Source organism: Phyllobates terribilis, unplaced genomic scaffold, assembly GCF_046119375.1.
Source record: "Phyllobates terribilis strain yellow unplaced genomic scaffold, ASM4611937v1 Scaffold_13__5_contigs__length_258822181, whole genome shotgun sequence".
In the NCBI taxonomy this organism is placed as follows: Eukaryota; Metazoa; Chordata; class Amphibia; order Anura; family Dendrobatidae; genus Phyllobates; species Phyllobates terribilis.
In genome coordinates, this window is record NW_027362773.1 from 123302088 (window position 1) to 123549326 (window position 247239).

Consider the following 247239-nt stretch of genomic DNA (forward strand, 5'->3'; position numbering starts at 1 on the left):
CAATTTTCAAAATTTGAATTTTTAAGCCCTGAAATCAGAGCGATATGTCACACAAAAGAGTTAATAAATAACATTTCCCACATGTCTACTTTACATCAGCACAATTTTGGAACCAAAATTTTTTTTTGTTAGGGAGCTATAAGGGTTAAAAGTTGACCAGTGATTTCTCATTTTTCCAACAAAATTTACAAAACCATTTTTTTAGGGACCACATCACATTTGAAGTCACTTTGAGAGGTCTTTATGACAGAAAATACCCAAAAGTGACACCATTCTAAAAACTGCACCCCTCAAGGTGCTCAAAACCACATTCAAGAACTTTATTAACCCTTCAGGTGCTTCACAGGAATTTTTTGAATGTGGAAGAAAAAAATGAACATTTAACTTTTTTCACAAAAATGTTACTTTAGACCCAATTTTTTTTATTTTCACAGGGGTAACAAGAAAAAATGGACCCCAAAATTTGTTGTGCAATTTCCCCTGGGCATGCAGATACCCAATATTTGGGGAAAAAACACTGTTTGGGCGCACGGCAGGGCTCGGAAGGGAAGGAGCGCCATTTGACTTTTTGATTGTAAAATTTGCTTGAATAATTAGCGGACGCCATGTTGTGTTTGGAGAGCCCATGTGTGCCCAAACTTTGGAGCTCCCCCACAAGTGACCCCATTTTGGAAACTAGACCCCCCAAGGCACCTTTCTAGATGCATAGTGAGCACTTGGAACCCCCAGGTGCTTCACAAATTGATTCGTAACAATGAAAAAGTGAAAAAAAAAAACACTTTTTCATTTTTATGAATCAATTTGTGAAGCACCTGAGGGTTCCAAGTGCTCACTATGCATCTAGATAGGTGCCTTGGGGGGTCTAGTTTCCAAAATGGGGTCACTTGTGGGGGAGCTCCAATGTTTGGGCAACATGATATCCGCTAACAATTTGAGCCGACAATTTGTTAGCGGATATCATGTTGCATTTGGAGAGTCCCTGTGTGCCCAAACATTGGAGCTCCCCCACAAGTGACCCCATTTTGGAAACTAGACCCCCCAAGGCACCTATCTAGATTCATAGTGAGCACTTGGAACCCCAGGTGCTTCACAAATTGATTCATAAAAATGAAAAAGTGTTTTTTTTTTCACTTTTTCATTTTTACGAATCAATTTGTGAAGCACCTGGGGGTTCCAAGTGCTCACTATGCATCTAGAAAGGTGCCTTGGGGGGTCTAGTTTCCAAAATGGGGTCACTTGTGGGGGAGCTCCAAAGTTTGGGCACAGAGGGGCTCTCCAAACGCAATGTGTGTCCGCTAACAATTTGAGCCGATTTTCCATTCAATTTGTTAGCGGATACCATGTTGCATTTAGAGAGTCCCTGTGTGCCCAAACATTGGAGCTCCCCCACAAGTGACCCCATTTTGGAAACTAGACCCCCCAAGGCACCTATCTAGATTCATAGTGAGCACTTGGAACCCCAGGTGCTTCACAAATTGATTCATAAAAATGAAAAAGTGTTTTTTTTTTCACTTTTTCATTTTTACGAATCAATTTGTGAAGCACCTGGGGGTTCCAAGTGCTCACAATGCATCTAGATAGGTGCCTTGGGGGGTCTAGTTTCCAAAATGGGGTCGCTTGTGGGGGAGCTCCAATGTTTGGGCACACAGGGGCTCTCCAAACGCAACATGGCGTCCGCTAACAATTTGAGCCGATTTTCCATTCAATTTGTTAGCGGACACCATGTCGCGTTTGGAGAGCCCGTGATGTGCCTAAACAGTGGAGCTCCCCCACAAGTGTCCCCATTTTGGAAACTATACCCCTCAAGGATTTTATTAAGGTGTATAGTGAACATTTTGAACCCAGAGGTACGGCACATTATTTGTTCACATTAGGTCATCATATTGAATAAGTTGTCATTATTCTTGAGCGCAAGTGCTCGCTACTTGAGTTTGCATCGGGTACTCAGGTATGCACCATGTACAGCGTGTGCTCGAGTGACATGCTCGAGTCCCTGCTCCGCATGTTTCACGGTTATTAGACACCCAAAAAAAAACATGCGGGGATCGCTCGTGCATGGCAGGCAATCCCCGTAAAGTTTTTTGGCCGCGAAGCATATGGGGCAGAGACTCGAGCATGTCACTCAAATACCCACGATACTCAATGCATACCAGAGCACCCGATGCAAACTCAAGTAGCGAGCACTTGCTCTCAACACTAGTCGCCATATCGTCATCTTTTTTTCTTACTTTTGGAAAAAATCCCAACCCCAGCCCTAACCCTAGCACAACCCTAGCCCCAGCACAACCCTAGCCCCAGCACAACCCTAGCCCCAGCACAACCCTAGCCCCAGCACAACCCTAGCCCCAAACCCAGCCCTAACCCTAGCCCAATCCTAACCCAAGAGTTTATTTTTGACGCCGTTCCTTGTGCGGTATTAGTGATTAGACGACTTTATTCTTCGGGTCGGTGTGATTACAGCAATGCCAGAATCATATGGGGTTTTTATGACTGACAGCTGTCACACACTAAAAGACGCATTTTTTGTAAAATCTAGTTTTTGCATCGCCATATTTTGAGAGCTATAATTTTTCCAGATTTTGGCAGACAGTCATGTGACGGCTCGTTTTTTGCGGGATGACTTGACGTTGTTATTGGTGCCATTTTCAGGCACGTGACATTTTTTGATCGCTTTCTATTCCGATTTTTGGGAGGCAGAATAAACAAAAACCAACAATTCAGGAATTGTTTTTTTTTTTTTTTTTTATTCTGTTCCGCGTGTGGTAAAATTGATGAGGTAGCTTTATTCTTCGGGTCAGTACGTTTACAGCGGTACCACATTTGTATCATTTTTCTATGTTTTGGCGCTTATACACAAAAGCTATTTTATAGAAAAAAATATTTTTTAGTATTGCTTTATTCTGAGAGCTATAACTTTTTTATTTTTCGGCTGATGGAGCTGTATGGCGGCTTGTTTTTTGCGGGACGAGATGACGTTTTCAGCGGTATCATTTTTATTTATATGCGTCTTTTTGATCGTGTGTTATTCCACTTTTTGTTTGGCGGTATGGTGATAAAGCATTGTTTTTTGCTTCGTTTTTTTTTTTTTACCGTGTTCACTGAAGGGGTTAACTAGTGGGACAGTTTTATAGGTCAGGTTGTTCCGGACGCGGCGATACCAAATATGTGTACTTTTATTGTTTTTTTTTTATTTTTTTTATAATAATATTTATTGATGGGTACATTATATTTTTATTTTTGGTGTATTATTTTTTTTATTTTTTTATAATATTTTTGCACATTTTTTTTTTTTTTTTCCACTTTCACACAGTTTATACACTTTATTACTTTGTCCCACTCTGGGACTTTCACTTTTTTTTTTCTGATCGCCTGCATGGCACAGGAATGGAGCACCATCCCTATGCCATGAAGGCTGTCAGAAGTGCACAGTGTGAAGATTGCTTGGAGATGCACTGCGCATGTCCAAGCAATCTTCCTGCTCTCTGGTGACCCGGATGTTGTCATGACGACATCGGGTCGTCATGGCAACACCCGGGAAGCCTTTGCAGACTGCGCTGGAAGCCGGAAGAGGAGGTGAGTATCGCCGATCACCTCCCCTTGCCCCCGCAATGCCCGATCGACTTCGATCGCAGCATCGCGGGGGTTAATGTGCTGGGAGCGGTGCAGGACCGCTCCCTGCACATAGTACCGGGTGTCAGCTGTGACAATCAGCTGACACCCGGCGGCGATCGCGCCCGCACAGCCTGTGTGCGCGCGCGATCGCGATGACGTACTAATACGGGTCTGGCTCTTAAGTCCCAGGGCACAGACGCGTATTAGTACGTCAGATGTTATTAAGGGGTTAAAGAATGTTTTGAGTGGCAGCAATGTACCACTGAAACCAGGACAGGTGGTGAAGCCTTCACTATTGGGTGGCGGCGAATATGCATCTCCTGACCAGGAGAGGGCAATGGCAATTCAACCTTTCTCACATGGCAAAATGCACCTTCCATGCTATTTAAAAACAGAATTGTCTCCCTGAGCAACTGATTTTTGGCATTGCACAGTGATGTATTTCAATGCTGCAAGTGTTGGAACTTCTATAGAAACAGCGTAAAGTGGTGACTTATTATATCATACTGCAAGCAAACTAGAGATTGGATTACTTTGAAATCCGCTATTGGCAGCTGGTGAGGGATGTGTGTTGCCTACTGAAGCCTGAACAGGCTACAACATTTGTTATTAGGAAGAACTGGGGAGTCAATTATGTCATCCCTCTCATACTTTTGAAGTGACCGCGGGCAAGGCCGCGCATTGGTATCTATGATCTGGCCCAGCAAGATCCCCACACACAGACTCTATCTTGATAACCGTATCTTTACTCGTATACATTTTTAACACAGCAAAGAAAAACAATAAATGACAACCGTAAATATGCACAGTAATAACGTGTACTGATAAGCTGACCCTCACTGTCCCTACTCACACGTTACCAGTCCTTTACTCCAGAAGGATGTGGCCCCCTGTCGCAGGCCTGTCTGTCTTTGCAGGAGGGCGTCCCAGACGGGAAAAAAAAACAGGAACAGCAGAATTCGCGGAAAGAAAGGAAGGGATACTTCGGCCTCTCGCCAGAGGTCCCGCTTACAGTCTCTCTGATCCGGATAGAAGCTCTGGTGGGTCCCCTTATGTAGTCCACACTCCAGTAGCAGGGAGTGTAACAGCTGAATCCTTCAGCAGTGCAGGAGCTGGGGAAGGCTCCAAGGATATGGTGTTAGATAGAAGGAATCACGTTGAGAGTCTCTCCTGCGCCACACACGAGGGCCTGCACACCGTCCTGGCTCTTTTTACAGACCACAGCAGACTCTTCGCGCGCTTTTTCCTGCTTCCCACTTTGGTCACGTGACTCTCTAGGGCGGGACACAGGAGGCTCAGTCTCTTTCTCTGTCATCACACCCTGCGCAGGTGCAACCTCTGGCCACAAGGTGGCAACATCATCCTGTGTAATCACTTCTGTAACAGGCTCTATATCAATTATCACAGAACAGCCAGAGCCGGCCAGCTCACTACACGCCCCCCCACTCAAAGGTTGGCAGTCCCTGCCAACGACCGGCTCCAGGGCGGCAATGGCTGTGGATGTGACAGGGGGCGGCTGGGAAGAGGGCCACACATATTGGTCTCTGTAGGACTGTCCTGGAGGTACCCCTGCAGTGGTCCTCGTTGTCCGCCTAACGGGTTGGATCCCCTCTCTCCTATCAGTCACCCCACTCCTCTTTCCCAGTCAACATGTCAGTAGAGGAGGTAATCGGTTCAAGTGCGTCAGTCGGACGGACAGGGGTAGGCATGCATTCAGTCTCTACATCCCCGGGGTCAGTGTCTCCGACAGTATTAGTGATATCCATCTCTCTAGGTATCACAGTAGGGGAGTCAGGCTGGGAACGGCAGGGGCGCAACATATTACGGTGCAAAGTTCGGATGCTGCCGCTGTCTTCGCCCTGCACTCGATAGACGGGGCCACCGGGGTACGGCTGTCCAATTACTCGATAGACTTCGGTCTCCCACTTGGGCCGGAGTTTCCCTTGCGACTTCTTTATTCGGACTAGGACCAGTTGACCTACATTCAGTGGGTCTTCTTGTACCGGAAGTGGGTCAGCGTGCACTTGATCCTGAATTTGTCGGCCTACTAGCCGGTAGACAGTCTCCATTCTCTGGCGGTGTGTTTGTAGCCAGGAAGGATAGGTACCACAGGTATCTTCTTCGGAGCTAGACAGTTGCAACTCATGGATGTCTTTGCCTGGACGGCCAAAGAGAAGGGTGTATGGGGTGTATCCAGTGACGGAATGGACCTGATTATTATAGGCCCACAGCAGTTCCGAGAGGAATCGAGGCAAGTCGGGCTTTTTGTCTTCAGCCAAAGTCCGGATCAGTTGTAAGAGGGTCCGGTTAAAGCGTTCACAAGCGCCATTCCCTTGTGGATGGTAAGGGGTGGTCCTGGACTTCTTGATTCCATACATCCGTTGGAGTTCTTCAATGACTCGCCCTTCGAAACAAGCCCCCTGATCAGAGTGTAGCCGCTTCGGACACCCGTAGACCCGAACGAATTGCTGACAGATAGCCTGTGCAGCTGATTCAGCGGTCTGATCCTTGGTAGCAACAGCGACAGCGAATTTCGTGAAGTGGTCCACCATCACCAGACAGTACTGGTAGCCACTATCCGCCGTTCCGATCAACAGATAGTCCACCATCAACAGCTCGAGGGGCCTCGACGTCTTAATAGTCTGGACGGGGGCACGCTGCTCCGCGGACTTGTGGAATTCACAGGTACGGCATGCTTGACAGACGTTTTCAACCAACTTACGGAGCCTCGGACAAAAAATGAACTGCTGGGTCCACCAGAGGGTCTTGTCTATGCCGAAGTGGCCGTTCCTCCTGTGAGCTTCGCCCACCATCTCATGGGCCAACTGCATCGGGACGACAATCTGCAAACACTCCTCCAGCATATGGGATAAAAGGGCCCTGCGACACAGGACTCCATCTTTCACGATCAGCCGATCCCACTGGGCAAGCAGAGCCAAGGCTCTGGTCGATAGTCGGGCTCTCACTTCGGAGGGTGGTTTCTCTTGTTTATTCACATACTGTTTCAGTAAGACGTGCTCGGGATCTCGATCTTGAAGCTTAGCCCATTCTTGCTGGGACAGGGGAGATCCCACTACGGCTTCAATCCCTCCTACCGCATACTGGCGGCTATCTTCTATTTGCTTTGCGAGCCGGGCAAAGTCAGGCATCTCATCTTCCTCCAACTCTTCATCCCGGTCCCCCACTGGCGGGGATGATGTCTCTCTAGACAGGCTATCAGCATTCTGATTCTCATTCCCCGCTCTGTATTTAATTTTGTACTGGAATCTAGAGAGCCTGGCCATCCAGCGCTGTTCCATTGCCCCTAGTTTGGCATTCTCTAGGTGGGCAAGAGGATTGTTGTCCGTCATGACCAGCACCTCCGCTCCTGTCAGATAGCCGGCAAATTTCTCCGTCATAGCCCAAGTCAGAGCCAAGAGCTCCAAGCGGAAGGAGCTGTAGTTGACGGGATTCTTTTCGGTGTCACGGAGAGACCTACTGGCATAGGCTATCACACGTTCTTTATTATCTTGAACTTGAGAGAGGACCGCCCCTAGACCTTGAAGGCTGGCGTCGGTGTGCAACTGAAACGGTAATGTGTAGTCTGCATATGCCAGAACAGGGGGTGATGTTAGAGCAGCCTTAAGTGCCTGAAAGGATTTTTCTCGGTCAGGCCCTCCAACTGATGCGTCGTCCTCTGGGGCTGTTCGCGGTCCCTCGGAGAACCTCATGCAGTGGTTCAGCAAGCCGAGCAAAGTCCTTGACAAACCGACGGTAGTAGCCTGCTAGCCCCAGAAAAGCCCGGACTTCTTTGACGGTAGTTGGCTGCGGCCACTCTTGAACGGCTGCTATCTTCTCCGGAGAGGGCTGGACGCCTTCGGCCGAGATCCGGTGACCCAAGTAGTCGATTTCCTGCTGGAACAGATGGCACTTGCTGGGCTTCAACTTCAAGCCGTGTCGCCTCAAGCGCTGGAACACTTGGCCAAGCTTGTGAAGATGATCTTCAAAGGTGGCGGAGTATACCACGATGTCGTCAAGGTATATCAGCGTAAACTCAAAGTTGAAGTCCCCCAGACAGCGTTCCATTAGTCTCTGAAAGGTCCCCGGTGCGTTATTCAAGCCGAACGGCATCCGGTCGAACTCATACAGGCCCATGGGAAGGATGAAAGCGGTCTTTTCCCTGTCCTTCTTACTCATTGGAACCTGCCAATATCCACTGGCCAGGTCTTGGGACGAAAAATATTTGGCCTTTTTCAGGGCGGTCAGTGACTCTTCGATCCGAGGAAGTGGATATGAGTCCCGGATAGTGCAAGCGTTCAGCCTACGGTAGTCCACGCAAAACCTTAGGGAACCATCTTTCTTTTTGACTATCACCATGGGTGCAGCCCACGGGCTCTGGCTTTCACGTACCACTCCGGCGTGTAGCATAGATTCTAACAGGCTTTTCACCTCCTGGTATTGCTGAGGTGGTATCTGCCGGTACCTCTCGCGGATAGGGGGGGTATCGCCCGTGGGTATCTCGTGCTGGATACTGGTGGTACACCCAAAGTCTGTGTCATGCTTTGCAAAGGAGTCTTGGTGTTCCCGCAGGAGTTCCTCCACTTAAGACACTTCTTGTTTGGTGTACTGAGATGTGTCTAGCTGCACTTTTTCCCGTAGTTTTCGCCCAATGTCTTCATCGTCTACTTGAGCATTTATGGCTGAGACGGTTACCGTCCAGTCGCCTTCTGTAGACGGGGTGAATTCTAGGGGCCCAATGGGATTCACTTCCGTGGGTAGAGCATATACCCGGGCAAGTTGAGTGCCGGCTTCAAGGGCTAGGCCTACGTCTGCGGTGTTGTTTAGCCTGACAGGGACTCTCCCGTTCCTCACGACGGCTAGAGTGCGAGCAACTAGTGGGTTTAGCTTACCCCCACTTGGGGTCCTTGGCTCGATCAACACTTCAACCCCCTCAAGTTGTCCGTGGGTGTTAAGGGGTAAGGAAATGACTGTCTCTTTTTCAGCGGGCAAAGTAATCCGGGTACAGCGTGGCACCGTAATGGCGGCTAGGGGTAGTTGTTCCTCTGCCATCTGTTGAAGTCCAACGGTCCGGATTACGCGCTGGAACGCCAGACGAGTCGGCTTATGTTTGGTGACTTTCTGCCAGTATTTGGGTCCTTTTCTTGTCAACAGCATAAGATCCAGGTCCTTCAAGATGTTCATTCCAACTATCACTGGGGTCTCGGAGCCGAAACCTTCCTTGACGATGACGATCCCTCGTTTTCCTAAGTCCTGTCCGCAGGCCTTTGTGTCCATCCAAGCAACTCCGGTCACTGGAATGGGTAGATTATTAGCCGCAATAATCTTAATGGAGGTGTCTGGGTCACGAGCAGTTCTTGGTTTGAGGTAATTTTCGTAAAAGTGTTCAGAGATCGTGGTCACTTGTGACCCGGTGTCCATCAGTCCCTGTACGGCAATTCCTTCCAGGACAACTTCAAGTGTCGGGCTATTCGCGGCAAGAGCACTCCGCCATCGGCTCTGTTTTTCCACACCCCTCTCCTTGGCCTCCCCTGCTGCGCGAGCCTCAGCTGCAGGGGTGTCTAGTTTAACGGCGGCCATTGTGGTGAGGCCCAGCGTGGTAGCTCTGCTTGTGGATATGGCTGGGGTTCCAGTCGCTGGTCTGATCGAAATTCCCTTCGCTGGGGTGACTGAGGGTTTGTTCGTTGGTGCAACGGAGGTTGTTGCGGAGGGAAGTGTTGAGGACAACGATTTGCCCTATGGCGAGGATCACCGCATGACCAACACTGTCCCACGGGACGACTAGGCTGTCTTCGCTGGTCTCCCTGTCGGTCTAATGTTAACTGTAATATCTGTCTCTGTAAGTCTGCTACCATCTGTTTCAGGTCTTCCGTGTCACTGTTCGGATTTTTAATGTCAGATATGGATCTGCACGCAGCACCTTGAATCCCCACATCCATGACGGGTCCCCTTGAACGTTCTATGGCTTCCTGTTTGACTTCAGCAAAAGTAAGAGCCGGCATCATCCGGATCAAGTCCTGTAAAGTGCGGTTAAGATACTGGTCTCTCAGTCCTATTACAAATTGGTCTCTCAGTACCAGGTCACGAGAAGCCATACCAGCTAGTTGCTCCCCTTTTCCACAGGTTTGTTCAATGAGTACATGAAGGGCGTTCGCATATTGGGGAATATCCTCCCATTCAAGCTGCGTCCGTCTAAAGAACATGTGTCGCAGTGTTCCCTGGTATGTGGTCGGCCCATAGGTGTTCTCCAGCACCCGCACCAAATCATCTACTGTACGCTGGCCCCTGACCGTCTCCAGTCTGACTGTCGTCCATGCCTCCCCCTCTAGCGTCAGTACCGCCATTTCTGCCAAGGTCTTAGGGTCAATATTATACATTTCCCCCAGTATCCGGACTTGTTCCGCCCACTCTGGTACAGGGTAGTTTCGTCCGCCAAATTTCCTGACCTGATTCACAATAGACACCGGCGGGGGTTTCTGACTGTACACGTGGCCTGGGTGGGAATCCTGTTGGTCACAGATCCTGCTGACTACGCCAGATGAAGTGACCGCGGGCAAGGCCGCGCATTGGTATCTATGATCTGGCCCAGCAAGATCCCCACACACAGACTCTATCTTGATAACCGTATCTTTACTCGTATACATTTTTAACACAGCAAAGAAAAACAATAAATGACAACCGTAAATATGCACAGTAATAACGTGTACTGATAAGCTGACCCTCACTGTCCCTACTCACACGTTACCAGTCCTTTAGTCCAGAAGGATGTGGCCCCCTGTCGCAGGCCTGTCTGTCTTTGCAGGAGGGCGTCCTAGACGGAAAAAAAAAACAGGAACAGCAGAATTCGCGGAAAGAAAGGAAGGGATACTTCGGCCTCTCGCCAGAGGTCCCGCTTACAGTCTCTCTGATCCAGATAGAAGCTCTGGTGGGTCCCCTTATGTAGTCCACACTCCAGTAGCAGGGAGTGTAACAGCTGAATCCTTCAGCAGTGCAGAAGCTGGGGAAGGCTCCGAGGATATGGTGTTAGATAGAAGGAATCACTTTGAGAGTCTCTCCTGCGCCACACACGAGGGCCTGCACACCGTCCTGGCTCTTTTTACAGACCACAGCAGACTCTTCGCGCGCTTTTTCCTGCTTCCCACTTTGGTCACGTGACTCTCTAGGGCGGGACACAGGAGGCTCAGTCTCTTTCTCTGTCATCACACCCTGCGCAGGTGCAACCTCTAGCCACAAGGTGGCAACATCATCCTGTGTAATCACTTCTGTAACAGGCTCTATATCAATTATCACAGAACAGCCAGAGCCGGCCAGCTCACTACACTTTAATTGGAAAAAAACACACACAAGGATGCAACAGGGAATGTAGAAAGAACAGTAACTTTCTACATGTTCATTGCCTCACTGAGGCTGTTGGGGACCTTCAATGTCATATGCAGCAGCATGAGGAGGAGAATAAGCAGGTGGTTGTGGAAGGGAACAGTGAGTTATCGTGACTTAACTGTGAAAAGGATTTGTAGTGTGTTAGTGTTGATGTCATCATACTGAAGACTTGTTATTTTTCAGCTATATTCTGCATTAAAATACACAAGTTGGTCAGACTGTGCAGACCCGATTACCCCAACAGAATCAGGATGCACTTCTAAAGAGATCATTATTTTTGTGAGCTCCTAAATATAGTCATGGCCGAAAGTGTTGGCACTCTTGAAATTGTTTCAGGAAATGAAGCATTTCTCACAGAAAATTATTTTCTATTACACATGTTTTGTTATTTGCATGTTTATTTCCTTTGTGCGTATTGGAACAACACAAAAAAACTGAAAAAAAAATTGTAAATTGGACATCAGTTCACACAGAACCCCAAAATAGGCCGGACAAAGTTGTTGGTACGCTTAACTTAATATTTGGTTGCACACCTTTTGGAATAAATAACTTCAATCAATTGCTTCCTATGACCATCAACAAGCGTCTTACACCTTTCAACTGGAATTTTGGACCCCTCTTCTTTTGCAGACTGCCCCAGGTCTCTCATATTTGAAGGTGTCTTCTCCCAACAGCAATATTAAGATCTCTCCACAGGTGTCCAATGGGATTTAGATCTGGGTTCATTGCTGCCATTTCAGAACTCTCCAGCACTTTGTTTCCATTCATTTCTGGAGGCTTCTTGAAGTATGTTTGGGGTCATTGTCCCATGACCTAGGACGCAAACCCAGCTTTCTGATACTGCAATACTTTTCAACCCAAAATCCTTTGGTAGCATCTTATTCATTCAACAATCAACCCATTTTATTGCTATAGCAATTTGTAAATGAGAGTAAAGTCATATTTGCATGTAGCTGAAAAGTGGGGCCCTTGAGTTGATGTTACTGGTGGGCCCTCGGCACCCCAGTCCAACACTGTGTACAAACCCAAATAGGCACATAAGCAATGTTGGACTGGGATTGCAAACCAGAGAAAAGGTTTCTGAGATTCCACTATTAAAGGGTTATTCCTAAAATCCTTTTCCCCTAGCCATGCGCACCTCTGCTCCATTCACAACAGGGCTTTGAAGAACCTAGTACCCAAGATATTGAGTCCTATTCTTGAGATTGGTAAATGTGCCAGAGATCGGACCCCCAGTAGTCAATAAGTTATTCTCATTCAATGGATAGGAGAAAATGTGTGATTTTTGGAATAACCCTTTAACTTATGTAAAACTGATATTTTCTTTTATCCAGCATCATTGTGCACACAGATAATATTGTTCTATTTTTGAACAAAGTAGCAAGAAGTATTAGACTTTAAATAAACGGCAAATCATGTTGTCTTGTGTTGTACTCTTCGGCCCATAACTTTGCGAAGCCTTCTTTTGGAGGTCCACTCAGACCCAGCACAGAAGACACAGATGTATGGCTGTAAGAGAACCAAATAGAAGACTGATGGACATGCGAAGCAGATAACGTAAATGGGTGGAGAGAGGCGGGAAGTGACATATGTATACTGTGCAGGTTGGTGACCAGGTAACCAAACGTCTTAACATTAGTTAACAGTGTAACTTTCAATCCACAATAACAGAATGAAACTCAGGAAGAAGAGAAATCATGGCCATAAAGGTTGCGAAGATGATACTTAATTTAAGGCGGTGACAGATTTCTTTGATAATATCGAGGAGAAGAAGGTTCAAAGGACAAAGGCGTTTATAAAGCTATCTCCGTAACATCTACATTTTTACAATTAAAAAAATTCATTTGCAGGAGTGAGCTAAAACTTTATACTGAAAGGCTATGTACAACTTTCTCATTTTTTGTGGTGCATTGTGTCACTTTTCATTTTTATGCATTTTTGTAATTGTTTTTTTTCCCGCAGCTTGCAAGTTTTACTGTAGCGCCATGGCTGGCGCCCCTGCATGGTGTCCCCTTCTCTCTCCATGCAGGGATGCCGGCTTACTCACTGCCCCAGTACTCGGTGCGGTCCCCGACGTGCTCCTGCCTCCTGCTACTTCCTGGTATTCGCGCCGCAGTTCCCAGTGGCATGTTTGCGCTCCCCTGTTCTTAAAAAGTCAGCGCGTCTACATGGAAGGCATTTAGTGAAGTGTTCACCTTCAAGGTGTCTCTCAGCCAATAGATGGGAGGCATCTTGTATAAAAGGCACCCTCTCTAATTGGGAGATACCTGAGCAACCACTATAGCTTGATATGTGCAACTGTATGTTGCCACGTTCCTGTCCCTAGTTTGTTAAAGCCATTCCTGTATCCTGTGTCCCATTAGTCTAGTATAGTTGTCCATGTTCCTGTAACCACTTCGGCAGTGTCCGTATCCTGAAACCACATCAGCTGTACCTGTCTGCTATCCCGAGACCTGTCAGTCTGAACCTGTCCCAGAGATCGTCCTGTCTGCGCGGTCTGAACCTGTCCCAGAGACCATCCTGTCTGCACAGTCTGAACCTGTCCCAGAGGCCGTCCTGTCTGCACAGTCTGAACCTGTCCCAGTGGCCGTCCGGTCTGCACAATCTGAACCTGTCCCAGTGGCCGTCCAGCAGGGCAGGTGTCAGCACCCGGCGCACCCGGGAAAGTACCGGGGCCCTGAGCAGGCGGGGGGCCCACTCGCAGTCGGGCACCCCGCCGAGCTATGGGCGGAGGAGAGCAGTGCAACATACTTGTAACATACCTGGCGGTGTTCTTGCATAGGGCACCATCTCCCACTATGCAAGATCACAAACTTGATCATCAGTCCAGTCTGCTAGCCTGGCTTCTTTCCATGCTGTCTGCTTGCCTCTGTTCTGGCTGCTTAGGGCGGCGGCCCGGTCACTTCCTGTTTCTTGTAGCTGCTGTGGGCACACCCCTAATGCGTCGTCAGCCTATTGCTGTCAGTCACTGGATATTTCAACCAGCTTCACCTGGAAGCTGATGCCTGAGCAACTTTATCATTCAGTGTGCTCCTTGACTCTGAATGTGCCAGGTCCTGTTCTGTTTCTCCTGCCTGTCTGCCTTCCTGGAGGCTGTATTTCCAGGCCTGTCTGAACACGCTCCTAGTGTTTTCGTCCCGCCTTCTAGGGGCCGCATACCTAGAACTGTTATCTGTGTTTCTTGCCTGTCTGTCCACCTTCCTGGATGCTGTATTTCCAGGCCAGTCTGAACACGCTCCTAGCCTGTTCGTTTCTGCCTCTGGGGGCCGTATACCCAGGCTCGTTCCTGTATTTCGCTGCAGTAACAGTTCCTGTCTGAACTGTCTCCTAACCTGTTACTTGTTTTGTTTCTATGTCCGTTTCCTCCTTTTTGCTGCAGTGTCTGAACCAGCTCTTGGCTATACCTAGGCTCGTTCCTGTATTTCGTTGCAGTACAGTTCCTGTCTGAACTGTTTCCTAACCTGTTACCTGTTTGGTCCTTATGTCCATTTCCTCCCTTTTGCTGCAGTGTCTGAACCAGCACTTGGCTTTACCTAGGCTCGTTCCTGTATTTCGTTGCAGTACAGTTCCTGTCTGAACTGTCTCCTAACTTGTTACCTGTTTTGTCTCTTTGTCCGTTTCCTCTCTTTTTCTGTAGAGTCTGAACCTGCACCTAACTCCTACTCGTTGTCGCTGTACTTCTGTTTGTGAGTTTGGAGCCCACTCGCTACTTCTTTGCAAGTACCTTGTGTGTATCTGGTTCTGCCTTTCCCTTCCAGTCTGTTCCGTGTGAACAGAGCTCTGTCCCCTCTGCTCTGTCTTTGCTCACCGCTTTGGCGGTTTATCTCTGCTCTGGCTTACTTACCGCTCTGGCGGTTTCTGCCCGCTCTGCTCTGCTTTGTCCACCGCACTTGCGGTTTCGCTCTGCTCAGCCTTGTCCACCGCGCCTGCGGTTTCGCTCTGCTCAGCCTTGTCCACCACACCTGCGGTTTCGCTCTGCTCAGCCTTGTCCACCGCACCTGCGGTTTCGCTCTGCTCTGCCTTGTCCACCGCATCTGCGGTTTCGCTCTGCTTTGCCTTGTCCACCGCATCTGCGGTTTCGCTCTGCTCTGCCTTGTCCACCACATCTGCGGTTTCGCTCTGCTCAGCCTTGTCCACCGCACCTGCGGTTTCGGTCTGCTCAGCCCTGTCCACCGCACTTGCGGTTTCGCTCTGCTCTGCCCTGTCCATCGCACCTGCGGTTTCGCTCTGCTCAGCCTTGTCCACCACACCTGCGGTTTCGCTCTGCTTAGCCTTGTCCACCACACCTGCGGTTTCGCTCTGCTCTGCCTTGTCCACCGCACCTGCGGTTTCGCTCTGCTCAGCCTTGTCCACCGCACCTGCGGCTTCGCTCTGCTCAGCCTTGTCCACCGCACCTGCGGTTTCGCTCTGCTCAGCCTTGTCCACCGCACCTGCGGTTTCGCTCTGCTCAGCCTTGTCCACCGCACCTGCGGTTTCGCTTTACTCTGCTTGTCTACCGCATCTGCGGCTCTGTTCTTGTCTCCCAGTCTGTACTGGACCCTATCCAGCCTGTGCTGTAACCTGCCTGTTCCTGTATTCCCGGTGTGGGTCAACAGCAGTGTCCGGGGTCTGACCTGGAGTCGCACCTGGTCCCTCTGCTCGGTTCCTCCCTAGTGCACAGGCGTCGTTAGCCGTCGTGCAACCTTGGTCGGATTGGGTAGATACTTAGTTACGCCCCTCCAGGCACTCTCCGGTTCATGGTCCAGTGGGATCACTAAACACGCACACGCCAGTCTGTCCGGGCGTGTGCATAACACCTCGCTTGCTCAGGGCCCCGGCAGCCGGATACTTACCTCTCCCCGTGCCTCCACAGATACGCTGTCTTCATGCTGTGCACTCCCTGTGACGTCTCAGGTCAGAGTGTGCGGTGACGTCTTTCCACCGCGCCCTCCCCTGAGCCATCACAGGCAACGCAGAGCGGGAAGACGTGAACCTGAGCAGAGGCAGCAGGTGACGAGGAGTGAGGTGAGTATTTGATTTTTTTTTCATTTTTTTTTTATGTATGGAGGCATGGGGCATTAAATGGGGGGGGGGGGGAACAAGTGACATCCTGCATGGGGCATTATATGGGGAGGGTGACATCCTGCATGGGGCATTATAAAAGGGGGGGTGACATCCTGCATGGGGCATTTTTAAGAGAGGGGGGTGATATCCTGCATGGGGCATTATATGGTGGGGGAAAGGGACATCCTGTATGGGGCATTATGTGGGGGGGAAAGGTACATCCTGCATGGGGCATTATATGGGGGGGGGGGACATCCTGCATGGGGCATTATATGGGGGGAAAGGGACATCCTGCATATGGCATTATATGGGGGGAAAAGGGACATCCTGCATGGGGCATTATATGGGGGGGAGAAGTGACATCCTGCATGGGGCATTATATGGGGGGTGACATCCTGCATGGGGCATTATATGGGGGGTGACATCCTGCATGGGGCATTATATTGGGGGAAGAAGTGATATCCTGCATATGCATTATATGGGGGGGTAACATCCTGCATGGGGCATTATATGGGGGGTGACATCCTGCATGGGGCATTATAAGGGGGAACAGCCTGCATGGGGCATTATAAGGGGGGAACAGCCTGCACAGGGCATTATGTGGGGGGGGCTGCCTGCATGGAGCATTATATGGGGGCCAGTATCCTGTATGGAGCGTTATAAGAGGACCAGTATCCTGTACGGAGCGTTATATGGGGGCCAGTATTCTGTATGGAGAGTTATATGGGGGCCAGTATTCTGTATGGAGCGTTATATGGGGGCCAGTATTCCGTATGGAGCGTTATATGGGGGCCAGTATTCCGTATGGAGCATTTTATGGGGGCCAGTATTCTGTATGGAGCATTTTATGGGGGCCAGTATACTGTGTGGAGCGATTTGCCGGTTTCTGAGCTATTGTGGAATTTACAATAGATATCACTCATGGAATGTAAGAAATTAAATATTTGCATTGTACTATATATATATTTCTCTGCGGTATCTGTGCATCATGAATCGTGGTATGTGTTAAAGGGGCCACTGAGACTCTTTCGCTCAGGGTCCAGAAAAACCCGGAGCCAGCCCTTCCGTCTGGTCTGCACAGTCTGAACCTGTCCCAGTGTCCTTCCTGTCTGCACAGTCTGTTCCTGTCCCAAATGGCCGTCCTGTTCTGTCTAAGAATCTGATTTAACGTCTCTGCCCTTTGGGGTCAGCTGCTACTGCCGGGCACCGCCCTGGATTGGCACCTGGCAGCTTCCTGCCGCACAAGCCGGACCTCACCACTAGAGGCTCCAGCGAACACCAAGGTAGCTGCTTAGTTACGCCCCTCCAGGGTCGGTCAGGTTCATGGTACAGTGGGTCCACAAACCATGTGCGCCACCTACGAGTGTAACAGTTTCTATAAATGGCAAACTGCTCTGCCCCTTTGCAGCACAAATCCGTCAATTGAGATCACTGACGGGTGTCTCCGATCTGCATTTGGGAGCTTGCACATGCATCCGATCTATGGGGGAATTAATATGCAAGTCCAGATCTGTGAACGCTCCCCCACCTGGATACTGCCACTCCACCGTTTCCACCGTCATCCCGAGCCGCATATGTGCGTTTGCGCTATTCTGGGACAATGGTGAAGAAGCAGAGCTACGATATCAAGGTGGAGTAGTGTTGACAGCCCTGGGTTTGCACAGAGGAGGCCCACTTAGACAGATCGAAAGTCGGGGACAAGTGTCTGTAAAAACGCAAGATTCCTAATTATCGGCCCTTCTGAAAAGGTCCGACAGTCACCTGATGAATGCGCAGAATGCTCGTTTGTTGCGTGAGAAGTTTTTAAGCAAGTTTCCCAAAGGGGTTGCCACCACTCGGACAACCCCATCTCAATCAGCATGTTTGCCCCAAGTAAAATAGCACCTATACAAACCTTTGGTGCCGGTGCTGTAAGCACTGGTAATAGTCCATATGTATACAATCCCGGCTTTAGGGCTGTAAGTTCAGTTCAGTAGAATGTTGGGGTGTTTGATAAGGTTTCATCCAGAACAGGGACAGAGCAAGGGTGTAAATTACCTATCTTATCCAAAGCAAGGTCCAGATATAGCAAAGGTTACCATGACTCACAATGCACCATCTTGACAACTTGTACCAAAAGATTACCTCTCTTAAGAGGATTGAGATAACCTAACATTGCACAAGCCCTTGGCCGATGTCACATTAGGTGTAGAATTACTCTTTTTAGGCTGTCTTTTCAAGATAACCTTTGCTAGATCTGAACTGGTCTAGTATTACATCTTAATTGCAGCATGAGTTCACAAATGGTATTTTATTGTTTTGTTGCAATTTATGATGGATTTCATATTCAATACCACCTTGGAGAATTACTAGCAATTTTTTTTACTGAATTTCCTTGTAATTTACTTTTTGTAACTTTGAAAAGACATTTTAAATAGACTCTAAGGCCACGTTCACACATTCAGTATTTGGTCAGTACTTTACATCAGTATTTGTAAGCCAAAACCAGGAGTGGGTGATAAATACAGAAGTGGTGACGTGTTTCTATTATACTTTTCCTCTGATTGTTCCACTCCTGGTTTTGGCTTTCAGATACTGATGTAAAACACTGAACAAATACTGAGAGTGAGGACGTAGCCTAATGCAGAAATTCAATTGATGGGGAAGAGAGAGCTAGTACAGGTGCCAGCAGCTGTCACAGTGAAATTGACAATGATATAGCATAGCTTGCTTGGAAACTTATCCTGCTGCATTTAATTTACATTTTTCTTAATTCTTCATGCACTAGAAAGCAGCAAGTCAACACTATATTTTTAAATGAGCTGTGAAAATATGTCATTAATGTCACTAATGTCCAATTGGTGGGGTTGTGACCCAGATTTGCTCACTCTTCTCCTGTTGGCTCTATTCAACTTTTTTCTAGGCAGCAGCACATTCATTGACTATAATGGGACACCCTTGCAAACTTAGACAGTCTTAAAATGTGCTCAATGTAACTAATGTGCTCAATGTAACTAATTCATTTGGTTTGATATACTTAAGTTTAAGACTGTTTAGGTTTACACCACCTATTAGTTTACTTTGTGACAAAATATGCACAATTTGGGTGCATTTTTGGTGCATTGTGTTGCACATTAACGCACACCCTTTTCTGAAAAAAGGGTGGAAGCCATTGGACTGCACTCGGATGTCATCCGAGCACAGTCTGATTTCCATGCACTAACAGAATGGAAAAGATGGAGAATTTTTTTTTCTTCATCTTCTTGTCTTACGAGAGAATCGGATCACACTCTGATCAGAGTTTGCATAATTAGTCCGATTCTCTGAGATGAGAGAATATACGCTCGTCTGCACCTAGTCTCAGATTGAAAACAAGGCATACGCTGCTCGCAAATGACAAACCCTTTCTTTTAACCGTGACTGAGTCACACCCAAAAATAACTCTCCTTATCTTTCCTTCCAGTAAGACACTGCAGAGGGGCATTGATCGCCAGCACCCGGGCAGCACCCATGGGAAGTGCCATGTCATAGCAAAGGTGAAACATAACTAAAAGTAATGGATAACCTTTAACCCCTTTGTTGCAAGGGGTCATTACCACAGATGCTAGGAATTTCTGCACCTTAATAGGATTTGCAAGTGATCCTCATGTAATACATGATTGTAGGAAACTGCAACAATTTTAAAATACAATAATTATAGAGAACCTCCTACCAAAATAAAAATAACATTATCAATAAATACAAACCTTTGCGTGTCTGCGTAAACTTAATGACAATGAATATCAGTTCTCATATAGGGTAGAAGTCATCCAGCTTTCCTAGAATACTGAGCAATAAATATACCAAGTTATGGAGTTTTTGAGGTGGTCAAAAATGACGAGTCTTCTATTGGAAACTATTTCAAGAAACTTTACTTTTTGGGATGTTTTTGGAAAAGTTTTTTATTTCCTTATTTAGTTTTAAAGAGTTTTTGAAGTTTTTTGTAAAAAAAATTTTCTGATACGTTCTTGTAGCCTTATGGATAGACAGCGCCTGGTTCGGAGCATTTTCAATCAGGAGCCACTTCAAAGAAGTGATGTATGCTTTCTTTTCTCTTACCAGGCGCTTTTCAAATCCTGATGTGGAAAAAACTTACAACATGTTCACACAATGTCTTTTTCAGGCAAATTTTGACTAGCACTCGCCTGAAAAAGTGCTAAAAAAAACACCAAAAAGAATGAAGATATGCACAGGAAAATCAAAATGACTCGTGGACAATGCATATGTTCCGTCTTTTGTGACTTCTTTTAAATGCTTCAAGCTCCAAAAACAGTGAAGGGGTTAAAAGTAGTGACTGGTCAATTCTTCTGTTGAACTGAACACGCGATGTAATAGTGGCTTCACAGCTGAAGACATTTTTTTGTTTTATTTCGCCTCTCTGTTGTGGAGATATTAGCAATCAAAGTATTTGGCACCTAATGAGTTAACTTTTGTTAAGTCCGAGTGGGCGTTATCAGATTTTTTTCACTCGGGGGCATTTACTGCTTCTCCCTATATGAGTTGCCCAATCATAAGCAGGCAGCATCTCACAGCAGAAATAGAACACCCCCCCCCCCCACAAAAGTTTAGGTTTTCTGTGTCAGAGATGTACTGATAGAGCTCTGATCTCCTGGTCTAACCTCCTGCATGATTAGAAAGCGCTGAGAGATTAGAGCACAGAAGACTAACGCCTTTCAGACAAGGTCGCTCTACAGTCAGAGCACAACAAGCTACTCCTGTGTGAGATGTAATGACACCTAGCTGTGCTGTCACTGTAGAGAAATTACAAGATGCTATGAGCACAGCAGACATAAATTTGACCCATCTCAGGACAAGCAGTGTGGGGGAGGGGCAGCACAGCAGAGCTATGAGAGGAGGAGAGATGATATTTGTAATGTGATACAGCTAAACTCAGCTGCACTTTCTAATCATGCAGGAGGTTAGACCAGGATATCAGAGTTGTATCATTCCAACTCACACACTGAGAAACCTAAGCTATTGTGGGATGTGTTATTTTGATTATGATGGGTCAACATCATACAGGGAGAAGAAGTACACGTCCCCAGTGAAAACTATCTAATAACACTCTCTTGAGCTGAACAAAAGCTAACTCATTAGTTGCAAAATACTTTGCTAAAATCTCCGCTATGGAGACGTGAAATTAAAAATATTTTATTTTGCTCCGCAGCCACTGTGTGTCCAGTTCAACATGAAAAATTTGGCAAAAGGTCCTCTTGAAACAAGGATTATCATCTAGTTTTCTAGAGTCCTGAATATCAAACATGTCATCTCCAAAAAAAATCCTGAAATAATGCTGTGTGCACATACCCTATAAAAGTGAAAGGAAATAACTATGAGACATGTTTGCCATTCAGGACTCTGGAAAACTAGATGATAATTTTTGTTTGAGGTGAGAAAGCAGCCAGTTCTTTAAGGCTTTGTGCACATGGAATTTTTGAGGTATTTGGAGCAAGTTCAAAATCTCCCGAAATATTGCTTAAAGATCACTTAGAATGCTCATCCTATTAACTTCTATTGTAAAATATTTTTGCTGATCATTTCGTAAGTCTTTTGAGCGTATTTTTTCTGCTTCAGGTTTTTAAAAATGCCCAATGGGAAAAAAGAGAGGGCACATAACTTCTTTTGAAGCAGTTTCATTATGGAATCCACTCCAAACAAGGCACCGTCCAATCAAAAGCCTGCAAAAAATGCTTCAAGAAAAAAACTTTTCCAGAACGCTTCAAAAAGTCTATAACTGCTTCAGGGAAAGAAAAACTGATGCGTAAGCTTCTCAAAGATGGAGGATTTCCTGTAAAGCTTTTTGTTTGAAAAACAACATAAGAAAAAAATCAGTGTGCACATAGCCTTACAGCTACACAGATCATGTCTGTACGAACAGCGCTACCTGGTGGACTAGTGCTGTATTACATCTTTGTCCCGAACAGCCACAGTGATGTATGACTTTTGCTTTGCTTACCAAATGAGACTGTAAGGGTATGTTCACACTACGTTTTTTTTGCCCGGTAATTAATGTTTCAAGCTGAAGATTTTCAGGAATCTATCCTTCTCTTTGTCGCTCTCTCGTGTTTTGCAGTGACAAACTGATGAAACCGTTCAAGAAGTCAGTTGACAAATGACGCCATTTTGTCATCATCTGTCATAAATTTAGACACAAAAAAATTGATACTGATGGGTCGGGTCATTTTCAGATATAATTAGAGGCTTGACAGAAGTTTTGATCAGAGGGGGGTCCAGGTGTTGAGACTCCCACCTAATACTAAAAGAAGGGGCAGAAGTGCTCAGACTTTCTATTGAACTTGTCTTCAGTTTCGGGGGAGAGTGGCACCTATCCCACTCTAATGTAATAATCAGCGATGGTCTCAGCACACAGACCCCCAGTGATCAAAACCTCTAACATATCTCTGACATGTCAAAAGTTTTCTGGAAATACAGTTACACTTTAAGTTCTAAGATCAGTTGTAAAGTTTCCCAAACTTTCTCCTATGACTTTTTTGTGTGCAAACATTGTATTTTTTTTTTCATTTAGAAAGTCAACAGAATCTGTAAATCCACAAAGGCGTTCCAGACTTTGGCATAAAACTATATAGATATATATCAATCTACAGTTCATACCTAGTATGCAAATTGCCACATAACAACAAATAATCACTTTTTTTATTTTACCTGGTTTACAGATGAGAAATAATGTAATATTAAATGAAATCTGTCACCAAGTTTTTGAGATTGAATCTGAGAGCAGAGTAATGTAGAGGCAGAGACCCTGATTCCAGCGATGTGTCACTTGCTGAGCTGCTTGCTGCACTTTTGATAAAATCACTGCTTTCTCTGCTGCAGATCTAGCAGTTCTCTGAATGCTGAGCTCTCTATAACCCTGCCCACACCCCTGATTGGCAATTTTTCTGCCTATGCACAGTGTGCACAGTAAACTGCCAATCAGTAGAGGCATTTTTTTTAAGTGCAGAATCCAAGCTTTTCTGTACTAAATAAATGCATTAAAGAACACTGCTTCAAATCTGCACTGAGACCGCATCAAATAAAGGGGAAAACACATTTTAAAAATGCAGGAATAAACAAAGAAGATTGCTATTGCATATTATGATGAATAAGACCTGCAGAAAATATGCTAATGAAAAAGAGCAGAAAAAAATCACAGCATTTATGCTATGTGTGAACACAGCCTAAAGCTTTGAACAAGTTCCTGTTTTGACTCTGATCTGCTGCCTTTACATTACATATACTTCACTACCGGGCAGCTGCTTTTCTGCAATGAAAAACATTTTTACCTATTTTGTCCAATAATTGGCGAACGAGCGTAGGAACACTCATTCCGGACTATATGCAGGTCGACAATCACCCGATGAATGAGCAAAACCCTTATTCATTGGGTTCAATGATTTTTATGCTGGTATAATAATTATTGCTATTATCATCTCCTCTGTTATCACTGATGTCCATACTGCAACCAGTGTTATTTCCAAGCTCAGTCTAGCTTACAAGTGTTCTCCACATCTACCACGTAGTTACAAACGTCTCACAACTGTTCTCCATCTTGTTCACACCTGGCCTCTGCAATCAAGGTAAGTCTCCCGTATGTTTCTACTTCACCGCTATTCCATGGTTAATCATTTCCTTCCTACATGTTCCAGTTTGTATACATCACTGCTATTAACTATTGCCCTGTTAGAAGATACAGACTTGCAAATTCTTATCTGTTATTCCTGTGTTTAACCATTGCCCTGCTGCAATGTACAAGACTTCATTCCTGTGATTAATTGATTCCTACTAATTTCCAGATTCCTATATAGTTAGTGTTCTGGTGTTTATCCACACGCCCGGCTCTGCTTCATCTGTGTTACCTAATCCACTTATTTCCTTGCCTGCATAGCTTGCTGACATGGCCCTTACAGATCCACGTGTCATTCGTCAAGTGACACGTGATGGTTGCTCCACTGCACCATCTCCTCTGAACCGAACTGCTCACCCAGACCTACAACCTAGAGAATCTACCTGATTAGGCAAACTCAGGTCATAACATATGGTCAGCATGGGTTCTCTGTCACGCACAGTGTGGGAAAGACTAAGTGTAACACGAAGGGATGAGGGGAGGGAAGCCCAGACACTAGGGAAAGGGGGAGTGCAGACCTCTATGCAGATCTAATAACACCCTGCCTACCCTACCATCCCTAAATTGGTTCCACACCAATCGCCGAGCAGGAAACCTAAGCCCTGTATATCCCTAGAGCTAGGCCCTTGAGAGGGAGGGGGTGAGCACTGGTCAGTCCCCACTATAAACTAAAGACAACAAGGGAGACAAACAAAGGTAGGAAAACTTAGCATGAGCAGACACCAGAGAGATAACACCAAACGTCCTCCAAGAGCACCAGAGAGGAAGCTAGCCGATTGCTATAGCTCCAAGCCTTCACAAGGGAAAATGAGAATATCACCGGCGACGCCCTGAAGCAGACTGAGAGTTTATAAACAACCAGACCAGAGTGTGTCAATCAGAGCAGGAGGGAGGCTTGCGCTGGGTCCAAAAATCAGAAAGATTAAGAAGGTGTCTGCAATGCCAAACGTAGTGACGTTCTACAAACAGATCCAGAGCGACTGTCTGTTACATCTGACAACCCGTGACAGCCTCCTAGTGCTGTTATACGGGCTCTATTGGGTGCTATATGTATGAAACTATCCTTCTAAGAGCATCAATGCCACTGCTGCCAATCTGTTTCCCTTATTTCTGATGTCATTACTGTACCAATACTGCACACTGCTGAAGAACAGTTATTTGAGACAGACTTTTTGCGACGTGGATATAATTTCTCTTTATATGGGCTTGCCAGACAATCAGTACGCTTAAAAGGGTATTCTGGGTTCATAATACATATATCCTATAATACCATATAAGTGTTACTCCGATTTAATCAGAAATCAGTCACATGTATATATACAATAACTTTTTTATTGATACATAACTACACAATAAAAATACAATTTAAAAGTTAATAGTAAAAACAATAAAAGCAAGGGGATGCAAATGGGAGACACAAAATAGTAAAACTAAAAATGCAATACAAAGGATAGCCACAAGATGGCAGAATACTACTAAGGAGGGATGATAATATGTTTAGGCACATGTAAATATCCACAAAATTAATTATAATGCAATTCTACAAGTTATATATATAGAGATTTGGTGCAATGTAATCCCCTTAAGTAAGATCAATAGTGAAAAAGATAAAGATGCATTGTAATCAGACATAACCAGAAAATAGTAGTAGAATGTGTCACCGTATCTGTCTCCACGTCAGATCCCAATAAATATGTCCTATAGTTATAAAATCCATGGGGGTTTGACCCCTGGCACCCCAGCTGTCAGGGGCCACAGTGCTCTCTCTAGGCTCTCAATTGTGTGCATCATGACATCTGATAGTCATGGCTATCCTAACAATCAATAGTCTGATCCTAGAACATCCCTTTAAGGATGAACTGACAAATGATCAATGGGCAGAGAAGAGGTAGAGAAGTTTGGCAAATCTCAAGCCGTGCCTTTCTCCATCTCTGACTGCCATAGTTAGAAGATTTTTGTACAAATTAATTTTGGTGAATATTTTTTATTTATTTTTTACTTTGCAGTATCATTATCAGTAATGCAGAATTGCAACAGTGATAGGGATGAAATGACACGGGGATGTTATCGGATCTGAACATTGGTGTCTAGCAGCACCTTGTGGACAAAGAGGTATCTCAGATTTAGTAAAAAGATACTGGTGGTTTCCTGCAACAGAAGATCCACCAATAATGGTACTATGGTGGCATGTGTTGATTTTTGCTACCAGAATTTTGCTCCCTCTGCATTCCATGAGGGCTATCCGTTCATCTCCTGCAGTGTAGTCTTTTTGCTATGATCGGATTTATTGTTTGTTTTTGTCCTTCACTACAAGGAAAAAGAATTCTCATCTTGGGTCAAGAGGACATGTGAACTTCTGAAGTTCTGAACTTTTGCAGTAGAGTTTTCCAATGAAGATACTATTTTAGAAACTCACAATATCTATATTTACAGTGGTGATTTTTTTTAGGAACAGTAAATCATGTTCTATCAAGTGCATCTTATGTCCGGAAAGTTATAACCTGCTAAAAGACATCTGTCAGAGGCCTCTCACCCAGCCAAATCTAATCGCCTGCTTTGCACTGATGAGGAGCAAACACCGCGAAACATGTGTCTCAAAATGGAATGTCTGGTTTGGCTTTTATTCTAAATCATGTGACAAGGCTCGTTAAAGGGTCGACATTAACTTTTAGAATTCCTACTTCTAATAGGTGGTGGTAGCGTTCCCCGGTCCTCTTCCTCTCTGAAGAGGATATCTGCATATTACCGGGAGTTCAGCATGATAGCTGTTGGATTTAATTTCCCCCATCATTCTTTTTTTCCATCAGTTTGTTGCGTTGTAATTTATAACTCACACTCTCTATTTCCTTCTACTCCAAACCCCCAACATTGGCCATCAGCCATTTATCTGCTGCAAATCTGCCAGATCTGTCCATGATAAGGATTTTAATGATATAATTAAAAATTTCTGTCACTATGAATGCTGCTACCCGAAAATGACTGGTGTTTTTTTTTGTTTTTGTTTTTTAAAAAGCCCGCCCTCATACAGCTATCAATAAAATGAAAAATAAATAAATAAAAAAAAGAATAATTATGGCTCATGAAATGTGCATTGATAAAGTTAAAAAAAAAAGAAAATTACTTGGTCCTTAAGGTCTATGTATGTATGGCATAAAGAGGTGTATTAAAACTTTAATGCATTTTTTTTAATATTATTATTATTTTTTTAAATAAAATATAAATAATGATTTATATTTTATTTAAAAATATAATAATAATAAAATGTTTGATCATTCCGGTCATTACACAGTGATCCAACATCTGTGACTTGGATGTCAAAATAATGTCTTCACTTAAATATTGAAAAATAAACAAAAATACAGAAAAAAAAAATACAAAAAAATAGGAGAAATCTTCCTTCTTGCAGAATTTTTTTTGTGGAAATATTTGATGAAACCTGATATACCAGCTGGAAAGCAATCATCTGTATATATGATGGAATGCAGTGTAGAAGGAGGTAGATTCCTGACATAGTGAGGACACCCAGGTGAGTATTTCTTACAGCCTTTACCACATATACTACGGCCAGCACCAAGTATCCAACGGTCAGATACAACCTCCCGAGAGCCATAACGTTATTATTTTCCCTTTCACATAGCCGTATTAGGACTTGTTTTACTGCGGGAAGAATTGCAGTTTTGAATGACTTTTTTACATTTACCATTCAATGTATTGGAAAATGAAAAAAAAAATCCAAATGTGGTGAAATGGTGAAAAAAATTCAATTCCAGCTTTGTTTTTTGGGGTTTTCATTTTACAGGTTTTTTTTTAGGTCAGTGCTATTACGGCCATACCAAACTGGTATGGATTAATTAAAAAAAAAATAAAATAAAATAGAAAATTAAAAAGAAAAATTGCATGTTTTGAGACCTGTAACATTTACATTTTTCTGTTGACGGAGATGTAAGGGGCTTGTTTTTTTTTTTTGTAATTTACATAATATAATTTTGGGATACATGTGATGTTTTGATCACTTTTTATTCCATTTTTGTGGGGAAGTGTGGCGTATGATGTATGGTGTATTTTTTTTCCATGTCAAAGGAGACCATTAAAAATATTATGACAAAAATCAAGCTCCCCAAATCCTGATCCTCCAATGACCTGGGCATTGATTCTTCTAACCCACAGATAGTGTGGGCCGGCACAAATGGCGCAATGCAGTGATGTCATTTTAAGCCTACAGCAGGATCCTCAGGGGCGTGTCTTTAGCATCCTATAAGCCACGCCTTCTTGGTAAAGACAGAAATAATTAGGTATAAAGTCCCATATTTCTGGAACCATTCGGGGGATTTAAAAAAAAAAAAAGGATTTTAGTCAGAGGGGCAGCTGGGATAAAACAATAGCAAAACTGGTCACTTTTGACCTGGTGACAGGTCCTCTTTAAGGGTGTATATTTATTTAGGATATGAAATTCAAGTCTGATAAATGTGGATCCCACCTCCCTATCTTAAGAACATGAATGTAAATGGCATGGCAGCTCGCAGCAGGCTCAGAAGCTGAATCTGGTCCAGGTGTAAGCTGTATTATACAGCCGACATCTGAGCCTAACTGATCACAGCAGTTTTGACCTCTTAGATGCAGTTGTCAATCATGAAGATGTCCCTTGTCTAGCAGACCCCCCTCAATATGATCACAGCGATAGCATTTTGATGGCAGCCAGGGGAGGGGGTCCACTGAGGACCCCTTTATGTGGTATATTTATACACCTGTGATGCCTGTGGATGGGTTTAGTAGGAAAAAAGTAATTTTACTATACACCACAGACAGTACTACATTATTAGACTACTTTATTGCTGTATATTGTAGAAGCGACCACGCGATCGCAAGTTCAAATCCCATCGGGGAACAAATGAAAAGTGTAAAAAAACAAAAACAAACCTGAAATATATTTGAAACATAAAAAATATAAAAGCTCATATCACCCCTTTCATATAAAATCTAAAATAATACTAATAAAATAAATGAACATACTTTTAACAGTCCAAACTGGTAAAATATAATAACTATCCCATATGGCGAAAAAAAAACGCTGTTTTAAGGTCACTTTGCCCCCCATCCTCCCTCCAAAAATGGAATGAAAAGGGATCAGAAAGTTGTATTGACTCGTAAATAGTAATAATAAAAAGTACAACTTCCATAAAAAGAGTTTTAAACTTTTGGAAGGCGATGAAGAATAATCAAAAGCAAAGCCATTTTATGTTTCTTTCTTTTTTTTGGAGGGGACGGTTGGAGGTGCAAGCCTTCTTATTTTAGCACTGAAAGCAGGATGCGGTTCGTAGATGCTCCAGCAGAGGGCAGCAGTCGGCCACATTCCCCGCTGGAGCCGGCACGCTCGGCAGCGCCGCCCCTGGCCCTTCTCCTATTGTCTCCCCGCCCCTTTGTCTTCACATAAAAATGTCATCAGAGCTCCGGGACTGGAGGATCACAGGACGGTGCTGAACGGGTAAGCTGCACAGCCCGGTGCTGCCGGCACAGCTGCTGGGCGCAATGGCCGGTACTGACAGCAGGAAATGCAACTTATTATTTCTGCAAATTGTGTCTGCAGGAAACCTATTAGAAGCAGGCAGGAGGCAGATTGGGCTCTGTCTGGATAGTTGGAAGCTGGCACAGTTGGCATAGCCTGGCAGGGTTAGAACTGGGAGCTTGTGTTATGGAGATTTGTAGGACTCGGGTCACACTCTGCATTGTGCATTGATGATGCGACAATTGACCTAATAATCAGGTGAAACTGTAGAAGGTCTGCTGAGCCTTTCTCATACAAAAAGTGAGCAAAAGTAAAGTCACAGATGCCCCCACAAGTCACAAGCAGTGGGGTCTGATAGTGTTATCAGCTGTAAGTGATGAAGAGGGGAAGTAAGTGTGGGGAATGGTCTTAAGTAGTGGAAGAACCGAAATTCTGCATATTCATAGGCTCAGATCTGGGGAATTGCCTGCGCAAGTCCCTAAATTGTATCTATTCATCTATCTATCTATCTATTCATCTATCTATCTGTCCATCAATCCAGCAGACGTAAAGGGGTATTCCCATCTCCAATATCCTATCCCTATATGTAGTAGGTGTAATAATAGTAATAATATTAGCAAATACCTCCAATTAGAAATGTATTGTTCTTCTGATTAGCCATGTTGCTTACCCCCATGTGCAGAGTATTGCAATAGCTTAGGTATCCATAGTTACGACCACTCATACAGTGACAGTTAGTTGTTAGTGGTTGCACCCATGGATACCTAACCTGCAGCAATGCCCTAAACATGGGGTAAGCAACATGGCAAATCAGAAGAACTATACTACATTTCTAATTGGAGGTATTTGCTAATATTATAATTATTACATCTACTATATAGTGAGATAGGATCTTGGAGACGGGAATACCCCTTTAACACATGGACTCCTCAGTGACTGCAAGGTTGGTCATTATTATCTGTATATGATTTGTATCACAGGACGACACTTACATCAGCTGTTTACTCTTTTACTTTAGATTGATAAGTGTTTCATGCCGATGTGGCACTGACTGACATGGCAAAAAGAAAAGATTTGCTGGAACTTTCAGAACACCAAATTAGACTTTAGGCAGATGATGTTTGTGCAATCTTAATTTTTGCTCCCCCCAACACTGTTCATGAGCCTCATTAACTCAAAGTCTCTGCCCATTTGTTTGAAAGTCCAAACCATCACATGATCCAGGTTGGACATAATTATGTCACATTGTCACAATGTTTTAGTTTCTTTGTTTACCAAACATGTCATTGTCCGGCATTCTAATAACAGAGTGGACACAACTCCTGCATTTTGGTGCATTGATTGATTGTGGCGCTGACCCCCTATTGAGTACGATTATTTGTAGAGCGTGGAACATACGTGACATGAACCAGAAACATATGTAACTTCAGATATTTATAAATCTCAGGCTCTGTATTACATGTGTCACTAGGGATGCAGTTTCCAATGGGGAAATGTCAGTGAATTTGCATTAATCTGTAGGTAATTTTCCAGATTATTATAATCCTGCATATTAATACATATTTAGATTGCAGTGGGGTTTTGTTATCTCTGTGTGTCATGGTCACAGCTGTCGCTCAGATCAGGAATACAGGTATATAGATGGATGACCATACCTAAATTATGGAAAATGTCATAAAAACTAAGAACGTAAAATCACTGAACGAACTCAATGTATGTTCAGATTACTATGCAGTTCTGTGCTGGAAAACAAATACCAGATTATCAGAATTTAATAAAAAAAATCCTTGCTGTACTCTTATCTACAGCAAATGTGTCTAGAATAGGTGATAACAAGGGTCCCGACCTCCCCCGTGTGATTTACATGCAGAGATGTACTGGGGAATGGGAATGTGCATTTACACCATTAATAACAAAGTTGTTTCATCCATCAAATGTGATTTCACTACTCATCAGAATATCTCATTAATAATTTAAGTCCTTTTTTCTTTTTTTTGTACATTTGCTGCTCGGTTTGGCACACTCGATGTGTCCCTATTTTTAACCATTTCAACCTGGAAGTGCTGAAAAACATCTAAAGTCACGACCATGGATTTGTCTAGTGTATCTTCAAGAAACATTTTGATACTTCTATCAGCACTTTGGTAACAGTATTTCTTGTAAATATTTATTCCCAGAATTGCATTTTATCCTCTATGCATTTTATAAGGGATAACTTATTGTTTACTGAAGGTCTGATCCACGGGATCACCAGGAATCCTGAGAAAGGGGGTCCGGAATCAGGCGAACAGGGTTCCACATCTTGAATGATGCGGAGCTGAGGATGCTCAAACTCCACTCCGTTCATTGTTTATGGAACTGACGAAGAAAGCAGAATACAATGTGTGGTCTCATGGGTTTGGATTCTTGTTCTTAGGATCTCTGGGGTCCCAACAGTCAGATCCCTGGATAACCAAGAAACTCCCATAAAATATAAAGCTTTATCCAATAGTAACAGGCCAGCTAAAGAACATAAATGTAGGTCGAAAAGAATAATATAGTATGACAATGGACTTCAATTACAGCATTGTAGTAAGATAGAAGGCAAAGGGGGAGAATCACGAGTATCCAAAAATGTAACTACTCTTAGTTAGTTTTGTGTTTGGGATTCCTGAATTTGGGGACCTGCACACTTAGTGGATTTGATGTGGCTTTTCCGCAGCATTTTCTGCATCAAAATCTGCATTTTACATGCACATTCTATCATGGATTTTATTGAGATTTTCACCCAATGCATTGCAAAGGGAGAAAGTTCACAATGAATTCTGCACAATGAATTGAGATCCTGCAGGCTTTAAAATCCCAAAAGCAGGTACACTTTACACTTAGGGTATGTTCACATGGAGTTTTTTTAAACATGGATTTTGAATCAGATTCTCTTTAAAATCAAGATCTGCTTCATATAACCCTTTTGAAAATTCTTTGATTTGGATTTCGAAGCGGATCTAACAACTCTTATCTGAACATAACTATGGTTTATAAAGCAGTATTATGGAATTTAGAAGGATGGAGAGGGAAAGGATGGTAGAAAGGGAGAACTTAACGGACAAAAGGAACTTTGTCAGCCTACAGTGGGTACGGAAAGTATTCAGACCCCTTTAAATTTTTCACTCTTTGTTTCATTGCAGCCATTTGGTAAACTCTAAAATTTCATATTTTTTTCTCATTAATGTGCACTCTGCGCCCCATCTTGACTGAAAAATACAGAAATGTATAAACTTTTGCAAATTTATTAAAAAAGAAAAACTGAAATATCACATGGTCATAAGTATTCAGACCCTTTGCTCAGACACTCATATTTAAGTCACATGCTGTCCATTTCCTTGTGATCCTCCTTGAGATGGTTCTACTCCTTCATTGGAGTCCAGCTGTGTTTAATTACACTGATAGGACTTGATTTGGAAAGGCACACATCTGTCTATATAAGACCTCACAGCTCACAGTGCATGTCAGACCAAATGAAAATCATGAGCTCAAAGGAAGTGCCCAAGTAGCTCAGAGACAGAACTGTGGCAAGGCACAGATCTGGCCAAGGTTACAAAAGAATTTCTGCATTACTCAAGGTTCCTAAGAGCACAGTGGTCTCCATAATCCTTAAATGGAAGAATTTTGGGACCACCAGAAGTCTTCCTAGACCTGGCCGTCCAGCCAAACTGAGCAATCATGGGAGAAGAGCTTTGGTGAGAGAGGTAAAGCAGAACCCCAAGATCACTGTGGCTGAGCTCCAGAGATGCAGTAGGGAGATAGGAGAAAGTTCCACAAAGTCAACTATCACTGCAGCCCTCCACCAGTCAGGCCTTTATGGCAGAGTGGCCCGACGGAAGCCTCTCCTCAGTAGAAGACATATGAAAGCCTGCATAAAGTTTGCTCAAAAACATATGAAGGACTCCCAGACTATGAGAAATAAGATTCTCTGGTCTGATGAGACGAAGATAGAACTTTTTGGTGATAATTCTAACTGGTATGTGTGGAGAAAACCAGACACTGCTCATCACCTGCCCAATACAATCCCAACAGTGAAGCATGGTGGTGGCAGCATCATGCTATGGAGGTGTTTTTCAGCTGCAGGGACAGGACGACTGGTTGCAATTCAAGGAAATATGAATGCGGTGAAGTACAGAGATATCCTGGATGAAAACCTCTTCCAGAGTGCTCTGGACCTCAGACTTGGCCGAAGGTTCACCTTCCAACAAGACAATGACCCTAAGCACACAGCTAAAATAATAGAGGAGTGGCTTCAGAACAACTCTGTGACCATTCTTGACTGGCCCAGCTAGAGCCCTGACCTAAACCCAATTGAGCATCTCTGGAGAGACCTGAAAATGGCTGTCCACCAACGTTCACCATCCAACCTTAAGGAACTGGAGAGGACCTGCAAGGAAGAATGGCAGAGGATCCCCAAATCCAGGTGTGAAAAACTTGTTGCATCATTCCCAAGAAGAATCATGGCTGTACTAGCTCAAAAGGGGGCTTCTACTCAATACTGAGCAAAGGGTCTGAATACTTATGACCATGCAATATTTCAGTTTTTCTTTTTTAATAAATTTGCAAAAATTTCTACATTTCTGTTTTTTTTTTTCAGTCAAGATGGGGTGCAGAGTGTACTTTAATGAGAAAAAAAATGAACTTTTTAGAATTTACCAAATGGCTGCAATGAAACAAAGAGTGAAAAATGTAAAGGGGTCTGAATACTTTCCGTACCCACTGTATGTCATACAGAGGAATGGAGCTACCACTCATCTAGTATAGCTTGCGTCACCCTCCGAAAACTTCAAGAAAAGTATATTAGAACTTTATATTATAAGCCTCAGACCTTCGGTTTATTCTTCCTTTACAACATACTTTTTATTACCAGCTTTAGACTTTTTATAACAGTTTATTAAAATCATATGTGCATTAATTAGTACTTCATGTAAACATATATTTAAATTATTCAAATTTCTAAACTTTACTAAATTCTTATGAAAGTAATATGTCTCAAACCGCATGATTAATAAATACTACTAATAATAACAACAAATACTAATCATTATTTTCTTATTTTAGAACATTTCTACTGGCTCTGACTCCAAAGCCTTTTAGATCTTCATTATTAGGGAAAGTGAGAGTGCAGCTATTAAAGAATAAAGGGAATCTGTCAGTAGGACCAGCTCTCCTAAGCCGTCTATAAGGACATGTAGATCATAGCCAGCTGAATAAAGTGATATCTTGATATCTGCGATTTGATGTTTTATTCCAGAGAAATCCACATTTTTCTTAATATGTAAATGAGCTGCTAAGATCTATGGGCCGGACATAGATCTCCCTGAGAATCTGCCTCCAGAGCTTATTCTAAATGAAAGGGGCATTACCAGTGTGAAACATGTAATGACTGACAGTCTGCTCTCCATATCTACATGTCTCACACTGGTAACTCCTCCTTTTATATAGAATAATCTCTGGGGGCAGATTCTCATGGAGATCCATGTCCGGCCCATAGATCTAATTTGCATATAAACAAAAATGTGTATTTCTCTGGAATAAGGCATCTGATCACTGATATCAAGGTATCTTTTTATTCAGCTTCCTGTGATCTACATGCCTAGATGGGTTGATCCCACCACGTTTAGGTGTACCCAATCGGGACGGTACCCAACTATTGTAGTTCACCTCACTATGTGTCAGCAGAAATAAATAAGGGCAGAACAGGACCTGGGTTACGACTGCTCAGACACCTGGCTATGGAAAGCTATATACACAAAATGAACAGCCCAAAAGCCATGCCCCTGTGTGTACAAAGTACAAAAAACTAAAACAAAACCAGAAACATTGAGCCGGAGCGCATGTTGGTATAAGTGCAATGCATTGATGTGCATTCCCACTGTGGCCATTTAACAGGCAGAACCTCAAATAAAAAACAACATGGACAAATACCCTGTAGTAAGTAAATGAATAAATAGTAATAGTCCATGTAAATAATATGGGGTACTTAATTAACACTATTTTAACTAAAAAAAGTGTAAGAACCATCCCTCCGCGACAAGGTGTACCCAGTTGGAACAAGCATTCCTGGAAACACTTGTTTACCTATAATCCGCCAGTGTAAACAAGCTGTCAATCACCCGAAGAATGAGCAAAATGCAGGGGAAATTATTTTTATACTAGCTAAAAAAAATCATTGTTTTCGACAGTACAGACACTTTTTCCTTCCACTCAACTTTCCATTAATATGCTTGGATACAGCACTTTGTAAACAGCCAGCTTCTTTAGCAATGACGTTTTGTGGCTTACCCTCCTTGTGGAGTGTGTCAATGACTGCCTTCTGGACATCTGTCAAGTCAGCATTCTTCCCCATGATTGTGGAGCCTACTGAAACAGACTAAGGAACCTTTTTAAACGCTTAGGAAGCCTTTGCAGGTGTTTTTTGTTAATTATTCTAATTTACTGAGATAATGACTTTTGTGTTTTCACTGGCTGTAAGCCATAATCATCAACATTAACAGAAATAAACACTTGAAATAGATCACTCTGTTTGTAATGACTCTATATAATATATGAGTTTCACTTTTTGCATTGAAGAACTGAAATAAATTAACTTTTTGATGATATTCTAATTTTGTGAGAAGCACCTGTATATTGTCCTGTGTAAACAGTGATGTGCTGCCAAGAACAATGACAGTCTATGTGCACGGAACAATCATATTACCAATCGTTCTGTGCACATACAAGTGCTATCAGCCGGTCTAAAGGGGCTATAAAATGATTGGCTTATTAACTGTTGCATTCAGGGTGTGTAAATGCTGCGTCGGGGGCCTTATACAGACTGACAAATTGCTTGCAATAAGCGCCAATCGACAGTATATTTAGTAGATCAATTCTACCTTGTCTTGTTCCTCAATGGCCAGCTCCCCGATACCATTATTTAGAGGACCCACCTATGCTTAACTTGTTTGTTTTTGTATTTATGTAATGAATTATCTTGGGATTTCCTCCTATTTTACATTGGCAAAGTTTAGTGGAATAACCCAGTTGAAGCCATGACTCTTGTCTCTCACTTGCGATGCGGAATACTGGCAGATGTTTTTCTACAATTATCACTTTCTGTGTGTGCCAGACTTGCGTTACCTATTTTTTTCCTTGTCTATAAATATGCAGCTGTCTAGTCTATCACCCACATAGTCTGCATCTCTTCCTAAATGAATATATAGTGTTCCGCCCCTGTACCTGGACTCGTCCGGATTGGCATCCCTGGGTTTGCCTTGCTTGGCATGGTAGCTGAGGACACACGCAGTGTTTCTGTGGGAACCTTCTCTTTCCCTATTCCCGTTGGCCCTAAGCCAACCCTCATTGAACAAGATATCTGAGGGGAGAGGGAGGAGGGGAGAGCAGATTGGGAAAGCAGATAGACATGTGGTCCTTTAACAAGTATATAGACCTCTGACCCAGAATGCCACCTCGGAGCGTGGTGAGTGCAGACAGTACTGGGACCTCTTGGCTACTTTTGTGCTAAACTCTCATTTTTGACCCCCTGTCACCTTTACTTACTTCCCCCCTGCATGATCTCCATTTTTGCAGCTCTCTACCCCTCCTGCCTGTTTTTCCATCTCTCTCCTTCCTCTTCGTAACATCTGTGCTCCCTTACTCCCTTCCTACTTTTCTGAGATCCTTTGTTTTTCTCCCTTACTTTCGGTTATCTTTGCCGCACTTCTCTCCTGTTTTTCTTACTTCCTCTGGTCCATCCTTTTAGGCTTCAGTCGTCTTCTCTCTGTCTTCAGCAGATTTTGTCCCGGAAGGTGTCATAAGAAGGTTGACATTTCTAATGCTTTAAGAAAAAGATTTTTTTTTGGGTGGAGGGATTGTGTGCCATTTCAATTTCTTGTTTGAGAGCTGGTGTGAAAGCATTTGCAAACTCTAGCATGTAAGCAGGAGAAGGTGGAGATAGTTCTTTGGGTTTGTTCAGGCTGAAGATTTGTCCTATTGCTCACACGGCACAGGAATTGCACTTCACATTGGTGATCAGAGCTCAGTTTCTGCTCATGTGACAATTATTTGAGATTGAAAAATCTGATGCGGATTTACAAGAAATCTGAGGCTGATGTGCCGTTTGCACTTGAATTAGCCCCATTCAGTGTCAATTTAAATGTTTCTCTGAGTTTAGTTTCAAAAAGTGACCTGACACTTATTGATTTTTTTGTCTATGACACAGATTTCAAATCCACGCCGAAAATAAATCCGTGAAATTTGAAGTATACTGCGCATAATATATTCTTGTGCTATGTCTGCGCTAGTGCTTCTCAGCTCTTGATACTTTTTCATTCTTGTGTTAGGTCTGGTTCGCTAGGGCTTCTCAGCTCTTGATACATTTTGTTAGGTCTGGTTCGCTAGGGCTTCTCAACTCTTGATACATTTTGTTAGGTCTGGTTCGCTAGGGCTTCTCAGCTCTTGATACATTTTGTTAGGTCTGGTTCACAAGGGCTTCTCAGCTCTTGATACATTTTGTTACATCTGGTTCACTAGGGCTTCTCAACTCTTGATACATTTTGTTAGGTCTGGTTCACTAGTGCTTCTCAGCTCTTGATACATTTTGTTAGGTCTGGTTCACTAGTGCTTCTCAGCTCTTGATACATTTTGTTACGTCTGGTTCACTAGGGCTTCTCAGCTCTTGATACTTTTTTATTCTTGTGCTAGGTCTGGTTCACTAGGGCTTCTCAGCTCTTGATACATTTTGTTAGGTCTGGTTGACTAGGGCTTCTCAGCTCTTGATACTTTTTTATTCTTCTGCTACGTCTGGTTCCCTAAGGCTTCTCAGCTCTTAATACATTTTGTCTGGTTCCTTAGTACTTCTCAGCTCCTTGATACATCTTCATTCTTGTGCTAGGTCTGGTTCACTAGGGCTTCTCAGCTCTTGATACATTTTTGTTAGGTCTGGTTCACTAGGCCTTCTCAGCTCTTGATACATTTTGTTAGGTCTGGTTGACTAGGGCTTCTCAGCTCTTGATACTTTTTTATTCTTCTGCTACGTCTGGTTCCCTAAGGCTTCTCAGCTCTTAATACATTTTGTCTGGTTCCTTAGTACTTCTCAGCTCCTTGATATTTCTTAATTCTTGTGCTAGGTCTAGATCATTAGGGCTTCTCAGCTCTTGATGCATTTTATGAAGGCAAACATCTTACTGTTACAAATTTTTCATTTTGTGTTGAACTCTCTCTCTGCAGATGTCTCATGGATAGGAGGAGTGAGCCTGAGGAAGACTTTTTAGGGCATGCCAATGGAAAAGCAAGTAGCCATTTGTGGCTGATCATTGAAGAGGAATAGCAAGTAACAAACGATCAAAGACCAGCAAGTGAAACTTCCAGTCTAGAGCAAGAGTAATGGAGAAGCAAAAGTTCATGCCTGTAGAGGAAGAATTACAAAAGTTATCAGTGGTGGCTGATGAGGCACAAAAGGACACTCAACCCCTTCATGGAGATATCTTATGTAAACCAGAAACTCTTGCACATGGTGACAAAAATGACCACACAGGGGATCGAAACCCTGTAGATCTACTGCCAGAGGAAGAGCTGCAGAAAAAGTCCATAAGGCAATCGGACCGGTCAATCTCCAGCACGTCCACCTGCTCCTCAGTAGCCTATTCCTCACAAGAAAGTGACCAAGTCTTCAGCGAAGAAGAGGATATCCAGACCAAGCGTAAGACTTTGAGAAAGGTAGGTGGTATTTGAGATTAATTGTTGAGAAGATTAATTTTTTGTTTAAACATGGAAACATATAGTATTTCCAGTAGCGAAAGGGTTGGGAGAAAAACAAAGTGTATAGTGGAGCTTTGATTTCTGTGGGCGAAAATGCAAATCACACCTTCTGAGCTGATGAGAAAAGTAGAGAAAAGAAGACAGGAGGGGGAAGATACTGCAGTGAAAGGTAAAAATTATAGGGTGGGTACACAATACACAGGCATTGTTGTGACAGTGTACTCGAATTAATGGGTGTTAAAATCATGAAAATGCTCGTCCTGTCATGGGGAGGGGAAGCTTGTTGTTGTGGTATATGGCTGAGAGTATAAAGTTTTGTGATTCCGTCGATAAAGTGACATGTTTTACAGTCCAGTTGTTCACTTTGGTTAAAAAAGTAACTGAATTAAAATAAAAAAAAAATAAACATAGACAGTATTGTGCAAAAGTTTTAGGTAGGTGTGGGAAAAATTACAGCAAAGTAAGAATGCGTTCCAAAATTAAAGTATTAAAAGTTTATTTTTATCAAATAATAAAATATAAAGTGACTGAAAAAAGAGAAATCTAAATCAAATCTGCAGCACGGTGGCTCAGTGGTTAGCACTGTTGCTTTGCAGCACTGGGGTCCTGGGTTCAAATTCGAGCAAAGACAACATCTACAAGGAGTTTGTATTTTCTCCCCGTGTTTGCGTGGGTTTCCTCCGGGTTCTCCGGGTTTCCTCCCACACTCCAAAGACATACTGATAGGGAATGTAGATTGTGTGCCCCAAAGGGGACAGTGTCTGTAAAGTGCTGCAGAGTATGATGGCGCTATATAAGCCACACATAATAATAATGAAACAATATTTGCAGTGACCGCCCTTTGCTTTCAAAACAGCATAAATTCTTCTCGGTATACTTGTACATGGTTTTTCAAGGAACTCGGCAGGGAGATTGTTCCCATCATCTTGGAGAACAAACCACAGATATTCTGTGGATGTCGCTTGTATAAATTCTTCTATCTCTTTATGTAATCCCAGACAGACTGCATGATGTGAGATCAGGGCTCTATGAAGGCCATATCATCACTTCCAGGTTCTTCTTTACACTGAAAATAGTTCTTAATGACATTGATTGTATGTTTGGGGTTGTTCTCCTGCTGAATAATTTTGGAGCCAATCAGACGGCTCCCTGTTGGTATTACATGATGGATAAGTATCTGCCTGTGTTTCTCAGCATTGAGAACACCATTAACTCGGACCAAATCCCCAACTCCGTTTGCTGACGTGTAACCCCAAACTTGCAAGTACCCTCCACCATGCTTCACTGTTGCCTGCAGACACTCATTATTGTACCGCTCTCCAGCCTGTCTTAAAACAAACTGACTCCTGTTACAGCCAAATATTTCCCATTTTGACTCATCAGTCCAGAGAACCTGTCACCATTTTTATACAACTCCGTTCCCCAACTCAGTTCCACAGTTTAGTCACTTGTTTCCAGAAGGTATGAGTTTTGGTCACAATTCTTCCATGAAGACCACTTCTGGCCAGGCTTTTCTTGAATAGTAGATTGATGTAGCTGGATCCCACTGGTTACTGCCACTTCCGAGCTGATGGCACTGCTGGACATCTTCCGATTATGAAGAGAAGGAATATGATGTGTCCTTCACCTACTGCACTAAGTCGGACCCCTGCGTTTGGTGTAATTGGTTACTCTTACACCTGACTAAATTCCTACAAAATACCTAACTTTGTACAAGTGTACCTAGAAGAATTGATGCTGTTTTGAAGGTAAAGGGCGGTCACAACAAATACTGATTTGATTTAGTTTTCTCTCTTCATTTCTCTCATTCACTTTCCATTTTGTTCATTTGCTCATTGATAAAAATAAACTATTAACACTTCTATTTTTGTAATCATTCTTACTTCGCAACATTTTTGCCTCTTCTTCCTAACACTATTGGTGTATGCATGTGTGTGTGTGTATATACATATATATATATATATATATATATATATATAATCTAATCACAGTGTTCTGATAGATCACTATAAAATGTAAAAAATATTTTTCATTTAGCAAAATTTACCTGTGTATCTTGCCATGAGTCACCATTTATTGAATGTGATATGTGAAGCATAAGGTTAGTCATACAAAATTATATAATTACTTCTTTCAAAAATGACAAAATTTATACTAGAATCTTGAAAGTCGGAATCTTACATAATGATATGGCTTACATCTCCACTTTTTTATGGGCAGGTTATTAATAATAGTATGTTTAGTAATTAACTTGTAACACAAGAGGCTTATGTTGCTCTTTTCTTTCGTATTAATAGTTTACCAAGGATTAAGGCCTGGTGTCATGACTAATTATTTATAGATTAACTATCATTTTATTTTTCCCCATAAATCAATAGTATGGGAGAAAATTAGCATCTTTGTAATGTATCTTATCAGAGAAATCTGTTTCTTTCTCCTACTGTATTGATCTTTCGTTCTCAATTGATGGGTAAAATTTGCCTTCAGTGAATACAGGTTTTCCCATTATTGAGATAGGAGATGACAGTTGGTGCTTATAAGATTCTATGGAGAAGGGAGGAGCTAGCGGCAGACACAAACATCCTGCTGCAAGTTCTCCTGAAACGTCAGTTACATTTTAAATGTGAAATTTTAAATATATAACATGGGAAAATACATAACAGTATCATGGAGTAGTTTCCTTGTTTGGTTCTAGAATAGTCTTGACACTCCTGGGAAGATAGTCCACTACCAGTTAGACTATAACCGTGTGGATTCATGTCCATCAAGACGCAGAAGTATTATCAGAAGTAAGGTAACGGTGTGGGACAAGAGGTGGCTGTCTTGCCTTTAGCAGTCCTTTTCTTTCTTAAGCCTTATGGGTGATGGGTTTGGGCGTTTTTCCACACCAAACTCAACCATTTATATGGGCCACACTATTTGTGCTACATGGTCCATGCTGAAGAAAGGTCCTCCCCAAACTGTTGTAACAAAAAATTCTATAATGCACCAGAGAAATATATATATCTATGTAGATAGAAATTTTTCTATAATTCACCATTAAGATATTCCTTTGATAAAACAAAGAGGCTCAGTCAGGACCAGAAATTTAAAAAAAAATCTTATTGGCGTAACTCATTTGGGTAGTAAGTGTTCTCCAGATTAGAGGCTTCAAGATGATAAACCTTGATTATTGTCTCCGGAGACCACTTTTCTCCGCTCCTTGGCATCGCACATGGTGCTGCAGCTGCTCAGCCATGGGAATCCTGTCCATGAATCTTCACACAAGCTATCGCTCCAGAGTGTTGTCTTTACCCAATGCTACGATAAATCATATCTGTGAATTTTAGTACAGCCATTTTTTGCATCTTGCTTGCCTGATTTCATAGTACATGATATATAAGGTAGACATTATTTTTTACTCTGTGGATCAGTTTACGTACTCGGTGAAGGAATCTTTTCAACATTTCGGCTCACTTCTGTTCTCATACTCACTTTCACTTTCAGTCCCCTCTGGAATAATAGAAACTTTTCAACATGGAGACATACAAAAATTTCAGACAGATTGGATTGATTTTTGTTGATGAGTGAAATCCTCGTTAGTAATATGAACACTCGGATCGTACTTGTCAGCTGATACATCGTTCCCATGTATTAGTTGTGGCTGGCCATTTGTTTTCTGCCTGATCCATACACAACTAATGAGAGTTTTCACTCTGTGCAATGTTCAGGGTAGCTGGACATAGGGCCGCCATCGGGCCTTACTAGCTTAAGGGGCCCGGTGAACAGAGGGGCCCGGACGAGACCCCCCTCTTTCTGCTTCTACTCTCCGGTCCCCAGCGAACTGAACTTGCGTCCTCGGACGCACGTTCACTTGAAATCTATTGTCGTTAAGGAGTCTTCCCGCACTGCAATAGTTAACAGCCGCCAGCCAATCACAGGCCAGCAGCTGATGTCGGCGCGCACGTCGCCGGCTTATGACGTCACTGCCTCCCTGTGACTGGCAGGCGTCCGCGCCTCAGATCGATATGGGAGAGATGCCACTGGACTGGCGGCCAGGTAAGTAGAAACTTTTTTTTTTTTTTTTTTTTACTTTTTTGTAAAGCTGCACTATGGAGGCAAAATGGGAGATGACATGGGGTCAGAATGGAGATGACATGGGGTCAGAATGGAGATGACATGGGGTCAGAATGGAGATGACATGGGGTCAGAATGGAGGTGACGTGGGGGCAGAATGGAGATGACATGGGGTCAGAATGGAGGTGACGTGGGGGCAGAATGGAGATGACGTGGGGGCAGAATGGAGATGACGTGGGGGCAGAATGGAGAGACGTGGGGGCAGAATGGAGAGACGTGGGGGCAGAATGGAGAGACGTGGGGGCAGAATGGAGAGACGTGGGGGCAGGATGGAGAGACGTGGGGGCAGGATGGAGAGACATGGGGGCAGGATGGAGACACATGGGGTCGGAATTAAGAGACATTGGTCAGAATGGAGAGACATGGGGGGCAGGATGGAGAGACATGGGGGCAGCATGGAGAGACGACATGGGGGCAGCATGGAGAGACGACATGGGGGCAGAATAGAGAGACATGGGGCAGGATGGAGAGACATGGGGCAGGATGGAGAGACATGGGGGTCAGAATTGAGAGACAGGGAGGCAGAATGTTGAGACATGGGGTCAGAATGGAGAGACATGGAGGCAGAATGGAGAGACATGGGGGGCAGGATGGAGAGACATGGGGTCAGAATGGAGAGACATGGGGTCAGGATGGAGAGACATGGGGTCAGGATGGAGAGACATGGGGTCAGAATGGAGAGACATGGGGTCAGAATGGAGAGACATGGGGTCAGAATGGAGAGACATGGGGGCAGAATGGAGAGACATGGGGGCAGAATGGAGAGACATGGGGGCAGGATGGAGAGACATGGGGGCAGGATGGAGAGACATGGGGTCGGAATTAAGAGACATTGGTCAGAATGGAGAGACATGGGGGGCAGGATGGAGAGACATGGGGGCAGCATGGAGAGACGACATGGGGGCAGGATGGAGAGACATGGGGCAGGATGGAGAGACATGGGGGTCAGAATTGAGAGACAGGGAGGCAGAATGTTGAGACATGGGGTCAGAATGGAGAGACATGGAGGCAGAATGGAGAGACATGGAGGCAGGATGGAGAGACATGGGGGGCAGGATGGAGAGACATGGGGTCAGAATGGAGAGACATGGGGCAGGATGGAGAGACATGGGGGGCAGGATAAAGAGACATGGGGGCAGAATGGAGAAACATGGGGTCAGGGTGGAGAAACATGGGGTCAGAATGGAGATGATATGGGATCATAATTTAGATGACATGGGGTCAGAATGGAGATGAGATGGGAGCAGGATGGAGAGACATGTGGGTAGGATGGAGAGACATGGGGTCAGACTGGAGAGACATGGGTCAGGATGGAGAGACATGGGGCCAGGAATGAGACACATGGGAGAAGTTATTACAGAAAGGTGCCAGGATGTGGGATATTATTACTGTAGGGGCTAATTATGGGATATTATTACTGCTGTGATGTATTTTATTTTTGAGGATACTGTTTTCAGTGAGGGGGAGTCCTGTTACTGTGCAGGGCGGCACTATGTAATTTTTTTTTCTTCATCTGGTGTAGTGTAGAAGTTGGGAAAAATTGGGGAATGTGCTCTGGAAGTGGTGCTCTAGATAACTGTAATTTTCTGCAGAGATGAGTCCTGACTGGAAGAAGTGATGGCGTTCTGCAATGGATGAAGAATAAAAGCGAAGATGAAGGACTTCAACTAGAGAAGTCACTGGGGAGTCAGTGTGTTATCTGTACACGGACACTATACACTGTATACTATGTACAGAGATCCTGTGTATAATTGCACTAATGGTAATATTATTATTGTGGTTTTTTTTTTATTAATGATCAGTAATGTAGTATTCACTCACTGTGATGGTAATATGTGATCTGGCCAGGGTGGTGGTATTTGTTCCTTGTATGTGGTATTATTCGGTCACTATGTGGTGGTAATATATGATCTGCTCAGAGTGTGGCGGTATTTATTCCTTGTATGTGGTATTATTCAGATCACTATGTGGTGGTAATATGTTGTCTGGTCACTGTGTGGTGGTATTTCTCCTTTGTATGTAGTATTATTCGGTCACTATGAGGGGGTAATATGTAGTCCGGCCATGGTGTGATGGTATTTGTCCCTTGTATGTGGTATTATTGGTCATTTTTTAAAAATGTATGTGACACATCCCCTTAAAGAAAAATATACCTAAAAAAAGTATTGAATATTTTAAGAAATGTTTAATAGGTTAGAGTAGAGTAGGGCCCGGCCAGAAGAGTCTACCTTGTCGTTATGGCTTAAAACATCTTTTGGCCAAAACAAAAGCTGTTGGCTATGTGTGTGATATGGTGTTCAATGGGAACTATTAATGTGTGATTGGTGGGGATGCGGTACAGAAGTGGAGTTTTTCCAAGACTGGGCGGTGGGATTGTGGAAGGTTGAGGGGTGGAGGTGGAGCTGCAGTGGAGCCTGGGCAAAGACTTAAGGGGGCCTGAAAATTTTTGCCAGTATGGGGCCCTTCAATTCCTGGTGGCAGCCCTGACTGGGCAGAAATTTGCTGCATGAAGATTTTTCGATCATATCATGAAGTAGTCTGATGTGCCGGATGACTGGGGATAATCATATAGAAATCTATTGATTTCACGTCTGGTATCAGTATCCACCTGAGGGATTTACAAAAGATTTCAGATTTACCAGTCCATTCAGAACAGAACACCGTTAGAACTTAACAGATACACCTAAAAGGTTCCTTTGACTATAAGCCATACACATAGTATTCCACTGCATGGACCCCCAGTTATAGGGTGCCATCTGTGGGGGAACCCAGGGACAAGGGAAATGTTTTGCCAAACACTGCAGAAATTAAGCAATGCAGAGTGATGTGGTGAAATGACTAAACCTTTATGTTCTGCATTGCTGTACAAAGATTGTATATAGTCCCTGTCGGAGTGGAAGTAATTCATCAGCGATTGGGTCTAATTTATCACTAGCCATCCAACAATTGGGTCTAACTTATCACTAGCTATCCAGCCATTGGGTCTAATTTATCATTAGCCATCCAGCCGTTGGGTCTAATTTATCACTAGTTATCAATCCATTGGGTCTAATTTATTACTAGCCATCCAGAGATTGGGTCTAATTTATGGTTAGCCATCCAACCATTGGGTCTAATTTACCACTTGCCATCCAGACATTGGGTCTCATTGATCACTAGACACCCAGACATTGGGTCTAATTTATCACTAGATATCCAGCCATTGGGTTTAATTTATTACTACCGATTCAGCCATTGGGTCTAAGTTATTACTAGCCATCCAACCAATGGGTCTAATTTATTACTAGCCATCCAGTCAATGGGTCTAATTTATTACTAGCCATCCAGCCATTGGTGACCTAAAGTTTTGCCAATCTTTTTTTTTTTCTATTTGTGAAAGCTGCAAATTGTAAACCAGTGGTCTCAATACCTCGTCAATTGTGTTTGTGTAACCCCCTTATAATTTCGGGGGAATCCTCCTGACTGAGCTGGGGAGACACATTGGCATTTTGATTCCTCTACGAATAGTGTGGGAAAGTCTCCTTGGCAGTAAGAGAAGCTTGTTCTTTCCCGTGGCAGCAGAAGAGGAATCGCTTGGTAAATCCTTTGTCTTTGTTGCCTGCCACCTCACTGCGGAGTCCCTGGAAGGCTCTGACGGATCAGGGGTACTGTTCTCCCACCCCTGTTCCTTGTCCCTTTTTTTATTTTTTTTGCCATCTACTTTATTCTGAAATGTACATTTCATTAATTTTCCATCCCATCTGGATTAAAATGTTCCATGTGTATTAAATGAGAGTCTGAGGTTATACCCCTTGGGCTAGGAATATCTTGTTAGCTGAGAGCTTTACCTTTTATGGGATTTTTAATTAAATCGACTTAAGCTGATTTCATAAAGATAGCTCAGAAGCATGGAAAATAATTGTACATATGTCATAAGCAGGATTCCCTCTGGTCATTCTGGGCTAGATGACTGCCAGTTATGAATAGGGAAGCCGGTACTTTCCTATATATGTCTTTGTTTTTCACCTTTCCTATGTAATGAGGATGTACATTGACAGTCAGAGTAGCCAGGTGGATTCCGTCAGTACAATTTTAGACATTTTAGGTATCGGGACACTTTTCTATCATTCTAAAGTGTTCTATGAATAAAACAGGCAATATCTATAAAAAATAACTGCAATAATGATTTAAGTCAGCTTTGGCGCTCCAGGTACTCTTCCTACGGCAAACTGAGAGAAGTTACAACCAGGGCTCCGAATGCTCTATTTCTCCACATCCCGGTCATCATTTTTTTTTTTAAATAAATGTAATAAAAATGAAGGCACTCATGCAAAAGGAAGGCACTCCTACGTGAGGACGGCACTCGAGCATGAGCAATGAACTGGAGCATGAGCAATGTGCTTGCAGATGAGGACAACACTCTCACATGAGGAAGAAACTCATATGAGGATAGCAGTCATACCTGAAGAAGGTACTTGAAAATCAGGAAGGAACTCACCCATGACGAAGGCATTCGTACATGCAGAAGGTGCTCACACATGAGAAAGACACTCGCACATGCAGAAGGCTCTTAAACATGCAGAAAGTGCTCACACATGCGGAAGGCACTCGTACATTAGGTAGGCACTCACAAATGCGGAAAGCACATGAGGTAGGCACTCGAACACGCAGAAGGCATTTGTACAAGCTGAAGGCATATTAGGAAGGTACTTGAATGCAGAAGGTGCTCTAACACGCGGAGGGCGCTCTAACGCGTGGAGGGCGCTCTAACACGCAGAGGGCGCTCGAGCATGCGGAAAGCACATGAAGAATGCACTTGAACATGCAGAAGGCACTCATACATACAGGAGGTATATGAGGAAGGCACTTGTACTTGCGGAAGGCACTCGTACTTGAAGGAGGCATAAGAGGAAGGCACTCGTACTTGCGGAAGGCACTCGTACTTGTGGAAGGCACTCGTACATGAAGGAGGCATATGAGGAAAGTACTTGAATGCAGAAGGCACTCGCACAAATGAGGAAGGCAGTCGCACATGTGGAAGGCACTTGAACACGCGGAAGGCACGTGTACAAGCTGAAGGCATATGAGGAAGGTACTTGAATGCAGAAGGTGCTCTAACACGCGGAGGGCTCTCTAACACGCAGAGGGCGCTTGAGCATGTGGAAAGCACATGAAGAATGCACTTGAACATGCAGAAGGCACTCATACATACAGGAGGCATATGAGGAAGGCACACATACTTGCAGAAGGCACTCGTACATGAAGGAGGCATATGAGGAAGGCACTCGTACATGAAGGAGGCATATGAGGAAGGCACTCGTACATGAAGGAGGCATATGAGGAAGGCACTCGTATTTGCGGAAGGCACTCGCATTTGCAGAAGGCACCCGCATTTGCAGAAGGCACTCGTATTTGCGGAAGGCACTCGTATTTGCGGAAGGCACTCGTATTTGCGGAAGGCACTTGTACATAAAGGAGGCATATGAGGAAGGCACTTGAATGCAGAAAGGCACTCATATATGCGGAAGGCATTCGAACATGCAGAAGGCACTCACATGAGAAAAGCAGTCAGATGTGAAGAGGGTACTCCAAACACAGGAAGGAACTTGCACATGAGGAAGGCATTTGAACACTCGTACAAGAGGAAAACACTTGAAAGGCACTCGTACATGAGGCACTCGTACATGAGGCACTCGTACATGAGGCACACATACATGAGGTAGCAGCTCACATGTTTCTGGAACCTACTAGTACACACTATTCTTTATAGCATTTCCACGTTTCCATGTTTTTTCCCAGCAGGTAGAAATAATATGGAAAGCCAAACTGAGCGAGCATGTGTATGTATGGAGTGAAGGGGTCTGGAGGGATGGTCATTGATGTACAGCTCCTCTGTCTCTTAGTAGCCATCATATTCCATGTTTATATCCTTTCGTTAAATATTCTATTGAGATTACTTTCATCATCTGCTATGGAAATCTAGCAGCCCTGTATTTGTGCCGTTGTTCTTACCCCTACAGCAACAGTTGATCATGGTTGGATTGAGAATGAGCTTGATTGCTATATACAAACGGAGGGTGAACAAGAATTTTCCCATTCACTGATAGCAAGCAGCTTTACTATGGGAAACTCTGAAGAATTAAAGGTCTACAGTCCTATTTGGCCGCTGCACTTTGCATAGAGCCGGACATGAATCAATATGGCTAAGCTGAGTTTATAAAACAGAGTGTTACTACAGTTATTCTGCTTTCTATCTGTGATGAGGATCGGTGATGGCTGATAACTTGGAGCACATGTTCATCAGATTCTGAGACTTTCCGTTAAAATCTATTTCCATTAAATGTCTTCCATTCTTTACCCATTCCAAACGGAGATGCCGCAGCCTCCTGGGAATCCTGTAACGCTTCCACGATGAGTTCATCTTGTGGGAAAGGAGGATGGCCGCTGTATCTATATTGCAGATGTTTAGACGTCTGATATGTTATTATGATATAGTTCTGAATGATTGTCGTAATTGCTTGGAATTTGTAACCTCGGTATCATATTCTAGGCTAAATATTGCAACCAATGTGGCACAGTATGGAGCTCAAATTACCTTAAAGGGAAGCAAGAGGAGGCCGCGCTGGGCAAGGAATAGAGCTGGAGTGACAGAGGCTCCAGATCTATAGATAGTTCTTCAGACTCATTTGCAAATCAATTCAAACCTTGATTTCTCAGTAACAAAGGACCGGACTGGCAATATAAAAGTATTGCTGGACTTGTCTTTGAAAGAGCTACATGCTCATATAAATAGTTTAGGGATGAAATTCTGCTGACAGTTTCCTTTTAAAAGAGGATCTAAGAATTGACATATTAGCTTTAGTTTGGTTAAAGCTGTCAATCATTCATTGGAGGATGAGGATGGTCTGCGGCTCATGAATGAGCAGGATATAGAACAAACAAGCAAGCAATACATGATGGCAGATATATATATAGCATAGAAGAGAACTGCACGGTGCAGATAGTTTTCCTTAGTGTTACTTATTTTTGATCTTGAGTTATTATGGTTTTCATATACATTAGATGACTGTCAATCAAAACCACCGATTTTGGCAGGAGCGGCTAAGCATCTAATGCATATGTGTGATGCTAGTCACTACTCACGGACAAGCTGTGAGGCTGGGTAGTCAAGAGGTCCCGGGTCAGATACCAAGAGGGCTTGTCATAAACAGAAGGCTAAGTTAAAGGCATAGTCAGGTCACAGTCCGAGGTCAGAACTCCAGGAAGGTAGTGGACAAAGACAAAGGGGCTAGGCAAATGGATGGTCAGAAGCAAAGTCCAAGGTCAGGCAGCAATAGATCTGAGACAAAATACTGAAGAATAAGGCAAACATGTGCCACTGAGCTAAGGCTACAACTGGCAGTAATCAGAGGCAGACAGCCAGCTAAATAGCCAGGGAATCACTCCGAATAGGAGATACCTGTAAGAAACTCAGCACGCCTGCGCCTGATTGGGCGACTGGACTGTCACTCACAACACTGACAGCTCACTACACCTCTGCCTCTGATTGGATGCCTGAGCTGTCTATCACCACACTGAGTTTAGGAATCGTGACAGTATGGAGACTCAACTCTCCCCTAAAAGGTGATGATGGGCAAGAAAAAGCATACAGTTGGAATTTGGGAGTTCATGTATTTTAATCTCAGTGCGCTGATGCATAGTTTGTGTAGATCTTGTGTACGTGATCAGCTGCCAATGGCAGACATAGGGGTGAGAAATGATCAGGTGTTAAATTTCATCGTATGTGATCCTTTGATCGTGAGGTGCCTTTTAATATTAAATAAACATGCGCGCTTGTCTGAGATGAGGGTGCATGTACATGTTCATGATGGGGTGGGGTCTGATGAGAGTAGATAGCTGTTGGGCGAACAAGCGTTTGGCTGATAGCTTTCTGTATGGCCATTCTATTGAAGGCACTGAGACATTGGTGCTCCTGAGCCACAGATGGGGTCTGCTGCGCCACACACTATTGTACCTGCAAATTATATCCTTCCATTCTGCATTCAGAAAGTTATTTTCATATTAAACATTTGCTCATAGAAAATACCAAAAATGCCTTACAGGTGTGACTGCCATCTCTGGGTGACAGGTATCCAGTGATCCTTTGTTTGTTGACTTCTGGCTGCCCCGGTCTCCATAGTGTCCCATTCTCATAATGGGTGTTGGTCCTGTAGGCATTTATGGCAACTCCTGTCAATATGACATAAATTCTTCTTCAACATACAGTATTTTTTTATTATACTTGTTTCTTGTTTTCTTTTTTGAACAATTTCTTCTTTTTTTTTTTTACTAAGAGTTGATAACTAGTTTTGTGATACTTAGTTTAGCTTCTTTTTTTTGTTGTTGTTTTTGTCCTAGTGATGAATATCATAGAAAAAAAAAGTGCTGGCAGCCACCCAATATTCCAAAAAGGTTTTCCATGTTTTCTTATTCATTTATAAAACTATGATATCATTGCAGCCAGTGGAAAATGAATGATACAATGTCACGTGGAATGGGCATGTGCAGGAAGGAAATCTGCTGCATATAGTGGTTTTTGCTTCATAGTCTGTTGGTTTAGTTTTTTTTTTCTTTTTTCCTATGAAAGCATTTTTACTTTCCTAAAATATTGCCAACAAGTGGCGGCACAAAACAAGCAATTAATCCATATACATTGGTATATTTCACAAATATTTGTCCAGAATGCTGACAAACTGAGCTCAGAATTCTGCATTGCTTCTGGAGTGTAAAATGTATAGAAAGGTTTGCAAGCGAAGCGTATATATATCTATAGTGCAGGCATTGGAGTCGCATCCGAGCCCTGGAGACTATGGAGTCTAAGGCTATGTTCACACATCGTGGGTTTTTTTGCGTCACAAATCTGCTGCAAAACCTGATCTTCAAGGGCATTTTGTTCAGGATTTTTCTTGCAGTTTTTGCTGTGTTTTTGGTGCATTTTTTCATTGTTTTTTTCACTGTCCTTCTGTCTCTTTTTATGCATGTACATAAAGTTCTGTGAAAAAAAAATAATTATATTTTGCCATCAAAAACGCTGAAAAAACGTTGAAAAAACGCTGATACAAATTTCGATGCGTTTTTTTCACCACCCATTACTGAAAAAACGCTGAAAAAAAAGCTGAAAGAAGTGACCTGCTCTATTTTCTAAAAAAAACAACATGCAAGGCACAAAATCCTGAACCAAAAAAAAACCATGATGTGTGAACAAAGAATTCTGGTTTCTCATAGACTTTGCTGGTACTGCAAAAGGCAGCTAAAAAACTGCATCAAAAAACACTGAAAAAAAAGCAGGAGTGGGTGATAAATACAGAAGTGGTGACGTGTTTCTATTAGACTTTTCCTCTGATTGTTCCACTCCTGGTTTTGGTTTACAAATTCTGATATAAAATACTGACCAAATACTGAACGTGGCCTTAGGCTATATTCCCACAATGAGTTTTTTTACGCTGTGTATTTTCGAAAAAATGTAATTTTACTTACTGTATTTTTCGGACTATAAGACGCACCTGGGTTTTAAAGCAGGAAAATAGGAAAAAAAATGTAAGCAAAAAATGTGGTCATGATGCCCTGTTATGGGGGAGGGGGTCTGCTGCTGACACTAGTATTGGGGTAATTTCCCCCAATTCTGTTAATATCCTCCATCCTGGTATGTATGTCCCCTCCTTCCTGGTATACGTGGCCCTCATCCCCATCCTGGTATACCTGGCCCTCGTCCCCATCCTGGTATGCATGGCACCCCTTTATACCCCATCTTGGTATTTATGACACCCCTTGATTCCCCATCCTGGTATGCATGGCACCCCTTTATCTCCCATCCTGGTATTCATGGCACCCCTTGAGCCCTCATTCTGGTATGCATGGCACCCCTTTATACCCCATCTTGGTATTCATGACACCCCTTGATTCCCCATCCTGGTATGCATGGCACCCCTTTATCTCCCATCCTGGTATGCATGGCACCCCTTGAGCCCTCATTCTGGTATGCATAGTACCCTCTGAGCCCCCATCCTGGTATGCATGGCACCCCTTGAGCACCTATCCTGGTATGCATGGCACCCCTTGAGCCCCCATCCTGGTATGCATGGCACCCCTTTAGCCCCCATCCTGGTATGCATGGCACCCTCTGAGCCCCCATCTTGGTATGCATGGCACCCTCTTAGCCCCCACCCTGGTATGCATGGCACCCCTTGATCCCCCACCCTGGTATGCATGGCACCCTCTGAGCCCCCACCCTGGTATGCATGGCACCCTCTGAGCCCCCACCATGGTATGCATGGCACCCTCTGAGCCCCCACCCTGGTATGCATGGCACCCTCTGAGCCCCCATCACGATGCCTACAAAAAATAAATAAACAGACATACCTCCTCTCTCCCCCAGTGCTGTCCTGCTCTGCTGCCAACACTCTCACTGTGTGAGCTGTGCATGGCAGGGCGCGCATGGCGTCCCTGCCATGCGACCTCACACAGTGTGTGACGCTGTGCTGGAATAGTCACTGCTCCCCACGCCGGGACTCTGTGCGTGGCGAGCAGTGACCATTTAGTCTGTTCAATAGCCGGCACACTGTACCGCAGCGCAGTTCCTGCTGCCGCTCTGTGGTCTGTGTGCCTGCTATTAAAGACCATGGATATTCACTACAGCCCATTGGAGCCATGCTGAGGCTCCTGTGTGCCGGCTATTAAGAGAAATGAATATTCATTGCTCTCCACACCCATGGGCGTGGGGAGCAGGGAATATTCATTTTCTTTAGTAGCGGGCACACCGTCGGCTGCAGCAGGCGGCTGCTGCCTCCTGTGCCACGCTGATCCCCCGCTGCCGCTCCCCCACACCCACCACCACGCACAGCCATGTATATAGTATTCGGACTATAAGACACACCCCCCAGTTTGCTCCAAAATTTTGGAGGAAAAAAGTGCGTCTTATAGTCCGAAAAATACGGTAATAGGTGTAGAAAATCTGCAACATCAAAAGCTCACCAAATACTCATTGTGGGAACATAGCCTGAGATGGGCTTTTCATAATTAAATTTTGAACTGATACTGGAGGGGGAAATTTGTGCCAAAATTGATACATTTTCTGCATCTTGGGTTCTCCATGTGCCACAAACTGAAATCTATGTCAGCTGTAAGCAAATGTTTGGCTTAGATATTATAGATCTGTTGATCCACTATCCTCATTAACCCCCATACCCTTTAAGAAAAGGAACAAAAAGTTGCAGATTTTTGTGCAGTTCAGAGGTACCTGGTCCAAATAACTCAATAATCTGCTACCTATTATGATAGGAAAGGAATCATTCCCGTTAGGGTGATCCCACTCCATGTCTATAACTCGGCCAGTCGCCATTTCCAGTGGCCACAAGGTTTTGATATCAAATTGTGCAACCGTTGGGCATCACGGTTCGTTGGGCATCACGGTTCGTTGGGCATCACGGTTGGCCGAATTTCAGAGGTGTGGGATCATCCTTAGAGGTTTGGTCGTTCTCTAATGTATAGGCACTATACCGAGATTCTCTACTGTTCAAGCGGCATTTTGAAAGCTTGAGGATCTTCATGGTTTACTGCGGAGAAAATGAAGAACCTTTTTAGGACATCACTATATAAATGCAAGCAAACGTCTAATCTTGCGCACTTTTATTCCATGACCCTTTTTTTTTTTTTTTTTTTTTACTAAGAGAACAAGGTTTCCCCATTTAAGAGAGAATTTTTGCATCTATGCAAGACGTGAGGAACTTGTTAATCAAATTTGTGGCATTTTGGCAGCCATGAAGAGAAGTCTGCCAGGGTTAAGGATGCAGGATAGTGGTTTAGAGCAGAAGAAATTCCCATTCTTGGTAAGAGATGCATATTCTGCAGGCTGCGATGGTAACGATCATACACGGTCGGGAACAAATATAGAAAATAGGACAACAATAGGGGAAGAAAGCGATGGAAACAATGGACCAATTTATTAATAGATGTAAAAGTATGTCCATGCTAAAGAAAATACTTACTGCCAAGTTCTGCCTTATATAAAAAATATATATATATATATTTTTTTTATTAATATTCTTATTATTTTTATGTATTTGTTTGCTTTTAGCCAAAAAGTTTATTTTACTAGTAACTTAAAAAATGACACTTTATTCCACTGCAAACTTATTATTATTCATTTATATAGCGCCATTGATACCATGGTGCTGTACATAGGAAGGGGTTACATACAAAATACAGGTATCATTTACAGTAACAAATAAACAATGATAGACTGGTACAGGGGGAAGAGGACCCTGCCCTTGCTGGCTTGCATTCAACATAAACACATAAACCTACGTTTTTTAGAATAGAACAGAATGTCCTGTATGCAGAACTTTTCTTCATTTCTAAATATAACCAACAAATAGAACTAAACGGACCCCATATAAATCAATGCGGCCCCTCTGCTTCTTTTCGGAACAGGACTGCAGAGAATTCTAATTTATTTATTCTACTCACATACTGTATATGGCGCCATTAATTCTACAGTGCTTTACAGACATTGTCATTGCTGTCCCCATTGGGGCTCACAATCTACATTCCCTATCAGTATGTCTTTGGAGTGTGGGAGGAAACCAGAGAACCTGGAGGAAACCCACAAACACGGGGAGAACATAGAAACTCCTTGCAGATGTTGTCCTTGGTGGGATTTAAACCCAGGACCCCAGCGCTGCAAAGCAACGTGCTAACCACTGAGCCACCGTGCTGCTCTAATTCTGTTCATCTGTTCAGTTTGTCTGTTATAAAACAGAAAACATGATCAAATGTGAACAGAGCCTAAGGGTCCCACATAATAATGTTTTTACCAAATCTGTTCTAACCTGGAGTAGGAGGGGCAGGGAAATGTACAATTTTACTTCTAAGGCCGGGGTCACATCACCGTCGATTCTGTCATACTAGAGAATTGGGCCAATTATGGAAATGACACTCGGATCAAACTCTGTCAGAGTCTGATCCGAGTGTCAGTGCTCTGTGCTCCTTTTCTCTTGCATAACAGAATCACAACACAGGTGCGGAGAAGACGGATGACGCGTTAATCGGACTGCACTCGGATGACATCTGAGTGCAGTTCGATATTTCATACACACCCATAGACTTGTTTGGGTGAGTGCGATCCGATTCTCAGATGCACCCGCAGCATGCTGAATCGGCATGAGAAAAAAATCGCTGATCTGCACTGCCCCATAGAATAACATTGGGCAAAGCGCTATCTAATTCTTAATCGGATTGCACTCGTCCGATTTATACGCTTCTTGTGAGCGAGTCAAGCACCACTGTGCACTCAAAAAGCTGGAGAACAAAAACTTCTAAAACGCTTAAGAAAAAGAGAAAATCCTACAAAAACGCCTCAAAAAAAGGGGCATTTCCTGAAACCGTTTTCACGTGAAAAACTCAATACTATTGAATGCCTCAAAAAAGGCTAAGCGCAGATGAAGTTTTCTTGAGGCATTCAAAAACAGCGTACAGTTTTTGTAGGGTTTAATGTATATGGGCACTGAAAATCAATAGTCTTGGGGCTTGGAGAAAATTGTAAGACACTGCACAAGTTTAGCCCATGCTCTATACGGAACCCATACTGTTAATTGCATAATCTGTAAACCAATAATCCCCAAACATATTTACACTGGGGAGAATCCCCTGAAAAATGTTTGCATTTCTGCAAAACCCATAATACCATTCTTTCTTCAAAGAAGCTTGGTGTAGGGAAAGGTAAAACATTTTATAAATATCATCCAGTGTAATCGGATATATTTATTCCTTTGATACTTGTATCCTGCTTTTTACAGTGCGTTTGGCATGTGCACTCAGAGGTGGATTAAGAGTAGCAAGGGCCTCGGGCAGTTTAGAAGGCGCGCCATAATTTTTTTACATTAATTTTATGACTTAATATTGGGCACAATTAAGTATGCTGACATCCCCTATATACAGTATCAGACCCTACACACAATATGAGCTGCTACAATCCTCCTATACACAGCAGGAGGCCGCACGTAGCCATCTGTACACAGCAGGAGGCCGCACGGTGCCATCTATACACAGCGGGAGGCCGCACGTAGCCATCTATACACAGCGGGAGGCCGCACGTAGCCATCTATACACAGCGGGAGGCCGCACGTAGCCATCTATACACAGCGGGAGGCCGCACGTAGCCATCTATACACAGCGGGAGGCCACACGTAGCCATCTATACACAGCGGGAGGCGGCACGTAGTCATCTATACACTGCGGGAGGCCGCACGTAGTCATCTATACATAGTGGGAGGCCGCACGGCACCCCCCCCAGATGCAGCGAGAGGCCGCACGTAGCCATCTATACACAGAGGGAGGCCGCACGGCGCGCCCCAGATACAGCGGGAGGCCGCACGCAGTCACGCACACACACAAACATATACAGACATATACATACACGCATGAACACATTTGAAACACAAAAATACATATAAACAGACATCACACAATGATATCTGCTTACACACACTCACCATCCCCCGGCTCCCGTCGTCCAGCTCCTCTCTGGTGGTAAGTAGCAGTGCAGGGAGCGCACTGCGTGATGTCACACTAGCAGACACGGCCGCGCACAGGGCCGTGTCTCCTAGCTGTGATGCGGCTGGGCCAGCACACAGGGAAGTTAACAGGTGCAGTGCTGGCCCGGCCGAAGAAGAAGCAGCGGCCGTGCGCAGCTGCTGGGGGAGCGGTCAGTGGCCCCCCCGCCTCTGCCTGCCGCCGGTATGTGCCGCATTGGCGCCCACATACTCTAATGAGGGCGATCTGGCCATAGGCCCCCAGGAGCCCCGGGCGGTAGCCCAGATTGCCCTCATTATAATCCGCCTATGTGTGTACTAGGAAAGCTAAGTGTATTCATAAGACGCCATTCGCCCAACAGATGGCAAAAAAGTGTCCTTCTGGCATTCACTAGGATCATTCCTTTTTTTCACGCTACAGGAAAGCATAGCCTGTTGGGTGTGCAATAGATAAGCGTCCTTTAAAGTGAATCTGTCAGTACGATCAAACCTCCCATCCATTCACCAAACTGGATATGTGAACTTGTAGGTCTTTGAAATAAAAATCCCAACAACCCCTTTATATCTTATATCTGTTGCTGCATTCATGAATAATAAGGTCTCATTTTCATATCAATTAAAATGCTAAAGTGCTCTGGGTGTGACAGAGCACTTCCAGAGCCTCTGCCTCCTGAGGTTGTGTCACTGCCCAGCACCAACCTTTTTAGTTTGACAGCTAACTGTCTGTGTGACGCCTTGCGCCAAGCCAGGAAATCAGGTAGTAAGCTCCCAATCAAGGTAAAGAGGCTGCTGTTGGACAAGTTAACACCCTCCAGAGGCTGAGGCTTAGGAAGTGCTCTGTCACACCCAGAGCACTTAACATTTCTTTTGCATATGGATTAAAATGCTTCTTACACAGGAAAGCAGCAACCGATAGAAGATATAAAGGAGTATTTACATTTTAAAGACCTGCATGAGCATATAGGCAGTTTTTGGGGAGTTGATCTTATTGACGGATTCTCTTTAAACCATGTATTTTTACAGTACTTTTTTTTTTCAATTAGGCCCTGTAGGTGACATATATCTCTTTATGCTTATACAGTGCCACAGGTCGTAGCTTTCTTTCAGAGATATGCGTCAGGAAATACTTGATTAACCTGTCGGATGACAACACAGTGAGATTTATTATTTAGAATTTTCTTTTTTTTTTTTTGCAACAACAGGAACTTTTTTGAGCTGCTTGGAGTTGTTGTCGCCTGCAACATATGTGTCTTGTCCAGCCTGGTGCACTGCGCCAATCCGTAGCATAGCCATCTGTAAGCTGCAGCTATAGCCGGCTATGGGACAGGATGTACCTCCACAAGCCTGTGTCTTTATACGGAGGCACCCACAGTTTCCTCCTTAATTCTGGAGTTTTGTACCTCTGGCTTCATACCTTGCTTATTGGTGATCAGTGTTTCTTATGTTGACTTTAAAGGGAACTTTTTACGGTAAACTCATTTTTTTACATTTTCCATGTCGCCATCTATATATACAAAATATTATGAAAACTTGCAATTTTCACAATAGTTGATGGTCACAGCTCACCTCCTCCCCCCTTCTGCACAGGTCACGGAGCATGCACACAATACTCAAACATATAAGTCAATGAACATCTTCAGACTGTTGTCTAATATGGCCCATATGGTAGCGGGAAGCCCCTATAATAATGTGCAGAAAATAGAAAAAAAAAATCTGAAAACAAAAAAAAAATAATTGTTAATGAAGTGTATTTTTTTATTGGATTGTATGGAGGCAAACTCACCTTGTGTCATCCTCACTGGATTCAGTGCAGGCCGTTCCCGTAAAGTGCTGACTGCACCGTCCAGTTGTCACAGGTCCACTAAAGCCTGTGATTGGCTGCAGCGGTCAGTTGACTGGAACAGTGTGTCATCAGAGAAACATCTGATGTTGTACTCCAGTCCCCTGACCACTGCAGCCAATCACAGGCTTCAGTGGTCCTGTGATAACTGGACGGTGCAGTCATGCCTTTCAGAGCCAGCGCTGACCACCATAGGGGTCTATGCTGGATCAACGTGGTGACAGGAGATAATTATGCCTCCACTTGTTATTTTATGACCATTTACATTTTTTAATGCTTTAAATGCAGGCTAAGTAAAGCTCAAAAACACTGGATTATAGGGGTGTTAAGGCTTTGTGCACACGGCGTCTTTTTGCTGAGTTTTTGGAGCAGAAACTAAGCGGAAACTCTCAATTTTTGTAGAATTTCTGCATCAAAAACTCCTACAAAAAAAACCTACTGTGTGCACATAGCCCAAGACAAGTATCAGGTTTTGGGGACACAGCTTCAAGGGACATCTGGGTATGTATTGTTGGAACATATGGGATGAGTCTAATTATCTCGTCCCTACAGAATTGTGATGACGACGTAAAGTTCTGCAAAGTTCGTTTTCTTCCTTGATCTTAGGCCATCGGGCCCCGTGATTATCCGGGAGCTGACTTTCCATGTAACGTCAGCCAGACTAGTTCCCTCTTTTCGCGCCCTCCCCCATGTTCCTCTGATGAGCGCGTCTTATATTGTTCACCACTTTTATCCCTTTGTATATTTTCTGTTTGTGTTGTATCCATTCACATAGTGTCGTCTCATTTCCTGTGCGTTCTCTCTGACTTCCACACTGTGACCCCCCCAACACCTGTCTCCTGGCCCCCCACCTCCCTTACCCCCTTCTCTTCTGCCTCTCTGCTGTGTAGAAGGATTTCCCTCCTGCCGGTGACGTCGTTGGTTTGCGGTTTGCAAACAAGAGAAACAGTTCTAAGAATTTGGCCATGACTGGGTGATTACCGAAGGGAAGGGGGTGAGCGAGCGAGAAGGGAGGAGCACGGCGAGCGGAGAGCTGCAGAATACAGCGAGGAGAGGACACCAATTGCTGCATTTATTCATGGATTTCCCCCGTGTTTTCTAGTGTAAAGCAAAAATGATTCATAAAAAAAAGACGGCGTAACTTGAAATAAACTCAAAAGTTCTGGTAAATGATCACTATATTAATGTTAAGGAATTGTTATAGAGACAATTGGGAATTTTCTTAAAATGTTCACATTTAGTATTACAACTTTTTGATGATATATGGTCCTGGCAGAAGTTGTAAGGATAGATGAGCATCATTAAAGGGGTTGTCCAGCCTTAGAGAAAAAGTCTGGAGTCAGTCTGTGATTTGCATACAAGCGGTCACATGCCAACTAGAAGTGCGCGTCCTTGATGCAAGTGACACGTCTAGTCGGAATGTGGCCGGAAGTATGCAAATCGTATACTTGCAGTCACATTACTGCCCGATCCTGGTGCCAGCACCAGAGAACCCTCATAGCGTGCACTGTCTAGAGTGACGGAAGACTTCAGGCCTAAGGCTGGACAATCCCTTTAATGAGAGTGACTTAGGCAGGTTGAGCAAAAAATGTTGTGAGTTGAAAAATACACAAAACCAGACCCCAAAAAGGGGCTAAAGCGATAATGAATCAGCCGAATAGTTTTTGAACACTTCAAAAAACTTCATGTGAACGTAGTCTAAGGCAACGTTCACACGATGAGCTTTTGATGTTGCAGATTTTTTGCACAATTTCACCTGCTTTGGAATTAGACGTGGCCCCCTTATCTCCTGGGCCCCTGGTTGCACCAATGATTTGTCCTCCCCTGCTGTAGCCTTTAATTGAACCAATGTTAACCACGATTGGCAATAATCACCTATCTAAGGGATCTCCGCAGTCCCAAAATCGAGACCTAAATTATTGTAAAAATGGAGCTGTAGTGTGACCATAGACACTTCATGGCGCGGTGCTTATGCACTACCGCTCCATGTACATACTCTAGGAGCACAAGACCCCTGTACTCTTGATCCGTGTGCGTCGGACCCCCCCACTCATCATACATTCATAGGATAGGTAATAAATGTTGTCCTTTATTGGGACATGTCCCCAGACTGTTGGGTGCCAGGGGGTCACTAATAGGTCACTGCTTTGCCCGGATGGACTGCAATGCTAGGGCAATGAACTAAATGTTTGCCTTGCTCCAGGTGAAAAAAGAAAAAAAAAGCTTGGTTATGAAACACACTGTGTACGTCACATAAAGAGTGCACAAAAGTGCGCGATTTACTGCAATTCTGCAACAGAAAATAAAGAAAAAAAAGTTCTGTGACAAGTCACAAATTGTACGAAGTTGTGTAAACTATGTATAACAGCGGGATCTCAGAAGTGCACTTTTTTTTTACTGTGTTAAAAACTGACAAATGCCACGTATCTGCCCTGTGTGAACTCAGCCGTACCCATTTACCACTCTGCTGTGACTGCCAAGGACATGACTGTAGACTGCAGCGTGGTATTAGTAGCGTGTAGTCACATCCCCCTCCATGCGAGTGTATATGACGAGTGCAGGACAGGTTAGACCGCTTCTTTCATCTCTGTGGTCTCCCACAATATTTTGCAGAGTTTCCTTTAGTGTAACTCACTTTAGCCTCGGGCCTATTGAACAGTTCATGTAAATCACATCCTGTGCATTGCTGTCTGCTTGTGTTAGCTGTAAAGTTTATGAAAAAAAAAAGTTTCTTTTTTGGAGTTATTTTTATTTATTGTCTCTTATACAGAGATTACACTCACGCACTTTTGTCACTTGCTCTGATTGGATATGTTTTTGACTATATTGAGTGACACGTGGTATTGATTCACTGCTATTCAACCCAATAGACCCTAGTAGGAAATTGCCAAAATGGCAATGCCTCAATATCTTTGTATCAGCAGCAAATTTCACAATCTCTGACCTTCTCATTGCATCTTTGTTCCTTTCCATTTTTTTATTAACTCTTTTATTGAAAAATTAAAATTGAATGCATAAAAAAAAAAATCCCTGCCGTTGCCTTGTATTGTCTTCAGTGCGGTTTTTGGTGGCCTGTAGCATTTAGTCCAAACTGACTGCCGAGTAATTTTAAGGAAAATACTGGAGAATTTGAAGTTCACTTTTTTCATATTTGTTATCATCAGAACTGCCCCTTAAAGAGCTGTCACTTGCCAAAAATATGTAATTTTGTACAAATGCATCTGTTCTCCTTAATCTGGTGACATGTTTCTTTTCTTTCTGTGCCTCTCCATTCCTGATATATGGCCCCATCTCCCCTGTATTTTTTTTTACCATCTGGGCGTGGCTCTCACCTATACGAGAGTATTATTGAAGACCACTCCCACTTGGCTAAAAAAAGAGACTAGATTCATCTATGAAGAATAAAGTGGCACGGTGGCGCAGTGGTTAGCACTGCACTGCAGCCTTGCAGCGCTGGGGTCCTGGGTTCCAATCCCACCAAGGACAACATCTGCAAGGAGTTTGTATGTTCTCCCTGTGTTTGCGTGGGTTTCCTCCCACACTCCAAAGACATACTGATAGGGAATCTAGATTGTGAGCCCCAATGGCGACAGCGACAATAATGTATGTAAAGCACTGCAGAATATGTTAGCGCTATATAAAAATAAAGATTATTATTATTAAGAAAGGGACATATCTCAGGAACATAGGGGCGCAGGAACAAAAGAAAAATTACCCCAAATTCAAGAAACAGCAGCAATTACACCCAGCAAAAAAGTTATATGTTTATGGCAAATGACAGGTCCTATTTACCTAAAGTCATAAATTATATTTTTTACCCATACAGGAGTTTTCTTGTACAGAAATCTGTTCTCAGATACCTTACATTACATTGTTTGGGATTTTTACGCATTAGCCAGATTGGAGAGCAGCTGCAGAGAGGGTCTCACTCTGGAGGACCCAATCTGTCCATGTATTACGCAAACTGTCCTTTGACTTAAGTGAGAACGTTCTGCTTTATTATATCCTCAAAGTTTGATGCTAAAGCCTGGGAAGTACACCCTGTGATCTGCCTTAATTGATGAGCCCTTCAAACAAACAATGTAAAGGCAATTGTTTAATATTACCTGATTGGATCTCTTTAAAGAGGACTTTTTATCAGTTTGAGCACTTATACAGGCCACATCATGGAAATAGTGGCTGCAGAGCTTATTATTTTATTTTTTAATTTCTCCTTTCTGTTGCAAAGATATTAGATATTAAAGTTAGGTTAAAATGTATGTTAAGTCCAAGGGGGCGTGTTCTCCTTCCCCTGTATTACATTGACCAATCATAAGCAAGCAGCAACGTACAGGGGGAAAAAAAAGAATACTCCCCAACAATAGCTGAGATCAGGTTTGTCTTCACACTGATCTCACTGTAGAGTTGCATGTGATTACAAAGCACCACAAATAGAGCAGAAACGAATGTTATTACTATGTTAATACAGCAGTGCTGAGCTGAGGGTGGTCTCGCTAGTCCTCTCAGATTGCTGTCAGCTCTGCTGTTTCCTTTCCCTCCACACTGACTGCCATGAGATGAAAGCTCAACAGTGTTAGTAATCACACTCATGTCTGCTATTCTTAAGACACTTGTTTTTATTCTCCAGTGAGACTAATGAGGAGAGCATAACATATATGTCTCACACAGAAAGCCTGCTGTAAGCTATTTTGGAGGAAATGTCCTTTTTCCCCAGCATGTTGCTGCCTGCTTATGATTGGTCAACATCATACTGTGGAAGAAGTACACGCCCCCAGAGAAAAAGCTTTGGTAACACCCCCTTGGATTTATTACAAATTATAATCTAAACTTTACAAACTATTATCTCCGCATCAGAGTGGAGAAATTATAAAAATAAAATGTATGTTTTGCTCGGCTCTGCAGCCACTATTCCATGATGTGACCAGTTTAAGATTCTCAAACTGGGGAAAGTTCCCCCTTAAGTGAAGCCCCAGTCCACCTCAATATGCTTATACCTATTCACTAGTTATAAGTATCTTCCTTTCCAGTTTCTTTATCAGTACCTAATAGGAGAGCATATCCGATCACATTGTACCGGATGAGTCTGGGCTCTGTGAGTGCAGAGACATTGTGTTTGGCATCCAACCATGTTGATAGTGGAGTTCCCAATCTGCAATATTGTGCAGCACCATTATATGTCAAAATATTTCCAAACTTTTGTAGCGTGCCATAATTATTAAGTGTCCTACAGAACTGGTGCTTTTTTCTCCATTGGCCCCAATGTAGCAAATCGTCTTCTAACATGAATATTAATAGGTGTGTTCTTCTACTAGGCAACAATGTTCTATGCAAGTCCAATGAGAAGGGAAAAGATATCCGCTGACCAACTATGGGATGAAATCCATTGCATGGATCATGATGGAAAATGTAATGGATACACGGGGATATACGGCAACATGTCACACGCGACAGCGACTCAACATTTGGAGAAGTTTCTGCTAATTGCTTTTGAGGGACTGTTTTAGAACTGCAAAAACACCCCAAAAAACACCCAAGTTGCATGCATGTCGCAGTCGCCTGCCACTTGCATTGAAGTCTGTATTCAGTTTTCTGTCTCTGGATGGAAGGATGGAAGTTGCGACTTTTCTGCTCTAAAATAGTTGCAGACAAGTTGCACAACATTTTTACTGTCCCCACGACACATGTTGTTGTGCAAAAATTGCGACCCATTCCCTTTATGTTTCGTGTACGGTTTACTTCCCAGTATATTGTCATGCGGCGCACCAGCTCCCTTTTACCCAGCGAACTGATGCGGAGCACTAAATGGTTAATGTTCAAGGCAACACAATAAGGGAACTCCCTGTGTATCCGGGGAAGTCTCTGCCCTCCCGCCTTGTGTCCTGTATCTGTCAGCTCAGCCGTTATATAACAGATCACTGCTAAAGGCCCTTGATGGATTCTGCTTCACATTACAGCAGGCGCAGTGTTACAGCAGGCGATGACCTGTGCCTTGTGCATGTTCATAGGAGAGAGAATTTTATAAGAAAAGCCATAAGGGCCATATGGAAAGCCTGTCAACCAAACTTTATTTGGCCCCCCTTCTTACAAGAAGATACCCTAGCAGTGCATATGGCATTGCAATAATGGCAAACAGTAGATGCGGTAACCGCAATATTTATTAGCGTTCACGTCTATGATGCCTTTCTGTTCATCTATGTGTGAGTATGTGCGAGCCTGAAAGCAGAAGTCACGGCTGTACAAACAGCCCCAAGGAGACAGGCAGTAGGAAAGTATTCTAATTATGTAAACACGTGGAGAGGAGGGAGATCCCTGCCTGACCAGCAGAGAGCCCAGACATCCCTGCATGAGAGAGAACACATACTGATAGATGGAGGAATGGTGGCGTACAGGCAGCAAACATATATTTCATCCCTTCTGTTTCTATTTTTTTTCTACGATAAAAGGTAGTTTTGCCTTGTAGAGTTGTATGGCACGCTAATAAAATAATGGACTCTGTTTCTTTGTTAAAGAGGGCCTATCACTTGGTGTAAATATGCATCAGTACTAATATGTAGGTAGTGACTCAGCAGGCCCTAGCTACAGATCAGGCATGATGAGCAGAGCGATGATTTATGTGATAGCTGCAGTTTCTGAGTCCTTAAAGGGGATCTGTCACTTACCATAAATAGTTAATGGAGCTAATATGTAGCTAGTGACTCAGCAGGCCCTAGCTACAGATCAGGCATGATGAGCAGAGCAATGATTAAAGTGATAACTGGTTTTTTTAATGCTTAAAGACAGGCTATCACTTGCTGTAAATGTGTAATTTTTTACCTGGTGTAAATGCAGCTGTTCTTCTGAATCTGGCATTGGTTTTGTTTTGTTCCTGCGTCTCTGCTTTACTGAGCTATGGCTTCCTCCATTGGTGCCACCTGTGTAGCCACACGGGCCCAAAGGGGAAGAGGGCCCACTACCACCTCCAAAGTAGGTGGAGTTGTGCATTATCATGGGCTATTGGACTGCAAAGGTCCATATTGTTCTTGCATGAGGGCCTTCTTCAGGCTTGGTCCGCTGCTGGTCAGGTTCCCTTTAAGTGCCAGATGCCGGTAGGTTCTCAGTAGGTTCTAGTGTAGTGGTGAGATTGTCTCCTGATTAGATGGAATATTAATAGAAAACTAAAAATTAGTGAAACTAATCATTAGATCCCACTCTTCTTTACGAAAAATCAAAACTAGGGTCTTATTGAACAGAACATAATGTACATTTGTGTCTCCCTCTGTTGAAGATGATAATAATTGTACAATCATTAGAGACCTTCAAGGATGAAGAAACATGGTGCAACAAGCAGATCTTTTTCTCAGACGGGTTAACGTGTTTTTCTCCCATTTTGCAGAGCGGCTCCATGTATATTAATAGCCGTTATATTTGCAGAACGGCGAGGCACGGCTTCCCATGCAGCGAGCACATGTACAATACTGTGCATATCACGATACATTATCCTCACGTTAGGAGTCAGTTCATGCAAAGGCCACTGCTATTTTGACAATTATTTCCATTATTCAATTCTTTTTAAACAATCGCAGGAACACGAAATCAAAAGTATAAATCAGGCACAAGCTGGATACACTCAGGGTTACTAATTTCCAGACTAATTCAATGTTTGGAAGTTCCTTTTGTGGCTATAAAAAATATTACTGCAAGATAAAAACTATTGCATCATTTTATAAAACCAGTCATCCAGTAGCCACCAAAGAGCGGCAGCCAAAAATGCCCCCATGACATAATTATCCCCTAATAAGTGCAGTTAAGACTTGTTTGTGTCGGCCGATCTACTCCTGTCTTCAGATAGTCGCGTGAACTGCGATTTTGGGGATCTTTACTTCAAAGTTCAGTTCAGGTACCAGAACTGTACCCGAACTTGAACCAGAACCCAAACCCCATTGAAAACATTAGAGACCCGAACTTTGGGTCTGGGTAAGAAAAAAAAAATCTGTCTCCTCTCTCCTCCCCTCTCCTCTCCTCTCTCTCTCCTCCCCCTGATCTCTGATCTCTCTCCTCTCTCTTCCTCGGAACTCTGATCTCTCTTTCTCTTCTTCTGGAACTCCGATCTCTCTTTTTCTCTTCCTCCGGAACATCGATCACGCTCTCTCTTCTCTCGGAACTTCGATCTCTTTCTCTTCCCCCGGAACTCTGATCTTTCTCTCTTCTCAAGGAACTCTGATCCCTCTCTCGGAAATCTGATCTCTCTCTCTTCCCACGGAACTCCGATCTCTCTCTCTTCCCACGGGAACTCTGATATCTCTCTCTTCCCGTGGAACTCCGATCTCTCTCTTCCCGTGGAACTCCGATCTCTCTCTTCCCGTGGAACTCCGATCTCTCTCTTCCCGTGGAACTCCGATCTCTCTCTTCCCGTGGAACTCCGATCTCTCTCTTCCCGTGGAACTCCGATCTCTCTCTTCCCGTGGAACTCCGATCTCTCTCTTCCCGTGGAACTCTGATCTCTCTCTTCCCGTGGAACTCCGATCTCTCTTTCTTCTCACGGAGCTCCGATCTCTCTCTCTTCCCCCGGAACTTCGATCTCTTTCTCTTCTGTCAGAACTCCGATCTTTCTCTCTTCTCACGGAACTCTGATCCTGATCTCTCTTCCCCCGGAACACCAGTCTCTCTCTCTCTTCCCCTGGAACTTCAATCTCTCTGTCTTTCCCTGGAAGTCCGATCTTTCTTTCTTATCTTCTCACGGAACTCTGATCTCTCTCTTTCTCTCTTCCCCCGGAACTACGATCCCTCTCTCTCTTCCCACAGAACTCTTGATCCCTCTCTTTCTTCCCACAGAACTCCGATCTCTCTCTCTCTCTTCCTCTGGAGCTCTGATCTCTCTCTTTCTTCCCCCGGAACTCCGAACATTGCAACAGACTTCAGGGGAAAGTCCGTGTTCGGCGTTTAGCACCGGACACTAAATGTCCGGTACGAACGCCAAACTTTTAACTTCGGTCAGTCAGGATTAATGGTGTCCTTAATGCTGAGAAATACAGGCAGATACTTATCCATCATGCAGTACCATCAGGGAGGCGTCTTTTGGGCTCCAAATTTACTCTGCGGCAGGACAACGACCCCAAGCAAACAGAATTGCAAAGTTTAAAGGGGTTGGCCACTACTTTTTAATTGATGGCCTACTCATAGGATAGGCTATCAATATCTGAAATGTGGGGGTGCGACAAGCAGCACTCCTCCAATCAGCTGTTATCGGCTCCGGCTGGAAGTTCTCGGATGCAGCTGGAAAACAGCAGCTCACTCAAAACTAAGGTCACTGGATAGTGGTGGATCTGCGGTACGCGGCCACGGCCACTCTAGAAACGGTGGAGCTGATGTATTAAGGCAGTATCTGAGAACTTCCAGCTGGTGCCAATAACAGTTGATTGGAGGAGTGCTTCTTGTCTCACCCCCAAACCAATCAGATATTGGTCAACTTTGCAATCCTGTAGGAAATGTCGTTGCCTACAGATGGTGCCGATGACAGCTGATCGAGTGAGGGACCGGGGAAGGAGGAGCGGTGTCGGGAGTTGCACCCCCACCAGTCAGATATTGACGGCCAATCCTAAGGGTAGGTCAACAATAAAAAAAGTAATGACCAACCCCTTTAATTATGTGACTGTGTAAATGCTTCCTAACAAATCTGCTATTTTGAAGGCAAAGCTTGGTCACACCAAACATTGATGTGATTTAGATCTATCTCTTTCTCTTTCAGTTTCCATTTTGTTAACTGATTAAAATAAACTATTAACACTTCTATTTTTTAAAGCATTTTTACTTTTCAGAATTTTTTACACATCTGCCTAAAAGTTTTGCACAGAGGTGATATATGTATTCAATATATATATCATCTGAACATATATAGTTTAGCATAATGAGAAGAACCATTTCATTGTGTCACGGTCAACCTCCCAGCTATTTTACCCCATTCCTGTTGACAACACCCCACTCCTACACCACTGCTCCCTGGTTTTGGGATATCCTGTCCAGGATCCTGCTTTATTCATACAGGGAACACAGTTGCTGTGGGTGCACTTACACCATGCTTGTTAAAATGCCATCATGCAGCAAAGTCCTACTTCTTCTAACCATCTGCCTTCCAATGTGGCCCTTACCCAATGACCAGTGCTTTAGCAATAAGATCCATTAGGTTCTGGTTTCCACGAAGATGTGCTTCTGTAATTTTTGCATTTTACTTGGCATGTCTTTTGACCACATCTAATTATCGGCTGCCCATCTTGACTTTCCATCTGTTGAGTGAACTCTGCCAGCCCCGTATCTTCAGTTTGGAAATGCTTTTTCTGCCCTGAGGTTACGACTTCTGCCGACTTGGCGCTGTGGGCTGGTGTCATCTGTGCTGTTTCTCGTCAGCTGTTACTTTCAGACATTACTTCTTGGAAAATCCCTATCGAAAAGTCCAGATTCCTGAATAGGGGCTAAAGAGTAAATCCCTCATAGACTCTGCTCCCGGATTTAGCCCAAAGTCAAACTCTTAGCAGCCGAGAGGGTCCTCATTATCTACAGTAATGTGCAGACACTTATGATAAATTCTCAATCCATGAATATTCTTTATTCTCCCAGACGGCAGCAGTGATCAGTCCAGGATGAGATATGCTTAGCGAGGAGGCCTATAGATCCATATTATGGCTGTACGGGCTGCGGGGCCTCCTGACATCCTCCTCATGTTTTTCCTTTCTCACGCTTAATGGTTTATGTTCCTTTCTGATCTATTTTAAACATGTGACTCCCAATGAAAATATCTTTTATGCGAATCTAACACAAGTCATTCCACTATGATGAAAGATGTGAGAAGATGACCACGGCTGACGGATGGAACTGTGCGTTAATATATATTTTTTGTGTTTATTGCCTTCAAAGAAATCAGGTTGGAGACCCTGTATATACTCGTTGCCTTCATCAGATCAAAAATTGTGGTACACTGAGCTTTGAAAGCACCTGCTCCTCTTCCGGCATACCCCTTGGAGAATCCTCTGAGCCACACCCCCTTGGTTAAAGGCCATAAAACTAGGTTTAATTAAATAAAATGGTCCATATATCTGGTCTCTGAAGCCATGTTGGCATATTATTCCAAAATTCTCCTCTAGCAGTGGAAAATAACCTTAGCCCCCTGATGAAGCCTTCCTAGGTGAAACTTGTTGGCGAGGCTATTAGTTACTCTTATCCAGCTCTAGTGGTTTTAGTATATACTACTAGCCATACTTACTCTCATAGTGCTATACAAACACATGGACTGCAGCCATGATTTAGGTAGGACAATATAGCCTTATTAATGGGTTTAGGATAAATAGCCAATAGGGTAGGGTTCCCTATTTACAGGAATCCAATACAATATAGAAATAATACAAGACAATTTCAGTCATTTTAAGATAGTTTAGACCACTTTTTATTAATTAAACTAAATAAAAGTCCAGTTTTAATTACAATTCCTTAAATAGGGTTTATTTACAGTGGGGGAAATAAGTATTTGATCTCTTGGTGTTTTTGTAAGTTTGCCCACTGACAAAGACATGAACAGTCTATAATTTTAAGGGTAGGTCAATTTTAACATTGAATAACATTGTATAAATTAGATGCATTGTTTTGCATTTTGCAGTGAGAAATAAGTTGATCCCCTACAAACCATTATGAATTTTGGCTCCTACAGACCAGTTAGACGCTCCTAATTCCAGCACTTCTCTCCCCGCTGCTTCCGGCACGCGCTCCTTCCCCGGCAGTGTGCTTAGGGCGCGCGCGCTCCCCCTCTCTTAAAGGGACCGCGCGCGCCGTCCTAAGGAGTCCCCGGCCAATTGCCGGAGGACCTCCCATATATAAGGCACCTCCTCCAAAATGGAGGTGCCCGAGCAATGTTGTTGCAAAGCCTTCACTCTGCTTCAGCCCTCAGATCCTGTTTCCAGTCACCTGCCAGATTCCTGCTTGTTACCTGCCAGTCACCTGCCTGATTTCCTGCCTGTTACCTGCCAGTCACCTGCCAGATTCCTGCTTGATACCTGCCTGATATCCGCTTACCTGCTTGCAAGCCTGCGGTCCGACGGTCTGCCCTCCGACACCTGTCAGTCTGTCTATGGACCAGCCTGCCCGCTCACCTGGGAGCGCTCACCTGTTACCTGCCTGCTAGCCTACCTGGAGGCTCCGCCGTCACTTGCCGTGACCACCTGCCTGTCCAGAGACTCTTGCCCGCTCACCTGGGAGCGTCCACCTGCTACCTGTCTGCTAGCCTACCTGGAGGCTCTGCCGTCACTTGCCGTGACCACCTGCCTGTCCAGAGACTCTTGCCCGCTCACCTGGGAGCGTCCACCCGCTACCTGTCTGCTAGTCTACCTGGAGGTTCTGCTGTCACTTGCCGTGACTACCTGCCCTTCTACCCAGAGACTGTCCCTGTCACTTGCCGTGACTACCTGCCCCTCTACCCAGAGACTGTCCCTGTCACTTGCCGTGACTACCTGCCCGTCTTCCCTGGGAGCCACCTGCTTCCTTACAAGGACTGCCCCCTTGTATAGTTGCTCAGAGGTTCCACCTCCCAGACCCGTTACACTAATCAACTCATTACCTGCATTAAAGACAGCTGTCTTACATAGTCACCTGTATAAAAGACTCCTGTCCACAGACTCAATCAGTCAGACTCTAACCTCTACAACATGGGCAAGACCAAAGCTTTCTAAGGATGTCAGGGACAAGATCATAGACCTGCACAAAGCTGGATTGTGCTACAAAACCATAAGTAAGACGCTGGGTGAGAAGGAGACAACTGTTGGTGCAATAGTAAGAAAATGGAAGAAATACAAAATGACTGTGAATCGACATCGATCTGGGGCTCCATGCAAAATCTCACCTCGTGGGGTATCCTTGATCATGAGGAAGGTGAGAGATCAGCCTAAAACTACACGGGGGGAACTTGTTAATGATCTCCAGGCAGCTGGGACCACAGTCACCAAGAAAACCATTGGTAACACATTATGCCTTAAAGGTTTTAAATCCTGCAGTCCTCCTGCTCAAGAAGGCACATGTGCAGGCCTGTCTGAAGTTTGCCAGTGAACACCTGGATCATTCTGTGAGTTATTGGGAGAAGGTGCTGTGGTCAGATGAGACAAAAATTGAGCTCTTTGGCATTAACTCAACTCGCCGTGTTTGGAGGAAGAAGGATGAGTACAATCCTAAGAACATCGTCCCAACCGTGAAGCATGGCGGGGGAAACATTATACTTTGGGGGTGCTTTTCTGCAAAGGGGACATGACGACTGCCCCGTACTGAAGGGAAGATGGATGGGGTCATGTATCGCAAGGTTTTGGCCAACAACCTCCTTCCCTCAGTAAGAGCATTAAAGATGGGTCGTGGCTGGGTCTTCCAGCAAGACAATGACCCAAAACATACAGCCAAGTCAACAAAGGAGTGGCTCAAAAAGAAGCACAGTAAGGTCATGGAGTGGCCTAGCCAGCCTCCAGACCTTAATCCCATAGAAAACTTATGGAGGGAATTGAAGCTCTGAGTTGCCAAGCAACATCCTCAAAATCTTAATGATTTAGAGATGATCTGCAAAGAGGAGTGGACCAAAATTCGTTTGATATGTGCGCAAACCTCATCATCAACTACAAAAAATGTCTGACTGCTGTGCTTGCCAACAAGGGTTTTGCCACCAAGTGTTAAGTGTTGTTTGCCAGAGGGATCAAATACTTATTTCTCACAGCAAAATGCAAAAAAATGTATCTAATTTATACAATGTGATTTTCTTGATTTGTTTTTGGGATATTCTATCTCTGAATGTTAAAATTAACCTACCCTTAAGATTATAGACTGTTTATGTCTTTGTCAGTGGGCAAGCTTACAAAAACAGCAAGGGATCAAATATTTATTTCCCCCACTGTACCTTCTTGGTAATTTGTTAGTAAGAATGGGAGAGCACCACACCCTGCTTAAACTCCCAACATATAGCTGAGAGTTGCCAGTTATAGTTTACACTTGTTTTGGTTCACTCCAGTTTTTCAGCTTTCGTTCAGTGTGTTTGATTCCCATTTCTAACCTCAGCCTATCCTTCTGCCTGACAATTCTATTCCTGTCCCTGACCTCCTGGTATAGATGCAGCTTTCCGATCACACTTTGCCAACTCCCTCCATTGGCCAGCAGCCACTTCATGGACCCATCCCAGGGGCCCTTATTTAAGTCCAAGTATCTGTGCTGAGGTTAAAGGGTGAAGGCCAAGGCACCCCACGAAATCTACCAGATGGAGTGGCTAGTGGAAAGCTTGTCCATGGAAGCCCTATTGAAGGTTGCCAGTCTGCCACGGACAGTGTTCCTTGACAGGTCCAACTTACAGCACCCTATTAGTAAATGCATAGGCTAAGTAATGAAGTAATGTTAAAATATATATGATTTCACTGGAAAATTAGTCTGATAGACAATTCTTGCCCATATATAGGGTTGAAAAATGTTTCAAAGTATAGCTAGCTTTGCCATTCGGGAGTTTAGGATGGCACAGTGACAACCTTTATGGGAGCAATAATGGAAGATAAATGGATTGTCACACCGTTTTCATCTAAACAGACATACAAACATAGTAGTCAATTTTTAGGTAGAAGTCAGAGTAAATGAGTAGACTACATTAGGGCAAGTTGTAACAGGTGACAGTCGTTACTCGGATTGTTCTCTTAGTGATTTTTTAATGTTTGTAACTTGCATATTGATCATCGAACCGACCATTCAAAGACAAGAGATGGTAGGTATCACATTTCTAAAGAATCTCATTGTGTTACAGTTCATTAAAGGGAATCTGTCTTCAGGATTGTGACACCTAATCTAAGAGCAGCATAATGTAGAAATAGAGAAATTTTGATAAAATCATTGTTTTACAGCAGGAGATTATCCCTAGTCCAACCACGCCCTCCACCACTGATTGGCAGCTTTCTGCCTATGCACACTGTACACAGAAAGCAGCCAATCAGTGGTGTGGGCGGGGTTATACACAGCTCAGCATTCAGAGAACTGCTAGATCTGCAGCAGAGAAACTGTGATTTTATCAAAACTGCTGCAAGCAGCCCAGTAAGTGACACATGACTGGAATCAGGGTGTCTACAACCTACATCTTGCTTCTCCCAAATATGGTAGTAAAAACCTAGTGACAGATTCACTTTAATTCTGCTGGGCTCGAGCTGCATTTATAATACTGTAAATTTTAGAGCTCATATTTTTCTGCATTTCTTAGTTGCTCAGTGTCAGTTTTCCTTTATACCTCATCACAAAGTAAAAAGAAAAATCACAAGAGGACTTAAAGGGACATAAAGTCAGCAGGATTTTGCTATGTAGTCTGAGAGCAGTACGATGTAGGGGCAGAGACCCTGATTCCAGCAATGTGTCATTTACTGGGTTGCTTGCTGCAGTTGTGATAGAATCATTGTTTTCTCTGCTGAAGATCTAGCAGTTCTCTTAATACTGAGCTCTGTATAACCCCACCCACACCACTGATTGGCAGCTTTCGTGTACACTGTGCATAGGCAGAAAGTACAATATTTACCTTACTTTCCTATTATATTGATGTTTATGAAACAGAAGCTTCCTAGGGACTATAGCCTCAATGCAATGATGATACATGACATGAGGTACTGCGGCTTTATTAGTGCTCATATTTTAGTCACAGTTATTAGCGAGCTTATTTTATGGTTCTATCAAATAATGCTGGAAATCCCATGAAAATCGCCTTTTTTTCAGGCCAGCATTCTTTTCAGGTAGTGGCACGCTCATCAGAAAATCCATTGCCAAGTAACACAAAAATATTACTCTTTTCCACTCCCCTGATTTTCTATTTTGATACAGCCACAGTTAAAAAGTTTAAAAGGTGAATAATAGAGAAACAGACTTTGTAAGTTTTTATCAAGAAGCATATCTTGTTAGGGTGGAGGGTGGAGGATCGGTGTTGTTATGGACTAATTATAATAAAAGGGCAGCAGTGGAACAGATATTTTCTGAACCGCCCTGGAAATGTTTACCCTGGATGAAGAGAACTCCAACCTGTGAGATACCGAGCCACCCCACAATAGGGCCAACATTAGGAGTATGCTTAAAGGGGTGTTCCAAAGTTATTTTCATCCTAAATCCCTATTTAGTGCCGTAATCTAAACTATTTTCTAATATACTTGAATTAAAAATCCTAACTACACTATCTAACTGCTTTTCTTTTTTTCCCCTACTTTCTTTTTGATGACTCTTTGTTTGAGAATCCCACAGCATGCTGGGATATTCAAACCAAGCGTTATCAGGGGGCACTACCGCAGACTCTACCCCTCTCTGAAATATAACATCATCAGTGACCTCCATTTCAGAGGTGGGCTAGTCCCAGCGCGATGTGTACTGTTCGATGTGCACAATGACAGCGCGCTCTCTGTTGCCGGCTCAGATCAACATTACAGAGCCGACAACAATGAGCTCTGCCCCTCAAGTGATGTCACTGGCCTTTGCACACCGGGTATTCTGACATGCTCTCTGTTGCCGGCTTGTTAATGCTGATCAAAATCAGCAACAGAGAGCGCGCTGTCATTGTGCACATCGCTCTGGGACTAGCACTTAATTTCAGGGGTAGGGCAGGGACTGCAGCAGTGACCGCAGCCTCTGCACCCTGATGATGTTTTGTCCGAGTATCCTGGCATGATGGGAATATAGAATGAGCGTTTTATGGCCTTTTTTTTTCTAATTTAATAATCATTTCTTTTATAGACCAAATCATGGAAGACTTTCTTCACGATGGTGCATTGGTCCCTCCGTCGACAGAATTCCTGGGTGCAGTTGGCTGGTCATGAAGGTAAAATGATCTAAAATGTGTTAGTGACAAAAAAATGGGGATTTCCAGCACTCTGTTTACAGACTTAAAAAAAACTTATTGGTACAACAAGGACATAAAAATAGCATCATACCAACGCGTTTTGACCAGATTATGAAAGTGTTATACGAAGCACATTTGGATTTAAATTACACATTTTCTCTGAATTCTCTTAGTAACGACAAAGTTGTTTGGTAGAACTTTGAACTGTTACAATTTTGCTTTATTTTCCAGAGGAAACTTCAGAGCTGTTTTGGGGAAAATAATATATATATTTTTTTAAAGTAGTTGTAGAGGATCAAAAAAATATTTGTTTTTCCTGGAAACAGCACCACTCTTTACTATTGGTTGCATCTGGTATTGCAGTTTAGAATAGTTCATTTTTTTTTTTAGTCATTGTTGGTGAAAAATCCCACTTGCCTAAAAAAGTGCAGAGAATACAGGTTGTCCCACCGTTACAATTATCACCTACCCAAATAGCAAAATATTTTTGGATGGCTTTCCGAAAAAGTTGCAAAATTTTTCATGCAGATTAAAAATTTGATTCAAGGGGGAGTCTCTGGACGCTGGGCTTTACAGCTGAACTTGACAAACTCGGGATCCTTCAGTCTTGGCAGATAAAACATGGTAAAGTTTGTAGAATTCGGTTTTCTCTTCAAGAGTCAGCGTGGAGGTGAGCCAAGTGTCAAGTGCGCTGTGACAAAAGTAGTCGTTAAGCTCAATCTTCCTTGGAGAAATATTCAAGACAGATCGGTAAACATGAACTAAGACCCTTGAAATAGCTCATTCCATATTTCTTTTTTTTTTTATAACATTAGCAGAAAAAATGTAAAAATAGATTAAATGGAACCTGTAAAATTGTACGTGTATTCTGATCTGTTCTAGAGAAGAAGCTGAGCAGAATGGTATATGGGTTTGTTGGACCTGTTTCAATATAACTTGCATTTTATTAATTGAAATCCCTTGTGTTTTTATACATAGGGTCCAGTGGGCGGTCCTACTAGTGATTGACCGCAGCACTGTACAGGGAAGACTGTCAATCACTGAATAGCACCGCCCACTGGACTCCTATGTATATAACCAGGGATTCCAATGAATAAACTGCAAGGTGTAACAAAACTTTCCCCCCCAAAAAATGTCTATCAATCTGATCAGCTCCTCTTGCTCTATAACATCCTGCCTGCAGAGGAGATATCTTTTTTTGACATGTCAGGTTCCCTTTAAGCACAGCTATAGTTCAGGTCGGTATTTTATTTTAGACCAACTTACATCATTATAGGGTGGGATAGCTAACGGGACCACCCTTTCTTATCTACTAGAATTTCTCTGCCACGTTCCTTACTTTGTTTTACTGACTTTGGGTTCACTCCTCAGGGTCCATCAATGATGGAGATGGCCCATATAATATCTGTCAATATCCCATACAATAAATCCTATCTATTCCCACTCCCACTACCCACTAACCAACTTCACTACTGCAACACTGGGCAGATGGGAAGTAAAAAAACAAAGGATCATCAAAAAGAAAGGGCGGAATAAGTAAAACCAAATTTGATCACTATCAATTATATGTGAACCGTTTCCTACAAATTCCTGTAAATTTGCCGATCTGATTACGCTGAATATTCACCGATTTCTCTAATAGTTCTGAGGAGTTTTATCCATCCAATTCTTCAATCTGGAAGGGCTTCGTTGACCTCTATACCTGAAGTAATGTTATTCTAGCTGCTATAAGCATCTTTAAGACCAGTACTGTATCCATAACAGGGCCCTGGAGAATACTAATGATACCCTTAAAAAAACATAGGGTGGAAATGATTGAAGCCTAGTTCTGATCTTCTCCCTCACGTTTTGTAATATTTGTTTTATATTTCATGGTGGGATACATGGTGACATTAATGTTTCCTGTGGGGGATATTCTGCCTCTATAAAGTGCAGTGGTGGGACAGATGACGGACACAGACATTTTCAATGGTGCAAAACATAAACTTTACTTAAAGGGTCTGTCCGGGACTTTTTTATTCTTTTTTTCACTATGGGCGTAAAAACTAATAGGCAAGCAGTTGCTAACAGAGGCAAATACCTGCTTTTTCTACCTGGTGCCAGCACAGAGCAGTCACTGACCGCTCCTGCCAGCGATTCAGCTGCTCCATGCCAGCAGAGCAGCTCTTCTTCTTCCTCTCTGCTCTGTCGATGTGTTGTGACAGCCAACGTCATGCTGATTAACAGCCGGTTCCCCGCAGTTAGGCTGCGGGGAGCCGTCTGTCAGGCAGCATGACATCGGCATTCACGTTCCATCAACAGAGCAGAGCGGAAGAGAAGCAGTCTTTGATGGTGACATCAGCGGAAGCCACTGAATCGCCGGAGGGAGCGGTTTGTGACCTCTCTGTACCAGCAGAGATCGGCACCGGATCGGCATCGGAGTGCGATCCGATTTGTTTCATGGATCCATAGACTTGCATTGCCAATTTTGATCTGACACTCGGAACAATATTGGACCTGTCTCTGCGATTTTGCGTGCACCAAAAATTTGGATATGTGAACAGCCCCATAGACCATCATAGGTACGAGAAAAAATGGACGTCTTAATGAACCTCTACAAGGGGAAGCCTCACTATCTTTGACTAGTTTATACTCACCCCTAAAAATGCTCCAAAATCCTAAAAAGTCAGACATAACATCAGTGAGAGAATTCTTCATATGGCCTCTTAAAACGATTAATATGTCACTCACACGCTGATTTTAGCTTCCCTATTTCATCCCTGAATTTCTCTTGTTGGCCTAACATATTCCACTAAGGCTTCCATCACTAATGGAAAGGGTAATGGTGACACCCCTACGTCATCACGCTTCTCAGATTAAAATTCTGTATATGAGCTGGTGAAAGAGATTCTCTCTGGGGTTTATTCCATATTGATTCCTGTTTTTTTCATTCTCCCAGGTAATTTCAAAGCAAGTGAGAGAGGTCATATCCTGAAGAAGTTCAGTCCAGTAGAAAATGCATGCCTTGTGGCCCTTATGGAAGATGTGCTCCGGCCGTATGTTCCCACCTACTATGGACTGGTGGAGAGAGATGAGCAGACTTATATCAAGATGGAAGACTTGCTCATGGGCCTTGAGGGACCCAGCATCATGGACTGCAAGATTGGGATCCGGTAGAACTTTTTTTTTTTTTTTTTTAATTATTCCTCTTGACTTTTTTCTTCCCTGTACGCAGTCTATAGAAAATGAATGACTGGGAAATGTTCTACTTGTAGATAGATTTTGCTTGTATACCATCTTGCACCTAAATAATACTCCTATACACTGTCCACATAATACTATCATAGTGCCAAAATAACACCAGAATGAACAGTCCATATAATACCACCCTACAACGCTCAAAGAATATGTTTGTCTGATATTTTGATCTTTGCTGTTCGACCTAGGATTTGTCTTGACCATCCATTTGCCTAGCCCTTTTGTCGTGATCTGCTTTTTCTTGGAATATTGACCTCGGACTGTTTCCTGACTACACCTCCGTCTCACGCCTCTTTCTATGTTGTACTCTCTTGGCTTTTGTCCTCGGACCTCTTGACTACCCAGCCTCACGGCTTATCCGTGAGTAGTGACTAGCGTCACACATACTCTCAGCTTTCTTCTGGGGATCATGTCTTCAACTCTCCCACTATAATAGTTTGGTTGCCTAACTTTCCGCCCACTAAAACCAACCCAGTCTCTATGAGTAATATTTTTTTCCCTTCCTGTTTTATTGCGTAGCATTGGTGGGAATAGTTAAAGGGAATCTGTCAGTAGAAAACGACTGTTCAAACCAAGCACTAGATTTTGGTGCACATTTGACGTGGCTGAGCAGTTCAGTGCATCTTCCCACCATCTTATACTGACTGTTAATCAAGGACAGAGATAGATGGGAACCAAGTAGGTGGCAAGGTGCACTGAACTACTCAGCCACACCAAGTAGTGATGGGTCGTTCGCTTCCCTGTGAAAGAGAGGAGCCGACAACCCATTGACAGCTACTTGTAGTCTCTGAATGGTTGTCACTGGGGGATAAAATAACAGTGAAAAATTGAAAGCCGCCTTAGGAAATATTCCGTTAATGTTTGGCTGTACAGTGGTGGCCAAAAGTATTGGCACCCCTGCAATTCTGTCAGATAATACTCCGTTTCTTCCTGAAAATGATTGCAATCACAAATTCTTTGGTATTATTATCTTCATTTAATTTGTGTTCAATGAAAAAACACAAAAAGAATTGTCCTAAAGCCAAATTGGATACAATTCCACACCAAACCTAAAAAAGGGGGTGGACAAAAGTATTGGCACTGTTTGAAAAATCATGTGATGCTTCTCTAATTCATGTAACTAACAGCACCTGTAACTTACCTGTGGCACCTAACAGGTGTTGGCAATAACTAAATCACACTTGCAGCCAGTTAACATGGATTAAAGTTGACTCAACCTCTGTCCTGTGTCCTTGTGTGTACCACATTGAGCATGGAGAAAAGAAAGAAGACCAAAGAACTGTCTGAGGACTTGAGAAACCAAATTGTGAGGAAGCATGAGCAATCTCAAGGCTACAAGTCCATCTCCAAAGACCTGAATGTTCCTGTGTCTTCCGTGCGCAGTGTCATCAAGAAGTTTAAAGCCCATGGCACTGTGGCTAACCTCCCTAGATGTGGACGGAAAAGAAAAATTGACGAGAGATTTCAATGCAAGATTCTGCAGATGGTGGATAAAGAACCTCGACTAACATCCAAACAAAAAAACAAGCAATGTGAACTGAGGTCTAAGATGGTACACATGCAAGAAATAGGAGCATGTTCACACTAGCAAAAAGAAGCAAAACCTACAAAAGACAAAAAATATATCTCATACCCTACCATCATTATATATAAATGTAAAGCAAAGTTGCATATTAAATATAGGGTACTTAGTGAACTATTTTTGATCAAAAAAAGTATACAAGCAGTCCCACCAGCGACAAGGTGACCCTAAATTGGGACGGTACCTACACTGTCTATATTAAAAACCTTACTGTATATCAAAGTTGAAGTAATGTATATAAAAGGGTAGACAAGTAGGACCGGGTCCCAACTTCAGACCACCTAGGCCCGTGGTAAGCTACATATATACTAATCAGCTCAACAAAAGAGATGCCACACCTTTAATTTGCACAGAATGCAAACAAGACAAAAAACCAAGCAATGTGAACTGAGGTCTAAGATGGTACACATGCAAGAAATAGGAGCATGTTCACACTAGCAAAAAGAAGCAAAACCTACAAAAGACAAAAAATATATCTCATACCCTACCATCATTATACATAAATGTAAAGCAAAGTTGCATATTAAATATAGGGTACTTAGTGAACTATTTTTGATCAAAAAAAGTATAACATCCAAACAAGTTCAAGCTGCCCTGCAGTCCGAGGGTACAACAGTGTCAACCCGTACGATCCGTCGGCGTCTGAATGAAAAGGGACTGTATGGTAGGATACCCAGGAAGACCCCACTTCTTACCCCGAGACATAAAAAAGCCAGGCTGGAGTTTGCCAAAACTTACCTGAGAAAGCCTAAAACGTTTTGGAAGAATGTTCTCTGGTCAGATGAGACAAAAGTAGAACTTTTTGGGAAAAAGCATCAACATAGAGTGTACAGGAAAAAAAAAGAGGCATTCAAAGAAAAGAACACGGTCCCTACAGTCAAACATGGCAGAGGTTCCCTGATGTTTTGGGGTTGCTTTGCTGCCTCTGGCACTGGACTGCTTGACCGTGTGCATGGCATTATGAAGTCTGAAGACTACCAACAAATTTTGCAGCATAATGTAGGGCCCAGTGTGAGAAAGCTGGGTCTTCCAGCAGGACAATGACCCAAAACACACTTCCAAAAGCACTATAAAATGGTTTGAGAGAAAGCACTGGAGACTTCTAAGGTGGCCAGCAATGAGTCCAGACCTGAATCCCATAGAACACCTGTGGAGAGATCTCAAAATGGCAGTTTGGAGAAGGCACCCTTCAAATATCAGGGACCTGGAGCAGTTTGCCAAAGAAGAATGGTCTACAATTCCAGCAGAGCATTGGAAGAAACTCATTGATGGTTACCGGAAGCGATTGTTCGCAGTTATTTTGGCTAAAGGTTGTGCAACCAAGTATTAGGCTGAGGGTGCCAATACTTTTGTCTGGCCCATTTTTGGAGTTTTGTGTGAAATGATCAATGATTTGATTTTTGCTTCATTCTCTTTTGTGTTTTTTCCTTGCAAGCAAATTAAATGAAGAGAATAATACCAAAGAATTTGTGATTGCAATCATTTTCAGGAAGAAACTGAGTATTATCTGACAGAATTGCAGGGGTGCCAATACTTTTGGCCACCACTGTAGGTGGGCAGATTTTCAACCGCATCGGATTATGTTGATTTTTACTGGCAGAGAGACCTGGACTGTACTCACTAACGCCAAGACTGCACTGCTTGGTTTGAACAGTCATTTTCTGCTGACAGATTCCCTTTAAAGTTTGGAGTCTAACTGATGTTAATGTCTCTTTTGGACTTGTTTCAGGACATACCTAGAAGAGGAGTTGGCCAAGGCCCTTCTGAAACCAACACCTCGAAAAGACATGTATAATAAAATGGTGGCGCTGGACCCTGAAGCTCCCACACCAGAAGAGCATAAGCAGCAAGCTGTCACAAAGCCTCGGTACATGCAGTGGAGGGAGAGCGTCAGCTCCACGGCGTTGCTGGGATTCCGCATCGAGGGTGTTACGGTGAGTCACGGTTACATTATAATACACGATGGCTTCCAGGAACCTGCACAACCCACAGAATAATCAGAATACCACGATGTAAAAGAAAACAATAGAAACCCTAATGGCTCTTGACCTTCCAGATGACACTACTTTCTATCTCACTCAAAAAAACAACAATGTCATTTCCTGCTGTGTCATTCTTACACAATAATACTTACAAGTATAACACAGGTATAAAGAAAGTTTTCTGTAAAGTACTGCATGAACAAAACTTCTCTGAAGTTTCCAGCTAGTGTCATGGGGACTATATGAGACTAGAATTTAAAAAAAAAATAAGAAAAAAAACACTTTTTTTTTTTGCAGAACAGCTAAACTTTTTTCCAGAGACTGTGTCTGGTATTGCAGTAGAGTCACATTTAGACCAGATTGAAACAAGTGTATGCAAAAATGATCAATTTTTAATCCAGAAAAAAAGAGGATTTTCCATACATATTGTCATCCATATGCAATCTGTGCCTTTTTTTTTTTTTTTACATGAATAATTTAGCAATTAATAAAGGTCAAATCCAGTTTCCTTTCTTAATTGTAATGGATCCGTGAAGAATGCATGACATACAAATGATAATCTGCACGTGAGCAATTTTTTGTGCACCAATTGACTTATAATGGGTGAGTCTGATCTGAAATACGGATCACAGGAGCGCTGTTACCACATTATTTATTATGCTTACTGATATAGCGCCATCATATTCCGTAGCGCTTTAGACACAATCCCTATTGGGGCTCACAATCTAAATTCCCTATCAGCATGTATTTGGAATGTGGGGGGAAACCAGAGGAAACCCACACAAACTCGGGGAGAACATACAAACTCCTTGCAGATGTTGTCCTTGGTGTTCCTAACAACTGAGCCACATTGACTTGCATTGGTCGGTGTTCTCTTTGTTTGCCATCAGCACCTGGTCGTTTGCTATCAGCACCTGGTCGACAGCAATGTATTGTTGGTCTGAACGAGCCCTTACTTGAATAGGGTGATGTTTTTGGAAGAAAATATCCCATTTTTTTTTTGTACTCTCATACAACCCCCTAAAGAGCCATGCCATTTCTACTTCTTCTAGGTTGAAGCTGGGCCCGTTAAGAAAAACTTCAAAAAAATGAAGAGCAAAGATAAGATAATGGAAACATTTGTTCTTTTCACCAAGGGACGGAAAGACATCCTGGTATGAGACGACTTCTCGGCTGCTACTATTAGTTACGTCCTGAGGGATCCCCGGGCTTTCACATCCATCACGCTTTTCCTGTTCTGCAGACCTTGCTGCTTGTTAGACGTGTAAGCAGTTGTGGCTTTTTAGCAGAGTCACAGGGCAGCTTGTTCTCCCTGTGGACCTCCCGCTGCCTCCATTATCTGCTGACTCTTCTGGGTCATTGTGGTATTGTGCCTGCAGTCCTTCATGCCATTCTTGTAGCGACCTGACAGACGTCACTTAATACTAGAGTACGTAGGGAATGTAACCAGACGTGTCTCCAGAAGATGTGCACCATAATAGAGGCGTTACATCTGTCAAAGCCCAACAATAGTCCTCTCGTGTCCACCTTCTAGAGAAATGACATTGGTATAAAGTATGTACATCAGCAAAGCAATAAAGCATCATGACCCGGGTCTAAAGCCAACCGTAGCGCAGACGAGCGGGCAGAACATGGTAGGGGGCGAGAATAGTAGACTTTGACTTTGTGGCCGTGCAGCAGTGTCACCTTGTGTTGTAAAACGGGATATACGTGATCTTAATTTCAGGCTGCTTACTTGGACCGGCTGGAGAAGATGCAGGCCGCCCTCCAAAACTCTGAGTTCTTCCGTGTTCATGAGGTTAGTAATGGTGGATACTAGGACATGTACAGATGTGTATGGGAGTGGTAACCAGGAGGTTAAATGCTGGGGAAAAAAGTCTGAGCAACTTTGCAATACACAAATACCATGCAACACATTCATTTAATTTTTGAAATATTTGGGGAGATTTCAAACAAAATGACTGAAGATAAAATCCAGAAATGCGCTCCTGACGAGAAGTGACCTACTTATTTATTTTTTTACAAAAAGGATTTGAACATTTATATTTGGATATATATATATTTTTTAAAACTTGAACCAGCACCAATCGCTGCTACAGTGCACTGCACTCCTTATGTATTGCAGTGTATTGTTCTGGCAACATTCTCAAGAGTTGACCCCTCATTGCCTCACCTCCCCCATCTGTCTAACTCCTTAGATGTTGGCATCTAAGGAGTTAAACTGCAATAATAGGCGCGATAGCTGCAGGCTGGTGTCATCTGTATGATACAATCGGCACTTGCTGTCTATGCAGCGGGCTCAGCTCCTGAGACTGCCTTATAGATTATGTGCACACATGTGGCGTAAATGTGTGACTTATGAAGCCAAGGGGTAAAACTTTCAGCAAGTAAAATGTACAACTATTCATTATACATTCAATTCCATAGTTTAAGATTTCTGCTTCTAGTCATTCAGTGGGTTTCTATCCTGATCATGCGATGATTGCACGGGGGTAGTGTTCGTTACAATTACACTAAAGTCACACCTGTATACCCATCACATAATCAGGACACATTTTCCACCAAACACTGTACTAAAGGGGTTGTCTGGTCATAATATATCGATGATCACCCATAGGATAGTTCATCATTACTAGATTGGTGGGGATCCGACACCCGGCAGCCCCACCGATCAGCTCTTACAAACTCCTATTGCTGCATGTAAAGACGTGGAACGGAGCTTCATTCATTGTGTGGCAGTCGCTGTGGAGTACTGCAGATCACTTCCTATAATAGGACCTGTTCTGCAGTACCTGGAAGCAACTACTACACATTGAATAGAGCTTTGCAATGCAGATCCGATCCATGCGTTTACATGTAGCACAGAAGCTTGTAACAGCCGATTGGTTTGGGGTGCCAGGTGTTGAACCCATATCGATCTGATAATGAAGACCCATCCTATGGTTAGGTCCATTAATGTATTAGTAAAGGACAAACCCGTTAAATCCTTCCTAGCATCTACTGTACATGTACAGGTGTCGGATGTGTTGTACACCTGCCTCTAAGCTCTAGCACTGATTGCTGCAGGCAATCACGTAGATGCTGCTGTCAATCGCTGATAGCGGCATTTATGCGGTTAGTGTTTTCACCCATCATAAATTCACCCCACGACACGATTGTGGGGAGTAGATGGGTTACCATGAAACTGGGGGCCTACAAAAACAATAAAATTATATTTTCTTAACTATTTCATCCCACTCAGATTTGTGTTCCCCATTTCTCAGTATATTATATGGCGAAGTGAATGGTGTCTGAAAACTACAACTTATTCTGCAAAAAAAAAGCAAACAAACAAAACCAGGCCCTTGTGGCTTTTGGCACAGTGGGAGGAAAAATTGGAAAGTGGAAAAATTAAAATTGGAGCTCTTAGGAAGGGGTTAAAAACTTAATACCCCAAATGAACAGGAACAATTCCAACATTAAAAGATTTAAATGCTTCTCCAGGAATCCTGCCAATTTTAATACACCCAAAGGTATTTTCAAGACTCATGCCAGCATAAAAGGATTTATATGCCCCCCCCTCCTATTGCAATGAATTTCAGTTTTTTACTCATGTTCAAATCCTATTAACATCAGTGAGGAAGACGGTTCTAAAATAAGATTGGATCAAAAGAATCAAGATTTCTGCAAGAAAGTGAAGGATGAGTAAAGGCGCTGTGATCTGCATGGTATACAGCAGGAGGAGCTGAATGGATTGATATATATATGGTTGTTTGGGGGGAAAATAATTAATTTGTGCAGATTCCAGGCTTAGGAGTCCAGTGGGTGGTTCTAGTCACGGATTGACAGCTGTCTCCATGTGTACACTTATATAATGAAGGCAGTAACTCAATGATACGACAGCCCCCTGGACTCTTACAATCAAAATAAACAGGAATTTAAGTTAATGGATAATCAGTGGAGGTCTCAGGATCCAGACTCCCATTGATCTGCAAGAAATTAAAGGGTCTAAAAAAATATAACATTTTTCAAAACTTTTTTTTTTTTTTTTTTTTAAAGAAACGTTATAAAGACTCACATGGAACTGCAGCTGTTCTGGAAACTACTTTTACTTTATCTGCAATGTGGAGTGACAGCAGACTTCATCTGTTATCAGCAGGTTTCCTTCCTGCCTGCCCTATTCTGAAACCTGGCATCTCACACACACACACGATCTCTAGGGTCCCAAACATCTTACAAGACATAAGCCTCCAGATCTTGACCAGAGGGAATTTCTCCCAGGTCAAGCCTCTACTGCATGGTCTATGGAAGTCAGTAGTGGTTAGAGGGGTTGTTCAGGCTTGGTACAAATGTCTGCAGTCACTCTGTGATTGCGGACTGCTGAATCGTGAATGACCGCTGAGTCACGTGACCGCCAGTTCGCCCCAGGGACAACGAAGAATTGTGACGCCATGCGGTGCGGTTACAGAGTTACTCTAGACTTTTGTCTAAAGGCCGAACAACCACTGCGGTCCGGGCATATAATATTGATAACCTAGCCATGGGATAGGTCATCAGTATCAGATCTGTAGGGGTCTGACACCCACCCGATCAGCTGTTATCTGCACAGCAGCGGCCAGATGTAAACATTGAACGGAGCTGCACAACACGGCGCTGTACAATGAGTAGCGGCCGCTGCCAGGTACTGCAGATCAGCTCCTTTTTCAGAAAATAGGAGCAAATCTGCAGTATCCCCCCCCTTCATGAGGTACATCCGATAACGTGCAGTGGCTCTTGCTTTTACAGACTTAGGCCATCCATGTATTACAGATGTTTGTCAGGGGAATACTGAAAGCCAAAATAAATCAGGGGTGGCTTTAGGATATATGTGCACGGAATTTGCGCTCCAAAAAAAATCAGCAAAAAAGACCAAATTTTTTAAGGAGTTGAGTTTTTGAGCAGGATTTGGAGAGTTTGCTTCAACTTAGTTTCTGCTCAAAAAATTGCTTTAAAAAAACTATGGGTATGTACACACTGCGTCATCTAGACACCGAGTTTTACCCAGGCAAAGCTGCTTGCGGCGGTGCCGGAGCTCATTTTCATGGTTTTGCCATCGCAGCGGCAGTGTCACTGGCAGCTTTTACTAGACACTAGCGGAAGCTGGCCAAGGAATGGACATTTCATTTCTTTTACTGGAACCCTCGAGCAGTTAAAAGACGTGACATAAGATGGGACGTGTGCACAGCAGTGTTGCTTTGGTTGCTGTGCATTAGGTTTATTTTATGGGGCGCTTTTTCAGGTGTTTTCAGTCTGAAAAAGGCATCGTGAGCACATAACCTTCTAACGTTTGTGAGGAGCATATTCTCCCGCTTATATGTTCCTGTGGTGGATGCTGAATGAATCCATTGATTTTCTGCATTGTTACATTGTACCAGTTGACATAATGACGTTGATCGTTTCTATTTTTTCCTCGCAGGTGATTGGCAGCTCACTACTATTTGTGCACGACAGACGTGGCTTCTCTAATGTATGGATGATAGATTTTGGTAAAACGACTCCGGCACCATCGCACATTACTATCAGACACGACGTACCCTGGGAGCAAGGAACCCATGAAGATGGCTACCTGCTAGGACTAAAGAATCTTATTGCCACTCTCCGAGATACCATGCGAATGGTAGAAGAGACTGAAGAAAAGGCGTCGGAGAGTTTAGTGCAGGAAGAAGAGAAGGACGCAGTTAGTGAAAAGTCTTTACTGAAAAGGGAGATGGAGGGAAATACTACAAATGGGGAAAACAAAGAGCTTTAAGTGAGACAGTAGGGCATGTCTACACCCCGGTAAAACACTGACCTATAAATTCATGTATGGATTTTCTTCACTAATTACTAGAACAACAGATCCAGTTGATGTTGGGTGGACTTTGGGTGACTGCACTGAACCCATATGAATGTTGCTCATGTTGAAGCAGAATCTGAGAAGTTGGAGATAATATACTTTGTACCGATAGACAATAGGAATGAGTTGATCTTCTATGAAGATAAGAGGCCACTGTAAAACCCAAGCACAAGAAACACTGACGGCTGCTCCTCGTGATTACCTATACCAGCAAAGACCCATAGCAGGATGGCGGCGGCCATACTGGCACAATACTGACTGAGGTCCCCCTGTAGCGGGTGGGCAGCACAATCTTTATACTATATAGTGTTCATTTTCATTCCATTATATGGCAAAAAAAACCACTGTTCTTCCATTAATACCATGATGTGATTTGTGAAAGCCAGTAAATGCGTATTATAATATTGTGCAGAGCGATAAGAGACTTGTGTGCGGGCTCTGAACAATATCACAGTGTGCGAGAAACGTTTGTTTCATTCATCTTACATATGCCACTTTCTAAATAAAAGTGTATCCACCGACCACCATCATACCCTACAGAACAAAAAAAAAAAAACCTGACAATTGCGTTACCTTCTTTACAGGTCACTGTATTTTTACATTTTTTATTTATATATATATATATATTATTTATACGTATTTGGCCTCACAATCAGAAGAAAGCATTAAAGGGAAGAGATGTAAAAAGCAACATTCAGGATGATCGAGGCCGCCGAGTCCCTTCGTGAGACGAGACAGTCTTGCATTGTGCACAGTTTTATCTCCAGTTACGTTGGGTCAGTAAAATCAAAAAACGCTTGAAAAGTTAATGCACAGCTTAGGTCCGGAGAACACGGGTCCACGTTTCAAGGCCACCGTTGCAATTAAAAGTGCTTAACGTAAATTTACCTATTAAAGTCACTCTATGATTTGCAGAATTCAGCAGAGGAAGGACGTGGATACATGAGTTGATAAAGAGGATAATACCGGAACGGAGAGGTGAACAGAAAACGTAACTATTTAACAGAAGGCTTATGGGCAATAATCAAGTACTGTATGGAGTGGCGCTAAGTGTGGTCATGCAGTGACGTTAACAGCTCAACAACGCAGACCCAGCAAACTCCAGAAGTCTTCACATATTGCAGCTTTCCTTTGGCACTTCACGGGCAGAGAGTCTTTTCGTGTCAGTCCTGCACCTCATCTGCCTTCCACTTTAGAGAGTCTTCTTTGTGGGCGTCGGGTCTGATCTGATTTCTCATCCCTCCTAAGAGATTTGACGTGGCTTCCGTGGCCACTATGAATGGCTTTACTACGGTGGGTGGGATTTGTCGCAGGACTCCGCCAACAGCGCCAGTCAGACCTTTTTGTTCGTGGCCCCGGGATGCCACTTCACGTATGGTTTGAGCTGTGTCAATTACACCCTGTGCAGCGAAGGAGAACAGTATTACCGCCGCTCCGTACCGCTACACGTACCCACCTTGTACCTGGGTTATGAGAAGCACTCACCTCCCGAACAGTGTCGTAGGCCTTTGCCACCCCCTCCCGTAGATCTGCAGGCTGCTGCCCTCTCCGTAGTCTCCGTGGCTGTCGAAAGTCAAGTGAGCAGCGTGAAACCGGCGGTGTTGGGGACAAAATGTCATACACAGTCTCCGCTGTCGCCTACAATTGGGAAAAGAAATAATATGCATACAGAATGTGTCACTCGGTATTTTCTCCCACATCTGAGAGCAGCATAATCTAGGGGAAGAGACCCTGATTCCAGTGATGTGTCACTTGTTTTACTGTGTGCAGCAATTTTGGTTAAAAACAGTTTTCTCTGCTGCAGATCTAGCAGTGCTCAATGCTGAGCTCCGTATAACCAAGCCCACACCACTGATTGGCTGCTTTCTATGTACACTGTGCATAGGCAGAAAGTTGCCAATAAATTGGGGGCGTGGTTGGACTACCTGGTAGCAGATTTACTAGTTTTCTAGTGATAATCTCCTGCTGAATCCAAGAAGCAATCAAAACAAGCAATACCCTACAGTAAGTAAATAGTACATGTATATAATAGTTATCACTATTTTGATCAAAAAGTCATCCTAACACGACAAGGTGTACCCAGTTGGGATGGTCCTGTCTCTAGTACTAAAACCTTACCGTGCATCAACCAAAATCAATATAAATAAGGGCAGAGCAGGATAATCTCCTGCTGATAAAACAGTGCATCTCTAAAAACGATGACAAGCAGCCCAGTAAGTGATATGTCGTGGGAATCAGGGTCTCAGTCTCTGCATCATGCTGCTCTCACATTCTGATATTTTTCCCATAAATCAATGATAAATGATTAAATGAAGCAACATTTTAATATATTTTATTAGAGAAAACGGATTATTTCTCCTCCTGGACTGATTGTTCACTCTGGAAAAAAAAATCCACAATTCACAGTTAAAATCTGTCTTCACTGAATACAGATTTTACCACTACTGAGCTAGGAGTTCAGGAGAACTTGCAGCAGAATGTCTGTCTTCCTCTAGCTCCTCCTTCCTCCATAGAGTTTAAGAAGCACCAACTGCTATCTCCTATCTCAGCAATGTAAATAATCTTTCTTCACCAAATAAAGATTTTACCTCTGAATTTAGGGTGAAAGATCAGTCCAAGAGGAGATAGAAGCAGATATGTTACAAAGTTGATTATTTTCATGTGTACTATTGATTTATGGAAAAAAAAAAATAATAAAATGGCTCTTTACCTGTATGGCTTGAACTAGCCGGTTACTGAGCTCTAGTGCCGCTGAAGCTGTGGAGGTGCCAAACGAGGCTGCCCCCCTCTGCAAGCCCCGGATAATGCGCCCGTCCTTCCGGTATTGTTCAATGGGCAACCAGAAAAGGTCTCGCACACCATGAACTAAAAGAGTAACAGATATTAGTATCTTTATTTAACAATATGGCAGACATCTATACCAATCAACAGACAGAGTAATATTCATCTGTGCATAAAAAAATTGACATTAATTGCAACCAGGCAGTACTAGAGGTGAAAAGTTGTTAAAGGGTTATTCTCGTCATCTTAACTTGCAAAGTGCTTGTAAAAACAAGCAACTTACCTGTTATTAAAAATCCTCGTCATTCTCAAGAATGGAGAGATTATTAATCATATTGTTTACGACTCGTTACCTATTGGCCGCCACCGCAGTATGGCCGCGATCTCTGGAGCACACTGTCATCTCCCGATCACGGCCAGCCTCAGTCACCCCGCCGAAGCAAAGCTGCCTCTTATAAGAAGCATTGGAGAGCGCGCAGTTGGGGCCAGGGGCACCGTTAATTAAAAGTTGAGATGTATTCCACTATATAGTAATTCTGATGCATACGGTTAGTCACCTTACTCCCTTTTTCTATTCATTAAATAAAAACAAAACAAAAAAAAGGATGCCGATGAAACATCCCGGCGCAGGCCGATGCAACGTCCCGGAGCAGGCCGATGCAACGTCCCGGAGCAGGCCGATGCAACGTCCCGGAGTAGGCCGATGCAACGTCCCGGAGTAGGCCGATGCAACGTCCCGGAGTAGGCCGATGCAACGTCCCGGAGTAGGCCGATGCAACATCCCGGAGTAGGCCGATGCAACATCCTGGCGTAGGCCAAATAGATGCCCTTGTGACATACTCCAGTGAACTTTACTGTTGTATATGTCAAAAAAGAAGATGTGAAAAGAGCCCAAGTGTTTCACGCACCACCACGGTCAGCAATGCTACTTACACAGCTGTACAACTGAATGCATGGGTCCTACTCCTCCCAGAATCCCGGGCAGCTGATTTTTGCGGATGTCGGTCAGCCACTCATTAAGAGCATAAGAGAAAACCTTGTCTGCTCCAAGCAACCTGCAGGTGTTAGAAGAAAGACAGTATAAATACCTATTAGTCTCAGTTCATTATTGAACCATAATCCTGTGTGTTGTAATGTAAAAAACCTGAACCTGCCGTCTCCAGTTCATTATCTTTTATGATGGCCAGGTGGGACGGTATGACAAGACTTGTCTGGGACCTCCTCCTACCTGCCGGCAATCATGACGTCTCTTCTGATTAGTAAGCCTGGTGTCATCACATCGGACCCCTACTAATCAGAAGATGTGGCAGGAGGTTTGCAGGGGTCTGTGGCCACGGATTACTGATGTCAACTGGACCAGGGTGCTGAGAATATTTTTTGCTTAACTATTTTTGGCCATTTTAGTGAGAGCCGTTCATTTTAATCATCTGAATTTAGATAAACTTTCTAAACTATTATTATTGATAACATAGGAGTAAATGTAAACTCCCTGAATAAACTGCTGTAAGGGCATTGTGATCTCGCCGGCACGATCCCAGCTGGCACACGATGTGTACGACCTAGGCTGAACCGCCGCATTACAACCACAGGAAAGAAAACATTTCCTGCCCGGCTCCTTCAGATCTAAAACGATGATCAGAGAGGTGGGTTTCCCCCCGGTACAAGGGCAGATCTAAAAACAGACTCTTTTTTTTTTTTTTTTTCCTTTTGAAACTTTTTATTCTTATAGTTTCCTACTATTTAAGGTTGAAGGTAAAGTAATACATTTCCTAATTAGTCTATTAGCCATCATTCTCTGATCGCAGGATCCCACATAAGCAATAAGCATGTCATGGTATGGTGCGGTATTATGCATCACGGTATGGTGCGGTATTATGCATCACGGTATGGTGCGGTATTATGCAGTGTTATCCTACTAGAAATGTTTCTAGGAGAGGATATCTCTCAGTATGACTTCTGATGAAATACTGCATCATCTATATGCCATTGTATAAAATAGGAAACATAGTAGGGCTCTGCATTACGGCACAGGACAGCATGACTCATGCTGATGGACAGTTGGTTCCCCACAGTTAGGCAGCAGGGAGCTGACATCGGCAGTCAACAGAGCACAGTGGAAAAGAAGCCGCTGCTCTCTCGACGGGACGTCAGTGGAAACCGATGGGGCGGCCTGTGACCTCTCTGTGCCGGCAGAGATCGGCACTGGGCACAACAGGGCCTATTACTTTTTAGGTTCATAGTAAAACAAAATTAGTCTTGGATAAACTCTTAACGATCACCCTGTTCTCATCAATTTTTATTGCCCTGTGTAAACAGGCCAGTAAATGGGACTCGTCTATAATCGATTAGCGCTTGATAACGAGCCAAAATTGTCCCGTCTAAATGACCCTTTTATTTTTTTAAATTCCATAGGTAACAATCACAAAGAAGTCACATTTTGTGATTCCAGTGTTTTTAATTGTGGTGATTATCTTGGCAGGAAGATATAAGAGGAGCAGGATGAAGGTGTTAAGTCATAGGCTGCAAAACATTATATATATATATATAAATATATCCTGTATATACACAACAGAAGCAGCTGATCATGTGCACAGGGATAATCTATAGACTGGAGATAAGCTGGAGGATACATTTACCCGTGTCTGCAGTACAGTCTCTTCAGTTTCAGTTCAGAGCAGTTTAACTGGGCCAGTCCTATTAATATTCCTGCAAATGTGCCCTGCAAAGAAAGAAAGATGATGAATGCAGTATGACGCACATAATAAACGGGACATATCAGTCAATAGATACATGGCAATCACTAATACGGGTGCAGAGCCCTATCCCTTCGGCTCATCAGAAGGCTTTGACAATATGTGTCTGTGAAATCGAGAACGAGCTGACTGCGTTCACAGCAGATAAACCACCAGCGGACCGCAAACAGCACAGAAGGAAATCCCTACCATGTGAAGCAGCACTTACCACCTGCTCTGTGGTAACATGTTTGCCTTGATAATCCAGCCAGATTGGCACCTCTGATGTGAAGCGAAATTCTCTAAAGAAAAAAAGAAATAGACATGATTCTCTAAAAGATGCAACGTTAAGACTGTTGTCTGTTCAGACAATCCCATTATTTACCTGCAGCCATAGTGGTAATCTGCAGGTAAATAACATTTAAAAATATGGAGCAGCCTAAACAAAAGTGCAGCTGCAGGGAGAAATAAAAGTTATATTCTCCTTGTAGCAGCTTGCTGATATCCATAGTTTTGTACTTTTGATTAGCACAGATGTAGTTTACTTATCTTCCATAAGAAATTGTCACGGGTGTGTCAGATGTGACAGACAGTCCCCCTGCAGTTGGTTGCAGAAGATCTCTTCATTTGGCATTACAGACACCTTCTTAGATCTGTCTCACTCTAGGACCCAGCGGCTACCTCCCTCCTGCTAATTGACACCCAAGTCTGGGTGTTTAAATACTTTCACCGACACCTCCCTATAGCAAACAGATAGTCACATGTTCCCTTGTGAAGGCTTGGAGCTATTGCAGTCTGTTTGCTTCCTCTCTGGTGCTAGGAGGATGTCTGGTTTAATCTCTCTGAAGTCGGCTCAAGCAAAGTTACTTTTCCCCGTGTTTGCCTCCCTTGTTCTCTTTAGTTGTTAGTGGGGACTGACTAGTGCTCACCCCCCCCCCCTTCCTCTATCCAGGGCCTAGCTCTAGGGAAATTCAAGGTTTAAGTTCCTGTGCAGCGATTGGTGAAGAACCAATATAGGGATGATATGGTGATATCAGATCAGCCTAGGAGGTCTCCACTCCCCCTTTCCCTAGAGTCTGGGCTCCTTTCCCCTCATGTTGCACTTAGTCTTTCCCACACCTTGAGTGACAGAAATACTCTGCTGGTTCAGGCCCGTTCCTTTTCTTTGGTCTCACCTGAAGTAAATCGGCTGATCAGATGCGGAGCTGTGAGATGATGTGTCTTCCTCGTTGGAATCCAAGGAGTTCTGCAGCCCTGCTTCACAATCTGAGGCACTTGGTTTCCGCACGTTTTCCATACGAGACGCTGGGCATGGAATAGATATTAGTAACGGGGAGCAGAACTTATTTTATTTTTGCAGGAAAACTAACGCACGGAGTTCTTACCATCTGAGCCGAGCTCCAGAGCGATCACAGGCTGGATACCAGCGGCCAAACTGGTGAAGAAGTCTTTCATGAAGAAGAGCGCATCCTGATGGAAAATATATAACAGAAGGGCACTTAGTACAAATGACTGGGAGGCTGAAGCTCAGCGAACTACACAATGAGACCCAGATATCATACCAACCTGATCAATGTTTAGGCGAAGTGGCATTAAGGACATTCGGAGGCAGCACTCGGGCCCCCCCAATCCGGCCTCAGGACGCACATGAAGGGCTTTTATAGTAAGCTTAAGGACAAATGACAGAAGTGGTATTAAATATAAGCTGAAGTTATTAAAGCACATTTTCTGACTTTACTCAGTTCTTCCCTTCTCAGCCTGTCACATAGCTCGCTGTGCTTGCGGTCTTTGGACCCTGTTCATTTCTATGGGATTTATACAAACAATGTAGTGTAGCCGCACATCGCTGCTTCCATTGTTTCCTGTGATCTGTGCCTGGACCGAGTTATAACTGAAGAATTCTGTCCTGGGTATTAATGTGGCTGCTACACAGTTAAGTCTTAAAGGTGTTTTCCTCTTTAAGAAAATTGGTCCCCAAACCCTTTTATACATGTCACAAAACAAACAGTGAAGGTACACCCCACTCCCAGTGACCTGCGCGGTCTCTCAGTCTTCTGTGTATTGGCTGCAGGGCACATCACCACTGCACACAATCACTGAGCTCAGAGAGGCAGAGGCCCTGATTCCAGCGCCATGTCACTTATTGGGCTGCTTAGTGTATTTTTCATAAAATCACAGTTTAATCAGCATGAGCTAGTGTGAGGTAGTCCTCTGTATCCATGAGCTCTGAATAACCCCACTTCCACCACTGATTGGCAGCTTTCTGCCTATGCACAGTGTACACATAAATCAGCCAATCAGTGATGTGGATGGGGCTATACAGAGCTCAGCATTTAGAGAACTGCTAGATCTGCAGCAGATAAATGTACACAGAAAGCAGCCAATCAGTGATGTGGATGGGGCTATACAGAGCTCAGCATTTAGAGAACTGCTAGATCTGCAGCAGATAAATGTACACAGAAAGCAGCCAATCAGTGATGTGGGCGGGGTCATACAGAGCTCGGCTAGATCTGCAGCAGATAAAACAGTGATTTTATCAAAACTGCAGCAAGCAGCATAGTAAGTGACACATCGCTGGACTCAGGGTCTCAGCCTCTACATTATGCTGCTTTCAGATGGGGTAGTCTCATTCACCTGAGCCTTACCATATTGGAGTGTGCCCTCCTTGGCATCTTTTCACTGGTGTATAAATACAAAAACTTGTTGATATGGGAAGATGTCAAACGGTCTCTAATCTCCAGTTCTTGGACTATAAAGACTTGACGAGCAAGAGGGACTTCTGACACTTCATCTACTTGGAGTTTTTCTGTCTCTGCCTCCGTTGGTGCTGGGTAGGATTCGTGCTGGAAACTCACCTACAAAAACATCCAGAAACACAAGATGGTGACTGACCATGGACGATTGGGTTTATTCTATAAGAAATATATAGACCAGTGATTCAGTGGTGGGAGAACGGAGAGAAGTCAGTATCACAGTTTACATAGATCATTTGGTGACCACCACAGCCGGTCTGTACAGGCAAAGCCACATCATCCTGCTGCAAGTAATATGCAAAAATATAAAAATAAATGCTAACTTTTGTCAACTGGATCTCCATTAAAATGTCATGGATCCTGCCATTTCCCCCTTGTGTTCTCCAAGTGTTTTGAGGACGGTTTGTCACAGAGGATCGAGACGGAGAACCCCGGGCACTCGGCATACTCGCTCTTGCTCTGTAAAGAGAAAAGAATTAGGCTATGTGCCCACAATGCAGAAATGAAGCAGAAATTTTCCTGAGCGTTTCTGCATCTCCCTGGCAGAAAAAACGCATAAGGATTTTACATGTGTTTTTTTCTGCCAGGGACAAGCATTTCCGCATGCATTTTTTCAAGCGATTTTGAGCATCACTTGGAAAAGTGCATGACGAGTTGGTCACACAATATAAATCCATGCAAAAGGCATGGATTTATATTGTGTGACCAACTTATGCTGCTTAAAATGCAGCATCAATAGTAAAAAAAAGAATTAAAACGTAAAAAAAAACAGAGAGGTAAGTAAGTATAATGTTTTTTTTTTTAAAGTTTTAATTCTTTTTTTTTAACTAATGGTACGCGGGTCGGATGAGAGTCTCCTCTTCTCCAGACCCGGGTACCATCCGCGCATTGAACCGCATAACATCCGCATGTATACGTGAGGATGTTATGCGGTTCAATGCAAGTCAATGGCGCCGATTCCGCACAAGAATTGGTAGTGCTGCAGATTTTTCTGCAATGATAATCCGCAGCGGAAATTTCCGCAGCATGTGCACAGCACATGCGGATTATCATTGGGAAACATGACAAACAACTTAACATGCGTTTTTAATGCGTTTTCACGGCAGAAATGGCGCCGCGGAAACGCATTAAATTCGCATTGTGGGCACACAGCCTTACAGTGTTAGAGACCACAAAGAAAACACATCCCTAGAGATCAGGACTCAACCAGTAAGACAAGAAGTCGTCCCATTAATAGCCATTGTTGGGGATACAAGCTTCAGTTCTCAACCTTCATCATAGGGCTCCAATCACACATCCGTGTTAAATGTCCGAGTGCTGTCCAATTTTTTTTATTTTTATCAGACAGCACAGGGACCCATTGAGTTAAATGGATCTACTCGGACATTCGTTAAAATGACAGATCAGAGAGACTCAGAGCATGTCCTATTCTGTTCCAATTTTGAGGACATTAGACCCATAAAGTGTTTGCTCTCCCATTAAAAAACAAAAAACGATGCTGCACACCGACACTGCACACCGACACTGCACACCGACACTGCACACCGACACTGCACACCGACACTGCACACCGATGTGTAAATGCAGCCTGAGGGTAGATTCTCACAACCATTTTCTCTTCATCTGAGAAAAACAATCAAATTATTCAGAACAAACTCGGATTAGGGCTTACTCACACGAGTGTAGAAATCGGACGAGTGTAATCTAATTAAAAATTGGATTGAATTCGGTCCAATGTTATATACTATGAGGCAGTGCAGATCTGTGATTATTTTCTCATGCAGATTCTGACCACACGCACCCATACAAGCCTATGGACACGTGCGAAACATTGGACTGCACTCGGATATCATCCGAGTGCAGTTCGATATACGCCGAGAAAGGCAATGGAGAAGATGGAGAGATTAATCTCTCCTTCTTCTCACTTGTGATCCAATTCTCGCATGAGAGAGGATCGGATCACAGTAGCATGACACTCGGTTCACGCTCACAGCATGACACTTGGTTCACACTCACAGCAGAGCACGCTAATGTGACCCCGGCCTTAATCAAAGCGGCATCAGTTTTTGTCGGACATGGAGAGAAAAGAAAAGAAGTTTCTCCCCCTTCTCCATTCTGTCATTCCGTGAATGACATCCGAGTGTGGCCTGATGCGTTAACGGACCCTTAAACTTCCATTGGATCAAAACCGGATATGTCTCCAATTTTTTCCTTGGACCACCCAGTCCAAGGAAAAAATAGGATGTGTGCACAGCCCCATAGAATATCATGGGTACAAATGAAGCAGATAGCAGTCGTCTGAGATAATCAGTCATATGCAGGAGCCCTTGCACAGTACAGTAAATTTCTGTATAATGCATTGCTCCAGGACGTCAAACTACAAACATATCTTAATTCTCAGCTTAAACTTATTGGAACATATTTGTGACCGCAGTAACACCTACTGCTCGCAGAAAACTGACCAATAATGGCTCAAATGGGGCACAAATGTCCATGTGGATTTTGAGACCTGCCGCAGACTCCTAAGCATACCTCATCTCCTATATATTTCTGATTTGTCACTAAACTTTAAAGCAATTTTCAAATCTTTACAAATCAAAATGCAATTTGCAGAAAATCCTCAGCAGACATTCCCTGCTCGTCTGAATATTCCCTTAGCTGAATTATACTTTGCACAGCTGATAATGTATCAAGGGTGTTGTCCACTGTTGGTGCCAATTTTTTCTAATTAAATGCATGAAAGTGGATTTAAAGAAAAAAAAAAAAAAAAATTTTTTTGCATTTGAGTTTCATCAAAAAAGTTGCACCCTGTTGCCTTCTACAGCTTTTGTGTTGCTCTATCTCTTGTTGGCTGCAGAATGAGGTAACTGAGAATCTGTCAGTCAGTTCGCTATGACTGGTTAGACAGAGTTAGTTAGGTGTATATCTGAGTTCTCAGCTGATTTATGACCACAAACAACATCAAAGAGTTGAATTTGCAATGAAATCAAGAGCCCATTAAAGCAAAACAATGCAACATTTTTAATGGTACCCAATTTCAGAAATGTTTTTTTTTTTTTTACCCCAAATACATGCATTTGAGTAAAAAAAAAAAAAAAACCAAATGTGAACAAACCCTTTAAGGCTGATGAAGTTATAGGATATATGATAAAATTAACAATTAGGGTCTGATTTGCTTTACATTCAGTGCATGTGAGGGGAAAAGCTCCTTGCACACAAACCAAATGTGTCCATAGGATAATGAAAGTGCTCTTAAAGAGGTTCACAAGTCACATAGTGTGACTGCAGACTTGTAGTGTAAGGCCGGACATCCCCTTTAAGGCTAGTGTATACCTGCATACCATGTTATGGGTACAGCTGAGTGTCACAAGGCTACCCATTGGTATCCGCAGACACTAATTGGGTCACTTCTCCAATGGATAAGCTGTAGGATAAGGACAACTTACTGCGTGGTGTCCTACCAGCCGGACTCCCTGTGATCAGAGTACCTTCTCCTTACCTGGGTGACTGCGCCCTTGCAGAGTTTGGCCGGCTGCTGCCAAAATCCTTCCCTCCATACAAGTGCCATACAACAGAGATCTCTCTTAGGACTATGCGTGTCTCTGGCACAGGAAATTTAGCTGGAGGCTTCAGTAAGTCGGTGCTGCCGAGTGGGCGAGAAAAGTGACCATCCTTCACCAAAATTGGGCTATCCACTAGTTTTCTCACAACAGGTTCTCCATCTTTGGGCTGGGGAAAAAATATAATAGATATATGCACCTGACACACTATAAACGATCCAAAAATGTAAGAATTCCAACGTGTTTAATGCAGAACCGTGGTGCCGTACTCACCGGCACGCCAATCCCAGGGGCATCGAGAATGCAGAAGTCATCTGTGTCCGTCAGCTCACTATCTCCACTGGTGTCTGATCCCCCGAGACTCTCCTGTGATAAATGTGAATCGGGGGCTGGGAGGGATGGCTGGATGGTTGCAATTCTATTCGCAGAGGGAACTTCTTCGGGAAAAAGGTAGACGGAAACGGGGGAATTCTGACGAAGAAACGGCTCTCCTGTAATGAAAGGAAATAATGAGAAAAGAAGTGTGGAAGTGATTTAGACCAATGTTGGGAAGGAGCACTTAAAAGGGGTTCTGCGGTGAAACTTGATGATCGGTGGCGGTCTGACTGCTGGGACCTGCACCGATTGGCAGAATGGGAAATTTTTATCCCCTATAGGATGGAGTGGCAACGCGCACTCCCAACCTGCGCTCCATTCATTCCCTATGGTGCTGCGCTCGACTGTTTCCAGCAGCCCCAGTGAATGAATGGAGTGGTGTTCGGGCATTCGGCCTACATTGTGAATGTCCACTGAGCAGTAGATGCTTTCTGTCCAATGTTTCCTCAGTGTTTACATGCGAGTCACTAACACCAGACATACCCGTCTCCGAGTGCTCTTTGCTGCTCCTTCCCGTGTCTATAAGGGCATCAGTCAGGTCTCCCTGGTTAATCTGAGCAGTCTCCGCAGGAAAACATGGAGGTAGTGAAGATGGTCCTTCTGGAGGCTGAGAGAAACAAAGAACATTATTAATAAAATACGATTATTCAGGGATTTTGAGAGTTCTTGTACATTTTTCTGTTACAAATCACAATCTGCTCTCTTGTATACACTATTAACCGGTTCCCGACCGCCCACTGTAGATAAACGTCGGCGCTTGCCGGGCTCTGTGCAGCGCCGACGTTTAAAAACGGTGGGTGGTCTCGCAGCGCTCAGGACCCCCAGGGTCCTGCAAGCGCTGCGATTCCGGTGCAGAGCGTTAGCTCTGACAGGGGACATCATCGGGACCTGATTAGATCAGGTCCCAGTGATGTTAACCCTTAGCTGTCTTCTATATGCTGTGATCTATTGTGATCGCGGCATATAGGAGACAGCAGGAGGAGAGGGGGTCGTCAACTTACCTCTCCGAAGACCTCCGAGTCCTTCCAGGACCTGGGGTTGCTATGGCAGCTGGAGGTCACATGACCGCCTCCAGCTCTGCCATATATGGTGTCCTGTCTGGCTCAGCTGCAGCTGTAGCCAGACAGGAGACTCTGACTGAAACAGTCAGGGAAGATCTCATGTAATGTAATATATGTCTATTACATTACATGAGATCAGAGATCAGAAAAATAAAAATTAATGTCCCATACAGGGACTAAGAAAAAATGTGAAAAAAAGTAAAAAAAAAGTTTTTAAACTATTAATAAAAAAAAATCACAAAATAAATAAAAATAAATAAATAAAATATTAAACCAATAAATCCGTATATTTTTACAAAACCAAAAAAAGTACACATATTTGGTATCGCCGCGTCCGAAACAACCCGAGCTATAAAACTGTCACACTAATTAACTCCTTCTGTGCACACCGTAATAAAAATAAATAAAAAACGGAGCAAAAAAATATGCTTTTTCATCATATTGCCAAACAAAAAGTGGAAATAAAAATGGTACCACTGAAAACGTCATCTTGTTACGCAAAAAAAAAGCCGCCATACAGCTCCATCAGCCGAAAAATAAAAAAGTTATAGCGCTCAGAATAAAGCAATGCAAAAAAAATATTTTTTTCTATAAAATAGTTTTATTGTGTAAAAGCGCCAAAACATAAAAAAAATACAGTAAGTGTAGTATCGCTGTAAACGTACTGACCCGAAGAATAACGCTGCCTGATCACTTTTACCACACGCAGAACGGCATAAAAAAAAAACTCAAAAAACAATTCCTGAATTGTTTGTTTTTGTTAATTTTACCTCCCAAAAAACGGAATAGAAAGCGATCAAAAAATGTCACGTCCCCAAAAATGGTACCAATAAAAATGTCAACTCGTCCCGCAAAAAACAAGCCGTCACATGACTCTGTCGGCCGAAATATGGAAAAATTATAGCTCTCAAAATATGGTGATGCAAAAACTAGATTTTGCAAAAAAAGCGTCTTTTAGTGTGTGACAGCTGTCAGTCATAAAAACCCGATATCAATCTGGTATCTCTGTAATCACACCGACCCGAAGAATAAAGTAATCTAATCAGTTATATCACACTAGGAACGGCGTAAAAAATAAATAAAACCAATTCTTCACCTGCTACTGATTTGTTTATTATGTCCCCAAAGATCCCAGTAAGGCTCTGCCCACATTTATCCTGTGCTCTGCGCTGAGCACTTACACCAGAGTTTCCGTGTAAATCTCTGAAATACATGATTCAGCCGGAACCCATAACGGAAGATTCCCTGTAATGAGACAGATATAGGCCACTGTGGACGCCGTCTAGCCTGGGATCCCACGGTGTCATTTGTTTTAGGCGTGCATAAAAGTGCGGTTGGCCACAGTTTTGTGCACTTCTGAAAAAAAGGACACCGCTACACAGAGGCCAGACGGAGTCCAGAGTAACTCTGCTGCCTCATTACAGTGAATGGATCCCGCAGGGGTTTCATCTGAATTACATCACTTGGAAATTTAGATGGAAACCCCGATGTAAGTGCTCAGCCTAGAGCGCCGGATAAATGTTACGTAAAATGTTCCCAATAAAAGCTTCAACTCAGTCCTCAAAAAAAGCTAGTCCCCACTCAGGTCCGTCATCTGTTAAAAATATAAGGGACTTCCAAGTTACTGGTAGCAGAAAGGCTCTGGAAAAGCAAAATGACCCTTGCCCCCCAAAAGAAATTCAGAAAATTTTGTGCTCCCAAATCCAAATGCCTATTCTACAATAATTTGTTCTCCAATTGTCAAATAGCATTCCGTCCCCCCCAGATCTCACCGTATGGCTAAGCGGTACGATACAGCCACATATGGGGTATTGACACTTTTAGAAGAAATTGTGTGACACATTTCGGCACCATTTTTACCCATTGCCCTGTGTGAAAATGTAAAATCTGAGGGTAAAACATTTTTTGTGGTAAAAATATAATTATGATTTTTTCACTGCCCAATGGTATAAATTTAAAAATTAAAAAATGCTCACTACTTCCCTAGATGAATTCCTTGAGAGGTGTAGTTTACAAAATGGGGTCATTTGTGGAGGTTTCTGCTGTTTTGGCATGTCAGCGACTCTTCAAATGTGACATGGTGTCTGCTGCCTATCCCAGCCAACATAGCGCTCCTTTCTCTTCCGAACCCTGCCGTACACCAAAGCAGTGCTTTTCCCCCACATATGGGGTATCGGCGTACTCAGGAGAAATTGTACAACAAATTTCATGGTGCAATTTCTCCGGTTATCCTTATGATAATGCAAAATTAGGGGATGAAAAACATTTTTTATGGGAAAAATGTGAAAATTTTATTTTCACGGCTCAATATTATAAACTTCTGTGAAGCAGCTGGGGGTGCAAGGTGCTCACCACACATCTAGATAAGTTCCCTAAGGGGTCTAGTTTCCAAAATGGTGGCACTTGTGGGGGGTTTCCGCTGTTTAGACACATTAGGGGCTCCCCAAATGTGACATGGCGTCCGCTAATTATTCAAACAAATTTTACATTCAAAAAGTCAAATGGCGCTCCTTCCCTTTCAAACCCTGCCATGCGCCCAAACAGTAATTTGCCTCCACATATGGGGTATCAGCGTGTTCAGGAGAAATTGCACAACAAATTTCATGGTGCAATTTATCCTATTACCCTTATGATAATGCAAAATTAAGGGATGAAAAACGGTTTTGTGGGAAAAATGTGAAAATTTTATTTTTACGGCTCAATATTATAAACTTCTGTGAAGCAGCTGGGGGTGCGAGGTGCTCACCACACATCTAGATAAGTTCCCTAAGGGGTCTAGTTTCCAAAATGGTGGCACTTGTGGGGTTTTTCCACTGTTTAGGCACATTAGGGGCTCCCCAAATGCGACATGGCGTCTGCTAATTATTCAAACAAATTTTACATTCAAAAAGTCAAATGGCGCTCCTTCCCTTTCAAACCCTGCCGTGCGCCCAAACAGTAATTTGCCTCCACATATGGGGTATCAGCGTGTTCAGGAGAAATTGCACAACAAATTTCATGGTGCAATTTATCCTATTACCCTTATGATAATGCAAAATTAAGGGATGAAAAACGGTTTTGTGGGAAAAATGTGAAAATTTTATTTTTACGGCTCAATATTATAAACTTCTGTGAAGCAGCTGGGGGTGCAAGGTGCTCACCACACATCTAGATAAGTTCCCTAAGGGGTCTAGTTTCCAAAATGGTGTCACTTGTGGGGGGTTTCCACTGTTTAGGCACATCAGGAGCTCTCCAAACGCAACATGGCGTCTGCTAATTATTCAGACAAATTTTACATTCAAAAAGTCTAATGGCGCTCCTTCCCTTCCGAACCCTGCAGTGCGCCCAAACAGTGGTTTTCCCTCACATATGGGGTATCAGCACGCTCAAGAGAAATTGCACAAAAAAATTTGGGGTCCATTTTTTCCTGTTACCCCTGTGAAAATAAAAAAAATTGGGTCTAAAGTAACATTTTTGTGAAAAAAGTTAAATGTTAATTTTTTTTTTCCACATTCCAAAAATTCCTGTGAAGCACCTGAAGGGTTAATAAAGTTCTTGAATGTGGTTTTGAGCACCTTGAGGGGTGCAGTTTTTAGAATGGTGTCAATTTTGGGTATTTTCTGTCATAAAGACCCCTCAAAGTGACTTCAAATATGATGTGGTCCCTAAAAAAATGTTTTTGTAAATTTTGTTGGAAAAATGAGAAATCGCTGGTCAACTTTTAACCCTTATAGCTCCCTAACAAAAAAAAATTTTGGTTCCAAAATTGTGCTGATGTAAAGTAGACATGTGGGAAATGTTATTTATTAACTATTTTGTGTGACATATCTCTCTGATTTAAGGGCATGAAAATTCAAAGTTTGAAAATTGCAAAATTTTCTAAATTTTCGCCAAATTTCCGATTTTTTCACAAATAAACGCAAGTTATATGGAAGAAATTTTACCACTATCATGAAGTACAATATGTCATGAAAAAACAGTCTCAGAATCAGGGGAATACGTTGAAGCGTTCCAGAGTAATTACTTCATAAAGTGACAGTGGTCAGAATTGAAAAAATTGGCCCGGTCACGAAGGCAAAAACAGGCTCTGGCGCGAAGTGGTTAAAACATATAGATAAAACCAAAGGTGGTCGTCGGGGGGGCCCAGTGAGGTGGTCTACCTAAACTGCACAGCTATATGTGGTAGTAATAGGTAACGAAAGTTATGTTTGAGTCTTGGCAAGTTTCCTTTCTTCTTCAGTAGCTATTAAAAGTTATGTTGTAGTTGGAAGAATTTATCACCTATCCAAGGAATAAGTGACCACCATTCTCTATGGAGCTGCTGTCTCTGGTAGCCCCATAAGGAATGATTGGAGGGGTGGTCTAGTATGTTCATTGCCACTCTACGCCAACGGGGATAAAAGTGCCCCACTCTGGCGATGGCGATCAGGACCCCACCAATCTACACGTTATTAAGATAGATGAGGTCTTCTATATACAGGAATAGCCCGTATAGATAGGGCTGTACTGCCAACAACCATAGTAAAGGATATTCCCAGGATATAGTTCACATATTAATAAGCATTAACTTAAAGGGGTATTCTCAAGATTTAAAGTTATCCCCTATCCAGTGAATAAGGGTTAAACTTCCTGATCGCTGGGGTCCCAGTGGTCCTGAGAGCTGGGGCACTGAAGAGCCCTGTGTGAATGGTGTGGTGGTTGGTCATGCTCACTGCCGCTCCATTCATTCTAATGGGAGCGCCGGAGACCACCAGAGAGCATGCATCTCTGGAAAGCCCATTAAGAGTGAATGAATGGAGCGGTGGTTGATCAAATGGGGCCCCAATTTTCGGGATGACTGGGACACCAGCGATCATAAAGTTCCCTATCTAGTGAATAAGGGTTAACTATCAAACTTGAAGACCCTACATCCAATGTTTTTAGAAATAATTTCAGATCGAGAGTAAAAAAACTTCAGAAGTACAGAACGAGCATCTATTGGGAGTTTGTAGGAAATCAAAAACAAAAATAGAATGTTGCAATACAGACACCATTCTGTATAAATGTCTCATAGTCCACAGGCGATAATGAGATCTGTAGCAGCTGATAAATGGGCAGATTGCTTGTAATACGAGGTTGTTCGGCTTGCTAACAGCGGGCAGGATAGTGGCGGGATCACCACCTCTGCCAAACTGGTTCTACATAATGAATTCCTTTTGAAAAGGGAGGAACTGAAAACTCAGGAATGTGAAAATAAATACAAGATTCCATTACTCTCCAAGACGATGGCGGCGGTCTTACACATCTGGAGCCCCCGGTATAATAATACAATGGGTATACAGCACTGCACCAGCTGCAATATATCACAAAAACAAGCAGTAACGCACATGCCCCATGACAAGGAAAACATACAAACCATCCGAAGGTTTTTACACTGGTGCAAATACTAATGAAATGTGACCGACTACTAATCCACTGACACGGCAGCACCCTCGTCTTCAATGTACCAAGAAGTCCAGAAAACAACGTGACCACTTCAATTAAGGGAAATCTGATGTTCTTCTAAATATAACTGTAATTAGGATATATAAAAAAAACTAAACATATGCCCCCCTCCTGGAGGGAAAGTATGATCACTACATAGAGGAACGTATAGTGTAATGTAGGAAGCAGGAGTGGGGATTTAGGGCCTCAAGACACTCACTCCAACAGTATGATCTGCTCTTTAACCCCTTCCTAATGTATGAAGGTCATTTGTTGGGCTCACCATCTTTGATGCAGGCTCATGAGCTGAGCTTGCATCTTTCCTGACAGATAACGGCTGTGTTACACAGCTATCACCTGCCTAGCAGCAGGTGGAGCCAAGCCAAGTCCTGCTGTTAACCACTTAAGTGCTGCTGTCAATCTCCAACATCAGCATTTACAGCACGTGGGATGTGGGATGGGTGCTGTTCCATGTCCCCATCGGTCCCCCAGAGACGCAATTGTGAGGTGTCAATGGGTTGCTATGGCAGATATAGAATCCTAGAATGTTAAAGCTGGAAGGGTCATCAAGTCCAACCCCCTGCTCAATGCAGGATTCACTAAACCATCAGCTGAAGGCCCCCGTGCATGTCATGCTGGTGCTCCTATGAAGACCAGCCTGTGGCTGGATGGCGTTCATAGGAGAACGTGATTTTTACTATACACTAAAATAATGTGGTATTGCAGTTTGTAGCAGAAGTGATCAGACGATCACAGTTTCAAGTTCCCCATAAAATAAACTAATAATAAAAAAGTTTTAAAAATGTATAAAAAAGAAAATAAAATTTTGACTTCTCACACCTTCCCCCTCATTGAAAATAAACAATTAAAAAAAATAATAATAATACATACATATTTGTATTGTGTCAGTAAAAGTCCTCTATCAATATATAAAATTAATTAACCTGATCGGTAAATGACATAATGAGAAAAGGAAAAATAAAATGCCAAAATTGCTTTTTTCAGTTGCTGCAGCCCCACAAAAAAAAAATTCAACAAGTGATCAAGTTAACCTATACAAAAAAAGCAAGTGAATAATGAAGTATGCACAGATCAACATATTATCGTTATTAAAACTGATCAAATAAAATATTTTATTAAATATTACTTAAAAAAAAAAAATCACAAATAAAATTTAATAGAAACGGAAATACAAGACATAAAAACTAACATTTTTAGGTTTAATAAATATTAATAATTAAAATATTTAATAAAATAGTATATATTATCCATTAAAGTGAGACACATTTTTTATAAAAAGAATTGATCGAGACATCGCATATACCCCAAAAATGGTATGAATATAAACATCAGTTTGTCACACAAAAATCAAGCCCTAACGCAGCTCCAACAAGTGAAAACGCTATGGGTATTGGAAAACAGTGACACACGTAATTATTATTTTTTTTTTACGAATTTTCCAATTTTTTTTCTCTACTTAAATAGAAAAACAAAACTATATAAGGCTTAGTTATTCTTTAATTGTACTGACTGTACCATATAATATTGTAAAAAAAAATCTGAACAATTCCGGAAAACCAACGAGAAGTTGATTTTTTGTTTATTAGACAAGCTATGGGACCACGGATGGTGAATAACTAGACTTTTGCAAAAATAATTAACCTTTATGACAAAAGGAGTGAAGCCGCCTCTCCTGGATCCGCTGTACAACAAATACCAACCTCCGGACAGACTACACTGGCTTCTAAATATAATGCAAACAGACATGGACAGGATGTATACTCAGGTTAATGGAGCTTCCGATACCGGGGAAATGATTTCTGTGCATCGTACAGATTTTTATTTGCATGCACATGATGATATTTAACCATTTCAGGACCTTTCATCTTTTGCTCCTTCACCATGTGTCAGTCTGGGTGACCATGTTGCTGACACTAATTTTTTTCTTAAGAGTTACCAGCGGTACAGACAGGAAAAATAACATTTGGCAAAGTGGAAGAATTTTAAATGGAGACAGGTGTGTGAGATGTTATTAGCATGACATCAGTACCAGCCACTAATCATTCCCAATGGAGATTGTATTCCTATGACATCACCCGCAGCGAGGGAAGTATTCCCGCCGGAGACCGGATTTCTTTTATCCATCACAACTTGAAGTAACTCTTAGCTGAATTGGATCAACGGATGGAAAGTGTTTTATATTGTGCCTAAAGGGGCTGTACATCTTAGATCGGCTGTCAATCAAAGACTCGCTCGGAGGACAGCTATCTCCTATAACTCTCCATACACATGCACACTCCCATTTCTTAAGAGTGTGTGGGTTTTTAATGGGGAGAGGCGAGTTACACCTATGTGTCTAGAGAACATAATCATCGGGTGTTCAAATTCAACAAGCACAGTCCCTCTTTGATTATGTCGGGGAAGAGACGTGAGGCCTCATACGCATTAGATGGTGATAATGCCAAATCATCAGGTTTGGCCTGCTTCTAATGTGTATGGAGGGGCTTTAAACAGTATGGAGGGGCTTTAAACAGTAAGGAGGGGCTTTAAACAATATGGAGGGGCTTTAAACAGTATGGAGGGGCTTTAAACATGTCACTACAACTGCTAATGTTACCGATACAAGGTGTATTGAATGAGGGTCCACTTCACCCTCAGCGGTTAGGAGAGAAGAAGGCCACACATGAATGTGATATACTGCAGCAGTGGTAACTGTCAATCACTTACAGAGGGGTGGAGTTGGGCTGAGAACTGAAACAGCAGCTCAAGCAGTGCAAGTGCTCCCTCCTGCCCAGAGCACTTGCAGTCTAATTTGAATATCACTTCTAAAGTGGACTTATCTGCAGCAGAGCAGCGTTTTGGGTTAATAAAGGTACGAATCCACTTGTATTTTTATAACCTACTCACACATGTAACTGGTTTGGAAATACAATGAGCTGAGAGATTCTCTTTTGATGAACACAATCTAAATAACACAAAATAAATCGGAGAAAACTATACCCACCCGGTTTGTCACTATGCTTGGTTTCATGCATTTTCCGGAAGCAAGTTATGTTGCATGTGGCTGTATGGATGGTAAAGTCGGGAGAAACGGCTGCTGGCTGATTATTTTCTAAGGCCAAGTTCACATTTCTATTTGCACATTCTTTTTGCCGGTTCGGTTTAGAGTCATTCATGTACAAAATGGAAACATTCGCAAATGGAAGAAGAGTGGTCCTACCGATTATTATGGGGTCCATTTTGTGACAGTTTATAGAATGGAAGAAAAAGTTTTGCATGATGCGCTCTGAATCTGTTTTGGACATTAATTCTGTTTGTCTGTTCTTAAAAACAAAACAGGCAAATGGAAAGTAGTGTAAATGTAGCCTAGAATGTGGCCGCCAATAACTTATTTGCAGCTGAAAATGGAAGCGATCAGGAGCAATCTGAGGATCATTTACCTATGAAGATACATTTATAGGGACAAGAACTGCTGCACAATCTAACGAGTGGTTAAGGTTTGGAAAGATAGGCATGTATATGTAATGACAATCTCCTCAATCTGATCGCTCATGTTCCCTCTTGTCTCCTCAGGTAACCATTAGCAGATGCCAGTGGGGGACATCACACTGACAAATAATTTTTAGGTAACCATAATAGATTTGATCAACAATAAATGAGTGAATTCTCAATGACCTTTTATTGCTATGAAAAAAAGGATTTTTTACATAATAGTGACCCCACCAGAAGGCCCTAAAAGGGGGTATTCCAAATTATCGACTATGTACTGAGTAGGTGATAATTTTTAGACAACTGTGGGTCATACCGCTGGGAACCCAATCGATTGTCAGAAGCAAGAGCACGGCCAGGTCAGAAGAATGGAGGGTTGTAATTATAGAGGGTGCAGGGGTTGTAGGTACTGGTGTATAAGAAGCCACTTTGGCCATATGAGAAGAACAAGGTCCTGAAAGTTGGGGGCCCTATTGGAGATTTTGCCATGGAACCCCATCAGCTGTGAGTTATGCCACTGTTCAGTCGGCGATGCTCTTGCACGGTTAATGGGAGTGACGATGAAAGCTGTGCACAGTAGCTTACCCAAATAATAATAATAAAAAAAAATAATAATAAAAAAAAAAAAACAGGATAGAAAGCAAAAAGAGCACTCTGAAAGGTTTGTTGAGATGACATGGGTCATTTATTCTTATTTAGAGATGAGCGAACATGAACTTAAAAGTTTGGGATTCATACCGAACAGTTAGTGTCCAGTGCTAAATGCCGAACTTCTCCCGGAAGTCCTTTGTAATGTTCGGAGGTCCGAGGAGAGAGAGGTAGAGAGATCTTTTTTTCCCAGATCTAAAGTTCGGGTCTCCATTGTTTTCAAAGGGGCTTGGATTCTGGTTAAAGTTCTGGCACAGTTCTGGTACCCGAACCGAACTTTGGACTAAAGTTTGGGTTGGGTAGCAGAACCCAAACTTCCACGCGTCCGCTCATCCCTATTCTTATTGCATTAATCTATTGTTGAACCCGCATGCAAGAAAACAAAAGTGGCATCAAACTAAGGCAGCAGCATTAGATCCTAATAAGATGGGTAAAACTTCGTCCTTCCTGAAAAAACAAAATGCTCCTTGATTTCAAAATGGCCTTAAAAGTCAACGTGTTTACCGCTCTCAGATTAATGATATTGCTAGAAAGGAAGTGTTTAGACAACCGATGCCAGAACCCAGGAGGCTGAAGCCGCAAAACATCATAGTACGGAATTTGGGAGTGCATATCCTCTGAATTTGGATGCCCGTCAAGATGCTGTTTATCAACTGAGGTCATATGAGGCCTTCTTGTGTGCCAAAATAAAAGGGGGTAAAACAAAGTCAGTAGACTGCAAGAGGTGGCAGACAGGTGAGGTATTCAATAAAAAACAAAACACAGAAATGTAATAGAAAATGATCACAACAGAACATCACTATTATGTATGACCAGCAGGGAAACCATTCACTTTACATTGCATGTTCTTACGTGCTCCAAGTACAAAATAACCAGAGCATTGTATACTATCTGATATCATGGCATAAAGCACATGGGGTGCTCCTTATTCCAACAACTCTGGGCGATAATAATGGTGTTTGGATCAGAAATGTATAAACATATATACATACATAATATATATAAAGAAAAAGTCCTCTACGTTACAGCAGAGCCCAGTGGTTTACTCCCCAAATGTCACTCAAGGAGGCCAAACGTGCGTCGGGCCTGGAGAGGTCAGTGTACTTTTATTTTTAGTGCAGAGATGTATGCTTTTCTATATAGAGGCATCTGGTAAAAAAAAAACTATATAACACGTTATTTATCTATTTTCTTTAGCATGGCAGTCCTTGGGCAGTGTGGCGTACGTGGGAGCCTTTTGTTGGACGTATACATTACACAATACTCTCACAAAAGGCTCCAACTTGATGTGAGTAGAACCCAATTAAAGTGGTTGTCCTGTGTAAGCAAGATATACCAATCCATAGGAAAGGATGGATCGATAGGGGTTCGACCGCTGGAACCCAGACTGATCAGAACGGCACACTTGTATCCTCACTGTCATGGAGTAGGGTAGTGCACATGTGATCCCTGTGATCCATTCATTCCTTATGGGGCTGCTGAGCACTGCACTCAGCTTTTTCCTGCAGCCCCACAGGGAATTAATGGAATGGTGTTATGGTGTCCGATCTGCCACTTTATTTCATAAAGGGGAGAAAAGTCCCCTTTGGGGACAATATTTCCCTGTTCGGTGCAGGTCCTAGCGGTCGGCCATCCACAGAGTAGCAAATTATCACCTATTCTGTGGAGAGGTGATAATTTGTGGTCACTGTAATACGCTTTAATATTTATGCACTATATTAACATTTTGCTACTTAGGTTACATACGGCGCACGTACCTGCTTGTGAGGCCACTGAACACTCCTCCTCTGAAGAATCTCTCCTCTATTTTAACAGGGCTCTCTGGTTTAGAAAACGTATATTGAAAAAGGGTATGCTGGGTTTAATGATGGGGGTCTTTCATTCAATCAAAGCTAAGAAAAATGTTTCTTGAGCTGGATGAGCCAAGGTGGCTATGTATTAAGCAGATAGACTAATGTAGTGCGGTGGTAACACAGGGTCCCTGATCACCAGCATACCGAGGGCATCTTATGATCAGAGGTCGCCTCTACCCAATACCAAAAATGTTCCATCAGAAAAGGCTCTGTAGAAAGGGTAATGAAATCCAATACTCTGAATTAACAGGGTGTTCCCAAAAAAAACAAGTTATCCCCTATCTAGAAGAAAAGGGATAACTTGCTGATCAATGGGGGTCTGGCTGCTGGGATGACCAGCGCTGCATCATAAAAATATATACTACTCTCTGAGGTTGCATGATGTCTAAAGTGGTATTCCCATCACCAAGATCCTATCCCAATATGTATTCGGTGTAATAATAATATTAGCAGATATCTCCAATTAGAAATGTAGTATTAGCTCTTCTGATTCACTATGTCACTTACCCCATGCGCAGGGCAATGCAGAAGTTTTGTATCCATGGTTATGACCACTAGCAACAAACTGTCATTTTATGAGTGGTCGTAACCATGGATATCTAGGCTACTGCAATGCCCTGCACATGGGGTAAGCGACATAGTGAATCAGAAGAACTATACTTCATTTCTAATTGGAGGTATTTGCTAAAATTATTATTATAACTACTACATATTGGGACAGGATCTTGGAGATGGGAATATCCCTTTATGTTGCCTCAGATCGCTATCACAGAGGCCAAAAGGTAAATTAAGAGGAAGTAGAAGCTCCAGAAGAGTCTATTATATTAATATATATTTTCCATACAAGTACTAGTCATTATATCAGTGCTTTACGTATAGTTTCTTAAACTGACCAAATTAGCTAAGCAACCCAATAACCACAACCCTACCTAGTGTGAAGTGTACCTGTACAAGCAATACACACAAGCCATTGTTCAGGAAGCCGGTACCTGTAATTTCTGTCCCGCAATCTCGGTGGGCGGCTCAGGCTTTGGAGGGCAGTGAAGGTCTCCATTATTCATCACATACTGGGTGAAGTTGGCAAGCATGGCACAGGAGTCCGCGCAGGTGTGAATGTGGAGGACGTTGTTAGAGCATCGAAGTTCAAACAGTGGCTGAGCCTGGACGGAGAGGAGAGATGAGCGGAACGACACTGGCAGCAGAATAATAGACAGTCACTATTAAACGACCAAGATTAGAGATGTCTCTGATACTGGCGGCTGCTGTAGGACGGTTGTCATCACTGGTATGCGCACATTTCAAGTAAATGTATGGTGTGGTGCCAGGGGGTTAAGGGTAATAGAGAAGATGAACAGTAGAAGGTGGACATTTTTAGGTGACTTCTTTAGCTACAACTTCATTTCTAAAATGTTTTAATCCCCACATGTGTGCGCCACATTAATAAAATACAGGACAAGCCAGCAGAGTCTACGCCGAGATCCCTCGTCAGATCACAGCAGGCGGACACCTTAGTGTTTTTCTAAAAGTAGGAAATGATGCAGGTTTGACAGTTCATTTATTTTACGACGTTTCTGATATATAGTACGGGTACCAATGTGGCACACAAGTTACAAAACGAGAATTGCCATAATAATCTTTTGTTTAATTGTTGTCAAAATATACACTTTTTATAAAAGTGGCCTTTTGTGAGGATTTCCATCTCTGTTCCCATCAATGTGTACACGTATCTGCCAGCATTAAAAGTAGATACAACGTAGAGATTGTGTGAATGGCGATTTTGCTCTATAAATTGCAAAAGAGACAAAATGCAAAAGTTTTCCACTCTCTTACATCTGGTAAAAGTGACTCTCAAACTTCGCAAATTGATTTGCCAGATGCTTGGTAAGGCTGCATTCACACAACCATTTTACATGTCCTCGTGCGGTCTGCTTTTTTCCGCACACAGCACAAGGACCCATAGAGTTTTATTGACCCATACACGCATCAGTTTTTAAAATGAATCTGGGTCCGAATTGCATGTCCTGTTTTCATCCGTTTTGTGGCCAAGACTCAGTTGGCCATTAAAGGGGTTGCTTCCGGGGAAAAGAAGTTATTACCTATCCACAGGATAGAAGATAACTTATGGACTTTCAATTCTCTCCATCCCCCAGTGCCTCCTTCCTCTCCTCTCACCTGAGCTGAAGACTTTGCCTCATTCTTCAAGCAGAAGATTGACAACATCAGACAAAGCTTTGGCCTACAGTCCCCACAGCCCCTCCTCATAAATACCCAGCCCTCCTCCTTCAAAACTAGCTTCTCTGCCATTACGAAAGATCAACTTTCTTCTCTACTCTCCAGATCACATCTCACCACCTGCGCACTTGACCCGATCCCGTCCCAGCTCATCCCAAACCTCACCACAGTCTTCATCCCAACCCTAACCCATCTCTTCAACCTATCACTAACTGGTGTCTTTCCCTTTTGCTTCAAACATGCCTCAATCACACCCATCCTCAAAAAGCCCTCCCTTGACCCATCCTCTGTGTCTAGCTATCGCCCCATATCATTTCTCTCCTATGCCTCAAAACTACTGGAACAACACGTCCATCTTGAACTGTCCTCCCACCTCTCCTCCTACTCCCTCTTTGACCGCTAACAATCTGGCTTCCAACCGCACCATTCTACTGAAACTGCCCTGACTAAAGTCACCAATGACTAACTAACCGCCAAAGCCAAGAGCTATTTCTCTGTTCTCCTCCTCCTGGACCTGTTATCTGCCTTCAACACACTGGACCATTCCCTCTTACTACAGACTCTCTCATCTCTTGGCATCACAGCCATGGCCCTATCTTGGATCTCCTCATACCTAACAGACAGGACATTCAGTGTCTCCCACTCACACACCACCTCCTCATCTCACCCACTATCTGTCGGTGTTCCCCAAGGTTCAATTCTAGGACCTCTATTCTTCTCCATTTACACCTTCGACCTGGGACAGCTCAAAGAGGCCCACAGCTTTCAGCATCACCTCTATGCTAATGACACACAGATCTAACTCTCTGGACCCGATATCACCTCCTTTCTAAAACTTTACATGGACAAAACAGAATTGGTCATCTTTCCCCCATCTCACTCAACCCCCCAAACAGACCTAGACCTCACCTAACCCCCCAAACAGACCTAGACCTCACCTTTCCATCAAAAGCAATGGCTGATCACTTTCACCAGTCCTGCGAGCTCGCTGTCTCGGGGTAACCCTTGACTCTGATTTCTCCTTCAAACCACATATCCAAGCCCTTTCCACCTCCTGCCAACTCCAACTCAAAAATATTTCCCGAATCCGCACATTCCTTAATCAAAAAGCTGCAAAAACACTAGTGCATGCCCTCATCATCTCCCGCCTCAACTACTGCAACCTCCTGCTTTGTGGCCTCCCCTCCAACACTCTCGCATCCCTCCAATCTATCCTAAACTCTGCTGCCTGACTAATCCACCTGTTCCCCCGCTATTTCCTGGCCTCTCCCCTATGTCAATCCCTTCACTGGCTCCCCATTACCCAGAGACTCCAGTTCACAACCCTAACCATGACATACAAAGCCATCCACAACCTGTCTCCTCCATACATCTGTGACCTAGTCTACCGGTACATACCTACATGCAACCTCCGATCCTCACAAGATCTCCTTCTCTACTTCCCTTGTTGAGGAGAGCCATAGGATCAAATACTTAATTAACCTCAAGACATAGGAGATTGAGAGAAAAGACCCATAAAGTGTATTATTTCACCTTACATAAGCTTGTTTAGATCAAAAGATGGCTGCCATTTCCTGTTTCATCACACCATGCTCTGTTATGCAAGATGGCAACTGGACCTATGACTACATCCTGTTGTACATGTGCAAAGGTGGAGACTTTATTTATGACTACATCCTGTCGTACAAGGAAGTTCCAAGAGGAAGCTGAATTCTATAGAAGGACTAACCAATCACAGAGCGACACATCGCTTGGAGACACCCACCCTGATTACCTCATGATGACCTTATGGACTACGCCCCCTGATGACCTCATGGACCAACCCACCCTGATGACCTCATGGATCACGCCCCCCTGATGACCTCATGGACCAAACCCACCCTGATGACCTCATGGATCTGCCCATGGACTAACCAATGAATACACCTGGTTACTCACATTCTAGGGCTAACCGAGCCCCTATTTACAGTATATATAAGTCTATGTTCGGGTTGAATAAAGACACTTGGAGCTGTGCCATAGCTGATCAAGGAGAGCTTACATCCGACTGTGTGTGTGTCTGATGTTATTCTTTCTTGCATGCACTTGATCATATGCATTAGGCCAGGAGCAGGCAACTAGTGAACATATCAAAATGTTCGCCCTAACACCCTCTTATCTCCTCTTCCCACATTCGCATACAAGATTTCTCTCATGCATCCACCCCGCCCTACTCTGGAACTCTCTACCCCAACATATCAGACTCTCGCTGACCGTGGAAACCTTCAAAAGGAAGCTGAAGACCCACCTCTTCCGACAAGCCTACAACCTGCAGTAACCATAACTCCACCATACCGCTGCACGACCAGCTCTACCCTCACCTACTGTATCCTCACCCATCCCTTGTAGACTGTGAGCCCTCGCGGGCAGGGTCCTCTCTCCTCTTGTATTGTTCATGATTATTGTATTAGTTTTTTTATTATGTATACCCCTTTTCACATGTAAAGCGTCATGGAATATATGGCGCTATAATAATAAATAATAATAATTTGTGGGGTCCGACCACAGGGACATGGACCGATCAGCAGAGTGAGGCACTTATATCCCCATTAGAATGAGCTGGCAGTGCGCATGCTCGACTGCATCTCCAATCATTCCCTATGGGGCTGCTGAAAAAAGCTGAGAGCAGTCCCATAAGGAATGAATGGAGTGGCAGTCGAGCATGCGCACTGCCAGCCCATTCTAATAGAGATAAAAGTGCCCCTTCAGGAATAAAAATTCCATGTTTTGCAGACTGGTGCGGATCCAAGTGGTTGGACGCCCCAGATCAGTAAGTTATCACCTATCCTTGGGACACGTGATAACTTGTTTTCATCAAAGTGTATGTGGATCAGTGAAACACAGAAGACTTGAGTTTTTTGAGGAATCTTTGGAGCAGAAACTGAGTAGAAACATTCCAAATCTCAAAACACCTCCAAAACGTGGAAGTTTCTGTTCCGTTTCTGCTCAGAAAACTCAGCAAAAAGACTATGTGCACACAGCCATAATTTGAACTTCAGTTTTCCTTCCATATTTCATCCGTTTTTAAATGATCTATTGATAAGAGCCAATAGATAAAGAAAAAGTATAAACTGTTCACTTCCTTCAGTTTTTTAAAAAATGGATGAGAAAAAAACTAACTAGCTGCAACAAAGGTGCAACACCGATGACACATGAAAGAAAAACGATCTGTTTTACACAGTTGTAAAAATGGAAATGGATACGTGAATGTCGCCTTAATGGGCAATACCCTAAGTCAGGGGAAAAAGATGTTCAATTCTTTTTGCAAAGCATAAACTCACAAGTATGGATTCCCCGGGTTATGGTTTACGAATTAATGCACCGTGCCAAAAGTGTATATAGATCACCTCCAAAAATACAATTGATACAACACTACCAGAGAATCATCCGCCTCTGTACAAGAAGGCACAGAAAAAATTATTAAAATCTTAGATTTTTATTCATGTAATGAATATAAAAAATCCTTGCTAAAAATAAGCATAAGATATCAATTTGTAGCAAACAGACAAAGGATCTCCATTTGTTCGCTTGCAAAATTTTGCTTCAAATAGACATCATTTTTCCCACTGAAGTCGAAAAAGAAGCACTGCGTACCTTAGAATACCTAGCCAAAGAGAATACCTCTATAGAGGAAGGTAAGTTCCCATTACACCTGATAAGCAAATCCAAAAATTTTCCCGCATTAAGCACTTGTGCTCCAGTTGAAATTTTTATTAGAATGGTAACAAATGACTATTGATGAGTAAGGCAAAATTGCGGCAGCACATATGTTATATATGGCAAGAAAATTGATAGCCCAAAAATGGATAGCAGATCAGAAGCCTATGATATCAGAATTTATTAATAAAGTTAACTGGCTAGTAAATTTGGAAAAAGGCATATACCTAAAAAGAGATGCGGTCTCTAAATTTGACAAGATATGGGGTCTATGAATTGATGTCTCTGGTTTGACATTTAGGGAACTGAGGAGATTTCCCCCCGGCTTGCTTTGAGTTACGTTTATATGATGCCTCAAATTAAACGTCTTTGAAAATTACTAAAAATGTTATTAGTATTTCCACAAGTTATATGTAATTGGATTGATTATTGTTACTAATGTTCAAATATTTGTTCATCTAATTCTGCTGGTTTTGCAGAGACAAGATGTATAAATAACTCATGTTTAATGCTTCTTAAGGTTGAGGGGTGGAGAACTGGGTTTCTCCAATGATTGTCTGGTTGTTGTTGTTTTTTATTTTTACCTTTGTGAAAATCTTTATAAAAATTAATAAAAAGCATTTGATAAAAAAAAATAAAAAAAATGGTAACAAATGAAATCGAGTCACTTCCCCACAGTCCAATATGGCACTCCAATTTAGACAAAGAAGAAAGGTGCTTTCTGCTTGCTACAAATTGATACATTATGCTTATTTTTAACAAGGATTTTTTATATTTATTACATCAATAAAAATCAAATGTTTTAATATTTTTTTCTGTGCCTTCTTGTACAGAGATGTATGATTCTCTGGTATTGTTGAATCCATTATGGTTTACGAGCAATAATTGCCTCCTTCCACATGTATGCAGTTCTATCTAATCCAGACCTCATGATCATCGATTACAATCATCCCATTCCTACCAGTTTGGATGAGGAGTTTCCTTTCCATGTTGTGATGACCAATTCTAAGAGGTCTACATCCAGGACACAGACATAATCTGTGGACAAAGGATCATATCATGTAAAGCAACATTTGATACTCCCTACCTATTCCACATAAATGTACAGAGTGCATTAAAGGGAATCAGTCAGTAGGATCAACCCTCCTAAGCAGTCTATACGGGAATGTAGGTCATAGGGAGCTGAATAAAATGACACCTTGATATCTGCGATCCGATGTCTTAACATAGATCTCCCTAAGGATCTGACTCTAGAGCTATGTCCGGCCCATAGATCTTAACAGCTCATTTGCATATTAAGAAAAATGTGGATTTTGCTGGAATAAGACAACAGATTGCAGACATCAAGGTATCATTTTACTCAGCTTCCTATGACCTACATGCCCATATAGGAAGGTTGATCCTGACAGATTCCCGTTAGATGTACAGAGCAGCTTAGTCATGCATTAACTGTATTGTAAAACTGTGGCTACAACCCCAAGCCCCCCCGACAAAAATTTCTTAACGCTGACGGGATTTTGACAGTTTCCGTTCCCGTCTCAGATCACGTGTCATTGGTTACACGTGTGACCTGGGCCTCCTTGATTACAGACACAACGACCATGACGTCTCTAGCCCCGTCACAAAGGCATGTGTGAACTAACACCACGCATGCTTCGGATTGCAAACATACATGTTTTTACAATACAAAAAAGTTCTGTTCGGAAATTCCCCTGTAAAAAAACAGTTTCAATACAAAAAAAGAATTACTGCCATCTAGTGGATATATATCAGCCTTAAAAGGGGCTGTCCCCTTTAAAAAAAAAATACCAGTCCCTGGGTACAGTTTATTTAAAAAATAAAAAAAATTGTAGTGCTAATGGCGCATCGACAACCAATCCGTGAAACAACAACCCTCCCCCGGGGTCCCGTGCTGCCTCATCTGTCTTTGCTGTGAGGTTGCAGTGGTGACGTTGCTACTATAGCGCATATGACCGCTGCAGCCAATCGCTGTCCTCAGCAGTTCACGCCGTAAATATCGGCAGATATGTTTCACAGCCTAATAAGTATCTACCATGTGTTTAAAGTTCCTTTCAGTGTAATGTTCTGGACTTGCAGTATTTTCTACTGCACATTGCAAAATCAATAAAGAAAATAGTTCCTAAAGCTGTAAAAGAGGAGGCCTTGACTTCAGAAAATGTCAATGACATCAGAACCATGTTTATAAAAAAATATAAAAATGCATTAACATCCAAATCATTCTAGATATTTCCACGTCTGTCTACCATTATGAAAGAGGAATGTAGCTCAAACCCCTCCTTAGGTCATATAAAAAATGCCCCCCATGCTTCAACCAACTCATCACAATTATAGCCGCTCTTGATAACCCCATACCTTTCTTTAAGTCTGTAACCTCGGCTTCACATTTATCTGACAGATAAAGAGCGGAGTCATCTAAAATGAACCTAAAAGAAAACCAAAAGTGAGAACAGAAATGAAGAAACTCAAAATGCCACAATCCAGCAGTGTAAAAGTAAAATCACAGAATAAAGGGAGTCTGTCAGCACAGAATGACTGTTCAAACCAAGCACAGGCGCTCGGTGCACCCTTGGCGCGACCAAACAGTTCAGTGCACCTTCCCACCTACCGCCCTTCTCTGGCTTCTGTAAGGACAGGGTGGCTGTCAATCAAGGAGGAGAAGGGCAGAGATGGAAAACAAGTAGGTGGGAAGGTGCACTGAACTGTTTGGCCACTCAGCGAGTGCCTAGGCTTGGTTTGAACAGTCATTTTGTGCTGAAAAACTCCACTTTATAATTAGGGGCATGACTGAATATGAAAGGGTCATGCTGACAGCTATAATTAACAGCAAATATCCCTCCATTATGGCCAATATTGAAGAGAAGTTCAAGCCCAGCTTTTAACCCCTTAGATCCTGGGGTCATTAGAAACTGTGGCATTTAAGGAGTTTAACCCCTTTACCACCTTGGGTTTTTCCGTTTTCGTTTTTTGCTCCCCTTCTTCTCCGAGCCATAACGTTTTTATTTTTCGGTTAATATGGCCATGTGAGGGGCTTCTTTTTTGCAGGACGAGTTGTACTTTTGAACGACATCACTGGTTTTACCATATCATGTACTGGAAAACGGGAAAAAAATCCAAGTGTAGTGAAATTGCAAAAAAAAGCAATTCCACAATAGTGGTTTGTATTTTTTTTTTTACCATGTTCACTAAAGGCTAAATCTGACCTGTCATTATGACTCCGTAGACACCAAACATCTATAGGTTCTTTTTTATTTAAGTGGTGGGAAAAAAAATCCAACGTTTGTAAAAATAAATAAATAAAAAAATATGGCGCCATTTTCAGAGACCTGTAGCGTCTCCATTTTTCGGGATCAGAGGCCGGGTGAGGGCTTACTTTTTGAGTGTCAAACAGGCGTTTTTATTGATATAATTTTTGTGTAGATACGATGTTTTGATCGCCCGTTATTGCACTTTAGTGCAATGTTGCGGCGACCAAAAAAAACATAAATCTGGAGTTTTGATTTTTTTTCTCATTACGCCATTTACCGAACAGATTAATTCTTTTTATATATTGATAGATTGGGCAATCCTGAAAGTGGAAATACCAAATATGTGTATTTTTTATTTTGAATGGGGTGAAAGGGGGGTAATTTGAACATTTATATATTTTTTTAAAAACATTTTTTTTTCACTTTTCACTGGCTTCAATAGTCTCCATGGGAGACTAGAAGCTGCGATCATCTGATCGCCTGTGCTACACATAGGTGGGCTTCAGCCTTGCTGTGTGTAGCAGTAATTCTCATCTGCTATGAGCGCCGACCGCTGGGCAGATCGGCTATGACAACCACAGGGGTCTCCTGCAGACCCAGTGTTGTCATGCCAACCCATCGCCGACCCGCGATCATGTGCCAGAAAAGATGTGGGCTTATCGATGGAGCCCACATCATAACTATAAGTCCAAGGTTGTTAAGGGGTTAAAGGAGTTGTCTGGCCTTAGGGTACAAGTCTGCAGTCACTATCTGCGCGCTATCAGGAGTCTCTGATTCCGGCGCTGGGAGTGGTAGGAGTGTGGCAGCAAGTATGTCATCTGCATATATATGGTCACATGCCAACTAGAAGTGAGCGGCCGGACACATCTAGTGTTAATGTGGTCGAAAGTACACAAAGTGGCAAACCCCCACAGTGCTTGTACCCCAAGGCCGGACAACCCCTGTAACAAAGGCAGGGGGTTTCCTCTGTAACTCCAATGGCACCCCTGAGGTGCACTAATGGGGTGCCGATGGGTTGACATGCACCTGCGATTTGTATGGGTTGCCCAGGGCCCCCTTGCCTAAAATATGTATATGGGGTTTCAAGTAAAAAAAACAAACAAACAAAATCCTTTCTTTCTAATTATAAATTCATATACAAAGGAAAAAAAAAGTGAAATATAAAATAGGCATATTTAATTCATAACAACCCGTAAGATAATTAAAATAAGACCGCCATACTCAAATCTCTGCTCACAGACACCAAGAACAACACGTCAGCATATGTAAAATTCCATATCTGAGGTTTACCCGGAGTTACCTGAGCAGGAAGGTTGAGGTGTCCACCACGATGTTACTGGAGAGAGTAAACGTTTCTGCTGTAATGAGGACTCTGACTGGGAGGTAGAGCGGCCTGACGAGAGAAGGCATGGGGGAAGTAGAAATACATTTTAATGGATTTTTAAAACTGCACGTTCAGTTTTTCATGTGGCTGTAATACATCACCCACAGCGCTGCATGGCTTCCTACTGTGCCTCCATATACTTACATACAGAAGCATGTGAAGTGTGCATGCCTCATCACGTCCCGTATTGCAGAGAATACACTGGTGTGAAAAAGTGTTTGCCCCCTTCCTGATTTCTTATTCTTTTCCATGTTTGTCACACTTAAATGTTTCAGATCACAAAACAAATTCAAATATTAGACAAGATAACACGAGTAAACACAAAATGCAGTTTTTAAATGAAGGTCTTTATTATTAAGGGAAAAAGAAATCCAAACCTACAGGGCCCTGTGTGAAAAAGTGATTGCCCCCTAAACTTAATAACTGGTTGGACCACCCTTAGCAGCAACAACTGCAATCAAGTGTTTGCGATAACTGGCAATGAGTCTTTTACAATGCTCTGGAGGAATTTTGGCCACTCATCTTTGCAAAATTGTTGTAATTCAGCCACATTGGAGGGTTTCCGAGCATGAACGGCCTTTTTAAGGTCATGCCACAGCATCGCAATCGGATTAAGGTCAGGACTCTGACTAGGCCACTCCAAAGTCTTAATTTTGTTTTTCTTAAGTCAAAAGAGGTGGACTTGCTGGTGTGTTTGGATCATTGTCCTGCTGCATAACCCAAGTGTGATTCATCTTGAGGTCACGAGCAGATAGCCGGACATTCTTCTTCAGGATTTTTTGGTAGACGGCAGAATTCATGGTTCCATTTACCACAGCAAGACTCAGAGGTCCTGAAGCACCAAAACAGCCCCAAACCATCATGCTACCACCACCATATTTTACTATTGGTATGATGTTCCTTTTCTGAAATGCTGTGCTACTTCTACGCCAGATATAATGGAACATACACCTTCCAAAAAGTTAAACTTTTGTCTCGTCAGTCCACAGAGTATTCTCCCAAAGGTCTCGGCGATCATCAAGATGTTTTCTGACAAAACTGAGACAAGCCTTTATGTTCTTTTTGCTCAGCAGTGGTTTTCAACTTGGAACACTGCCATGTATGCCCTTTTTGACTAGTCTCTTTCTTATGGTGGAGTCATGAACACTGACCTTAACTGAGGCCCGCAGTTCTTTGGATTTTGTTGTGGGGTCTTTTGTGACCTCTTGGATGAGTCTTCGCTGCGCTCTTCGGGTAATTTTGGTCGGCCAGCCACTCCCAGGAAGGTTCACCACTGTTTCATGTGTTCGCCATTTGTGGATAATGGCTTTCACTGTAGTTTTCTGGAGTCCCAAAGCTTTAGAAATGGCTTTATAACCTTTTCCAGACTTATAGATCTCAATTACTTTGTTTTTCATTTGTTCCTGAATTTCTTTGGATCGCAGCATGATGTCAAGCTTTTGAGGATCTTTTGGCCTACTTCACTTTGTCAGTCAGGTCCTATTTAAGTGATTTCTTGATTGAGAACAGGTTTGGCAGTAATCAGGCCTGTGTGTGGCTAGGGAAATTGTACTCCGCTTCCCAAAGATGTGATAAACCGCAGTTAATTTATGTTTTAAGGGAGGGCAATCACTTTTTCACACAGGGCCCTGTAGGTTTGGATTTCTTTTTTCTCTTAATAATAAAGACCTTTATTTAAAAACTGCTTTTTGTGTTTACTCGTGTTATCTTTGTCTAATATTTAAATTTGTTTTGTGATCTGAAACATTTAAGTGTGACAAACATGCAAGAGAATAATAAATCAGGAAGGAGGGAAACACTTTTCACATCACTGAATGTCTGATGTACAGGACCTACTGAGCCATCAAACAATGGGCTTCCGTAGCTCGCTCACTAACCTCCTCTGACTGTGCCATCACATCTGGGAGAGAATGTGTGTTATGACTACGGACAGATCTTTCTCAATAAACTTTATCTAAAGTGTTTGCAATATTGTGGCACAAACTCCAAACACGTTCCCTGATATTTATGTGAATAGCCCGACACGATCCACTGCACGAGTTACAATGAGCATTTATACTAGACTGTATGTATGTACAGTACAGACCAAAAGTTTGGACACATTCTCATTTATAGATTTTTCTGTATTTTCATGACTATGAAAATTGTACATTCACACTGAAGGCATCAAAACTATGAATTAACACATGTGGAATTATATACTTAACAAAAAAGTGTGAAACAACTGAAAATATGTCTTATATTCTAGGTTCTTCAAAGTAGCCACCTTTTGCTTTGATGACTGCTTTGCACACTCTTGGCATTCTCTTGATGAGCTTCAAGAGGTAGTCACCGGAAATGGTTTTCACTTCACAGGTGTGCCCTGTCAGGTTTAATAAGTGGGATTTCTTGCCTTATAAATGGGGTTGGGACCATCAGTTGTGTTGTGCAGAAGTCTGGTGGATACACAGCTGATAGTCTGACTGAATAGACTGTTAGAATTTGTATTATGGCAAGAAAAAAGCAGCTAAGTAAAGGAAAACGAGTGGCCATCATTACTTTAAGAAATGAAAGTCAGTCAGTCCGAAAAATTGGGAAAACTCTGAAAGTGTCCCCAAGTGAAGTTGCAAAAACCATCAAGCGTTACAAAGAAACTGGCTCACATGAGGACCACCCCAGGAAAGGAAGACCAAGAGTCACCTCTGCTTCTGAGGATAAGTTTATCCGAGTCACCAGCCTCAGAAATCGCAGGTTAACAGCAGCTCAGATTAGAGACCAGGTCAATGCCACACAGAGTTCTAGCAGCAGACACATCTCTTCAACAACTGTTAAAAGGAGACTTTGTGCAGCAGGCCTTCATGGTAAAATAGCTGCTAGGAAACCACTGCTAAGGACAGGCAACAAGCAGAAGAGACTTGTTTGGGCTAAAGAACACAAGGAATGGACATTAGACCAGTGGAAATCTGTGCTTTGGTCTGACGAGTCCAAATTTGAGATCTTTGGTTCCAACCACCGTGTCTTTGTGCGACGCAGAAAAGGTGAACGGATGGACTCTACATGCCTGGTTCCCACCGTGAAGCATGGAGGAGGAGGTGTGATGGTGTGGGGGTGCTTTGCTGGTGACACTGTTGGGGATTTATTCAAAATTGAAGCCATACTGAACCAACATGGCTACCACAGCATCTTGCAGCGGCATGCTATTCCATCCGGTTTGCGTTTAGTTGGACCATCATTTATTTTTCAACAGGACAATGACCCCAAACACACCTCCAGGCTGTGTAAGGAGTATTTGACCAAGAAGGAGAGTGATGGGGTGCTACGCCAGATAACCTGGCCTCCACAGTCACCAGACCTGAACCCAATCGAGAAGGTTTGGGGTGAGCTGGACCGCAGAGTGAAGGCAAAAGGGCCAACAAGTGCTAAGCATCTCTGGGAACTCCTTCAAGATTGTTGGAAGACCATTTCCGGTGACTACCTCTTGAAGCTCATCAAGAGAATGCCAAGAGCGTGCAAAGCAGTCATCAAAGCAAAAGGTGGCTACTCTGAAGAACCTAGAATATAAGACATATTTTCAGTTGTTTCACACTTTTTTGTTAGGTATATAATTCCACATGTGTTAATTCATAGTTTTGATGCCTTCAGTGTGAATGTACAATTTTCATAGTCATGAAAATACAGAAAAATCTTTAAATGAGAAGGTGTGTCCAAACTTTTGGTCTGGACTGTATGTGTATATTAGATAGATAGATAGATGGATGTATTTTTCTCCCAATCAGCCATGGAAGCTCTAATGAAGGGTCGTCTCTGATGCAATGGTATGCCCTTGAAACGAGTGATGGGCAAACCCCTTTTTGGATATGTTCCCATGGGGCATTTCGGATGTGGATTTCATAGTGAGAATGGTGCGGCTTCAATTGACATTGGTTTCAAATTTGCAGCATGGGCCAATTTATGGTACGGATACTCTCCGCATAACACTAGTGCTGTAAAAGGCAGGAGATTTCCAAATATCTGCTGAGTTTGCGCGCCATGGAAATGCATCTTAGCGGGTACCATTGCATGATTTTATGTAGTATATCAGTGCATGATCGGGCGACTTACATTCTGGGAAGTGTATTCCTTATAGCAAAGCGTAACCGTTGTTTTCAAAAGTACGCGTGAAAACAAGAAGATTTGTAATAAGTCTTATCAGAGAATTATGCGTCTTTCTCCTCCTGGATTAATCTTTTCTTCTCAAAATTTTCAATTCAGGGTTTAAATCTGTTCTAAATTAATTCTGAATTTCCTACTACTGAAATAGGAGATGACAGTTGGTGCTAATAAAGTTCGATGGAGAACTGTAACTGATGTGTCTGGCCTCTAGCTCCTCCCCTCTCCATAGAATTTTAAAAGCACCAACTGCCATCTCCTATCTCAGTCATAGGGAAATCTGATGTTGCTTATTTTCATGCGTACTATTGAAATAAAGTTAAAATGACGGATACTCTAAAAGCACCGTACGGTAATCATATGTAAGATGAACTAACACTCCCAGAATGCATTGCAGGACAGATCATTGCATTGATTATAGGGTTTGAACTAAGATATAATTGATGTGTTGGTCTACAAGCTGCCAACTGGTTCCAGTAGCTGCGGGCAGAAATGTTAACACCGTTCTGGGCTGCAAATCCGGCTGTGACTAAGGATTAGTACAAGATAGGTGATGGAAATCACAATGTGCTTAATATTTTATATAAAAGAATATAGAATAACGGCATACACTTTGTCTCTACTACCTGTAATCCACGGCACAGCTAAAGAGATGGGTATGCAGGATAGTGATAACAGCTGGGGGGCTGTAGCCTAAAATCGGATCATCAACTACGTCTAGAAAATCCATGATCTGAAGATAGAGAAAGGAAATTATAGGAGGAAAAATAAGAAAGAAAAATAAAACAAACTGCCACAGCTGCCCGGAAAAAGAGTAGCGATATCCTCAGGCCGGGTTATAGCCCAAATGGACAGACAGTCAAACTTTTGATAACCTTTACAGAACTATAAAGTCACAAAATTCTTCCAATTTTGTAAGGAAGATAAACATTTTTTATATGTAAAAAAAAAAAAAAAAAAATCAAACAATACGTGATAATAAAAATTGCTTATAAATTATTCCAAGAGTGGATGAGTATGGAGGGTCAGTAGAGATCGCTGTAGGCCTAAAAAGAAGCCCATATATGTTAGATAAAACTCAAATGAAAAGGGTGATTTTCCCATAATGAATGATTATGAGCTGGATCGTTTTGACTCACCGAAAAGCTTTCATTCTCGTTTAAAAACAATGGTTCGGCATGTTGATTTTTTTCGGTGGGTGATCAGCACTGGCTGCATCACCGACCAAAAAAAAAATCCAATATTGGCCAATTGGCTGTGATGTGTTGGTGCCACTGATCAATGATCGTTCGTTGAACAATTTTCATATACTGTTTATGAGGGTCTTTTAAGGAGTTGTCCAGGTTTAGGACAAAAATTTGCAGTCACTTTTAGAGGCTGCATGTTGCTAAATTGTGACAGCGTGTTGTGCACATGCTCCCAAGATTCTGCAGTATTTCTGCTGCGAGTGGGCAATCAAGTGATCACTTGTATGCGACTTACAGTCACATGCTGACTAGATGCATTGGGCCTCTCTCTACAGAAGTGAATTGAGAAATACCAGATGAGACTAGTCAGTATATGACTGCAAATCGCATACATGCGGTAACATAACCACCAGCGACACTGGAGAACCCTGACAGCGTGGGCACCCCACACTGTCAAGATTTAGCAGTCGGTAGTCACGTAGAAAGAGCGGAGACTTTTGTCCGAACCACTTTAAAGTTGACATTATATAGAATGAAAATGGCTCACTTGACTGTGCCAGCTCTGATTTGGAAGTGCCATGTGGTGACGTAGTGTTGCGCCATCTAGTCTCAGAGCCACCAAGAATTCCTGCAAAAAACGTACACATGTATAGTTAATGGAGTCCTCAAAGACATATTTCCAAAACTTATTTTTTATTGTGACATGCTGCAAACAAATGTATGGCTTTTCTTTGTCTTCTCGCACTCCAGTTTCACCCCTCCGCCCTGTGATGTATTACTTTATGACATAAGAAAATCACTCTCAAAAGCAGTGCCCACCTTATTACTTATAGGTGCCAGCTGTACTGTACAGTCGGCACTCTGCCAAAACGACAGGAATCAGAGGTACCACCAATCCTGGCCATTTAATCCCTTATATATCCTGGTGCGAATTAATTAAGACCATGTCAGTAATCTGATAGGAAGTGATTCTCTGTGCTCCTATGTATGATTACCCGGCCTGACGCAGCATCACATTAGCCGAGATGCTGTCAAGTAAGAGGCGATTCGCAGGGCTACCGACTGGCAGCAGCAGATCACAGACATGGCCATTGGACCGGGGCCCTGGGAATCAAGTCGCACCATCCCAAATTTTGCGTGATAATGCTAAGAAGTAACCCTTTTACTTCTATGGTCGAAGTGTCTTTACTTCTTTACTCGCCGCTTTTATTGCTAAATTATTAGATCTAATAAGGGGCAGCACGGTGGCTCAGTGGTTAGCACTGCAGTCTAGTAGCGTTGGGGTCCTGGGTTCAAATCCCATGTATGTTCTCCCCGTGTTTGCGTGGGTTTCCTCCGGGTTCTCCGGTTTCCGTCCACACTCCAAAGACATACTGATAGGAAATGTAGATTCTGAGCTCCAATGGGGACAGCACCCATAGTCTGCAAAGGGCTGTGGAATTAATAGCGCTATATAAGTGAGTAAAATAAATAAATAATAATACCTTCACATTCTTCACAAGATTGAGGTCAATACGGACAGAAAGCGAGAGCATTTTGGGGCTCCTGTCTTTTCGAGCTCCGGATAGCTGAGCAGAGACCCCCTCTTCCGAAATGTATATAGTAGGGTTCAAGTTTTCAGGTTGTACAAAAGTGGGAATTTCTAGTGTGCTTGGCGGTAAATAATCTTCTATGGAGGCTGCAGAGAATAAAGATCAACAGGAAAGATGTAAGAGACCATGGAAGAACAGGATACATAAGAGACATGCAGACGCATTGCACAAAGGACTTCTCATCCTTTGCTATCTCTTAGAGACAAAACAGTTCTGAAAATACTTGCAGGCGTATTATGTGCTAGGTCACAGCGTATACCTTTGTGATAAAGTGATACTATGTCAGACTCAATACAAAGATAGCTGAGGTCGGCGTTGCCTTTGTACTTCGAGACGCTGAAAATCCGACCATTTTCCACATCCAGAACGGCTTCGCCGTGGTGACTCTCCTGCCTCTTGTTTCCTTCATTCTACGGTATATAAAGTAAAATAAAATAAGAAAGTCGCATCACTACAAATGGTCGTGTCAGGTTTTCAGTAATATTTCACAGCAAGGATATCCCTGCATGTTATTTTATTCTTCCCGTGATGGAAACCCCAATAGACCCCCACCAGCAGGTATGTGAATTAAATAGAGGGCAATGAAAAATGTGACCTTGGCTTCAGTCCAAGCTGTAATCCGTCCTTTTAAAATGGTGATGGAAGCAGAGAAGAAGCTTTGCCCCTCTTGAGATCCTTTTCTAAACCTCGCAATCTCATCTACAGAGTAGAAATGGGAATCTTCATCTTCCGAGTCCGAGTCTGTGAATATTAAATCCGCAGTGTGAATGACAGAAAGATAAAGGATGTGCAAGAGGGAGTTAAATGGTTAATCACTGCTTCATACATGGATAGTCAGATAGTGCTTGTAAATAGTCATTATTCAATTTATTGCCCATTAAAAATTTCAGCCATTCTTGAGATATTAGCAATTTTCCTTTATTTACAGTTCGTTATCCTGGAGACCGACAACCGTTGCTTGACAGCAGATTGGGGAAGTGCTTACAAGAGCTTTTCTATTGAGCTTGTAAGCTGGCCAGGAACACTCTAGCACACTTAACCACCTAATCCTGGCCAGCTTCAGCGCAGCGCTTACAAGCTAGACAGCAGCAGTGGTCAGTTTCCTAAGCAACAAGCTGTAAACAAAAGAAAAAAAGAAAGTGTTAATGTCTCTAGAATGGCTGCAAATTTTAATAGAAAATTGCAAAAGTGGTTTGTCATAGAAAATATTAACAGCTGCAGCCCCACCAGAGAGGAAAACTCTGTGCCCTCCCTCCTCCCCTCTCTCAATTGCAGTGGGAGACAAAAGCTGACACTCTTAAATGCAGGATTGTACAATAGACTAATACAAGTAAGACATGGATGTATAGATTGGACGCAAAGAGAAGTGACAATCCTAATTAAAATGCATGAAGTCCTTTTGATGCCCAGATGACTGAAAGAAGATGCCTTCTGTGTGAAAGACAGATTACAGATTCAGAATGAACAGATAATTAGACAAAAGGTCTTTTCAGACAATATAGACATGTATTTACGCATAGACACAGAAATGGAAGAAACCATTTGTCTGCAGGAAATACATTACTTTTACACTAGATACCTTTGTCCCTGTAAGAGAAGTATTGCACCTGCAACAGATATATGTCTCATGAAGAAAACATGGAATATTGGAGTTTGTATAAATCCGATTGTGATGAGATATATATTTTTAGCGGCAGTGCTAATAGGGGAAGAATATGCATATTTTTTCATATCTGTGCCACATGCCTATGAGGCACAAATCAATAGTGGACAGATAACTAACAACTGCCAAGTCATGTTTGGTCTCTAAGTAAAGATAAAATCCTGATGGAAAATATGGCGGCAATCTCAAACTTCTGCGACCCTCAGGAGTAAAGTTATTGCATGAGTTGGGGATTTTATAAAATCCTGAAGGGCTGAGGACAACCCACAACCCGGCCCACGTAAGGTCATCACAGGGATGTGTGTGGGTGTAACTCAGGGGCTCATAAAAGATCAAGCCGAATTATGATCTGGGTTCCTGTAAAGAGATACATATCCGTGTATGTATGCTTTAATCCTGTTTATCAAAAGGCCCCAAGCGAAGCACTCTCCTTTGGCTAAAATGGATAGTCTCTGCGATCAGTGTAGTAAGTTCTCTTGTTAATCCCTTTTATTTTCTGTAATTGTATATGCTGTATTGTTTTGTCCCCTTTGTAAAATCTTTTATATTTAATCCAGGCAGTGTTTAGGAAAAATATATAACATTTTAATAATTCTGTTCCTTTTGTTCTGTAAACTGCACCTTGAAGCCATACGCTACCAGAACCAGAACCAGGCCTCCAGTCAGCTTGATTAAAACATGATTGGTGGTGGCAGCGAGTAGTCTGGGGATATCGTGGAATTGGCAGTGATCATACAGCGGTATATACATATATTCCATGCGTTGGAATCCGGAGGTGTATATACCATACGCTCACTGTTAGTTTCCCGATAATTGGCCTATTACTTCAAACAGCCTTTAGTCTCCTCCGTTAGTCCTCGGCCAATCGTGTAATTGTCCAGATGATAGGGGGCAGCAGAGAGCTGATAGTAAATCTTGACAAATTGGTGGCAAGTGGTGGGATCTTACAGAACATCAGTGATCTGGTTTCAGAAATAATTCCTGTCACTGAAAACTTGCACGTTTCTTGCGAGATTCTGTGCAAAGTTTTGAGGAATCAGACTCAGTGATTTTATTATTTTTTTTATCTGGGACATCACTTTACACGTAGCAGTTACACCCCCCACTTCTCTTGTTTTTATATTCTATCTTTCATTTGGCAAGTGACTGCTAAAATGGCAGCTGCTTATTAAAAGCAGGAGAAAGCTGTGGGTTCGACAAGACCAAGGAGATGTTACTTCGTGCCTTGGTGGAGGATGATGCCAGAGACCAAAATGAGGTGGCCCTAGAGCTAAGAACCAGTGAAGCACCAGGAGACCTAGCTATGGCTCCGGCTTCAGAGCTGGCAGACTCTGAGGGAGCTAGCAGCCACCACAGCTCCCAGGATGGAATGAACTCTTGTGTGCCACTTCTTCTGCAGCAAACGGGAGACGGAGGAGCGACAGGCCCCCGGCTGAGCCGGAGGAGAGAGAGGCCCCCGGCCGAGCGACAGGCCCCCGGCCGAGCCGGAGAAGCGAAAGGCCCCCGGCCGAGCCGGAAGAGCGACAAGCCCAGCTGGAGTTAGCCCGAATCCAGCTGCAGAGACCTTCCCAATGAAGCAGTGACTACTATGAGCACCCCATCCACTATAAGGCTATGTACACACAGACTTTTTGCTGAGTTTTTCAAGCAGAAACTGAGCGGAACTTAAAGTTTTTGAGGAGTTTTGAGATTCGGAGGAGGATTTTGAGAGTTTCCGCTCAGTTCCTGTTTCAAAAACTCCCAGAAAAATTTGATTTGACCTGAAGATGCACCCTCAATTATACATCACCTACAAGTAACATAAAACTCACCCAGTCTGAATGCCGACTTGCACATGCGAAAAGTGTCCTGCTGGTAAAGAGGTGTTGACTGGGTCTCAGAAGGAAACAGAGAATCGGTGATGGGGGCATCAAACACAGAGATCGGTTCCCACATCAACAGATCATTACATAACCTGGTGGGGTGGGAAAAAAGGGACCAAATGAAGTAGTGCATGACCAAGTCATTTATCAGACAGGCCAATATGATTAAGTACAATACCTGTTGTATAAGTTTTCATACATTTCCTTGCTGGGAAGAAATATGTGAGCTCTGGGCAGAGTGACCTCAAGTCTATATTGGGAGGATCTAAGGGTCACTTGCTGAAAATCTGCCATCTCTTCAGGGTCCGCTGGAATAACCATCTGTGGTCATAAAAGAAAATGTTAGCCAAATAAGATAAATTATAGAAAACAGAAGAAAAAGTCAACTATTGATGAGCATTGCAGGAGTGAAACTTAGTGCGAACCTCTTCAGTTTCAAACATTGTCCTCTTGGATGAGAAAGGGGATGGCTCTGGCTGCTTTAATTCACAAGGACTTTCCACAGATGGAAGATCTGGGTCTTCAACTTTGTCCTGGCACAGATCCCATGGGGAGACTTTGTTTTCAGAAAGGATGGTCACTAAAATACTAAAAAAAAAAAGTGAAGAGGATCTATCGGTGATGAGAAAAACATATAAAGTGACTGGAGATATAATTATAAGACTTTTCTCAAATATGTGTCACTAAGATTTCTCTAAATATTAAGAGCGTTCAGATGAGGGTATTGCTTTGCACGTGTGGTGTTGGTGTTAAAATAGGACAGCACAAGGACCAAATGTCAATGTGAAAAAAGTCGCAGCATGCACTATTCTCTGTATTTTGGATGAGACTCGCCTATCGAAGCACACTGCATTCATTTTTTTTAAGGATAAATTGCAATTATTAACATTGTAAAATAGACAAGACCAAATACAGTTTCCTAACTGTTGATACCATACAGATGACAAATATGGACGAACACTGGACAATATTTCATACGCTTGTCTGAACCCGTCCTTACAGTGATGCAATTTTTCATTTCACTTTACTAAAGCGAGTGCGAAACCTTGGGTCAGTCTCTTCTCTGGGAGGTATGGGATTCACTATAGCATCTGAAGAGTCTAGATAATATAATAGGAGTATAAGGCCTATAGAGCAGTGATGGCGAACCTATGGCACGCATGCGAGAGGGGGCTCGCAGAGCCCTCCCGGTGGGTGAGAACTCTGTTCTCTGAAGCTCATCAAGAGAATGGCAAGAGTGTGCAAAGCAGTCATCAAAGCAAAAGGTGGCTACTTTGAAGAACCTAGAATATAAGACATATTTTCAGTAGTTTCACACTTTTTTGTTAAGTATATAATTCCACATGTGTTAATTCATAGTTTTGATGCCTTCAGTGTGAATGTACAATTTTCTTAGTCATTAAAATACAGAAAAATCTTTAAATGAGAAGGTGTGTCCAAACTTTTGGTCTGTACTGTATATACATGGACTGGGGAGGGAGCATATATACATGGACTGGGGGGGAAACATATACACATGGACTGGGGGGGAAACATATACACATGGACTGGGGGGGAGCATATACACATGGACTGGGGGGGGGAGCATATACACATGGACTGGGGGGGGGAGCATATACACATGGACTGGGGGGGAGCATATATACGTGGACTGGGGGGGCATATATACGTGGACTGGGGGGGCATATATACAAGGATGGGGGGAGGGCAGCATATATACAAGGATGGGGGAGGGCAGCATATATACAAGGATGGGGGAGGGCAGCATATATACAAGGATGGAGGGAGGGCAGCATATATACAAGGATGGGGGAGGGCAGCATATATACAAGGATGGGGGGAGGGCAGCATATATACAAGGATGGGGGGAGGGCAGCATATATACAAGGATGGGGGGGGGGAGGGCAGCATATATACAAGGATGGGGGGGGAGGGCAGCATATATACAAGGATGGGGGGAGGGCAGCATATATACAAGGATGGGGGAAGGGCAGCATATATACAAGGATGGGGGAAGGGCAGCATATATACAAGGATGGGGGGAGGGCAGCATATATACAAGGATGGGGGGAGAGCAGCATATATACAAGGATGGGGGGAGGGCAGCATATATACAAGGATGGGGGGGGCAGCATATATACAAGGATGTGGGGGGGCAGCATATATACAAGGATGGGGGGAGGGCAGCATATATACAAGGATGGGGGGAGGGCAGCATATATACAAGGATGGGGGGGCAGCATATATACAAGGATGGGGGGGAGGGCAGCATATATGCAAGGATGGGGGCATATACCAAGGTGGGGGCTGAGCACATTCTTTATTTCTGCCGTCTCATACCCCTGCTCCTGCCTGTGACTGCTCAATGCTGCCCTCGCCTGCTCCTTGTATCAGATGTTTTTTTTAAACTAAAACCTCAATATTTAGGTTAATTTGCCGTGTTGGCACTTGGCGATAAATAAGTGGGTTTTGGATTGTAGTTTGGGCACTCAGTCTCTAAAAGGTTCGCCATCACTGCTATAGAGGGTTAATCTGAGCCTCTAAATACATATTGCACACAGACAGAGAGACACGGAGGAGAAGGCTGTGACAGTATTTAGCTCAGCTTCTGTTTCTATCCACCAACTGCTGCTCCATAATACACAGGAATCCATCTTACATCTCTTCTTATAGAACTTCGTGCAGCATCAGGGGCAGACACATCATTGGTGCAACCTGTACAGCCACACAGGGACCCAAGAGGTAAAGGGACTCATTTCTACCTCCAAAGCATGTGCAGTTTTGCCGTTTTAGGAGCTCTTGGGCTGCAAAATGCCCATATATTGTTCTTGCACAGGGGCCCTTCTAAGTCTACCAGTGTGCAGCATGAACATAACCGCACACATAACCTTTTGATTCCATATTGCACACTCTAAATCTCCCCTTACACAGTGATATCTCACACAGCTGTCAAAATAGTGACAACCTCTCTTCAGTTGACTTCAGCCTTTTTCTTAAAGGGCCAGAGGTATTATTACTAAATTAGACAATTTTTTTGTTCCTAATTTTATGTAATTTGAGAAAAGTTTATATTTTGGTCTCCGTTCACTTCATGAAGTTTTCCAGGAGGCGGTGGGTCCTTTTTCTATAATGACCACGTGCTTGCTTTATAAAAATGTATTTATGTTTAGTAATTTGCAATAATATATAATCATTGTTTACAAAGATAACTAACCTGGGGAAGGTGAATTTCTTTCCACCTGGTTTGGCGAGAGGATCTATTCCTTTACTGATCTTCAGACATGGAACACGTAATTTGTTCCCATCGGAGTATATACCTGAATAGATCAGAAGGAACACCACAGATTTACTTCCAACCTGCTCAGCATACCACTGAGGAGATTTATCAGAACACGTTCAAAGAAAACTTGGAAAAGCAAACTTTATCAACCAATCAGAGGCCAACTTTTTAGTAAACAAAGACTCTGATTGGCTGCAATGGGAAACACCTCCCTTTTTTCTTTGTACTGGTAATGGAATATTCTTTCTCCTTGCATTTAGGAAACTTCCTAACCATCAGGACAATTCATCTTACCATGCAGGTCTCCAAATGTTATTTCGATCTTGCTGGGTTCTTCTGTACCAGTTTTTCTTTGCGTACTGATTTCCATATCCGCCACCTCCATTTCTAGACATTCCTTCCTCACAGCCTTCTGGGCCCACGATCGGCGCTCTGAAGCAGGTCTTAAGTCTGGTATTGGAAACTGGAGATGTATGTGTGCTTTAGAAGCCAATAGGTGTACCTCTGTGTCCTCTTCCCGAGCAGGAGTGACATCAGTCTGGCATAGAGGAAAAAAAAATGTTGCGGTTTCGGCAAAGCTAAATTGGGCAAACGGATATACAGTCGTATGTCTCTGTCAATAGTTTGTTTGGAAGGAAGGGAGAATAAGTCAGACTGAAAGCCGGACAGTCACTGTTCTCACCAGCAAAACATTCATCCAAACAAAGTTAGACATTGTTGTACAGAAAACAAACGTAAAGAGATTTATGTAGACTGGCTGCAAAAACTACAATTAAACAAGCACAACATAAATTCGTATAAGGAAACTTAGCTTCACGATTGCTGACACTAAGGCTATAAATAATTCTTCGCTAGTTTTGTGTCTTAAAGGTAATCTGTCAGCAGGTTTTTGCTATGTAATCTGAGAGCAGCATGATGTAGGGGCTGAGACTCTAATTCCAGGGATGTGTCACTTACTAAGCCATGTTTTGCTGTTTCAATAAAATCAGTGTTTTATCAGCAGCAGATCATCACTACCGGACTAGGTGTCCCGATTGGCAGCTTTCTGCATACAATACATATTGACAGAAAGCAGCCAATCAGTGATGGGGGCGGGGTTATACACAGCTCAGCATTCCGAACTTTTCTAGATCTGCAGCAGAGAAAACTGTGATTCCATTACAAGTAAACTAAGTGATACATTGCAGAAATCAGAGTCTCAGCCCCTACAATCTGCTGCTCTCAGATTACATAGCAAAAACCTGCTGGCAGATTCCCTTTAATGCTTCTTACCAGGTGCAAGTCAAAGTGTCCTTGTGGGCTTGCATCTTTTGTGGCTCCATCTTGGAAAAGGGACCCCAGCCGGTCAATGAGTCCCAGGTCAAATTCAGACCTAAAGTCCTCCAGTTCCATTCTGATGTCAGCACTCACTTTCACAGCTTGTTTCTTACGGCTACTCTGAGAGGGAGAGGACATAAAGCGAAGAAGAGAAAAGCAAGAGGTAAGAAATCGTTTTAGGGGAAAGAATGGGAAGAAAACTTTCTGTAAAATAAAAAGCTTCTCAATCTTTAATGCCACAAAAATATAATAAAAAAAGATATATATCTTATAGCAACAGAAACTAATACTGCCATAGCCTTAAAGACTGTGCAGAGACACATGATGTGACACTCACTCTGGATGGCGTTCGGTGAATCCTCTTATAATGTATTTGAGCACAGGGACGAGAAGAAGATGCTGGACTATTAAAAATCATGAGCTAAATATAAGACACAATAAAAAAGGAGATAATATTAAAATACAGTATGGGCATTGCTACAAAAAAAAACAATTCATTCTTCAGTATTCATTAGCATGCAGGATATCTATAAGAAAAGGTATAAATTGTTCCTAAATTGTAGCAAACAATGAGAAGAGGGTAAAACAGTTTACAATAAGCACTAACCCCTTAAAGGAGTATTCTCAAGTTGTCTCTTGAGCCGCTCAGAGCTATGCAGTCTCCTTACTTCCTGGTTTATAGCAGGGCGGGCTCTACTCCTTGAGTGACAGTTCTGGTGACAGAGCTGTAGTTTTAGCAGAACTAAAAGGCTCAGAATAAGTTCTGCTGTAACACATTTAGCTCTCAGTGGTTTGTTCTGAGTCTATGCTGTTATTCCTATATTTCCTCATAGAGATAAGGCATTTGAACAAGCACAAGGCTCCACAGTGAGCAGAGAGCGGTGATTAGGAGACCTGTTGTGAAAGCTGCTGGGCTGGTGATTTATAATTGCATCTCCTTAGAAGATGAGAGGCAGAGGAGGGAGGTGAGTAGCTAGCTGTTGTATGGAAATCAATTGGCTGGAGAGGTGGCTAGTATGTTAAGAGTTAACCCATCTCCTGGAATGCAACTTCTGTGCACTAGAGGATGGGCTGCATAGAAAGCAACTGTACATGATATAATGATCGCCGATAGAAAAACGAAGTCAATTGAAAATTTGCTTATTAACTAATTAAAGCAATATAACATCTCTTTAAGAATCCACAATTTTTCGTTCTTGCGATTTTGTTTTTTCCTCCACTTGTTCCATAACTTTTATAGCCGTATAGGGGCTTCTTTCTTTTGCAGGACAAGCTGAAGTTTTGAATGACATCATTAATTTTACAATTCAACGTACTAGAAAACGGAAAAAAAAATCCAAGTGCAGTGAGATGTGTGTTTGTTTTTTTTAACTATTTTAGGAGTTAAAAAACATTCTGAAATCTGTAAGAAAAATCAAACACTGTGTTGCCATATTCTAAGTAATTTTTCATTTTTCAACTGATGTAGCTACGTGAAGGTTTGTTTTTTGAGCCCTTAACTGCCTTTTTATATTAATCCCATTTTGGGGTACACATGACATTTTGATTGCTTTCTACTGCATTTTTTGTGGAAGCCCGGTGAATTTTTTTTTAGACAGTAATTGTTTTAAAAATATTTGAAATTTATTTTTAAAGGGTGGAAAAAGGGGTTGGTTAAAACTTGCATATATTTTTTTTACAAGGTTATTTTCTTAATTTTTACCTTAATTTTCCCTCTCCTTAGGGAACTTTAACATGTGACCATTAGATATATACTGCTATGCCACAGTGATGCAGAATATAGTGAAATCGCAGTTCCCCCTTGAAGCTCAGCATGTGGCTCAGCTTCATAAGAGGACCAAGATGGCAATCACGACCTTCAGGAGGTCACTGGTTTCTATAATAACTCACCGGTTCCGGTGATCACGTCGCGGTTGGCCAACGATAGCCAGTGAGCATGCGCACAATAGCGTCATTTAAAAGGTTGCGGTCACAGATTGACAGCGGCATTTAACTATAGAAATCAGAGGAAGTTGTGGTCGCTGTGGTTCAGGCAGATATCGACTATGCAACCCAGCCGGCATCTGCTGCGTATGAAGCGGGCTTCAGCTCATCACCATGACAAACATGTTCATCACAGGTCATTTATGATTTTTTTTAAGTGGTACTTGACATCACTTTCAACTCTCCATATAAAATAAATATTTATAACATGTCCTAATAAATAAGCTAAATTTCTTAAAAAGACCCTGATGATAATCTGGACTTGTCCTTGATCAGAAACTCAGAAGGATACAGATGGTTCGGTAGGGGATTGGTACAAGACAAGTCGGGTACTGTCATCATTAATACTTCCTGACCAAACTGGATTCATTCCAGGTAAAGAGACAGACATGAACATTCAATGGTTTCTCTTATACATAGCAGCTGCCTGTGGTGATCCCTCTCCCGATTTTGTTATGTCCCTGGATGTATGTAAAGTCTTTGTCGAATGGCAATATTTGCGTTCACTATTATCAGACCTCCGGTTTGGTCCCAGTTTTTCTACTTGGGTTAAAAGATAAGGTGATTTTCCTAGAGTAAGAATTCAAACTAACTTTGATATATCGCAACCTTTTCCTTTGCAAAGAGGGACTAGGCCCCCTTGTCTCTTGTACTTTTTGCCTTGGCCATTGAGCCATTGGCCCTGACTATTCGGCAGGATCGAGACATCAAGGGTTTAAAGTCTCCTTATAATGCAGATGATGCCTTAATATATCTGGCGGCCCTCGGTCCTTCCCTGACTTCCCTCCTAAGGTTAGTGGATGAATTTGGGTCATTTTCTGGTTTAACCCCTTCACGCTGCAGCCCGCTTTCCTTTTCTGCTGCTCTTCTTCCCCGAGCCATAACTTTTTAAATTTTTGGTCAATATGGCCATGTAAGGGCTTGTTTTTTGCAGGTTGAGTTGTACTTTTGAACGACACCATTGTTTTTACCATGTTGTGTACTGGAAAACAGGGAAAAAAAATTCTAAGTGAGGTGAATTTGTAAAAAAAAAAAAAGTGCAATTTCACAATTTATTTATTTATTCTTTTTTTTTTACCATGTTCACTAAATCCTAAAACTGACCTGCCATTATGATTCTCCAGGTCATTACGAGTTCGCAGATACCAAGTGGTGAAAAAAAATCCAAAAGTTTGTAAAAAAAAAAAAAAAAAAAAGAAAAGAAAAAAAGTCGCCATTTTCCGACACTAATAGCGTCTCCATTTTTCTGGATCTGGGGCTGGGTCATGACTTATTTTTTGAGTGCCGAGCTGACGTTTTTATTGATACCATTTTGGTGTAGATACGATGTTTTGATCGCCCGTTATTGAATTTTATTGCAATACTGCAGCGACCAAAAAAACCCGTAATTCTGGTGTTTTGATTTTTTTCTTGCAGTTTACCGCTGTGAGAGACTACAGCTGGGCGGCGCTCATAGCATCCCAACAATGACAACTGCAGGGCGGTCTCCTGCAGACCCCGGGTTGTCATGCCAACCCATCGGCGACCCGCGGTTATGTGACACGGGCACCAATGGGTGGGTCTTATAACGCACTTCCAGCGCGGGCATGTTAAATGCTGCTGTTAGCGATTGATAGAGGCATTTAACATATTAACAGACGCGGGTGGATTGCGATCAGATCAGCTGTCATGTGCCCAGAGAGGTGCGGGCTCAGCGCCGGAGAACCCACCAAAGGGGGAGACACGCCATGCGCCGTACATGTATGGTGCATGTCGTGAAAGGGTTAAAGGTTAATTGGCAGAAATCTGTTCTTTTCCCTCTATCGCCTGACCCAGACTGAAGATGTTTGCATAGTAATGACTGATAATTTTAAGTATTTGGGGTTTATTATCCTCTCATAGCAGAGACAGGCAGGCAACTCAAGTCCACATAACGTCTCCCTCTAACTCTTCTTGGTTGAATACATTTCTGTAAATGACATACTTGTCCAAATTCTTTTATTTATATAATTCCTCCCCAGTTACTATTACTAGAGGAACATTTCACCTCTTGCAGTTTGTTGCGTACCTTTTACTGACAAGGGGGGTCACCTAGTGTAAGTTGATCTAGTTGCAAGTGCTGAAACAACATGGAGGTCTGGCGGCTCCTAACTTAATTCTTTTACTTCCTGACCGCTCGGTTAGTGTGCACCCATTGGTGGATAGATATTGACATGAGTAATGCCGCCACTGCACTAGCAGGAGCATTGATGGGTTCACAGGAAGGGTTAACTAGTCCACTCTATAGATATAATGCAGTCCATCGGCTCCAATCCCTCTAAAGACAGTAGCTGGAGTGTTCACAATAGCACAGAATATATTGAGGGTCTCGGATACGCCACCAGTGTCGCCCAGAGTGCCACTTTGGTTTAATCCTCACCTTCCACATTTATATTCCCTGTCTGATGTGGTCCTCTGGGCGGTGTCTTTCTTCAGATATCTCCGATTTGCTTACCTTTGAGGATTTCCAGGAAATATATAGGGTTTCTGATACCGCTAAGTTCCTATACATACAACATACATGCAGTGTGTGCACAATCTGGGAAAGAGCCGGTGTCCCTGGGCTTTTCAACATTGGAGGGACTCTTAGGGATCTCTGATCTACCTAATCTTATAACACAAGTATATTCTCTTCTCTAGTCATCTCTTGTCAAACATTATGTGAAATGGGAGGCAGATATACCAGACTTGACTATGCAGGAATGGCGAGAGGTGGAAGATACATTTTATTCCTTGGTGGTGAGTGCTAGGGACTGGTTGATCCAGACAAACTCTCTAAACAAACTTCGGAAAGGCTAAGGAGGTTTGGGTTGGCTCTGGATGATGTGTTTTTATTGTCGGTCAGCTCCTTTCTACACCCAATTTGGTCCTGTCCAAAAATTCTTCCATTCTGGCCTGAGCTACTTCTGTTTCTTCATGAACACTTTGCATTCCCTAGGTCAGTGATGGAAAACCTTTTACAGATCGAGTGCCCAAACTGCAACCCAAAACCCACTTATTTAATCGCCAAGTGCCAACACGGCAAATTAACCCGAATACTGAGGTTTTAGTTAAGAAAAAACAACTTATACAGAGAGCAGACGAGGGCAGCATAGAGCAGTCACAGGAAGGAGCAGGGGTAAGAGACTGCAGAAATAAAGAATGTGCTCACCCACATCCTGGTATATGCCCCAATCCAACTATACATGCTGCCTTCCGTCCCCCCAAGTCCATGTATATATGCTGCCCCCCCTCAATCCAAGTATGTATGCAGCCTTCCGTCCCCCCCAGTCCATGTATATATGCTGCCCCCCCTCAATCCAAGTATATATGATGCCTTTCGTCCCCCCCAGTCCATGTATATATGCTGCCCCCCCCTCGATCCAAGTATATATAATGCCTTTCGTCCCCCCCAGTCCATGTATATATGCTGCCTTCCCCCCTCAATCCAAGTATATATGCTGCCTTCTGCCCCCCCAGTCCATGTATATATGCTGCCTTCCCCCCTTCAATCCAAGTATACATGCTGCCTTCTGCCCCCCAGTCCATGTATATATGCTGCCTTCCCCCCTTCAATCCAAGTATACATGCTGCCTTCCTCCCCCCCAGTCCATGTATATATGCAACCCCCCCTCAATCCAAGTATATATGCTGCCTTCCGCCCCCCAGTCCATGTATATATGCTGCCTCCCCCCTCAATCCAAGTATATATGCTGCCTTCTGCCCCCCCAGACCATGTATATATGCTGCCTTCCCCCCTTCAATCCAAGTATACATGCTGCCTTCCTCCCCCCCAGTCCATGTATATATGCAACCCCCCCTCAATCCAAGTATATATGCTGCCTTCCGCCCCCCAGTCCATGTATATATGCTACCTCCCCCCTCAATCCAAGTATACATGCTGCCTTCCTCCCCCCCAGTCCATGTGTATATGCTGCCCCCCCTCAATCCAAGTATACATGCTGCCTTCCTCCCCCCCAGTCCATGTGTATATGCTGCCTTCCCCCCTTCAATCCAAGTATATATGCTGCCTTCCGCCCCCCAGTCCATGAATATATATGCTGCCTTCCCCCCTCAATCCAAGTATACATGGTGCCTTCCACCCCCCAGTCCATGTATATATGCTGCCCCCCCCCATCCTGCTGACGCCGCTGTTCATCACATACAAAAAAAAAAAACACATAATAAACACTCCTACTCACATTCCTTCCTCTCCCGCGCCGCGTCCTGTCCTGTAGCTGGCAGATGACTCCAGCGTCCTTGCGATGGGTGTGCATGATGTCACTGCCATGCGCCCAGTCGCTGATGCCAGCAGCGTGTATTGCAGCGCACGGGCCTGGCAAGTTTGTGCGCTGCAATACACTTCAGATAGATGTATGTCAGAGAACGCACATCTAGCTGAAGTAGGGGCTGGCGTCATCACTTGACGGGCTCCCAGTCCTCACCCGCCGGGCCCCCAGTCCTTACCCGCCGGGCCCGGTCCTGGAGAGCTAGTGCTGCGGCAATGGCGTGCGTTCCCTTAGGGTTGGCTCTGCATGCCCCCGCGTGTCATAGGTTCGCTAGCACTGCCCTAGGGTGTTGTCCCCTAAAAGTGTGCCTGCTGGGTATTAAAGATGAGTTTACTGATGGGTACAACAGACTTTTCTTTTAGCTTTCTGTTTTTCTGTGATAAAAAATGGAAAATAAAGCCTTAAAAAAAAAAGAAGAAACTCAGAAGGATCATTGCAAGAGAGGATTTTAGTAGCACAATAGAGGCAGCTGGTATACATACACTCCACATACCTCAGTGTATTCTGGGGCTTGATCCTTGCTGGACACGTGGCCTTCTTGCCAGAGACATTCCAGAACCTCCAACTTTCCACAACTGAGGTCAATACTGCTTTGCTGTGTTCCTTTACCTGATCTCTGCTCACCGACTACCTGGACTGCCAGGGCTGAGATTCTGCCAGAGAAGGAAAATAATCATTAATAAATAAATATAGTAATAACATCAGATCAGAGCATCCAAATAATCCCTCCTCCACGCCAGGGTCGGTATTGTTGCCTACAGAACTCTACATTTTTCCTCTTGTGTCTAACAAAGGCAGAACACTATGCAAGTTGTGTAGTTTATTCCTATATACTACATGATATAAAACCATTTTTAATCAACAAAAAATAAAAACACACAAAGAAAAATCAACAGTGAATGTAGTTTTTTGGGTTGTGAAAAATAATGTCAGCCACTACAGCTCTTAGTGAGGTGACCCAGAATAGTAAATTCACCAAGTTATGTCGGACTAAGGTTGGGGTAGGATCCATCCCACCCGACCCCCATGGATTGTTACAAACACGTGGCCTTTTCATAGAAGTCTACGTGCAGCTGCCCTACACTTATGAGGGGATGACCAAGTCTCCAAATCTTCCAGACAGCTACGAGGGCACCTCCAATATCCTGGGAGGTGGTGGTCCCAAAGGTAAACTGTGTATTCATTACCCATATCTATAATGACTACTGAAATATACTATGTATATTTCATAGCAGGACTTCAGATATATGTTTAGGCAATGAAAAGACACCAGAAAAAGACCAAAGCACACTTCCAGAAACAAAGCAGTCAATCATTCCAGAATTTTTTTCTTTAGTTTAAGGGGTTGTCCAACAAAGAAATATACACCTCCTTGCAGCAGCTGCCCTGGAAGCATTTCTTCTTGGTTCGGAAGTGACCAGGACCGCTGCAGCCTGTGATTGGCTGCAGTGGTCAGGGAGTCTAGAAGAGCCCATCAGATACTGCTCTGATATCACAGGCTGCAGTGGTCCTGGTGACTTCCAAACGGAGCTCTCTAGGGGTCTGTGCTGGATTCAAGGGGCAGACATACCATTGGTGCAACCATTGGCCCAAGAGGTAAGGGGGCCCACTTCTACCTCCAATGCAGGTGGAAATATACATTATCATGAGCTTTTGGACTGCATTGGGGCACATATATTTTTCTCGCACAGGGCCCTTTTCTGTCTGTGTCCACTACTGATGCCGCTGTTTCGTTTTATAACCTTTCCTGCCTAGAAAAAAAATATTTCCACGTCGAACATCTATGAAATATCTTATTGACAGGTCACACGGTTTCCTGGAGTCGCCCAACTGGTTTGTACACACTACTGTATCCACCTATGACAATAAGTAATGGTTGACATTCATCGTAAGTGTTGAGTATCATACACGACACTCCATTGTTACCGTCTGACCTCCAAGGACTTCTCTAGCTACAATGAGAATTCATGGGTATCCATAACCACGAAGAATGCATTCACTAATAATCTCTTCTCTAAGAGAAGAATTAGCTGGGTAGAAAGGCACAGTGAGCAATTGTAAGTACACAGCGCTGTATAATATAATGATAGCAATAAGAGAAAACTTTGTTTGTAGTGCTTCTTTAATTTCAGTTTTATATGGGTTAGCCATTTCCTAGCCAAATTTCCCTAAACTGCTGTATTCTGACTTCATAATTATCCAATGGCATTTTCTGTATTTTATGGCAAAAATTAGTGTGAAAACTGTAATATTTTAGCATTTCCAGGCAATACTCTATGTCTCCCAAGTAACTGGCAATATAATGTGACGTTCTCTTACCGGACATTGCTCAGCTGACAAGCCCTTTGAAAATGCTCCCGTAGGTGACCAAAGTCGCGTCCACTGAAGGCTGCATCTTTGAAATACCCCAGCTCCTGGAAAAAGTGATCTGCTGCTTCTCTACAGGCGGGATCCTGTGGATTAGTGGCATCGGCAGGAATATGGGGCACAGTGACCGTAAGACCACCCACGCTCAGCTTCAGCAGCATCTCGGGTCTCAGAGGTTCCAGAGGAGAGGACGACTGTTTACCTGACAAAAAAGTAGATTAAACACATAACAAAAAAAAAAAATAATAATAACGCGTGTAATTCAGAATCTAAACATTTCCGACCTTATTTAAGTAGGATCTTAAAAAATAAAAATCAGAAGATGAAGCAGCAGAACTTTAGTTTCTTCATTTTTGGTGGCAAAAAGGTGCAGCCATATTGGTCGTCACCTTCAAAATAATCACAATTAGTTGTCATTTTGTCTGCATGATCAATGACAGATCTCTGCAACTAAAAGTGACAACCAATATGGCAGCAATTTCTGTTGTCATTTTTTTCTTTCCTAAAATGTCACAATTGAACTGAAAAGAAGAATAAAATCTCTATAAGTAATTAAAACCTTTGTCCGATGCTATAACTTCTGATTAACTGATATATGGCTATTTTGAGGTTTTACAAGTCCTCCTATAATGCATATTTATATGTCCTAATGTCTACTGGTCGCAAACCATTTTCATCCCACAAGACGTATCCTGATTAGGATGGTTGTGTATATCTCCCCATACATAATGCCTACAAACAATTACACAACAACATAAGGAGAAAAACAGTCATTTTATTAAATACAATTTTAAACATAAAAGTAAAAAAAAAGAGGAAAAAATCCTACAGGAGAAATGTCAAGCAGGGGGTACAAATATATCAAGGTTATATACAGGGTAATCCCATCAACCGTATATAATAAATATATATTAATGAATTACCTAACAAAGGACTACATACTAATGACAATATTAAAGCTCGGTACAGAATCAATCCCAACTATACGATAACAAAACCAAAGAAAAGATATATACAGTGACAGTACACATGATAAAAGAAAAAAGATCAATGAGGCACCAAAAATGTATAAAACGTTTCTTTTTTTTTGGTGTGTAAATAACCGAGAAGATAATAAATTACCCAATATAGTAAATAAAGTGACAGTGCACATAATACAGACCAAGATGAACTGAACTCCAAGACACAAAAGGAAAAGAGGGATTTTTGGTACTCACCGTAAAATACCTTTCTTGGGGACACAGGACCATGGGTGTATGCTGTTGTCACTAGGAGGTTGACACTAGGCAAAAAAGAAAATAGCTGCTCCTCCTCCGCAGTATGCACCCGCCTACAGGCACCAAGCTCACCAGTTAGTGGCTAAAGGAGTAGGAGAAACATAAAATAACCAACTATGCAATGCCCAACGGGGCACAGACGTGAAAAGTAAATGAGATGCCCAACAGGGCCAATTGGACATATGCCCAAAATCAGGGAGGGTGCTGTGGCCCCCAATGAAGGCTCCAAGAAAGAGATTTTACGGTGAGTATCAAAAATCTCTCTTTCTTTATCGCTTCATTGGGGGACACAGGACAATGGGACGTCCTAAAGCAGTCCCTTGGGTGGGAGAACACAAGATAGTCACAGACTAGGTCAGACTGCGGGCAACCGCAGCCTGCAGGACCTTCCGTCCAAGACTGGCATCAGTCGAAGAATAAGTGTGGACCTTGTAAAACCTTGAGAAGGTGTGGCGTGAAGACCACGTTGCGGCCTTACAGATTTGAGAAGCCGAAGCCTGATGGCGAACTGCCCAAGAGGCCCCCACCGCCCGGGTGGAGTGAGTTCTTACTCCCGGAGGGGGAGGTTTGTCTGAGATGTGATATGCCTCCAAAATGGTTGAATGTATCCAAAGGGCGATGTTTGACTTGGAAGCAGGAAGACCCTTGTCTGAGGGGATGACAAACAGGGCATCTGAACGCCTGAGGGAGGCCGTTCTAGAAAGGTACACACGTAGAGCTCTGACCAGATCCAGATTATGCAGGGATTTCTCCTGTGGATGCACTGGAGAAGGGCAGAAAGAAGGCAAAACAATGTCCTCATTGATGTGGAGAGAGGAGACTACTTTCGGCAAGAAGGAAGGCTCCGGTCTGAGCACTACCTTGTCTTGATGGAAGACCAGAAAGGGCGACCGACATGAGAGGGCTGCATGCTCTGCAACCCTCCTAATTGAGGTAACAGCCACCAGAAAAGCCACCTTCCAGGAGAGAAGAGAGGCTGAGATGTCCTGAATGGGTTCAAACGGGGGCTGTTGGAGAACGCTTAGGACCATATTGAGGTCCCGTGGGTCCACAGGTGGGTGATAAGGCAGCGCTAGGTGAGCCACCCCTTGTAGGAACGTCTTGACCTGCGGAGAACCAGCCAAGTTATGTTGGAATAGAATGAACAAGGCCGAAACTTGGCCTTTGAGAGTGCTTAGAGAGTCCCGCCTCCAGGCCGGACTGAAGAAAGGCCAAAATGACCGGTAACGAAAAGGACATGGGAGCTAGCTGATCTTGCTCGCAGTGATGAAAAAAGGCTCTCCAGGTTCTGTGGTATATGCGCGAGGTAGCGGGCTTTATAGAGTTAATTAGGGTTTGAATGACGTTGTCAGCAAAACCCGCCTTCTTCAACACTGCGGCCTCAATGGCCATACCATTAAATTCAGAGAACGAGAACTCTGATGAAGAATAGGTCCTTAAGAGAGGAGATCCGGACGGTCTAGTAGTCTCCAGGGAGAGTCGACGAGCAGGTTTACTAGATCTGCGTACCAGACGCATCTGGGCCAATCCGGGGCTTCTAGAATTACCGGTACTCCTTCCGTCTTGATCTTTTTGACGACGCGAGGGATCAAAGGAAGAGGGGGAAAGAAATAGGGCAGCTGGAACTGAGACCATGGTATGACTAGCGCGTTTTGAGCGATCGCTAGCGGATCGCGAGACCGAGCTACAAAGGATGGGACCTTGTGGTTTAACCGAGACGCCATGAGGTCGACATCCGACGTGCCCCAACGTAAACAAATCTGATGGAACACCTAGGGATGGAGAGACCATTCTCCTGAGGCAATGCCCTGCTGACTGAGAAAGTCGGCCGCCCAATTGTCGACCCCCGGAATGTGGACTGCTGAGATTGCCGGAACTGTCCTCTCGGCCCAAACTAGCACTCTTGCCACCTCTTTCAAGACGGACTTGCGGCGTGTTCCTCCCTGATGATTTATGTATGCCACGGCCATGGCATTGTCCGCGGACTGGGAACCCTGCTAGAATCTCCTGCCAGTGACGCAACGCCAGGTAAAATGCCCTTATCTCCAAGATGTTGATCGGTAGGGAGATTTTGTGGGGACTCCACCGGCCCTGCACCGTGTGGTGAAGGAAGACTGCGCCCCCAACCGATGAGGCTGGCATCGGTCGTGACCACCTGCCAGCGAAGCGGTAGGAATGACCTCCCGGGTCTGAAGGAAGAGGGGCGGGTCCACCAGGTTAGAGACCTTCTCACTTGAAGAGGTAACCTGATGCGTCGATCTAGAGAAGACAGGTTCTTGTCCCAAGCCGACAGAAGGGCCAGTTGAAGAGGCCGGGTATGGAACTGGGCAAACGGCACTGTTTCCATAGCTGCCACCATTTTTCCCAGGACACTCATGCCTACGCGAAGGGAGTGTGGACTGGGGTCGGAGAGAAGGTGGATCCCTCGACGGAGAGAGTTTATCCTTTCCCTCGGAAGAAGGACCCGGGCACGGGTCGTGTCGAACAGCATCCCTAGAAAGGTTACCCGTTGAGATTGGACCAGGGAGGATTTGTCTGTGTTGATCAGCCAGCCTAACCGAGAGAGTGTGCTCAAGGTGATCTGAAGGCTGTGGAGACAGTCCCTGAACGTGGGGTCTTTGATTAACAGGTCGTCGAGGTAGGGGATAATTACAATCCCCCTGGCTCGTAGAATGGCCATGACCGTCGCCATTACCTTCGTGAAAACCCTCGGGGCGGAGGTGAGGCCGAAGAGGAGGGAAGTGAACTGGTAATGTGCGTTCTGGAAGGAAAAGCAAAGGAACTTCTGATGTGATGCGCAGATTGGGATGTGAAGATACACGTCCTGAATGTCCACTAAACATAGATATTCCTCGGCTTCCATCGAGGCGATTACCGACCAGAGGGACTCCATTCTGAAGTGCCAGGTGCGTACTTGTCGGTTTAGCTGTTTGAGGTCCAGGATCAGACGTAGTGAGCCGTCCTTTTTTGCAACAACGAAAAGACTGGAGTAAAAACCGAAAAACCTTTCCTGAAAGGGGACGGGAACTATGACTCCTGAGCGCAGGAGGGAGGCAATGGCCTGAAGGAAGCCGGGAAGCAGAGATGGTTATGGGGGGCGGGACCTGAGAAATTGTGTTCCTGGCCTGGTGTGTAATTCGATTTTGTAGCCGGAGGTCACAATCTCCTTGACCCAGGCGTCTTCTATTGCCGAGACCCAAGTGTCTCGGAACAGAAGTAGACGGCCGCCCATCCTGGGAGAAGTCCCAGGTGGGAGTGACCAGTCATGCTTAGGAAAATCTGTTTGATCGTGATCGGGATCCAGAGGACTTGGAGGAGCGACCCTTTGCGCGCCAATTGGGAGTGGGCCTAAAGGAAGGCTTACGTCTCTCGCTGTGCTGGGGTTTGGTCCTGTTGAGAGGAGGGGCCCGGTTGAGCGAACTGACGAAAGGACCGGAAATGAAGGGAACGTCTTCTAGGAAAGGGGCGTTTAAATCTGGGCTGGGGAAGGGAGGTGCTCTTACCCCCAGTGGCATCAGAAATGATTTGGTATAACTTAGACCCAAACAGCCTGGAGCCTCGAAAAAGAAGACTTGTTAGAGACTTTTTGGAAGCCGAGTCGGCGCTCCAAGCCTTCAGCCAAAGAATTTTACGTAAGGCAATAAGATTGCTAGAGACACGGGCTGAGCAGGCAGCGGCGTCGAGGGACACCGTGAGCAGATATTTCCCTGCGTGGGCGATCTAATCCGCTAGATCAGCCAGATCGTCTGGGGAAGCCCCGGTTAAGAAGCCCTGCCTAAGCAGTTTGGCCCATGCGGACACTGCTTTTGATACCCAAGTTGAGGCAAAGGAAGGACAAAGGGAGGCGCCAGCGGCCTCAAAGGCTGACTTAGCCAAGGCCTCAACCTATCTATCCGTAGAGTCCTTAAGGGAGGAAGCGTCTGGAAGTAACAGCACCGTTTTGGCTGAGAGACAAGACAGGAGAATCCACTGATGGGGACTTTGTCTATTTGCTGACAAGGTCATGGTTAAACGGGTATAGCATGTTTAACTGTTTCTTTCCTGTGAAGCGCTTTTCTGGATGTTCCCACTGTTTCTGAAAGACACAGTCAAATTCTGAATGGTTAGAAAAAGTGTGTGATGGGCGCTTAATTCTCTTGAAGGAAATGGAGTGGTCCTGAGAAGGGCTCTCGTCCTCTTTAACATGCAGAGTCTGACTGACGGCCGATATAAGGCTGTCAATCATGTCCTGGATCTTGGAATATTGATCCGTGTCGGAACCAGAGACTGAATCTGATGCAGAGTTAGATCCCAGGGTGACCTCCGGGGAAGAGATGTGAGACGCAGGGAGCATCTTGGAGTCTGGATAGCTGGAGGATGAGCTTGTGTGAGTCCGTTTCTGAGAACATGCTCTCAGTCTGCCCTTGGGAGGAGGGGGCAGGGGTGCCTGCGAACCGTCCGTGGGAACGTTCGGAGCACTGGTAGCCGTGGATAACAAAGGCAAGTGTTCTAGGACCTGCACCAGAGATTGAGATACCTTGGTGAGGTCAGAGACAGCCTGGGACATAGCAACAGCCCACCCCGGAGGAGAGAGAATTCATTCGTCCTGTGTGGCAGGGTGATCTTGGGGTGCCAGCATGGCGGGAGGTTTGCAGGTCGAGCAGAAAGCTGTTGTGAGACCCGCGGGACACTTAGTACCGCAAAGAGCACAGGCGTAGTATGTGACAATGTGAGAAGGACGGACAGAGAGCTCCCTGGGTTTGGGCATATGTGCCTGACCAGGGATACTGCAGAGGAGGGAGCCTGTGGGTCGGTGCCAGGGCAGAGCCAACCCGATCCTGAAGTAACCACGGTCCCGTGTCCCCCGTTGGAACTCCGGAGGTGAGGCTGGAGCGGGCCGCTGTTGCCAGGCAGAGTGGTGCCACCGGAATCAGGAGCAGAGCTGCGGTGATGAAGCAGCCAGGCAGAGTGATGGCGTCAGTGTAGAGGGGCGGGGCAGGAACAGATCGCGCTGCCCTGATGACGAGGGGCGCCGAGGCTCTGATAGGCGGAAGGAAAGGGGGTGGGCTTAACGGGCCCGGCCGCTGATAGGTCTGCGGGAGGGCTAGTGAGCGTGGCGGAAGCATCACAATGTTCCACGGCCCTGATTGGTCGAATTGCCGGAGAGGGCGTGTACCCACCGGTAAGAGGAACGGCCCACCAGAGACGCCCCCGAAGGAGAAAGCGCGGGCAGTTTTGTCGAGCATAATGTGGAAGAAGGAGGTGGGAATGAGAGACGCTGAAGATGCGAGGGAGGGTGTGGCCCGGGAAGCCCTGCTGAAGTAAAAGCTATGTTTGATGAGAGGGAGGGGGAGAGATGGGGGCATGGCAGGCAGCGCTGGGGGCCTGGGACCTGCGGTTGTGAGACAGCAGGAGATGTACCTTTCTGTCCTTTTTAGGGTCCCAATACTTCTTCTTTTTCTCCCCTTCTGAGGATGGTCCCAGGAGGTCCTCCGTGGATAGGGGGGGGTGATCCTGGCTCTTCCTCCTTCCCGCACTGACCTGCTGGACAGTGCAGGAGACAGTGTCGACCCCAGAATCTGGGGGAAGGTCACCTCAGGGACCACCGTCTCCCTCCCAGGCCGCTCCGAGGAGAAGGCTGGGGTGGGGAATAGGCAAGGACTGGCCACCGAGAATCACCCTGAGGTGACAGGGGATAGCTCCTGAGGGCAGCACTGCTCTCTTGGTCACTTGTGAAATGGGTTAACAGGGGACGCAGTGTTACCTGTTAACCCTGAAGAGCTGTATCTGAAAAATAAAGAACAAGGATTAATAAAACACAACAGGGTTGGATCAGTAGGATCCAGGTCTACCTCCTACAGACACCAAGCTTAAACTGGTGAGCTTGGTGCCTGTAGGCGGGTGCATACTGTGGAAGAGGAGCTATTTTCTTTTTTGCTTAGTGTCAACCTCCTAGTGACAACAGCATACACCCATGGTCCTGTGTCCCCCAATGAAGCGATAAAGAAATGTCTGTGGGTAAAATAATTTATAAAAGGAATAGACCACCCAGTAAAGTAAGTAAAGTGATAGTGCACAACATGTAAGAATTGCGCCTACTGCGAGCTTTGACATCAAAGCCTTAAGTAGGCGAAACGCGCGTTGGGAAGTCTCCATTTGGGGTACAACTTACTTGGCGGTATGAATTCCTTTATCCCATATTATTTATGACCATCATCCTTGGGTTCTCAAGCCTTTCATCTGCACTAGTTCACTTTATGGCTTGTCCTCTCTTTGATTTAGACTACAGTTGTTATTTTAGTATTTATTCGGGCACTGTCACTTTATTAGGTGGATGATTTGGCTGCTAGACATATTGTAGAGGAATATTCTTACCTGTTGTGCCCTGTCACTTTACTTACCTTACTGGGTGGTCTATTCCTTTTATAAATTATTTTACCAACAGACATTTTCCTTTTGTGTCTTGGAGTTCGGTTGATCTTGGTCTGTATTATGTGCACTGTCACTTTATTTACTATATTGGGTAATTTATTATCTTCTCGGTTATTTACACACCAACAAAAAGAAACGTTTTATACATTTTTGGTGCCTCATTGATCTTTTTTCTTTTATCATGTGTACTGTCACTGTATATATCTTTTCTTTGGTTTTGTTATCGTATAGTTGGGATTGATTCTGTACCGAGCTTTAATATTGTCATCGGTATGTAGTCCTTTCTTAGGTAATTCATTAATATATATTTATTATATACGGTTGATGGGATTACCTTGAATATAATCTTGATATATCTGTACCCCCTGCTTGACATTTCTCCTGTAGGATTTTTTCCTCTTTTTACTTGTATGTTTTAATTGTATTTAATAAAATGACTACTTTGCTCCTTATGTTGTTGTGTAATTGTTTGTAGGTATTCGTGATTTCTTGGTTACACAGCAAACCGTTGACTGCTAGATTTAGTGTCTACCTCTCCATACACAACAAATAATAACACGTGCTTTACTTTTTTAACGCTCTGTAAATGGCCTCCATTGTATGGCATCACATGGGGGGGAAGAGCAAAGATTAAACAGGCTTCGGCTGGGGCTACACGGTGACTCTCGTCCCATTGAAACATGGCATCAAATAATTATTATGGTGTCGCATTGCAACCTGCGATCTACCATGACTGCAATACTGAGTCACAAATGTTTCCCAATGTGTTGGACTTACTGTCGCTGATCGCAAGTCGCATGCGACTGCGACTTGTCAGCAACTTGACATTTGTCTCTTGTAGAGTAAAATTGCAGCTCTAAAATAATTGCACAAAAGTTTTTCATTGTGCAACTTGTCTGAGAATTGCTATCATAGGACACGTCGCTGTGAAACCCTTATGATCCATCCCCCCACGTTCTCATTTAGCTTAGTAATTTTCCCAACCCAAAACCGAAGCCCTAACAAGTACGATAAAGTCACAACCACAGATTGTGTATTTGACTGTCCAGTTTCACCTTATTACATTCCAGATATAAACAAACCTTCTCAGTTTCTAGTGATTCACTAACATGAAACAATGGATTACTGTGCCACAGTGACACTTAGTGGACAAATTATGGTATGGCACTTGCTCAGTGAACTCTTTATTATTCAAAATTTGGAGTTTTCTGCTTGTTTCCAAGGCTACTGACCACTGCTGCAGTCTATCAATGGTGGCCGGTCTCCTAGTCAATGAGCATAGTGCTTACAAAAGTTCTTTTTATATAGCATACATGTCAAACTCTGGCCCGTGGGCCAAATCTGGCCCCCAGGGTGGTTGTATTTGGTCCGTGTCACCAGAACCACCACCCCTATGTGGGCCCATTATTCTGTATGGGGGACTATGTGGGGCCCATTATTCTGTATGGAGGACTATGTGGGGCCCATTATTCTGTATGGAGGACTATGTGGGGCCCATTATTCTGTATGGAGGACTATGTGGGGCCCATTATTCTGTATGGAGGACTATGTGGGGCCCATTATACTGTATGGGGGACTATGTGGGGCCCATTATTCTGTATGGAGGACTATGTAGGGCCCATTATACTGTATGGGGGACTATGTGGGGCCCATTATTCTGTATGGAGGACTATGTAGGGCCCATTATACTGTATGGGGGACTATGTGGGGCCCATTATTCTGTATGGAGGACTATGCGGGGCTCATTATTCTGTGTGGAGGACTATGCGGGGCCCATTATTCTGTATGGAGGACTATGCGGGGCCCATTATTCTGTATGGAGGACTATGTGGGGCCCATTATTCTGTATGGAGGACTATGTGGGGCCCATTATTCTGTATGGAGGACTATGTGGGGCCCATTATTCTGTATGGAGGACTATGTGGGGCCCATTATTCTGTATGGAGGACTCTGTGGGGCCAATTATTATTTATGGAGGACTCTGTGGGGCCAATTATTATTTATGGAGGACTCTGTGGGGCCAATTATTATTTACGGAGGACTGTGTGCAGCCCATTATACTATATACTGGTTGGCCAACAGCTTTGTCCAAGTTTTTCATTTTGGCCCTCTGTGTGAGTTTGACATCCCTGCTATAGAGCTGGTAAGTATTTCTCTGCAGATGGATTGATCGATCCGGCCAGCTTCAGTGACCCTGCGTTCCTCCGTTTCTGAGAAGCACAGCTGATTCTGCGTGCAGCATCAGACAGCTCACAGTTCAGGTTAGAAGCCAATACTGCTGGTTCAAACAATCAACAAATCAAGAGTGCAACCTCCCCATCATGAAAAGCAGAAAACCAAGAGGCAGCCTAGTGACGCGCTCCTGGAAATAGAGGATACAACAACCCCTTTAAAGTGCATGGTGGCAGTCTTAAGCAATGAAGCTGAAAGGAGCCTGTTCTCCAAAGGCTCCATCTGGCTTCTCCCTGCCTTGATTGACAAGTGTCTGTCTAATTTGCACACAGGGAAAGACTCATCCATCAAGCCAATCAAGGCAGGGAGAAGTCTGACAGAGCTGACAGCAGACTTCTCTCCCCTGCCTGGCTGGTTAATCTCTGAGCCAACTTATATTCCATGTTGCCCATTTTTGAGAAGACTTAAACAGCTGCTTTCAGAAACATAAGATTAAATTCTGGACAGCCAGACTTTACTTGAAGGGAGCCCGTCACATTGCACATTCAGTCGCTCTGTGGACAGTATGGTATAGAGAAAGAAAAGCTGAGCAGAATTATATATAAAGCTGGAAAAAAAATCAGTATAACTTGTATTTTATTCATTGAAATCCCAGTTTTTTATATACATATGAGTCCAGTGGGCGGTCTTACTCAGTGATTGTCAGCTACCTCTGCATGAACAGTCTTGCTGTCAATCACTGAATAGGACTCCTATGCTTACAAACAGCTGGGAATTCAATGAATAATCAATCTGATCGGCTCTATAACTTTCTGCCTGCAGACCAGATTTTCAACTTGACAGGTTCCCTGTAAAAAGGATCTATCATCTTCTGGGAAACCTCATAACATAAAAGAAAGCAAGAGTATAAACCTTTCTCAGAGATATATAATTAGGAAAATTAAAACATTTCCTCACTAATGTAGTGTTAAAACCTCTGGCCTTCCTGAGAAGGAGACTGAAGTCGTCTAAGGCTCAAGTCAGGACTCTCTGCTGTCTCACTATTTGACGGCTGTGTGAGAGTTCCTGCTTCTCAGCGGGGATATACCAGTGTGTGGAGGGAAATTGGGGGGGGGGCTGCATTATGTAACCACAGGGTCTCTTTCCCTCATCCTGAATATTATGGAGCAGCAGGAAGAGGCGAATAGAAGCAGTAGTACAGGTAAAGCTTACGGCCTTCTTTCTGTGGTTTAGCTGCTGCTGTCTCCATACAGTTTGTAGCAAGAGACTCGGGTAAACCTTTACAAGCCGCTGTGTCCTCCTTTTAGCAGATGAACCCTTTGGAAACAGTTATGTTCTCCTCCTACTGATTAACACTTTAGAAACAGCTAGGTGGTTTAAAGAATACACAAGGGTATCTTATTACACATCTGATGGCTAATAAGAGAACAGTAAATGTACATTCATAGAGGTATTCCGGATAGGAGGCTCAGATGTCACTGTTGCTGGTCAAAACCATAAAACATAACAATTTGGATGCTAAAAACAAAGCAGCTCTCACCTTGTATCTTGTTGAGGTTTTGCAATGGAGGGATAGTGGCAGTAAATGGTGAATTTCCGTACCGTCTAGGGCTGCTGAGCATTAACTACATGATAAAAACCAAAATAATTAATACCCATTGTAAATTAAAATCCCAATTATCTACAGGAAAATCAATTACTATTTAACGTTTACAAAATATATTATGATAAATGCACAAATAACTAAATAGAAAGGTTTTGTCACCGACTACCCCTGATTCCATGGACATTGTTCATTGCTCTCTAGTCAGGGCCACTAATTATGGGGAAATCTAGACTAAATTCAATGTATTTTATTTTTTCAAAAACATGGCAGAGAGATGAAGCAAATGTTCAGCCTGTATATTTTGAGTCACCAAATCTTGATCATAATACTTTTTTTTGTAAACAGTGGGGGTGCATTGAAAACAGTAAGATCAGGTTTGCTCAGCTGTTCTAACCCCCGTGGACCAAGCGCAGGCCGCTCTTGTGGTGTGCACAGGGACCAGAAGAGACAATGCCTCGATCTCCTTTAAGGTGCGCCATTCCAGTCACCTGACGGCTACAGCCAATCATAGGAGGTCAATTGACCGGAGAATGGGATGTCATTGCTACCTGTCAAGACGCAGACCACTGGAGCGGCTTGTACTGGATTCATGGGGGTTAGCGCAGAGCATGAGTACATCTGATTTTATTGTTATCAATACATTCCAGTCATTTACACATTTCACGTTTATTTTACGAGTAATGGAATGTGCCCAATAAGTCTTTTTTTGCTGAGTTTTTGGAGCAGAAACTTCAACTTTTTGAGGCGTATTTGGAAAGTTTATGCTCAGTTTCAGCTCCAAAAACTCATAAAAAATTAGTAGTGCCCATACACTAAGGCTATGTGCACACAGTCTTTTTGCCAAGTTGTTGGATCAGAAACTCAAAGTTTTGAATGGAGGTTTAAGAGTTTCCGCTCAATTTATGCTCCAAAAACTGTGTGAACATAGCCTTAAACAACCCCTTGTATTACATAGGATACTTTGCACAGCATACTTCATTATTCTATTGGTTGAGCAACCTAATTTTCATTAAAAAAAAAATGAATGCTAATCGGACATTTAATTTATTGTTTTTTTTTCCCAACTAAAGTAGAAAATGCTAACTTTTGCCGTAATAAAGAATAGACACCGTGTGAATATTTGAGTATATATTGCCTTTTTTTCTTAAAAAAAAAAAAAAAAATTGTAGTATTTTCAAATGAAGCAAGGATCCCGGACATGAGACCTGCCTGTATTAACCACAACCTATTTAAAGGGAACCCCAAACGCTATTAACCTGCAAGGATAGGGTTAATCTGCAGGTTAATAGTGTTACAATGCTGTCCAGAGGCGCACTGAAAGGGCAGCTCCTGGATAAAAATTAACTTTGTTCCTCCCAGGAGCTGCCGGCTTTCAGTCATTGAGGTGTGTCCGGAATGGTGCTGTAAACACACCCCGCCACTTCGATTAGCAGATGCCCTGCGAAGCAATATGTCAAAGTGCCAGGGAATGAATACAGCCACTGCTTACTGTGTACTAAGCGGTGACTGTAGCCTGAATGACTGAAAGCTGGCGGCTCCCGGGAGGAATAAAGTTCATTTTCTCCCTGTAGCCGCACTTTCAGCAAGGCAGCTCAACAGCATTGTAACGTTATTAACCTGCAGACTAACCCTATATCAGCAGGTTAATAGCGTTTGGGGACATGACCGGTTCCCTTTAACAAGTTTCCAATTATACAAATAAAAACAGTTGAGTAGCCGGGTCCATAACACGTCCATTATTTACTGTACACTTACCCCAGGAGCAAAGCCCGGCCCCTGGAACGGGGCACTGCTGTAATCACTGTAAATTGAAGAATCAAGGTCCACATCCGATAAGTCGTTTGCAGATCGGACAGAAGTGACACTGTTTGTCATGGCCGCCATAGAGAAAAACATATCTGGAAAAAAAAAAGAAGAAATACACATTTCCTTTCCATATATCAGTGTTTTACTTTTATTAACGTAATATCATTCTGAAGGAACAAAACGTTTACAGGAAAACTGGTAAAATCTTCACCTCCGTTCTCTAGATTCTGAAAGGAAATAAGTTCAGGATCTGGAACAAATAAGGATCCAGGTCCCGAATGAAGTTGCTGGTTCAGATCGTGTTCTATGAGCTTCAGGTCCTCCATGTCTAAAGGGCGGCTCTTCAGCAACTTCTCTCTAACACTGTTTGATTCTGGAATAGAAAACCAATGTCAGTATCCTTTTAAAGGCTTTTCTGATACTTAAAGGGGTCTTCCGGTTTGAAGAAACCATGGTCTCTAATGCAGTTTGTCTTAAAAAAACAAGCAAACTGGAATTTGCTCACCATCCCTGGGTCCAGAACTGAGTCTCCACTTCTGCTCCCGGTGTCTATTACTGTCTGCAGCGCTGACGTCTCGTCAACAATGCTGCAGATAATCAGTGAGCTCAGCGGGTCTGCCTGAGTAGACAGCACAAAAAGCCAAGAGCCGTTAAGCTTACTAATTAGCTTGACGCTGCAGACAATAACAGACACCTAAAGCATTGACAGAGACTCCACACTGGACCTGGGAAGGATGAATAAGGCACGGTTTGTTTATTGAAAACAAACCACCTGGGGTACGAATTTTATGAAACTGGACAACCTCTGTAACAATTAAAGTAGCAGTTCTGCAAAGTTTGCAAATAGAATGGCAAATCGTGAGTAATACTGTAGCAGTGTAATTTGTTTCCTCCAACCTCAGTTACATTAATTTACTCCTTCATTACGGGAAGTCATCCTCCGTCTGACTAGTCGAGTACATGTGTAGACAGAAAGAGACTTCCTATGAACTACAGGATGACATCACCTCCTATTAAATCTCTCCTGGCAGCGCTGAGACTTTGCACCTTTATATCAAGTACCACCTTCCCCGGTGGAGAAAAAGTCCTTTCTTCTTTATATATAAGAGCAATGATATAGTAGGCGAGTCCATAGAACCTCACCTAACTTTCACTGCATGTATATATCTAGAAATAAAGTGCAAAATCGACAGTGTATTTCTACAACATGCAGTTTTACAAGAACTGACTGGGAGAAACCCATCACCAGCAAGAGGCAGGTTGACAGTCTGAAGCTTCATCACATAGGATACACAGACTCTGCAGTGTGAGTCTGAGGACAGCAGATCTATGTCACTGATCTATCACTGGTTGTCATAAGACAGGAGACAGTGAAATGTAATGAGACTATCACCTCCTGCAAAGTCAAAGGCATGGTGAGAAATATAGTCTGTGTTAGTAAATCTATCAGAGGGGAACAAAGAAATCAAGGCGGCAAAGAAGCCAGAAATGGATCATCAACTATAACATCTACATTGTTCTTCAATAATAGCCTATGTAGTGCTCTATAGGAAAAAATATTTTTCCTGGAGTGGCGCTTTAACTACGTAATGCAATGATAAGCTGGGGGCCAGTTAATTTACCTGAAATACTTAAAGCATCCAAAAGTTGTTGCAAGTTAGCCATCTGATGTGGATTCAGGAACATGTGAAGAGACCCCATCTTCCCATCAATCTCCATCTACAAAAAGAAAAATGTACCAATATTGGGTAAAGCACATTGAGAGAGGAGAGAGTTTTTATGGGTTGCAATGGCACAGGCAGACGTTGCACTTTCTTGTGCTATTAACCCCTTTACCCCCGAGGGTGGTTTGCACGTTAATGACCAGGCCAATTTTTACAATTCTGACCACTGTCACTTTATGAGGTAATAACTCTGGAACGCTTCAACGGATCCCCCTGATTATGAGATGTTTTTTCGTGACATATTGTACTTCATGATAGTGGTAAAATTTCTTCGATATCACTTGCGTTTATTTGTGAAAAAAAAATGGAAATTTGGCGAAAATGTATAAAATTTAGCAATTTTTCAAAATTTGAATTTTTAGGTCCTTAAATTAGAGAGATATGTCACACAAAATAGTTAATAAATAACATTTCCCACATGTCTACTTTACATCAGCACAATAATAATAATAATAATAATCTTTATTTTTATAAAGCGCTAACATATTCCGCAGCGCTTTACATACATTATCGTCATTTTGGAACCAATTTTTTTTTTTTATTAGGGAGCTATAAGGGTTAAAAGTTGACCAGCGATTTCTCATTTTTCCAACAAAATTTACAAAACCATTTTTTTTAGGGACCACATCACATTTGAAGTCACTTTGAGAGGTCTTTATGACAGAAAATACCCCAAAGTGACACCATTCTAAAAACTGTATCCCTCAAGGTGCTCAAAACCACATTCAAGAAGTTTATTAACCCTTCAGGTGCTTCACAGGAATTTTTGGAACGTGGAAGAAAAAAATTAACATTTAACTTTTTTCACAAAAATGTTACTTTAGCCCCAATTTTTTTATTTTTGCAGGGGTAACAGGAAAAAATGGACCCCAAAATTTGTTGTGCAATTTCCCCTGAGCAAACAGATACCCCATATGTGGGGGAAAACCACTGTTTAGGTACACGGCAGGGTTCGGCAGGGAAGGAGCGCCATTTGACTTTTTGATTGTAAAATTTGCTTGAATAATTAGCGGATGCCATGTTGCGTTTGGAGAGCCCCTGATGTGCCTAAACAGTGGAAACCCCCCACAAGTGACACCATTTTGGAAACTAGACCTCTCAGGGAACTTATCTAGATGTGTGGTGAGCACCTTAAACCCCCAGGTGCTTCACAGAAGTTTAGAACATTGAGCCGTAAAAATAAAATTTTCACATTTTTCCCACAAAAATGTTTTTTCAGCCCCCAATTTTGCATTTTCATAAGGGTAACAGAAGAAATTGCACCATGCAGTTTGTTGTGCAATTTCTCCTGAGTAAGCAGATATCCCATATGTGGGGGAAAACCACTGTTTGGGCACACGGCAGGGTTCGGAAGGGAAGGAGCGCCATTTGTCTTTTTAAATGTAAAATTTGCTTGAATACTTAGCGAATGTGCCCCTGATGTGCCTAAACAGTGGAAAAACCCCACAAGTGACACATGGGACGTCCCAAAGCAGTCCCCTGGGTGGGAGGACAGAAGATAGTCACAGACTAGGTCAGACTGCGGCAACTGCCGCCTGCAGGACCTTCCGTCCAAGACTGGCATCAGCCGAAGAATAAGTGTGGACCTTGTAAAACCTTGAAAAGGTGTGAAGAGAAGACCACGTTGCGGCCTTACAGATTGGAGAGGCTGAAGCCTGATGGCGGACCGCCCAAGAGGCCCCCACCGCCCTGGTGGAGTGAGCCCTTACTCCGGGAGGGGGAGGTTTGCCCGAGATGCGATGTGCCTCCAAGATGGTCGAACGTATCCAACGGGCGATGGTTGACTGCCACGCCTTGTAGAAACGTCCTGACCTGAGGACGGCCAGCTAAGTTACGTTGGAATAGAATGGACAAGGCCGAAACTTGGCCCTTGAGAGTGCTGAGAGAGAGTCCCGCCTCTAGGCCAGACTGAAGAAAAGCCAAAATGACTTAGGAGTCAGCTGATCCTGTTCGCAGTGACGAAAAAAGGCTCTCCAAGTTCTGTGGTATATGCGCGAGGTAGCGGGTTTTCTGGCGTTAATTAGGGTCTGAATGACATTGTCAGTAAAGCCCGCCGTCTTCGACACCGCGGCCTCAACGGCCATACCATTAAATTCAGAGAACGAGAACTCTGATGAAGAATAGGACCCTGAGATAGGAGGTCCGGACGGTCTGGTAGTCTCCAGGGGGAGTCGACAAGCAGATTTACCAGATCTGCGTACCAGACGCGTCTGGGCCAATCTGGGGCTACTAGGAGAACTGGTACTCCTTCTGTCTTGACCTTTTTGATGACTCGAGGGACCAAAGTTAGAGGTGGAAAGAGATAGGGCAGTTGGAACTGTGACCATAATATGACTACCGCGTCCTGGGCAATTGCTAGCGGATCGCGGGACCGAGCTACAAAGGACAGAACCTTGTGGTTTAACCGAGACGCCATGAGGTTGACGTCCGGCGTGCCCCACCGTAAGCAGATTTGGTGAAACACCTCGGGATGGAGAGACCATTCTCCTGAGGCAAGGCCCTGCCGACTGAGGAAGTCGGCCGCCCAATTGTCGACCCCTGGAATGTGGACTGCTGAGATTGCCGGGACCATCTTCTCGGCCCAAAGTAGCACTCTTGACACCTCTTTTAAAACGGGCTTGCTGCGCGTTCCTCCCTGATGATTTATGTATGCCACGGCCGTGGCATTGTCCGATTGTACACGGACTGGGAACCCTGCCAGGATCTTCTGCCAGTGACGCAACGCCAGGTAAATCGCCCTTATCTCCAGAATATTGACAGGAAGGGAGACTTCGTGGGGACTCCACCTGCCCTGGCCCGTGTGTTGTAGAAAAACTGCCCCCCAACCGATGAGACTGGCATCGGTCATGACCACCTGCCAGCGAAGCGGAAGGAATGATCTCCCGGGTCTGAAGGAAGAAGGGCGGGACCACCAGGTTAGCGACCGTCTTACTTGACGAGGTAACTTGATGCGTCGATCTAGAGATGACGGATTCTTGTCCCAAGCTGAGAGAAGGGCTAGTTGAAGAGACCGGGTATGAAACTGGGCAAACGGAACTGCCTCCATGGCTGCTACCATCTTTCCCAGGACACTCATGCATAGGTGAAGGGAGCGGGGACTTGGGGCGGAGAGGATGTGGATTCCTTGTCGTAGAGAGTTTATCTTTTCCCTCGGAAGGAGGACCCGGGCACGGGTCGTGTCGAACTGCATCCCTAGGAAGGTTAAGCGTTGGGATGGGACCAGGGAGGATTTGTTTGTGTTGATCAGCCAGCCTAACCGGGAGAGTGTGTTCAAGGTGATCTGGAGACTGTGGAGACAGTCCCTGAAAGTGGGGCCTTTGATTAACAGGTCGTCGAGGTAGGGGATGATTACAATTCCCCTTGTTCGAAGAATGGCCATAACTGTCGCCATCACCTTCGTGAAAACCCTCGGGGCTGTGGCGAGGCCGAAGGGGAGGGCAGTGAACTGGTAATGCGCGTTGCTGAAGGAAAAGCGAAGGAACTTCTGATGTGACGCGCAGATTGGGATGTGAAGGTATGCATCCTGAATGTCCACTGAACATAGATATTCCCCGGCCTCCATCAAGGCGATTACCGACCTGAGGGACTCCATCCTGAACTGTCGGATGCGTACATGTCGGTTTAGCTGTTTGAGGTCCAGAATCGGATGCAGTGAGCCGTCCTTTTTTGGGACGACGAAGAGATTTGAGTAAAAACCGGAAAACCTTTCCTGAAAGGGAACCGGGACTATGACTCCTGAGCTCAGAAGGGAGGTGATGGCTTGAAGGAAACCGGGAAGCAAAGATGGTTGTGGGGGGCGGGACCTGAGAAAACGTGATCGTGGGCTGGAATCGAACTCGATTTTGTAGCCGGAAGTCACAATTTCTTTGACCCAGGCATCTTCTATTGCCAGGAGCCAAGAATCTGTGAACAGAAGGAGACGGCCGCCCACCCTGGGAGAAGTCCCAGGTGGGAGTGACCAGTCATGCTGAGGAAAACCTGTTGGATCGTGATCCAGAGGACTTGGAGGAGCGACTCTTAGGGCGCCAGTTAGGCGTGGGCCTAAAGAAGGGCTTACGACTGTCCCGCTGTGCTGGAGTACAGTCCTGTTGAGAGGAGGGGTTCGGTTGAGCGAACTGACGAAAGGACCGGAAATGAAGGGGGCGTCTCATAGGAAAAGGGCGTTTGGGTCTGGGCTGGGGGAGAGAGGTGCTCTTACCCCCAGTAGCATCAGAGATGATCTGATCTAGCTTGGATCCAAACAGCCTGGAACCTTGAAAAGGAAGATTAGTTAGAGATCTTTTGGAAGCCGGGTCGGCGTTCCAGGCTTTAAGCCAAAGAATTCTACGTAAGGCAACGAGATTACTGGAAACCCGGGCTGAGCATGCAGCGGAGTCGAGGGACGCCGTAAGTAGATATTTTCCAGCGTGGCCGATTTGATCAGCTAAGTCGGCCAGATCGTCCGGGGAGGCCCCTGCTAGGATGCCCTGTCTGAGCTGTTTGGCCCATGCGGACACCGCTTTTGATACCCAAGTTGAGGCGAAGGAAGGGCAAAGGGAGGTGCCCACGGCCTCAAAGGCTGACTTAGTGAGGGCCTCAACCTGTCTATCCGTGGTATCCTTAAGGGAAGAACCATCCGGAAGAGACAGTACCGTCTTGGCGGAAAGGCGACAGATGGGGACTCCGTCCATTTGCTGACAAGGTCATGGTTAAAGGGGTATAGGACGTTTAACTGTTTCTTTCCTGAAAAGCACTTTTCTGGATGCTCCCACTGCTTTTGAAAAACACTGTCAAATTCTGCATGGTTAGAAAAAGTTTAATCTTTTTAAATTAAACTGAGTAGTCCCGGGAAGGGCTCTCGTCTTCTGTAACATGCAGAGTCTGATTGACCGCCCTTATAAGGCTGTCTATCATGTCCTGGACCTTGGAATACTGGTCTGTGTCGGAACCAGAGTCTGAATCTGAAGCAGAGTTAGATCCCGGGGCGACCTCCGGGGAAGAGGTGTGAGACGCAGGGAGCATCTTTGAGTCTGGAGAGGTGGAGGATGAGCTTGTGTGAGTCCGTTTCGGAGAACGTGCCGTCAGTCTGCCCCTGTGAGGAGGGGGCAGGGGTGCCTGCGAATCGTCTGTGGGGACATTCGGAGCGCTGGTGGCCGTGAATAACATAGGCAAACGTTCTGGCAAGCGTTCTAAGACCTGCACCAGAGATTGAGAAACCTTGGTGAGGTCAGAGACAGACTGTGACAAAGCAACAGCCCACTCCGGAGGGGAGGGGGTTACCACGTCCTGAGCGGCGGGGGGGATCTTGGGGTGCCAGCATGGCGGGAGGTTTGCAGGTCGAGCAGAAAGCTGTTGTGAGACCCGCGGGCCACTTAGTACCGCAAAGAGCACAGGCGTAGTATGTGACAATGTGAGAGGGACGGACTGAGAGCTCCCTGGGTTTGGGCATATGTGCCTGACCAGGGATACTGCAGAGGAGGGCGCTGTGGGCAGGAAAGGGTGGGGGTCGGTGTCAGGACAGAGCCTACCCGATCCTGCAGAGAAGCGGTCCCGTGTCCCCCTGAAAGGCTCCGAAGGTGAGGCTGGAGCGGGTCACAGTAGGTGCCGAGGGAGTAGGGAGCTGCGTGCGGCAGAGTGATGGCGTCGGTGTAGGGGGAGGAGCAGAGGACGCTGCGTTGATGACGGAGCGCGTCGAGGCTCCGATAGGCGGATGGGAAGGGGGAGCGGGCTTGAGAGGCCCCCAGCTGATAGGTCCGCAGAAGGCTCAAGGGCGTGACGGAAGTGTCACTATGGTCCTCGGCCCTGGTTGGTCAAATAGGAGGGGACGTATAGCCGTCGGAGCGGGACCGCCCACCGGACACGCCCCCCCGACGGAAAAAAAGCGGCAGATTTGCCGCGCATAATGAAGAAGAAGGAGGAAGTGGCCCAGGGAAGCGCTGTTAAGCGCCATATTTGGTGAGAGGGGGAAAGGGGAGGAAGGCAGGTAACGCCGGGGGACTGGGACCTACAGCTGAAAGACAGGGAAGTACCTGTCTTAGCGGGTCCGGGAATCGTCCCTTCCTTTCTCCTTCTGAGGATGGTCTCAGGATGCCTTCCTGGATAGGGGGGGATCCTGGCTTTTCCTCCTTCCCGCACTGTCCGGTCCTGGAGGAGACGGTGTCAACCCCAGAAAACTGGGGGAAGGTCACCCGCAGGGACCACTGTCTCCCTTCCAGGCCGCTCCGAGGAGGGGGCTGGGGTGGGGAACAGGCTAGGACTGGCCACCGAAATCACCCTGAGACACCCTAAGGTGACAGGGGATAAGTCCTGCCCAGCGGGTCCGAGAGTGAGCGATGTGGGGGTAGCCACATTGCTCTCTCGGTCACTAGTGGGTTAACAGGGGACGCGGTGTTCCCTGTTAGCCTGAAGAGCTGTATCTGAAAGAGAAAAAACAAGGATTAATAAACACAAGGTTGAATCTGTGAAGATCCAGGTCTACCTCCTACAGACACTAAGCTTAAACAGGTGAGCTTGGTGCCTGTAGGTGGGTGCATACTGCGGAGGAGGAGATATTTTCCTTTTTTTGCCTAGTGTCAACCTCCTAGCGACAGCAGCATACACCCATGGTCCTGCGTCCCCCAATGAAGTGATAGAGAAATACACTGTTTGGGCGCATGGCAGCGTTCAGAAGGGAAGGAGCACTGTGTGACTTTTTGAACGCAAAATTGGCAGGAATTGAGAGCTGACGCCATGTCGCGTTTGGAGAGCCCCTGATGTGCCTAAATAGTGGAAACCCCCCACAAGTGACCCCATTTTGGAAACTACACCCCTCAAGGATTTTATCAAGGAGTATAGTGAACATTTTGAACCCAGAGGTAAGGCACAGAATTTGATAACATTAGGTCATCATCATATTGAATAAGTTGTCATTAGTCTTGAGCGCAAGAGCTCGCTTCTTGAGTTTGCATCAGGTACACGGTTATGCACCAAGTATTGCGGGTGCTCGAGTGACATGCTCGAGTCCCCGCTCGCATGTTTCATGGTTATTAGATACCCCAAAAAAACATGCGGGGATCACTTGTGCATGGCAGGCAATCCCCTCAAGGCTTTTTTGGCCAAGAAGCATATGGGGCGGAGAATCGAGCATGTCACTTGAGCACCCGCGATACTAAGTGCATACCCGAGCACCCGATGCAAACTCAAGTAGCGAGCACTTGCGCTCAACACTAGTCGCCATATCATCATCTTTTTTTTTTTTTTTACTTTTGAAAAAAATCCCTAGCCCAACTCTAAACCTACTCTAAACCCAGCCCCAACCCTAGTCCAACCCTAACCCTAGCCCTAACCCTAACCCCAAGCCCAACCCTAACCCCAAGCCCAACCCTAACCCTAGAGTTTATTTTTTACACCGTTCCTCGTGCGGTATAAGTGATTAGACGACTTTATTCTTCGGGTCGGTGCGATTGCAGCGATACCAGAATCATATTGTTTTTTTATGATTGACAGCTGTCACACACTAAAAGACATTTTTTGTAAAATCCAGTTTTTGCATCGCCATATTTTGAGAGCTATAATTTTTCCATATTTTGGCCGACAGAGTCATGTGACGGCTTGTTTTTTGCAGGATGACTTGACGTTTTTATTGGTACCATTTTCAGGCACTTGCCATTTTTTGATCGCTTTCTATTCCGATTTTTGGGAGGCAGAATAAACAAAAAACAGCAATTCCAGAATTGTTTTTATGGGTTTTTTTTATGCTGTTCTGCGTGTGGTAAAATTGATAAGGTAGCGTTATTCTTCGGGTCAGTACGTTTACAGCGGTACCACATTTATATTGTTTTTCTATGTTTTGGCGCTTTTACACAATAAAAGCTATTTTATAGAAAAAAATATTTTTTTGTATCGCTTTATTCTGAGAGCTATAACTTTTATTTTTCGGCTGATGGAGCTGTATGGCGGCTTGTTTTTTGGGGGACAAGATGATGTTTTCAGCGGTACCATTTTTATTTATATTCGTCTTTTTGATCGCGTGTTATTCCATTTTTTGTTTGGCGGTATGATGATAAAGCATTGTTTTTTGCTTCGTTTTTTATTTATTTGTTTTTTACCGTGTTCACTAAAGGGGTTAACTAGTGGGACAGTTTTATAGGTCAGGTTTTTCTGGACGTGGCAATACCAAATATGTGTACTTTTATTGTTTTTTTCGTAATAATATTTATTGATGGGTACATCATATTTTTATTTTTGGTGGATTATTTATTTTTTTATATTTTTACAAAAGAAATTTAATTTTTTTTTTCCATTTTTAACACTATTGGGACTTTTATTCTGTGCCCCACTATGGGACTTTCACTTTTTTTTTTATTCTGATCGCCTGTATAGCACAGGAATGGAGCACCATCCCTGTGTTATACAGGCTGTCAGCACTGCAGATGCAGAAGATATTTTGGTCATGCACTGAGCATGACCAAAATATCTTCCTGCTGTCTGGTGACCCGGATGTTGTCATGACGACATCGGGTCGTCATGGCAACATCCGGGAAGCCGGGGCAGACAGCGCTGGAGGCAGGGATAGGAAGTGAATATTACGATCACCTCCACTTGCCCCCGCAATGCTGCGATCGACTTCGATCGCAGCATTGAGGGGGTTAATGTGCCGGGAGCGGTGCGGGACCGCTCCCTGCACATAGTCACAGCTGGCACCCGGTGCTATCAGCTGACACCCGGCGGCGATCGCCCCGCACCGCTTGTGTGCGGGAGCGATCACCATATGACCTAATAGCACGTCATTGGTCCAATCGGCAAAGGTCACCATGACGTACTATTAGGTCATACGTCAGAAAGGGGTTTATACAGGCATCACTGGTAAAGGAGTGTCTGGCTGCAACAGTAATGGGTGCACAACACGTGATCTGCGCCACTAAAGTGAGGGAGCTGGGTGGGTCTTTAAATGGTTGGATAATGGATGTTTTTTGTTATTCAAAGCATTTGCTCCTGGCCAGCCCTTATAATGCTTAACCATGCTACAATAGATCCAGTTTACAGGCCTGTAATAACAGCTGTTTTCTCACCTTCGGTCCTGGAAACATATCATTCTGCTTCAGTTTGATTATCAGTTCTGTACATCCAGAGCAGCTGCCTATTTGGAGGGTCGGGGTGGTAGGCGGTTGTGTTGGTCGACTGGCACCCCCTAGTGGTTGAGGCGAATCAGTATCTGTGTGCTTAGTGGGTTCAGGAGGGTTCTGTGAACATAAAAAATGAGAAACAAAAGTTCTAAACAATATTCCAAAAGGACAACAATATATAGTTGTTGTTTTTTTTTACAGGGGTGGATTGGAAACAGTGATTAAGAATGACTGTTTTTTTCCATTTTGATTTATTTATTGATTTTTTCTTGCTAATGTTTATTTACCTTTTCATTTATTTCACCCTTTGTGTCCCCTATATTATCAAAAAAGATCTTTTAGGGATATCTCAACATTTAAATACATTTTCTATTGCTGATTTCTCTGGTAACTGGATCTGGTATATTAGCCCCAGTTATAGCGTAAGTTCAGAAGCTTGCTTGAACTGCAGAGCAGATCCACAGAGACCCAACAGTTCCTGCTCTGTGCTGGCATCCCACAATCACATGATCACTAGGAAGGGAGGAGGAAGCAATGTTAGCTCTTTCTATACCTTATACATATTTCTCCTTCAGCACTGTGGAAATACTAATCAACAAAGCAAATACAGTAATAAACCATCTCAGCCTTCTCCATGGGGTCGGGATGTGACTGACAGCCGGCTACTTACTACTGTAGCTGCACTGTCCGGCTGCTTACTTTGCAGTGACGTTCTAGAATGTCAGTGCAGAGTTCTACGTGGATCGCCTGGATGTTTAAGGTCTATGGGTGGTCCGGAAGCAAATAAAGGGGTTATACAACTACATTTTTTAAATCTTTTTCTCCAAAGCCTTCCTGTATATACAAATAAAATCAGCTGTGATCACCTCCTACCGCTCCAGCCCCCGGCTCTTAAATTCTGGCTCCAGGTTTTGCTCATATACAATGCATTGTGAAAGTATTTGGCCCCCTTGAACTTTTGTACCTTTCGCCACATTTCTAGCTTCAAACATAAAGATATAAAATTCAAATTTTTGGGGGAAGAATCAACAACAAGTGGGACACAATCATGAAGGGGAACAAAATTTATTGGATATTTTAAACTTTTTTAACAAATTAAAAACTGAAAAGTGGGGCGTGCAATATTATTCAGCCCTTTTACTTTCAGTGCAGCAAACTCACTCCAAAAGTTCAGTGAGGATCTCTGAATGATCCAATGTTGTCCTAAATGACTGGTAATGATAAATATAATCCACCTGTGTGTAATCAAGTCTCCATATAAATGCACCTGCTCTGTGATAGTCTCAGGGTTATGTTTCAAGTGCAGAGAGCATCATGAAGACCAAGGAACACACCAGGCAGGTCCGAGATACTGTTGTGGCGAAGTTTAAAGCCGGATTTGGATACAAAAAGATTTTCCAAGTTTTAAACATCTCAAGGAGCACTGTGCAAGCGATCATATTGAAATGGAAGGAGTATCAGACCAATGCAAATCTACCAAGACCCGGCCATCCCTCTAAACTTTCATCTCGAACAAGGAGAAGACTAATCGGAGATGCAGCCAAAAGGCTCAAGATCACTCTGGATGAACTGCAGAGATCTACAGCTGAGGTGGGAGAGTCTGTCCATAAAACAACAATCAGTCGTACACTGCACAAATCTGGCCTTTATGGAAGAGTGGCAAGAAGAAAGCCATTTCTCAAAGATATCCATAAAAAGTCTTGTTTGAAGTTTGCCACAAGCCACCTGGGAGACACACCAAACATGTGGAATAAGGAGCTCTGGTCAGATGAAACCAAAATCGAACTTTTTGGCCACAATGCAAAACGATATGTTTGGCGTAAAAGCAACACAGCTCATCACCCTCAAAACACCTCCCCACTGTCAAACATGGTGGTGGCAGCATCATGGTTTGGGCCTGCTTTTCTTCAGCAGGGACAGGGGAGATGGTTAAAATTGATGGGAAGATGGACGGAGCCAAATACAGGACCATTCTGGAAGAAAACCTGTTGGAGTCTGCAAAAGACCTGAGACTGGGAAGGAAATTTATCTTCCAACAAGACAATGATCCCAAACATAAAGCAAAATCTACAATGGAATGGTTCAAAAATAAACATATCCAGGTGTTAGAAGTCTAGACCTGAATCCAATCGAAAATCTGTGGAAAGAGCTGAAAACTGCTGTTCACAAAAGCCCTCCATCCAACCTCAATGAGCTCGAGCTGTTTTGCAAGGAAGAATGGGCAAGAATTTCAGCCTCTCCATGTGCAAAACTGATAGAGACATACCCCAAGCAACTTGCAGCTGTAATCGCAGCAAAAGGTGGCGCTACAAAGTATTAACTCAAGGGGGCCGAATAATATTGCACACCGCACTTTTCAGTTTTTAATTTGTTAAAAAAGTTTAAAATATCCAATAAATTTCATCCCACTTCACGATTGTGTCCCACTTGTTGATTCTTCCCAAAAAAAATTTAATTTTATATCTTTATGTTTGAAGCCAGAAATGTGGAAAAAGGTAGAAAAGTTCAAGGGGGCCAAATACTTTCACATGGCACTGTAGTTTCAGGGTTGACATCACATGACCGCTGCAGGCAATCAGTAGGCTCTGCAGGGTAGAAAATGTAAACAGCACCTAATAGGCTGCAGCGGTCAAGTGATGTCACTGCCGCAGCATTTAAAGCAAAACTGGAGCCAGCAGAGGAGGATTGACAATGGTGTAGCAAGATATGTGCGATTATCAATGGGATAAGGTATAACTTTCCAGTTGCTGCAGGTCTGACCACCGTGGTCCCCAGCGATCTTGAGAACCGAGGTTTTGAAAAGCCCAGGCTGAATAGAACAGAGGTTGACCATGGACACTGCCATGCCATTAATTCTAATGGAAGTGCCGAAGATCAGTAGAGCGCAGCACTCAGCAATCCCTAGTAATCCCATTAAGGCTATGTGCCCACGTAGCAGATTTGATGCAGAGCGTTTCTGCCTCTCTCTGGCAGAAAAAAAGCATGCAGATTAAGGGTATGTGCACACAATGCAGAAATGCTCAGGATTTTTTCCTGAGCATTTCTGCATCTCCCTGGCAGGAAAAAACGCATGCGGATAGTACATGCGGTTTCCTGCCAGGGACATGCGGAAATGAAGCGGTCTTCACTTTCATTTCCGCATGCGGGTTGACAAGCGCTTCCCAAGCGATTTTAGCATCACTTGGAAAGTGCTTGTCAACTTCACACTATATAAATCCATGCAAACAGCATGGATTTATATAGTGTGTGATGTCAAAAAATAAAAAATAAATATATACTTTACCCTCTGATGGCCCCCGGTGTCCTGCTTCGCTCGGTCACGGCTACCGGCAGTGAAGACTGAAGGACCTGCCGACGTCAGCGTCACGTGACCTGTCACATGACTCTGACGTCAGCGAAGGTCCTTCTTCATTCAACCGCGAAGTGCGTATATATATATATTTTTTATTTTATTCTTTTTTTTTTTTTAATGGTACCTGGGTCTGGATGAGAGTCCTCTCATCCACAACCGGGTACCATCCGCACATTAGACCGCATGGAATGCGCATCAACATATACAGTGATGCGGATTCCATGCGGTCTAATGCAAGTCAATGGCGCCAAAAAAGCAGCGTTTCCGCAAAATTAATTGACATGCTGCGGATTTTTGAGCGCAGCGTTTACGCTGCGGAAAAATCCGCATCATGGGCACAGCACATGCGGATTTCAATTGGGGAACATTGCTGCCCTTCTACCATGCGTTTTTCATGCGTTTCCGCGGCATTTACGCAACTGCAAAACCGCCGCGGAAACGCATTAAAAACGCATCGTGTGAACTCAGCCTTACATGCGTTTTTTCTGCCAGAGAGAAGCGTTTTTACATGAGTTTTTGCATGCGTTTTTTCAAGCACTTTTCCAAGCGATTTTGAGCATCACTTGGAAAAGTGCTTGACAAGTTGATCACACAATATAAATTAATGTGTGAACAACTTAGATGCTTTAAATGCAGCATCTATAGTATAAAAAAAAAAAAAAAAAAAAAAAAAAAGAATTAAAACGTTAAAAATAAAAAAAACCTGTATATTCACCTCTCCAGCAGCCCCCGGTCAGCTCTCGGCCGCGTCTACTCTCTTAAGCGTCCCGCAGTGTACTGTCAGGACCGGCGGTGACGTCAGTCAGCTGATGGTCACGCGACCATCACCTGACCGCCGACGTCAGCGGTCGCATGACCATCAGGTGACTAAATGACGTCACCGCAGGTCCTGACAGTACACTGCGGAGAAGACGCGGCCGGGAGCAGACCGGAGGAGTCCGGGGGCCGCCGGAGAGGTGAATATAGAGGTTTTGTTTATTTTTAAACTTTTTTATTTCTTTTTTTCACTGCGTGGTAGCCGGGATGAAGAGGAGTTGTAGTCTCCTCTTCATCCCAGGTACCACACGCACCGCGATTTCGCTGCAGCGTAATCGCGGTAGAAATGGTCATGCTGCGTTTTGCAAACCAATGCGAATTCGGCGCGCAAATTAGCGCATCATGTGCACAGCACATCCGAATTCACATTGCTTTGCATGGCAGACTGTTTTAGAAGCGTTTTCGCGGCCGTAAATACGCCGCAAAAACGCTACAAAAAATCTACATGGGCACATAGCCTAAGAGTGAATGGAGCGGTAGTGAGCATGATCGACCAGCGATGGGAAGGTCTTCCTCTATTCCATCGATAAGGTATCACATTCGATTTTTATGTCACACGCGTGCTACAGGCAATCAGTGGCCGCTTTCAAATTATCAAGAGAAAATTAATGTTTAACCAAATGCTAACTTTGTCTGGCAAACACAGCAGGAACAAGAAAGTAAAAGACAAACAGTCGAAATAATTAGCCCTCGCTGAAAGAAAGCAAATCAATCATTTTTCAGAACAAAGCACTCTACACAGAACAGAAAAAAAGATTTAGTTTTAACCAAACTTTTAAAGAGGTCATCACTAGTGATGAGCGATCGTGCTCGTTTAACCCTTTAAATGAGCACGCTCGGGTACTCGTCGAGTAGTTTCGGCATGCTAGGCATTTCAGTTTCAGCTGCATGTGTCGCGGCAGTTACACAGCTGTGATACATGTAGAGATTGCCTGTTTGTCAGGCAATCCCCATGTGTGTCACCGCTATGTAACAGCTGCGACACATGCAGCCCCCGCGGCTGAAACTCGGCATGCTTGGCATTTCAACCTAATCGGTGAGCACCTGAGCGTGCTCGTTTAAAGGGTTAAACGAGCACGCTCGCTCATCACTAGTCATCACTCCAAAACTGGTGAGAACCAAACTCTGACCAACAGCACTGTCCAGTTGTTGGGTCTCACCGCTAGAAACCCACCACCCACAATTACCTCAGGATCAGGTATAGGAGACGGTGTCTGTTGTCGGTTCTTGAAATCTTCATAGTGCAACGAGACACCACTGAGCTGCAGGATCTTCTGGATAAATGCTGGAGGCTGATGGATGTCCACGGGGAAAGTCTGACCGGAATCTCTGACCGCCTCATCACAATAATCTAGTCTGAGGGAACACGAGAAACACCATGAGTATGGCGTTGGAAGATATATGGTCATAACTAAAAATGTGGTTGTATCGCATAGGTTGTCGGCGATGCCAGGAGTGGCACCGGGTTAAACATTGCCCTGTCAGCAGCAATTTGAAAGCGTTTGTCTATAATCAGACAATCCCTTTATAGAATTATGGCACAATGGTAAAGAAATCTATACCTCTACATACAGAAAACTGGAACGGAAAGACGTCTGACCTTTTAATGTGTATTTCCAGGGCTGTCCCCGTGGCAGATTCAGCTGGCATATTCTCAATTCGGATAATGGTATCTAGAAAGGTCACCTTAATCCTCCGCAGCACTACAGGAGACAAGATGGTACTGAGGGTAATAAGTAGACTAGAAATCTGTGCAATAAAAACCATGCTATCGAATGCTACTTTCTATAATGCAGTGATAAAGCAAAGACCCCCATAAGCATTAGATTAAAGCTGGCCAAATCTGTCAATTTCAGCATCATCGGCCGACTGTCTGATGTGTATGGGAGACAGATAAAGTCATTGGGGCTAATGGTCGGACAGTCTGAATTTATATGCACAATCCGTTTGTTTTACCTGGAGATAAAACACTATGAGGGGTCTCTGGTAGTGGCTTAAGCGCCCCATACACTTTAGATAGCTGATGACCAACCGGCTGCGATCTCACTGAGCGCTCCTGTGTTTTCTATGAAAGAGCTGCTGCCAGACACTTCTGGTGGCGACTTATCACTTAAAGAATAAAATATTGGCTGAAATCGTAGACGCTGGATCCTTATTTCACCCAACATCATCTACTGGGGGCCCCAAAATTAGACTGTTCAGAGAGCCGTTAATATTGGCAGGTATGGCCGACGTTGTATGGGGGCCTTTACTCAGCTCTCCCTGTTAAACATGCATGAATGCTTAGCTGAGCCAAGAGCTTGGATGTTGGTCAAACCAGTGTTTGGAGAAAAGCTCTAGAAGATATATGGACACATTTACAAGAAACTGTACCTGTCTCTATAGTTTGTGCAAACATTTCCAATCCTTCGATGGGCTGCGGGGGCTCTGAAGGTTCCTCGGCTTGCTCTTTTAGGCACTCCTGGGCCAGCTGCATGCTGGTGGTCATACATGATGACCAGCTATGTGACTCTGCACCCCCTGAACCTGGACACATGGTAGAATTGTGGGGAAAACAGAAAGCAAATCAGAACGGAGAACAAAAAAAAAAATACTGCAAAATGAACATCAGATAAATTCCCTTTTTTACCACCATAACTTTTTCTGATCCATTGCTATGAAAGCTCATATTCATAGGGATGAATGGGAGCTACTGAAAATGCAGAATGCCGCCCCCAGCCTTCTCCATAGCCCCCATGTATGGCATTCGGGAGATAAATCAGAGGTCAAACCTCATTGATCATTTTTCTCAGTTTTCTTTATCGTAAACCTTAAACCATCACAGTGAGAAAAGCCCTTTAAATCTGTCCATGTTGCTACTGACATCTTATGAACGGCAATATACTTCCACAATATTTCCTCTGCTGGGATAATAATATTCATTCTGCCCGTCACTCTGATCATTACAGACATCTCACAATAAATGTCCATTTACAGGCGGCTTCCTAACAATGATAAATATTGATACGCTGGTCCTAATATGGGCACTGAGCCGATCATAACCTAATGTTTAGATGCAGAAAATGCTTTCTTGGTTCCTTTACATTTACTAAACTGCTTTGTCTTTCTGCAAAATTGAAATTACTTTGGCTGGTGATTATCTTCAGTTTTGCTCTTTTACTGTCTGTGCATCCATGCTGTGCCACTTCTTCTTACAAAAGTGATAGAATTGGGCAATGGAGACTTATAATGGCTGCAGCAAAGATGTGAACAAAGCCTTAGATAGATGGGCCAACTATCCATATAGCATACACGTCAAACTCTGGCCTGTGGGCCAAATCTGGCCGGTAGGGTGGTTGTATTTGGCCCGCGACACAAGAACAATCACCCCTATGTGGGGCCCATTATTCCGGACGGAGGACTAGGTGGGGTCCATTATTCCGCACGGAGGACTAGGTGGGGCCCATTATTCCGCACGGAGGACTAGGTGGGGCCCATTATTCCACACGGAGGACTAGGTGGGGCCCATTATTCCACACGGAGGACTAGGTGGGGCCCATTATTCCGCACGGAGGACTAGGTGGGGCCCATTATTCTGTATACTGGTTGTCCTGGGACTTTGTTCAAGTTTTTCATTTTGGCCCTCTGTGTGTTAGACTTTGACATCCCTGGGATAGGACATTAATAAAATTCTATTCCTTCTTTTTATCTAAAATGTACAATAATGGAGAATGGAGACACCCCCCAATGGTTAGTCCTCTCAAAATAATCACGGCTGACTAACTAATGTGTACGGTAAAGTAATGGGGTGGTCTCATCCTATAAAGAGGCATATCTGACCTCTAAGACCCCCTCCCCAAATGAAGGGGCAGCACTGCATCACCACAGTCCCCTGGCCGCACGCTGTGCAGGGCTATGCAGCATTGCAAGTTAAAGGGACCATGCAGATATTCCCTGGACAGGATAAACAGAAGAGGAATCATCACTAAACCAGCAGTGTCGCCCCTTCATTCTTATGTCATAGATCAGACCCCCAATGATCAGACAGTGATGGCATATCATAGCAATATACCCATCACATTTGGCACACACAATGCATACCTTTGGCTCACGGCATTGGGCTTGTTCTTTTTTTGTGCTTTTTCCTTAGCAGGGTAGATCCACGTATAACATATGGATGTGCGGCCCGGGTCTTTTTCTCTACAGTACAGTTGTATTTTGCTCTGTACAGTTTTCGGGTATGAATACCTATTCTTTTTTTAACTGTGCACCATATTCAAGACCACATTGAAATGCTTTGGAAAAAAAAGTGGGTATGATGAGCACTTACCAGCTCTGTATTTTGGTCGACAGGTAACCTGCAGTTCGGAAACTTCCAGAGTGCAGTTCTCTGTGACGAGCGCCGACCACGGGATAGTAACGGAGATACTTCCGATGAAGCCGTCAACTATTTCGAGCGGCGCCCCCGCAGAGTCCAGGAGGTCGTTCACTGACTGAATCGGAATAGAAAAATGGAAAAGATGAAGACAGCAGAAAAAACTGCAGAAGAGTAATGAGGTATGCGGAGGTTAAAAATAAGATAATTATTGCATTTCATTAGAAAATCCAGTTTATAATAGGTGAATGACTCGAATGTTTCTTCTACGCATCGAAAAACTATGCAAGGGGCAATACGCCTGACAGCAGTGGCACTGGGATTTAGGAAGTGATGAATGCCCAGGACACATCTATTGCTCACGTACACGCAGGCGACCTGTTTACACCAGCGCTGATCTTACAGCCTATACTTCTCATACCTGTCTATGTGTCCAAAGCTATTTTTGCAGCATCAATATCGGTTCTAAATTACGTGAATATCGCTGAGGTTTCTAGTTTGGAAATGCTGCAAATGCTCCGCAGACTTCACCTGCAAGTTGTGGCGGCTTCTTAAAAGTAGCAGCGGCTTTCAACCGTATTTTAAAAAAAATGTAAATTAGTTATTAAAGTAGTTTTCAGTAGAAAGAAACCCCACTTTGTCTGGCCGCATTCATTTTAAAAAAAAACAAGCAAAATGTGCTTTACTCACACTCCCCGGGTCCAGCATTGAGTCTCCGCCGCTGCTTGCAGTGTGTTATTGTCTGCAGCGCTGACTGACCAACTGCAGCCGGAGAACAAGGGTTTTCCAAAAGCAGAAATCCCATTAAGACTATGTTCACACATCATGTTTTTCTGGCGTCAATTTTCTGCAGCAAAACCTGATCTTCAAGCTAATTTTGTTCAGGATTTTTCTTGCAGTTTTGGTGCTTTTTTTTATGCATTTTTGGTGCGTTTTTTCACTGTCCTTCTGTCTCTTTTTATTCATGTACATAAAGTTCTGTGATAAAAAAAAAGAACCCCATTCTATTTTGGCATCAAAAACGCTGAAACAAATTTTGGTGCGTTTTGTCAGCGTTTTTTTCACCACCCATTACTTCCTATGGGTGAAAAAAAAACGCTGAAAGAAGTGACATGCTCTATTTTCCCAAAAAACATGCAAGGCACAAAATCCTGAACAAAAAAAAACCCATGATGTGTGAACAAAGAATTATGGTTTCTCATAGACTTTGCTGGTACTGCAAAAGGCAGCTGAAAATCTGCATAAAAAACTGCATCAAAAAACGCTGAAAAAAACATGATGAGTGAACATAGCCTTAATGGCCACAAGTGTGCACAAACTCTGCGTCATTTGCTTATTTTTTAATAATATCTGCAATTAATTCCTAATGATACAATTGACTCTCGAGTTGCCCACATCTCAGATGCTGCACGCACACCGTTACGGGGGACGCTGCCCCGAAGGAGGAGGACTGCCAAGAGAACATTTTGTAATGAAATAATGCAGTGACAGCTGAGGATTTCCTGGCCGGCCGGCCGCCCCATCACAACGGCGTGATACAAGATTCCTAGAATCACTGTGAACATTGAGCAAGTTACTAATTCCTGTGCCAGATGTAGTGTCCATAGCAGATCTCTCCAGGTATTTCCAGGACCCTGGCTGCAGCTTCGCTCTGTAGGCACTTGCTGGGTTAACAAACATACCTAGTGGCCCGGATGCACAAATTCTGGAGTTTTGTATACCAGTCTTGATAAAGTGTGCACTGGAGTAAGACGCGCCCAAATAATTAAGAGGTGCACCTGCTCCACCGCAAGAAGTGTCTCATTTACACCAATTTTTCTGCATAAATTATGACTTGTTTGTCGACAGCATCTTTCCCTGGCACATTCATCTGGCAGGGGCTTCAATCGGAAAAATAATAGTTTTCAGGGGACAACTCACCTTTGGGTATATTCCCACGTTGCAGTTAACTAAAATACCAAATTTGGTTCTACTGCAATAAGTCAAGTTTTGGGAATTTTTCAGCCAATTATCGCTTTACAAAACCACAGGAAATTTAGGGCTAATACAAGAAACATTACAGAGGGTATTGGAGGCTGATAAAGAGCTACTAATACCTCCCAGGGAGAAATCCTGATGGCAGGTTCCTTTTATATAGCTCAGCACAATAATGTGACAAGTGGTTTCTCAAAATTCATTATAAAATGCCACTCTTTCTGAACCCCTCCATAACAAGCATCTATAGTACTTAGTAGAGCACCTCTGGCTGTTACAACCTGCTGCAAATGTGATGCATAGCCAGACACCGGCTTCCAACAGCGTTTCTGTGGAATCTTAGCAAATTCTTCATTGGCAATGGCATACCAGTTCACTAAAATTCTTGGGTTATCGAGACAGTGGTTCAAAAATTTTATAGAAGAGATCACTGCCGTGCACAGTCAAGGAAAAGGATAAAAAAAGATAGCAAAGGCATTGAATGCTCTTCAAGATACAGTTGGGGCAGAGTTCACAAGCTCAAAGTGATAGGAACACTGGCTCCACTACCTGGATGTGGCAGAAAGAAAAAGATGTCACTGATCAGGCCGACAGCGACGCGTGGAGGGGGCCCGGCGGTGCCGACAGCGACGCGTGGCGGGGGCCCGGCGGTGCCGACAGCGACGCGTGGCGGGGGCCCGGCGGTGCCGACAGCGACGCGTGGCGGGGGCCCGGCGGTGCCGACAGCGACGCGTGGCGGGGGCCCGGCGGTGCCGACAGCGACGCGTGGGCCCGGCGGTGCCGACAGCGACGCGTGGCGGGGGCCCGGCGGTGCCGACAGCGACGCGTGGAGGGGGCCCGGCGGTGCCGACAGCGACGCGTGGAGGGGGCCCGGCGGTGCCGACAGCGACGCGTGGAGGGGGCCCGGCGGTGCCGACAGCGACGCGTGGAGGGGGCCCGGCGGTGCCGACAGCGACGCGTGGAGGGGGCCCGGCGGTGCCGACAGCGACGCGTGGAGGGGGCCCGGCGGTGCCGACAGCGACGCGTGGAGGGGGCCCGGCGGTGCCGACAGCGACGCGTGGAGGGGGCCCGGCGGTGCCGACAGCGACGCGTGGAGGGGGCCCGGCGGTGCCGACAGCGACGCGTGGAGGGGGCCCGGCGGTGCCGACAGCGACGCGTGGAGGGGGCCCGGCGGTGCCGACAGCGACGCGTGGAGGGGGCCCGGCGGTGCCGACAGCGACGCGTGGAGGGGGCCCGGCGGTGCCGACAGCGACGCGTGGAGGGGGCCCGGCGGTGCCGACAGCGACGCGTGGAGGGGGCCCGGCGGTGCCGACAGCGACGCGTGGAGGGGGCCCGGCGGTGCCGACAGCGACGCGTGGAGGGGGCCCGGCGGTGCCGACAGCGACGCGTGGAGGGGGCCCGGCGGTGCCGACAGCGACGCGTGGAGGGGGCCCGGCGGTGCCGACAGCGACGCGTGGAGGGGGCCCGGCGGTGCCGACAGCGACGCGTGGAGGGGGCCCGGCGGTGCCGACAGCGACGCGTGGAGGGGGCCCGGCGGTGCCGACAGCGACGCGTGGAGGGGGCCCGGCGGTGCCGACAGCGACGCGTGGAGGGGGCCCGGCGGTGCCGACAGCGACGCGTGGAGGGGGCCCGGCGGTGCCGACAGCGACGCGTGGAGGGGGCCCGGCGGTGCCGACAGCGACGCGTGGAGGGGGTTCGGTGATGCTATGTGGCTGCTTTGCTTCCTTTGGTGCTGGAAAACTGCAGTGTGTGGAGGGAAAGATGGATCCAATCAGTATCAGGAAATCCTAAGAGAAAGCATCATGACTTCTATGAGGCAGCTGAGGCTTAGATGACATTGAACCTTCCAACGGGGCAATGATCCCAAATATACCTTAAAGTCCACCAAATATTAGTTTCTGAAGAAGTCCTGGATTATTCTGGGTAGCCTTCACAGTTGGCTGATGTGAAACCCATAGAAAACCTTTGGTCAGATTTGAATAAGACGGTTGCAGCCACAAATCCAAGAATATTAGTGACCTGTAGGCCATGAGGAGTGAGCTATGATTCCTCAGGAACGTTGTCATCACACTTTCACCATCGGAGTGGTATCACTAATGTCTGCTCCCTGCCCCTAGTAATATGCTCACCAGCTGCCGTCTTCTGCTCCTCCCGGCGAAGCTCTAGTCTCACTCCGCCTCGCCAAGCAAATTCTGGAGCGATCCGGCAAGTCACAACCAGCAGAAGACGACTGGGACGGCGTAGATAACGGTGGCTGATAAGACTATTACTAGGGGCAGGGAACATGCATTAGTGATACCACGCTGGCAGGGAAATAAAAACGGAGTGGTGCTTTAATAGTTCTGTAGTAGTCTATAAAAGTGTAGAATTTACAGAAACCACTTGAGAAAACAGTTGCACTGTGCTATTGTTCTGGTTTGATTGGTTTATTGCAAACAGCGGAACGTTTGTAAATTTTGCTACAAATCCTAATTTGCACTGGGATGGAATAATTTCCCAGAATATGCTGCATTTTTCTTTCAGCCGGATCCATACAGAAAAGACATGCGTCTATGAGGACAGGCAGATGGGTGTACAGTATAGTCCACAGACTACTATAGGTGCTGTAGTACAGCTCCATACATCTCTGAGCTTGCACAGACCCCTAACACAGCCACGTGCATGAAGCCTGGGGGTATCCGCTACATGAAACAATATAATGATTCACTTCTATTGGACTGAAGATGAGCAAAAGAAAGTGTTACAGAGATCGAGATCTGTCCAGCATCCCCTGCTTGTTCAATGTCTTTACAGACGTTTGCTCTGATGGTATTCTAGGAATGGTAGTATAATACCGGACACAGCAACATAGTCTAATACAGGAAAAACTGACAGTACAGAATCCCGCACTACAGGGGACAGGTGCTAATAGACAGGCGTTTGTAAGCAGACCACCAGAACTCTGAATGTACGGAGTCAATGTAATGCAGGGTGTGACCCAGGATCAGCACAAGAGAAGTAATACATTGTATTTAAAAAGTTACTCATCCCATGACACATCCTTACAAAATGTAAAGTACAGTCATTACACCTCAGCCTACAGTTGTCCCACATCTGTCCATGTAAACTACAGTCATTACAGTCCTGTCCATGGTGTAAACTGCAGTCATTACACCTCTGCCGACAGCATAAGCTGCAGTCACGTCGTTCCACCTAAACCCCAGCCGGCCCGCGCCTGTCCACCTAAACCCCAGCCGGCCCGCGCCTGTCCACCTAAACCCCAGCCGGCCCGCGCCTGTCCACCTAAACCCCAGCCGGCCCGCCTCTGTCCACCTAAACCCCAGCCGGCCCGCCTCTGTCCACCTAAACCCCAGCCGGCCCGCCTCTTTCCATCTAAACCCCAGCCGGCCCTCGTCAGTCCACATACAACGCAGCCATTCCACGTCTGTCCTCGGGCTGCCCCCCGTTATAAGGGCCCCTGATGACCCCCAACAGTCGTGTCCTGGATTCCCCAGTGTCACCACAGACATTCCTGCGGATGGCGCCAGGCGCGGTGCGATTACCCAGATGTCCAGGTGGATGTCGGTCAGCCGGCCACTGCCGTTGTACAGGTCCAGGCTCAGCTGCTCCAAGCTCAGCCGCTCCTCCAGGTAGTGGCCCAGGTAATGCTGCAGCAGGTAGCGGCACGCCCGGGTCTTGATGGAGCTGGACCACGGAAACAGCCAGCGAGACATGGCGAGGAGGGAGATGCGGGGAAGAAGGGTCCGACCTCACCTCATAACCCAGGAGCCAGGGCGCTGATCCCCAGGGCTGACACTCACATCACACTGTGTCCTGCCTGGCCCTCAGTGCAGGAGACCCCCAGCACTGTGTGTCCTCACCATAGCAACCACACCAGGACCCCCCTACTACCGCCACCTCCTCCTACATAATAACCCGCCGTCGCCTTTTGTCCTGTGACTGAACTCCTGTCATATAGGCAACAGCAGCGCCGGCCCCTCCACTACACTCACACTCTGCGGTAACCTGGCCCTAATAACGCGTGCGGTTCTCTCCCGGTTGCCCCCTTCTACAGGGTCAACAAAGTCTACGCCAAGGTAATCAGTCCGCGACGCCCGGTTCCGGGTCACTCTGTGTTTTGCTTCTCTACAAAGCTCCGCCCCCCTTTGGAGCTGCGTAATGACGTCAGGATGAGAAGCACCAATCGCGCGACGTAAACAACGTGCGTCAAGTGAGTGGGCGGGGACAGTGCGGGGGCGGCCATGTTGGTACACCCAGCGGAGGCTGGGAGCAGGAGAGGAGGAATCTCCCTACATGGCCGCTATTACAGCATCACTGTGTATCTTCCTGTCTGAATAAAGTGATACATAATTAGATGTTTGTCTGAGGAAAACTGAAACTAAATTTGAATAATGTGACTTGGAAGCTTTTATCAAACGGGATTATTGGGACATAGAAGCGTCCTGTTCCAGCAGCCATGGCGGTGGTCAGGGGCCAAAGGATGGGAGAGGGAGTAACGCCTGTTACTTGCTGGCCTGGCGGGATGTCCTTGTTGCAGCTAACACACGTGACGTTGCGCCACAGCGGCTGTTACACCCAGCGGTGTCGCATGTGGTTTGTGGACCCACTGTGCCACGGGGCCAGGCTTACCTAGGAGAGCCGTAGCTAAGCGGCTACCAGGTGTTCACTGGAGCTCCTGATGGTGGAGACAGGCTGAGCTGCAAGTAGCCGCCAGGCACCACTCCTAGGCAGGACCCGGTACTGCAGCTGCTGACCCCAGGGGTCAGGTTAACTGACACTAGGGCTATGTTCAGACACACCGGTCTAGGATATTGGGTCAGAGAACATTCTGATACTGGCCGCACCGAGACCAGGGGACTTCAGGGGCAGGACTGGCCGCACCGAGACCAGGGGACAATGTTCAGGCTAGGCCGCAATGAGACCAGGAGACTTCGAGAACAGGACTGGCCACTGCCGGACCAGGGAACTTCAGATACAAGACTGACCACTCCAGGACCAGGGGACTTCAGATACAAGACTGGCCGCAATGAGACCAGGAGACTTCGAGAACAGGACTGGCCACTGCCAGACCAGGGAACTTCAGATACAAGACTGGCCACTCCAGGACCAGGGGACTTCAGATACAAGACTGGCCACTCCATGACCAGGGGACTTCAGATACAGGACTGGCCACTCCAGGACCAGGGGACTTCAGATACAAGACTGGCCACTGCAGGACCAGGGGACTTCAGATACAAGACTGGTCACTCCAGGACCAGGGGACTTCAGATACAAGACTTGCCACTGCAGGATCAGGGGACTTCAGATACAGGACTAGTCACTCCAGGACCAGGGGACTTCAGATACAAGACTGGTCACTCCAGGACCAGGGGTCTTCAGATACAGGACTGGTCACTCCAGGACCAGGGGACTTCAGATACAAGACTGGTCACTCCAGGACCAGGGGACTTCAGATACAAGACTGGCCACTCCAGGACCAGGGGACTTCAGATACAAGACTGGCCACTCCAGGACCAGGGGACTTCAGATACAGGACTGGCCACTGCAGAACCAGGGGAATTCAGATACAAGACTGGTCACTCCAGGACCAGGGGACTTCAGATACAAGACTGGCCACTCCAGGACCAGGGGTTTTCAGATACAGGATTGGTCACTCCAGGAGCAGGGGACTTCAGATACAAGACTGGCCGCTGCAGGACCAGGGGACTTCAGATACAGGACTGGCCACTCCAGAACCAGGGGACTTCAGATACAAGACTGGCCACTGCAGAACCAGGGGACTTCAGATACAAGACTGGCCACTGCAGGACCAGGGGACTTCAGATACAAGACTGGCCACTGCAGGACCAGGGGACTTCAGATACAAGACTGGCCACTGCAGGACCAGGGGACTTCAGATACAAGACTGGCCACTGCAGGACCAGGGGACTTCAGATACAAGACTGGCCACTGCAGGACCAGGGGTCTTCAGATACAGGACTGGCCACTGCAGGACCAGGGGACTTCAGATACAAGACTGGCCACTGCAGAACCAGGGGACTTCAGATACAAGACTGGCCACTCCAGAACCAGGGGACTTCAGATACAAGACTGGCAACTGCAGAACCAGGGGACTTCAGATACAAGACTGGTCACTGCAGGACCAGGGGACTTCAAATACAAGACTGGCCACTGCAGGACTGGGGGACTTCAGATACAGGACTGGCCACTCCAAGACCAGGGGACTTCAGATACAAGACTGGCCACTGCAGGACCAGGGGTCTTCAGATACAGGACTGGTCACTCCAGGACCAGGGGACTTCAGATACAAGACTGGCCACTCTAGGACCAGGGGTCTTCAGATACAGGACTGGCCACTGCAGGACCAGGGGACTTCAGATACATGACTGGCCACTGCAGGACCAGGGGTCTTCAGATACAGGACTGGCCACTCCCGGACCAGGGGACTTCAGATACAAGACTGGCCACTCCAAAACGAGGGGACTTCAGATATCAGACTGGCCACTGCAGGACCGGGGGACTTCAGATACAGGACTGGCCACTCCAGAACCAGGGGACTTCAGATACAAGACTGGCCACTCCCAGACCAGGGGACTTCAGATACAAGACTGGCCACTGCAGGACCAGGGGTCTTCAGATACAGGACTGGCCACTCCCTGACCAGGGGACTTCAGATACAGGACTGGCCACTGCAGGACCAGGGGACTTCAGATACAAGACTGGCCACTTTAGGACCAGGGGACTTCAGATACAGGACTGGCCACTTCAGGACCAGGGGACTTCAGATACAGGACTGGCCACTCCAGGACCAGGGACTTCAGATACAGGACTAGCCACTCCAGGACCAGGAGACCTCGGATGCAGGACTAGCCATACCAGGACCAGGGGACCTCACAACTTACTAGTAGCGCACCTTACTAATGATTCAACTCATTGCTTGGCGACTCCCTAAGGGAGAGGGAGTCTTTTATACAGGATGACTCCCATTAATTGGCTGGGAGCCATCTTGCAGGTACTACACATTATACTAAATGCATCTCAGCAACAAGCTGCCCCTTCAAGAACCGGGAACGCACGCACTAGGCACGCATCCGGGAATTGTGGCGCATAGACAAGCAGGAGAACGCCAGGGACCGCGGAGAGGGCGGGGGCAGTGAGTAAGCCGGTGTCCCCGCTTGAAGGGGGAAGAGGACACCATGCAGGAGCGGCAGCAATGGCTCTACAGCAGATAGTCCGAAGAAATATGCAGCCAGGTAACAGGTGAAACACCCTCTCCCGTCCAAAGCCACAGATCACTGTCCTGGGTGATGGGATTTGCCAACAAATTCACACCAACTCTATTGGAAAGGCTTCCCGTGCTAACAGCAGCATAATACAGGCATCTGTTGCAAATTATTTCCCACCCACTTCAAAGGGAATCTGTCAGTAGGATCAGCCTCACTAAGCCATCTATATGGGCATGCAGGTCACAGGAAGCTAAATAAAATGACACCTTGATATCTGCGATCCGATGTCTTATTCCAGAGAGATCCACGTTTTTCTTATACTGTATATATTCTAAATGAAAGGGCATGTTACCAGTGTGAGACATTTAATGACTGACAGTCTGCTCTCCTGATCTACATGTCTCACTCTGGTAAACGTCCCCTTTCATTTATAATAAGCTCTGGAGGCAGATTCTCAGGGAGATCTATGTCCGGCCCATAGATCTTAACAGCTCATTTATATATAAGAAAAATGTAGATTTCTCTGGATCACAGATATCAGGGTATCACTTTATTCAGCTTCCTATGACCTACATGCCCTTATAGATGGCTTAGGAGGGTTGATCATAATATCAAATGCCCTTTCAAGTTCTGCCTGACTCAATGGCTGTTTGCAAGCATTGGAAAAATTATTTTTCCGGGTTTCCTCATGTCATAACGAGAGCACAGAATGGGGACTCGTCTCTTCTGATCATATTAGGCAATATCATGGGCTCATTCCCTCATTACACCATTAAGGAGCCACAAACTTTGCATCTTTAGGACCTGACTATTTCTTGAGTTGTATTTTTTCATGGTGCTACCATTGGGTTCTATATAATGCACTGATTAGATTTCATATATAATTTTTTAGGGGGCAGAATGCAAAAAATAGCCGTAGTGATCAGCGAGCACTAAAATGCTCGAGTGCTAGGTACTCGAATCGAGCAGGTCGGACGCTCGGATGGGTTCAACTCGAGTACCAAGTATAATGGATGTCAATGGGAAACAAGCATTTTTTCAGAAGACCCTAACAGGAGGGCTGGGGGGCAGGAAAATCACTGAAATGGATGAAGACTGCTCTCAAATGGAATGGGAACAGCATGGGGAAGACACCTGGACGCATCTCTGATTCCCAGGTCGCTGCTGTGAACAATGTTGTGTGAGTATTACTCCACTTTTACGGACTGACAATAAAACATACAAAACCCAAGATAGAAAAGATCTTACAGTAAAACATGTTTGGAAACATTCTTTCCTGTACAATGACTTGTATATAAGGTAAAATTAAAAAGAGGAAAAAAAAACGCCTCCTCCACCCCTTAATAGCTGGGCCATCCCTCACCTTATTTCCCCATTGCCTATGACTACAGTAGATGACATAGTAGAGGGTGGAATAAAACTACACCCACCGGTAGCCACTGTTAAATGTAATTTTAACATTTTCCTACCTTATTTGGACATGTGGTGTGTGTGACATGGTCAGACACATCCTGCTTAATTTATGAAGGAGGGACTCTGAAACTTGCAAAGCCTATGTGGACAATGCAAGAACTGCCAAAAATTAGAAGGCAAACAGACTCTGTACACCCTGTATTAGACATAAAGGAGGGCCTCAGACACATTCTGGTAAAATTGTTAGGTAGAGGAACTCCTAGACTCATAAAGCCTATGCACTAAGTGCAAGGGCTGACAGAAATTGGGCCGTGGGGAAGACAGGGTGGTGCTGGGAAACATGCTGGAAGCATTATCTGCCATCCAGTCGACCACCTGTTCGCACTGTTCTGGCTTCAAGAATGGTGTCTCACACCCACCTGCAAAGTGGAACAGGAAGCTAAGTCTCGTGGATGAGCGTGTTTGTTGTCTTCCCGCTGTAGGCACAGTTTCACCTGGCCTATGGCCTCGGCATTTGTATGCACCATCAGCAGCACGTTCACTTCCCCGTCCTTTACCGCATGCCTTGCTCATTTTAAATTAGGTATATAATATACTAGCTATTGAACCCGTTCTTCTCCCGGGTGGCGAGCATTGGTATATGGTCTCCCATGCTGGTATGTGCTGCCCCCCTCCTGGTATTTGTGCTGCCCCCATCCTGTCCCCACCATCCTATCCTTGTATGCATGGCACCCCTCATCCCCATTCTGGTATGCATGGCACCCCTCACCCCCAATCCCTGTGTTAGGGTGAACACTTTGGTATGTTCACTAGTTGCCTGCTCCTGGCCTAATGGATATGATCAAGTGCATGCAAGAAAGAATAACATCAGACACACACACAGTCGGATGTAAGCTCTCCTTGATCAGCTATGGCACAGCTCCAAGTGTCCTTTATTCAACTCCAACATAGATTTATATAACCTCTGTATATGGGCTTGGTTAGCCCCAGAATGTGAGTAACCAGATGTATTGATTGGTTAGTCCATGGGCAGATCCATGAGGTCATCAGGGTGGGTTGGTCCATGAGGTCATCTGGGGGCGTGATCCATAAGGTCATCAGGGGGCGTGATCCATGAGGTCATCAGGGGCCGTGGTCCATGAGATCATCAGGGGGCGTGGTCCATGAGGTCATCAGGGTGGGTTGGTCCATGAGGTCATCAGGGGGTGTAGTCCATGAGGTCATGAAGGTGGGTTGGTTAGTCCTTCTATAGAATGCAGCTTCCTCCCAGAACAGAGCATGATGTGATGAAGCAGGAAATGGCAGCCATCTTCTGATCTAAACAACCTTATGTAAGGTGAAATAATACACTTTGTGGGTCTTTTCTCTCAATCTCCTATGTCTTGAGGTTAATTAAGTATTTGAGCCTATGGCTCTCCTCAACACCTGTATGCATGGCACCCCTCACCCCCAATCCTGGTATGCATGGCACCCCTCACCCCCAATCCTGGTATGCATGGCACCCCTCAACCCCAATCCTGGAAGGCATGGCACCCCTCATCCCCAATCCTGGTATGCATGGCACCCCTCACCCCCAATCCTGGTATGCGTGGCACCCCTCATCCCCAATCCTGGTATTTGTGGTACTTCTCATCCCTATCCTGGTGCATGGTACCCCATCCCTCATCCCTATCCTGGTATGTATGGTATTCCTCATTCTGGTATGCATGGGCCCCTCATCCGAATCCTGGTATGCATGGCACTCCTCATCCCTATCCTGGTATGCATGGCTCCCTCATCCCCAATCCCGGTATGCATGGCACCCCTCATCCCCAATCCCCGTATGTATGGCACCCCTCATCCCCAATCCCGGTATGCATGGTACCCCGCATCCCCAATCCCGGTATGCATGGCACCCCTCATCCCCAATCCCGGTATGCATGGCACCCCTCATCCCCAATCCTGGTATGCATGGCACCCCTCATCCCCAATCCTGGTATGCATGGCACCCCTCATCCCCAATCCTGGTATGCATGGCTCCCTCATCCCCAATCCTGGTATGCATGGCACCCCTCATCCACAATCCTGATATGCATGGCATCTCTCATCCCCAATCCTGGTATGCATGGCACCCCTCATCCCCAATCTTGGTATGCATGGCTCCCTCATCCCCAATTCTGATATGCATGACTCCCTCATCCCCAAATCCTGGTATGTATGATACCCCTTATCCCCAATCCTGATATGCATGGCAACCCTCATCCCCAATCCTGGTATGCATGGCACCCCTCATCCCCATCCTGGTATGCATGGCACCCCTCATCCCCAATCCCGGTATGTATGGCACCCCTCATCCCCAATCCCGTTATGCATGGCACCCCTCATCCCCAATCCTGGTATGCATGGCACCCCTCATCCCCAATCCTGGTATGCATGGCACCCCTCATCCCCAATCCTGGTATGCATGGCACCCCTCATCCCCAATCCTGTATGCATGGCACCCCTCATCCCCAATCCTGGTATGCATGGCTACCTCATACCCAATCTTGGTATGCATGGCTCCCTCATCCCCAATCCTGGTATGCATGGCACCCCTCATCCCCGATCCTGGTATGCACGCCTCCCTCATCATCAATCCTGGTATGCATGATACCCTCATCCCCAATCCTAGTATGCATGGCACCCCTCATCCCGAATCTTGGTATGCATGGCTCCCTCATCCCCAATCCTGGTATACATGGTACCCCTCATCCTTATCCTGGTATGTATGGCACCCCTCATCCTGGTATGTATGGCACCCCTCATCCCTATTTTGGTATGTATGGTACCCCTCATCCTGGTGTGCATGGCACCCCTCATCCCAATTCTGGTATGTAGGGCCTCCTCATCCCAGAAACCTGGTATGCATGGCACCCAATCCCTCATCCTAGTATGCATGGCACCCCTCATCCTTATCCTGGTATGCATATTACCCCTCATCCCTATTCTGGTATGCATGATACCCCTCATCCTGGTATGCATGGCACCCCTCATCCCTATTCTGGTATGTATGGTACCCCTCATCCCTATTCTGGTATGCATGGCACCCCTCACCCCCCAATCCTGGTATGCATGGTGCCCTCACCCCCCAATCCTGGTATGCATGGTCCCCTCATCCCCCAATCCTGGTATGTGTGGTACCCCTCATCCTGGTATGCATGGTCCCCTCACCCCCCAATCCTGGTATGTGTGGTACCCGTCACCCCCCAATCCTGGTATGCATGGTCCCCTCACCCCGCAATCCTGGTATGCATGGTCCCCTCACCCCACAATCCTGGTATGTGTGGGCCCCCTCAACCCCCAATCCTGGTATGTGTGGCCCCCTCATCCCTTTCACGCTGTACACACATACAAAAAAAATAAACAGTTATACTCACCTTTCTTCTCTGTGCTCCAGCGCTGCTGCGTCCTGTTCTGCCGGAAGCCGGGGGAGGAATGCGGCACTGGAGCACCTCGCTGTCCGGCGCCATTTTGCTGAAGACACACTGCAAATGTGTCTTCAGTAAAATGGCGCCGGATAGCACTATGCGCATGCGCCGATCCGATGCCTCACCCCTGCCCTGGTCTCCAACGAAGAGAGGCGCCGCGGCAACGCTCCTCCCGGTCAGGTAAGTATGTAAGTATGGTGCCGGATATCGCGGTACGCGTCCAGTGCCTATGCATACTGTGATCTCCGGCGCCATACACTCCTCTTACCTGTAACGGCTGGATGCGTGCTTCTGTCTGGAGCCAGACTGCGCGTCGCGCATGCGCAGTCTTTCGAGGCTTCAGACAGAGACATGCATCCCTGGTTATATTGTAGATGCCTGCAAACTTTCCGGTATTAATAGGGAAAAGAAAATGTGGCCCCAAAGGATTTTTGTTTTTAGGTTGCAGCAGCTGTATAGTTATAAAAGGACTGTAAGGCAACAAACCCTGCCTATATGCTCTGTGGTAAGACGACTCGCTCGGCCGCTTCTGGAAGTAGACTCAGGAACCGGGTTTTCTCTGCAGGCTTTATTATATGGCATAAAGTCCTGCAACTCCAGCAAAAATAAACACGGCCATACTGGCAAAACGACAAAACAAAAGATAAACGATAGTACAGTCCATATGTATGGGGAATACGCCACACAGGGTGTAATCCCAGACTTCAGCTCCGTCCTGAGCTGAAGCTATCCCAAGCTGGAGACCTTGCCTCTACACACCACAACACAGGAAAAAAAACAGGACTGAACATTTAAACCATGCTCAGCCACACCCTGAGGGGAAGTATGGTGAATGACATTCCTCCTATCTCTGTGTCATTCACATAAAACCACATGCTTTAAAAGAGTTAACCCCCAGCATATAACATGCTGGCAGAAATTTAGTAGGTCTCAGTTCACACAGGAGAGCAACCTGAGTGACACATACCTCCCCTCATATGTCACACCAGTGACTCTGTCATATACAGTATCTCCAGCGACAGCACAGCTCCTAGGCCAACTTCTGAGGCATCTGTCTGGAGCACAAACCCTTTAGTAAAGTCTAGTTCAACCAGGACCGTCTGCTTACAGAGTGCCAGCTTCAGCTGTTGGAACGCCATCTCAGTTTCAACCGTCCATTTCGCCATCGTTGATTTTGTGCCTTTCAGAAGGTCTGTCAATGGTGCGGCAATCATCAAAATTTGGGATAAACCGCCGGTAATATCCCACGATTCCAAGAAATGTTCTCACCTGCTTCTTGGAGAGAGGTTGAGGCCAGTTCTGAATTGCCTCAATCTTATTGACCTGTGCCTTAATTTCGCCTCCGACGACGACGTAGCCTAAGTGCTTGGCCTCCTCCTTTCCAGTGGCACATTTTTTCAGATTTATCGGAAATCCCGCCTTCCTTAGAGCATCCAGAATCGCCTGTAGCTTTGGCAGATGACCAGCCCAGTCTGGGCTAAAGATGACAATATCATCAAAGTAGGCTGCGGCATACTTCTTATGTGGGCCGAGGATCTAATCCATGGCACTCTGGAAGGTGGCTGGCACCCCCTGCAGTCCGAAACACATTCGGGTTTATTGGAAGCACACATCAGGTGTGGAGAAAGCTGTTTTCTCCTTGGCCCTCTGGGACATGGGGATCTGCCAGTAGCCCTTCATCAAGTCAATGGTGGTAATATATCTTGCAGGTCCAAGCCTCTTCATGAGTTCATCGACGCGGGGCATCGGGTATGCGTCACAGTTGGATACCTCATTCAGCCTGCGGTAGTCATTACAAAATCTCCACTCCCCGTCGGGCTTCGGTACGAGAACGATGGGACTCGACCATCTGCTCTTTGATTCCTCTATCACGCCGAGTTCCAGCATCCTCTTCACCTCGGCTGAGATTACCTCATGGCGGGCTTCAGGAATCCTATAGGGTTTGAGGTTTACCCTAACATGTGCTTCCATCAGCACGTCATGCTCGACCACCTGCGTACGCCCCGGCAACTCCAAGAACAGGTCACGGTTCCATTGCAGCAGCTCTCTACATTGTTGCTTCTGTGCCGGCGATAGAGTCTCTGCTATCGTGATGTCCTCGACTTTGGCTTTCGGACTAGCTCCCAAACAAGAAGCCCACAACATTTCCCGATCTCACCATGGCCTGAGCAAGTTCACATGGTACACTTGGTGCGGCTTTCTTAGGCCAGGCTGGTGAACTTTGTAGTTCACTTCGTTGAGTTTCTCCACCACCTCATACGGCCTTGCCACTTGGCCAGGAACTTGCTCTCGACAGTGGGAATAAGCACCACAATGCGATCCCCAGGCTGGAACTTCCCAGGTTTTCTTGGCAATATCCAGGAGGCTTGTGGGACCTCTCTCACCGAGAAAAGCAGGAACGGTAGCAGGTAGTCTCAGTCACAACCATCCTTCTCTACGACCTTTTTGAGCATTGCTTTTAGGGTTTTATTAAAGTGCTCCACCAGGCCGCCTGTCTGCGGCTGGTAAATGGAGGTTCGCAGCTGGGTAATCTGAAGGACTTTACATAGCTCCTTCATTACCTTGCTCATGAACAGGGTTCCTTAGTCCGTTAGTATCTCCTTCGGCAATCCGGTCCTGGCAAATATATGGACAAGTTCCCGGGCTATGCTCCTACTCGATGAGTTCCTCAGTGGTACCGCTTCCGGGTACCAGGTCGCATAGTCCATGACCACCAGGATGTATTGGTGGCCCCGGGCTGATTTGACTAAGGGCCCCACTAGGTCCATGGCAATCCTCTCAAAGGGGATTTCTATCACAGGTAAGGGAATTAAAGGACTACGGAAGTGGGAAGAGGAGGCAGTTATCTGGCAGGTGGGGCAGGACCTACAATAGTTCAGGATCTCCCGATAACACCCTGGCAAATAAAACTCCTCAATATCTTCTCCTGAGTCTTCTCTACCCCCAGGTGTCCCCCCAGAACATGTGAATGGGCCATATCTAATACCCTCTGTCGGTATGACCCTGGAACTAATAGCTGCTCCACTATCTCATCACCCTTTGGTTTGGTCACCCGATACAATAACTCCCCCTGAACTGCGACATGTGGGTACCTGGTGTCTGCCCCTAGCTCTTGAGCAACCCCATTACAGAAAGTAACATTGTCCCATGCCCCCTTCAAGGTCAAGTCCCAAACTTGAGCAGACCCAAAGTTCTCTCCTGTCACCTCTAACTCAGGGAGGTCGGCTTACTCGGTCACAGTCTCGTCTGCCGGCAAGGACACACAATGGGAACTCATCCCCTTCAGATGTCGACGGGGGTATTTCCCTAGGGACCTGGATTTTGTCCACGTGACTCAGTCCGTTTCCTTTCCCCCACAGGTCCCAGAACAACGGGAAATCGTGCCCCAATATGACGGGATGTATCAGGTCCTTAACCACCCTGACCTTGTGGGATTGGGCACCACAGTCTGTTTCCACTGTCACTCTGGTCACAGGGTAGTCCTTGGCGTCCCCATGTATGCAGCGAACTCCCACAGTCTTGGCATAGATCAGCTGGTGGGGAAGGTTGGCACTGATTAGGGTCACTAGACTCCCTGAATCCAACATTTCAAGCACCATCACCGCATTAACGGACACGGCACATGCCTGCAGGCCCCTCACCAGGTTGACCATCCATGGTACAGGCCGGATAGGCATAATAGGAACAACGCCGTCCTAGGCTGCAGTCCATTGGTTCAGGGGACATATGACACCGGGCGGCTATGTGTCCAGGATTATGACACTGCCTACATACCATATCCCTCACAGCAGTCTTTGCAGGGTCCTCACTGGGATTGGGACGACCCCCGTTTGTGACTCTAGACCCCTTACGTGGTGAGCCCGCCCCTCTTTGGGTACTCCAGTACGGGGAATTGACTGTCCGGTTTCCCAAGAGATTTTTCGACTACTTGGTACCTCTCTACCAGGCCCACGAGGTCGTCCGCGTTCCGAGGGTCGCCCTGGGAGACCCAGGTCTGCACCGCACTGCACTGCAGGGAATGGATGAACCTGTACATCACCACTCATTCAACCATCTGCGCAGGAGAGGAAGACTCTGGCTGCAGCCATTTCTGGACTAGATGTAACAAGTCAAACATCTGCGAGCAAGGGGGTTTGTAGCCAGCATACGCTCAATGGTGGACCCTTTGTGCTCTGGCAGACACAGTCACTCCCAAGAGTGCCAGTATCTCGGTCTTTAACTTGGCATACTCCTGTGAATCCTGTAGGGTCAGGTCATAGTAGGCCTTTTGGGGTTCACCCGTTAAATCGAGGGCCAATACCTCTGCCCACTGCTCCGGCAGCAGTTTTTTTCCGCTCTGCTACCCTTTTGAACACAGTCAAAAATGCCTCAACCTCATCCCCTGGGGTCTTCTTTTGAAACGCATGCCTTACCGCTTCCGGACGTATGAGACATCACCTGGAGTTTGGGGAGAGGCGGCCTCTCTGCTGCGAACTTCCCCCGGTAGATGTTCCATCTGCCTTTGTTGCTGCTGAATCTGCTGCATCAGGAGTTTATTGGTCTCTTGCTGTGCTTGCTGGCTCTGCAACTGCTGCTCTCGTTGCTGCTGTAGAAGCTCCTGGTGCTGCTGTTGTAGGCTCTGCTGGCTCTGCAAGTGCAGTTGATGTTGCTGTTGTTGACTCTGAGGCAAGTGCTTGAGGGAGCTCCTCCATGCTGCCGGACACCTCTGACTGGCTGGCGGCCTTTACCGAGGACATCCACCAATCTCTGTGGCAGGTACACGTGTTCCTGGAATCGTGCTCGCACTCTCACACAAACTGTGGTAAGATGACTCGCTCGCCCGCTTCCGGAAGTAGACTCAGGAACCGGGTTTTCTCTGCAGGCTTTATTATATGGCATAAAGCCCTGCAACTCCAGCAAAAATAAACACGGCCATACTGGCAAAACGACAAAACAAAAGATAAATGATAGTACAGTCCATATGTATAGGGAAAACGCCCACACAGGGTGTAATCTCAGCTTTCAGCTCCGTCCTGAGCTGAAGCTTTCCCAGTCTGGAGTCCTTGCCTCTCCAGACCACAGCACAGAAAAAAAAACAGGACTGAACATTTAAACCATACTAAGCAACACCCTGAGGGGAGGTAGTATGGTGAATGACATCCCGCCCATCTCTATGTCATTCACATAACACCACACCCTTTAAAAGAGTTAACCCCCAGCATATAACATGCTGGCAGAAATTCAGTAAGTCTCAGTTTACACAGGAGAGCAACCTGAGTGACAAATACCCACCCCCCCTCATATATTACACCAGTGACTCTGTCACAGCTCCTAAACCGAAACTATCCCTCCTCCTACACTGAATGCAGGTAACAGTGGTTTCACTAGAGAAAGGACAGTATGTAGCCCTGAAAAGGACTTTTGTTTTAATGGTGCAGCAGCGGCATACAAGTACTGCAAAAGCAATTAAACACTGCCTATATGCCTACTCTAATCTAAGCTCTCCCTCCTAGATCAACTCTCCCTGAACTGCTACCAGAAGAGAGTGTGCCGAGCATCGCGTCACGGGGTCTTATATAAGACCCGATGCGGCCGGACAATCACAATAATGCCAGTAGCCAACATGGCTACGGCATTACCGTGTATGGCGAGCAATCCCATCATGTTTATTGGCTGTCTAACAGCCATGAAACATGCAGGGCGGGCACTCGAGCATGGCGCTCAAGCACCAGTGATACTTGATCGAGTAATGAGCGTACCCGAGCACCCCGACGATTGATCGAGTATCGAGCAACAGCGAGCGTGTTCACTCATAACTAAATAGCAGTTCTGCAATTTTAGTAGTTTGTTTTTATTAGATTTTGGTTTAACGGCATTCGCCACAGAATAAAAAGAAATACGTTTCATTTTTTTAGGAGCTTAATACTTTCGCACAATTTAAGCAGCTGCCATGCTTACATTTCTGTTCATCAGCTACACTGATGCCTCCACCCTGTGCCAGTCATTGCACTGGTTGCCCATCTGCTTTAGAATACAATTTAAATTTATTACTGTCACCCACAAAGCTCTCCTCTGTGCTTTACCCTCCTATACCTTCTCCCTCTCTAACCCTTAGATTAACCTCTCCCGTATTCTGAACCTCCCACACTTCTGATGCTGAAATTCTGGAGTAAGTTTGACTTATTGGCTTCACTATTTTCAAAAGCCAGGAAAAAGTGTGGTGTCGGCGTCTCTGCCTCCTGCCCGGCAGAGACGCCGATCCACTTACCGCCACGGCCCCGGTCCAGCGTCCTCCACCTCTCCATCTGACTCCCTCGCCGTGTCTGCCGGGGTGCGCGCACTGCACACAGATCCACGGGCATTGTTTTTAGGGCTCGCATGCGTGCTTCCTGCCTCTTAAAGGGGCCGCGCGTGCCGTCATAAAATGTCCCTGGCCAATGGCCGGAGGACTTCTGTTATTTAAGGCACCTCCTCCAAAATGGAGGTGCCTGTGCAAAGTTGTTGTTAGTGTTCTTACACTCTCTCCAGCCCTCAGGTTCCAGTGTTGTCCACCAGCCTGTCTATCAGCCGTGCACGCCAGCCTGTCTATCATCCGAGCTCGCCAGCTTGTCTATCTGCCGAGCCCACCAGCTTGTCTATCTGCCGTGCCCGCCAGCCTGTCTATCTGCCATGCCCGCCAGCATGTCTATCAGCCATACCCGCCAGCCGTGTTCACCTGTCAGTCTGCCAGCCAAGCCTGCCTGTCTACCTGCGCTGCCTGCCTGCCTACCAGCCGTGCTCATCTGCCGTATTTGTTGGCTTCGGCTGTCAGTCCCGGTTGAGTCGCCTTCTCTCACACGAGGTCGGTCCCAGAGTGGCACTTGGTCCACCTTCCCGGTCCCTCCTTGGTTCACAGAGTCGACTAAGCTGCCGTGTATCCGGGGTCGGTCCGGGTAGGCACTTAGTTATGCCCCTCTGGTCCCTCCTTGTACCACAACACAGTGGTTCCACCACCTGGTCCCATAACAGTTTGCACAGGCCATGGAACGTGTGGCTCCCAGGCTCCCTCGCTTTCTGACCTGTACCAAGAGGTCTCCCACCAAGGATCTCAACAGGATACAATCCTGTCCTATCTGCGGACTGTTAACTCCCGCTTGGATGCACCGTCCACCCCGGTTGTGTCCGCCTCTAACCAAGCAGCAGCCGCTCTGGCGGTACCTCAACCCAGTAGTACCCAACTCAGGACCCCGACTTTCTGCTCCACCATGCTTCGGCGGTGATCCCGCTTTATGTCGGGGCTTCATCAACCAGTGCATGCTGCACTTTGAGCTCCTGGCTCATCAGTTCACTTCTGATCGGGCTAAAGTGGCATTCGTCATGTCTCATCTCACCGGAGAAGCATTGGCGTGGCTCAACCCTCTATGGGAGAAAGGGGATCCTCTGTTGTCTAACCTCCAGGCTTTTCTTGCTGCCTTCCGGAGGGTTTTCCATGAGCCCGGCCGCACATCTTTGACTGCCTCCTCTCTTCTTCGTCTACACCAAGGAAACCTTACAATAGGCCAGTACGCTGTGCGTTTCTGTACCCTCACGTCCGAACTAGCCTGGAACAACGAGGCCCTGGTGTCTACCTTTTAGGAGGGCCTTTCTGGGCGGATCAAGGACGAACTGGCCAGTCGTGACATTCCCACCTCTCTGGACGACCTGGTGTCCTTGGCCACATGGATCGACATCGGGTACCAGGAGCATTCTAAGGAGGTGATCCGTAAGAGAAAATCTCTGCGACTAGCACCAACCTTCCAAAGGCCAGTCTTTCAACAAGCCTCTGCCCCAGCATCCACCCCAGAGGCTATGCAGGTAGACGAGGTCAAGATAGTCAAGTCTCACTAGGAGGTCCGCCGCACCGAGGGAAGATGTTTTTACTGTGGCAGCTCGGAGCATCTAATCCGCTCTTGTCCAGAGAGACCGGGAAACTCCAGTGCCTAGGATCGCTTGGAGAGGTCATCCTGGGCAAAAATTCTTCCTATCCATCCCTGACTCTGTCTGTATCGATAACCTGTGTAAGAAACATTTTTTCGAGACTGCCTATCTGGATTCCGGTCCCGCAGGGAATCTGATCCAATAGGTCATTGTGGAGCAGTATCAGATCCCTATTCAACAACTTTCGGATCCATTAGCGGTTTCTTCGGTAGATGGGAGACCCCTTTCAGAGTCCATCCTGTTCGTCACCGAGCCTGTAGTTCTTCAGATAGGAATGCTACACTCGGAGAAAATCTCCTTCTATGTGCTGTCCCGCCTCTCTCACTCTATTCTGCTTGGACTTCTTTGGCTTCAAACACACGAGCCGGTTTTGGCTTGGAGTTCGGGAGAGGTGCTCCGCTGGGCCCAAGAGTGTCACAAGACCTACTTGGTTCCTGTCCATCCTGCTCAACCTCCGTCAACCCGAGCTAATTTGCCCGGCTTGCCGGCAACCTACTGGTCATACGCTGACGTCTTTGACAAGAGGGAGGCTGAGACACTACCTCCTCATAGGCCGTATGACTGTCCTATCAACCTCATTCCTGGTGCTTCTCTACCCTGAGGTCGAATTTACTCCGTCGTTGGCCGAGACCCGTGCCATGTCCGAATAAATCAAAGAGAATCTTGCTAGGGGATTTATCCAGAAATCCACCTCTCCGGCTGGAGCAGGATTCTTCTTCGTTAAGAAGAAGGATGGCTCTCTTTGCCCTTGTATTGACTATAGGGGCCTAAATCAGAGAACTATTAAAAACAAGTATCCTCTGCCTCTCATCTCCGAGTTGTTTGATCGCATTAAAGGCGCCAAGGTCTTTACTAAGCTCGATCTCCGTGGCGCATACAGCCTGATCCGGATTTACCCCGGGGGGGACGAGTGGTAGATGGCATTCAACACACGGGATGGCCACTACAAGTATCGCGTGATGCCCTTCGGACTCTGCAACGCACCAGCAGTCTTCCAAGAACGGGTGAATGACATCTTCCAAGATCTTCTATATTCATGTGTGGTAGTGTACCTGGACGATATCCTGGTGTTCTCTTCTGAGCTACCCTCACATCGAAGAGACGTTCGACAGGTATTGCAGAGGCTCAAGAAAAATCGTCTATATGCCAAATTCGAGAAATGCGTTTTTGAACAGATTTCTCTTCCCTTCCTGGGATACATTATCTCGGAGACCGGACTAAAGCTGGATCCTGAGAAAGTGTCTGCCGTTCTAAGTGGCCCCAACCTGAGGGGTGGAAGGCTATTCAGCGGTTTCTGGGGTTCGCTAATTATTACTGCCTGTTCATTCCTCATTTTAACTCTCGGACTGCTCCTATATCTACTCTGACCCGCAAAGGGATGAATCCCACGGAATGGACTCCCGAGACGGAAAGTGCCTTCGCATCCTTGAAACAAGTATTCTCTTCTGCTCCGGTGCTTCACCGTCCTGACTGTAACAAGCGGTTCTTCCTGGAGGTTGACGCCTCTTCCTCTGTGCCCAGAGCAGTTCTCACCCAGAAGTCCTCGTGCGGGCGAATGTTGACCTGCGGCCTCTTTTCCAAGCTCTTCACTCCTTCGGAGCGCAATTATTCCATTGGAGATCGTGAACTGCTTGCCATCAAACTGGTGCTGGAGGAGTGGCGGTTCTTGCTGGAGGGGGCCTTGCATCCGGTGGTCATCTACACGGACCACAAAAATCTCACCTACTTGCAGTCTGTTTAACAACTTAATCCTCGTCAGGCCAGATGGTCTCTGTTCTTTGCTCGCTTCAACTTCACTCTCCACTTCCGTCCAGGAGACAAGAATATTAAGGCAGACGCGCTCTCCCAATCTTCCCTGTCTACCAACGAAAAGGAGGAGCCTTTATACATCTTTGAGCCCTCCAGAATATTGACTGTCGCCCCGTTTGACCTGTCTCATCTTCCTCCTGGTAAGACCTTTGTGGCAGCTCCGGATAGGAGTAGGATCTTACTCTGGCGTCATTCGTCCAAACTGGCAGGACATGCCGGTCAGAGGAAGACGCTTCTGCTAATTTGCCGACATTACTTGTGGCCGACCCTGTGCAAGGACGTCACGGATTTTGTCTCTACTTACCCTTCCTATGCCCGAAACAAGACATCTAGGCTGCTTCCGACTTCTTCCTCTACCTGTGCCTTCCGCTCCGTGGCAACATACCGTATTGCGATGGATTTCATCACCGATCTTCCTGTATCGGCCGGTTGTACTGTCATTTGGGTGGTCGCTGACTGCTTTTCCAAGATGGCTCGTTTCATTCCCTTGCCGGGTCTTCCTTCTGTGCCAGTACTGGCTAAAGACTTCATTCTTCACATCTTCCGCCTCCACAGCCTACCTCTTCATATTGTCTCAGATAGAGGAGTTCAGTTTACTTCTCGCTTCTTGAGAGCCACGTGCAAGCTGCTGAATGTCGCATTGGACTTCTCTTCGGATTATCATACTCAGTCCAATGGTCAGGTCGAGCGAATCAATCAGATCCTCACTAGCTTCCTTCGGCACTTCGTCAACGCTCACCATAGTGGCTGGGTGGAGCTTCTGCCTTGGGCTGAATTTTCCTACAATAACCATGTCAGTGAATCCTCAGCCAAATCTCCGTTCTTTGTGGTATATGGACAGCATCCCAATATTCCGTTTCCGGTTTCCACTTCTGTTGACAATCCTGCGGAGTTTCTCATCAAAGACTTTTCTGTGATTTGGGAGGACACTAAAACTGCGCTGCTGCAGTCCTCTGAGCGGATAAAGAGACATGCCGACAAGAGACGTCTGGACCCGCCCCTGTTCTGTCCGGGGGACAAAGTCTGGTTATCCTCCAAGTATGTTCGTTTCAAGATACCTTCATACAAGTTGGGTTCATAGGTTCATTGGTCCTTTCGAGATTCGGAGACAAATAAATCCAGTGGCTTACAAGTTGAAACTCCTTGCCTCGTTATGGATCCCCAATTCCTTTCACGTGTCTCGCCTCAAGCCTGTAGTCTTCAATTCCTTCTCTGATGATCCCGGTACCACTCTAGCTCCAGTCTCCGCTGAGGACGATTTTGAGGTAGAGAGCATTTTGGCCACCAAAAGGGTAAGAGGAAAGACTTTCTTTCTTGTGGATTGAAAGGGATTTGGTCCTGAGGAGAGATCATGGGAGCCCAGGGAGAACATTCATGCTCTTCTTCTTCTGGAGAAATTTCTTGCTTGAAGAAGAGGGGGCGTAAAGGGGGGATATTGTGGCGTCGATGTCTCTGTCTCCTGACTGGCAGAGACGCCGATCCACTTACCACCACCGTCCCGGTCCGGCGGCGTCCACCTCTCCATCTGACTCCCTCACCCCGTCTGCCCGTGGTGCGAGCACCGCACACAGATCCCCTTTCACTGTCCTAAAATGTCCCCCCAATGGCCGGAGGACTTCTGTTATTTAAGGCACCTCCTCCAAAATGGAGGTGCCTGTGCAAAGTTGTTGTTAGTGTTCTTACACTCTCTCCAGCCCTCAGGTTCCAGTGTTGTCCGCCAGCCTGTCTATCAGCCGTGCCCGCCAGCCTGTCTATCATCCGAGCCCACCAGCCTGTCTATCAGCCGTATCCACCTGTCAGTCTGCCAGCCAAGACTGCCTGTCTACCTGCGCTGCCTGCCTACCAGTCGTGCTCATCTGCCGTGCCTGTCGGCTTCAGCTGTCTGTCCCGTGGGAGTCGCCTGCTCTCACACGAGGTCGGTCCCAGAGTGGCACCTGGTCCACTCCTTGGTTCACGGAGTCGACTAAGCCGCCGTGTAGCTGAGGTCGGTCCAGGTAGGCACTTAGTTATGCCCCTCTGGTCCCTCCTTGTACCACGGCACAGTGGTTCCACCACCCAGACCCGTAACAAGAAATTGTCAACCATTTCACTCATGTTACAATTAAATGGGGTAGATGATGTGGTTGGAGACTTCTCCATATGGCAAGTGTTAAAGGTTTTGTCCAGTTAAAACTAGTTATCACTTATCCACAGAGTAGGTGATAATTTATCAGAGGGAGTCCCATCACTGGGACCTGCACCAATCTACGGAATGGGGAACTTTTATCACTGTTAGGGTGCTTTCACATTGCGTTTAGGGACACACTTGGTGGTGGGCATACGTCCGAACCCTCCGCAAAACGGGATTCAGACATATGCGCCGAGGGGGCCATAGACATTAATGGTGCCAGCAGAGCAAACTTGCGCTCTGATTGCATCATTTTCGTGAGTGTACGCCTATTGGAGGCAGACACTCAGATGCAGTCTACTACGTGTGAGTGTCCGCCTCCAGTAGGTGTACACTCCCCAAAATGATGCACGTCTGACCGCACGTTCACTCTGCCGGCACCATTACAGTCTATGGCCCCGTCGGTGCATACATCTGAATCCCGTTTTGCGGGGGGCTCAGATTTATGCCCCGACGGAGCCACCGAGTGCGTCCCTGAATGTAATGTGAAAGCACCCTTAAAATGGAGTGGCAATGCACATGCTCAACCTGCGCTCATTTTGTACTGGGGATAAAAATTCTTTGTCAGTTGCTGATCGGCGCGGTTCCCAACGATGAGACGCCTACTGATCAGCAAGTGATCACCTACACTATGGTTAGCTAATAACTTGTTTTAACCAAGCAACCCCTTTAAAGTGGAAGAAAGAAAAGGTTTACAAAGATACATGATGGCCGCTGTTATTTCAAGGAAGATGTATGTGAAGATTCATACGTTTCTGCTGCTAGATAGTGTCAGGATTCAGATTCGACGCCTCATAACAGTCATTTATAGTCAGGGCATTTAGCTACCAGGTTATTAAGATAGTAGGTGCTTTTGCCCAGTTGACCTGTAAAGGACATTCTGTTCTAGACAAACCAGCAGATCTAGTTTTCCCTTTTACCTAAATTCCTATTCAAGTCATCCTTCCCGATATGTTTGTTTGTGTTGAACCCTGGAGAGTCCAGTACTCATTCATTGCTATGATAGATCCTGCCACAATCACCGACGTCTCAGGGATAATACTTACTCCAGTAGGAGGATGGTGCAAAAAAGTGAAAAAAAGTTCTGTAGTGCATTTTTTATATCTAAAGATGAGCCAAATGTATCATATGCCTACTGACACTTTGGGAGTTTTTCCTTTATTTGCACTAAATCTATCAATGTAAATAATCCCCAAGAATTTATCAAGAACTGTTTTCCTCCTCTCTGCTGGGATTTGCTCCCATTTTTGATGAAGAAATAAAACATGTGTAAGAAGAAAATGTGGCAAGAGCATATCATGAGAATATTTGGGGGGAAGTTCCGTATTTATCATGTGAAGAGATGCAACACATGACTATTACTTATACTCTGTCTGCTGGAGACTCAATTGGAGGCAATTTAAAAGGGTTCCTGCATCACGTGGCTTTACAAATAACTTTTTAAGAGTTTTTTTTATATATATATACGGTATCTCTTTTTATTAAGAGAATAAACGTCTAAATAAATATGTATACGAATAATGCACAGACTGTCCGCCGGTCACCTGACCCCAACTTTGCAACCTCATATGTGTCTATATTCGGACCAGGAGACCCCCGGTCAGTCCAGACTTTGCAGGCTGCATATAGACCGTGAAAAATGCCCATCTGGTTCGTGATCACAGACTTTACCAGCGTAATCTGACATGTATCATTGATATATCAAAAGGCTGTTCCTTCAGAGGAGACAATATATTGCTCTCAGTGGGAAAAAAACAATATAATCTTGTAGTTAGATAGCCATTAAAAGGTAACAAAAATAAAATAAATGATGTTACAAAACAAGCTTTCGCAACTTCTTAGGTCCCTTCCTCAAGCATGGTAGGAAGGAACCTAAGAAGTCATGAAAGCTTGTTTTGTAACATCATTTATTTTATTAGCCATTAAAAGGTATAACTACAAGATTATCTTGTTTTTCCCACTGAGAGCAATATATTTTTTCAACTGGCTAATACAGTACCAAACCCTTTTTTCTTTCAGCGGAGACAAACATGGCTACTTTCTTCTAGAGACACCCCCTCTTGTTCTTCGGCTCTTGGTGGTATTTTCTGATGTACGATGCAAGACTGTTATGTGCTTTGCAGAGGGACCCAGCAAGACGGACACCAAACCAGCAAGGGCGCAGCCACAGACGCCCTTGGTACAAGCTGCCCAGCTAGGCGAGCCCTTGAGGGCCGGGAATACTCTTCACCCAGCTCCCAGATAAAGGAAGGGGGACTTTGGCAGAGCCCTTCCCAAGCGCGCTGTCGCCGGACAGTTGGCATCTGGTGACGTGGCTGGTGCATAGTCAACGACCAGGTGAGTACCTCTGCAAGAACCCCAGGAAGTGTAACCCGAAGAGAAAACGAGAATACCCCTGAAAAGATAGCAAAACCTAATGCTAGCACCACTCACCACCAAGCACATAGGAAACTGCAATAAACAGCAAAGGACTGAGTAGGGAGCAGGATTATATAGTCTGCCTAATGATCATGTGTTGAATACCTCACAATCATCCCCAGACAGAAACTCCCTGCTAGCTTCAGCAGCAGACAGAACATAATCCCACCACTGCTCAGTACCAGACACAACAGCGTTCTGCGTCCTCACACATCCCACAATATGAGAACGCGACGCTCCACAAGATTGGGACAGTTTCCCTGCACACGTAGTAGCTCCGCCTCCAAGGTCAGGACAATGGTGGTGCTTGCGACCAGAGTAGCGTAGCACCGGACCTGCTCCATTTCCAGGTGGGAGCACAGAACCACGATTCGTAACAAAGACACAATACAAATACACGGACAAGGGGGACACTATTTCTGGGGGGAAAAAAGGCTATGCTTTTTCTAGACACTGTGACAGAGTCACTGGTGTTATATACGAGGGGAGGTATGTGTCACTCCAGCTGCTAGCCTGGGTAAACTGAAACCTACAAACTTTCTGCCAGCATGGTATATGCTGGGGGTTAACTCACTTAAAGGGTGTGTTTTTTTGTGAATGGCAAAGAAAGTGGGAAGCCATTCATACTACCTCCCCTCAGGGTGTGGCTGAGTAAGTTTAAATTCTCAGTCACTGTTTTTGTCTGCAGCGTGCGGTCTGGAGAGTGAAGTCTCCAGGCTGTGTTTGGTGAAGCCAGAGAGCTACACCGAAAGACTGATGTTTGGTAAGACTTCACTGTGCTACCCGGAGCGGGCAAAGCCCCACTCGCTAATGGACTCTGTTATACTTTATCTCTTGTTTTTCCGTTACCCCGGAAAGGGCCTGTTTATTTTGTGGAACCCTGCTGGAGCTTATGCCGTCTAAATTAACCAGCAGGAAGTTAACCCGAGACGTGTGTCCTGTGTCTGCCTCTGGGAGAGCCGAGCAAGTCGCTTTACCTCAACACCTTTAATTCAGTATAAATAAATATAAATGTAGTCAGTAATTTATTAATTTAAAAAAAGATAATTTCCTACTTGGTTTGCAAGATATATATTATTCTGTTTATTTCTGGAAATAATCTGTAGAAAGCTGAAACCAATTTGACACAGCTCAGAGACTTCTGTTACTAGAATTCCCACACAATTGCTACATTCTGACTTTCTACAGTGATCAGGAAAAAAAAGTTTATCCCGAGCATAGCAAATTCTGATGTAACTGCGGACATCCATTACTCAAGGGGCCAGATTCATTAAAGTTTTCACCCCAGAATTCTGCCGTGCCTAAATTTTGAAACTTTTGGCATTTTCATGCCAGTTTCTGGAGGGATGGGAGCACGGCAGGGGCCATGACGCCACAGCTCCTATAACTCATAGCTCATGAAATATGGAGAGAGATTTCTGTCATAGCGCACCGAGGCGCACGCCACACATCAGATTCATGAAGAGGCAAGAATTAGGCTTGTCTGACTCCAGAATGCCCCCTCATTAAGGCTGACGTGAAAAACTGGTGTGTAAATGAGGCCGAAGCAAAAGTCACCAAGAATTGGAGCATGAATTACATTAAGGGTTCGCTCACACTAGCGTGAGCCGAGTGTCATTTTACAGTGATCCGACCCTCTCACATGTGAGAATCGGATTACGAGTAAGGAGAAGGAGAGATTAATTTCTCCATCTTCTCCATTGTCTGTCTCGGCGTATATCAGACTGCACTCGGATGAAATCCAAGTGCAGTCCGATGTTTTGCATGCACCCATAGACTTGTATGGGTGTGTGCCCTCCGATATAAGCATGCAGCAATTTTTTTTTTCATGCCAACTTGGCATGAGGAAAAAAAAAAATGCTAGTCGGCACTGCTACATAGTATAACACTGAAGTGAGTGCGATACGCTGGCTACTCGCCAGTGTGAGTGAACACTTAAAGACATCATGAGGTTTAACCCAACATACTCTGCTGTAATTTTTGGTTTTCTGCTCTTATGACAGAACAGAAAATGGGAAATGCAAATGCAGATGTGAACAGCGACTAAAATGGGCACTGAATTTTCATATGGCGTGATCTCATTTAATAGATAATCTGATAAACAGACAATCTACAAATCACTTTATTTATATTGTTTCACACGAGCAAAAAAATTATCTCTGGGTGTCTCCTCTTCTGTGTAACTTGCTGTTCCCTGCCTGTTGTCTAGTGTAATCCGTCTCCAGCAGCAGAGGCATTGAGATTGATTATAGGAATAAGGGGCTGGGTTTGAGAGAGAGGACAACGGGAACAGAGAGACAAACAGCTTTAGTATAGCAGAGGTGGGCTTTTAGTTCAGGGTAGGTAAGCCATTAGATACTAGTAAGCACATGCATGCTGGTGAGTGAGAGAAAGAAAGGATGTTCCAGCACCTATAGAGGTGGCAGAATGCTGATAAAGAAGAACCACCCAGGGACAGTTCTTGGACATAATATACTGGCATATACACCTGACGCAGTTTTAACTTGTGGAGATAAAGGCAGCAGCTTGCTTGGTTTCTACAAGTTTTATGTGAAAAGACCGTTACACTTTAAGCATTAATTGCCCAACTTCGGGCAGTATTTATACATAATGTTTATTAGATATTTGCATACACTCTGCAGCTTTGACGAGTTGCTGCAATTTAGTGAATTTAGAACTAAGGTTCCATAGTTTTCCATTCTATTCTGCTTTACAGTAACGGCCCCATGTGCACAGCTATATGGCTCTTAGGGCAGAGTATGGTGCATCATGGACCTGTCGGCAATCCTTGTATCTCTACATGGACTATAGATCTGGCTTTGCCATATGAATAAATCTTAAGTAAAATGTTTACTATTAGGATAGCCATCACAATCTTTGGTGAATAGGGTGTCATTTAATATGATATAAAATTGGTTCAAAGAAAAAAACGCGACTGAAGATTGAGCCGTTGAGAGTCACACAAGATCTCCTAAAACAATAGTGTCCTCTGTGGATTAGAGTTTGGTGCCATATTCCAATTCCTTCTTTTTCCGTGCAGCTTTCTGGTCTCTGAAAGAGGAGAGAAAGTTATTAACATCATCATTTGTGGAAGTATTTGGTTATAGTGGCGTCCTTGCATCTCTGGAAAGTTCGTATAGTTTGGGCCTGACAATTACTTTGCAAGATCCAAGAAAAAAAAAATAGAAAATTTCCAATTCCTTATTAATACTTTGCTCACATACCTAATACATAAGCTATTGCATGGGGTAAGCAACATAGCGAATCAAAAGAACTATACTACATTTCTAATTAGACGCTACTGCTACTTATTGGGATAGGATCTTGGAGATGGGAATACCCCTTTAAAGAGTAACCATCATTTTAATTTTTTATTCATAAAGTACTACACACATTAAATATACAAATTATGTAATATACTCCAGAGAAATCTGCTTCTTTCTCCTCCTGGGCTGATTTTTCATTCTCAAAATTCTCAATACACAGGTAAAATCTGTATTCAGTGACTACAGACTTTTCCCATTACTGAGATAGTAGATGGCAGTTGGTGCTCATAGAGTTCTATGGAGAATTGTAGTTTTAGGAGAACTTACTGCAGGATGACTGTCTCCATCTCCTCCCTCCATAACACTTTAGAAAGCAGCAACTGTCAGCTCCTATCTCAGTAATGGGAAAGTTTAGCTTCACTTGAATACAGATTTTACAACTTACCCCTGAATTGGGAATGAATTACCAGTCCAGGAGGAGAAAGAAGCTGATTTTTCTGGTAAGACATATTACAAAGTTGCTTATTTTCATGCGTACTATTGATTCATGAAATAAAAATTAAAAAGATGGCTACCCTTTCACTATTGATAGTGTGTTCATATAACATAATGTATGATCTTCAGAATTTATTGTGGTTTATTGTGGTTTCTGAATGCGACAGTAAAAAAAAAAGGTTGGCTGTGGTCATCAAAACAAGAAAAAAAAATATATATAAAAATCCCAAAAAATCTAGTTGACAACCTGAACTATTGAATCAATAAAGGCAGTACTATATGTGAGCAATATCTGAACTAGTCGACAGTTTTCAACACGGATAATCATTAGTGATGAGCGAGCAGTAAAATGCTCGGGTACTCGTTGCTCGGGTCGAGCACATTGGAATACTCGGGTGCTCGACCTGTAAGTCTATGGAAAACTCGAGCATTTTTCATGGGGCTCCCCCTGGCGGTCTGCAGAGGGCCTAAACATTGCCCAAATCAATGGTAATGTGACACCCCAGGGGTCTGGTTGCCACAGTGATAGAGATATTACGTCTGAGAGCAGGTGGGAGGTCCTTTGGTCAGGGATCCTGTGCATGCCACACCTCCTGCCCAGTCTTGGGAGGGGAAGGACTTCCCCTATATAAACCCGGGGCTGAGGCAGGGTTAGTGAGAAAGAAGACAGAACAAGAGTAGAGAAGAGAAGCAGCATAGCAAGAAACATCAGGAGCTCTGTGGGGAGCAGTGTTACAACGAGTCAGGGGCTGGCAGCTGCAGAGCTCGCCCTGACTGAGAATATTTCTAACCGGACCCGGAGTCCGAGGCTGTGGGGACTAACTCCTACCCAGCAGCAGAAACCGTCCGGCAGAGGATTTCAGGTCCTCTGGCCCAGAAGCCCGAAGGCACGGTCACACGCGTGGGACCAGCACCGCCATCGTGGAGCGGAAGCCATTAGAAGGCCCCGAGTCACCGGCCATACGGGTGAGCACCACACGGTACACTCAGGGACGTGGGCTACTTATTCCCGCCTCTAGCAAGGTAGCCAGAAGAGTACAGTTAGTTGGGAAGGCCTACAACTCCGCCTGGCCAGGGGAAATCCCATCTGCTCAAGGACTGACCAGGCCCCTATCACTAGCAAGTACTCCGGGAGGGTCTTTCTTTGTCACCAGTAAAGACCCTGAACTACACCGCACCGTCTCTGAGTGGTTCCTGCTACCCCCATCATCCACGTCGGCTGCCCTGAGGCCATACCCCTCCCGTTGGGGGTTATACCATCCACGCTGCACCATCCTTCCACCGGCCTCAGCGGTCTGCCCTGCAGCGGCAGCTCCATAGCTGCATTCAACGGGTGGCGTAGTCACCAACCATCTACTGCTAGTACATCGCCGCTCAGTTTGACTCCCTGGGCACGGACCGGGTCGCCGCCACGAGACTACAACCCTCAAGAGATCCGGCTCCGGGTAAGCTCCCGCGTGCGCATCGCAGCGCGACACAGGCCCAGGGGCGCGTCAACTTTGGCGTAGTCGGCAGGATCTCGTGCCCGCAACCACCGGGTACTGCGTGCCTGAAAAGCAAAGACTGTTCAAACTTACCAGTGGTGAAGATTCCCGCTATCCGTGGAGGTTTCCCGCCATCCGGCGCCATCTTCGACCTTCTTCCCGCCATCCGTGGAGTTTTCCCACCATTGGACGCCATCTTGAGGACGCCGCGCGGGAAGAAGAGGGGCGTGGACTCCGAAAGCGCGCGAGAACTGAAGCCCCGCCTCACGTCCGGACGTTGCGTAAGGTCCTGGAAGGAGCCCAGCAGACGCCGACGTCACCGGAGCGCGACGGAAGGTCCTCAACCCTGACGATCCACTGCGGAGCCGCGGCCTACGGAACAGGATCATCGCAAGGTAGGCCACGGTCCACTAGGGGGGAGGAAGATGTCGGATACGGAGGAGAGCTTCACTGCCTCAACCCCCGCCAGCGCCACCGCTGCTGCAGTTATGCCCTTCACCATGCCCTATATCCCGGGAGCAGCTTGGCTACCCCAGTACTCAGGGGAGTCACATACCCTGCATGACTTTAGAGAAAAGCTGGATAGCCTCTTCCAGGTGTACCCCCTCACAGAAGAGCAAAAAGTGAGCATCCTGGTGGCCCAACTAACTGGGGCAGCCAAAAGGGAAGTAAAATCCTGGCCACCTGGGAGGAAGACTGTCGCAGGGATACTAACCCGGCTGAAGGACACCTTTGATACCCGCACCTCAGCCGAGATTAAGCTTAGATTCTACGGGTGCAAGCAGCGAGCGCATGAGAGTATAAGGGACTATGCACTAAACCTACAAGAGGCCCTGAGGGCCATAAAGCAGACCGACCCTGATGGGGTGGGAAACGAGGGCAGGCTGTTGACTGAACAATTTATAGAGGGTTTATATTGCAATGCCCACCGAACCCAGTTGCGGGCAATGGCCTTACAGGATCCCCATCTAGACTTTGCACAGTTCAAGGACAGAGCCATCCGGGTGCTCCGAGAACCGGCACCGGGTGGCGTTGTGACCCACAGGCGCCCAGCTATCACTTACCACCAGGAGGCGGTGCCCTTGTCGGCAGGGCCTGTGGGAGCTGATGCGCAGGCTTTGGACAATGACCCGGCTCCAGACCTACGCCATCAGGTCCAAGAGCTAGCTAAGAGCGTTGCTGCGCTAACCCGAACTGTGCAGTCTTTACAGGTTTCCACCCCAGGGAAGATCCAGCTGGCATCCGGACCGGAGGACATCCCGTGGCGTCGACCAAGGAAGACCCCACCGGCCAGAGGAAGACACAGTGACCGATACAGCGAGGACGGACGACCCATCTGCCGCCGCTGCAATCAACCCGGACATATGGAAAGGTACTGTTCTTTAAACGGGCACAACCTGGGGTAGAGGGCCAACCCCCAGGAAAAAGATCACCAGGCCCATCGAACTGGCGCGACAGATATGTGGGAGGACGTCCAGTCTTGCCTGTGGTACTGGATGGCATTCCCATGAGTGCCCTACTGGACACCGGGTCACAGGTCACCACCATCCCGTACGTGCTCTTTAAGCAGTACTGGAATGACTTGGATATTACCCGCTACCCTGATGACGACTTGAGTATCATCGCCAGCAATGGCCAGCCCGTGCCACAGATCGGATTTAAAGAGGTGACCATCAAAATCGGTAGAGTCGAGCTGGCAGCACAGGGACTGATCATTGTAGACATTGACAAACATGAGAGCCACCCAAAAATAACTCTAGGAACTAATGTAATTGAAAATTGTCTTGCAGAGGTGATTTTCCTTCTACAGCAGGTTGCCAAGAACGCCAGCTCCGGCGAGCAGCGAGTGCTCCAGAAAGAGATCCGGGCACTGATGCGACGGCAACAGGTGGAACTCTCCGGCGGTGAGATTGGTAGCGTAAGAATGTGTGACCCTTTCCCTATTGCCATGCCCCCAAAAAGTGAAATGATGATTTGGTGCCGGGCAGCTATTGGTCTGAGAGGTAGAGATTACCAGGCAATGGTAGAACCAGTTTACTCAGACAGTAGGCCCACCATTTTGACAGCACGGGGGGTGGTCAATGTACGCCATGGGAGGGTGCCCGTTCGCATAATCAATATCGGGGAGAGGGAAGTGTACCTGCCCCGGTATGCCACGCTAGCAAAATTATATACCATCAACCAAAACTCTATACAGTCTGTGGAACCCTTGCCTCCATCTCACCCGGAGGAAGGTAACGGCTCTAAGAAAGTAATGGAGGATTGGTGTCAGCAACTACACTTGGGAACTGACTCCACTCCCTCCCACCAGAAACAGGGAGTCTACCGGGTGGTTCAAGAGTATGAGAGAGTGTTTAGTAAACACCCGTTAGACTTCGGGCGAGTCAAGGGGGTAGAACACCGCATCCCCACGGGAGATCATCCTCCCATAAAAGAGAGGTATCGACCCGTACCCCCTGCACATTACCAACACGCCAAGGGGATGCTTAGAGACATGAAGGAGGCTGGGGTAATCCGGGATAGTTGTAGCCCCTGGGCAGCCCCGCTAGTTTTAGTCAAAAAGAAAGACAACACCATGAGGATGTGTGTAGATTACCGGAAAATCAACCGTATCACACACAAGGATGCGTACCCCTTACCAAGGATAGAGGAGTCATTGTCTGCTTTAAGGTCTGCTAACTTCTTCTCTACCTTGGATCTCACTAGCGGGTACTGGCAGGTTCCTGTAGCAGAGGCGGACCGGGAGAAGACCGCATTCACCACCCCGATGGGACTTAGTGTAACATACCTGGCGGCGTCCTTGCATGGTGGTCCATCTCCCACTGTGCAAGAGGGCGCACTTGATCTCCTGTCCAGAATGTCTCTCTGGCTTCCCTCCATGCTGTCTGTTTGTGTCTGTTTCTGCTGCTTAAGGGCGGCGCCCGATCACTTCCTGCCTTTTGTACCTGCTGTGGGTCACACCCCTTGTGCGTCCTCAGCCTATTGCTGTCTGTCACTTGGTATATAGCTCAGCAGCTCCCTTCTATCCCTGCCTGAGCATAGTGTTTCCTTCAGTGTGTGCTTGCACTCTGAAGGTGCCAGGTCCCGTCTCTTGTCTCCTGCTTTTTGTATCAGTTCCCGTGTCTGAACTGAGTCCTGTATGTCTCCTGCTTTGCGGTATCAGCTCCCGTGTCTGAACTGTGTCCTGTATGTCTCCTGCTTTGCGGTATCAGCTCCCGTGTCTGAACTGAGTCCTGTATGTCTCCTGCTTTGCGGTATCAGCTCCCGTGTCTGAACTGACTCCTTTCTGTGTTCTCTTGTCTGTCCTGTCTGAACACGCTCCTAGCCTGTTCCTCTCGCCTTCTGGTGGCCGATTTCCTAGACCCGCTCCTGTGTCTGGTCTGTCCTGTCTGAACACGCTCCTTGCCTGTTCGTTCCGCCTTCTAGTGGCCGATTTCCTAGACCCGCTCCTGCGTCTGGTCTGTCCTGTCTGAACACGCTCCTTGCCTGTTCGTTCCGCCTCTCTGGGGGCCGTATTCCCAGACCCGCTCCTGTATTCCTCTGCAGTGTCGGTCTCCTCCGTACACTCAGTTCCAGTCTGAACTCTCTCCTGTCCTTTACCTGTTTTGCCTCTATGTCCGTTCCCTTCCTTTTTCTGCAGAGTCTGAACTCGTACCTAACTCCTGCTTGTTGTCTCTGCAAGTACTGTGTGAGTATCTGGCTCTGTCTTTCCCTTCCTGTCTGTTCCGTGTGGACGGAGCCCTGTCCTCCCTGCTCAGCCTTGTCTGCACTCTAGCTGTGCTTGCCTGTAACCCTCTGCCTGTATTGTTCCTGAGTCCCGGTGTGTACTGGGTCCTATCCCGCCTGTGTTCCTACCTGCTAGTGCCTCCCTGTCTGCACTCTAGCTGTGCTTGCCTTTACCCCCCTGCCTGCATACCCGCCTGCCAGCATACCAGTCGTGCCTGCCTATACCCTCCAGTCTGTGTGCCAGCCTACCAGCCTGTTCCTGTATTCCCCTTTGTGGGTCAACAGCCGTGTCCGGGGTCTGTCCTGGAGTAGCACCTGGTCCCTCTGCTCGGTTCCTCCTTGGTGCACTGGCGTCGTATGCCGTCGTGCGACCCTGGTCGGATCGGGTGAATACTTAGTCACGCCCCTCCAGGCATTCACTCTCCGGCACGGTCCAGTGGAATCACTACCAATCACACGCACACGCCGCTTAGCCCGGGCGTGTGCATAACAGCATGCTCAGGCCATGGTTCCCGTTGAGCCCCACGGCCTTCGCTCTTTGAGAAGTTTTTCCAGCGAATACATGCATTAAAATAAAATAAATAAATTTTTTTCCCCCTTTAGCTGAGTTCCAGGCGAGTTACGCACCCGTCCAGATGGATCTATCAGCCCTCGTTCCTGCGGATCCGCCACGTTACTATGGGGATCCAAGACAGTGTCGTGCATTTGTGGAGCAATGCATGCTACACTTTAAGGCCTACCCTCTCTATTTTCCTTCCGATTGGGCTAAAGTGGCCTTTATGATTGACTACCTAGCGGGTGATGCCTTGAAATGGGTCACCCCCCTATGGGAAGCATGGGATCCTGTCATCCTTGACCTGCAGGCCTTCCTGGTGGCCTTTCGTATGGTCTTCGAGGACCCTAACTCTGAAGCCCCTGCTGAAGCTTCACTTCCCAATATCCCGGAGCAGCCCCGACGGGTAATGTGTGTGGGTAGCGCAATAGTCCTCCAGCCCAATGAGACTACTGCCCACCCAGAATCCTCACAGGGTGACTACGCTTTCCGGAATACTTCTCTCAACCTCAAGAGGCAGCCCAGACGTGCTAGACTTAGAGGCAAGCCGTCACGCCAGGGTCTGTCCTCCCTGAGACCTCCTGACCCCAACCTTGAAGTCCCTACTGAAGCTTCATCTCCCTGTATCCCGGAGAAACCCCAATGGGTAATGTGCGTGGGTAGTGCACCAGTTCTCCTGGCCGAAGAGACTTCTGCCCATCCAGACTCCACACAGGAGAACTTCCTGCACCCGGCATCAGATGCTTCTTTCTCTTTAACCGGTGTGCATGTCCAAGGATGCTCCAAAGCTGTGGTTACCTCAGAGTCTGTGCACCTCTACTACCTGGCGGAGGATCCCCTGTTGCCTCCTGAACCCTCCGGGATACCACTCGATGACAAATGGAGAGAGACTTCTCTACACCCGGTACTCAATACTTTGTCCGCTTCGTCCTGTGAGCCTGACAATGGGTACCCCAAAGTGGTAGTTACCTCCGAGTCTCTACACCCCTCCGACCAGGCGGAGGATCTCCAGTTGTCTCCTGAACCCTTCGGGGTGCTACCTGGTAGCGAAAGGACAGAGACTTTCCTATACTCTGTACCTGATACCTCGCTCGCTTCGTCCAGTGAGTCCAACTTAGTGTACTCCGAAGCAGAGGTTACTCCTGAGTCTCTACACCCCTCCGACCAGGCGGAGGACCTCCAGTTGTGTTCAGAATCCTTCGGGGTGCCACCTGGTGGTGAATGGACAGAGACTTTCCTATATCCTGGATCTGATACCTCGCTTGCTTCGTCCAGTGAGTCCGACCTAGTGTACTCTGAAGCAGAGGTTACCCGTGAGTCTCTACACCCCTCTGACCAGGCGGAGGACCGCCAGCTGTCTCCAGAACCCTTCGGGGTGCCACCTGGTGGTGAATGGACAGAGACTTTCCTATACTCGGTACCCGATACCTCGCCTGCTTCCTCCAGTGAGTCCGACCTAGTGTACTCTGAAGCAGAGGTTACCCGTGAGTCTCTACACCCCTCTGACCAGGCGGAGGACCGCCAGCTGTCTCCAGAACCCTTCGGGGTGCCACCTGGTGGTGAATGGACAGAGACTTTCCTATACTCGGTACCCGATACCTCGCCTGCTTCCTCCAGTGAGTCCGACCTAGTGTACTCTGAAGCAGTTGTTTTCTCTGAGCCTTTGCACTCTTCTGACCCGGCGGAGGACCTCCAGTTGTTTCCTGAATCCTCCGGGATACCACCAGATAACAAAGAGACAGTGACTTTTCCTCATTATGTACGTGATAACCCGTCTATTTCTTCCTGTGAGCTTGACAAGATGTACCTCGAAGCAGAGATTACCCTTAAGTCTCTGTCCCCCTCCAACCCAGTGAACGACTGGCCCTCGAATTCCCTGCGGAAGATTCTGGCAGGCCTGAAGAAGAGGGGGCGTAAGGGGGGAGGTACTGTAACATACCTGGCGGCGTCCTTGCATGGTGGTCCATCTCCCACTGTGAAAGAGGGCGCACTTGATCTCCTGTCCAGAATGTCTCTCTGGCTTCCCTTCATGCTGTCTGTTTGTGTCTGTTTCTGCTGCTTAAGGGCGGCGCCCGATCACTTCCTGCCTTTTGTACCTGCTGTGGGTCACACCCCTTGTGCGTCCTCAGCCTATTGCTGTCTGTCACTTGGTATATAGCTCAGCAGCTCCCTTCTATCCCTGCCTGAGCATAGTGTTTCCTTCAGTGTGTGCTTGCACTCTGAAGGTGCCAGGTCCCGTCTCTTGTCTCCTGCTTTTTGTATCAGTTCCCGTGTCTGAACTGAGTCCTGTATGTCTCCTGCTTTGCGGTATCAGCTCCCGTGTCTGAACTGTGTCCTGTATGTCTCCTGCTTTGCGGTATCAGCTCCCGTGTCTGAACTGAGTCCTGTATGTCTCCTGCTTTGCGGTATCAGCTCCCGTGTCTGAACTGACTCCTTTCTGTGTTCTCTTGTCTGTCCTGTCTGAACACGCTCCTAGCCTGTTCCTCTCGCCTTCTGGTGGCCGATTTCCTAGACCCGCTCCTGTGTCTGGTCTGTCCTGTCTGAACACGCTCCTTGCCTGTTCGTTCCGCCTTCTAGTGGCCGATTTCCTAGACCCGCTCCTGCGTCTGGTCTGTCCTGTCTGAACACGCTCCTTGCCTGTTCGTTCCGCCTCTCTGGGGGCCGTATTCCCAGACCCGCTCCTGTATTCCTCTGCAGTGTCGGTCTCCTCCGTACACTCAGTTCCAGTCTGAACTCTCTCCTGTCCTTTACCTGTTTTGCCTCTATGTCCGTTCCCTTCCTTTTTCTGCAGAGTCTGAACTCGTACCTAACTCCTGCTTGTTGTCTCTGCAAGTACTGTGTGAGTATCTGGCTCTGTCTTTACCTTCCTGTCTGTTCCGTGTGGACGGAGCCCTGTCCTCCCTGCTCAGCCTTGTCTGCACTCTAGCTGTGCTTGCCTGTAACCCTCTGCCTGTATTGTTCCTGAGTCCCGGTGTGTACTGGGTCCTATCCCGCCTGTGTTCCTACCTGCTAGTGCCTCCCTGTCTGCACTCTAGCTGTGCTTGCCTTTACCCCCCTGCCTGCATACCCGCCTGCCAGCATACCAGTCGTGCCTGCCTATACCCTCCAGTCTGTGTGCCAGCCTACCAGCCTGTTCCTGTATTCCCCTGTGTGGGTCAACAGCCGTGTCCGGGGTCTGTCCTGGAGTAGCACCTGGTCCCTCTGCTCGGTTCCTCCTTGGTGCACTGGCGTCGTATGCCGTCGTGCGACCCTGGTCGGATCGGGTGAATACTTAGTCACGCCCCTCCAGGCATTCACTCTCCGGCACGGTCCAGTGGAATCACTACCAATCACACGCACACGCCGCTTAGCCCGGGCGTGTGCATAACACTTAGCGAGTTCACCTGCATGCCGTTCGGACTCTGCAACGCCCCAGGAACCTTCCAACGATTAATGGAGTGCTGTCTGGGCCACAGAAACTTCGAGACGGTCCTGTTGTACCTGGACGATGTCATCGTATACTCCAAAACTTATGAGGACCACCTGAAACACCTGGCGGAGGTGTTCGAAGCTCTGGCGAGTTACGGCCTAAAGGTGAAACCCTCCAAGTGTCACCTCCTGAAACCAAAGGTGCAGTACCTGGGACACGTGGTGAGCGCTGATGGAGTGGCTCCCGACCCCGATAAGATCACCGCAATTAAGGGATGGCCAAGCCCCTCCAGCGTAAAAGAAGTGCGGCAGTTCCTCGGGTTGGTAGGCTACTACCGAAGGTTTATTCCCGGTTTCACCAAAAAGGCAGCGCCTATGCAGGACCTCCTGATAGGCCAGTCCCGGAAGGCCAAGAACCAGAAGCCGCCCTTCAAATGGGAAGTGTTAGAACCTTGCTGTTAGGTTTTTTTTCCTTTGCTGGTCACATGACCTTGTTGGCCTATTTAATCCTGCTCCGCCCTTCTGGCTTTGCTGGACTTCATTGTATATCTACTTTCTAGCTAGCCTGTGCTCTGTATCTAACTCTGTTAGTTTGCTTGGTCTACGGACCTCTAAGTTCTATCTATTTTGTTTGTTCGTCTGTCTGCTGCTATTTCTGTTAGGAGGTGTCCCATATTCCTCCCAGTCCTTAGTACTTGTAGGGATTCCCTCCCCAAATCTATAGGTCTCCGTACAGACTAGATTAGGACTTTAGCAGGTCTGATCGCAGGATCAGGTTCCCTGTTACATCGTAGGGATTCAGCTGAGTCTTATAGTAGGGACAGATCTCCTCTCTTTCCTTAGCTTTGGTAGCAGAACATAACAGTAAGTCCAGCCTGTAAATTCTCTAAGGAAAGATTTTTTTTTTGTTCCATCATGGTGTCGGTTCAGGATTTGGCTAAACACCTGCAGGGACTCTCTCTGGAAGTGGCCGAGCTCCGTCAGCACGTGAGTAACTGTCCTGGAGCATATTTCTTGGAGCCTAAGGTATGTTTGCCGGATTTATTTTTTGGTGAACATCGAGAATTTTTTTCATTTAAAAATGCTTGCTTATTGTATTTTCGTTTGAGACCCAAGTCCTCTGGGGATGAATCCCAGCGCGTAGGGTTCATAATGTCACTTTTGCGCAAAGAGCCTCAGGAGTGGGCCTTTTCTTTGCAACCTAGTGATACATGCTTCAGATCAGTGGATAGTTTTTTTTCTGCTTTAGGACTATTATATGATGATCCTGACCGTGTGGCATCAGCTGAGACTGAGTTGAGACGTTTAAAACAAGGATCAGGTAATATGGAAAAATATTGTACACATTTTCGTCGTTGGTCCACTCAAACAGGGTGGAACGATTCTGCTCTGAAAAGTCTATTTCTTGCTGGGCTCAGTGAAAAGGTTAAAGACCTGCTAATTGCTTATCCTACACCTGAGGATTTGCAACAGGCTATGCAATTAGCTATACGGGTGGACAGAAGACTGCGTGCTAGGGTTAATGAGAGCAAATCCTCTGCTATGTCAGTTTCTGGTTATGATAATGTGTGTACTAACAGTGGTGAACCGATGGAGATTGGATCGGTGGCACCTCGCTCTCAAGAAAAACACCGTCGTTTTTCAGAAGGCTTGTGTTTCTATTGTGGAAAATCTGGTCATTTGATTAAAGGTTGTGAGCTTCGTATGAAGAAAGAAAAAAAAATGGTCAGTCACGCCCGTATTGCCTGTTTAAATTCCAAGGGTATATTTTTAGCTGCTTCCACGATTGCTCAGGAAAAATTAATGGAATTTCGGGTGTTTGTTGATTGCGGGTCTACACTGAATGTTATTGATGGGGGATTCGTGGAAAAACTCAATTTAAAACCTGAACCTTTATCATCCCCCATTGCTGTGGTTTCTGTGGATGGCTCCCCTTTGAAGAATATTACTCTCAAGGTCAGTGAATTTCCTCTCACTATTAATGGTGTTCACCATGAGAAATTGGATTTGGTAGTGTTGAATAACTTGCCTTCTCCAGTAATATTGGGATTGCCCTGGTTAAAATTTCACAATCCTGTACTGGATTGGTCTACCAGTGAAATTAAATCCTGGAGCCATAAATGTTATGACAAGTGTTGTAACGGGCGTATTGCAGCTTTGGATAGGGGAGAATTGCCTGTTCCTATTCAGGATTTTTGGAGAGTTTTTTCTGAGAAAGAATCGCAGGTTTTGCCTCCCCATAGAGACTATGATTGTTCTATTGAATTTGTCCCTGGAGCGACTCTTCCTAAAAGTCGTTTATTTAACCTTACTATTCCTGAGAGGAAGGCTTTGGAGGAATACATACAGACAAGTTTGGCCGCCGGTCACATTAGGCCCTCTAAGTCTCCTGTGGCGGTTGGATTTTTTTTTTGTAAAAAAAAAGGACGGCGGTTTACGTCCTTGTCTGGATTTTCGTGAGATTAACAAAATTACGGTACGCAATCCTTACCCACTGCCATTGATTCCTGATCTGTTTAACCAGTTATTGGGGGCCAAGTGGTTCTCTAAAATTGACCTTAAGGGGGCATACAATCTGTTGCGCATGAAGGAGGGTGATGAATGGAAGACTGCTTTTAACACTCCTGTGGGTCATTTTGAGAATCTGGTTATGCCTTTTGGTCTTACTAATGCTCCTGCATTTTTTCAGAATCTGATTAATGACATCCTTAGACCTTTGATCGGTAAAAATGTGGTTGTGTATTTGGATGACATTTTGATTTATTCGCCAGATCTGGAGTCTCATTGGCGGAGCGTGCGTGAGGTATTACAGTTATTAATGGACAATTCGCTTTTTGCTAAGCTGGAGAAATGTGAGTTCGCTGTACAGAGAATTAGTTTTTTGGGCTACATTATCTCCAGCAAAGGTTTTGAGATGGATCCGGTTAAGGTTCAGGCTGTGCAGGAATGGCCTAGGCCTATTGGTTTGAAATCAATACAGAGGTTTTTGGGTTTCGCCAATTACTATAGAAAATTCATAAAAAATTTTTCTAGTATTGTCAAACCTCTGACTGATCTCACCAGGAAAGGTGCTGATGCGGTTCAGTGGTCTTCTGAGGCCATTGAAGCTTTTGTGTATCTCAAGGAGAGGTTCACCTCTGCTCCCATCCTTATGCAGCCTGATGTTACTAGGCCGTTTTTGGTTGAGGTTGATGCTTCCTCTGTGGGGGTTGGCGCAGTATTGTCTCAGGATAACGGGGATGGATTACATCCCTGTGCATTTTTTTTCAAAAAAATTTTCGGAGACTGAATTGAATTACGATATTGGTAATCGGGAATTATTGGCTATTAAACTCGCATTTGAACACTGGCGCCACTTCTTGGAAGGTGCGGAATTTCCCGTTCAGGTTCTTACGGATCATAAAAATCTGATATATCTTGACGCTGCCAAGCGCCTGAATGCCCGTCAGGCTAGGTGGGCACTGTTTTTCTCGCGGTTTAATTTCTCCGTTACTTACATCCCTGGTACTAAGAATGTTAAGGCGGATGCCTTGTCTCGCAGTTTTTCTCCCATAGTCGGTGCTGAGAAAGAGGAAAACATTTTACAAGAAGGTGTTGTGATAGCTGCTTTAGACTCCGTTTTGGAAGATGAGATTCTTAAAGCTCAGGAGAATGCCCCATCTAACACTCCTCATGGGAGGTTGTTTGTGCCTGGGACCTTTAGGAGAGATTTGTTTGTTGAGTGTCACGAATCTCGGTTGGCAGGTCATCCCGGAATCTCTGAGACCAAGAGACTGGTGGGTCGCAGTTTTTGGTGGCCTGGATGGCAGAAGGAAGTCATTAAGTGGGTGCGCCAATGTACTATATGTGCTAGATCTAAGTCCTCACATACTCCTGCTGCGGGGTTGCTTTGTCCTTTGGAGGTCCCCAGTGCTCCTTGGACACATTTGGCTATGGACTTTATAACTGACCTTCCCCCCTCTGAGGGTTTTACTGTCATCTGGGTGGTCGTGGACCGTTTTAGCAAGATGTGTCACTTGGTTCCCTTCGTCAAACTGCCCTGCGCTAAAACTCTCGCTAAGGCCTTTGTCAAGGAAATTGTCAGACTTCATGGCGTTCCTACTGACATTGTTTCTGATAGGGGTCCTCAGTTCGTGGCTCGTTTTTGGCGTGCCTTTTGTGACAGGTTGGGAATTCATTTGTCGTTTTCGTCCGGATATCATCCTGAATCTAATGGCCAGACAGAAAGGAAAAACCAGGATGTTGAGCAGTTCTTGCGTTGTTTTGTGGCAGACAATCAAGAGGGGTGGTCTGAGTTTCTGCCACTTGCCGAATTTGCTCTGAACAATCATACATCTTCTTCTGCTGGTTGTTCGCCTTTTTTTTGTTGTTCTGGGAGACATCCGTCGTTTGGGTCGTTCTCCAAGTTGGGATCTGCCGTGCCTGAGGAGGAGAATTTTTCCGGTGATTTGGAAAGAGTTTGGACGGATGTGCGTGGTAATCTTCAGGAGGCCAACAGAAAATCTAAAGACTACTTTGATAGGAAACGACAGGAGGTTTTGTTCGCTGTTGGTGACATGGTTTGGTTGTCCTCTAGGAATCTGCGGTTGAGGATTCCTTCTAAGAAATTGGGTCCCAAGTTTGTAGGGCCCTTTAAGGTGCTTCAGGTTGTCAACCAATCTGCTGTTAGGTTGGAGGTTCCTACCTCCTGGAGAATTAATCCGGTCTTTCATGTCTCTCTGTTAAAAAAAGCTGTTGTGTCGGATGGTGACGCCTCTGCCTCTGTTCCTCCGGTGGTGGAGGACGGGGAATATGAAATTTCTCGCATCCTTGACTCTAGACGGTATAGAGGTAGTTTGCAGTATCTTGTGGCCTGGAAAGGTTTCGGACCCGAGGATAACTCTTGGGTGAGGTCAGATGATGTTTCCGCGTCCAGACTTATCAGAGCGTTTCACAGGAGATTTCCTGATAAGCCTGGTCCTAGGGGATCCGGAGGATCCTCTTAGAAGGGGGGGTACTGTTAGAACCTTGCTGTTAGGTTTTTTTTCCTTTGCTGGTCACATGACCTTGTTGGCCTATTTAATCCTGCTCCGCCCTTCTGGCTTTGCTGGACTTCATTGTATATCTACTTTCTAGCTAGCCTGTGCTCTGTATCTAACTCTGTTAGTTTGCTTGGTCTACGGACCTCTAAGTTCTATCTATTTTGTTTGTTCGTCTGTCTGCTGCTATTTCTGTTAGGAGGTGTCCCATATTCCTCCCAGTCCTTAGTACTTGTAGGGATTCCCTCCCCAAATCTATAGGTCTCCGTACAGACTAGATTAGGACTTTAGCAGGTCTGATCGCAGGATCAGGTTCCCTGTTACATCGTAGGGATTCAGCTGAGTCTTATAGTAGGGACAGATCTCCTCTCTTTCCTTAGCTTTGGTAGCAGAACATAACAGGAAGAGCTAGAAGAAGAGTCCTTCCGCCAGCTGAAGATGGCCCTCACGGGGGATGAAATCTTGGCGTACCCGGATTATAGCCAGCCCTTCATCCTCTACACCGACGCCAGTAACATCGGGCTAGGAGCCGTACTGTCCCAGATCCAGCAGGGGAAAGAACGAGTAATCGCCTACGCCAGCCGAAAACTGCGACCCACCGAAAGGAACCCCGAGAATTATAGCTCATTTAAGCTAGAGTTCCTGGCCGTGGTATGGGCAGTCACTGAGCGCTTTAAGCATTACCTTGCTTCTTCCCGGTTCACCGTGTACATGGATAACAACCCGTTGACACACCTGGACACGGCAAGACTCGGTGCCCTGGAGCAGAGGTGGATGGCCCGTCTGTCCAACTACGAGTTCATAATCAAATACCGGGCAGGGCGCTCCAATACTAACGCGGACGCCCTGTCCAGGATGCCCAACCTGCCGGACGAAGGAGAAGATCCGGAGGGACTGGAGGAAATTGAACTCCCTGCGTTCCACCGTCATGGGACTATCCAGTATTCCCACCGGGTAAGGAGTAAGCAGGCTGCTACGTTAAACCCCTTACCTCACTACAACTGGGCGGAAACGCAAGACAGCGACCCTGCCGTCCGACTGGTGAAGGAGATGCTGACTCGGCCGGAGGCTCGCCTTGAACCAGACGCTCCGGAGGAAGCCAAACAACTATGGGCAGAGAAGAGTCGACTGTTCCTTTACAAAGGGAAGTTGTGCCGCAGAATGGTTAACTCCCGGACGCATGAATTACTCTGGCAAGTAGTGGTGCCACGAAGAGACGCAGCCATGGTGATGGAGGCATACCACGACGGAGCTGGACACTTCGGGTGGAAGAAGCTGGAGTTCCTGCTGCGCGAGCGATTCCACTGGGTAGGCATGAGGGGAACCATTGAGAAGTGGTGCAGAGACTGTGGCCCGTGCAACCTGAGACGGAAGGACCGCGCCAGCCAGAAGACTCCCCTGCAGTCCATCGTCACCCGGCAACCGTTGGAACTGGTAGCCTTGGATCATGTAAAACTGACCCCAAGCAGAAGTGGCTACGTCTACGCGTTAACCATCGTGGATCATTACTCCCGGTCTCTGGTTGTCGTCCCCGTCAAGGACTTAACGGCTCAAACAGCAGCTAGAGCCTTCCAGCAGCACTTTTGCCGTCCACACGGGTACCCGGACCAAGTGCTGACGGACCAGGGACCTGCCTTTGAAGCGGAGGTCTTCCAGGAATTCTGCAATCTGTATGGCTGCCGGAAGATAAGGACGACACCCTACCATCCGCAGACTAATGGACTTTGTGAAAAAATGAACCAGGTGGTGATGGATCTTCTAAAAACGTTGCCCCTGGAAGAACGCAGTCTGTGGCCTGAAAAGTTGCCCGATCTGGTGGACCTATACAACCACATCCCGGTAGGTTCCACCAACTGTACCCCGGCTTACCTAATGAGGGCAAGACCTGGTAAGTTACCTGTTGACCTGGAAATGGGAGTCCTGACACCCGAGGACACTTCACCAGAAACAGACTGGGACACAGAGAGGCAGCAGCAGTACCGGAGAGTACAGGAGAGCGTGGAGCGAAGTCTCTGTCAGGCTAGGGAAAGACAAGAGAAAACTTACAACCAGTATGCTCCCGCTGTTCCCCTGGTACCCGGAGAGCAGGTCTTGAAGAGGAAGAGACGGCTCCACAAGTTGGACGACCAGTGGGAGAAGGACCCGTACACCGTACTGCCCTCAAGCCACGAAAACCCGAAGGTCTGTACCATCAGTAAAGACGGAGGGGAAACCACAGCCATTGTATCCCGGGACCACCTGAAGAAGTGTCCCGAACAACTGAGGAACCCTGAAGAGGAACAAGAAGACCATCGACCCGTAGAGGAAAGGGAAGATATGGTTAGTACCGTGCTTGGGGACTTCCCTCGGTCTTGGACTCAAGTCAATGGTGCAGTTGTGGTACCCGTACTCACCTTTCTCCAACCATCATCCCAAGAACCTACGGAGCAACCGGTAGAGCTGGAAGAACAGCCGGTCCAGGAGGCAGAAGACTCTACACAAGCAGACCCGGAAAATCAACCCTCTGCTTATAGTGAGCCTGCCATACCCCTAGTGAGCCAGAGGGCCCATAGACAGCTGCCCAGTTTACCCTTGACAGCTCCGACACCCTGTAGTTCAGGGCCAGACAGTCAGCTCCGTAGGTCCACTAGGGCCACTAGAGGCCAGCTACCCGCACGTTGGAGGATCTAAATGTTTAAGCTATCTTATATGTTTACTTGTTTATAGTTGCTTGTGTATAATTTTGTGTTTCTAGTTCTTTTTAGGAGTCCTTGGTGGATTTACCGGGAATCCTTGTACATAGTTGGAGCGTAACCCAGGATGGACTAAAGACTGTTTAGGACTCGGGGCAGGACAGGCCCCTACCTGGTTACGTCTCCCTGTTTTGGTGAAATGGACACCTTGCTTTTCAAAACTGCACCCGGTTGCGGACACGCCGTAACCATCTTATGTGTTTTTCTTATTGTATTGTTATTGTTATACCTTGTTATGTTTTTCTAAAAAAAAAAAAAAAAATATGTTTAGTCCCGGAGTACTAAATTTCACTAGGGGGGAATGTGACACCCCAGGGGTCTGGTTGCCACAGTGATAGAGATATTACGTCTGAGAGCAGGTGGGAGGTCCTTTGGTCAGGGATCCTGTGCATGCCACACCTCCTGCCCAGTCTTGGGAGGGGAAGGACTTCCCCTATATAAACCCGGGGCTGAGGCAGGGTTAGTGAGAAAGAAGACAGAACAAGAGTAGAGAAGAGAAGCAGCATAGCAAGAAACATCAGGAGCTCTGTGGGGAGCAGTGTTACAACGAGTCAGGGGCTGGCAGCTGCAGAGCTCGCCCTGACTGAGAATATTTCTAACCGGACCCGGAGTCCGAGGCTGTGGGGACTAACTCCTACCCAGCAGCAGAAACCGTCCGGCAGAGGATTTCAGGTCCTCTGGCCCAGAAGCCCGAAGGCACGGTCACACGCGTGGGACCAGCACCGCCATCGTGGAGCGGAAGCCATTAGAAGGCCCCGAGTCACCGGCCATACGGGTGAGCACCACACGGTACACTCAGGGACGTGGGCTACTTATTCCCGCCTCTAGCAAGGTAGCCAGAAGAGTACAGTTAGTTGGGAAGGCCTACAACTCCGCCTGGCCAGGGGAAATCCCATCTGCTCAAGGACTGACCAGGCCCCTATCACTAGCAAGTACTCCGGGAGGGTCTTTCTTTGTCACCAGTAAAGACCCTGAACTACACCGCACCGTCTCTGAGTGGTTCCTGCTACCCCCATCATCCACGTCGGCTGCCCTGAGGCCATACCCCTCCCGTTGGGGGTTATACCATCCACGCTGCACCATCCTTCCACCGGCCTCAGCGGTCTGCCCTGCAGCGGCAGCTCCATAGCTGCATTCAACGGGTGGCGTAGTCACCAACCATCTACTGCTAGTACATCGCCGCTCAGTTTGACTCCCTGGGCACGGACCGGGTCGCCGCCACGAGACTACAACCCTCAAGAGATCCGGCTCCGGGTAAGCTCCCGCGTGCGCATCGCAGCGCGACACAGGCCCAGGGGCGCGTCAGTAACAGTGCTCAAATGACATGGGAACAGCATGGGGAAGACCCCTGGAAGCATTTCTGACTCCCAGGTCACTGCTGTCAACAACGTTGTCAGAGGTATTAAGCCACTTTTACGGACTCACAATAAAACATACAAAAACTAAACCAAAATGGATTTTCCTGGGAAATATGTTAAGGAACATCCTTTCCAGGGTAATGACTTGTATATAAAGCAAAATAAATAACCAAAAACAAAAATGCTCCTCCACACCTTGGGCTATATTCACACGTAGCGTTTCTGATGCGTTTTTTTCACTTTTGCATTGCTTTCAACAGTGACAAATGCATTCACCAGGAAATGTCATTTTAACATTTTACAACCTCATCTGGCCATGTGGTGTGTGAGATATCATCAGACACATTGTATTTCATTTATGAAGGAGGGACTCTGAAGGTCACAAAGACTATTTTTTATAGGGCCATCAGGCGACCTTTAGTATTCTTAAAGGGCCAGCAGTCGGCCCTCACTATTCTTAGAGAGCTATCAGCCGGCTATGTTTTATTGTTCCCATTACTAAAGAGTGGGTCTCCTATACTGTTATTGCATATGCAGTGAGTGGCAGGGCTGCCCAAAATTTGGACGCACCACAATACCACTTTGAAAATTTGGACACACCCCAGTACCCCTTTGAAGAGACTTAGAGGAGGGCCTCCTGAAAACAATGTTCCCATTATTAGAAAGTGGGTCTCCCATTGTACTTGCCTATGCAGTGAATGCAACGGTTGCCAAAAATTTGGAGGCACTCCAATGCCCCTTGGAAGAGACGTGGAGGTCAGAGGGCCTCCTTAAAACAATGTTCCCATTATTAGGAAGTGGGTCTCCCATTGTGTTTGCCTATGCAGTGAATGTAAGGGTTGCCAAAAATTTGGAGGCACTCCAATGCCCCTTGGAAGAGACGTGTAGGTCAGAGGGCCTCCTTAAAACAATGTTCCCATTATTAGGAAGTGGGTCTGCCATTGTGTTTGCCTATGCAGTGAATGCAAGGGTTGCCAAAAAATTGGAGGCACTCCAATGCCCTTTGGAAGAGACGTGTAGGTCAGAGGGCCTCCTGAAAACAATGTTCCCATTATTAGGAAGTAGGTCTCCCATTGTGTTTGCCTATGCAGTGAATGCAAGGGCTGTCAAAAATTGGGAGGCACTCCAATGCCCCTTTGAAGAGACGTGGAGGAGGGCCTCATAAAAAAATGTTCCCATTAGAAAGGAGCAGGTCTCCTATACTTGTAATGCCCATGAACTAAGTGTATGGGCTGACAAACATTTACCCCTGGGGGGTATACATGAACATACTGTATAAAAAATTTTTTTTACGGGCATTATAAATAGAGATGAGCGTTGTTCTACTCGAACTGTTCGCCAATCTCAAATTCGAGCTGTTTTGGGCGGTGTTCGAGCCGTTCGGCGAACACGAACAATTTGAGAAAAATTCAGCTGTTCGAGGTTATGTTCGATAACTGTTCGTGCACCAAAATCATAACTGGATTTTTTCTCAGTAATGATGAAAATTAATGTTAATACGCAGTTTGAGTGTACAGCGGGGTGGGGGGAGGGGCAGGGGATGGATCTCTGCAGGAACAATGAAGATCTCCATTTTTTTTTCTCTTTCCCGCATTTACAGTGGGGAGGTGCAATCTGTCAGCCTATCAGCAGCGCACACACGGAGCGAAGTGCTTTTTTTCACACAAGCAAGGGCATGTGTCATTGGCAGTGTATGTCACATGTCCTTGCCCTATAAGACCAAGCCATTTTCCCCGTCGCCACCATTTTCTCACTGCTGCAGCTGCGTGTTAGACGGCACCGCTGTTGCTGTGTGCGCTATACCTTGTTAATTTCAAGCCAATTTTCGCACAAATTTACAGATAGCTTGGGAGTAGGGAATAGTTGTGATTGCAGTCCTTTTAAGGACTAGGTTACAGCATTTCCTACGACTTTTATCAGGCAGGTCTGTGCTCTTAAATAGATAGATTGTGGGAGTAAAGACTAATTGTAATTGCAGTCCTTTTCAGGACTAGGTTACATCAGTTCCTATCAGTTTTTGCCAGGCAGGTCTGTGCCAGTGCTGTGCAAGTTTTTTTCACAGCATTTGGCTGAATCTAGCAAAGCTAATCCTTTTTGGCCTATTGCAGATGTGTTAGTCAGTGGAGTAGCCTATCTGTGTTGCAAGATATACCACCTGTGTATAGAATACCAATTTTTTTACTGCACCTAGTGAAGTAAAATCTTTTGGGCATAGCATCATTCTATTAGTCCATCTATATTGACCTCCATCAGGTTGCAAATTGAATATAATTTTTTTCTGCATCTAGCTCTGAAAAAATATTGGCCTTCTAGCAGTGTGAGGGACTTGTTCTATTAATCCATCTATACTGACCTCCATCAGGTTGCAAACTGAATATATTTTTTTCTGCATCTACCTCTGAAAAAATATTGGGCTTCTAGCTGTGTGTGGGACTTGTTTTATTAATCCATCTATACAGACCTCCATCAGGTTGCAAACTGAATATATTTTTTTCTGCATCTACCTCTGAAAAAATATTGGGCTTCTAGCTGTGTGTGGGACTTGTTCTATTAGTCCATCTATACTGACCTCCATCAGGTTGCAAACTGAATATATTTTTTTCTGCATCTACCTCTGAAAAAATATGTGGCCTTCTAGCAGTGTGTGGGACTTTCTCTATTAGTCCATCTATACTGACCTCCATCAGGTTGCAAACTGAATATAATTTTTTTCTGCATCTAGCTCTGAAAAAATATTTGGCCTTCTAGCAGTGTGTGGGACTTTCTCTGTTAGTCCATCTATACTGACCTCCATCAGGTTGCAAATTAAAAATAATTTTTATCTGCATCTACCTCTGAAAAAATATTTGGGCTTCTAGCTGTGTGTGGGACTTGTTCTATTAGTCCATCTATACTGACCTCCATCAGGTTGCAAATTGAATATAATTTTTATCTGCATCTAGCTCTGAAAAAATATTTGGCCTTCTAGCAGTGTGTGGGACTTTCTCTATTAGTCCATCTATACTGACCTCCATCAGGTTGCAAATTAAAAATAATTTTTTTCTGCATCTACCTCTGAAAAAATATTGGGCTTCTAGCTGTGTGTGGGACTTGTTCTATTAATCCATCTATACAGACCTCCATCAGGTTGCAAACTGAATATATTTTTTTCTGCATCTACCTCTGAAAAAATATTGGGCTTCTAGCTGTGTGTGGGACTTGTTGTATTAGTCCATCTATACTGACCTCCATCAGGTTGCAAACTGAATATATTTTTTTCTGCATCTACCTCTTAAAAAATATTGGGCTTCTAGCTGTGTGAGGGACTTGTTCTATTAATCCATCTATACAGACCTCCATCAGGTTGCAAACTGAATATATTTTTTTCTGCATCTAGCTCTGAAAAAATATTTGGCCTTCTAGCAGTGTGTGGGACTTTCTCTATTAGTCCATCTATACTGACCTCCATCAGGTTGCAAATTAAAAATAATTTTTATCTGCATCTACCTCTGAAAAAATATTTGGGCTTCTAGCTGTGTGTGGGACTTGTTCTATTAGTCCATCTATACTGACCTCCATCAGGTTGCAAATTGAATATAATTTTTATCTGCATCTAGCTCTGAAAAAATATTTGGCCTTCTAGCAGTGTGTGGGACTTTCTCTATTAATCCATCTATACTGACCTCCATCAGGTTGCAAATTAAAAATAATTTTTATCTGCATCTACAGTACCTCTGAAAAAATATTTGGCCTTCTAGCTGTGTGTGGGACTTGTTCTATTAGTCCATCTATACTGACCTCCATCAGGTTGCAAATTGAATATAATTTTTATCTGCATCTAGCTCTGAAAAAATATTTGGCCTTCTAGCAGTGTGTGGGACTTTCTCTATTAGTCCATCTATACTGACCTCCATCAGGTTGCAAATTGAATATAATTTTTATCTGCATCTAGCTCTGAAAAAATATTTGGCCTTCTAGCAGTGTGTGGGACTTTCTCTATTAGTCCATCTATACTGACCTCCATCAGGTTGCAAATTAAAAATAATTTTTATCTGCATCTACCTCTGAAAAAATATTTGGGCGTCTAGCTGTGTGTGGGACTTGATCTATTACTCCATCTATACTGACCTCCATCAGGTTGCAAACTGAATATATTTTTTTCTGCATCTACCTCTGAAAAAATATTGGGCTTCTAGCTGTGTGTGGGACTTGTTGTATTAGTCCATCTATACTGACCTCCATCAGGTTGCAAATTAAAAATAATTTTTATCTGCATCTACAGTACCTCTGAAAAAATATTTGGGCTTCTAGCTGTGTGTGGGACTTGTTCTATTAGTCCATCTATACTGACCTCCATCAGGTTGCAAATTGAATATAATTTTTATCTGCATCTAGCTCTGAAAAAATATTTGGCCTTCTAGCAGTGTGTGGGACTTTCTCTATTAGTCCATCTATACTGACCTCCATCAGGTTGCAAATTAAAAATAATTTTTATCTGCATCTAGCTCTGAAAAAATATTTGGCCTTCTAGCAGTGTGTGGGACTTTCTCTATTAGTCCATCTATACTGACCTCCATCAGGTTGCAAATTAAAAATAATTTTTATCTGCATCTACCTCTGAAAAAATATTTGGGCTTCTAGCTGTGTGTGGGACTTGTTCTATTAATCCATCTATACAGACCTCCATCAGGTTGCAAACTGAATATAATTTTTTTCTGCATCTAGCTCTGAAAAAATATTTGGCCTTCTAGCAGTGTGTGGGACTTGTTCTATTAGTCCATCTATACTGACCTCCATCAGGTTGCAAATTCAAAATAATTTTTTGTCTGCATCTAGCTCTGAAAAAATATTTGGCCTTCTAGCAGTGTGTGGGACTTTCTCTATTAGTCCATCTATACTGACCTCCATCAGGTTGCAAACTGAATATATTTTTTTTCTGCATCTACCTCTGAAAAAATATTGGGCTTGTAGCTGTGTGTGGGACTTGTTCTATTAATCCATCTATACAGACCTCCATCAGGTTGCAAACTGAATAAAAAAATTTTCTGCATCTACCTCTGAAAAAATATTTGGGCTTCTAGCTGTGTGTGGGACTTGTTCTATTAGTCCATCTATACTGACCTCCATCAGGTTGCAAATTGAATATAATTTTTTTCTGCATCTAACCCAGCCAATAGTTTTGGCCTAATACCACAGTTTGGCCACTCAGCTCTGCTCGGTTCCCATCCATTGTTTTTTTGTGCAAACAACTCCAGAGTTGTGAATTAGTTAACCACCAAAATGAGTGGAAAAAGGCCTGCTGCTGGTGGAAAGGGGAATAGGCGTGTTGGGAAGGGGAAAAAAGGTTGTGTCCGTGGGGTAGGTGTTAAAGCAACAGTAACATCTGCAGAAGAAAGACTATCTTCCAGCCAAACTAAAATGTCTACTTCTTTTAGCGGACAATGTGATAAGATCCCTTTCTTACGGCCACGCCAATCGCTACAAATTCCAGATGAGGCACAAAAACAGCAGGTGCTTCAACGGATATCAAGTGCTCCTTTAAGTGGGCTCTCCTCCACATCAACTTCAACATCACAAATACTCCAGTCCTCAAAGGTGTCACCCCAATCGCACTTGCTTCCTCACAGCTCCCAAATCTCCAGCTGCCCGTCTGAGTATGAGGTAGAACAGATGGTTGAGTCTGCAGAGCTGTTTACTCATACTATAGCCTGGGAATCAGAGGTCGACTCCAGCGCTTCTGTGAATCCAGACGAGGAAATGATCTGCACTGATGCCCAGAATCTTTATGAGTCGGATCCAGGACCAGACGCAGAAGGTTCTGACCATAATGTAGACCCTCATTCCCAAATTGTAACTCCTGTTGGTGGAGACAATGAGGAAGACGATGATAAGACTCAAATACCTGATTGGAGCGACAACTTTAGTTTTTTGTCAGGGCAGGAACAGGTTGGCTCTGAGGACGACGGGTGTGATAACGCACAGGGTGATGATGATGAGGTTGGAGATCCCACTTACTGTCAACCCACAGTCAGCCAAGAGATGAGGTCAGCAGAGGAGGTGGAGGAAGATGCTAGTGACGACGAGGTCAGGTTGCGCCTTCCTGGACAGAGACGTAGTACTGGAAGCACGTCAACAACTGCATCCTCAAACACAACTCTGCCTCTCACCACAAGTCGTGGTGGCTCTTCAGGTCGCATGGGTGCTAAGCCTTGCATAGCCTAGGCATTTTTTCAGATCGATAAAGATGACCCAACTCGTGTTATCTGTAACATTTGTCAGCAAAAGCTAAGTAGAGGCCAAAAAATACATAGTTTGAGTACTTCATGCATGAACCGGCACATGGACATGAAGCATAAGTTGCAGTGGGAAGCTCAGTGTGCTACAATGCGGCCTAGCCGGCCGGGCCAACCACCGTCTGCCATATCTTGTGCATCCGCGGCCTCTTCATCCTCTGTGACTGGGGGGACAGCAGTCACACCTGTTTTGGGGCGCAGACCTGCCACCTCTTTACCCGCAACAGCCAGCGTGATTGGCAGGTCATCATTTTCTTTGGAGGTGGTAACACCAGCTGGTGTTGAGCGCTGTCCGACATCGATAGCACCACCTTTGGATCAAGGCAACCTAACATGTCCGCCTGCATCTTCCTCACAGACCGGCAGTTTGCCGGGGACACCCTTATCAACCCCGTCTAAGCACAATAGCCAGCCCTCGGTCCCTCAGATGTGGACAAGTAAAAGACCATTTCCTCCTAGCCATGAGAAAGCTAAGAGGTTGAATTTCACCATCTGCAAGCTCTTGGCTACAGAAATGCTGCCTTTCCGCCTGGTGGACACAGAGGATTTTCGAGACCTTATGTCCGTCGCAGTGCCCCAGTACCAGATGCCCAGTCGGCACTACTTCTCAAAGAAAGGTGTGCCTGCGCTCCACCAGCATGTCGCACACAACATCACCGCTTCTTTGAGAAACTCTGTGTGTGACAGGGTGCATTTCACCACAGACACTTGGACGAGTAGGCATGGACAGGGGCGTTACATGTCGCTGACTGGGCACTGGGTAACTATGGTGACAGCAGGACAAGGGGCTGCTGTCCAAGTCTTGCCGTCCCCACGAGTTGTGCGTCAATCCTCTTTATGTCAAAGTTCCTCCACTGCTTCTGCCTCCTCAACCTCCTCTCGGTCTTCCACCTGCACCCAAAGCCTGTCTGGTCATGCCACAAGCTTTCTAACTGCGCAGAAGGGATCCTGCACACCTCCTTACTATGCTGGCAGTAGGGCTCAACGTCATCAGGCGGTTTTTACATTGAAATGTCTGGGAAATGTGAGTCACACAGCTGAGGAGTTGTGGTCAGCTCTGGAGAACCAATTTCATGAATGGTTGTCTCCACTGGACCTGAAACCAGGGAAGGCCGTGTGCGACAATGCTGCAAACCTGGGTGCGGCCCTTCGCCGGGGCAATGTCACACACGTGCCTTCTATGGCTCACGTGTTGAACCTGGTTGTCCAGCAATTTTTAGCCCACTATCCCAGACTAGATGGCCTTCTGCAGAGGGCACGGTCGCTGTGTGCTCACTTCCGCCGTTCGCATCCCGCAGCTCAGCGACTTACATCTCTACAGAAGTCGTTGGGCCTGCCACTTCACCGACTAAAATGCGATGTGCCTACCTGGTGGAATTCAACTCTGCACATATTGCAGCGACTGTGGCAGCACCGACAAGCCCTGGTGCAATACGTTCTGACGTATAGCCTGGGCCAACGAGATCCAGAGGTGGGGCAAATCACGCTGGAGGAGTGGTCTCAGATCAGGGACCTATGCACCCTTCTGCACAGTTTTGAAATGGCGACGAAGATGTTTAGTGCTGACGATGCCATTATCAGCATGACTATTCCGGTGATTTACATGCTGGAGCACATGTTAAACAGAATTCGGAGTCAGGTGGTGGCACAAGAGGAGGTGGAGGAAGTAGAGGAGGAGGAGTTGTATGCGGAAGGGCTAACATCTGCAAGGTCCAGACGGTCGGCAGCACCAAGGCGGCAGGCATGTGAAGGTGGGGGAGATGGTTTTACCAGGGCGCATGGTAGCAGCCAAACTAGTGAGGAAGGTGCAGGAGCCCAGGAAGAAGTGGAGGATGAACTGATGGAAGACTCATCAGATGAGGGAGACCTTGATCACATTTCTGTTGTGCGAGGTTGGGGGGAGAGGACAGAGGAAGGAAGCATGATTGTTACCTCGCCACCAACACAACAGGGACTTGGTGCTCCTGGATGCGCAACACACATGAGTGCCTTCTTGCTGCACTACCTGCAACATGACCCTCGAATTGTGAGAATTAGAAATAATCCTGACTACTGGGTTGCCACACTGTTAGATCCCCGGTACAAAAGTAAATTTGCAGAAATTATTCCTGCCATAGAAAGGGATGCACGCATGCAGGAGTATCAGCAGAGACTGTTGCAGAATCTTACATGTGCTTTTCCACAAAATACCAGTGGTGCACGTAGTGAATCTCACAGTTCCAACTTGCCAACCGTGGGACCGTCAAGTGTTCAGCACTCAAACCGTAACAGAACCACAGTATCTGCTGGTAACATCAATTTTGCGGAATCATTTCACCACTTTTTTAGCCCATCCTTTGCAAGGCCACAGGAGACAAGAAGTCTGACACATAGTCAACGCCTAGAGACGATGGTACAGGAGTATCTCCAAGTAAACATTGAAGCCACGACTGTGTCACTGGACCCTTGCTCTTTTTGGGCTTCCAATCTGGATAAATGGCCGGAGCTCGCCACTTACGCCTTGGAGATCTTGTCATGCCCCGCAGCCAGCGTTCTGTCTGAACGTGTGTTCAGCGCTGCTGGTGGTGTGCTGACAGATAAGCGCACGCGGCTCTCCACTGATAATGTAGACAGACTCACGTTCATAAAGATGAACAAATCATGGATCCGAAACGACTTTTCTACCCCTGTGTCATCCTGGGGAGAGTAAAAGCTTGATGATTGGTTAAAATCACCCTACCAACCGTTTTAAGCTTTCAAATTACTAATCATGTTTATCTGTATCTTGGCTGGAAAATAATTTGGGCTTTGTAGCAGTGTGCAGCACTGATTCTATTAGGCCATCTATAATAAGCTCCACCAGATTTAAAATTACTAATCATGTTTATCTGTATCTTGACTGGAAAATAATTTGGGCTTTGTAGCAGTGTGCAGCACTGATCCTATTAGGCCATCTATACTAAAGCTTCACCAGATTTAAAATTAATAATAATTTTTAGCTGCATCTAGCCCGGAAAATAATTTTGGGGCTCCGAGATGCGCAAGACACATAAGTGCCTTCTTGCTGCACTACCTGCAGCATGACCCTCATATTGTCAGAATTCGAAGTAATCATGACTACTGGGTTGCCACACTCTTAGATCCCCCAAACTTTTCGATCAACCTTTTCATTTTAATAAAGACCAAAAAAATGGTCATTTTTGAAATTATAAGCATTAGCAGGTTGTTAGAAACTGAAATCAAACAGTTTTCAACTCAAAACTTTATCCTAGGTGATGTAACATTTGCACATAGGACCCCTTGTTCGAAAGGAGCTTCTGAACTCTCTCGTCCATTGAATTTGTCAGGTTTTGGATGGTTTCTGCTTCAATTGTTTTGCATGAGGACAGAATACCCTCCCAGAGCTGTTGCTTAGATGTGAACTGCCTCCCGCCATCATAGACACTCCTTTTAATGATGCTCCAAAGGTTCTGAATGGGGTAGAGGTCAGGGGAGCATGGGGGTCACACCATAAGTTTGTCCCCTTTTATGCCCATATCAGCCAGAGATGCAGATGTTTTATGTGCAGCATGAGATGGTGCATTATCATGCAAAAAAATGATCTTGCTGTGAAATACACGGTTCTTCTTCTTGAACCATGGCAGGAAGTGCTGTTTGAGAAAATCCACATACATTATGGAGTTCATCTTTAGCGCCTTCAGGGATCCTAAAGGGGCCGACAATCTCTCTCCCCATGATTCCAGCCCAAAACATTACACCACCTCCTCCTTGTTGGCGCTGTAGCCGTGTTTGCGTGGGGTGTCCATCAACCAGCCATCCTCCACTCCATCCATCTGGACCATCGAGCGCTGCACGACACTCATCCGTGAACAAAACAGTTTTGAAATCAGTCTTCATGTAATGTTTGGCCCACTGGAGCCGTTTCTGCTTGTGTGAAGTGGATAGAGGAGGTCGACAGGATGGCGTATGCACAGCTGCAAACCTCTGAAGGACCCTGCATCTTGTTGTTCGGGGGACGTTGGAGGCACCAGCAGCTTCAAAAACTTGTCTGCTGCTATGACAAGGCTTTTTTGCCGCTGCTCTTTCAACCTGACATAATTGCCTGTAGGAAAGAGTCCTCAATTTGCCCTTATCAGCACGCACACGTGTGTACTGTGAATCAGCTACATACTTCTTGATTGTCAAGACACTTCATCCTGATCATCGCACAATGTTGACTGTAGTCATGCCTTGACCTAAACACTCCACAATTTGTTGCTTCTCAGCAGCCGACACATCCTTTTTCTTTCCCATTTTGGCAGAAAATGTAGGCTGCTTAATAATGTGAGACAGCCTTCTTAAGTAGTCTTGCCTTTCATTGGACACACCTGCCAAACTAATTAGCACAGGTGTCTGCAATTGCTTACAGTGATATAAAGAGCCCTGACACACATCACCATCAATGAGTTTAACTGACAAACAAACAAATTCTTCCCTTATCACTCCTAAACACTTTTTGCATAATAATTTGGAACACAGTGTACATGTGCTTTTCCACAAAACACCAGTGGTTCACGTAGTGAATCTTACAGTTCTAACTTGCCAACCGTGGTCTGTATGGAGTTGTTCAATAAAGGGCCCAAAATTAAGATAACATAGATGGGAGAGGTCTCTATGAATAGGAATTCCTAAGTATTTGATACCCTGTGAGGGCCAGGCAAAGGGAAAGTTGGACTGGATGGAATCCTATATGGATTTGGGGAGGGAGACATCGAGGGCCTCAGACTTCGCTGCATTGATTTTAAAATTTGACCATGTAACAAAGTGATCTATTTCAGCCATAACAGCATGGATGGATATATGTGATTGAGTGATATATACTAGGACATCATCAGCAAATAGAGAGCACTTGTACTCGGTGCCTCCCACCTCAATCCACCTAATATTGGGGTTATGGCGAATTGATGAGAGCAGGTGCTCCGTCACTAGGATGTATAAGAGAGGGGACAGAGAACATCCCTGCCTTGTCCCATTGGTGATTGTGAAAGGTGATGAAAATGTTCTGACGCGCCCCCTGGGCCTTGAGACACCCGGAGCCGGACCCTTTTTGGTGGATGCTGGTGGTTGTAGTCTCCGTGGCGGCGACCCGGTTCCGTGGCTCAGGGCGGTCAAACCAGTGGCGGAACTATTTATGTGGTTTTGATGTTTAAATGTCCGACTACGCCACCCGTGGATTGCGGTCAGAGTGAACCGCCGCTCCAGGGCAGACCGCTGAGGCTGGTGTTGTGGGTGCAGCAGAGCATAGCATAACTCCCCACGGGAGGAGTATAGCCTCAGGGCAGTGTATGCGGAGGATGGGGGTGATGGTGCAGGGCAGCAGCAGTAACGACACGGAGTCAGTGATGCAGTCCAGGGCCTTTACTCACAGTTCTTATTATCCAGACCACGTCTGCAGGTAACGGCTGCCCACGTCGTACTGTGCTCACCAGGTGAGGGGCTCAGACAACTCCCAGATAACTTTGGAGCGCTTCACAGGACCCCCTTTGTGTGTCCTTTGTCTGGCCTTTCTTACCAACCCTTCTGTCCGGCTGCCTCGGGCCTCCTCTTGGTAAACTTGGTGCTAGTTTCCCTGACCCTATGTGGTGCCTTCCTAGCGGGTGTAGCGAGGGGCTGCGCCACATAAAATGTCACAGCCTCCTGTTTCTAGCTGAGGGTCGTTTCCTGCCTCCACTAGTTTCGGGGACCGGTCTCCCCCTTTGGCCTGACCCCTCCACGCAGGTGGATTCGGGCGTGCGGTGGCGACTCGCCCGTCCGCACCCCTGGGATCCCTTCGTTCCTCGTTCCTGGAGCCTTCTCCGCTCCTCTTCCTTCCTTCTCCCTCTTCCAGGCCTGGGCCTCTGTTACTAGGCCCGCCTCCGGAGCAGAGCTCATGCAGAGCCCCTGCTCCCTGCCACTTCTGCTCAGACTTCTCTGCACTGAACTAAGATGGTGCCCACCTTTTATACTCCCTTCTCAATGCACCCAGGAACTGCTTCCTCCCTGCTCCTGCACTACAGGGGTCCCCTTCCTCAGTGTTCCCTCCCCCCACTCCAGCCAGGGACAGGGACTGTCGTGCCCATCTCAGGGGCATATTGGTCGCCCTGCCCCACGGCAATGTGGTGTAATGCATGCAGGTGTCGGGTCCTGATCCACACTACATCCTTACCTGAGAGTGAGATATCACACCTCTGGGTGAGGTGCAATACCTCTGTAGCAACCGAGCCCTCAGGGTGCTACAGTTCCATTTATCTTCAGCCTAGGTGACGTATTGCGATACAGAGCCGTGATTTTGGCTATAAAAGGTCCCCTAGACCCCTACCCCAAGCTTTTTAAGAGAATCATATATGGCGTGCCAGGAGACTCTATGGAATGCTTTCTCAGCATCCAACGAGAGTATCTAATTACAAATTTTTAACTGCATCTAGCCCAGGAAATACTTTGTGCCTAGTAGCAGTGTCTGCTAGTCAGCGGATTATCCCGGCTGTTAAGCAAGCTATACCACCTGTAGTTTGGACACTTAATTTTTTCAAAGGAAATGCTTCGGGACCACGGGATACTCAGTGAAGAGCATCAGGAGGCACCCCAAGGCATAGGGGCTGGGACTGGCACTAGGATGCCTTGCGGTGGACAGCCGAGCTCGATCCTTATAAAAGCTTTTTAACTGCAGCAGCTTTAGTGGACGCTACTGGAGCTGGAATTACGCGGCTGCTGGCATGAGACATGCCCTCCAATAGATCCTTGTAAATGGATTTAAAGTGTATTCATTCAAATTAGAGAGACAATTTAAATTAAAAAGCTTAGAGCTGCCTCCACCACAGGGGGGCTCGCTCGACCCACCAGCGGACAGGCACCAGTATTGGGAGAGGGGGGCTGGCCGTCAGGGTTCACCGCGGCTCTGGCACAAACCCGGCGACGCGGAGGTGGCACGGGCAGGAGCGGACTGAACGTGTCGGCTTCTCACTTTTTGGATTTTAGAAGGGCATGACATGCCTATATCTGTGTCTCCCCCTCCTTTTACTCCTCCACCTCTTTTCTTTTCGCATGACTATATGTACTTGTCACTTTTCCATGTGTTAGTTGTGTCTTCTGAGCAGTTTGTCAGCTTTTGGACACCTTTGAAGGTGTTTTCTATGTGTTTCTATGTGTTTTTGTTTGCCTGCCATTGGTTTTAACAGTGTTCGAAGGTGTTCGACGAACAGTTCGGCGAACACACGGGTGTTCGACGAACCGAACCGAACTCGAACACTACGGGGGTGGCTCAACACTAATTATAAACACCCTTTAAAAAAATTATGTGGGTGTTGCATCACGGACCACGGTCACCCTGGTGATATGGTGGTGGAGGATGAGGAGAAGGAGGAGGACAAGAGCAAATAGCCAAAATCAGGAATTGTATACCCATGTGTGGGTGTGAAGAGGGGCATGGGAATACACCTCCCAAAAAAAGACACTGGATTTGAGTTTATGTTACGCTGCTATCATTCTGTGGTGTTGAGAAGTCTGGCCCAATCCAGCCCTTGTTCATTTTTATAAGAGTCAGCCTGTCAGCATTTTCAGTTGACAGGCGGATGCGCTTATCAGTTATAATTCCACCAGCGGCACTAAAAACCCGCTCTGATAAAACGCTAGCGGCAGGGCAGGCCAGGACCTCCAAGGCATAGAGAGCCAGTTCATTCCACGTATCCAGCTTGGATACCCAATAATTATAAGGCACAGAGGAATCACGGAGGACGTTGGTACGGTCTGCAAGGTACTCCCTCAGCATCTTCCCAAACTTTGCACTCCTTGAGAGAGTACCCTGTGCCTCAGGGCTTGTGCAATGAGAGGGGCTGAGAAAATTCTCCCAGAACTTTGACAGTGTTCCCCTGCATCTGCTGGATTGAAGTTGTGTCTCTCTCGCCTGTACTCCTTGGTTGTCCAACGAACTGTGACCTCTGCCGCCAGCGTTTTCAAATGGGAATTTTTTTAATAGTTCCGCAACAAGGGCCTTCTGGTACAGCCCCATTTTTGTAGACCTGTCCGCCTCAGGAATAAGAGATATGAAGTTCTCCTTGTAGCGTGGGTCTAGAAGTGTCACCAACCAGTAATGACTGTCACCCAAAATTTTGAGAATGTGAGGGTCATGGGAAAGGCAGCGTAACAAACTCAGCCATGCATGCCAGACTGCTAACAGGCAAGACTTCTGGGTCCTCACCAAGAGGATGACTGACCATGCTCTCCTCCTCCTCCTCTTCTCTGTCCTCTGTCCATCCACGCTGAACAGACGGTATGACAGCTGTGCAGGTAGTACCGTCTATAGTGCATGAAACTAGCTCCTGTTCTTCCTCCTCCTCCTCCTCTTCCTCATTGTCACCCAATCCACATTGGGATGAGATGAGGCTGGGCTGTGTGTAATCACCCTGTATGGTTCCTTGCTCCATATAATCGTGCTCCGCCTGCAATGCATCCTCTTTGATTGTGAGCAGAGAGCGTTTCAGAAGACAGAGAAGTGGGATGGTGACGCTAATTATGGCGTCATCGGCGCTCACCATCTTGGTGGAGTCCTCAAAGTTTTGGAGGATGGTACATGGGGACATCACACACCAGTCTGTGAGCCGAAAGCTGCAAATGCTGCTGAAACACGACAAGGGCGGCGGAAGCTGTAGGTGACTTTCTAAAATGGGCACACAGGTAGCGTACTTTAACAAGCAGATCTGGCAGCTTCGGGTAGGATTTGAGAAACCGCTGAACCACGAGGTTAAGCACATGGGCAGGCATGGTGCGTGTGTGAGCTCACCTCAGAGCTGCCACCAGGTTCTGGCCATTGTCACACATGACCATGCCTGGCTGTAGGTTCAGCGGTGTGAGCCACAGATCTGCCTGCTCTTTCACAGCTGTTCACAACTCTTCAGCATTGTGCGGTTTGTCACCTAAGCATATTAGCTTCAGCACAGCCTGTTGCCGCTTGGCCGAGGCAGTGCTGCAGTGCTTCCAACTTGTGACTGATGTGGTCATTTTGGAGATGGAGGCTGAAGAGGAGGAGGAGGCTGAGAAGGATGAGGTGCAGGAGCTGTGGACTGTGGGGGCAACCCTGATTGACCTAGGGCCCGCAATCCTTGGCATCGGGAGGACTTGTTCCATCCCAAGGTCTGACTGGGTCCCTGCTTCCACTATGTTAACCCAGTGTGCCATCAGCGAGATGTACCGTCCCTGCCCACAAGCACTTGTCCACGTGTCCGTGGTTAGGTGGACTTTCCCGGTAACTGCGTTGTTGAGGGCACAGCTAATGTTTTGGACACGTGCTTGTGTAATGCGGGGACAGCACACCGGGAGAAATAGTGGTGGCTGGGGACCGAGTACCGAGGGACGGCTGCCGCCATCAGGTTGCGGAATGCTTCCGTCTCCACGAGCCTAAAAGTCAACATTTCGAGCGCAAGCAGTCGTGAAATGTGAGCATTTAGTAGTGTGGCCTGTGGGGCGTTGGCTGCTTATTTGCGCTTGCGTTCCAAGGACTGGGGTATGAACAACTAAATGCTGCGTTGGGACAAGGACGAGGACGTGCTTCCTGATGCTGCTACTTGAGAGTGTGCAACGACAGGTGCAGGGTGGTAGCCATCTTCGCATGCACCATGGACAGGGGATGGGCTTGCATGCACAACAGCGGAAGAAGCAATGGTGCCACCCGCAGACACTGTTCCTGGACCCTGGGGTTCGGCCCACAAAGTTGGGTGCTTTGCTGCCATGTGCCTGATCATGCTGGTGGGGTCAGGCTGCTAGTTTTGCCACCCCTGCTGATGCTGGCCTGGCAGGTGGTGCAAATGGTCTTTTTGGGGTTATCGGCAGAGTCTTTAAAATACAATCAGACTTGGGAAGACCTAATAGTTGTACTGGCAACTTCCTTCGTGTTGGTGTTACGGGGAACGGTTGCCTGCCTTCTGTCTGCGGCCAGCACACTGCTTCTTCCTGCCTGTTGGGTTGCTCTGCCTCCCTCCCCCTGTGTGCTGCTGTCCTCGCTCTGCATGTCCTCCTGCCAGGTTGGGTCAGTTACTATATCATCTACCACCTCGTCTTCCACTTCCGCACCCTGGTCCTCCT

General features: G+C 45.3%; 2 protein-coding genes across 5 annotated transcripts; one reads left to right on the forward strand and one right to left on the reverse strand.

Annotated features, from left to right (window-relative positions):
* The first annotated feature begins 29032 nt into the window (after positions 1 to 29032).
* LOC141174008 (inositol-trisphosphate 3-kinase B-like) lies at positions 29033 to 89452 on the forward strand. 4 transcript variants are annotated; one of them, XM_073658590.1, is made up of 8 exons: positions 29033 to 29156; positions 38409 to 38897; positions 76170 to 76254; positions 79214 to 79427; positions 82824 to 83028; positions 84129 to 84230; positions 84803 to 84874; positions 88511 to 89452. In XM_073658590.1, the coding sequence occupies exons 2-8, from the start codon at positions 38565 to 38567 to the stop codon at positions 88841 to 88843; spliced, it is 1344 nt and encodes a 447-aa protein (XP_073514691.1). In that variant the 5' UTR covers positions 29033 to 29156; positions 38409 to 38564; the 3' UTR covers positions 88844 to 89452. The 4 variants fall into 4 exon arrangements, with proteins under 4 accessions (XP_073514691.1, XP_073514692.1, XP_073514694.1 ...); XM_073658591.1 differs by lacking the exon at positions 29033 to 29156 and adding an exon at positions 36520 to 36660; XM_073658593.1 differs by lacking the exon at positions 29033 to 29156 and adding an exon at positions 36653 to 36673.
* A 47-nt stretch (positions 89453 to 89499) lies between these two features.
* ATG2A (autophagy related 2A) lies at positions 89500 to 186607 on the reverse strand. The gene is made up of 42 exons (XM_073658589.1): positions 185985 to 186607; positions 180424 to 180586; positions 178488 to 178640; positions 177715 to 177817; positions 177302 to 177470; positions 171893 to 172063; positions 162762 to 162858; positions 161351 to 161512; positions 161089 to 161231; positions 159268 to 159352; positions 147820 to 148069; positions 145994 to 146153; positions 139569 to 139652; positions 139187 to 139351; positions 138209 to 138452; positions 137849 to 137951; positions 135060 to 135222; positions 134813 to 134955; positions 134584 to 134726; positions 131705 to 131850; positions 131369 to 131519; positions 131002 to 131195; positions 130065 to 130145; positions 128957 to 129063; positions 124119 to 124211; positions 121926 to 121996; positions 120514 to 120590; positions 114614 to 114784; positions 101615 to 101738; positions 101030 to 101247; positions 100696 to 100925; positions 97520 to 97655; positions 97089 to 97298; positions 96010 to 96111; positions 95829 to 95913; positions 95619 to 95748; positions 94673 to 94745; positions 94348 to 94430; positions 92645 to 92766; positions 91641 to 91795; positions 90416 to 90568; positions 89500 to 90330 (listed from the first exon to the last, which is right to left on the reverse strand). Exons 1-42 carry the CDS (start codon positions 186153 to 186155, stop codon positions 90094 to 90096), a joined length of 6021 nt encoding a protein of 2006 aa, XP_073514690.1. The 5' UTR covers positions 186156 to 186607; the 3' UTR covers positions 89500 to 90093.
* Between the last annotated feature and the right edge of the window lie 60632 nt (positions 186608 to 247239).

Coding starts and splice junctions, on each gene's coding strand:
- LOC141174008 (XM_073658590.1), top strand. CDS start 38,565: ATGGAGAAGCAAAAGTTCATGCCTGTAGAGGAAGAATTACAAAAGTTA. Junction 38,898..76,169: donor AGCGTAAGACTTTGAGAAAG/GTAGGTGGTATT, acceptor TTTCTTTTATAG/ACCAAATCATGGAAGACTTT. Junction 79,428..82,823: donor GACTGCAAGATTGGGATCCG/GTAGAACTTTTT, acceptor GACTTGTTTCAG/GACATACCTAGAAGAGGAGT.
- ATG2A (XM_073658589.1), bottom strand. CDS start 186,155: ATGTCTCGCTGGCTGTTTCCGTGGTCCAGCTCCATCAAGACCCGGGCG. Junction 134,956..135,059: donor CAATGTTTGAAACTGAAGAG/GTTCGCACTAAG, acceptor TTATGACCACAG/ATGGTTATTCCAGCGGACCC. Junction 121,997..124,118: donor ACCTCAACCTTCCTGCTCAG/GTAACTCCGGGT, acceptor GTTTTCTTTTAG/GTTCATTTTAGATGACTCCG.